The sequence below is a fragment of the Pithys albifrons genome, chromosome 3 (genome assembly GCF_047495875.1).
Source record: "Pithys albifrons albifrons isolate INPA30051 chromosome 3, PitAlb_v1, whole genome shotgun sequence".
Classification (NCBI taxonomy): domain Eukaryota; kingdom Metazoa; phylum Chordata; class Aves; order Passeriformes; family Thamnophilidae; genus Pithys; species Pithys albifrons.
Window position 1 is genome coordinate 48,190,156 of NC_092460.1, and position 237,921 is coordinate 48,428,076.

Genomic DNA, 237,921 nt, shown 5'->3' on the forward strand with positions numbered 1-237,921 from the left:
AATACCCTCAAAAGGGACTTGTGATATGTTCCAACAGCTGCATAGTGTATTCCAATAAGTTCATTGGGCGGCACAGCCCCAGATCATCCCAGAAATAAGTTTAGAGCCAGACAAAACTACTTTAACTTCAGAAATGAGAAGTCAAAAGAGAGCACTGTGGAAGCCTTGCAGTGCTATGCCAGGGCAGTTATGTAAGGCTTGCTGGACAAACAGTGCCACAATTAAACAGCCAGATTCTGGGGTGCTTGCAGAAAAGCACAGCTGAGCCCAGAGGTCAGGGTCAGTAGCCTCAGAGGGATCAGAGTATGTTGGCACCACACTAACAAGCTAGCAGGGTCAGTGTAGGGACACACCAGTCTTTGACTCCATGCCAGCAAGGCAGCAACCTCACAAAGGCATAACTGGTCTACCAGTTGTCTTCTGTGACAGGAAACGTCAGAGGCTCATGCCTTGACATGACACCAGCTGAATATGGGCATTTAGCCAGAAAGCGCTGTGGTGAGATGCCTGTTTGCAAGGAGGAGCAGAGAGGGAGCAGCTGAGTATATTGAAAAAGGTCAGGCCAAGAGTGACAAGAGTCAGTCTTCAGGTTACCCCAACACAGTTAAAGACAACTTACTTTCTGAAGCCTGGAAATTGCAGAGAGGAGAAAGTATAAAAAAGTGGTCAAGAACTGGGAAAAATTAAGCAGGCAGAGTTGTCATTGGGTGAAGTCTGTCCTGTGGACAGGAAATGTTTCTTAGGGATTCTTTAAAAGTTTTGTTTTCTGCCTCTGTTCCAGAGGACAGAGACAAGAGCCTGACTATTTTTATAGATAAGTTTGACGCATTATGAAGGACCTTGTGTGACATGATAGGATGCTGCAGTCAGGAAATGGACACCCTGACCCAGGAGAGGAATTCCAGCACTGCACTCCGAAGCTTGGGCTCTAGGCGTCTGCAGGCTTCACTCTCTTTCTCAAGAGGAGATAGGAAAAAAAAGGCAAAAAAAGGCCTTTAGTTTCATTCAAGCAGAAGTAAATCAGAGGGAAAGAGGAAACTTTGGGAAGCCAACTCAGATGAACAAAAAATGTCTAAGGAGATGTGTATGTCAGACAACTCCTTTAACCAAGTGAGTAGTAGTGCTATTCCTGGGTCTGGGGTTTGACATCAGCCAGCAGTAGTAGCTGGGTGCCAATGGTCTCTGACTTGCTGGGTTAACAGCAGAGCACCAGCCAGTGCAAGGTATTCACAAATGCCCATACCTCCAATTCAGCTGTGAGAACGTGTTGTCAGGGTGAATCCATACTAGCATGTAATCTGATGCAAACTCAAAAAGCTGGAGGTGTTGATCCTGAGTGTTAAAACAAACACACTGGAACCTAATACCCAAAGATTTGGTCTTTTATATCTCACCATAAAACTTGAGAAGCTGAACAGTTGTTAAAGTGACAACTTGTTTCTTGGAAATATAGATCTCATCCTTGGCCAGAAGCCTTGATGTCTTTCACCAGCCTGGGAACCACAGCTTCACAGCTCTTGCCTCCTCACAGAAACAGCAAATGCACACTCAGGCAAAAGGAGACTACAAAACAGAAGCCATCAATAAAGCTGGGATGGTTTCCTGTCTGAACAACTACAGTATCTGCTGTTCTGCTAGAAGGTGGAGCAACATGAGCCTCTGCCCTGCAGAGAGGATGATCCTGTATGGGACATTCCCACCTGGTGCTGTCTTTTGCTCCCCTCCAGTAGGACTTATAGTGCCTCCATCTTCCCTTCTTCTCTGGTCCACTGTCACCTCTCAACCTGATGCAAAAGAAAGGTCTTTAAGGTGGCAGTTGTGTTACAGTTTTAACAAAATTAAATGCACAAAGGCAAGAGATATCCTGGCCATGACTATATTAAAAAATTAAATTGTGCTAGGATATGTTCCCAGGCTCCAGAACTGAATGGCCCACTCTTAAATTATTTGCACATTTCCTGTCACATTTTTGACCTAGACCAAGAAGGGGTCCCACCACAATGCCTTTAAGTAGTCTGTGATTTAGCCCAAGACAGGAACAATTCTTCATAAGAAGTTTGCAGACAGCCACCCATTTCTGGAAGGTAATGAGGTTTAATGTATGTGAACGCAGACCTTACAATTCCAGTTAGTTTCAGTGCCAGAGAAAGGTCCTTTATTTACTTTTCTAGTACAACTGTGGCCTACGGTACCATTCAAGGAGCAGGGTAGAAAGGGCTACAGGGTTTGGAAACATCACTGATGTCACCTGCTCATAGTGTGAAACAACATCATCCTTCACATCTCTTTGATAAACAGAGCTCTGGCTGCTTCCTTCATCTCTATCTCTGTTTACAGAAGGGCCCATGGGAAAAATGGAAATAAATTAAAACAGGCATGGAATTCACCAGGTAAAGCAGAGAAACAGTAGTGTATTTCTACAGCTAGGTCTCTGGAGTAATAAAAAATATATGTGGTGGGGAAGAGGGAGGGAAAACTGCTCAAAAAGAATAGAAAATTAGGTGTGAGGGCAGGTCACAGAGGGCTAGGTTGCTGACTCTAACCATGAGCCAAGAATCTCATGCCAGTTTACATTGCCCTGCTGATGCTATTCAAAAAGCCTAAATGTACTTGCAAGTCAAGTTAGAAACCTTCAGCTCCATTCATTTTTTGCATCAGAAGTACTTGGAGCACAAGAGCAGTAAATTAGTGCCAGCTCTCCTGCTGAGATAATTCAGAGGATCTTTCCCTGCCCAGCAGGGTCTGATTTTTCATGTTGATTCCATATTGTGATTAACATGGAGGCATTTGCTCATTTAACAGGAGAACTTAAAAAAAAATAAACAACCAAACCAAAAATACCTTCACCAAATAGGGCTTTTGAGTGAAAAACTTGCTTTGTTTTTTCTTCTCCACTCAGTGAACTATTAATTTAAATGAAGAACTGTGCCAGCGATGGGCAACGACACAAAGAGATTGATTGATACACCCTATTTCACCCTCACATACCTATCCGGATACATGTACATCCTGAGTGAGGCTTGTCAATCACCTCAGTACTTGATATTGTCCCTACCTCCCACACCACTGATTAGTGTCACTCACCGAATGAGCAGAGAGGGCGCGGAGGCAGATTCTGCCAGCAGTAAGAATCTTGCTTCCAATCAAACCTGTGAAATACAGCCTAAGATTCATGCCATGTAGGTGGAGGAGAGAGGAGAGGAAAACAACTTTCCCTTGAAGGACTCATGGCTGCTTTTATTTCTTGTAAAAAAGAAGCAGTCTAGTTTATTAGAGGGGAAGAGGGGTAGACCAATTTTTAGGAGCACTGTGTGATGTCTTGGCAATGATATGGTTCAGGGTTAAGGGGTGAGGGAAATTATGCTATTTATGGAGGGTCCTTGTGAAGGCAGGTGATCAATATCCATCTGCCAGAGATAGTCAGATTTTCTTTAGGGGATTAGGTCCACATAGCAGGAGCCTAAGAGATTCTGCAATATGATAGAGAGGTAGGGAAGGAAAAAGGAGAGAAGTGGGAGGCAGGATTGCATGTCTGCATGTTGACAGCCAGCATCTTGAAAGCTCAATGCGCTAGTCTTTGCTAGAGGTTGGCCTAAGAAGAGGTGACATGCAGTACCTAGAAATGACGCTGAACTGCAAAGAACTGAACTGGAATCTCCCCAGAGCTTGAGCGTGCCTGGGAACTGAAGCTCTGGTCACCACCCTGTGAAGGTGGCCAAATTAGTTTGGATGTTACGGAGTTGGAAGTGTGGTTGGAAGGTCCCAAATTTTATCTGGTTGAATATGAAGAACAGCATTTATATCACAGACTGGGATGTGACAGAAATATCTGTGTTGCTTAGTGGTTATTCAGTGCATTTGGAGTCAAGACGTGATCTGAGCAGAGGAAAGGGATGGGGGGAGGTTTGCAATCAGGTTGGATTGGGCTTTTAATAGTCATATCATTAGGGTGTCATGTGCTTTGACATCTGCAGGATGAGGAGTCTGGACAGGTCAATTTTGCTGTGGGAAGGCAAAAGTTAAGGAGAGAGGGTGTAAAATGAGATTAAGGGCTGGGAGAGAGCTCTTAAGAGGTAGATGCTCCTACAGTCATTCAGAGGAAAGAAAGTACTGGAAGCAGTGGCTGCTCTTCCCAGCACTAGTCATGAGCGCCACCCCCCCATCCCCACCAAAGGCTGTCAGGAGCCCTAGTCAGCTACAGCAGCCCTGGTAGAGGCGAGGTCAGCTGTGGGAGCACAGTTGCTATGCGCCCGCCTGATTCTTTCAGGGGTTCTTTCTGCCTCGTTGGTGCTGTCTGTTGTAGGGATGCAATCTGCAACGGTATGAATGGATCTCCTGGTCCTGGAGTTTTAGTCTATAACCTAGGAGAAAATGTGCTCCCCGTTTTCCTTGACCATGCAGTCCTTGGAAGCCCCTTGAGAAGGACACACAGAGACCACCTGGAAAGGGAGAAGAACAAAGAGCAAGTTTATTCGTGGTCAGGGGTTTATATGGACTTTGGAAGTATTCAAACCTACCAATAAGAGACAAGAGGGGAGTTTGGCTCCAGGCCAATGGGAGTAAAGGTATTTACATTCAGTAGGAGAGGGGTTCATGTAACATGATGTCGCAACCTTCTCCAGAGCCCTGAGATAACAGGGTATTCTGGGAAGAAGAAGAAGTGACTTTGCAAAAAGACACTCTAACAGACGTTCTGTACATTCAAACAACATTAAAAACATCAGTTGTTAAAGCATTATCAGTGGCTTGTTGATTCACTTCACAAATCCATTTCTGGCAGGACTTCCTTCATGCTATATATTGTGAATCAATTCCGACACCTGCCCAGCAGAGCTGCTCCATGCCTGCCCTGCCTATACCCAGCTCCACCTCGACTGGCCTTTCCTGCAAAAGCAACAGAGCCTGGGCTATATTGGCCCTTTGCAGAACATGGCACAGGGGAATGATTCCACCTCCTCCTTGGGGCTCTAACTAGAACCCACAAAGCCATCAGTGCCATTAAAAGGCCATTATATGATGACATACAATTAGGGATTACAACACAGCTTGGTTTTGCACCCTCTGACACTGCCAACAAAGCCCTGCTAGGGCAGGGGTCCTGTTCAAGGCAGTGACAGGGCTCTCCACATGATGTTCACACTTTCAGGAACTGATCATTTCACTGTCAAACAAAAGCCATACAGCTGGATCCCATGCACAAATGACTCCATCTAGAAATAGATGTCCAATTAAGGGAAAATATGTTTCAAAAATCAATTTGTTTCATACAGTTTATAAGCTTTCCCCATTTTTTTGTTTTGTTTTTAACTGACTTTTCATTTTAATTTGGGGTTGGTTTATTTTTAACTGAGTTAGAATTCCTATACACTAAACCCCTCCACAGAAAGAACAGACTCTGCTATTTTTTTATTTTTTTTTAATCATAGAACATTTTCCACTCCATATTTTGCCCAAAAGCCTTTCATGCCATTGTAATTCAATGGACCTAAGAAATGCTTTTAAGGGAAGCTGCAGACACTCAGAAGACCCAAAACCAGGCCAGCTTTATGAGCTTTTAAGTGCTCTTAAGGACAATCATGAGAAGTGAAAAGTTTTAAGATGAGATTGGTGGATTGATCTAGTTTACACCCCTGAGAAAGTACATTCAACAGTCCTGGCATCAAATAAACAGCTTGCAGTAAGAAAAAAGAATGAGAGTTCACAAAATAGATCCTTCTTCCCAGCAGAGATCCCTGCACGCTCACACATAATCATTCCTTGGAGATGGTGAAGACAAAGGGACACAGGGATAAAGGAAGGGGAAGCTGCTCAGAGCAGGTGCATGTCAGGCAGGTCTGGTTGCTTGGGTTGTTTCAGTGCCACGTCGTTATTCTGGGCTTCTCCATGTTCAGTGGCTCAGGATAGATGGAGGGGAGGGTCCCCATCCTCCCCAGGCCTCCAGCGGGACTAGAAAAGCCTCCTGAAGGAACATGCTTTGCAGGAGTGCTGGGCTGGAGTTGTCCAGCTGGTTTGGCACCGAGTTCCGCCAGGATTTCAACCCTCTCGAGTTTCGTTTCCCTCATCCACAAACGCCCGAGCCCTTGGAAGAGGGTAATCACAGCGGCAGGAGAGGCCCGTGGTCCGTGTGGGGGTGCCAGTGGGGGCCAGAGGGTGGGCACAAGCAGAGGGGAGGTTGGATTCCCCGTCACTGCGCTTAGCCCGTGTTTGAGCCTCCCTGTGCCCACCGTGCTGATCTTCCTGCGGGGGTGTGCGGGCAGCGCGGGGGCTCTGCGGGGACCATCCCTCACACCGCCACGGGACCCACCACGGCCCTCCTTCCTCACCCAGTGCCCTCTGCACAGCTCCCCACGCTGTCTTGGGGAGAGGCTGGGGGGAAAGGCATAGCAGTGAGAGCAGGAGGGGCAGCGACCGCGGGCGGCCACGGGGCGGGAGCCGCGCTCTGCGGGGCGCCAGGCGCCATCTGGTGGCCGCGCCGCGTCCCCGGACCGAAGCGGCCCCGTCCTGCGCCTGCGGAGCCACCGACGGCAGTGGGCTGTTTGTGGGCGCAACCTAAACGCTGTGAAAGCGCTTTCCATCGTTTTAGCGGCAGTCTCGGCCCCAGAACTCCCTAGGGCAGCCCCCCGTGCCCTGAGGCGCCTCCCGCACCGCGGGCCGAGCTACCCTCGGGGCTGAGCGCGGTGCGAAGCTCCAGCTCTCCCTGCGGGCCGGGAGAGGAGGGATTTTCTGGCAAAACACGTTTCAGGTTAAATGTCAGCCTGTTAATGCTCACGCTTTGGCCGCTCTGAAGCCTGGCGGCGTGCTGGTAACTGAACGCCCGCGTAGCCACGCCTTGGCTGCGTATGCCAGGTGGGAAAATTCTCAGCTGGGAAACTGGATAGCGATAAGGTTTGTGGGCAGCTTGCTTTGGCAGTGTTAGAGGAAGGTTTCCATGACCAAGCATGGACATTCTGGTCAAAGGAAGAGAGAAGGCAAAATAAGAGTCCCTGCGGGCAGCTGTCAGCAGATTGTCCTCTGTGCTCACCTCAGTGCTCAGCCCACATTCACAGAAACAGTGAGGATCCCAAAGCCCAGGAAAAGAAGGTCGTGCAAATCAGTTCTCAAGCTTTTTTTCCAAGCATGGCTCTGACATGCAACAGCAGAACTGAAAGTAAGTTCTGGTGCCTTTGTTTCTGAATGAATTGTTCTTGACCTTGTTAGTCATTGGACTCAATCAATGAGTCAAGGCTGACAGAGTATAACCACCTGCATTTGAAAATTTCTCTTCCCAGAGAATGTTTTAACACTGTTTGGCAATCCAACCCTTTATATCTACCAGAAGGAGGGAAGTCTGTTGTGACAGTATCAACCACAACCTCATATATATATAATTTAGCACCCCTCAGATGACATTCGTGTTTGCCCCAGCATCTTTAGTGTACCTTACAAGTGCAGTTATCTTCTTTGGATCTTTTCTGGTTCTTTTCTTCAAAGACAACAATGTACTTAAGTCAGATTTGGCAAAGGAATTGCTTGGGTACTCTGACATAAACATGAGAGAGGTGAAGATGTACAGAAAATAAACTCTTGCATGCAGTTTCTTTCACCTGATGTCCTTAGAAGTTTGTTTCAGATTTTTAGGGAAGGCAAATTCCCTCCTGTAAGTTTTCCAGGTGGTGCTGCTGTTTCTGACAAAGAAAGGCTACTTCAGACCAGAGAGCAGCTTCCTATCAAGCTAGGATCATAATCTGGGTTTGAGTTCCTCCAAGAGGTTATAGTTCTCCTTGCCCAGTGTTGTAGTATGAGCTGCCATACAGTGTGGCATCAGGTTTGGTAGTCTCTAGAGAAAATATCTGTCCTTTTGTTGCCTTTCCTTCCCCATCTCAAATTCATGTAAAAACCTTTCTTAAAATCTGAAATGAAGGGAAATGCAACATTTACTCAATAATTCCCCATAGAAGAAGCCTTTGAACTTTCTATTTCTGTTCTTTATGACATCAGCAGAAATGTGTCCTGGACAAGTCCTGATAAGATCCTTAATAGGAACACTTTGTGCTTGGTGTGCTCCATAGTGGTCCACAGACATATACATTCTGCCAGAGCTAGATGTGAACCTTATGTCTTGGAATATCACATCTGTTTCTTTTTGGTACCTTGAAATTATGGCACCCATAGGCGTACAGTCACAGAATCATAGAATTTTTAAAGTTAGAAAAGACCTTTAAGATCATCAAGTCCTACCATAAACTTCAAGTTGAGCTCACAATTACACCCATGTAAAGTGTGTCGTATCTTTTTTTTTATCTGAAACTGAATTCAGTTTTGTTGCAGGGTTCATCTCCTTTCCCTAGCTGCTCTGTAGTCAAGTCAAGCTCTGTAAGCAAGTCAAGCTTCCTCTTATCGTGACACCTTCTACCTGCTTGGATCACTCTCTGAAACCCTTTGTGTTATGGTGCCTAATCCTACAGATATGGCACATTGTCTTTCACAACTACCCAAAGGAGTTGTGAGAAGAACAAGTAGATCCATTTAAGTATATTTTGTATCTGACTGGTGTTGCTTCTGAGCAGTAGCTGTGTTGAGTGTATGAGGTCATATAATGAAATAGTGTCACATTACTTTGTGCAGCAGGACATAGTGTTTGAAAGCAAATGAGCTAAAGTCTTTCTTTTCGGTTGAAGAGACTGGCCTTTTCTGGAACAGATTAAGCCTAGAAGAAAAACATTTCAGGCAGGTTTTTCTAGAGGAATATTAGATGTTGATCTACAAAACTGTATGTGCTCTTCTCTTACAGTTATGCCAATGCAAAGGAGATATCCAACAGAAAACAGCCAGCTAATTTAAGGAATGATAGTCATGCTCTTCTTATTTTTTCACATCCATTGGGAGGAAAACAGATTAATTTTACCTTATGGGATAATGATCGTGATGTGACCGTCACTGTCAAGAAAAGTCACCTCAGTCTATGGAGCAGAGACTATCTATCTTTGGTCTCTTGTGCTTTGTCCAAACACAGTCATCCCTCCACCAATCATAATAAAGGTAATCCTCAAACAGATCTAAAGCTTTTCTTTGAGAAAGAATGGGAGTTTTTTCAGATAAATGATGTCCTATGGAAGGCTGGGAAAGATGCTGTATAATGAAATTTTGAAGCCAGTCATCTGAATGTGGAACTACATAGCCCATCACTAAATCTGTGATAAAGAAGGGAGTAGAATTTGAAGATACAAATGTCCTTTTCCCACATTCCAGTTCTCATTTCAGTGTCTAATCAGTTCTCCAACATTTGCCTACATGCTGCTGTGTGAGCAGCTGTCTCACACCTGGGCCATTAGACAGTAACAGTTATCTGAGTGGGAGAGAGTGTGAACCAGGAATCACAGCTTAATAGGTGTCTTGGTTTGAAGAGAACTTTTGGAATTACCATACGGTTGAGAGCAAGAAGTCCCTTGTACTTGAGCCAAACAATATCCTCTCCAGTAATGCAGGTGACAACATGCCAAGGAAATAAAGACAAGAAAGAAGAACTAGAACTACTCACTGCTAGTTAAAATGTTTTTGGGTTTTTTTCTCTTTCCTGATTTTCCTTGCTCAGTTCCCCAGAGGACTGCTTCTTGAGGCAGCTCTGCTGTGGTACCAGGCACAACCTAAACTGCTTCTTGACTAATGTCATGATATACAGTCTTTCTCTGCAGCCTGGGTAGGCAAATATGCTTCCCATTCTCTGTTAGAGGCCAAATCCCAATTATTTTGGGAAAAAAACCAAACAAACAAGTGATGTCATGACAACTAGTTTAGGCTGTACTGGTGGTTTGCATTAAGTCCTCCATAAAAAGGAATTTTCTTAGAAGACAACAGTCTACAGCTCAAGAGTGGAGCAATACTTGGTATCATGTGATCTCAGTCCTTCCCCTTTGAGCCCAACAGGATGTTCACCTTTGTTTGTGAACTGCGTGGTCTCTTCTACCACCACCTACCTAAGCATGATACATACCAACAACGTGGCTGCAAGAGAAAAACTGTCCCTCTCTATGTGACTCTCATGTCTCCTAATCTGGCATCACAAAGCTTGGTAAAACACAGCAGAATCCCTTTTGGACTAGCAAAACTCAGATACAAAACCTATCTGAGAGAAGAAGTGGCTATTCTCTTCCCTGTGGCCCATACCTCTCCTAGACAAAATTACCCAGCTATTGGTGTGCATAAGCTAAGGGCTTAAAAACTTGATTCTCAGCCACACCTTTTTTCCTTCATGAGGTGGATGTGCCTTTCACTTACTCTCCTGAGCAAGCATAAATTGCATTTGTTCCTATAACTTCCATGTCAGTAAATGGCTTACAGGAACAAGGCTTCAGCCATGATGTACAGTACTTTATAGTACTGTATATGGCAGTTACATATTTTATTTTTTGTTTCCTGTTACAGAGTGACATAATTTCGTTCATCCAGGCACTGATAAGATGTCCAGAGTGGGAAACCAAAGGGACAAGCCAGGAGGGAAATAAGTCATAGAAACATAGAATGGTTGGGGTTGGAAGGGTCCTTTAAAGATCATCTAGTTTAACCCCCCTGCCACAGACAGAGACACTTTCCACTAGATCAGGTTATTCAAAGCCTCATTCAGCCTAGTCTTGAACATTTCTGATGCTGGAGCATCCCCAGCTTCTCTGGGAAATGTATTTCAGTGTCTCACTACCCTCATTGTAAAAAATGTCTTCCTTGTATCTAAATCTACTGAACTTCAGTTTAAAACTGCTTCTCCCTGTCACTACAATCCTGGCAAAAAGTCTTCCTCCATCTTTCATATCAGCCCACCCTCTATATACTGAAAGGTTGTGAATTGATCTCCCCAAAGCCTCCTCTTCTCCAGGCTGAGCAGCCCCAACTCTATCAGCCTGTTTTCAGAGAAGTGCTCCAGCCCTCTGATCATCCTCATGACCCTCTTCTGGACCCACTCCAACAGTCATGGGACATGCTCCCATGTCTTTCCTTGGCTGAGGACTCCAGAGGCGGGGACACAACTCCAGATGGGGTCTCATGAGAACAGAATAGAGGGAATTACTTCCCTCAGCCTGCTGGCCACACTTTGTTTGATGCAGCCCAGGATAGGATTGGATTTCTGGTCTGCAAGCTGACCTTGTTGGCTCATGACCAATTTTTCATCCATCAGTATCCCCATGTCCTTCTCCGCAGAGCAGTTCTCAATCAGTTCATCACTCAGTCTGTACCAACACTGGGGATTTCCCCATCTAAGGTACAGGGAGCCCCCTTGGTTTCCTGCAACACTTATCCACCCATACATATGCTTTAAAGTTCATATTCAAGGATCACTTGCTGAGATGAGGATGAGTTTGCTGCTGTTAACAGGGGACAAGGCTGGCAGTTATGTCACATGGATTTATCCATAACATCTTTGAGGATGTAGAGCAAGGCCACAAGAATGGCAGCATCTCCTCTTTGTATGCTCTCTAAGGGGGAGAAATGAAAGAGAGTGAATATGAAGCAGGGAATATAAATGGCAGCAAAACTTCCTAAGGAAACCTGGCCTCCCTCCAAGACCCAGACTACCAAAGAAGGAGCCAAAGCCCAGGTGGCCAGGAGTCGGGTAATTGTTGCTGATCAGGATGAAGCCAGCCTTTGAGCAGCAACACGAATTCATTTTGACTGACTTCCATGTTTATCTGCTTCTACCACATCTGCTGTGGGGAATTGCAGTTTGAAGGCTTAGCACTTTAAATAGATCACAGCTATTGCCACGAAAGGCATTAATAAAAGGAGCTCATACTTCAGCTGATGAATAGTTACAGAGCTGATTTCCAACTTCATACTGCATTATGAGCAGAAAAAAATCACTGGTCCCACGCCTGTGGCAAAAAATTTGCTGTATTAATCCAGGTCTTTGAAAGGTCTCTCACCCACTAAAATTAATGACTGTTGGGAGGCCTTGTACCTTTGTGGCTCCGGAACAAAACATTTAGTTCTGTGTACTAACTACAGGCTTTGTGCTGTACATACGTACACACCCACTCACATGCACCCTCATCACAGACTTAATTGTAGGTAAGCACTTCCAACAGGAGTGAAATTAAATGCCCAAAGAAAGGTTATTCTTTAAATTTATTTCTAAGATGCTATGCCCTCAAGATACAAGTGATGTGTGTTCAATCTCTCGTCTCTCAATAGACACTCTCTAGTATGTATTATCTCTTATCTCGCCAACACTAGTACTTGAAAGGATGATGTACTCTGTAGCACCCACTCTGTTTTGGTCTATTTCTAACATTGAGAGGTTCTAACACACTTTTCTTCACAGATATAATTAACCCCTTTACTGAGGTGGATACAGTATTGTCCATCTCCAACCTGACCATAGATGGAAAGAAAAAGCATGGCTTCCATTTTCATCTATTTTTTCCATACCGTATGTTGCCAGAAGGATTGGAACTGAAGACATCCCTGTTATGAGCCACTATGTGTATGAACATGGACATGATGAAGTTAGAAGAGGAAATGTTTCTTAACATCATACATGAAATCTGTAATTTCCTTCCAGTCAGGCACAGCTGCAAGCTATCCTTGATACAGAGGAATGAGGAAAGAAAACCCCCTTTCTCCCATCACACTCTCTCCTGTTGCAAGTAGATCCAGATGTTACCATCAATGAGGTGTGAGGGGATGTTGCAAGCATAGCTCCCAGGAAAAACAACTTCGAACTCTATGGACAACACATAGCAGGCTGTCACATAGCCTGTTGTTCCCAAGCAGATACTTCATGGTTTGCAGTATGTCATTTAATGCTTGATGTAGAAATACTTTCTCCCTCCTCTCTCCATTTTACTTTTCAAGGAGAGTCCCTTTGGGAAAGAGTGGTCCTCACTGAGACAGTAACAGTCTCAAAGGTGTATGAAGGCTTCTACACAACCCTGGTTGCTGGAGTAGAATATGAAGGCTGAGCCACTTGCCCAGGACTCCAGCACACCACTAGAGAGTTTGGTAGTTTAAAAGGATTCAACCAGCCACATGTTGAGGGAGTAGTGCTAGCTAAGTACAGCTAGTATGAAACCCAGTTCTGAGTTGTTTTTTTTTAAAGCCTACTCCTTTAGAGCCTAGGCACACAAGTCAGGCAAGGTTCCATCACCAAAATGCTGGTCTCCTTTCCAAAAGAGTGCAAGGCACAATTCATTTTTAAAAGACCAAAGTATTATAAGTTGACTGATCTGTGTGATGTGGCATACACCTTGTTCACTAACCATGCTACTGGATGGAAGTAGCTGGAATGGCATTGTTTTGGAGGCCAGATGTAGGCAAAATATGACTGGTTTCTGCCAGAGTAGGCAGAGGAAGGTCACATCCATGGATTATAAATTAAGTTAGACTGATGAACACTGGATGGCTTAGACCCACCCAAGCTGGTGGAAAATCAGGGTATAGCAGAGACAAAATATTAGAAATGGAGGAGGGTGTTACAGATGAAAATGTAAGCATGTAAAGAATTACACAGGAGGATTTGAGATTCATACACTTGCCAGTGGTGTGTTTTAGATGTTCATGTCCTTTATCATCTCAGTCTGTGAGTCTTTATCTTTGGAAGTGAGAAGAATAGCAATGTCCCAAGTGATAGCAAGAGAACATTAATCTCCAGAGAACTTCATTTCAAGTTCAGCCCAAAAGTCACTACACTGCTGTCTTTGTATGCAGCACCTGTAATCTATCTGGGTATTTACACCGCGCCACTGTTTCAACTGCACGTCTACATACAGGATGTCCTTTGACAACTGCTAAAATGCCACTACATCAAAGCGAGAACTGCTTATTGGAAGATGGCACAACTTCACATGTCTTCCTACACAGAAAGATCAGAAACATCCTCTGTCATGCAGTCAGCAGCCAGGCCTAGTGGACAGCTGAATGACGAAAGCGTGAAACAATGTACTAGTGCCTGGCTTTGCCTCAGTTTACTGTCTATAAAATGAGGCTAATTGCACAGTGCTGTGGAAGGAAAGCACAGATAGGCTTCTAACTAATATCTAGGCTAAAAACAATATAGCAAATAACTCAGGCATATTCTAGAAGGGTGCTGTTTCAGTATTTTATAGACTGAGAGTTTTAAACTGGATGAAACAGAGTTCCTAATTACCATTAGAAATTAGAACAGAACTTGTTCCAGATGATACTCACAGTCAACAAGTTTCTCATCTAAAACTGACAAGGAAGCTGCAGCACAGCTGAATTTGAAAATCCATAGTAGGAAATAAGTTAAGAATTATTTCCTCATTCTGGTTGTTACAAGCTAGCAATTTGTGACTGTTACAAAGAACTCCATTTCAGGACAGAGGATTTTGACTGGAAAGAAAACAGTTTATGAGTTTTTGCACTGAGAGATCATTTCAGCTGTAGAGGGAACATAGCAAAGACAGAGGGACTGCAGCTTAAGCGTGACATGCTAAAATTAGCCGGGGAATGAGTTGGGTTAGCAATATATGCTATTCTCAAAACAAAACCAAAATGTACAAAAAGTTTCTTTCTCGTAATTGATGGGCCAGCTTTGTGAAAGCATCACATCCATAGTGAATATATTCCATTTTTCTTCCCATACTAAAGAACACCAATTACCAGCTGGAGTTATGAAACTCCCTCCATCTTATTACAGCAGAGTGATTGTCAGAATGATGTTACTGCACTTCAGAAGGCACGAATAGCAGCAAATAGCCTTTGAGGGAAGGCAGTTGTGTCTCCATTTCCCACCGGTATTTCATTTTTCATTCTTCCTTACCGACCCCACAGATCCATCTGCCCCCCAAGGACGGTAGCTGCAAGTGTGGCACATGGCATGCCCTCCCTGCTTTTTCTGCACCTCTGAACAGCTTGTCTGAGCATGCCTGCTACCAACCCTTTGCTCAGTGAAGGCTCTCCCACAGACTCTGGCTGGTTTAGACAAAACTCTAGTATTTTTATTTCTTTCTCCCAAACCATCTCACAGTTAATCCATGACATCCCTCAAAGGGCACCAGACTATTCATCCAGCTGAGAAGTGAGTGAAAAAACACAGACTCGCTTTGACACTGTATCAGCTAACTCTGCAGATAACTCAAAAGCTTACCAAGAGGATAGGCCTGATATCATGCAAGCCCTGAGCAGAGCAATCTCAGATCCTGCTGAGGGTATCAACTCCAGGAATTTTCCACCCCTTTGGTGAGAGCTTGACACTGGAATTTAGCTTGCATAAGGAAACAGCTGGACATGTTAAGGGAGGACAGAAGATAGAAAAACTTAACAAAAGCACCATTAATTAAACACATTGGGAAGGAACAGGAGAGCCAAGCTAAGCATGGAGACAGAGAGAACTAAGTGCTAATAATCCAGAAGGTCTTCCACCCAAAGCTATTCTGTCACTTGAACATTTGAACCTGTTTTAAGGACAATCTAAAATAAGATCAGGCACCCAGCAGCTGCATTCATACTGAGCTTTCCTTGGAGAAGGGAAATGGGAAACAGGCATAATTTTCTTTAAGCTGTCCTCCAGATATAAGGCTGTGGCTAAGATAAGCACACCAGTATCAGCTAAAAGTAGCCTTCTTGGATATCAATAATAGCACAACTAAAGCCCCCTTCTCAGCTTTAGAACCTGGGGAAATTAAAAAATTCCTAGGCATGAATATCTGTTGTACTAATTTTTAATACCTGAGGTAGTTAATTAGAAAACTGGTTTGGGGTCATGTCTACTGCTGGATTCTGGAGTAGACATACCAGCAACAGCCTCCTCTCAGCAGCTCTGGGCAAAATCAGTAAACTAAACCCCCAGCCCCATGACATATACCCAGGCCAGTGCTTGAATGAAGTGAAATAGCCTCATATCCAGGCTGTCCTCACTTGCATTTACATGGGCATAACCCAAGCGATCATTTGACCAGCTCAGGGCCACTGAACTGCAATTTCTCTCAGTGTGAGATACTTTCTTGGGATATAGAGGGTGAAATGGAGACTGCAATACCCTCCTCATCCCAAATACACATTGCCTTGTCCACAAAAACTACCAGCTATGTGAGTATACCCCATGCAAGAGCTTGCCTTGCCTTGCCCAAGAGAGCCCCAGACCTGCCTGCCTGACATGGTTTAGCATGGGTGGTCACTACAGGGCTGGGAGAAAGGTGGGGGCAGCCTGTTCTGTTTATTTATTTACAGGAGATGAAAGCCAAACTGGGAAAGGACATTGGCACAGTGAAGTCAAGTGACTATTAAGTACTGCTTTAAAAAGCCACAAGGTCACCTTTACTGACATTTCGATAAGGATTTTATAGAAGTCACAGGACTGGGAGATGGGCTTGTTGTGCCTATGATCACAGGGGAGGGAGGGATTTATGTGCTGGTCAAGAATTCTGCATTGTTGTGACTCTTTCATATTCATAAATGCTCGTTTATTAGCCTGTTGAATAAAAGAGGCCAAGTGGACTTTCTTGTCTCACTTAATGTAGTTCCAGGTGGCTTCCTGGACTCTGTTGGCACACCTTCATGAAATTTAACAGCCCTCTACCTACCAGTATGCTCCAGGTGTCATGTCTTTGCATAGTCTATCTTCTCACTTGGTTAGACCTTCGCCATTTCAAGTCTGTGCTTTGTTCAAGCACAATGTGAGAACTCATATATATCTTCTCAAATGAAGAACTGGCACACAAGAACACTGGAATCTGAAGGATTTAAAGAGATGGGCTATGCTATGATGTGTGTTTTGAAGCTGGTTGTTGTGTATAGATGTGTATGTGTGTGTGTGCTGAGTTTGAGAAGCAGAACAGACTCTGGTTTTTAGCCCTGCACAGCCTGAAGGATGCAGCCTTGAGCAAACCTGAGAGGAACAAGCCCAGCAAGAAGGAGAACACGTTCCAATGCCATGCATCTTCTGGAAAAAATGTTATGGGCAAGTATGTTTACATCAAAGAAACACCTGACTCCACCATTTCTTTTCCTCAGTGACATAACATACAGAACAGGTTTTGGATAGGTGGTCGAAAACATAGGGATCATGGCAAAAATAATCTTCATCTGAAAGCATGTGGCATAGGTGAGCATTTGAATTTCCTTATTAAATTAATGTGATGTAGACATTACATCCTTAAGGCATTGTCTGGGCTTCAATTCCCAGAAACCAGACTTAATCTGATCAGTGACTATGATGTGGACTAGAAACTTCCCGCCCTTTCCTCACATTACCCCTGCAGGGAGTTGCAAACATGAAGAATGTCAGAAGCTTCATACTAATGTGCTAAATAGTTAACATTAGTCATTTGAGCTGTATCCCTTTCTCCCACTGAGGTGACCAAGAGACAGATCACAGGATTAATAATTTGGTCCCCAACACTTGTTCTGTGATGCTGCTTGATGTTGGTAGATGTATTAGAGTCAGGCAGGATCAGCAGGCAGAAGGAAAGGGGGACAGTCAGCAGAGCCTTCAGTATTGTTGCACCCTGGCTGGGGCTGACCTTGCTGAGACTTACTTGCATAGCATCTGCGAAGCAAGGGCTGTCTCCCCACCCCTGAGATCCTGATGAGTGGCTGGTGTCTGACTCCAAATCCCAAGAGAACGCAGACAGGGCACTGGCTCAGTGCCATGGTGAGCTCTGCCATGCAATGGAAACAGTGGCAGTGAGAGCAGCTTGACCTGGCTGCAGTCGGCATGTACGTGCTGGAGCAAGGAGGCTGAAAGACACACAATCCACACCTCATCGTGTCACCCAGAACGTGTATGTGACACCACGTTGTGCTAATGGGGAGGGGGACCAAGTACAAACAAGTCCCTGGGATCCATCCACCTTGTGTGAAGCTATTCCTGGAAAGGAGGCAGGAAAATGTCTGGTCTTACAGTGATATGATTTATCTCCACTGAAGGACTTTGTCCTATAAATGAATCAGACAAGCTCTACGTGCTAGCAGCCCAATGGAATGGGGGACTCCAACAAAGATTCTGAATCAATATAGCATGGAGCTAAAAAATCCTTTCCCTACCATCCCCTTTGCTCTAGCAAACTTCCCCTGTCCCTAAAACAGGGGCCATTGCAGGAGCTTTATAGGCTCACTGTGTGGGAATTACTGCCCTTTCACTTCAGTTATTTCAGGACTCAGCCAAGGGCATACTCAGTGGCCAGAGTAGCAAAAGTGCAGACATATGGATTTCACTACAAGCATCCCAACCACTGAGCCTGCTGGAGATAGCTCCAATGTTACTAGTATTTGAACTTGCTGATTCATCTCAGCTGGTACGTCTGCACTGAACCATAGACACAACCAGAAAGCCTACATCAGACCCTACATTTGACCAGCAGATTTAGGGATGGTCCCTAGTTAACTGACACAGTGGGGTAAGGCAGGCAGAGAGAAGGGTCAGCACTCCCAGTGGACTGACATTTAGTCCATGTACCTAATAACCTAGGCACAACATATGCAAACACTCCCTTCTCCACCACGCTGCTCTACATAAAAATATCTAAACAACTCTAGTCCCACTCAGACTGATGGAGGCAGCTGCTATAGCAGAGCTTTTATTCCTAAAGCAGGGTCTGTTGTCACTGGCAGGAAATCTTATTGTGTTGGACAGGCAATCCTAGAACTTAATTAAATACACTGCACTCCCACAGAACCAGACAGACTAGACTGGAGTCAGACGAAGCACATTGCTTTAGTCAGGGACCACCTGGCTGTAACTTCATCTAGGTGACAGCATATGCTTTTGTGACCCTCTCTGAAAGGCTGAAACCCCAAACAAGCTCCCAGAGGTAAAGTGAGGATGTGTAAACAGCAAGAAATCAGAGATGCACTGTTCAGGGAAGGAATTTATTATTCCTTCTCCTTTTACAGATTGAAATTTTGTGGCCTTTTCCCTGACCTAAGACACAGCAGTTCATGCTAGTTCAGGATTGATTGTTAAGGGAGCTGGTGGCTCCTCTGTCTCCACTGCACATAGTGTATCAGGGAGTACTTTGAACCAGGTTCTGCTAGGAGCCCTTGTTACTGAGCACCTCATTTTTCTCTTTTGTGCTTGCCCTCACACTTTGTCTCAGTGAGATAAAGCCCATTACAAAAGAGCAGCCATGTCACCTCCACACATATCCCCTAGCCACAACCCAGTAACATCAGGATGGGGAGAGAGCGACAGGCAGAGAGAGGCATCTTGCCATTCTGTCTGTCCCTTAAGGTCCCCCACAGGATGTAATGTACATCTGTAAAGCAGTGCAGCATGCACTGCAGGGCATATCAGCAAAAATTTAAAAGGCTACAAAGACCAGAGTTTGAGTCCTAAGAGCATGTGCTGCCATTGCAGCCTTCCTCCTGAACTATCAGCCATCCTTTCCAGTGTCTGGAGAGAGAAGTGCACTGGGCTGCTGCTGAGAGCTGAGGCTGCTAGCACATGCCACCTTCCCATAAATAAGCAAAGGACCTTCCCTCATCCTGTTCCCCCAGCACAGCAGTGGCCATGGCCTTCAGTCAGGGAGCACTTCTCAGCTCTGAGGCACTGAGCCTAAGCTGCTGATTTGCGCTGTGAGGTGCAGTAACCAGGTCAGGTCCCCATGGTGACACCTGAGTGTCGCAAGCCTCTGCCTGAAACAGATGTCAGGTGCCACTCAGGTCCTGGATTGACAATGTAGTATGCAGCACGGCCAGGTAAGTAGGTAAAACCCCTTTCTACTTTCTCCTGCTCCCCCACTTCTCACTGGAGTGTTCATAAAGCCAGGAGCAAACACACAACACTGGTGCAGGGATTTTTATTTTCTGAGAAACATATGCTTTACTTCCCAGCCCAACAGACCTTCAGATACATAGTGGCAGCTGCCAGAAACCTACAGATCACAGGGAGTACTGCTTCTTACAGTTTTGCTAATGCGAGTTTAACAACTAAACCCTCCAGAGCTGACAGGCCCTGAAGACTGACTGGCTGCATTCACCCCCACAAAGGAAAGTAATACTGTGCTGGAAGCTCTCCTTAGTAACCTCCTAACAGTCTCACATGTGGGAAGAATGGGACTCTATGTTCTTGCTTCCCATCCTCATACAACTTTCATTTGGGTCATCCCTTCACTCTCTCATTCACCACACTCAACACTTCCCTTGTTCCTCCACATCCCTTCAACTCTGGCTTGCCATTTGCCACTCAGATGAGACTGAGTTTCAGGGACGGCGAAAGAGAAAGGAGATAGGATAGGCAGAAACTTGTAGATAACCCCTAACATTAATTTTCCTAAGAAAGCAGATTATTTCTTTTGTATACATGAAGCCAGGAAATTACAGTTTATCATGGATATCACTGAATGTCTCTACGCTGCCTGGAGTCACTCTTGGCATCTCATCAAAGCTTTCCCAAACAACATAGATGGCCAATGTGAGATGTCCAAAACAGTGCTGGGGAAGATATTCTAAGATGCATGGCCAGGCCTCCATCATGGTGTTCCTTTGTGCATATGTGCTAACCCTGGAAACCGAACTCCTTGTACTTGGCTGCCATATCATTTCGGAACAGCTCCAGAGCTTTCTTCATTGCAGCCTGGGCATCAGCCCCAAAGTCTGCAGCGTGTTTTTCAGCAAGGACCTTGATAATGACTTCAGAAATGAACTGTGAGGAAGGAAAGAGAGAAAGAAAAACTGAAGAGACACTCAAGGTTTATTTTCAGAAAAGCCAGACTAAGAAATAGGTTGCAGAGCCTGGAAATATCTCTGAGCTAATTCAGTAGCCCTCCGTGCAGTCTCTGGAGAGACAGTGAGGTTTAGCATGCAAGGAGCCTGGGCTACGCAGAAGAACTGGGCTCCTCTCCTAGCTCTGATGCTGATCTGCTTCATGACCTTGAGAAGACCATGGCCCTGTCCACTTTTTGTCTTCCTCATCCATTAACACTGAAAATTCATGCCACATGTTTGTATAACACTTAGTTTTTTGGGTCTTGGTCTCCAATGGATCCTCCAGGGTTTACTCTAAAATTATATGTCCCATGTGTCCAGCCACTGACAGGTCTTATGTAATATAGTTTCCCAGGCATGCAGAGGCTGCATGGGTTGGTTTATTGTTGTCCAGGGTTAGTCAGACTGTGTGTGATGTTTGGAATGGGAAATCTAAACTTGGATATTCACATGCCATTCACATACTATGAGCCGTTTCTGTGCCTCCTGCTGCCTGTACACAGAGACCTTGGACTTGAGGGAGAACCCACAGAAGTCCAACTAGTCATCAATAAATTAAAGCAAAACTCTCACATAGCTGTCTTGCACACATTCACTACACACCAGACACGAATATTCCTTGTCCTTTTCCATACCTCCAGATATTTGACAGGGATTTTGTGCTTGGTTGCATGGGTCTGAGCCAGGGGCTTCAACTCCGACTCGTGATTACCCTTCTGTTTCAGGATTTTGCCCAGTTGGGTAAGAACAGTAGCTCCATGTTTCTTCAGATCTTCAGAGCCTTTCATCTGATCAGGAGTCTTAAGGCCTTTGAACTTTTCAAACTTTTCGATGGTCTCAGGGTGGTCCTGAAAGAGTCTGTGGAGAGAAGTAGAGGGACTTGTCTTTGGAGACCAGAATCTCCACCCTTTGAGTATTGAATCTACTTTAATCCCATCCACTTTAATCCCATATTCTTACACATATTCTAACATGATCCCCATTGTCTATTTCCATTCCCTCTGGTTGTGGCAGACTGCCCTAAACATGTCCAACTAGAGCAACAGAGTAAGCGTCCACAATTTTTTCATATAGTTCTGCTAACACTTTGGCACCAGTCCTGTGGGATGCATCAATTGTTGGAAGACAGAGACAAGAGCCAAGGCTGGCTGTGGTAACAAGAGGTGAGTTCTTGCATTTTTCTGAAGGAAAATGGAAACCAAACAAAACTACTCATCTTCATTGACTTACTGTTGCTGAGGACCCAACCTGTAGACCCCTGGCTGTTGCAAAGACTCTATTCCCAACCCATCATTCATTGATGAGGAAAGGAGAGTTCTAGAAGCTTCTCACAGATAACAAAATCTTCAGTGGGAATGTTCCCCAACCCCAGGTCCCTTATGTCTGGAGCTCAGGTGTTCTTGAACATCAGCTGGATGGGAGTGCTTACTCTGCCTCCCAAATCAGTGATTGCAGACACTGAGGAATTTGGTTCCTGATTTTTATTCCCACTCTCTTTCCCTTGCCTCTCTCCTCCCTCAGAAACTCCTTGGAGGAACAAGGAATAACCTGGGTTGGCTGGGGAGCACAAAGTCACAGGGGAAGGGGTGCCATCTATTTATTTAATGCCATGCTCTATCATGAGATTTTTGTAAGAATAAAAAATATCATTACCTTTCCATTTCAAACTGCTTTTACTGTCATATGGCAAACTCAGAGCCAAAGTAGCCACCTCACAGAGACTGATGGATGAGGAGGGCTCAGGTTCAAGCTATGCTTCCATTATGCTTGCTCTGGACTGCATGAGGGAAAAGCCATCACATGGCCACTCACTTCATTCCCACTTGGTTCCCTTCTCTTCAAATGGCAGCTGAGTTGGGCCATGATAAAGAAGGTAAATACCACTTTGGCTCATCTTTGAAAAAAGGTTTTCAAAGCTTTCCGGTGGATATGCCTGATGGTGTGGGCTCCTTCCCTTTGTCATGCTTATGTTAGAAAATCTCTCAAGCAGGTGCCATATTCCCAGCAGAAAAGGACAATGAGATCAGCATGGCAAAGGAAAGGCCTTTGGAGTGAGGGAGCCAATGGTACTGACTATCCTGGCCTTTTCTCTACCCTTCCACCACGTTGTACCATGCACAGTCTGAGGTACAGGAGGCAAGTCTCCATCCCTGCTGGTCTTTAAGGACAAGATAGGCTCCAACACCCACCTAATGTTTTTTCCCCCTCCGCAGTATCTGGACGTTCCTCCCTCAGGGTGTCAGGATCCCAAGGACAACATGGAGGTTGTGTCCTCTGAGATGAAGATCTCATGAGGACTCCCACTCTGACACCAGAATCATGGAGGAGGGAAGCAGAGGGAATGATGTGCTTTATTTCACACCCACACCTCAAATTCATCGTAACCCAGACCTCAAATTCATTGTAAGGTAATATACAGGTGTTACCACACAGATTTTTGCCCAGAAAACAGGACAGACAGGGCTCTGCTGGGTCATGCTAAGGTGCAGAAAGGTAAACACTCAGGTGCTTCACAGTTAATTTTATTGAAATAATACATCCCAAGAAAATTTTTACAGAGGTGATTTTCCTCTAATTTCCTTCCCTGCTTCCCCATATCCTTGCTGCAGAGCATCTGGGGACTCAAGACACACAATTCTCTCCATAATTTCTCACTAGAGTGCTTGGGAAATGGGGATCCAAAGCAGAGCTTAGCCACCAGAGGCAGAGGGACAAAGCAGCAGATCTTTTTAAAGCAGCATTGGCCTGCTCCTGCACCCACAGAGAGAGAGAGAAGCACAGCCACTTTACACACTGCATAACTTTTAACCCAGAAACCATAGCAATGGAAAACCCACCACCCTACATGAAAGAAAACAGTTTGTTGAAATAAACACCGACAAATATGCCTCTCATCAAATGGCCTCAGCTTTACTCTTAGAGCCAAAGCTTCTTGCCTACCTCATTAAAATTATATGCCCATGGCCGGCGAGGTCAGACTCTACCTTTCCCCAGACAGTCAGGACTTTCTCCCATTCCTGGTCACTGAGCCCCATGGTTCACTGAAGGTAGATCCTGAGTGCTCCCTGCAGTCGTTTGCCTTTCCCCAAAGGGTGGCCGGAGAGCTCACCCCTGGGATTTATAGCCCCTGCTCACAGACCTACACCTGTCAGTCATCAGCTGGACATCTTGGTCTCTTTCAGGCTTGTCTAACCTAATCAGCCTCCCTGTTTTTTCCTAGGAAGCTATTTTGGGTCAGGTACTATTGTGGGTGCCACTGATGGCATCATTTCTGCTTTTCGTATTGGACTGGCACATGTCCCACTCGAGACAGAAAGGGCACTGGTGAAACACAGTGCCAGGAGCCTGTCCCAGGTTCCCAAGGACCCAGAGACAGTGTCAAGCTGTATGCCAGGAGATTCCTGAAGAGCACTGTCATCTGCAAGGCCACTCTACCTCCCTCTTCCGTGATCTGCCAAGGGCAGGCAGAAGAAAAGGCCAGGACATCAGTAGCACTGACTCCATTGGCTCCATCACTTCAAAGGCCTTTCCTTTGCCATGCTGATCTCATTGTCCTTTTCTGCTGGGGTAACACATCGTTTGTTATTAGAGAAGAGCATGGTGTTAGAGGAGACGTCCTTAACCATATCCAAAGCAGCTCAGTCATTTCCCCAGCTGCTGCAGGACAAAGGAGGGGTATAGGAGCTGTGTGGGAGCCAGTTATGCCACACCTGCTTGCTGAGGTCCTACTGCCCGTCCTTCTGAGAAACACCTAGGATTAGCTGATGGCTGAGCCTGGATATTGAAGCCAACAGATGTACTGAGCCAGGAGGGTAATTTGCAACAGGCCAGAGACACAAGGACGCAGTAAGGCTTCACACAACACCCACTCCAGCCACAGTTCTGGTTTCTGGCTACCTCTGTCAAGCCAAACAAGTATCAATGTTGAAAGAAGAGCCACTGGTCTGAAAATACACCTGGATATGCTTTGGGACACTTCTCAGACTTTCTCCTCGCTTCCTTTCAGGACTGGTAACAGCCTGACACAGCAATGGGATGACTAGTTCTTTCCAGGGGCTGGATGCACTCATAGCACAGCCTGACAACAAAGACCAGCAAGCATTGCTGTCCGGAACCGTGTGGAACATGTGTCCCAAACCTATCTCTAGATGTTTCCAGGAGGCAAGTAGGCAAGAACTGACAATGAAGGGCTGAAGATACCTGCTTTGGAATTCAGGAGAAGGGCATACAACCTCATGGTCTCTACCACAGTGCTGCACAAACTGGGGTGCACTGCTGCCCCTTCACCCTTCGACTCTCTACAACACAGGAACAGGTTCACTGTTCCAACCTTGCAAGGGGAGAGAAGTGCCCACGTACCAGGGTAATCAGGCAGCAAGGATGATGGAGGCACAGAGCCTCACATCCCTATGAAACATAGAGGTTTAAAGAGAACAATTTGGTTCAGAAGGGTGGCAAAAGCCAAATGGAGGTGTCAGCTGGTATCCAAGTGTAGAGGTAAGGAAATTTTGGCTATTACATGTTGCAAGCTTCTGTCAGCCAAGTCAGCCTGTAACTTGAAATTCACCCCTTCCCTCTCCTCTATGCACCAGTTTGCTTCACAACCTAAACACCCCAATTCCGGGATTTCATCCTGATTTATCTGTGCAAACACCAGGTCACTACCAACTACCCAAACTAAACTAAGCTTCTGGATTAGCACCTAGGACTCCTCCAACTCATTCCTCATGCAGTTCTCCACAGCACAAGACTGAGACAGGAAACTTCACGCACCTGCAGCCTCACTGCCCAAGTACTCATAGCACTAAACAAGCATTTGTACCCTCCCAGGCTCGACCTTGGGTATGATCCTGAATACTGACCTTACTGGTTTACACGCCTTTCAAACACAGCACAAACGTGCTCCTGGTACACAAGAGGCTGCTGCTTATACACTGAGCTCTGTCATATTTCCCAAGCTGAAACTACTCCGTTTAGTGTAAAATAAAGCTGTAATAGCTTCATTTGAAATTGCTTGATTCTTCTCCCTCTGTAGCTTTCCCCAGGGCTGTGAAGCCAAAAGTCCTTGTATGGACATCAATGTTAAATGGTCAGAAGACTTAAAAGGAGCATGAGTTTCCATATTGCTCTTTTTGCAAGCGATGTAGTAATGAAATGAAATCATAAGCTCTTCTCCCTAGAGCTTAAATAAATAAGTAGCCTAGAAAAATACTAAAAGCTTTCTAGTGCACCAGACCACCCCTCAACCCTGCAGCCATGAAAAGGATATAACATTTTAGTATCTACAGGCCTCTTCTCTCTCCCATGGGGCCAAATCTATTCGCTTGAACAATCATCTGGATAAACACAAACCACCAGAGAGCCAACGTAATGGCTGCCTCCTTCAAAATGTGCCAGGTAAACGAAGAGCCTGTTTGAAGCAGCTCTGCCCACACCAGAGCCATGCCAGCACACATGGCTGTGCCTCTGCACACACACCCGAGGCACTCTCGCTAAACTGGCAGTAAATGGACCGCTGATGATTTGCGCCACTTGGGGGATTTTGGCCGCAATGTTTTGGGGTGGCCACTGTCGTCTCGTTGCAAAGCCCCCTGGGGGCACGTGCTCCAGCAGACCTTTTCTGAGCAGGGTGCGGAGGACGGGATGACCTGCGGTGGTCCCTGCCCAGCCCAGCCCACCCGGGGCTCCCCCGGCCCGGCCCGGGCAGGAGCCGCCGCAGCTCCAACCCCGTCGGTCAGGACTTGCTGCCACCTCGTGGCCATGGATGGCGGAGCCACGGGCACGGGAGGCCACGGCCAAGCCCCTGCCCGGGATCTGGGGGCGCGGGGAGGTGGCCAGCGGGTATCCCTCGCCCTTCCGAGGCAGGGGAGTGACCCCGAGGCAGGCAGGACCGCAGCGTCCCGGCTCAGGCAGTGCCACGGGGCTGCGGCTGCGCTCAGCTGCAGAACTCCTGTACGGGGCTCATTTTCTGTGTGGGATGTAGAGACGTTGGTATTCCTTTTCACTTGGGATGCTGTGCCTCCCTCCTTTTCCCCCCAACCCTGATATTGGAGCGGTCTAGAGTGGTGGGATTGGGGCAGAAGAAGATCCCATGGGGCAGCAGCAGAACCACATCTGAGACTCAGGGTACTGCTGAGGAGAAAGACTGTTCTAGAGACTTTGTGGGTCTTGTTTCTACGCAAAAATGTTGTCTAAAGGTGCTTAGGAAAGGTGCCCCCATGTAACGAGTGCAGCAGGTAGGGGAAAAGCCATCTCTGGCAAAACAGTGGATGCAATCCCACTTCTGCCTTGCTTCTCCCTCCATATATGGCCAACCTTTCTACAGGTATTAATGAATTCAGACCATGTCACAATCCTGTGGATGGAAAAATCACTTGTTCTCCCCAGTTTTGAGGGATCAAAGAAGTCCTGTGGCTTTCTTGGGCCCACAGACACTCCAGTGAAAGTCTGGCTCTTGGATATAGCTTTAGAAACACCAGCTGTTTGGTGTTATTACTGTGGGGCTCAGCCACCCAGAGGGATCTGGGAGGCACAAAGATTCGCACATCAGACACAAGGATGCACCAGATCCAAGTTTGTTTTGTCACATTGAATTTTGTTTTAGAGTAGCACTGTTGTGAAGAGATAAATCCTACCCCAGCCTATAAAGCCCAGCAGTCCCTCACATTGCCTTGGTGCTTAAGAGAACAAGTGACTAGGTCTGTTTCCTATGGAGCCAGACCCACTGCAAGTAGGAAAATGGGCACCCAAGAGAGCGTCACAGGCAGAAATCATAGATCTCTTTCTCATTTGAAGTAGGTTTGTGAAATAAACTCCCCAGCAAGGGAGAGAGATGCCCCAAAACCCAGTTCTTGCTCAAGAAGCAATCTAAACCATCTTGTGAGCTTACACAGCAAAACATCTCAGAAGGACAAACAGATATTTAGTTCTTTTCAGTGAGCTTTTCCCCCCACAATGCAATTTTTTTAAAGCTTTGAGAGCAGACAAGAGTTCCATGACTGGGAGCAGCAGTGACAGCAGTCCCAGCTCTGCTGTGATCCTGGGTTGTATAAAGCATGACGTGATGTAAGTAGTACACATTACTCTGGTCAGGGGGAGGCTGGCACTCCAAAAAAACCCAGGAATATTATATAACAACTTACATAATTACCTATTGCATAATGCCAGGGAAAAGGCCCTCCATAATGCAGCTGTGGTTTCTATGGCATTTTGCTGAAACATGTCTGCTTCTAAGTGATTCATTTGTACTTTGTTTCAGGAGCCTGCAGCTCAGTCCACACAGACAGACAGGTGAGATCCCCATGCTCACAGCAGCTTTAGCTGGAGAGGTAGGGGATATAGGAATGGGATCTTATAGCCATAGCAGTGCAAGACCATTGAGTTTTCTGCAGCTGTGCCATTCCCTTCGGCATTCAGAGGATCAGAAGACTGTCAGGTAAGAGCACCGTCTGAAACTATGTGCATTGCGTAGCCTCTACTGCTTGTAGGAAACGAGGTGGAGTCTAACTGATGGTGGCAGTGGCCAAATCAGGCTCATTTCTCTCTTCCCCTTGCTCTTAGACACTATTCTTAGCAGTGCCTCCAAGCAGGGCTCCCGCACACTGATGTATTTCAACAGCTGAGAGGTGACCCAACCTGCTTGCTTAAAAGGAAGGGGAAGGATTAGGAGGAGATTTCAGCATCAGGACAAGATTTGGGCTGAGTTTGCAGAGCTGTGCTAACCAGTATCTTGGCATGGATTCTTTCAGGGATCATGCTCTTTGCCATAAAGTCAGAGGTAGCTTTACCTTCACTTCAGTGCTCGCAGGATCCAGCCTTTGATGACTATCAGACATAATACAGGCATGATCCACAGCTCCTGTGCAATCATTGAGGCATCCCATGGTGTATATGACAATGCATAACACCTGGACAAAACATTTAGCTCAGCTAAGCAGGACACTTACTGCAGACCAGTGCTTGGATTCAGTGGGAAAACATGTGGAAAAGCAGAAGGGCAATCCAAGACAAGAATATTTAGGCTACAGTGTAGAAACTGAGGCTGCTTCTGAGGCTGCATGAGCTCTCTGGGGATGTAAACCTTCTCTGGAGGACTGGGAAAGCAGATCACAAAAGGACTGGGGATTTTGTGTGGGAAACTGAGTGCAGTTAGAGGGAGGAGGAGTATGATTAGATAACGGGCAGATTTTAAAGTCTCACCCACCCAGGAGAAAAAGGAGGAAATTACTGTTTAGAGGTAAGAACATGGATTATAGCAGTGAGACCCCAGATATCTTTAGGAGTCAGTGGGAAATGTGGCATGCAGCAGTCCCTTCAGGTGGATTAGAATTCATAACACCATAATGGCACTCAGTGACTTTTGTACTACTTATTGAGATACTAAAGCAAGAGAGGAATTCCTCCCTCATCCCTAATAAAATACTGTAACTAGAGTCTGCTGAAGGACAACTGAGAAAGGCAAGGGCCACAAAAACACTTACAGACAGAAAATGTCAAGCAGTGAGCCTGCACATCCAAAACATGCACTGCCTGCCACCCTGAGCTCTGCAGCTCAGAGCTACCCACAGGAAGCTGTAACAGACTCTTGCAGCATGGCTGAGGTTGGGATTTCATGAACAGGTTGACTGACATGCAGGCAAATGGAAGGGATGGCTGTTCCCACACCATGCCTTATGCCAGAGAGTGTCCTCATCCCCCTCTTCCCAGTGCCCTGGAGATGTGGGTGTTGCCTTGCAAGGTACCTTGCTATGTAAGAGGGTGGGGTGCACTTTGGACATGTCTGAGTGCTGCTGGAGGGGTGTTCACATGCCTGCAAAGGCAGCAGCAATTGCAGCATGGCCAAACCAGAGCAAAAGCAGCATCAGCAGTGACAGAGCTGCCTCCCACCCTTCCTTGGGACACACAAACACCCCAGAAAGGGCCATCCCCACCATGTGCCTGAAAGTATTGCCCAAATACTTCTTGAATTCTGTCAGGCTTGGTGCTGTGACCACTGCCCTGGGGAGCCTGTTCCAGTGCCCAACCACCCTCTGGGTGAAGAACCTTTTTCTGATATCCAACCTTAACCTCTCTTGACACAACTTCAGGCAATTCCCTTGAGTTCTGTCACGGGTGACCACAGAGCAGAGATCAGTGCCTGACCCTCCTCTTCCCTTCACAAGAAAGTTGTAGACTGCAATGAGGTACACTCAACTATCTGACCTGCTTCTCGAGGAAGAGGAGTTAACCAGGTCTCAAAGAGGTGCTCAGCTCAGTCTCCCAAAAGAGTGAGAGAGCCCATCACTGCATGGCAAAACTGGCCAATACAGCCACAAATTGCCTTCTCAACCCCAGTGGGCAGGCAATGGCCCCCAGGGTACCAGCAGTTAATATGAGGCTGTCTATGTTTTAAGTCAGACTTGGAGACAATGCCAGAAAAGCCTCCCCCACACCAGGATGCCTCTTGCAGCTCTTTATGAGGGCTTGAAATGAACTGCATCAAGAAATTTGTCTGAGTTTAAAGTAACTGTGTTTATCTTTTTGAGAGTTTATTTTAAAGCCAGATACATTCTACAATCTGGTTTGTCACACAGCTGGGCTGACACACGCTGGCAGGGGGAGTAGGAGGAGGCAGAGCCACTTATGCAGGCATTGCTTGTGAAAGGAACACCCATCGAGCCATCCTCCAGAACTCCAGGCAGCACTGTCTAACTAGTGGAACAACACATACAGATTAGGATTTCCCTTTGCCAGAGTTTCATGGGGTGAAAAGTGAGAAAACAGACACACTTTTTTATTCCCTCTGCCTGCAAAACAGCCTGTCATCCACAAAGCACGGAGCTTCTGCAAGATAAGAGCCTGTAGGGAAGCCAAGATCTACCCCTCATTTGTATTGATGTTTACACTTGCCTTTTAATGAGCTCCAGCAGGTTCTTGCTTCCAGCTGCAGTTGGCCCTTTTCAAAGTTCAAGGTCTCATTTTGCATTATCGTTCCAATGCCAAGTGCTCCCTTAGGGAGGAGAGGAACAACCAGGACTACTTCTCTTCTGAAAAGCAGCACCAGTTTAAGCAGCCCCTATTCCAGTAGTGCTTTCTGTGCTCCACTGGTCTTATGCAGAGCTCATGCAGGGAAACCGATCCCTCTGAAAAAAAAATACTTGGCAAAAAATCAGTGTTTTCTTCAAGCAGAAAGTGAGCACCCTAAACACAGTTTAGATGGTGCCTGTCTGCATGAGCAGAGCACTTACCACTGAATTTCGGGTGGGGTCTCTGTTCTACATCTCTTTTCTGCTATTTTCAGTGCTGTTCTTGCAATCAGATCTTTTGTGTTCTCCACATTAGGGTCCTGCTGGCAAGACAACAGCAGTAGTGGGGCTTGCTGCTGGCTGCAAGATACTGGTACAAAATAACCCAAGTACTGGAAGATTTCACCTCTGCTGAGACTCCTGGTCCTCTCAGCTCTTTGGGGTCTAGGGTTGCATTTACAGATGTCCCAGGCTGGTCACCTTTGGAAAGCTTGCCTGTAAACACCTTACATACACAGGATCCATGGACAGACAGAAACTCATCTAGCCTCTTCCTCCAACAACAATAGTGGCAGATGCCCAGGGAAAGTGTAGGAAGCAGGAACAGTTCTACTCCAGTGCAGCAACTTGAGGCTAAAGGACTTCCCAAGGTTACATTTGCATGCTTGTATTTAACAGCCGTAGGCAGAATTCTTAATGAGTTTGTAATTTTTTTTTAATCCTCTTACACTTGCTCCCCAAAATATATATATTTCAGACATGGCTGCATCCTTACTAGGTCAAACTGTTTAAAACAACCTGCTGACTTGGTGACTCTGCAACAGATTAGCCAATGCACAAAAATCTGATAATCACTTTCTAACCATTCACAGCTTTAAGGTGAGCTCTTTCAAAAACAAACAAACCAACCAGAAACCAACCAAACAAAAACACAAGTGCCAATAAAAATGAAGCTGTGTTACCCTCAGAGATCTCTGTACATGCAGGGCTCCCACCTTTGGTGCCTTTTTAATTGCAAGTTGCTCAAACACCATGGTTTTATTTCTTGATCTTCCTCCTCCTGCTATGTGGTCCAGTGCTGGTGGCTCAGCTGGTCGGATCCAGCTGGTCTGTGGCAGCGTCTGTCTGGAAATTGCTTATCTTAGCCTGCAGTCCTTTTATTTCCTTCCTCATCAGCTGCACCAGAGATTTTGCTCCACATGGGGACTCTTTGCTCTAAATGAATTCATGCTCTTTCTCCAGGTTTTGGTGACTTATTTTCTGACTTATCTATGAGTTTACAGCAAGGGCCAAATTACACAGGATTTATTATCCCCCTAAGCAAAAGGCCAGCATTTACTTGCTGCTCTTGCAGACCTGCAACTGATGAAGTTGAGAGAGGTACATCGGCCCCCACAGCAACACAGACCAACGCTCAGCTGTTTATTGGGGCAGAGAGCACCCAAATCATAAAAGAAAAACAGACAAGGACAGCAGTGGGACCACAGATTAAAAAGATGGGAGAAGAAAGGGGACTGCAGATAGACCAGACAAAGCAGGTAGACCATTCATGAGAAAAAAAAGTATGTTACAAACATTTCACCCACTGAGCATAACCTGGTCTAAGGGGAAGTCTTTGGGGTCAGGGTTCAGATGGAAATTCAGGTGGGAAGATGGGCAAGTTCTTATTTGTTTGGGTTATTAAATAAAATAAAGAGATCGAGTTGAGCAAAGTGAGAGAAGAACAAGAAAGTGAAGTCCTGGCCAGTCTGGCCTCTGAGGAGTGAGCAGGTTAAGTAATTTATTCAGTATCTGCTCCCTTTTCATGAGCTCTGCTTTTGGGTTTTTCACTTTACAGGCAGAGATGTGCCTGTCATCTGCTGAGCCCGATGCCAGGGCGCTCCAGTTGCCAGCTCTGCAGATCAGCCCATCCTCTTGGCCTAATTCACATGGATGTTTAATACATGAGTTATTACGAACCATCTCATTACGATGAAGCCATCAGAGGTTCGAGGCTGCTGGCAGCAGTGGCAGCTACCAGACTCTATACAAAACAGAGGGGAGTGCCCACAAGAGGGAGAATTGGTGCCAGTCTTGACAGTGATTTTGTGCAAACAGCACTTCCCTGCCTGGCAATTGAAGAGCCACTCCTCTTGCTTCACTTCTCCTAGAAGAAATGTTTCCCACTCCTGGAGATTCCCCTTTCCACACTATTTCCCCTCCTCATCTTTCTCCAGATGACTGGTATTTCATCTTCATTGCGTGGAGCAAGCCAAAAGGCCACACAGTACAGGCACTAGATATGATACCATTGAAAGGCACTGATGAAGATGGTTTCTCTTCTCTCACTGCTGCTCTGCTTCCCTTTCCTCCCACTCACATTATGCTGTGCTGAAAGGGCAACCCTGCACCAGCCTCACTACAGGCATCCCCTCCTCTTGCCCAGCTCATAACTCGGAGGTGGCACCCCACATGTGCTCATCTGAGGAGCCCTGTTATCCTCCATGGGCACACATGCAAAATACCATCCATTGCTGCTGGGCTCTGCTCAGCCTCAATAGACCAGGTTTAAAACAGACTCCGCTGGGGCATGGGATTTTCAATCCATTTTCCAAAAATAGTTGACAGCTACCAGCAACAAGAGTCTAGAAGTCTCTGAACTTCTGCAGAACAAAACTGACTGTGAGGAAGCACTGGAAGTTACCGGTTATGTGGAAATAGCGACTCTGCAGCCTCTATAGTTGGAGGTGCTCCTTGGTGCTGGTGCAGCATTAAGTACCACTGGCACTTTTCTTGATGGATCACCCCATCAGTTCCACAAACAGTATCTCTAAGTCACCAGGTCCAAAAACTTTCAACATATGTTTTGATGATTTTGGCTAGTGATTTAGCAGAAAATGTAACGAAGCTCATGGCATTCTTGGGGTAGTTTACTAACCTGAATACTTAGAGAAGCACCTTCAGAGGAGATCCATATGAACCACATGACCAGAATCTCCACAGAATCCCCAGGTGTGGCTGCCAGCATCTCGGCCACCCTCTGGCCACCTTTAACCTCCAACTGCCAGAACAAGCCTTGCCTGTGCCCAGCTGGTTACAGTGTGGTGGCAGCAGCAGTCACTGGTGTTTTTGCAAGAGTGTAGGAGAAAATCAGCTCTCCAGAGGAAGGGAACAAAGCAGGGAAGCTGCTGGTTTCCTCCAGTGAAAGGGATTTCCAGCCTGAGGAAAAAAACATGGACACTTCCTTTGAAGCACATTGTTCCTGCTGGTATTAACATGTCAGGCACTGCACACAAAACCAGCCTGGAAAACAGCATTGACATGAAAGCTTATGATCTCCTAAGCTTGATCAGTGGTCAAAGAGCTCACCTCCATAGCCCAGCTGGGGGCACTGGGCAAGGAGGGCAAGGAGAGGCCTACCATGCCCAAAGCAAGAAATTTATCAGCATGTGTGACCTGCCTTGCAGCACATCTACACTGCTGTGCAAGATGCTGCACACTGAGAAGAAGGAGAGACATGCAAAAAGAAAACACTGAGGGAGGAGAGGGGATGCCACCAAGATGATCAGAGGAATGGAGCACCTCTCCTATGAGGAAAGGCTGAGAAATGGGTTTGTTCAGCCTAGACAAGAGAAGGCTAAGGGGTTACCTAATTGCAGCCTTCAATACCTGAAGGGAGCCTACAAGAAAGATGGAGACGACTTTTTACAAGAGCCTGTAGTGACAGGACAAGGGGTAATAGGTTCAAACTGAAAGAGTAGGTTTAGACTGGATATTAGGAAAAAATTTGCCACTGTGAGGGTAGTGAGGCATTGGAACAGGTTGCCCAAAGGAGCTGTGGATGTGTCACACCTGGAAGTGTTCAAGGACAGGTTGGACGGGGTTTGAAGCAACCTGGTCTAGTGGGAGGTGTCCCTGACCATGGCAGGGGCATTGGAAATAGATGATCATTAAGGTCCCTTCCAACCCAAACCATTCCGTGATTCTGTGATTCTATGCTAGCTTTATTGTAAGACAAAAACTTAATCACTGTGTTCCAAATTATAACTGTAGGATTGGGATCATGAGCTCATGCACCCAATTAGCCTTTTAGAGCAGCTTATCACTGTCCAGCAGGTGCAGAAATGCACATTGTGAAGAGCCAGCCCCTAATCCCAGCTCCTGCAGTCAATCAGAGCATCTTGTTCAGCATTGTCTGCTTGGATAGGGTTACCTGAGCAGATACAGTAAGACAGGAGTGTAAGCAGAGGCTTAGCAAATATGACTGATTACTGCAGGCAGCATGTTTGTACTTGGCTTTGGGCAAGTTGACAGGAAATAACATAACCAAAAGGCATCAGAGGTGAGAAGGTGAACAAAGGAGACACACTTTGGCAGGGGTAAGGCAGTGAGGTTATTTACAAAACAGCCAGTGGATATATGTATTATTTATACTGGATAAGAAAACTAAAAGTAAAGTTACCTTATGTTGAGTGGGATCATTTCAGAGTACACAATTACTTTGTACAGATTTAGACAGACGTAGTTAAAAGTAAGGTTGTGCTTTGAGGCAGAGTTCCCCTGACACTGAATTCAGGTTTATGGGGAAGCTCTCACTTGTAGACACTCACAAAATCAAATCCCTAAACTTCAGACCATTTTCCTTAACAGCTTTGCCGTTGTGTCCTTTGAAGTTATATTTTAGGTTTAAATTTAAGTCTTTATCCTCCTTTCTTACCTTTAATTTCTTTCTAGTTTAAAATCCAGAGGCAACTTCCACCTGCAAAGCCAAGCACGCTGGTGCTCTGAGACGGGATCCCACACTCCCGCTGGACAGAGCAAGGAAGCCACCAGTTGTACAGCCTCAGGCAGCCAGGGGGCAGCTGTGCCGCTGGCCGGTGTCTTGCTCCCTGCCCTGATGCAAACACCTGAGGGTTGGGTTCAGAAGTGTATTACCGGTTGGAAGGAGACCTGCCTTGGGACTGGAGCTGGGAAATGAAATGTTTTTACCTGAAAGCAAAATCAGACTGTGTAGACCCCTGATGCAACACACTGCCAGGATATCAGGAAGCTTTTGGCTTGCCAGGAACCTAAAAGTATTTTCAGCCAGAAGGAGGTTGACATAAATATTTTCTTTCTTTCATGCCCTCTACGAACTTGCTGGTGAACCAGAAGCCATAGTTTTGGCCATCTTGGGAGTAAATTTACAACAGCAGCAAATGCTTTTCAAGTGCCTCAGTGAAGTATGAAACCTGCTCCTTCCTTTCTGTCTTTGGCCACCTGTACATGCATGAGCCCTCTGTCTCTGTGAGCGCATGACTTTTAGTTCTCTGGCAGCAGAAATACATTAAACCACATTTGCCCCAGTTCTCCATTATTTTTCACCCCTGCACAGCACATACAGGCTATGACATGGACCACAGTGCTGTGTCAGAGATGCCTCCAGCACTGCGTAACACACCAGCTGCATTGCACCCACACTGAGGAGACCCAGAGAACATCCTTGAGCAGGGCATCAGTGGCTTCAACAGGCCAGCTGGGGAAAACATTCAGGAGCCTGCTCAAGTGTGGAGAGGATGTGCTGAAGACTTATCCCTCATCTTCATGGACACAGCTGCAGTATCCCCAGCATGTCTTGGCACAGAAGCTAATAGAGCAGATCTTCACAGTGATGAAAGAGGACAAAAGAAACAGAGGGACATTTTGTGAAAACTAAACACCCACACCAACTTCGAGAAGTGTTTTGCTTTCCACCTGCATATTCCCATCCACTTAGGCAATCTAATAGCGACTTCTCTCATTCATTCTTCATTTTTTTTAAAAAAAAGGCATTTGAAAAAAACCACTCTAATTACAGAATAAATATTTTGCTTGAAATGAGCAGACAGATATTCAAAACCATTATCTGACATGACAGATGATCTGAAAGGAGCTGTGCTGTGGGCATTGCATGCCATTCAAACCCAATCTAAAACTACGTGGCATAGTAGCAAAAATAGACATGACCCTAAGCACAAACATTGTCACACAGGCAAATGTCTTCTGTAAAATGCCATCAGTGTTGCATGGCAGCTGAACCTGGTGGCAGTGGAACAGCATTGCCCACCTTTGTGGGTGTTGCTGTGGTAAACCCATGTGAACACCATTGCAGCAACCCAGGCACATTGTCATGGCAGGGTTTGTCCAGCTGCTCCAGTTTTGGGACCCCAACCTGGGTTCCAGCCTTTCCTGAAAACCTATGGGAAATTCCCTTCCTCTCATGCACATGACCTGACTTGCAACTCTTGGCATGCTGGGAGAGACCTAAATGACTCTTGCTACCTTTGCCACATCTAAATTATTTTATGGCATTCAGATGGGAGCCAGATAGGGTGGTAAAAATAACCTTTTCACCTTTAAATGCTGAGTAGCTCATGTCCAAGTGTTCTCATCCCAGAGATGCTGAGGAACAGAGGGACACAGGAACAGTTGCAACCCTTTAGCAGCTCCAGCTCCAAGCCCACACGGCATGCTTGGAGAAGGACCCATTCTGAAAGCTTTGGCTCAAACTCTGGTGCTCCTGAAGCAGCCCTGAGGTTGCAGAAGAAGTGGATGGAGATATGACTCCAACACTGGTGAGTGGGGTTGGGAAACAGGAGCTCTAGGGCCACAAAACACCCACACGGGGAAAAAAAACCAACTCTGAATGGCCAGAGCCTGTGCTGGGTCCCTGCAGGAGTGAAGGATATGATCAGATGTGCAGATGGCTCCATGTGGGGAATTGCAGCTACAGGCATGAGCTCGGGCAACCAGTTGGGAGGGATAAGATCTCACTACTCACATTCCACATGTAGGAAACCAGCAAGGCATTTATAGGGTTAGATACAAATAAAAAATCCTCGAGGAAGTAGCTCTGGGACAGGAAAACAGTAAGTGAACGAATCACACAATATCACTGAGTTGCTGTGCCCACATCCTGGGAAATACGTTAACTAAGCAAGGCAGTGTCTCCACGAGGTCATCCTGATTTCTAACGACCCACATGTTCTGGTACCAGGAATATGCAAAACTGCAGTGATGGCAGTGAAAACATGGACATCAGTGGTTCCTTGCAGAACTGCTCTCTAGAGTACAAATATTAATGAAGCCAACTTCAAGCATTAGGTAATAGTCCCCTTTTTCAGTTGGAAGGGCTGAGCAGGAGGCACCAAGTGGTCATGTGGGCAGGCAGAGGCAGAGGACACAGACTGTGCCTCATCAGTATTTCCACACAAGCCTCCAGCCTTCTGCCTTTGGCTGCCACTAAGGTAGACAGGACCACCTCTGCTATCCTGTGCCTGATGTCTGGGATGAAACTTGACAGAGCCCCTCCTTCCTGCTTCTTACCAGAGGCCCAGAGCCAGGATGTCTCCCCAAAGCTACCCTGCCACCCTTGCTAGGCTGTGTGGCCCCTTCATGATTTGGTCAAGTTTTTGACTAGATTTTTAGCATTAGGACCATGCTGACAATACTTTAGTCCTCCAGATATCCCACTCAGGATCTTGTTTTGTTTGCATGAAGCCACTGTAAAATCAGACCAGTGGGCCAGGTCTGAGACTGGGTCCTGGGTTTTCTGCTCTTCACTGGTCAGTAACACCTGCAAGGCCAAAGAGGGGAAGACAGTCCTGTTCCCAGTGTGACCATAGACTCTCAGAGATGGAGCACAACTCTGGCTCCAGAAACAGCCTTCCTGCACACAAAGAGCATGGGGATCCCTGGAATATAACACACCTGGGTGCCTTACCATGATTTTGGGAGGAACGAGTTGATAACTCCAAGATCTGTGACCTCTCCAGCCTGTTTGAAGAAACACTAGTGAAAGAAAAGTGGTGTTAAAAAATAAATTGTAAAATGAAGTGGAACAATAACTGTCCTGGGTAGTGGAAGCCCAGAAATGTCATTGCCTTGACTGCCCTGGTGGGCAAGACATAGCTCTGGGTGTTCACAGTGCTGCTGAGTCCTGCAGCCAATCCAGAGCAAACCTCACACAGAGCAAGAGGGGATGGTGTGTCCTGAGACGCAGGATAAACCCAGATTTATTGGTCCGGGTTCTCCTTTTAATTTTATCCACATGATCGGACCATTAAAATACCACTCAAAATCTGCCTTTCTACTTTTTCTGCCTTGAGTCATTCTGTCCGTTCAAGCCCTGTTGTTCCTGTGGGTCATTCCTTTGGGCACATTCATGGCACATGGTTTCTCTGACTTTGACGATGAGATGGCAGCTTTTAAAAGGATTCCTATTTTCCCCAATGGCTGGAGTGAAATTGAGGCCAGAAACATTTCTGGGCATTGTAGGATTTTGTCCCATGGGGATTGCCTGGCTGCCAGAGGGCAGAAGTAGAGGGCTTGGAAAAGTTAAGTCCTGCACTGCAGTACTCTCTGAGCAGCCACCTACCAGCAAGCCAAGCAGTCAGGGCAGCACAGCAGAGCTCAAAGCTTGGGACCTGATTGTTTGCAAGACAGAAAAAAAGGATTCACTCGTAGCCTCTTCTCTCCTCTTGGTAAGTTTCATTGCCTTTTGGGCACAGATCTGAGACTAGGTGCTAGTAACTAATCTAGAAACATGTGGCCCCAGGAGACCTACACAGCTGCAGTGGCAGGGAGGAAATGAGGTGGATGCATGTGATGAGTGAAATCTCCAGGGTTCACATCAGGAGTGTACTGTGCTGGGACCTGGGTGTTTTTCAGGACATGCTTTCTGCACACATCAGCTTGCTGAGATCTCACCTTTGGCAGTGTCCACAAGGATGCTCCTCTGTGCCTCCGGAGCCTCGCAGCTGTGACAGTCCCCAGGAAGGAGACATGAAGCCATACAAAGGCACAGGAGAATCAAGTATTTCATATTTTCCCATATGTGCCCATCTCCAAGGAGAGCCAGGCACTGCTGCCTCACAGGGATAAACTGGCTTCTGGCTCTGCACCATGGCTGCACACTACATGCCTCCAGTGTTGTCAGTCACTAGCAGGGAGAGGAATGCTCAGTCAAGGTGTTCAGGACCCCTTCATTTTTGTCAAGGTGTTTCATTTCCAGTGGAGAGCTTATGGAAAAGCAGCTGCCAGGGACTTGCTAACAGGATGAGGGCATGTCAAAGACAGGCAAGGCTCCAGAACACTTTTTTTCCTACAAGTGGATTTATTGCCCACTTGCTAGGGAAGGGGGTTGGTTGCCTTTTCCCAGTACAAGAAACTGAAGGAACCTTGCAATGTACCTCTTGCCATAGTGCAAACCCTCCAAATGCTTTTTGTCCTCCAAAATGAGAAATATTGAAATATACAGGCAAAGAAAAATTGCGAACAAAACTCCCTGCATGCTCAGCAGTGGCGTTTTACTGCCATTGAGGGGAAATCTCCCCACCTCTCTGCTGCAGTGCTGGGTCACACCTGGTCTGCAAATCACAGTGGATTTTCTGTAAGTGCTGGGATGTCCCACCTGAGACACCTCCCAGGAGGCTGGCATGGCTCTGAGCACCCTGGGCTGTTGCTGGAAGCCATTGGACAGTCACCACTCCCACAAGCCAAGCAGCTCTGTCCAGGCACAAATGTGTACAGCCTCTGCAGTGAAATTTGGCTTCAATCTCATTTTTTGTTTTGAGGGAATCATTCCTCAGCAAAATGCAACATGCTTTGAGCTTGAAGGCTCTGGGCTCAGTTGGAGGAAAACCAGGGCCTGGCATCCCGTCCCTGGGGTTATTTATGACCCTCCTTATGTACTACAGATGCCTTGCAGCCACGTCCTGCATGGTGCTCCTTAGGGGGGACAACAGAGCAAGCTCCCTTAGCTCTACAAATGGGGGTTTTGCCCAGATTTGGCATGAGGACACTGGCTGATGGGGAGGTGTTTCACCATCCCTCTCAGCTCATGGATAATGATGGGGACCAGTGACTTGCCGGTATTTGTACCTCTCAGCAGAAAGGCCCTAGTACTTGGTCATGCTGGTGTTGACAGGATCCAAATCCATATTGCAAGAAGTATTTGACATCACTAACAAGTCTGTGGGAATGGCATGTTTCACTCAACCCTGCAGTAACTTCAGGTATTTGCTCCTTTCAAGTCAATCCTCTTTAAGAGCCCAGGGCTGAAGAGATATTTTGTGTAGGTACTCAGTGGCCCAAAATGCCAAGACAGGTTCTGCTCGGCCTCCCCTCTAGAGCTAATGACACTCTCAGCCACAGCAGGACATGGATTTTAACCAGGGATGAGTTGGCTTTGCCACTTGCTGTCATCTCTGATGCTTCAAGGCTGTCTCACCCAAACTGACCCCGTGAAGTGTGTCAGACTTAGCTCTCTGGACCTCGGGCTGCACTGGCTCTCGGCTTGGTGCTGGTCACGCCACAGTGTTAGCAGGGAGCAAGGGTGGGTCACTTCTGCTCCTGCACCATGAACCTCATCCTGGTCTGCAGAGGAAAATTAGGAGTGTTATCCCTAGGTCAGAGCCCTGCAGCCATCTCAGCCCTCATCCCCTCAAGGCCACTGAGCAAGCGTAGCAGACACCAGCTTTTCCCCAACATTGCATTTTTCATTTCCTCCCCAAAGTTTTGATCAGCCCGCCACAACACAGGTGTGGAGCTTCCTACTAGCTGTGCAAAGCTTGGCATGGATGGCACTGATTCTCCCTCTTCCTTTCTCTCTCTCAAGCCTGGCAGCCGAGTGGGACAGAAGAGCTGGCAGCTCACCTGCATTCACACTGGGGTGAGCCGAAATTCCTCCCCAGCCCCTTGCACTCTGCACACAGGTGTCTGCAGCTGCCCTTTGCTGGGGGAGACCTGTCTCTCTCTGTGCTCAGTGAGAGTGCAGGAACAGCCAGAGGCGTCTCACCCATGTGAGCTGCACTCGACCAAGAGCAGGAGCTATTTCTGGAGAGCTGCTTCTTTCAGAGCAGAAGCATCAGAATTCAGGAGCACTGACCGAAAAAGAAAAGCCTTGGTGTTTCAGATGGAAAGTGAGGTTTCCCAGCCTCCTGCTGGGACAGACAGGCAACATCCTTGCAAAAATAAGGGAGGACTGCAGTGCTCTGTGGCAGGAGGGCTCCAGAGGAGCTCAAAGGCTACTTCAATAAGACCGTAAACACGCCAGATCTGCTGTTGTTGCAGAGCTCCATGAAATCGATGATGTCTGAGCAGAGTTCAGCTGGAGAGCGCTGGTGCTATAAAAAACAAAATGACTTTGGGCTTTGACGCTTCCTCCTGACACACAAAAAGGTGATTTGTGATTCAAAAGACAAGGAATTTATCATCAAAAGGAGCTGGGACAGAGCTCAGTGTTTACACATGGAAAAACAAGACAGGCACCAAGAGCAGATATATTTATACTCATCCATTAATAAAAGAAGTCAAGTCAACCATACCTTTGTGCTAAAGTTAGAGCACAACACTCTGCATGTCCTTAAAAAGACAAGAAAGTTTCCACAAACTGGGACAGCTGCTCCTGGTGCTGACTCTGTGCATCCCCTCCTCGGCATTCAATGGAGCTCTCAGTATTGGTGCACTCACTGCAGCAGGAAAAGGGCCAAATGCAGCAAGGCTTCTCCAAGTGGGAAGGCTGACTCTAAAGTCTGGTCATGAGCTGGTGGCCACTGCACTTTAGAAGCCAAAGAGTCCCTTCTCCACCTTCAAAGACCTGCAGCAGACAACTGCCTCTTCCGAGAAATAAAAATCGTCCAGTTTTGACTCCAGTACTCTCTTTGCTTCCCCGGTTGTAGAGCTTGCACAAGCCAGGAGCCTTCCCCTCTGCTGCAGGCAACATGGGGGAATGGTGGCCTTGGCACACTTGGGCTGGCTCTATGGGCTAAGACTTGGTTGGTAGGGCTACCTCCATCAACCAGTAAAGGGAAGAGAAGCAGCATCCAGGGGTGTGGGCTGCCACTGAAGGGTCTGTGTGAGCCCAACAGAGGGCATCCAGGACAGCAGACAGTTCATCTCCAATGAGGTAAGCAACAGGACTGAATGGTGCGAGTCACTGAAAACTCCTGCATTAGGATCTCACTCTAAGAAATGCTTTAGAAATCACTAATTGCAGCAAGTCCTTTCCCCACTGGTACAGCTGCAGCTGCCTGGCTTCACCTCTGGTGTGCTGGGGGAATGTTATACCAACTGGTAGAAAAGGCCTGGAAAAGTCAGACCTCTGTTCCTTGCAAGATTCTTCTAGAAAGCAATCAATTCCCCTTCTTCCTGACAAATAACAGATGAGCCCTCACAGTTGTTCTCCCTCTCTTCCCCCACCCAGTTGCAGGCCTTGAACCACACTAGAAGCTCTTCACTGAACTGCTCCCAGCTCCTCTGGAGCAGCAAGAGCCAGTGCTGAACGTGCTGTGCTAGAAATGACCATGCTTCAGGCAAACAGAGCAACCATAAAAAATACATCTTGTCTAAATCAAAGTTAAACCCATTGCAGTTTTTCTTCTTCACACTCTGGTGAAACAGCCCCAAGTGACAACCAACCCTGGCTGCACAGGGAAGGAAACAGGGCTGCAGGCACAGACCAGAGGCCATGGGCCACCTCGCACCTCCCAGGATGCGCTGAAGTTGTTGGCACTGCAGAATGCATTTTACCTCTGAGCTCGTGCTGAAGATGCTACAGTTACATGAACTTGACTGACTTCTGAGCAAGACATAGGGCTAGATGACCTTTACAGATCTCTTCCAACTGAAATTATTCTACAACTTCACAATTTTCTCTGTGAAGACAGAAAGAGGGCATGCAAATAACTCTCCCTTCCCACACCAGCTGCTAAGCTAAGCTCTTCTCTCAAAGGGTGCTCAGGCTGCCATCCTTGATCCAGTATAGTCAATAGAAGTCCAGCAGAAAAATCCTGACAAGAAGTCAGCTTTGCCACTGGTGCAGTGATCAGGGCTTCTTTCTGAGCTTTCGGATCAAAACTCTTGATGCAGCTTGTCAGTGCCAGACTAAGACGCAGCCTTAGCAGCCACACCAACCTCACCCTTGAGCTTTTCTGCAAATTCAGTTTGAATTCATAAATCATTTCAATGTGATCCAAATGTTTTCCAGTAAATGTTACCATTTATTGACTATACCCCACCCTGCAGCTGCCAAGCACAGCCATATGGCCCAGAAGTTCTCACTCAATAACTATGCTGGTGTGTGGGAAAATGCTGAAGTGAACCTCCGAGGAGACCAGCGCTGGCAAAGCACCCTGAACCTGACAAGCTGCATACATGAGAGACTTGTTGAAGTTTTAAAATTACGCCTTTTACTTAACCGGGTTTTTAGTTACAAAGTTTCTGTATCCCTTCTTCCTACATTGCATCACTCCCTCAACCCCTGTGTTGTATCCACCCGCCCCCTGTGACTCCTGGTGCTGGTCAAGCGCGGGCACTGTCAGCGCTGCGCCCGGTGTTGCCCGGGGGGTGCCACCCCCTCAGCCTCGCACTGCCAGAGTGGCGGCAGCATCCAGAACTTGCACGGAGCCGTCCCCGCACCTTCGGGATGAACCGGGGCAGCGCCCGTCGGTCCGGGCAGGGGCAGCTCCGTGCCGGAATGCCTCTGCCTCGTGGAGCCGGTGCTGCCCGGGGTGGCATCGCTGCGGCTGCTGCCCCTCTCCTAATCCTGCTGGCTACCACCCCCGACTGTCCCCAAACCATGGATTTCTATTGGGTGTTAGCCCCTCCGTTTTCCTATTCGCTAGCCGAGCACTTAAGCCACTTCCCCTTCTGGAGTTCTTACCCAACCCATCCCTTCTCCAGCACCTCTCCCCCCCCCCACCCCCCCGCCCCCCTCCCGAACTCATAAAAGCCTCGCGTGTTTCACAATAAACCGTTCTCACCTCTTGTCTCCTGGAGTGACCAGGTCTCTTTCTCAGCACTCTCTAGCTCTGGGGGACAGGCGGGATCCGTAACCCTGGAGGACCTTGGGCTGGCACCAAGCCCCCCGGCCCAGAACCCACGTAGAGGTTCTTACCAAACCCTCTTTCCCAGCTCCTCCCTGATGTGACAGTGGTACCCTCACTCTCTCAGTTGATGCCACCTGTACACACTGAAGTGAGCACCATGGCTTGTCATCAGCTGTGATTCATGTGATTTACCTATTATTTATTATAATTATTTACAGGTTAGAGAAAGGGAATGCATTAAATCAGCTGTGTTCACTCCCTCAACCAACTTGCTGTGCATTCAAAGAACTCTGCTTCATTTGATGATCTATTCTGATAAATCATATTGAGAAATGCAGAACATTACAACTTTTACTGACTTACTAGTATATTTCAGGATCAGCCATTTTACAGCTTTGCTGTGAAATTAAGGTAGGCTGGAAGACCTAGAGCTCCTTTGCTTTGCCACTGAAGCAGCTTTGCCTCTGCATTACCTTTCTCTCAGCACAGCAGAGCTTCCTTTCAAGACCCTTCCCAGTTCCACTGATGCAGAATCTTTTAACCAGCTCTTCTTCAACAATTATTCAGCCCTGATTTCCAGGCATCTAATTTTAGCAGTCACTGTTGAACATCCTCTTGAGTTATTGTTAGAATGAAATGAGGATCATCTGACAGGATATCTTTGGTAAATACTGGAAAGGAATGCTTAAGGAGCTTGCATGTCTTCCTGCATCATAATTGACAATGCTACCACCCGGGGATGCACCTTATCCCACTCGTTTTGTTCCACGTACCTTGCATTTCCAGAAGCAGCAAAATCCTGCACCAGCCTCAACTGTACTAGGCATATTTAGCTGTATCATTTTTCTCAGTTATTGTTTCCATAATTACTTCCAATTAGCCACAGGGATTTATTTGTTATTTTTAGGATAATTTCAGCTGAAGAGGCACCTGATTATATGGATCTATTCATGGCATCTTTCACTGGAGAATCTCTAAATACTTTGTAGAATATGAATGAAATTCTGCTTGTCTGCAGCAGTACTCCTTTTATAGGCAGGAAAACAGGAGCAGTGATCAAAAGCCATGTCCAAACTCCCAGAGGAAATTTACGCCGAACACAGAAACAGCAGCTTCCAGTTGTACATGTTAACTATGAAACCTGTGCTGACACAGATGGAGTGAGGTTGGCTACACAGGCTTTAAAGGAAATGCCGATACTGTAATTTGAAACAGTTGTCTCTCCTTCCACACTAACAGGTTCAAACACTGATTAGGCTTGAGGAGGAGAAATAAAAAGGCTCCTTATCAAATACCAAACAAATGGCACTTTTCTGGTAATAAGCAGCAATGGGAGAGAATGGCAGGGAAAAGTGTGGATTCTCAGAGACCTCAGTGTACAAACAGATGGGGCTGGGATTTTGCCAGAATGACTTGCCAAGGCTTTGCCCTTTATCACCGTTAAGAAGATCCAATCTCCCAGCTCATTCTTCACACCAGCTTCCCTTCTTTGTGTTTTACCTGTCAGGGAGATGCACCACCAGTAAAATTCATCCAGATGCACTGAAAAACAGACAACACACGGGAGCCAGCAGACTGGTGTTTCTCTCTTTTATTTAAAAACAGTGCTTCATTACCATTTGCAAAGGGTTAGGAAGGGTTCCCCCCCTTGCTTAGAGTTTATAAAAGCCAGCAACATGATCAATAATTTATACACATGGATAGTAATACAAAAAAAAAGGAATAAAAGCTAAAGATCTAACTACTCCAACCTTCACAATTCCAGCTACTTGATAATAATAGGAATAACCCAATGAATACTGTATGGTCTGAAAGCTACTATACAATATGATACTTAACGAGGGAGGGCGGGAAGTTAGAGGCTGTCACAAAGCCCTGGGATGCAGATACTGCTTCTCCAGAGTCAGCAGGGAAATGGGACCCTGGGCAAGCGGCTTGGGCGTCCTAGGAAATGATCCAGGGGAAGGGAACACATCCCGCCTGGGACGTGCCCTGTTCCCCGGTGGTACCTGGCAATGGGAGGTGCTGGGGAGACTGCAAGAAGGGGCAAGTCTGTCGCTGCCACTGGAGGTGCTGCGGCTTCTTGGCCTTGCACTGAAAATCTCCCAAGTCTCAAGTAGATCAGCCTGTGAGGTCAGTAAAATACTCCACCAGGTCCGCATCGCTCTACAGCCCTGGTTCGCATTTGCTATCAGCCCCAGATTTTAGCTCCAGCTATTTACAAGCAGGATTTATCATATATAAAAAAGAAAACAAAGCAAAACAGAAAAACCAACCAAACAAACAAAAAGCCCAAGGAAAAAAACCCAAACCAAATCATATCCCCTGGGGTAGAAGAGGATGATGTCATCACTTGATAATGCAGCCAAATTGAGCTGCCAAAACTACAACACGCGCACACACAAAATACTGTGAACATAAAAATTAGAAAAACATGACCAGAACTGAGACTACTAATGTGGGAGGCCTGATTTCTGTAATTTACTCCATGGGGAAGCAACAAGCCCCTCCACCAGCAGTGAAATGGGAATCTGGCAAGAGATTTCTTGACCCACTTCAGAATAACAACAACAAAAAAGAATAAAAAATTAAAAACATTCCTAAGAGTAACCAGCATTTTGCTGACTGCCAGTCAAACGAGTATCTGGGCGGACGGTTTTAGACACCAGCAATCTCCTGGTGAAATCAGTCAAGATTTTTGTCTGATGTGTTCTTGCTCTACCATGAGTTGAGAGGCAGTGTGGGAAGCTTGTCCCCTGCACAAGCCTGGACCAGCTGCAGCCCACTACCCAGAGAGGCAGCCGCTGGCAGCACTGGCAGCCTCTGGCAAGAAGTTGCCTTCCAGGGTCAGCAGTGGCAATGGAGGTGGGACTCAGACATCTCAAGACCCATTTAGGCTGCCATTGATACAGGCACTGCAGAGAGATGGGGGCTATCCTGACAACTCCTGGCTAGAGCAAAGCGTACCAGGGAAAAACCCCAGAGCCTACTTATAAAGGGCCCCATTTCACGCTCTTTTTGTCAGACTCCTGCTTGTGTTGTTGACTGGAGTTTTCATTGTAGAAGAGAAGTTCACTGGGGTTGCAGGGCAGAGAGGGCAGTCAGTAAGGTGGGGGTGGAGGGAACAGGTTTTTCAGACATTAACATCACCAAAAATAGTGTTTTATGCAACAAAGAATCAAGTCTCACTGGTGTATACTACAAAATGTTTGACATTATCTAAGAGCATGTCAAAAATAAAAACACAAAGAAGTTTACATTGGATGTTTATCTTGTTCACTAAGTTGGTTCCCCCCCCCTCCTATTTTAAAACAGTGCAAACAGGTAAAACACTTTAAAAATCACCCCTCTGCACCAAGGACAGCACACTCCCACCCTGCCAGGCTGGAGGGTCACAGGCAGCAGACCCTCTGTGGTGCAGCCCGTGTGTTTTCCCTTTGAAGCTAGACACAGCAAAAGCGCTCCCCAGAGCTGTTATTTGGGTTTCCCTTCATTAAATTCCTAAGTGCTCCCCAAACCTGTTCTCCACCTGTCTCCATCTCCATGGCTGGGATGGGAAGATACAGATAGAAATGGGTTAGGGGAAAACGTGGGTAGAACTAGGAGGCTCTGCTTTCTATTTCCCACTGTTGGAGCTCTGGGTGCTGGGATCAAAAGTCCAGCAGCCAGTGTCTCTTTTCAGGCAGGGAAATGGCTTCATTAACTGTTCTCCAACTAGCACTCGAGCCAGCTATTCAGAAAACCCTCCTCAGCTCTTGCCATGCACTTCACATTCACAGATGTCTCAAAACAGGTAAGAACAGGGGACGAACTTCACTTCAGGGACGGGGAAGCAAAGTCTAAAGTAGCGACACAACTGCTCCACTGTGACAGAGCCCTGCCCAAAACACAGGTCTCAAACTCAGGAGCTGGCACTCTTTCTTGCTGGGCAAGTCTGCTCCCTCTCAGGCACTGAAACAGCCAAGCCACAGCTACCTCTAAACATGGCTTTGTCAGTCTGAACTTATGACACAGGACACATGTAACTGCTTAACCTGGGAAAAGCTGGCTATAGCAGGCTCATACCGAGCTCCCCATTGTCTCCAGGTCCTGTCATGGCTTTTCTTAGAAAAGCTAACTCACCTACAACAGAGCAGCCTCCAAAACATGGGGACAGGGGCAACAGTTTGCTAATGTGCTAGGCACCAATACAACTTATTCCCAGTATAGAATATGCTATACCAGTAGAAGCCCTCTTTGTACCAGCACAACTGTACCCACGAGGAAATACAGACCAGCACATAAATAAATCAACCCTTGAAACCAAAATTTTATCAGTATATCATCACGTGCTGGCCAGACCTATTGCAAGACAGTACAAACAGCTACACTTAAAGAAACATTTTTTTTATTCTGCATCAAGAGGAATCCCAGATGCCACTAGACTAGAATGTGACAAACAGCAAGCTATTTGCCAGGCTGCCTGTGCAGTTTCCCTCAGAAAGCCAAACCCTGCTTTGCAAGGGACCCATGACTGCAGACCCATCACAGAGACAAGCACTAGCTGCCATCATTCAAATAAGCCAGGGCCCAGTTTAATTCATTAAATGTAATTCATTTTGCATAGGGAGATATAGGCTTTGTCCTCACTTCTTCAGAAGATGGATATAGCCACAGCTTGGCTACTCTGAAAGCATTTCTAGCCAGCACAGCAGAGCGAAACCAGAGCTGTTGTTCCCCAACAGGGAAGAAAGGCTGAAGAGCTCTCCTGTCATGGCACAATACTCACTCATGAAACCCTGCTGCAAAATTCCAGCTGGCATGCAAGTTTTTGGGAGGTCTGGTGCTCTGGACACCTGGAACCAGCAGGCTGCCTCTGGCCCCCAGCCATGTAAGTGCCCCAATGTCAGGAGTTCACTGCTGAGAGCAGGAAGCCAGGCTATCAGCAAGCTCCCTCAGCAGGGATTTTGCAGCATTAACTACAGTCATGGAGACACTGGCTGGTTATGCACCAGAGGAGCCTGGCTGGGAGTGACCAGAGAGGACCAGGCTCAGATACAGGAGGAATCAGGCTGGATGTTCTTAGAGCAGGTATTACTCAGAGATCAAGGGGCCACAGCCCCACAAAGGTTGGATGCTTCTGCACTAAACCCCTCACATTCCTAATATACTCAGGCGTGCTGAAGCTGCCATGCATAGACTCTGCTCAAAGGCAGAAAGGGGGCTGGCCTCCCTACTCCCAGAGAGGCCAAGTGGCAGGTGGGGATTGCAGGCGGCACTGCCAGGGCAGGGGAGGGCACTTGGGGAGGGAGAACCCAGCTTTTCAGGAGTCGCAGTCAGAACCAGCTGAACTGAATGCAGAAGAGGGGCAAGAGGGGGGGAGCAGCTGCCCCAGTGGGGCTCTGCAAGCTGCACTTCTCTGCTCACAGCCTGCAGACCTGCTGCCTGAGGAAATGCCTGTGGGCAAGGGAAGGGGCGGCCTCACTCAGGCCCTCCATCCACAGCGAGTAGAACAAGTCCAGTAGAGGCTTTTGCTGCATCCCAGCTCCACAAGTCCCCTGGCTGCCCTGCTGTGGAAATGGCTCCACTGGAATACGAGTATTTGTACCACAAATCCTCCCTCTTCTACCCCAACTCAGGCAGTAAAAGCCCCCAAAAACCCCACATCCCCCTCATTTCCTAGATTTTGTGAAAGCCCCAAGACCCTGTTCCCCCCTCCCCATTTTCAAGCTAAAATATTTATATACAAACAACAAAAAAATTGTCATAACAGCAACAAACCAAACTTTGGCTTGGGGGAAAAAAAGTAAAAAACAACAATAAAACCAGGAAAAAAAGGTGGCCAACAGGCTGGCAGTTTGGTGTCCTCTTTACTTAGCTATTCCTCCACAGAATCAATAGCTTCAGGGTCTCTAGCCTAACAAATGGCTTGTCCATTATTCCCATTAGAGGTGCCTCCATTCTGCTGCACATAGAGGCTCCATGTATCACTGGGGAAGAGCAAAACACATGTGTGGTTGTGTGTGTGGCTGGGCTAGGACACCTCCCCAGGAGTGGGACCTCTGCTTGTTGATGTTGCTTAGTGTTACATGCAGAAGTTTCCTATTCAGTATCAGTGGATGAAGAAGCAGGTGTACAACAGGGGTTGGAGAGGTTTCATCAACAAATCCAAACTTCAAGCTGCCCTTCTAGCGGCAGTGGCTCACCCCAGCACCAACTGATGGAGCCGTGGCAGCCTAATAAAATTGCGCTCCTGCATCTCTCTATGTGGTGGGATCCATGCCTCTGACCACTGGGGTTACTGGGAGCACTCTAGGAGCCAGCAGCTGAGCAGGGAGGTCTGGAGAGCAGTAACTCCCCATCACAGCACAGCTCACACTGTCATCTAAATGTGTTGTCTTTGAAACACAGCGAATTTGCTGTACATGAGAGCAAAAGGGAGATGTCTTGGGAATCCTGGAGCCTTCTATTAAATAGTCTCTATGCTTCTTCTAATATGTAGTGTCTATATGGACTCAGCAGATCAGGAGCACAGCTTTCTACAAGAGGCTGGGCAAAACAAACCCAGATGCTCCAATGCAGCTATGTAAGGGCCTGAAATAGCTTGTGGTAGGAAGTTCCTATGAATTCAGCTTGCACAAACTGCTTCTGGCAGAAAAAAACTACTTCAGGATCACATTTAGATATAAAAGATCCTCTTCCCCCACACAAACCCATATGCTTGTCCCTCGCCTCAAGTAGCTTATACATGACTGTTTTTTCCACACTCATGTTATTTGAAACAGATTACTTCCAAAAGCACCTAAGCAGCTCAGGATGAACAGGAGCAGAGACCTTGCATGCTGGGCCTCAGAGTGTCTGCCATGTTTGAATCTTCTGCTAGCTTTCTTCCTCTGAAAAGCTGCACACGCCTCACCTCTGCAAGTTTAACCACTTGCTGTTCGCAACAGGGGTACACTCTGCCTGATCCTGCACTGCACCTGCCACTCCTTGAGGAACGAAGGGGAGGAAAGGGACAGCAAGAGAGAACAATCTTGAAAAGAAGGAATGAAAACTAAGATAATTATAGCCATCAGCAGTGGACAACGATCAGCTAGTAAAATTTCTGTGTGTGGGGGAAAGGTCATCATCAAAAACTTCTTCCCAAGTCTTGTCCTCTATACAGCAGATAACAGCAGAATTCTTAAGAGCAGGTTGAGAGACTCTTCTCTTGTGAAGTCTAAAATTCTGACACTGCTGAAACTGTCCCAAACCTGTGCGCATCAGATGGTGATAGAAACGAGGAAAGTCTCTGCATTTCCCACATTTCCAAATGTTAATGACTATTTCCCACCAGCATTTAGGTCCCAGCCACAGCCAAAGAGAGCTTCCTTCTGCAGACCAGAAACACAGCAGGTGGAGATGTCTCCCTCATGTCCTTCTGTCTCACAGGCACCAAGCACCAGACCCAGGGAAGTAACTCTGTCTGCATGTTCCTGAATAATTGCATGATATCAGTTTCTAACAGCTTTCCTTATCACTAATCGCCATTTCCGTGATTGGTAGGACAAGCTATGCACCAACATACAGACATGGAAATGCATCATTTTTACCACAGTTAAAAAAAAACCAACCAAAAATGAAAACAACGACAAAAAAAGTCAAAACAAAAAAAAAAGCACAATCTTTGGAACAAAAGAATTAAAGGCAGAAATTTAAAGGAAAAAAATACATATTCAAAGAACATAGTGAGGTATAAAAAAGTATTTTCTCTTTTGTTTTTTTGTTTTTCCTCCTCAATTTGCTATAGAGTTCCTCTACTAGTAAATATTGCAATAGCCAGGCCTCATGAACTGGGGGGGCTGTCCCACTTGCAGGGGGCTCACGTCACTTCAGTAGGGGGCAAATCGGCTGTAGCCACCTCGGTATAAACTCGCCTGTAGAAATGAAATGTGAGAAGAAAAAGTTGTTAGGAGGCAAGCTGTGAAGAGACACACAGCACATCACCCAAATGCTTTTGGAAGGACCAATAGACCTGTCCTGGCACTGACCCACCACCGTGAGCACCTCTAAGAAGCAAGAGAGAATTCTGCCTGCGAAACCAAAGACATGGCTCAGGAGAACATGCTTGTGGCCAGCCAGCTGGAGGTGTAGTTTGGCAAGGCTTGTTGGAAGGGAATTCAGTACCAGAGAGGGGACTCGCAAGTCTTAATCTCAAGCCACTTTTCTAGGCTGCTGTTACAGATAAATAGCAGAGACCAGGACTTCCAGGAAGCTCTTCACTTCATTGTGAGGTAAAAGACTAAAATAGATATGATGACCAGGTACCCTACAATTACCTGCTTTTCCCTTATTGACCCTAAAGAGAATCCACATGATGAGATGAGACTGAAACAGAGGTGCTACACTGCAGATATCTATTTTTAGGTGTCTTTTTCTCTGAACGCATTTGTATTCCAGCCTTTGCAACAACTTAGACACTGTGCTGGCTAGCAGATGGGCAAGCATGTGTTTCCAGCAAGCTGCTCCACTCCCCTCCAATGCCAACATAACTCATTCCTGCCCTTGCATAACTACTGCTGGCAGGCAGGACACTGCATCCTTCCACTAGTGGAAGAGGGAACCAAGTGAAGCAGCTTTGCTGCGAGATGTCACAAGAACAATTTATTCCCTTACCTCCTACAACTGAAAATGGTAAGAAAGGGTGTCTTGAATCTTTAACTATTGCTGAATTTTGCTCTATGTATCACCCTGGTACAGCTCCCCTGAATCACCAATAGTGTTCTGGCTCCTGTCATTTCTGGTCATTTTTAATTTTCATTGTACTAGCTGATGTGCAAGACCAAGTAATAAATGTCTCCTACAACCTGGTTCCTTTCTTAGGAGCACACATACATACAAATGCACAACAACTTGGAAGCCAGCACTGCAGCTAAGGACTTCCTCCATCAACAAAAAGTTTTGCTGGGTGAAGTTTCATTGCCTTGTACCCAGTGAACAGCTTTCCCATGCTGAAAATGATAAACAGCACAAGAAAGAAAATCCCACTTACCACAGCGCCAACTCCGTAGCTAGCGGCAGGGGCAAGGGCATGGTAAGGATCTGCTGTGTACACCCTGCCATAACTGAAGAGAGGGAGAAAAGATACAAAAAGAAAAAAAAAGAAGTCACTTGGGAGGGGCAGAGACATAGCTGTCTGACCACAGGTAATGGAAGAAGCAGCATGCCCTTCCACAAACATGTATGCATACATGCACACACAGGCACGCAGGCAGCCTCTCCGTGAAGAGATCCTATGGGCATGCTGCCATGCATTGTATGAGATGGGCAAGAGAACAGCCTGCAAGGAGGAATGTAGTAGAAGCCATGAGCTTGACCTGTAGGAAAGAGGTCAACACCTTTGAAATGACAGCTGGTGTATCCCTTACCTCACGTGATGCAATTTGGGAGGAGAGTGACTGCTGGAGCTACCGCTAGTGGCACGGTAACAGCTGCTACGTTGAAAGTAGTGAGGGATTCTCCATAATGAAGAGTATAAACTTCAGTTGTCTCCCATGTGCTAGGACTAAAACACGGCCTCACTGCACAGGGGATGAAAAATCTTAAGGCAAGCACTCTGATGATGACAATCCTTTGTATCTATTCAGAGTTGTACATTACAGCATCCTAGAGTAGTGCATGAGCTGAGTAATTTTTACTTTATGGACGGGGAGAGAAATGCACCCAGTGATTAAGAAACCTGCCCAGAGTCACAGAGCAAGGAAAGCCAGATCTCTGACTCCGAGGCTGTAACCACACTGCCTCCTTTGTGCAGAGAATCACAAGGATAGGGAAGAGGCTAGGATTTGTGCCAGCTCACATACACTGGACGGCAATACTCTCCAGAAGCAGAGACAAACCGTGCATTCAAGTCTTTCGTGTTGGGTTGTCCATGCATGTGTGCGCATGCGAGTGCAAGAAAGACCAAAAAATGGGGGAAAGAAGTAGAAGTTCCATAATGGATTGATGCTCCTTGAATCCCTGAGCACAGCAAGCTAGCCCCCATGGACACCTGTCCCTTACATACCCATCGCTGTAAGCTGCTGCAGCGGCTGCAGCGGCCGTGGCTGCTGTTGCAGTAGCAGGCTGTGCATATCTGTAGGCTGCGTATCCACCCTGCAGGAGAGAAGAGAACTGACTTTACAGATACCTGTCCACCCATGCAGGGTATAAAAAATAAAGATTAAATAAAAGTCACACACATCACAAGGAAAAGAAGTGTTTCAAACTGCATCAGCTCCCATGTTTTGTCTATCACAAGCATCACCCATTAACTCATGTATATTCCTTTCCTTAGCAGGACCAGGGAGGCTCTTCCACTACCTTGTTTAGCAGAAAGAACACACCAAAGAAGACTGAGCATGGTTATAACCCTGCAGAAAATGCAGTTTGGCAGGGAGGAACTGAAAACCAGAAGAGACCTGAATTCTTGCATGCAATGTAATTTTTATGGCCCCTTCCTCTTAAGCTGGGGAAATTAGAGGTGGACAGTTTCTGTGAAGTGTGTATTTTAGAAAGAGGACCATTCAGAAAAAATTCTCGCTCTTTGTTTTTTACCCTCTATCTCTTTTTTCAAGCCTGGAAAACCCAAAAGGCTAGATTTAATTTGCTCCACATGTGCAAAAGTATCAACAGCCAGAGAAGCCAAAAAGCAATCAGGAAAAGATGGTCAGAGAAGACAGTCCCTGATGGGTTCAGGGCTGTCAACAAACAAACTGACATGAAGGCCAATTAGACTATTCTCCTCTCCATGGAAAAAGGAAACAGGCCAAGAGAAATTATGCCAGAGCAGGCTGTACTGCTGCTGCATTTCTGCCCATGCTACACACCTGTAGCAAAGGGGCTTACACCAAGCAGGGGTAGTTACTACAAATGCACTTAGAGCTGTGTTGACAAAACATGAATCCTAACTCAGAGAAAGACCTGTGAGTCTCCTCCTGAAACTCCCACAAGGAGGTCTTGGGGCACAGCAAGGCCTGGCTCAGACTCTGCACACCCTGCAGTACTGAAGGGCCAAGGCCAGCCACCTTTCAGACCGGGGCAAAGGTGGCACAGCAGGAAGCAAAGGGGGCTCTGAAGCCCTGGTTAAGTCTTTCTTTATTTCTGTTAACTTGGGAGGTGGAGCATCATAAATGAACCATGACTTTGTCATGCTAGAAACACAGTGAGCCATTAAAAAAATCAGAAAATTCCAGATTGCTTCTGGCTTTTTTTTCCACTTTTTTCTTCCAATTGACATTTCAGAGTTTGAAAGAGAGAAGGCAGAGTTATGCTCTTCACCTCCAGAATCAGCTCAATATACCACTTTTTCCCTACAAATCTTTTGCGTACCCGTAATCCAGAGTACAAGATCAGCTCTACCACAGAACTGTGTTTGCTCAGCAGTGCTCAGTTTGGGGCTAGGTAGCTTTTAGATTAGAAGTAATGATTTTAAACTAATTTTGGTTGCTTTTGTGGGACCTGTGTCAGCGCCATGAAGGCTAACACGCTATCCAAAACATGTTTGCAGACCCTTTCCTATGCCAGAGGAGAGGGACTTGCAGCCTCCTCAATCTTCTAATCTTCTAATTAACAGAAAAAAAAGCAACACAGATCTAACACCTGTGAAAACACCACCACATTGCGTGAAAGAGATATCATGTTACAGGTTTGCCCTTTTACTCTCATCTAGCTGTTCCAAACCCTGCATTTACGATTGATGGTTTGGGGATGTTTAGCCTGCTTTTGCTATGGTATCATTGCACCATTATTCCTACCTCCAAAACATGACAGAGGCAACAGGAATGAGGTGCAGCCTTAATCCAAATCAAACTTTCATCAACCTCACCAAATTAAGACAAAACTTTGTATCACTGTCATTGTGGTAATCCCTTACCAGCTTCCGGAACACTTGGTCTATCACTTGGGCACCAATCTTCGTTCCCGAAGCCTAGCCACACAAGGAGGCATTTTCTCCTGGCACTACCCTCTGCAGGGCAGCTGGCTTCAGCATGCACCCTGATTCCCACACTGCCCCACACTTGCCAGGCACATTTCAGATCAGAAGCCATTTCAAATGTGCCTGGTATATACTCTGAACATGACAGCAAGATGCAGTTTGAAACCAAAAGGCTTATAATGTAATTATCTTTTAACTCATATCTCTCATAAAGGAAAACAAAACAAAATCAAACCAAACCAAAACAAAAAAAAAAAAAAAGAAGAAAAGAAGGGTTGGAATCAGGTGTGGGAGGGGGAATGGCGTAACATTTATTAATCAAAATTAAAAACTAAGCATGCTGACATCTGGAGCTAGAACAACCAGCAAAGTCACCACGTTCAGACTCATATTGGCTAGTTCTATCCATCCCAGCATTCTCTTGGGACAGCAGTTCGCCCTAGGCTCTACCACAAGCTCAGTGAAGTACACAGCCTCAAGTACTAGAGCGTGCAGCCACAACAACCTGCTATTACGGAAACAGTCAGTCACCACTGGAGTTAACATTCCAACCTTAACAACTCCCGCAGCCTCCCGCCCTCGCCCCCCAAAATGGCTCCCACCCTAGCCCTATCCCACACCACAATGTTAATAATTATAACAAGCAATAACCCATCTGTTATATCAGAGAAGGGAACAGAGACTCCACTGAGAGATTTAGAGCGGGATGTTAACATTTCTTCAGTCAACTGCACAACAACAACAAAAAAAAACCCAAAACAAAACAAAAAAAGGAGAAATAATTCATTGGAGAAATGAAGTTAAGAAATAGCTGACGTGTACTGCTTTTTAACCATGCACTGATGCAAAATTGAGGCTACTGGTTATTTTAAAAAGGAAAAAACAAAAAAATCTCAGGATAGAGGTACACACGTACAGGCAGACCTGCTCAGTTCAAAGCGATCTGCGAAGTCTCCTTATGTGTACTTCAAATAAAACCAAAAATGGGGATTATAATGGCCATGGTGCATTCCTGTCATAGGAGCAATGAGTGTGGACAGCTGGGAGATTTCTGACACGGGGATGTATTTAGTATGACCACCAGGTCAAAATATACCAAAACAGCGTGAAGGAAAGAAGAGAAACTATATAAACAATTATTTGTTATTTCATAAATCCTTTTACCAAGCTCTGGGACCATTACAGAGCAAAGCAGACACTGTACAGGTTGCCTTACCCAGCTGATGCTCCTGTTCTCCATAACCCAGGGCCACCTATATAATTCCACAAATGCATCTAAATCCCTGCTGAGTTTGTCCAATGCACCAGATATTTTCTCCTGCTATTTCTGTTCATACAGAATTTTTAACTGATATGCAGAGCTCATCTGTAACCTCAGCTACATAGTCCTACCACCATAGTGATTTCTGGTGCCACTCATTTCAGGTACTCCGGTAAATATAAACTATAATAGAGTAGAGCATCTACAACAAAGAGGAACAATCATGTCTCTCAATGACATAAATAATTATTATTGAAAAAAAAAGGGGCCCTTGCTAGCTTCAGTGCCACAGCCAAACTGCAACAAAAGACACCACTGAGTAACATAGTGCCTGAAACCCAGGACAGCCATGTAAACTCCCACTCCACCTATTTGATTTCACAGGGACAGGTTACCATCTAGGTTCATTTTTTTAAAAATCTTTAGCTGCATCTCAAGAGAGATGAGTCTGAGCATCCTGCAAAGATGTTAAGTCAGAGGCATTTCTACCATTGGGACAGTTTAATCACTGCCTCAACAAGGAAATGGGAACTAATGAGAAGGTTTATGAATTTTTACTGGGCAGTAAGTAACAACCAAAAGGACTGTGTAAATCAAGATTAGCCCTTTCTGGTAGAGGCTTTTGGATTGTCTGGGAAGCATGTGAGAGAGGTGAACAAAAGCCTAAATGTTGCATATCTTAATTCAAGTTCTCTTTCTCTGGCTATCTGGCCAGCGTTGTTGGGGCTGTGCTGAACTGCTTTCCCCAAGTAGCACTTGAGTCCACAGACCTCAATTGCCTGTATTTGCCAGGTATTTGCAAAAGTCCAAATTTAAAATTACTCTTCTGTGATGTTACTTGTCCTTGGCTCATCAACAAAGCAATATTTTTTTTAAATTCCCTCTTTAGATGACAGCTTTTTCAGTATTGTGTTATAGTCTCTGAAATAAGACAAACATAGAAAACCAACATCAACAGGAAGCTGCAATCCCAACTAAAACAGCATTCCAATTACTGAGCATGTTAATGTAAATAAATGAGCGCTATGCAGTTCAGCTCAAAATAAATCCATCTTCTCTTCCACTCTTCAGGTCCATATTAGGTGATCAATCCAAAGAGAGCGTGAGGAAATCCAACACTACAGCTTACTATGCCAGTGTATCCTATGGTATAATCCTCCCTTTTCTTCTTCCCTTTCTGCCATAGACAAGCACACAAAGCATGTTGTGGCCCTCTTTACTTCAGAGCCTTAATACCACTAAGGCAACAAGCAGATCCATAATCCTGGAGAAATGTGTAACTCATAGTACCAGTCAGATACGTTTGACCACTTGCCAGGTTTAGGCAGTGAGCCCAATTTTAAGATCTTTTATTTGTCATCTCTCAAATGTGTCTTCTCCACCCCCAAACTGCCATATAACAGAAGTTAAGAAGCAGAAAGGGCTAGAACCCCTTCTGGGATTTCTGTATTAGAAGGGTGGCATATGTGCACCAGGAATGAGCATGAATGAATTAAAAGAGGTGACAGGACAACGGTGTCCATTGCAGCAGGTGCTTCTACATGGTAATGGGACAAGCATGACCTTGTTAACCCTTCCTTTGAATTTATGTTTTGTTGTTTTTTAGTTTTTCTTGGTTCAGTTTTTAGTTTTATTTTGAATGAAATGCCACTCAGTATGAAATCTGGACACATGCCGCCCTGCTACAGAGGGGGCTTGGATCACACGTGAGTCTGCACTGCCCTAAAAAAGCCTCTGTTCCCATCTCTAATGTGGTGCTGGAATGGTTAGTATAATTCAGTTTTTTCCACTGCAATCCACAATCTGATTGGTTGGCAGGTCACACTGGCACTCCTACCTGAGGTATTTTAGCGCTAATGATTGGTTCCTGTAAGACTATTCTATAACAGAACACAGGAAGAGCAGTTCAAAAAAACACAGCTGTGGAAAGAAACAATCATACAAACAGCCCGCAGTGGGGCTCACCAGCCTTTTCTTTCCAGTGGATGCAAGCACGCTTTTCACAGGCAGGAGCGGTCTCCGCATGGGTGGGTTTGTTTGGGTTTCCCCCCCGCCACCCAGATTGACCCCATTGTAGAAGAAAGATAACCTTTCTTATGATCCGAAATGAAGCCCTCTGCATCCTGGGGCAGGTTGTTTTATCATTTCAGGTGTCTTGCCAGAGTGGGACGCATCCAACAACAGATGGAATGCCTTCTTCACAGAAGAAATGGCTAGCAGGATGGTTGCCCCAGGAAAGAAAAAAGGAGTGAGGAAAAGGAGGAGGAGGAAAATGAGAAATCTGTGCATAGCATATATGCAGAAAAAGCAGCCCCAACTTGGGACACTTCCCTTTCATCTTGCCTATGACTAACCGCTCCCTGCCAACTCAGCTCATTTTTCCACCCTTCCTTCACACATCCCTACAGACTCAGAAGTCCTAAGAGAACCTCAATTTAACTTGCCCCCAATCCTTACTGAAGCATTCTCTGCCATTCCTTCCAGAATCTGGACAAGCTTATCAGAGCAACTAGAGAAATGGAAGCACTGCAGTGAAGAGCATGATAAATCAGTGGGGCACAGGGACACTGCACTCATTCTACACCTGTGACAAACAAATTGTTTGGAAGGGCAACTTCAAGTTTGCATTATGGTAACTTTTTCCTGACCTCCACTGGAGGGCTTTGAGCAGCAATAACATAGGAAAAAGCACCACCCCATCTACCCTGATGGAGTCTCCTGCTTTCTGACAGCGAGACCACAGTCACCAACAGCAGAGTCATCAGAAGTCCACCTAATGGTTCTAACCTGACCTGGGGGCCTGGTTATGTGTTACCTGATGGCACTGCACTGCAGTACCAAGTGGTTACAGGTATTCTTCATTACTGAAGTCTCTGTCCTTAAAACATCTTAAATAAGTCTCTCCTTCCCATCTGCAATGGAAGCTCTGAAGCAGATCTCTCAAAAGAAGCAGGGAGCAACCCTGGCCAGTCTTCCCCTTCAGCATAGCAGCTTCTTATATGCCACACTGAGGAAAGAGGCACTAAGCATCACTCATTTTTGTGGTTACTTGCTGCAGCAAAGTCAGTGGTCTGTAAAGCTAGCACTTCAGGTGTAAAGCAGGAAAACCCAGAATCTTCTGTAGTCCTTGACACAGTTTTATAAAGAAATACCTGACTAGGCAGATCAATTTTTAAAGGACTGCACATATGGTAGCGTATCTAAGAATGAAGAAATGCATCCCAGTCAGTGTCTTTATGCTCAGAGAGCACGTCTTCCAACTGCTGTACGTGGGCTGGGAAAAGCACCTTTACAAGACTTGATCCTCCACATACACCAACAAAATCCAAAAGCTGGTTCCATCAGTTATCCTGAGTCTAACCCCAGGGTCCTCTTTATAAATGTCACTCTTCAAAGGAGTGGGAATGAGAAATTTGTGCTGACAACTGTGCCATTACTCAATACAAAACCTCCCCAACTCCAAAGAACCATGACCTACAATACCACAAATGGGAACTCCACCAGAGGAAGGCAGGCCACGAGTTGCGATGGCAGTAAACCTGAACATTTTTGCTTTGAAAGGCATATTCCTGACATATTTCTGCTCTGCAACAGCTCCCTCTCTCCCACTTTTCTCACTGACCAGTTTGAATACCTCCATCCACAACCCACCTAAGTACACACAGATGCCCTGGAGATTTGGAATACAGACTGACTCGGTAGGACAAAGACAATGACAGGACAAAGTCTCCCGTGGTATCACAGCTAATTCCCAGACAGGGAGAGGCTGCTGACTCTTGTAACTGAACATCTCCACATATTTGTACTTTACAATTCCCCAGAGAGGTGAGAGAATCTAGCCTATTTAGGTCCCATTTCTACTAGCAAAATGAGATGTCAGTTTTCACTCTAGCATCTCAGTCTCAATTTTTAATCAGTCCCAGTATCTTCCCCAAAGGGATAATCTCCACATCCCCATGGCACATGAACATTTTTAAACATAGTTTGTTCAGTTCAGTGTGGGCTGCACAAATCAAACCTGAAAGGGCCCCAAGAGGGAAGAGAAATGGGAGGGTGGAGGGGTAGAAGGAAAGGGAAGGTCTGAGGCTAAACCAGTCCTGTTATTTTTATATCCAAATCACGTAAATGAGAGAAGTGTTGAGAGAAATTTTAATTTGCTAGTCATCTCTCAGGTTGATTAGTACCAGTGTGCGTCTGAGGGACAGGACACCCAGTGAACTGATCCTGGCAATGATCAGGAAACCCAAAGGCTTAGGTCTTGCACCCAGGGGCAAGCGCAGTGACAGAGAAGCATGCTTGCATTCCTAAATATATAAATATATATATCCACAAGGAAGAAGAAAATTAAAGTAAATTATATTTAAAAAACCAAACCAAACCAACCAAACAAACCAAAAGAAAAAGAAAACAAAACAAAAAAGGCTGGCTTGTCAGGGGTTGGGGACGAGAAGGCTCCAGTGTGTGTACTTACATAGAGGTCAGCACCGTAAAATCCGTCCTGGTAAACCACACTGCAGAAAATCCACACAAAAACAAAAAAACAAAAAAACAAAAAACAAAAGAACAGAAAACACATTCCGGTTATTGAGGACGGCAGCATGCACATGCGTTTTACACAGGCAGGTGATGTATGAATCCACAACCTGGGCTTTTGGCAGGAGCAAATCAGCAAGAGAATGTGTGTGCGCACGCACGCTAGACGGCTCCAAGTCATCTTCCATGGCATGCAAAGGGGGAAGGGGCGGGCAGAGGGGGAGACAGTATGCGAAGGAGAGAGGGAGGGGAACCACCATCTTGTACAATAAATATAGACTCAAAAAGATCTGATGTCCTGAAGAAGAGAAACAAGGGTTTAGAAACCTCCGCTCTTGGTTATTCTCCTGGAATGATTTTAGTTACCCCCTAAACACATGGAAACATTGGCTTCATGAAGTGGGCTTGTGAAATTGAGGAGCCTCTCAGGAAACATCCCACAGGGGCTGGAATCACCTGTGTCAGGAAGTGTGGTTCAGAGACTTGTGCCTGATTATGTATTTCAGGCTTCACAGGGCTGCTTGACTTTGTTTCTGACATCCATACATCACCTGCTTTTACCCTGCACATTAGACATGCGATAAGATTCGGCTGATCACACAAGCATGCAAAGTATTATTATTCAGCATCTTAAAGAACCGATGCAACACCTCAGGAAAACAAGTCAATCAATTCTGATCAAAGTAAACACAGAGAAATGTAATTGAAAAGAAAAAACCAAAAATACCCACAATGCATTGCTTTCACAAGCAGAGATAATGAGCTAAAAAGGTTAGGTGACTGCTCCAAGGTCCAAGAATTGAAAGGTGCAGTGGGAGTCCCTGGTAGTAACGGCCTATTCCACAGCAGAGAGGAGCAACTGGAGGGGTTTCCATGGAATGGTGCTTTTTCCGCTTTAAGCCATAGTTTTCTTTCTCTCAGAACTTCAAGCAGGAAAACTGTTAAACAGAGCCTGGGGATCTCAAAGAGCTGCTCTTACCAGAGCATTTTCTAGCATAAGACTACACAGCTCACTCTGGGGATGGGGGTTGGGGAAAAATGAGGAAGGAAGAGAGGGGATGCCCCCCACCCATTTGAGTTCAGTGCGTGCTTCACATACTGAGGAATTTCCTCCTGCTTTTTCCTCTGAATAGCTCTGCACAAACTTGCTCAAGGCTTTAAAAAGCATTAGCCTCACCATCTCTGATGTTCATGGATCTGATGTGCATGACTTACCCATAGCATTAAGGAAAAAGAAGGTATGGAACACTAGCTATTCTTTTGACTATCATTTTTTACTCATTAGATGAAATGTGAAATGCTGCCAAGAGCCTGCCACCCTCAGACACCCACCTATTGTAAGGCACACACACACAAAAAAAGCTCAGCAGATCTTGCCAAAATTCTGCATGCTATTACTAAAAAAATAAAATTAAAAAAATCTTGCCATGTTAGCTACTGCTTGAATAATTTAGTCTTGCTGTCTTCCCCAGGAAAAGTACACTCCATTCCCAATGGACAAAGTTACTGTAGTCTCCAAGAGCGCTGGGAGCAGGTATGAAGATAGAGACCCTTGTTAGAGGAAGAGGGGAGCCACTTCAGCAGGGAGAAGCAGGCCATAAGATCATGTTTGTTGAAGCTAAATTTTTACAACCACATAACAAAGAATTTGGCTCCTGGGGCAGTGACTTACATTGATGGGTTCTCTATCTAGGACCAGGAGTGTTTTAGCAGTGATACTCCACCTGCTCCTGCAGGAAAGGCAAACGCATGACAGAGGAAGTGACTTGGTTTAAGAACAGGTTAGCAGTTTTAACAGTTATTCCAAACACAATCAGTTGGATGAATATAAGCATTACCACATTGGATCAGGCCACTATTTCTGTCAGCCCTCCAGAGAAAACTGCAAGGAACACTAATAACAGGTACGAGTAGGACTTTCCTGGATCCAAACAACCAAGCACATGTGCATCCTCCATCTCTCTTTTAGTTATATGCTAGAATATCTGTATATGTGATTCTTAATGCTAGCAAAATCTGACAGAATTCCATCATTTGAGAATCACAAAGGCCATCTGGTAATGTGGACTGACCAGATGCATAAAGCAATCCAGTAGCCCATCAAATCTCAGTGCCATCTGCAAAAAACCCACTAACTGAGCTAAAATACATCCACAGGAAAAAGAAATATGCTGGTTTTGTAAAGCCAGCATATCATTTAGGTGTACCAACAGCTGACTGTGTTGTAAAAGGAACCAAAAAACTCCAAACCCCCAAAGCTCCCTGCTGCCCTGTACCTAGTCTTTTACCTACTGTGGAATCCTCTATTTATTTACACTTTTAGATTAAATTATTTTTTACTATGTCAAGTCCACTCACCACACAGGTACTTAATCACCACAAACAAGTCAATGACTAACCTATATTTTGAGAAATAAAATTTATCAAGCTTATTTAGCTTTGAGAGTTTTACCAGTAGGCAAGTGTCAATTCTTACAGCTTTTGGTCTGAAGTGTAAGTTGTCAGCATTCTCATTTAAAAAGTATGGTTGCTACAAATCAGAGCAATATTACAGTACAGTGTTTACTCATGCTATATATCAGAGTAGTCCTTATTTCTACAGTGTGGCATCTTAGTTATAAAATGAAGGTTGCATTTGTGTTCAGGGTCAGGCTCAAGTGACTATCTAACACCCTCTCCAACAGTCTGAGCAATTGCTTTACGAGGTATGAATACCCTTCCCTCGATAAACATCCATGGCCATACAGAAGTACAGACATTCCACATGCACATTAATAAATCTTAGTTTGACTTTTTGAAATAAATCCTAAACTATTAAGAACTATGATTTCTTGCACCTTCCTCTGGTCTAGCACTTGCCACTGTCAAAACTTACTCTAACCTGAATGGTCTGATCCAGTATGGCAATACCAACAAGCTTTTATTAACCTACATTCTGTATTTTCTTAATTCTGCTAAACTCGCAAATTTAGTGATATCATTAAGTTTTGTAACTTAAATACCACGGAGGTTTGTGAAAACTAATTCCTTCTATGAGTTAACCTGCAGCTTGCTTAACAGTCTTCTTCCACATTACTCACTATGTCTTGGTCACTCGTGTTGCTGACTCATCTTATAGTGTCATCTTTACACTGGCCCAGAAGAAAGTAACTGATGAAGGGCAAGGTGTCAGGAACGTGTTCCTGCCCCTGAGCCTATGGAGGCCAACAGTGCCCACACGGAGCAGTGGCTGTCCTCCAGGTTACTGCAACATGGAATTGAATAACACATTTTGCATTATTCCACTAGGAATCAAATTTGCTCTACAGAGTATCTTGTAGAGACTCAGACTATGATGACAAAATACACCACCAGTAGTTAATTACACCCCAGTGCTCGGACTTGGGACAGTGCTGGGCCATCTGTGAACCAGCCTTGCCTTACTGCTGCCCTGTAAATGTTTATTAGATTGTGTCCATGAAGACGTGGAATCAGTCAGTAGGGTCAGAAAAACCTGATGTAATGTAAGTAAACACAAACATGAGACAGTATTTGGAAGGGCTAGTCACAAATGGAGATAAACCCTTCACAGGGACTCAGGCTGAATTTATAACAAAGACAAGCCCTCCCAGTGCCCCACTCGTGACAGCCTCTTGCTAGGAATGCTCTAGCCATTACTCCCAGGGATGAAGAGCACATTTCCCCCTCCCTGGTGAAAATATTTCGTATCTGCTAAACAGCAGCACTTAACTCAGCTTTGCTTCTCCGTTCAGCTGTGGAGCACTTCCTAATAAAACTGGACTGGGTCATTTTTAGAGCACCAGACAAGTTGCAGGTCAGAGGCTATGGTTAGAGGATATAGAATGTGAACTAGGAGTTGCAGGAAAAAGAGGTGGATCTGAAAACCCAGATGAAACACTGTTCAGAAGACCCACATTCAGACAAGAGGCTTCATTTAAAGTCTTCTGGTGAATTAAATACAAAATTGCCAGATCTGCCAGAGAGCAAAGCTAGACAGATACATGACCACTGCAGCTTGCTTCCTCAAGCTCCACTTTAAATATCAGACTAGACTCTAAACAGAAAGGGTCATAGTAGCTCTCACCACTTAATCTGCTAAAGAAGGTACTGTAAATTTATCCAGCTTATATCAGGCCAACTCCCTGTACTGATGTGTGTGTATTCTCCCTTCCTTTTTTAATAAAAGATTTATCATTTATTTTCTTCCCTTTTGGGCCTAGTCTAAAGGGAAAAAAGGGTCCATCCACTTCTCTGTCTTGGAGGATTCATTTCTACTCCCCTTCTTTCTGAGAACATTGCCTGGAAAATATGGCAAGTAAAACTCCAGAGACAATATGAATAAAACATTCTCAAAACCAGAAACAAAAACAAAAAAGACAGTTTGGAAGGGATGTGCTGATTTGTCTGTCATTCCATCACACTTAAATCAACAAAAACCCCAAACAAAACTCACATACAGACCTAGTTCCCCTACTTTTAAACAGAGGAATCCTCTTTTGTAACAGCATGTATTCCACTGCATTACTAGTGAGAAGTCTGAGGGCAAAGAATGCTAAGGCCATGCATTCACTGTTGCTTCATTGCACTTTTGTTCTCCCTACATCCCAAACACTCCCAGTTTTAAATTAATGGACTTGATTAATCTTTGTTTTAAACCTTTTTAAACCGTCTCCAACAAAGAAAGCAAATCCATTGTGGGTAACTGGCTCTTCTGTGTCCTACTGCCAGATGGTGAGACATGAAGGTAATGGGTAATATTACTCATTCCTGGATATGAAAACATAAATGAAGTGCAAAGAGCAGAACCTTTTCAGGAATTTTAGATCTTCTCTCTTTGTGTCCTTCTCAGCAGCACTATAACATATTGGGTCAATGGATGACAAATACCAAACTGACAAATTGAGAAATTATGAGAAGGAATCCATCAGCGATTTCGGCTGTTGCAACTACTGAAAACTGTTTCAATCAAAAACTTAACATGGAAAAATTTAGATTTGTCCCCACTGGATGCCGTCATGTGTGGAATACTCTGGCACTAGCAATATCTTGACTCTCACCATCCAGACAATTTTAGGGTTTTTTTTTTTGTTAACTGATTAGCTATTTGACATAGTTGTACAGAGCACTCTGCTCTTGTGACCAGTGCTTACCCTGGGTAGGCAGGGATGGCTGTGGGAGGTACCGCCCGGACTGCCCCATACACTGTCCTTCCTCGGCCCCTCAGATGGGCGCCCCGAAATGCGGCTGCTGTGGTGGCTGCAGTTGGATAGGGAAAGCCTGGAACTGCAAAGACAGACAAAGCGAAAGGTGAAAAGGATCTGAGCTCTTTCCCAGAGAATAACGACCTACTTCAAACAAAGTGACACAATAGCTCCATAGCGGTGGGACATTTTGCATCAGTCCTGCAGAGGGACATGCTTATAAACCCAGCAAGCATCCCATACAGACTTCTTTCTACACCATGGCTCTTGGGGGTAGAAGGGTTGCAGAGAGGTTTGGCATGCAAGAGGTTAATGTTTTGGCATGCCTTACCCATCCCAAACAGGGTTCAAATCCCCCCCACCTTCTGACACCACCATGCAGTCTGGTTAGGGTCTGAGAAGCACGGGGAGTTACTATCAATACAGCACGCGGTTCTTCCAAAACTGCTGAGGCTCTTTAAAGTAATTTGTCAAGAGGCCCTTAAAGTCAACCAACTTACATCAGTCTCTTCCCTCCTTTCCCCTCCCACTCTTTGCCACCCAATCCTCTGTATGTTCATTTTAAAGCCTGAAAGACAAGATAGCCCATATAACAGCAGCAGAAATTTCCCATAAAGTGCCAGTTTACTGAGAGCCCACCTTTATTTAACAAGCGTGACCAGTAACTGGCACCACATATAGTGATGCCTGTATTATTATGCTCTAAACTGGAGTAAACTGGCTCGTGATGAAATGATGTAAAACCTCAGAGGCATCTGCAAACACCTAATAAACAGATACCAAGAGGGAACGAGTCCCAGGGCACAAACCAAACCCAACCCAACGTGCGCCCAGGTACATGCCACTAGGGGCCCTGCAGACTCGCGGTTTAGCAGCTTGTATAATATGTACTTTAGGAATTTGTCTGCTTGGTTTCTTTGATTTCAAAAGCGGGGCAGGGGGCAAGGGAATGGCTTAATGCTCACACACACCCTCCCCTTGTTCTGTAGCCTCCTCATTGTTCAGAAACACCCATTCAGCAGTACAGCAACACACTGCAGATGAACAAGTTACAGCATCTGCACAGAATACTTTGGCTCAAGGTAAACTTATTCCCAGCAAGACCCATCCTTTAAAGTATATATTATACAGACTGAAGAGAAGAAGGGTTAACAGGTCATCCTTAACTCAAGCACAGTAAGAATATAGGGGCCAAAGGGGGCTACTTACTGATTAAAGGAATGTAAGTGTTAATACCCCCCCTTCCTGACAGGGGCACTGCGGCGTCATTGCCCAGCGAGACATCTGCTTGAAAGCTGGACGCTAATTTAATTTTAAAAAGAATAAAAAACAAAAACAAAAACAAAACAAAACTGTAAAAATGTTATAAAGAAACAGCAGATTGAGAACATAAACAAACACCACTGCAGTTAAATGGCAGAAGTGGAAGTGTCTACTTAAGCTCTACCTGCATATAACTCAGGGCCGTACACCGCTCCAACCACAGGACTCAACTTCCAACCTGAAACAACAAAGACTGCAGTGAATGCCAAAATCTACACCAAGAGAAGGAACGGGCAGCATGGGAAGGGGGAATGGTCTCTTGCATGCGCCTCAGCTTCACATGCACAGCTCTTTCCAATTTCTGCTTCGCCTCAATCCCCCTTGGTGTAGATGGAGGCCAACTGCCTTTTTCTAATGTCAAGTTCTAGGTACAGGTCGCTGTACTGGAGGGAGCAGCAAAACATCAGCTGATCCACAGCAAGGCAGAGGCATTGCTGAGGGAATGCCAACTACCTTATATGCATATTCACCATGAGCACCATGCGACCTGGCATTCCCTACGTGAGCCTTGCTGCCAACTCCTCCCTGCTTTCACCAGGAACACTGCAGATCCAAGACCTGTCTAAACCCACTGGCCTAGACTGTCATCTCAGGCAAGTTAATTTATAGCCTTGAATTCCCAAAAAATCCTTCTGTCTTGTTTGCTAGAGAACTGCTAAAAAGTAACAGTGTCTGAATTTCCTCATCAACAGCATCATACAGCTACGGTTCATAACGCCAATCCATTCTATTCCTCTCACATTCTCTCTTCTCTGTTATCTTAGTATTTCCTGTCTCCTTTGTGTTGCTTTGCAGGTGAAAGCCTTCACAGAGAATTGATTTTAATATAATCTGGATAATTGGCAAGAACTGCAAATCATCAACATAAAACCTACAAGAGGAGAGAGCCTAAAGAAGCATGAGTATGAGGAGGAACATATTTCCACTTAGATCTAGAAACCCATCTGACCTTTTCCCCCCCTCCATCTCTCTAGTGGGAGAGAGAAGGAGTGTAAGAGTAACAACATAACCTGGGCTAGCTTCCACAAAGCATTCCCTTCAGGAAAGATCTCAGCTATTCAGCATTTTTATTTAAATAAATCCATATCCTTCCTCTGTCGTGGAGCCCTGGTGCACTTACTGAACTTTAACAGCTCTAATCACTCTAGAAATACTATGAACAACTTTGTGAACTGCAGCCCATCAACACCACCCCTTCATCTGCTGGCAGAGTATGGAGAGGTGCAATACAAGCTCCCTCCACAAGAACAGGCATGCTTCTACTGCGCTGCCCACCTCGATGGCAAAATACTCCAGTGGTGGCAGCAAGAGGACTAGAATCAACTCTCAAATTTAGTCAGTATGCCCCAAGCCTGGCCTAATACTAAATACCTTTGCATGGCTTAAACTGCTGGCTGCAAAAGCAAAATATTCTTGCCTGTTACCAGTCTCACAAGTTAGCAAAGTTTTGTTATCAAATGGTCATATTCATGACATTTTATGCCCTTGTTTTCAGGACAGTATAACATGGCTGCATTGCCTTTTGCTACAAAATCACCTGATTCCTTTCTGGTACTGAGACTATGACAGGAAGCTGAACACGAGCCAGTGTGACCAGGTGGCCAAGAAGGCCAGTGGCATCCTGGCCTGTATCAGGAACAGTGTGGCCAACAGGTCCAGTGCAGTGGTACTTCCCCCTATACTCAGCACTTGTGAGGCCACACCTCAAGTGCTGTGCCCAGTTCTGAGCCCTTCAGTTCAGGAAGGATGTCAAGGTGCTGGAGCAGGCCCAGAGAAGAGCAACAAAGCTGGTGAAGGGACTTGAACACAAACCTTGTGAGGAGCGGCTGAGGGAACTGGGGTTGTTCAGTCTGGAAAAGAGGAGGCTCAGGGGAGACCTCATCACTCTCTACAACTACCTGAAAGGATGTTGTAGCCAGGTGGGGCTTGTCTCTTCTTCCAGGCAACTATCAGTAAGACAAGGGGGGAAGGCCTTAAGCTCTGCCAGGGGAGGTTTAGGTTGGACGTTGGGAGGAAATTCCTTACAGAGAGGGTGATCAGGCATTGGAATGGGCTGCCCAAGGAGGTAGTGGATTCTCCACCCCTGGAGGTTTTTAAGACAAGATTGGATGTGGCAATCTTACTTAGTGCCATGGTCTAGTAACCACAGTGGTAATGGATCAAGGGTTGGACTTCATGATCTCAGAGGACTTTTCCAACACAGCTGATTCTGTGTTTCTATGATCCCAGCCCATTTGCTTGGCCCTGTTTCCCCAATTCTGCACCCAAAATAAGATTTATTTGCCAGGAGCTGCTCAACAAGTCAGCTGTAGAGCCACATATAACATTTTTATTTTCTGACTTAGGAATCTTACATTGTGATCAAAATAGATTCTCACACTAGCAGCTACCTGTATGCAGTTTCTTGCCTTGTTAAAGCTGTTTGGGAATATTTTCAGCCCCAAAAGGACTTTTCTGACTGTTTCAGGACAAAGACTACAATTCAAAATACTTATCAAAGCAGCATTCAGTTCTGCTGGGAGAATGACTTTTTATGCTATATATGCCTATGCAATAAAATTACTGCACAGAGAACCACCAAGATATTCCGATGAAACACAGTTCTTCATTAGCCAAACAACTTGGCTAACTTCTCTATTTAGGTTCACTGGAAAATTATTGAACACAGGCACAATCTGTAACAAAAAATGAGCAAACAAGCAGCACAAAGCCTGGTTGCTTGGGGACAGCTGTATTTTTACAGATAGAACCTAACCTGAGATATAGGTAATGATGCATCTTAAGTTATGGTTCTGCATTCATATTTAGGTACCTACATGATGGCAATGAGACACAGGAGTACTGCATCTCCCACTGTACAGCGTCAGCCTGAAGTAGTAGGGCAGACAACTCATCGCTCCTTGGCATCTTTAGTCAGCTTGGCCACATTGGGCATGTCCCTACTTCTCTCTGTTCCCACTTCTCCATCTTGAAAATTGTATTCTGCCCCAAACACTTTAGGGTCATACTGAAGACTAATGGTATAGAGTTTGTGGGGGTTTGTTGGTTTCTTTTGGTCCTGAGGAAATGTCATGACTTATCCCTTTTGTCTTTCTTCAAATGTTTCAGCTCATCATTAGTATGAACAGTCCCTCTTACCGTTTGCGTAGGGTGTGACCATCTTCTTATTGGTCATCACTCGTGCAGTGGCATTGTTAACCTAAAAGTAAGAAAGGGGAGGGGGAGGAGAGGGAAGGAAGCACAGGACATTAGGGAAAATGGTGAAAAACTCAGATGCCACACACACACACATTATACTTCTCTGAGCAAAAAAATTAAACAACTAGTTTTACATTAATGCAATCTTTAAATTACTTTTAATGGTTGCCATTTAGTTATTAAAGTTACAGCTAAATATGGCATTTAAAAATTATGCATTAAACAAAAGGCCAACGAGAGTAAAGTGCAGATTCTCCAACGCCATGCCATCCCTTAGTGAGGGATTATTTACAGCTCAGTAATCAAAAGGGCAAAACTCCAGATGTTTTATCCAGGTTCTGTTCGAGAGGCTGCAATAATTTCTGCAGCCCTGGCCAGGGAAACTGAACCAGGTGATGCACAAACTGACTTCTCAGGCTCACTGCTGGAATTGGGGCCCAGCAGGTCACTGGCAGGAACACTTTTGGATAGAAAAAAGTAGCCTGGAGTCCATCAGATCTGAACTCCTAAGGCTTGAGGAAATCTCTGGAACACCATCAACTGTTTAGACAGTCTATGTTCACTGATTTCCTCCACCTAATTTTAAAATATTTTTACAGATTAATTTTTCCTTGTCACAAATCTCATGGAGCAAAAAGAAGAAATACACAGCAGCAGATCTGGGTCCTTTTTTTCTTTTATTGTGCCCTCCACCCTCTTTGCAGAGCTCTGCATAGTTCCAAGCAGTTTGATTGCTCAAGCCAGTGGGGTGTTACCACAGAGATGGTGCTGACAAAAAAGAGATGGACTAGTTTGGAAGCCAAGTTACTGCAGCCCCATGTCAGACAGCCTCAAAGTTCTTGCAAGGAGGGTGAAGTCTTTATGTATCATCAGTAACTTATCAATACCCATGCCAAATGGGAATCCAGGCCAGTGTGAAGAAGAAAAAAAGTGGATACAAAAATAAAAGCTGCCTCAGGTCCTTGAGATGTATGGATGGTGAGCATACACAGGGTGGGGAGTTCAGACCTACATTTTACTCTTGTTTCAGCCCCAAAACAATAGAAACATTACACATTTAAAAAGAAAGAATGGGAAACAACAATGATGAGACTGAGAGCATGCAGTTAAACACACACAGATAAAAAAAAAGAAAGGAAAAGAAACCACCACAATTGATTCAGAGGGTGGGGAAGGGAGGAGTGAGGGGATAGGGTCTCACAGACAATCATTTAGATGGAGCGAGTGCCTGAAATCAGCTGCTACAGCAAAGTGCAACACAAGCACTTAAAGGAAAAATTGCCAGAACCAATCAGAAACCACCAGTCAGCAAAGAGACCAACAGCTGCATTTAACTTAGTAAAGAAATAAACTGGGGAGGGGTGAGAAAGAAAAAGAGAGAAAACAAACGGTAACAGCTACAAACAGGTCTCAGATAGAAAAAGCAGCAGAAAGAAGGGGCAGAAGAGAGAGGAAAGGAAATGGGTGCATTAATAAAAACCAGCCAAACTGGAGTTCAGTAACTCTGAGTAAGATGTGCAAGGGGAAATCACCATGAAGTCAGTAATCAAACAGCTCAGACTGCTACAAAACAATATGTACATCCAAAGTCCAGGCGGCATTACTCAACAGCATTGAAAATAAAAGGGGGAGAAGGGGGAAGGAGGTGGGTGGGGACAACAAGTCAAATCACATTTCGTAGTGTTAATGTGAGATGGCAGATGGATTTTTCTTTCTTAATTTTTTTTGTAATTTTAAGAAAAATTTAAAAAAAAAAAGAAAAAGAAAAAAGCTTCTTCTCTAGCGCTTTTGTTTCACTTACCGCCAACTCGTACCATCGCCAGCATTGTGTATAGTTACCATGGAAAGAGTGAGTCAAGTGAAGGGCCCTAAACGCTAAACCATCAGAAAGGGAAATAAAAAAACAAAACAAAAAAAAAGCAAAATATGCAGACATCTTACTCAAAAACGGCGGCTTTTTTTGTTTCAATATTTGTACTTTTTGGTTTGTGGTTTTTTTATTGTTTTTTTTTTAATTTTTTTTTTTTAAAGAAAGAGGGAGAGAGGGATGATGCCAGTTAGCCTTCAACACAGTGGAACACCAAACTGGTCAACACCAGGCATGCCCAACATAAGGCCATGTTGGCCAGCCAACATTAACCCTTCCCTCCCCTGTGGCGAGAGCTAGAAACTTTAATCAGCTTTCACCAAACCTTCTTTTGATCATGGCCAGGTCAAGAAACCAGCGGTGTTTACAGCACAGCCCACTCAGGGCTTCTGCACCCATGTCTCCCCACCCCTTCCCACCACAGGCATCATCTCACACTTGCATGGAGGAGAACTGGCCTCAGAGGAAAGAGAGGATACTGGCTGGCCCCCTGCTTTCTTTTTTGGACACAGAGTTAAAAGTTGGACAGTACTCTTTCAGTTAGTTTTATTCAGGCCTGGTAACAGGAAATCGGAGCCTCGCAAACTGAAGCAAAGGAAAAATCAAGACAGCAGAAGGGCAAAAATTTGGAGTGGGTAGGAATAAAACTTAATAAAATAAGAAAGAAAAGAAAAAATACCCAAAACAACAATAAAAATACTCCGTAAAGGGTGTAAACTTCTGTACATTTCAGTGCAGGGAGGTGAAGGACACAGACACAAACACACACGCACACACAAGACTGGGATCCAAATGTGAAATAAGTGAGGCAAGACACAAAAAGAAATCAAAAGAATAAATATAAAGAAGAAATTGAATTACTGAAGACATGCACCTCGATTTTACGGCCCTCTACCACGGTGCCGTGTAATTTCTCCCTGGCCCTGTCTGCATCAGCACTATTCTCGAAAGTTACGAACCCGAATCCCTGCATGCAGCGGGAGAAGGGGGGAAAACATGCACATCGTTATATATTGAAATACTGATCTCTAGGTATATAGAGAAAAAATATCACAGTATGAAATCAACATCAGCACAACTCAGCAATAACCTCCTAGAGTCACATTGTTGGTTCATGCATGTTCCATAAATGAAAGAAATTAAATTCGGTAAAAAAAGAACCATAATCATAAGAATAATAAGAGTAATTAAAAAAAAAAAAGAAAACATAAAAGCAATTGAGGCCAGACCAAAAAAGAAGTACAAAGTTACTCGAGACAATTTTTCATTTTGTTTTGTTTTTTGTTTGTTTGTTTCAATACACTAAACCCTGCTCCAACATCAGCAAGCTGGTCAAGCCCAAGTAGAGCTTCTCTCCCCTCTGCTAATGCACACGCTTTGCTGGACCCCCACCCACCCCAGACACACTACAGGACATCAACACTGCACAGCGCTTTGTTCTCTTCAGAAACTGCTACAAGAGCAAGAAGCAATCTGAGTTCATGCCTGGCACCAAGAAGTCTGTGAAGATTTGGGCAAATCAAACACTGAACTTTGCTCTTCCCACCTGTAAAATGGAGACAATAATCATTACCTACCTTAGAACACTGTTGAGAGGAAGGGCTCTTTCTAAAGCATCCCTTGTAAGCTCTTCAGGGCACAGCTCATGTCTACTCTTAAGCCTGTAACTTCCCTAATGACACAACGGACCCTGAAAGTGTGCAGGGCTTCTAGGTGGTGCCATCAAATAAACATTACTTAATGAGAAGGTTTAGAATGTCACATACTGTAGTGTCAAAATTTTCCTATCTCTGAGTACTGTGTTGGACTTAACTGTAAATCTAAACACCTAAATACTGATATGTTGGTCAAGGTAGGTTCCGTCTGACGCTGCTGATCCACTGCTACCTGCCTCCCCACCAGTACCCATCTTACTTGGCTTTGTTCTGAGCTGGCAACCTCTGTGCTGTGGATAGCAACACATTTCTGCCTGGTTAGACCAGGAAACTTCAGAAAAATGGATATGTCCTGTTTGGTACAACTATAAAGGCTCAAGGACTGCCAAAATGTTGCTTTAGGTCTACTGCATCTATGAAGACACACATGACACGCCTGTCCTGCATGCTCATGCTGCTGCCAACTCATGCAGTCGCATAGCAGGGCAGGGTAAGAGGCCATGCCTCCTTCCACAGAGATAAGTGCACTGACATTAAAAGGGCGCCAACATGACTAAGTAAATTAGGATTTTAACTAGTAACAAAAGGCATCTTACTACAGGCAACTGTGATGAGATACTCTTCATGTCATTACAGAGAGAAGACACACACAAAAAATGTTGCTGCATTCTGCTTTTAGGGGTGTTTTAAGAACAGCAGTAATTGGCTCCTGTGGCTTGGTATAAAGCAAATCCTAGTTTAATGTACTGGTTTAATCTCTGCTGGCTTTGATATCCTCAGGAGCAGAACGGCAAAGCTTACATTTGATGCAATGGAAACTCCCAACATTAACTGAAGAGTGAGGTGATGAGAGGGATCTACAGCTATGCCTGGCAGGGAATGGCATGTGAGCCATCTGGCCTCCTCCATGCCCCTTGGGGTCCATATGTATGGACTGGACTCCCCAAAAACCAGACAGTAGCTTGGTTTCTAAGCATTGTTAGCAATGAAACAAGCAAGCCATTATTCCTCTAGTGCTTTTTAAAGACCTTTACAATACTAATCTTAAATGGCCCAAGCCTCTTGGCAAGCTGGCTTTTATAATCCACAGCTAGGTTTCCAACACAAAACTGTTATATATGTGTAAAATGCAGGGTTGTGAGGTTTTGCTTTTTTGTTTGTTTGGAATTTTTTGTTTGGGTTTTTTTTGGTTGTTTGGTTTTTTTGTTTGGCGCTTTTTTTTAACTTTTTTTTGTTAAACTCCCCTCAGCCCTTGAACAACAGTAATAAAAGAACTTAGCGAAGTACTGCAATGTTGAGATCAACAACAGTGCTCCTTTGGTCTCCAACCTAATAATCTACAGCTTCAGATAATTTCATTTCTCCAGCTATAAATAAAGAGCTATATAAGTAACAGACTGATGTCTTTTTCAGAACAGCATAGTAGTTTTCTGTTTAAATGAATTAAAATCAGAGCTACAAGACACAGGGGCTAATAAAACAGCTCAACTGTGTATAACTCTGAAATATGTCACAGAGAACCAAAGGAGGTGTGGGGGGTATAATAGCAAAGCTGATTATAAAGGAATAGGGTATTGTGCCTGTTTCAAAGAACCCCTACAGTGAAAGTCAAGCCTAAGAAATGGAGCAACACCTTTCCCTCTGGTTCTGTATAATAGGGAAAAAGCATCTTCTAAAGGCTGGGGGAGGGGAGTGGTAAGGACTGCAACATGAATCTCTATTTCCTTTTCTCTTTTCACATTAAAATTTCTGTTTGTTCTAGACAATCCTGTGGAGACCGAATGAAATTTATGTCTTCAGTGATGATGTGAACTGAAAGCTGAAGTGCAGATGGAAGGTAATTTTTTACACATTAATCTGTGCAGGCTAGAACCAAGCTAAGACTATTTTAATTCACATCTGCTTGCAATTAGTGAAGTCTGTATGGGATTTTAAAAAACTGCATTATCATTAATTATCTTTAAACTGAGTAGGAATTTTCAGTATTTTTATTAAGTTAACTCAAGGTAACATACAATCCACATGCAGACTATAGGAATATAATTAACAATGTGAATTAAACCACAATTAATCTGATTCAGAATAACATAACTAATTGACCATATTATATTGACAGATCATTCCTTAGCCTGTGCAACTCTCTTTGTTGAGAATCATTTAATGCCAATGTTGAATTAATGCTTTACATAGTTGACAATAGCAGCTTCAGTATTTGTGCCCTTTTGGTTTGTCATATTAATGCATCTCTTAGACATTCAAATTTTCATCAGCAAAACCCGGTGAGCCACGCTTGACATTTTTGTTACTTCAAAGTTAAAAAACTATCAATTACATATATATATATATACACACACACATATTTTTGATGTGGGAGAGAAAAAAGCATGTACATATATGTTTTATTCCTTCTCACAGATGACCTGTAAAGAATAGGGATTAATTTGTAACTAAATACATATACAACAAACAATTCTCAGTTTTCCTCCTCAAGGTTGCCTTGACCTTGAAAAAAAAAGAAATAAGGAAAAAAAGGATGGCAGGTATCCAATATTTACTAGCTTAGCTTTATAGCAAGTACTGTGTTGCTCCACAACAGTAGGTAGGGAGCCAGAAGAAGGGAAGATCCTAGATAAAAAAAACCTTAGAGTTTCTAAAATTTAGATTATATAAGTAGCTTGGGTTTAAAAATGCTGTTATGATAACAAGGCTGAAATTTTCAACAACAACTTCCCACCAGCAACTGCCAAGAACATTTCCCATGCAGCAAATAAGTACAACCCAGCAAATACTAAACTCCAACAACATTTTTAGGACTACTGAGTAATTTGCAGTACCAGACTAACCCCTTTTTACCCAAAGGTTTATTGAAAGGGCCTGAAGAGACCGAGTAACTGCCACCCTTTTAGTCTGGCCTCAGACTCTGCAATAAATAACAAGCAACATGATGAGCAGTGGAAAAAAAAATAAATGTATATATAGTATTTGAACGTTTCCATCTCTGAAGAATGAGAAAGAAAATTTACCATGTAACCGTAAAGGGAGAAATCAAAAGCAGACGGTTCTCCTGGGTGTGGCCAGAACACAGAAATTAAACAAAAACAACAACAAAAATAAAATAAAGGAAAATAAAAAAAATAAAACCAAAGAAAACTAAACAGAGCCCCTTGAAATCCATGCACTGTTAACCCTTTGTCATGGAGTTTAGACCAGTCACCTCAGCAGCAGCATCTTTGCCTTGTACCACTGGAGCACGCAGCCAGCAACCAGCCTTGCTGTTATCTGCTGCTGTGCTTGGTTTTAACCAAGTTTTTGCTTTGTTTTTTCCTTATTTCCATAATAAACAAACTTTTAGAAGTCTGAAAAAAATAGCCAAAGAGGCAGCAGTGTAGGCTACCTGTTTGGAAGACATTTGAAAAGACTAGGAGGGTTTCAGCTGTAATCCACCTGAGATGAGCAGGACTGAATGCACCGACAGCAACACAGCCCAAAATCCAGGAAACATGTTACTGAAGTCACACATGCAAACACACCCTTCAAATTGGTGAGAGAATTGATGTAAACCAAACTGCCACCATTTCAGCAGCCCTTCCAGCTCCTCCCTGCCCTGTGCTGCCCCTTGAGTGCATTAAAGCACATACATGTAAAGCCCCCATCCGTGCACCTGTGCGGTCTGGTGAGTAAGATGCAGGAATTAATATGACTAAAAGAAAGGCAAATGTATCTTCAAAAAAAAACCTGCAGGGCTATTTTTAAGCTCTATCATTTTCACAGTCTGGCTCGTGTTGCTCCACTGCCGATCTCGGCTGTGGAACGGAGTTGGGGGCAGAGACCAGCAGTGAGCAGCAGGAGCCTGGCCAGCACTGCTGTGCAGGGAGAGCCTAGAGCTTCAGAGCAGCCACAGCCAGCTCAGGGCAGGGGCTTCATGGCCCACGTCATCCCAAGTTCTGTGCTGCTTCTCCTCCCTTCAATCCATCATGGATCTCTCTGTGTGGTCTCTGAGCTCAACAGACTAAACTGGCTGAAGACAACCTTATTTCTCAATCTCTCTCTCTCTCTCTGCTGCATCAGTATTTTGCTAACTTAGCACCCTGGATTCAGTTCCCCACACAAGTGAAACAAGCACTACCGGGAAGGTGCTCTCACAGAAGCAGTAAATTAGTTTATACTATTAAAACATCTTCAGCCTGAAATTCAAGTTTAAACAGACGAGTTCAGTGTATGGACTAATTTAACTCATTAGTTTAGTATTGAAGACTTCAAGGCATAAAACTACTTCAGTGAAGCAGGATAAAGGAACACCCATTGTGTCTCCCTCATGCCACTGGCATTCTACAGGGATTTGGTGTCCCGAGAAAGTAGTTTAGTAGTACTTGATTTGTACTTAATTTGTTTTTAAGCCTCTTTGTGTTAATAACACAATCTGTATTTCTGGCTCAACTGATGAAATCTGAACAAAAAACATAAAAGTAGAATTAAAATGCAAACGAGACCTCTAATTCATTTTATATAAGGGGCTTTCCACTGAGGGGAAACTAGGCCCAGAAGAGGAGTGGCTCAACTCAAAGCATGTAATCCATTTAAAGATAAATAAATGCACATGCAAACACAGAGTCTTCTTTAAGGCTTCATTATCAAAACCTGTATTCATATTCTTTTCTTAACCTACAGTTAACTGCAAACATAAAAAACCACACAGCTTCCTGCACGAGTTTCTTGCTAGCACAGGTTTACTTGCATAAATCCAAACACCAACAGATGCAATTTCTTTACGAAAACAAGATCTAACCTACTATACAACTAATTTTTTAATTAAATATGAAGCACTTCTAGTCACTTCGGTTCTATACAAGAACTTGGAGATCTGAATCTCCCAAGTGGAAAGCAGTGAGGGACATAAACTTACAGTATCCTGAAACCATGAGCTCATCTGCACTAACATGAACTCTTACAATTTAAAAAGCTACAAAAAAGAAAAGCTCCCTATTCAGCCAAGATTTTGCTGCGTGCTTACGCACTCTTGGTCTCTGAATGTCATTGAGGGCACATCTTGGAATGCCACACGGTACACAGCTGATGAGCCAAGAACTTGGATTCCCTTCCCCTACAGCTTTATGAATGCCACAGAGTACTCATTACACAAGCAGACTGCATTAATTCTGCAAATATGTCCACTTGTTCAGTTCAGCACAACAGTCACAAAATATGCATCTAGAGAATGCATCTCCACTAACAAAAGGAGCAGGAATCCTCTCGACTTCCTCTGGAGGTGTTTTATTCACAGTTCAGTGAACTGCATGGCAAACTGCAACCATGGGCAGAATGCTATTTAAAGGCACTTATAATAGTCAGAACTAGAAATGTAATGGTAAACAGGATAAATGAAACAAACAGCAAGTTTCCTGGAAGCAAGCAAAAAAACCCAAACAGATCAAGGGAAAACTGATGTCATTCTATTAAACAAGAATAAACCAAAATGAAATTCAAGGGATGATTAACAATTGTATCTTCTCTCTTATACACAGCAAAGCAGTGTAAGTGTGAAGTCTACCAGGGCCCATATAATCCTACTGAACCGACTGAATCTAGGAAGGAACTGAGTTACAAAACAAGAATTCACATTGCTTTGAAAGAACAATGAGCAAAACTAATTAATAAGTGCCTCCTACTCTGCTGTGATATAGAAAGTCAACCAATAACAATTCTGAAAGAATCTGAGGTGCGAGGTGGCTGAGCTGGACACATGCTGCTCTCTCTTTGGTCACCAAAGTTCCTAAGTACACAGAGATCCTGAAGATGCAGTCAGTTTGATACAGTTCCCCCAGTCGAAGAAAACTGCCTGCTCATCTCAGGTGGATTCAAAAGGAACACACTTCCTCCAGTCCCTCCTCTACTGACCAGCACTGGAGTAATCCCAGCAGAGTTCTCCTGCCACACCTCAGCAGGGACAAAGTGCTGCTCAACCCCATTGTACTCTGGGTGGGGGCAAACCCAGGGCAGTTTGGGATTCACCATTGTACCTTTTAAATATTTACAAAACATATACACAAAACTCTATAGCCCTTAGGAACCCAGGGAAGGGAAGGGAGCATTGAGAACACAGCACAAGGCAGGCAGCAGGAGCATCTGCTTTCGGATTCCCAAGAGAGAGGAGGAGAAGAAGAGAGAGAGGTTTCATATCATTAGATTAGAATGGAAACCACAGGGCAGGAAAATGCATTCAGATTTTGTTTTTCCTAAGGTGGAGCAAGAACCCAAGAGTGAGTGAGTGGCTTCCAGAAAGATCCATTTCCTTTGCTTCACCATCAGATCACCAAACTGTTGTTTTTCCATTATTACGTGAACACCAGGTGCTTCGTGCAGCTACACCCCACTCAAACACTGGGGCCTCCCATTTTCATGCTAAGCAGGAAGAATCTCACATTCCTTTTAAAACATAAATTATTTTGGATAGAGAAGGATGCAGAGATACCATGAAATAACTCTTTGGCTGTTTTCCCATTCTGTTCAGATTCTGCCCCATCCCTCAATACAGGCTACCAGTTTTGTAACTGCTTTTTGTTGTAAGATGACAAAAAAGCAGTAGAAAACTGCATGGTCAAGGACTGGAAGAACATCTCTGCTTTTTTTTTTCTTTTTTCAAATATTTATGAAGGGCTCAGGATAAAATTTTTCAAGGAACTCTTCAGTAGTAATTTTTGTTTTAACTGAAAACCAGAAGCCTTGGGCTTTAGCAACTGCACAAGAAGGTACTTTTCATATTAATAAATGAAGTCTTCACAGAAAAGTCTTCAATGCCAATGTTGCCTAGAAGAGAAAGGGCAGCTGTGGGCGTTTAATACACAGGGCTGTAACGAGGGGAGGGAGAGAGTGAAGTTCATGTGTGGAGAGAAAAACACTGCTCTGGAAGGCACAGGCAGTGGGGTATGAAGGATAGAGCTCACCACTTTGCCAGATCAGTTACTTGAGTTCTTTCCTTCACAATAACATCCAAACAAGCAGGGATTTGAGACAGGCCAGAGGCTATTCCCAAAACCAAACAAAATTGACTAAAATCAAGAGTAATTCACAGATAACTCTGGCCTTTAAAAATACCAAAAGAACAGCAGAGAGCAGAATAAATATTTACAAACTCAGCACAGCTGATTGTTTTAGTAAGGCATATAGATTTTTATCCATGCATGGAAGTAAAACTTTCTAACTAATCATACAGACATTTGCTTGTTCAGACTGTCTTGCTAAAAATCAAAACAAAAGAAAACCATGGTATTAAGCACAAAGGATGGGGAAAGGGCTAATGCTCATTTCTTTTGTACACAAATCATTGGCTTTCTGGTTTCCAGCTAATACAGAAACTGAAGAATTTCGGAATGCATCTTGGGCAACATGAGTGGAAATTTGCAGAGGGCTCTGAATATGAACATACCCCAGAATACATGTTGAAGCAAAGAGGCCACCATGAAGACTGTGAACCTCAAATCCAAGCAAAAGGCATAGACTGTAAACTGAAACTGCTTAGCTGAATTGCAACTTCAAAATCTCTTGTGTGCATGCACACATGTGCACACACGTGTGTGTGGGGAGGAGGGAAATTTTGTTTTAATTGAAAATGGGAATCTTAGCATTGATTAAGTCAAGCAGAGTATAGACATGCACTGTGCAAGCTTCCCCCATAGAGCTTTGGCAATGCACCTCGCTCCTGACCTGCAAAACTCCCTGCTATTCCAGTGCTGAACCTCCTGGGCAGAGAGAGAATCACATCAATTTGTCATTGTGGTGATACTGGTTACGTGATGAGAACCAATTGCCAATTAGGACAGAGATCACTGAATATCTCTGCAGCTGACCTGAGCAACATTTGAAATCTCATCTCCAGAGAAATAAATTACCATTAAACCTCAACAAAACTTCCCTCTTAAAATATCTATAAGATGAAAATAGGTGTGTCAAGTGCAAATTCTGTGGGGGAGGTCCACAAGGGGCAGGGCAAGTGGAATGAGAATGCTTATATTAAGCATCAAATATCTCAGACATGAAAGGTCAGTATCTCAGAAGCACCAAGTAAGTCTGCAAAACAGAGTAAATAAAATCCTTTCATATATGAGATGTGACAGTTTTTCTACAGAAGAATTATAAGACAATGAAATGGGGGGCAAGGGTGAGGTAGCCTTTTTTCTTACAGTCTCCATCACAAAAGCTGCTTCAGCTTATTCTGCTTTCCCCACAGGGCAGTCATTGCTAGTGCAATGGGAACAGCTTGGTATGAAGGCTCAATTGAATGACTCCCTGTTTGTTCAAAAGGCTGGGGAACCTGATCCCACGTTACAGACAGGAGTGTCTAGGAGCATTTGTACATGCTGCCCAGAACTGACCATGCTCAGAGTCTCAAGTCAGAGGGACAGGAGACAGACCCCAAAATAGCTTTTCCCTTCCCCCATCACACTAATTCCTGCTGATCTCTACAGAATATATTCTCTAGGCAATGAACTGCCTTTTACTCTGCAATCAAAACAAGAGAAGCGGGTACAGAAACAGGACTTACCTTCGAGCCACGCTCATTAAAGATTATCTCTACATCAAGAATTTTGCCGAATTGCTGTAGAGAGACAAGGGGAGAAAAAAATTATTTTTGACAATCCATTTTTTTCTACCTTTGTGGAGCTGGCTTACCACAAGAAGGGAGTTAAGAGTATTTTCATTTCTAGAATACAGGCAAAGTAATAAAATCCCAGTGATGTCATCCAGTTCTCTTGGGTTAAGACACACAGATCCTCTTTGGTCACAAGCCTCAGGTTTTCTCTCAAAAGTCTAAAGGAAGAAAAATAATCTCCAGGAGAGTTTTGGGGATTTGAGGCATCCTTTTAACCTAAACAATTCTTTCTTCCCTCATTCTACTATTTCATCTAAGACATGGTTATATGATTTCATCTCAGACATCTAACAACACTTCTCCCCCTGTAATTCAGCACTTCAGCTTCCTCCTGAAGTGACTACTATGAAGAGAAACCTAACAGTGATTTTTCTCTGGAAGGCATAGAAACATAACATGGCAACCTCGAAGATTCCAAACTCTCAATCTCCACTCCTCCCCTTTATTTTCCAAAACTCCAAGCCTTCAAAAGAATGGATGCCAGTTCAGAAACCACAAAAACTGCAAACTCCCAACGGTTTGTTTTTCAGAAAAAGATAATTCAACTTCAACCTGTGACATACAGTAGGCTGTTGATGACATATTCAAGTTTATCACATGTGATAGAATTCTGACCTCTGACTCAGCCTGGAGACCCCAAGGAGAGCTCTAGACTGTATCAATGTGTTCCAAAGACCTCCCTACTTAGCACAGAACACAAAATGGAAAACATGAGTTACCGGGTAGAAAGGAAATTTACCACCTCTGTGGAACCATGTATAGATTACATCTTTCACCTTGCTTGGAACATATTAAAATATTTCTATCAAAGTGGCCAGACTCAAACCACTAACCTAGAGGTAAAAGCATCACCACTTCTACAGAGGCCCACAGTGCTCTGTCCTCCAGAAGTGTCAAGTATTTCCAACCTGGAGGTCTGCTCTCTAGAAAGACAGGACTAGATGCCATTTCCAGGAGCCATGTATATGGAGCAGTCTTCATTCTAGAGAGACATAGTGTGCTCAAAGACTACATCTGAGCGTTTTCCCCACCCCATTATTTGGGAAAGCTTCCAACAACATGGTTTTGATCTCACTACTTGCAAAATATTTAAGTTTCATAGTAAATGAAGGGTCAGAAAGAAAATAAAGGATGGTTTCACAGTTAAAAAAGATGAGGAACACAGCCTCGAGACACTGGGATGCTCTCCCTTTTTGCCTGTTGCTTTGAATATAATATTTGCTTTTTTTTTTTTTAATTACCATTTGCAATCCGAGTCAAATGGGTATAACACTCATTTTGTGGATGTCCTGCTTGAAAGGCTTGTGGCCAGATTTCAAAGCATGGAACACTTAGAACAGCAAGTCAGTCATGATGGTTGAGGAAAAGCTCTGAATATGTAAAGCAATAAAAAGCTACGAAGTTCCTTCAACACGTATTCCACAACTGTTTGCAAGCAAACACTTCCAAAAATTTTAGCTATAGTTTCTGTCTGCTTCCATTCTCCATTCTTATAAACGAGATCTTGGTTCACAGATGTTGGTTTTACTGTTCTATTGTTTAAGGACAATACTTGATCTTCTATTCATCCCAAGAACAATTGAATTCACAATCGCCCATGTTACACAAAGTTTGAATAATGCTAATGTAAACATGCATCTTCCTTAAAACCTCAGCATCTCAATAGCTTAGGCTTGATGCTGGATCTTCTTGTGACTGTGGCTGTGCCAATCACAGCTAGAAAATACACTTTCTATTTCTATCCCACACTTGGTGTGGGCTTGTCAATAAAGGAGATTAACCGCTGATTGCTTTTTATTGTCTTTGTTGCATATGGCTTGGGCACTGCCATGAAAGAAATCAGTCATGATTGCTTCTTGGTAGCCTATTCCAGCATCCTTACATGACATAGGCTGAACCAACCTAACAGCTCGCGGCTGCAGAAGGGCTGTCCCTGCTCCCCTGTCTGGTCTTACCAGCCTCCTACAGCTGGCCTCAGTTTTCATTCTCACCTGTGGGTAAACTGGTACAGCTCAATGATCCTGTGAAAACCCAACAAAATGACTATATAAAAAGATTTTGACAATTGACTCATCTGAAGTGGTTTAAAGGGTCAGGTGAGCATTAGGGCTCTAAGAAGCAAACGGCAGCAGAAAGCAGCCCACTCTGCCTGAGAGCAGGATCTGTCCCCTGCCAGATCAGCTCACCTGCCTAGCCTTGCCACACACACACTGAAACAGTCAGCCTCTCAATAAATGGAAGTGCCAAAATTATTTTCACAATCTTTAAAGCCATCAAAAAAATCACCATTTTCTGCCTCACTACAATCACCCTGAAAGAGAACAAACTGTGCAGCTTCTGGTGCACAATTATGCCATGCCATCTTCCCTTTCTGCACACCCAGCTGGGCCTGGATCCTCCGGTAGTACTGCCAGTGCCGCCTGCCAGCCCGGCTCAGCTGAGCTCCACGCGCAGGGTTTCCACACCAACACGAAATCCTGTCCTGTCCTGTGTGCTTAACTTCTCACGGCTGACAAAACGCTGGCAGTAACACTGAATGCAAATGGTCTGACCCAGATCTATGAGAGGTGGCACAGTCGCCTACTTGCCTAGCAGATGATGGAGGCACATAATTTCCTGCATGACCGAATTAAGATCACTAAATCCTGTGGCTGCAGCGAGCACAGGCTTGACATCTACTGCAATGAGCTACATCCACCATTGCAAACTGCCCCAATCTCTTTTCTGCTTAGGAGCTGTGGGTGTTTGAAGAGGCAAGAGGGAAGGATCTCTTTGAGAGAGAAGAGCAGACACAACAGGGGCTAACTGCAGAACTGAGGTTTGCTGGGGAGGGGCTTCCTGCTCCATGAAATTCCCTGGAAGAAAGCAGCATGACAGTAAGGCAGGAGGATGTGCCCTGGGCTCTTCAAGGCTCTGCTACAGCCGTTGCCACAGCTGCTCTGACAGCTCCTGACACCACACCTCTTGTCCTCACTGCTGCAACAGCTACAGCATATCCAGCACTGGAAGCACTTTGTTTTGGTAGCATGCCAAAATTTTTCTGAAGAATGGAACTAGGGAAAAAAAAGAAATAGTTCATTTTAACAGTTTATATCTCCTTCAAAGTTGAATCTAATTTAGCGGAAAATAAAAAGGCACTTTGTTCTCCAACGGTGTTTCGCCTACCTAATGTCAACAGTCTACTGCAAACAATGGAAGTTTTAAGAGCTCCTTAGTGAAAGGTCACAATTTTTGTATGGAAAATGCTAGGCTGTCTAAATACAAGGGTCAACACCAAGTGCCCTCCATGATAATTTTTTTAAATCATGTATACAGGCATGTTTGTATTTTCCAACAGACAGAGGGTCTGGCCAAATAAAACAAGTTCCATGCTTAAGTCATCCATGAGGACTAACACTCCAATCTCTAACCCTGCAGACATGAATCACTGTGTTCACAGACTTCATTGGCTCATTCAGTGATTACCAAGAACTACTACTTAGCACACCACACAGCCTCTGGAGAAGGCATTGCAGGACCACCTATCTCAAATGCTCCCCACCATGAGTTACAAAGCTTGCTGTGTGACTGAGAAGGCAGCATTCCCCACCATGTATCAAGTCCTGCAAGAAGCCACCTCCATGAACTGCTCATGCATATGACACATGATGAAAAGACACACACGCGCACGCGTGTGCGCACACACACACACACACACACACGCAGTTATGCCACAGCATAGGAGCTGTAGCATCTTGCTTTATTGTAGTGGTCCCTTCCCTGGAATGACCTTGACAAGCTCTTAGTTATTTTTCTGTAAAGCAGGTGAATGAGAATCAGCTTCCCTACAACAATAGCAGGGAGTGTTGGAAGTACCAGTTTTTAAGAGGCATAAAGATAGACACGAGTTATGACCAGAATGTGTTTTCTTATTTGAGCATCTACCTTACCACAGATGCAAGGGCATTGTGCAAGGAAAGGTGTATTCATGCTGTGTGTTTCTTTCCACCCAGATGACATGAAGCCAACAGATTTTTCCAGCTGAGGCCATAGTTACATTAAATATAATAAATTTGAGAGATCTGGCACCAGACACCTTTTGCCTTCCAAGGCACTGACAGCGTGGCAGGGCCCCTTCTGTATGCTCTGTTCCAGCTGGCCCTGCCTCCTCTCCCTGTCTAGAGCTTTCAAAATCAGCTCCAAATGTGCTAGACAAATAACTTAATCCTATAGATAAAAACAACGGGGAGTACAAGGCAAATTCTCTGGAAATCATGGAACAACAAAAGGTAATGCAGGATACTATGTGACAACCTTGCATCCCTACAAGAGAACTCTGTATGCCCAAGCAGCTTCGCTAGCCTTACAAAATTCATGTAGAGTCCAGCTATTTAAACCTTTAAAGTGTTACACAGTCCATTCTTAAAGATGGCCAAAATTCAAAACAGCCAGGAAACCAACCTCCTGTGCAGGAAACCATTTAGGTCCTCAGGCTTTAAGTACATGAGTAAGAATATTTCATAAGCAGAATAGGTCTGTGCTGTGGAGTGTCCTTTCCCTAGCTCCCAGTTCCATGGGATTTATTTTCAACTGAGCACAGCTGGCTCCATCATAGCCTGTATTAGTCAGTGCTCAGTTATGGCAGCATGGGGTCCACCAGAGCTACGCTCTTATCAGTACACAAACTTCCTCACACAAAGCTGAGTCATATCTCTTCAAACAGTGGGGCCAACCCTGTTCAGACAAGCTACACCAGTATGTTTTGCTGACAGGAAGATGGAAGCATTGAACATTTATAGACCAAAGCATTACCACAGTTTACCAACTGAACAGATAATAAGCAATCACCAAGCAGCCCTTATTAGGGTTGACCTTTTGCCCAGGAAAACACACATTTTCTAGGAAACCAGACTTTAACAGGAAGCCACACAAAGAGCAGAGATTTCTAACAGGATTTACAGACCACAGATACCCCACAGGAAAAGAAAAGTGATGAGGAACACAGTTTCTCAGTCATTTCTTATGCTCTAACTCACAAATAAAAGATTTTCACATGAAACAGTGAGATGGGAATGAACAATACTGGTGGGTACCATCCAGAGACCTTAACATCAGTCCAGCTTCCAGGTTTATGCTTCAAACTCTTTGTTCCTCCCTGCTGCCATTCCCCAGAGGTGTGCCTGCAATATAACCTGGTACTACTGTCACAGCAAAGGTACTCGGACTCATGGCCACAAAAGCAGCATACATTTAAAAATCAGCTTGAGAGGACTCAGTATGTAGACTGAATCCCTATGAAACTGGGTTAATAAAGATAACACCATGTAATTTTACCCAGATCTTCTACGCAATTAAATCCAGCTACAGCACAGCACTGTTTACTAAATGACATTCAGCCCAGTCTCGCTGCAGACTGTCCTAGGAACTCACATGAAAACCTAAATCTTGGACAAATCTATGATCCAGTCATTGCTGCCTTCCACCAGAGGGTCAGGACAGAAGGCTCTGTAGCAGAGAGCTTTTGCAGAGCAAGACTGACACTACAAGAGCTACTGGCAGCTGCAGTGACAAGCACCCCTGCACAGGAGTGCTGTGCTCCCCGTCGTGGCTGTGCAGCCAAAGCACTGAGTTCAAGAAACACTGAGTACATAAGTCCTTTGTGAAAGGTGGTATCAGAAAACATACAAGTGAAACACGTCAGTATAATCAGCAGTGCTTGTTAGAACGCTAACCAACATCAGAAGGAACAAAGTCCTGCCCCGTGACAGGGCTGAAGCTCACTCTCATCACAGAAAGAGCTTGGAAACAAATCACACAGGGCACTGTCAGAATATTCATTCTCCAGTACTGCCATATCAAACTTGTTACATGCAATTGGTGGCCAGTAATACTAGGAGATCTAGATTTTAGGAAAATCTAAAATACATCTTGATATCCAGAAGACAGGGTTTCTTCCTTCAGATGTCCAGTCTAATTCAACCCACTCTGAAAGTAGAGTTCCTTTCAGCAACTTTCCTACTGCTGTATTTCAGCCTCAGTGCCTGTAGTATTATTTACCTATATACCTTAACACCTAATGAGTAGTTTTCTATCATTACCAATACTTGTGTATCATGAATTACTTGCAAATTTAAATTTATTTCCTGGTAAACACTGATTTAAAATTCTACCAAATTCTTGGTGACAAAGAGCTGTAGTCTAACTTGTTATTGCTTTAGCCTCAAACGATATAGGCTTATGGAGGTGTTTTGCACTCTTGACACCAGAATGAACTTGGATGAGAAATTATATCCACTGAGTTATTTTAGGAAGTGCAAAGTGACAAAATGTTTCCTCAGAGGCCAAGATCCGAGGGCTACAAGAGCTTCCAAAAATATCCGACTTGCAGAGCTGCATTACTCGGGTCATACAAAGCAGTGGTCTACCACAAACTTTCATCATAAAGAGCCTCACAGCAGAGATATGAATTATGCCTAGAGAAGGAAAATAATAAGACTACCTGCACTCACATCCAAAGTAAAAAAAAAACCAAACAAAAAGTAGCTACCATTCTGTCACCTGTGATAAATTATGTTATTAATAACTTCATTAATTGAAAGTTATTAAATGTACAGAATAGTCACCTTTACAGAAAAAATCTATGGGTTATTACTGCTGTAGCTGGTAATGCACAAAATCCCTTTATCAACGGGGCTGATTACGCTCCCCACTAGAAACAACTTAAGTCTACTAGTAGCAGTCATGGAGTGAGCATGTTTTAAAAAAAGCGTCTCCATCTGAAACTAACGCCTGAGAAAATTCACACCTTGTATGATGGCTAAGCCACCTTCATCTGCAAGCATCATCAACATAGTCCTTTTTTTTAATCTTACTGTGGTGAAATGCTCTTTGCTTAAGTGTACATTCTGAAAAACATCAATTCTGACTCCTCACACTGTTGGTCTCAAAACAGATAAGAAAGATTTAGTGCACAGACACCTGTATAAATGACAAAACAATCCACTTTGCTTGTTTCTGTGGAGGAAATTCAAGATTCGTCTTGAGAACAGAAGCATCCTTATCTTGCAGGCTGTCCAACCTGGTCTCCATCTTCACCAAAACACTCCCAAGTCCATCTGACTCTCAAGTCCAGAAATGACCAGACTACCTCAGCCAATTTTATTATACTGGGAGAAGAACTGCTTCTTGAAGCATGAGAGGGAAGGGCTGAAGCTGTCAGCCATAACGTGCAAGCATAGACACTACCACAGCACAAAGCTGAAAGGACTAGAAATATATTGAGGGAAACACGAGCTTTTCTTCTGCGTACACAGTCCAGAAAGGGAGGGGACAGCCGACCAGCAGTTAAGGAGACTACTACCATCATGTCAGAGTCTTTGCGCACACTAGCCAAAGAATGTCCCTCAGAAAATGGACATTAAGATTTTAAAAAGAGTAGCTAATTTGTTTTTAAGACTGCTAGCAAGTCTTCTTCTTTCTGGTAAGTTGTTTCATTGTTTAACTTATCCTAAATGATTATGAACTTTTCTCTTACTTCAAGGGTAATTGTGTTAAATCTCAGCTTCCAAGTGGAAAATCTTATTATGACCATAAACAAGATCTAAAACTGTTAGTAGGTATCATCCATACATAAGCACCCATATAGAACAGATGTGTCATCTCCCAACCTCTCTTTTTTATAAATAATCTAACACCTTACACAGTTAAAAAATCACTCATCTTTCAAACCCTAGGTTATTTTTTTTTGGTCTTAAACTGATCTCAGAACTGAGTAAAATCATATAGCCACAAGTCTTTTCAACTTTGAACATAGGCAAGATCACATCCATCCTTCAACCTTTGCCTTATTAAAGCAACTATCCTCAACCATCACTAGTACTCTTCCAAATCCGTATTTTCCAAAGAAAGCTTTCCAAAGCTTTCCATCCTATGAGCACAGACCATTTCCCACATAGTCAGTGCTCTGCACTGAGCTGCATCAAACACGTTTTTGTCGCATATATCATCAGTTAACCAGGCACTAACAGTAATCTTATCTTTCTCTTTCCTCCCCCTCAAGTATTTTAACTGCAAACCTTACTGGCAAGGCTTTAATAGTACTGTCTCCATGGCTTGATACAGATACTGAACAGAACAGAGACAGAAACAGATCTCCAGGGAAACTGACACTACTCTTAATCACAGATGTCTCCCCAATAACTACTACTTTTTTATTATCCATCATTAAAGAGGTTTTTAATCCCTTTTATGTGTGTTGTGCCTGAGATAAGTACGATTTTTCTTAAAAACTGGTCAATTGGACAAATTCAATTGGTTTGAGCAGTGCTTAATTACATCGGTATTGCCTTGCACACTCTTGTCAAAATACACAAAACTGCAATACACATCTTTGCAGACAAATACTAAGTCATGCTGAATAGATACTAACACATTTCTTCAGATTTTAATGGGTTTTTTTAAAAACTTTCCAAAACTATTTTTATCTCGGATCAACATATGAATAGATAGTTCATAGCTCTTTGGGTCATCCCTTTCAGACTTTTTCAACAGTAAGTCCTGGTGGGCACTCTTCTAGACTTCTGAAACTCCCCATAACTTACAAGAGTTGGCTAAAAATTAGCATTAATGAATAACTGAGCTCCTTGCTTTGGCTATTATCTTTGGATGTACTTTATCTGGTCTACTGTTTTGTTAAATATTGGTGAGTGCTGTTTCATCCTCCTTTGGTACAAATTACATAGTCAACCAGGCAAGGTACAAATACCCTGACTGTGGAATCATGCCTTTTTGGCCATCAGTATGATGCTGCTGAATACTTTACAGCTTCCATTAACACTTTTCTTTTAAAGAAATCTTCCTGGACAGTTATGCTGCCAATTGTGTAAACTCCAAGAAACAGACTCTTCTGAAGCTCCTTATATTACTGCCTGATGCCATATTCTGTTTGCACAAAGCAAATACAGACAAATAACAATCACTGGTACCTAGGCAACAGTGGGATTTCAGGTCAGCTATTAACTCTTCTTTATCTGCTAGAACAAGGTCAACAATTGATTTATTCCACAGTGGGTGCAGAATTGTGTGCATTTAAAAAATGACCTATTCCTTCTAGAGGCTTTCTGGAAGTCTTTTTATTGGCCTCATGAAATGTCAAGCAAATATTACCTGTTTTTAAGTAGGCTATTTTATTTGCCTTCCTGTAAGATGCATATACATAAGGAAGTGTTTGTTCTTTTCCTGAGGATATCTAGAAACACACAATAGCTGAGAAATGGTTGGAATCCAAGTAATTGGAATTTGTTAAGAAACTCTTATGTTTGTCCCTCTCACAAATGGTGCAAGTTTAGAGAGTGTTATGTAAAATCCATTTAATCACACATGGAACAACATGTCTGAAGTCGCCCTCTACTCAAATCTGGGCAAAAGCATTAGATAGTTTCTGTGCCCCAGGACTGGGCTGACCTCCCGCATGCTGTTCCATTCTTGAGGGGACTTCTTTACTCCCTCCCTACCATCACATTTATTTCTTCCTCCACAGCTTTACTGTCTACCCAACTCTTCTCTTTGTACAGTAGCTTGGGAAAATCACTCCAGGCGAGGATTTTAAGTCTCTCAGATAGGACAGTGAAGAGATGTGACCTGACACACAGAAGGGAGAGGGAGAAGATGGGGGTTTACAGGCCAGTCATAGCTCTCAAGACTCACACAACCATGAGTCCCCTTTGGGAGAAAGGGTAGGTTTCAGTGAGTCACCCAAAGGAGAGCATCCTGATCCTGAAAAAGAAATAGGAGCAAGCAGGATTCAGAGAGAAATGCTCTCCTGCTCGAGGCTATGAGCATGCAAAGAGAAGCAGCACTGAAAGAAAAAGGAAGATGTGCAAGAATCACTGATTATTTCCTTGGCAAAGTAGCAAAGTTCTCTATTACAGAAAAATGGCACATGGGAAGTTTTTGTGCCCCAGAAGATGAATGCTCTTTTGGTAGGCACAGCTCTCACCAACCAAAGGGTCAGGTAAACTACCAAAAAGGTTTTAAAAGAAATATACCATTAACCCAAGTTAAAATCACATCACTGTGCTGGAACTTGAGATGATGTTTAGAGAAAAAAATAAACACGCAACAAGTAACTTGAGGAACACCAGAATGCCAGTTCGCGTGGCATTATTTTCCCATCCCTTCCATGAACAACAGGGACACCATATGGGCCCAAAAAATGGGCAGGAAATCTTACGGCAGCTATTTAGGCTGCATTTTCTATAAGTCACTTCTTAGGACAGTAGCTCATTTAAACTGTCTGGGTCTCCCAATCTGTAAAGCAGAGGCAAAAATTGCCAGGACTTGGATGTCCTTATCATTTCCATCTCATCCATGCCTCCCATACCAGAAGCACATGGAGGAAGAGCATCAAGGTGAATGAGTGTGAAAAGGGCTAGTTGTCAAGCCAAGCACCAGTCCCAAGAGAAGGGACAGCAACGTGAAACAATTTATGTATGCGATGCAGCTCCCAGGAGAGGGGAGCAGCAGTAACAGGACATGATAAATACAGATTGCAGCAGGTGGTACAAGAACTGGCTGTGATTTCAGCAACCATTTATCCAAACAGAATGAATCTGCCTACCACACAGCCCTGCAACAGCAAAAAGCAAGCTAAAAACTCACAAAAGCAGAGCAGGCAACTGAGAAGATTCATCAATCACTGATTGCCAGGAGATGGGTTTCATTATGAAAACATTCCAGCAGATGTCAAAAGTATGACAACCGAAGGTATAAACGACACGGAAGCAAACGCAATTCTCTTGCAACAGAATCCCAGGTTCAAAATTTCGGCTGGGAATTAACTCCAGAGGTTGTTTAGTGCAACCCCTGCTCACAGCAGGTCTAACGACACCTGGCTGGCCAGGCTGTGTCCACTCAAGACACGTATCTCCAAGGATGCAGCTTCCACAACATCCCTGGGAAACACGTTCCACTACTTAAGCACCCTCACAGTAGAAACAATTTTCCTGATATCCAACTGATATATCAAAGGCAGAGAGGCCCTGCAGAAAGGCCTAGACAAATTACAGGGCTGGACAATCACAAACTGTACAAAGTTTAAGACAAGTGTCGGATTCTGCACTTGGGATGGGGCAACCCTGGATGTACAGACAGACTGGGGAATGAGATACTGGAAAGCAGCACCATGGAAAGGGACCTGGGGGTCCTGGTCAGTGCCAAGTTGAATTTGAGTCAGCAGTGCCCTGGCAGCCAGGAGGCATAGCTTTTTCCTGGGAGGCATCAGGCAAAGCATTGCCAACCAGTTGAGGGAGGGGATTGTCCCTCTCTGCTGTGCACTGGGATGGCCTCACCTTGAATATTGTGTGCCATTTTGGGCGCCACAATATAAAGAATATATAAAGCTATTAGGGAGCATCCAAAGGAGGGCAACAAAGATGGTGAGGAGCCTAGAGAGGAAGCTGCATGAAAAGTGGCAGAGGTCACTTGGTTTGTTTGGTCTGGAGGAAACGGAGGAGAGATCTCATTGCAATCTACAGCTTCCTCATGAGGGGAAGCAGAAGGGTTGGCACAAATCTTTTCTCTCTGGTGACCAGTGACAGGACCTGAGGGAACCGTATGATGTGTCAGGGGAGGTTTAGGTTAGATACCAGGAAAAAAGTTCTTCACCTAGAAGGTGGCTGGAGAATGGAACAGGCTTCCCAGGAGAGCAGTCAAAGCACCAAGTCTGACAGAGTTCAATAAGCATTTGGACAATACTCTCAGGCACATGGTGGGATCTCAGCGGGTCCCTTCCAGCTCAGGATATTCTATGATTCTACTTCCTATGTTCCAACTGGTGATTGCTGTCTCTCGTCTCATAACACACAATCAAAAATAACCTGGATACATCTTTTCTGTATCATCTGATCAGGGAGTTGCAGACAACCAAAATAGCTTCCCTCTGCCCTTTTATTCTTAGAGCTGCATAGGCTCAGGCCTCAGACTCTGCTCACGTGCCATGCTCTGCAAGCCCCCTGACCATCTCAGTGATGCCCACTAGGTTTGTTCCAGTATTTCATTTAGATGTGCACTTCTTGCACTGGAGAGCCCCCACTGGACACGGTATTCCAGATGCAGTCCAACATCTGCTGAAGACACAGAAAGGATCCCATTCCCTGGACCTACTGGCTACTCACTAACATGGCCCAGGGTGCGATCTCTGCCCCTTTGCAGTGAGAGGACTCTGCTGCTCATGTTCAAGTGGGTCTCCATCAGGACCCCACATCTTTTACTGCAGGGCATCTCCCTAGACAACCAGCCCGTACTGCTGCAAGGGTTATTTCCTCCCAGATGGAAGGCCTGAAATTCATTTTTGCTGAGTAGCTTAAGATATTTCTCAGCCCATTTCTCCAGCTTGGCCAGGTCCTGCAGAATAGCAGCCTTGCCTTCCTGCATTTTGGTCATTCCTATCCATTTGGCCTCATCCACAAAATAGCTTTTTATGGATGCAAAAAGTTTCAAGAACAAGAAGCAAAGACCTCTCACAATATATAGCAACTGGAGCTCTTGTTAAGACTATCAGTGAAATTTTTAACATTTCTGTATGTTTGGTCACTTTGTAGTGCCCAAGCTTTGAAAAAATAAGCCTAATTCTTCTCTCATTTATAGCAGTCTAAGCCTGATGCCCATGAATTTGACATATTTACAATACTGCAACACTACACTGCATGTGAGAACATACGTGCATGTACACACACTGCTATAGTTTCCAAAATCTTTCATAGAATTTTTTTTTGTCCCTTACCAACACAGGGGCTTGGGAGCTGGAAACCAGAATATGATGGCTTGCTGAAGCCCAGTCCCCCACTACCTGCTCTCAGAGCCAGCTGTCTAAAGCCTAAACGAAGGGACGGCTGATAGCTTTGCATTCCAATGTGATGGCTGGGGACAAGACTGGGGAAGGTGGGGGGAGAGATAAGTTTCCTGGTGCTTGCCACACTTTCCTCCTCCATCTGCTTGGGTGCCAGCCGCTGCTTACTGGGTGGAAGCACTGGGAGGGGAGTTCCTGGCTCGCCCCCGACTCCATGTGCCCTGTGCCTTTCTTCTGAAAGAACAGTCTCCACTGCCTGGATTCACACAGGCTCAGCGAGGGGCCGGCACCATTTGCAGAGCTGTCGCTAACCCCTCCCAATGCATTCAGACAAAGGACAGTGAGAGGGTTCCTACACTGCCTCCAGAAAGGTTTCAGCCTGTCTCTGGGGCCGCCATTCCCACATGAGTTTCGGAGCCAGCATCTCTCCCTGCCCCCTGTCTTTGCCTCGCCAGAGCCCATGAGATGTCGCGGCTGCTGCCTCCGGAGGCACAGTATCACCTCCTGCTGTCTGTGAATGTAACTGCACTGAAGGGGCAGAGAGAGAACTTTACTTGTCTGAAAGTTTTGTTACAGTGTTGCTGTTTGTTCTGTTCTGGGTTTTTTGGTTATACATATATATACTTGTATACATTTTCTGATTTAAGTCTGTTAATTTCAAAGGCTGTGGTGATTTGGGGAGAGAGGCCCCCTTCCTAGTCCTCATTTTCCTTGGCAGGTATCTTGGTTTCTTTTAAACTGAGACACACACCCATAGAGATGTCTCAGGAGATACAACAAGAAGAATACTGTAGAATCTGGAGGAGCAGCTGGTTATGCAGTGAGGACCAAGGTACACACTCAAAGCCTAAGGTGACTAGAGGAACTTTAGCCTAGGTCTTTCCTGACTGTTAACCAGAAATATCTTTTTAAGACTGTAGAACACATATCATCACCCAAGGACCATATTGTAATTATATCAACAAGTCAACTACTCCTGATGATGATGATATATAGATAACTTCACCTGAAGGTTAGATCATGAAGCATCTAGAACATTTATCTCTGTATTCACATGGAAAGAGTCACCACCTATACTTAAGTAAACAAACTCTTCCTCAAAGATCTTATAAATTGAGAAGAATGAATAAGCATACAAGGGCTAGGGATCACAAACTATTCGGTCAGAAGAAACAGAACGTATATCATACACGATGTAAAATACCATCTGACTTGCACTAGCTTTTCCACATGCAATTGCCACTTGGCAAATTCCTTGAAGCAATTTTTCATCACAAAAATGGATCACAAGGAAAGATATAAATATTTCATCAAGTTTCTATGCAACTGTAAAACAGTACTTTGTAAGGGATATATTAAATCAATGTTTAATCCAAGTCTTTACTCAGAAAGAAAGTGAAGTTTCATGTTGTTTTGGTTTGGGGTTTTTTTCCCAAACCAATTGTTAGATTGCACTGAAAATTGTTGCCCAGAGAGCAGCTGTGGGTTGCCCCATTCCTGGAGGTGTTTGAGGCCAGGCTGGACGGAGCTCTGAGCAACCTGGTCTAGTGAAAGGTGTCCCTGCTTATAAGCAGAAGTATTGCAACTAGGCAATTTTTAGGGTCCCTTCCAGTCCAAACCATTCTATGATTCTATTAGCAACTTGATAGGAAGAACACTGTTAAAGTTCACATGTGTATTTTACCAGCTGAGTTAAATGCTACCAATTGTCCTAGTTCTGCAAATATTTTACAGTATGCTGACTAAACTGAGGGGGAAGGGCTTTTCATTCACATGAGTACAACAGTACCAGGTGTCCCACCTGTGGGGAAGGAGAATCTGCCATTCCTTAGAAGGCACTGATAACTTACCCCAAACATCTGCCGGAGGTCAGGATCTCGAAAACGGAAGGGAATGTTAGACACATGAAGTCGTTTTGGAGTGGATTTGCTCTCAGTATTCTCACTGCTCTGTGTCTGTGATTGCTGTCCATCTGTCTGTGCCCCTCCTTCTGTCTGCTGAAATCAAAAAGACAAAAGTATGTGCATGAGTATAAACCACACAAATTCCTTTCACATGCCGTGTCTACCTCTTCTTAAATTCTTAGGACTACACTTGTAATTGCATTATCTAGCACCTGACAATTATTTTGATAAAGCCAGCAGCGCTTAACAATTGATCCTTTGTTCTTCTCCTCCCTTTCCATGAATAAACAGTAATGAGATCTCAGTCTCCCTCCCCTCATATCACCTATCAGCTTAGTAGATTTGTCTTTGGTTTTCTTAAATTGCTTCTCTCTTTTAGTCTGTTCTTCCTCACTTCAGCTGCCACCATATGAAAGCTCTAATGAAGAGGCGGATCTTCCATATCCTGGAGCTGGGAGGGAGTGCCATCACTCTAATCTCATGTGGCAGGATGTTCATACAATCATCAAAATCCCACAGCTAAAGTGGCAGCTCTTCACCAGGCCAATACCAGAAGTGCATCCCCAGGCAAAACGGCATCTGCTCTGTCAAGCTCCCTTCAGAGAAACATTACCCCAAAAGGAGATCTATAATTAAATGGTAAAATCCATACATGAACAGATTACGGATGTCTTTGATTAACTTTTCTTGTACCATAAAGTTAGCCCAGGAAGAGGAAACAGTCACATCAATGCAAGATTTATAAAAATTTCAAGTGCTACTCTCTGCTACCAATTCCACAGCTAAGAAAGGGAATTTGTTCCACCATTCTCAAGCACTGACTGGCATTGCAAAGCAAGGTCAAGAGGTATGTCAGGAGTTCTTGTTCACAGAAAATGTACAGCACACAGGCAGAGGAATAAGGGAGACCTGTGTGCCAGGGGAGAGACCTAATGCCCCTACAGGGATCACTGGCAGAAGAAAAGAAAGGAAGAGAACCTCAGCTGCTTGTGTGGGCTTAGACTACAAAGTGGTAAAATTTGAGCACAGCACTAAATATAAAGGCAAGACCCCTTTGGAAAATGGCTTGATGAGAAAATGGCATTTTTCACACTTCAGTCACAAAAACTACCTCAAAACCACAGCTACAGAACAAAGAAGTCTACAATTTGGTCGGTTTTATTGTTCTGTCCCTTTCCAAGCACATGCACTGACAGGCCAAGGTATTCAAAGAGCACTCACCCACTCACTCATCTCCTGCTGTTTGCCTCAGTCTTTTAGGAGTCATGCTTTGACTACCTGTGTGATGCACTTTTAACTGTCATTTCAAGTCTTTAGATGCCAACCTGACTTCTTCCTTAACCCATCAAGTAAAAAAGTTCTACAAGAAGGCAAGGACTGTGCAATTGCTAGAGTCAGTCTTTTTAAAGCACTCTCAAGAACACACACAGGCCTTAAAGATGCAAGAATAGGGATGGGGGTCTTGCTGTTTTGGGCCCTTTTTTTCCCCTGTTTTAAGCATGTAACTTGTGTACCAAAGACGAATGAAACCCGAGGGGAGTTGCCCACGATGACTCCCTAACCACTGACTGGACTTGTTAGGCTGCTCTGCATAATACAGAACACCTCATGAACATCTAGAACCATCTCTCCATTGATACACTAAACCAGCAACATCAACAGAGTGTTTCCTGCCCAGAAATATCACTTACAGACATGACCATGAACTTGCATATTGGTTATAAACCAAGTATATATAAAGATAAGAGCAAGCAAACAGTAAAGCACTGAGGTCTTGTCAAGCTGAGCAAAGCAATAGCAGCTTTCCACTTCATTTCAAGAAGGCTGTGCAGCAGCACAAAACATTTTTGATCTGGTTAATACAAATGAAGCTGTGATAGAAGAATGAAGATACTGCCCTGGCAAGTATCTCTACTTACCATAGCTGCACAAATCTCAGGGGAAGCCTGGCAAAATGAAGAATTTTTATTTGGCTAAGACTCATCCATCTCCCAAACATCCCGTTTTCAAAAACAACATCAGAAACTTCCATTTGGTCTTATTCAAAAGCTGCTCCCACCCATTATTTCCCCTCTTCTCCTGCACTCACCCCATGACAAAAAGGTTCTCCAAACACACAGAGTGCACCCTGGGGGAAGAATCAATGCAGCTGGCTTGCGATCAACTCAGACCATGCCATTTAGTGGGGGTTCTTTTATGACTCCATCAGAGTGCTCTGCTCCTCAGGGCAAATCTGTCCAAGAAGGACAAAACACAGGAGTAGCCTATCTATCACCACTGTATACAACACCTGCAAGTGAGTGCTTCAAAGTAACTCCTAAGCATCACTTAACACTCCTGCTAAAAGGGATACTTAAAATCCACTTGGAGCCCTCCTCGTGCAATTTGCCAAATCCTGTGTTTTCTGTGGCTTTTCGTGGATGTGGCAAGAGAGCAAATACCCATGCACAAGGTGCATTTACTGCTATGTGAATGAGGAAATGCATAGATCCTTAAAGAGTGATGACAGAAATGTTTTAGTCTTTAAATTCAAATATGGGTTGCACAGGACTGGATCTGCTGTTTCCACAGAGGAGGAAGTTGGAATGTTGTTTGCACTCATCTTCTATCCATTTGTTCCTAGACAGAGGGCAGAACTCCTTTCTTACCAAGGGTGCAATGTATCATGTACAGTGGCCCATTCAAAACCACTCACAGCTGGTCCTGCATATGGCAGTGTCATTTTGCAGCACATGAGATGTGTACGGTAAGACAAATGCTTCAAAGAGGAGAAACAATAGAAGGAGCAGATCTTGGTCCACTCTTACCTTTTTAACTACACTGAGAGTCCCCAAATGTTTTTCAGGCTTTCACATAACCTGATTTTTCAGTAGTAGTTTAACATTAAATACCTTCTCTCTCTGGATGCTGTAGCTCCCTTGCCTCTATTGTCCATGGCCCTAATGTAAGATTTGAACTGTCCACCACTGTAACATTAGCTCAATACATCTGTCCAGTGCCACACATTCAGCTTCAACATAAATTAAAGAAATAGTCTCCTCAAATCTTTCTTTTCTTCCTTTTATAGGTATTCCTTGGCCTAATTCATTAGAAAGGAGATCAAACAAAAGGCCTGGAGCCTGTTCTCAGGCAGCACATAACAGACACTGGCAACAGTGCTACCCTGAACAAGCCACAGACAAAAGCATTTCACCAAGTGCCCAGTCCCCACCTTGACTCCTTCCCCACACTGAGTTTAGTCTCCTTCTGGTCTCATGACATGTCACAGCGAAGAAATGGACCTCTCCCTTTGCTAAGGACAGCAATTCAGCTCAGAGGGAAGCTAACAGACGTTCAGTGCCTGTCAGGCAACACAGAGACATGCTGCGGCACAGATCTCGCATTTAGGAACGGCATTGCATTCACTGTACCTCCTCAGCATAGTCTGTGTAACATATACTGATGCAGGTGATAATGTCATTCATGCCTGCACATGCAAGCTTTGAGCTCTGCTCAAGGTTACTGAGAAACACATCAGAGCTCAGGACATTTGTGGCACGTGCTTTGCTTTTAACTACTTACTGCCTGTGCCCCCATGTCACCTCCTCCCTTACAATCACCAGCAGTAAGGAAAACCTAAGCAAGAGGAGGCATCTGCAAAGAGAAGCATGGATGTATCCATGTGCACATGCCCACATAAAAGGGGAGGTTTGGGGGCAGCTCTACACCATCTTCCACCTCTCAAATGGACAGTCCTAATGGAGGTGGTGAACAATCAGATGTTGGGGATTTCTCCTCAGCAGCAGGGAGGCAGGGCCTTCAGCACCACCTGAGTTCTGAGATCCCCATCTGCATGGCTAGACAGAAGGCTACGTCCTCAGCAAGCCAGACAAGCACCAGTGACAGACCAGCACAGAGATTAATACCCAGCACATTCTGTTTACATCTCTTACTTGCTTCCAGAACTGGAACTGCTTCTGGTCCAAGTTACAGACAAGCATAAAGCAACCCCCTGCTCTCTCCCTCAAGAAGCAGGCAGTTCAGAATGTGGTGAATCATAATGAGGAGGTTAAGAGCCACAAATCACTGCAAAGAAAATATTTACAAAATACAAACCGTAACTAATAACTATATTTAAAAGGGAATTTGGATAGCTTAAAACCTAGGAGACAGACTGTGCTCACTCCACTCCTCCTAGACCACTCCAGAATTCAAGAAAAGCCAAAACCAAACACCCAACCTTGTTTGGATCAAGAGCTTGAAGAACTGGGGAGAAAAGGCGTGAAAGTTACAGTGGCAGAAGGCAACCTTCCCACCGCAAAGCAGAGTGCAGATACCGTGGAAACATCTCTGCAACTTCTAGTGAAGAACCTATGTCAAACCAACAAGTCACCCACCAATGAACAGATAGCCAGTGAGCAGGTTTGGTGGAAAAATGAGTGAAGAATTAGACCCTAGACACAAAAACCCTCTCCTGCCTCATCACACTCTACCAAAGTAGGACTGAGATCCCACACATCCAAGAGCAAAAGCCATGGGAATTTCTGCTCCTTAAACAACACTAGTTTAGCAGAAGACCACAGGGCTAATCATCATCTGTCACCAGCAGTGAATATAATTTTACAATTATATCCGTGTGCTTGATTCTTCAGAGATGCCAGCAATGTTATATTAAAAAAAAAATGTTTGGGCTACTTACAGGCACAATTAAGTATTACCCAAAGTACTCTGTATGCCAAAAAACAATAAAAATGCTAAGGGCATACCAAGTAACTTTTGCATGGCTTTTTACTGTTTTCAGTATAGTCAGACAAATTCAGGGCATATTTTTTCTGATTGTTAGTTACCTCTTTTCAGACACACTGAAGCTTAAGTCATTTGGTTCACTTTCCTCATTAAAGACATACCTCAACACAAACCTAACATAGGAAAGCACATAGGAAGCTTTGCTACCTATCCTGCACGACATCTCTGATTTGTCAGATAACATTTTCAATCTAAAGATGGCTCTTTCTAATGGAATTCTTTAGTACTTTGGTCTTTTGGTTCCCTTCAACCCCACCTTTCAAAGAAGTAGTGAAACAGAGCCCTCTGAAATGCCTGCTCTGCTGGTCACAGTCAAACCCTTTGTAAGGAGCTCCAGCCCATTCCTCACAAAACTGGGATGCTCTGACATGGTGAAAGAGACAGCAAGATTTCCCAAGTTAGTGGGCATCCCCCGTTGGTCCACTCCATTGACAGTTTCAGAAGAACAATCACACAGTAACAGACTTTGGATCCATCAAGACAATTATGTTCTTTCTACCAGGAGTAAAATCTGTGGAAGAATGTAAGAACAGGGCAAATGTTCAGTGATATTTCTCCAGGAAACTAAGCCAGTGGATGTCACAACTTACAAAGCATCTTGTGGACAAGAGTTGCAATACCAAGTTCTTCATTATACGGAAAAAAACAAGGAGTAAAACCTGCATTTTTTTCTTTTTTATACATGGCACCCAATTATTTCCTGTGTGCATCCAAGTAAGTAAAAATGGGAAGGTTCCCTATTTTAGCTCCCTTACCATCCAATATTCTATGTGCTTGTCATATGCCTTCATTCCTGTCAGCTCTTTTTGTAAGTGAAGATTTCATTTCTTTTCATAAAGAACCTGCTACATCATCACTATTATCCTTCCCTGTACTACTGCTAGATCTGCTATAACCTGTCAGATACACAGAAGTACCACAACTGTATACTCTAACATTATGATATTTGCTGATTTATTTCTCATTTCTCATTTTTAAATCTGCCTCATTAGATACAAGTCTGCAAGTGCTGACAATAACCTGCCCCATACTCAAAATAATAAAATAATCTGCCTCATATTCAAAGGAAACCCCTGATGTTAAATGTCAGGGTTTGCAACCTCAAGACAGCAATTTCTAAGCTGAGGTGGCCAAACAATCAGCACCTTACTACTTATTTGAAGTTGGTTCTTCCTCATGTCTACCTGCTCAGCAGTACTAGAAAATAACTGAGGATATTCATTAAATATATTCTTCACCTGAAATACCTCACATGAGCAATCACTTTAATTACTAAAGGGATGAAAAGTAATTACAGAGGAAAATTCTGCAATCTCAGTCTAGGCAAGAAATACCCAAGAGAAAGTCATCATTATAACATCATCCATGTGTTGCAGAAGTCAGTTGAGGAATCCTTGGTACTGTTGGCTCCTCTTTCAAAAGCTTCTCCCAGGCACTCAGCAATAGGACAAGGGGGCATGGGCTCAAGCTCTGCCAGGGGAAATTTAAGTTGGATATCAGAAAAAAATTCTTTCCAGAGAGAGTAATCAGGCATTGGAATGGGCTGCCCAGAGAGGTGGTGGATTCACCATCCCTGGAGGTTTTTAAACTGAGACTGGACATGGCACTGAGTGCCATGATCTAGTAAATGGACTGGAGTTGGACCAAGGGTTGGACTTGATGAACTCGGAGGTCTGTTCCAACCCAATCGATTCTATGATTCTATGTACAGGGCACAGACAGATGACCAAGCACCTTCTCTGTCTTGCTTTTGAACATGACATATATGGGTCCCCCACTACAGATGTGTCTCCTCTGCGAAACTGGAAAGTCAATATCGCTTTATGGTATAGCAGAGGAGTTAAGTATGTTTCAGTACAACAGCACATCAAGAAGCCAAGACACTACGCTCTGTAATTAAATAATGCTTTATATTGGTTCATGACAACGTAACACTAAGGTGACAGCACCTGCCATTTACATGCAAAGTAATTTACATAAACTTATTCCTCTACTTCTATACCTCCAGCTGCATTCCACAATTTATACAGACATACAAATTCTTCCCTCTGACATTAACAAGAGAAACAACTTGAATAATCAGCTCACAGTATTAAGTGCATTGCATTTACTATCAAGCAAGCATTTTTAGTTCAGCAGATGATTAATCTTCCCTCTGCGGGTAGAGGACCAGGAGATGCAGAGAGCTGACAACTGCTCTCGGCTTCTGGCCATGCTCTCCATACACTCACCTTGCAACAACAGCATTTGCTGGATCCCTCTAAGAGCTGCTATAATTCATTAACCCAGCAAAAGAATTGGACAGCTTTCTGCCAGGTCAGTGAATTAGAGTGGCTCACGGAAGGAATGCCAGAGCCAGTAAACAGGAGTGGGAGTTTGTGCTTAGAGCCAGCTATCTCCTTTCTGACAGCAGAGAATCTTTTAGATCAGCTCAGCTGCCAGAGGTACTGCAGCCTAATTAGCATCTCCCTTTGCAGCAAACTGCTGGGTGTCTCCATTAGGGATAAGTGCACTAAAGTAAACCAAGAAGGGAGCAGGGGGAAGAAACCAGGCGACTCAGCACCATAAGAAGTGAAATGCAAAGCATCAACTGTTTAAGAGGCTGCAACAGGCAGACCAAGTAGGCCAAATATGGTCTGGTACCTCAGCCTATTTTTAATCCCGTTCTTTCAGTTGTGCTTTGGGACAGTATCACGAGAAAGGACAGATTTTTGGAGATGAAGACTGAGACACCTGCATTCCAGGCAAGAAACTAAGACCCACAGATAAGGCTTGGTCCTAAAATAAAAGAAAGATTCCAAAATATTAAACTGTTTGTATTACGCTACTTATCGTGTCAATTTCTTTTCCATGCTCCTGTTCTGAGAGCTTTAAATGCTTTCCACTACAGATGGCCAGAACCAAGCTCATCCTTAGCTGGTGACACCAACCAGTCATTCCCCTTTGCTCAGGGCTTTTAGACTGCATAGGAAGGAATGGACTTTGACTCCTAAAGTGTACTTTACAGAAGTTCACTACTGATCTTTGATCTCAGGCTTCCAAAACACAGCCTATTAACTCAGATACCACTGTTAATCTCAAATCATTCAATCTGACTTGCCCACAATAACCTGCCAAGTTTCTATGAAAAGGTGCTCCCACCCCGTGTGTTAGGGACCCTGTTACACACCCCTTCATTTTGCTGTGTACTGTCTTACCAGGGAGACTAAACTCCCCTTTCCATGAGGGACCTTTAAGCCATCCAATATTCTCTGTTACTTTGGAAATTATCCAAAAGACTATCAGCCTGAAAATCAGGAAGGCCCTGCCATCTGAGCACACCTTTTGCTGCCTCAGTCTGTCCCGCCAACTGGACCAAGCATAGGCCCTGTTCTTAAAAGCAAGCAGAGAACTTATCTATCAGGCCAAAGGAATTTCTGAATCATCCCATGGGAGCACAGGCTTCAAGACGGCAGCTAAAAAACCCACCAGCTGTTTGGTCTGGGGTATCAACTTTACTCATACGACAGCAGCTGTGCTTGTCAGTCACAAGAATGGGAGGGAAGGCTCATACCTCACCCATGATGACTTTTCACTCTATTAAAGTTAGCACTGTTGCTTGAGCAGGAGAAGAAAATGGTAAAAGGAAAAGATGCCTTAAAGCATAGCAGTCTAGTCCACATGGACTGAACACGCATGTCCAACAAGCAATTACCAGTGCATGTGATGGACAAGGTGCTTGACATTACCTGTAGATTTTTAAGGTGAATAACCAAGCTGTTCTGCTGTACTTTAATAGCAGGCTTTAGCCTGAGTAAGTACTGAGCCTTCTTCCATCCCCTACAACCTTATGATCCTACATCATTAATCAGCGCACTGAGAAGGAGAAAAGTTACAAGAAATTACATCCCAAGGCAGTCCACAGAATAAAAATAACTTCATATAGAAGGAGCCCTTGACAAAAAGACAAAGCGACTTGGAAGATCTGGGATGCAGTGGATGTGAAAGTCTGGCATGGGAAAGGCCCTTGGTTGAGGCACCCTCCCCCCCCCCCCCCGGATTTCTTCATGTGCCACCATCTGGGATCCTTTGGATTTGATCAGTCCCAGCCACAGCAGCCACAGGAATGCCCTTGTCTGTGCCCTCACCCTTTCCTGACCAGCTGCGGCCCGCGAGGCTGACTCTGCATGCTCAGCTCACACATTTTTAACCACATCAAGTGGTCACACCAGACGTGCCCACCTGTTTACAACAGATCAGTACAAGTGTTGTGTGTTATTCAGCCTGTTTCTTGGATAAACCCCTGCCCATCAGGCTCCCTCTGCAGACTCCTGGCAACATCACTGCCTCTCAGCAATGCTCCCTCCCGCACAGATGGGCTCCCAGTCCCTCCTCGTAGGCTAGCCACACGCTGTGGGCTCCTTGGAGCCGGCATAAGTTGATAAAACACAGAGCTCAGCCCTGCAGAGCCACAGAGATGGCTCCTAATATGGAAGAGGAGCAGGAAGGCTGGCAAGAGCTTACATTCAAGGTCAAAGGTCGCATCATTTCCATTAAAAAGAAATGCTCTTAAGCTCTGGACAAGGATGGGAACAGCAAAAACACATGGGGAAAGCCACTGCCCTGTTCTACTTCATGTTTCCAGCTTCCCCATCCAACTGGCAGCACACGAGATAGTTGTTTGCTGGAGATGGGCAGCCCAAATCTTACAGGTAGGAAAAACACTGGACAATCTGGTACTGAAATGATGACTTGTATTTCTGCACACTGCACCAGCTCTAAGTTTTATTTCCTACCTGATCTTTTCCCATCTACATTTCTGTTTGCCGAGTAAGGCACCCAAAGTTCCTTTTACACACTATCAATGTGCCTTACAGGGTTTGTACTCTTTGTCTTCTTCAAGATGCTGAAGTTAAGGCATTCCCAGAATGAAATCAAAGATATCTTCACAAAGTCATGACCAATGGCGCCAACCCACTGCAGTGGAACAGAGGCACATGCCGGGAACCGGGCACACTCGAGCTGGCACTATCAGTTCTTCCAACTGTTGGCAATGAATTCATTCAGTACTTACCAGGGAAAAAAATAATCTCTACAAGCCAAACACCAACTACAAGTAAAACTGAAAGCATTAACAGATTAAATCCGCCCCTGAGCACCAAAGGCTCTCACCATAAGGCTCTTTATTAGGAAGTTAAGTCTTAACAAGTGGCTTAAGGGGTGGATAAAGCTTTTCCTGGGATAATCTGCCAGCATGTTGCCCAGTGCCAGTTCCAGGACATGGAAAGAAGAAAGCAAAAATTTAGAAGATGCTGAAAATCTTGGTTTGGCGTATGGATGACCAGCAGCTGAGAGCTCCTCTCCTATCTTCGCCCCCTGAAGCTCCCTGCCATCTTCAGAAAGTCAAAGAAAGGTAATTTTTTACTCTGGCAGTTTCCTAAAAACAAAATCACATTGGGATTACATCTAAAATGCACGTGCTCACCCTAATTCTTTGTAGTCAACCTTCCAGAATTTGCCTCCATCATGTTTATTTGAACCATTTGCCAATTAACACAAAGTAATTAACACTTTTGTAAAAGACTGTCTTTGGACAATGCCACCATGGTAAAAACACCATGATTTCAAGCACTATTTTCTTTTTTTACTTTGCCGACACCAGCTCAAAAGGGGTAAGATGGAAGCCTAGTAACAGAAGGTCAGAAGCCACATTTTGTTTATAATTTTCTCCTTTTCAAGTCTACTGCTAATTATCTGCATACTTAAGAACAGCAATCCAATCAACAGGGTTTTTCCCAACGCACTGCTCTGCTGTCCTGGCTCTGCACCCTCTGCACTTACTGCAAGAGATCCGTTCTGTGTGCTGGCCGTGTTCGTGCTCTGCTCTCCGTGCGGCTGCGTGCTCCCGTAGAGCGTCAGATTGTGCTCGCTGGTCTGGCCTGCATAGTCCTGAGTATGCGGCACCCCGTACTCTGTGGGAATCCCATTCTGTGGGGGTGGCGGAAATGGTATAGTGGTGAATGGCTGCACCATTGCATCAGGAGTTGCTGCTGGCTCCTGGTTACCCTTGAGAAAGGAAAAAGGAGAAAACAGCTTTATACTACAGAAGATGCATCAAAACATCAGCCTGAGAAACAACACACATCTGTTCGTGTGAATATCCCACCCCCTGCCACAATAATATAGTACAATCTTCTTTTATCTTTTCTGTCAAAAAGAGCACACCTTGCTCCTCTGAGCCATGACACTGTTTTCTTAATCTTTTCAGAGCAACTTTCTTGCTACTGGCTGGTACACGGAGAAAAATTATGAGATTTGCAAATTGCTGTGATCTCACACAAAGCTTTACACACATTATTTTGGAAGGGGGAGGAGGCACTGACACATTGGAAGAGAGAAGGAAACACAGAGAGAAGAACAGACTTCTTGAATATCCCTAAAAGTACAGTAAACGAGCCCATCTCTTCCAGCTGAGAGTCACTGCTCTGCTCACAAGCATCATATGGTTCAGAGCACAACTCCTTGTTACATTACAGTAATAATAACAAGTTTATCTTTTAAACCCATCTGTGCAGAAGCCCCCTTCTTTGCTCTGGCAGCACCAAGTACAGAGCACAGGTATCAGTTTCTGGAATATCCCACTTGCTGCTTGCTGGCCATGCAGAAGACATCAAAGAGCTGTAGGGAACTGAGCTGAAATCGCAAGCCTGGAGCACATTCACTCTTTCCTAGTCCTGAGCATCCCTACCATCACACAAGACATTAATCCCCCACTCCTCCCTCAGCTTGGGGTATCCCACAGAGACCTCTATGCTAGGATAGTGAACTTTTTAGAAGCTTTTAGCACTTAAATGTTGCTGACATCAACAAGATGACTCAGAAACAGAGAACTGACCATGCAAAAGATATTCCCAAAAGACAGTAAGAAATGTTACACCGCCATGTCAAAAAACCACAAGAAGCAAACAAAGAAGCATGCAACCCTGCAGCCTCTGCAGGGATCTCACCAAGGGGGAAGCAGGGAGCTGTATTCAGCCACCCGGGGTGAAGGAGAAAAGCCTTGACATTGAAGCCCAACCCTGGGAAGCCCAGGCTGCTGCACCGCTCCTACTGCTTCACTGCCGCAGCAGACAAAAAATCCACAGAAAAGATTTATGATAGGAGGGCTGTTTGATTTATGTGCATGTCAACAGACTAATCCTGATTTTAAATTTTGGCTGCTGTTCCAGCCTTGGGTCCTCCCCCACAAAGCCTGGAGGTGCTCGAGCCTATTCTGACACCAGCATGCTTAAATCAATGGAGTAAAAGTGAAACAGACCTTATCCCGTGGGTAAGAAAGGCAGAGTGGGAATTACCAAGCAGCCTTTCAGGAGAGAGCATGCAGGACCTGACGGACCTCCAGTGAAGCTGGACAAACCTTTCAGTTTCTTTATCAGCCTACCTGCAGCTTTCCCTTCCGGCCGAAGGAAACAATGATAAATGCAGCACACCTCCAGCCAGCACCGGGTCATTCAGACGCTGGCTGAATCCCAAATTTGCTCTGACATTAGTCTATCTGGTCTGCCTCCCCTGGGGGCCACGTGGCCGCGCACTCCCACAGCTGAGGAGGAGAGGGAAGGGCATTCAATACCACTTAGCGGAGCCGAGCTGCAGCCTTGGCCTGCACCGTTTCATTAACTCAAGCCCAGCCACTGCACAGCCTTGCTGCCTGCAGAAACACGAAACTCCGCAGCCTTATCCGAGAGAGAAGAATTCAGGCAAGCATGCCAGCCACGGCCAGCACTCAGCTCCTTGCACACACTCCCCCGAGCAGTTGCAGCCCTGCGTCGCGTGCTCACAGGTCTGCAGAGGCTTTTTCACACACCAAGCACATTTTCCAAAAGCAGGACAGGATTTTTTTATCCCCCACCAAAACGAGGGCAGCTCTACCAGCACTCCACTTCTGCTCATTCCTTTGCCATTCTCAGCTTCAAAGCTGGGCAGTTCTGACTCTACCTAAAGCCACCACCAAGATCCACATAGCGAGTTCTAAAAAAGGAGGCAGGCGAGGTGAAACGAAGGCTATCCCACTGCAAACCAGGTATCAGCACCCCTGTGGCTCACCTGCTCAGACTGTTCATCCCCTGACACGACAGCTCGACTCTGTCCACATACTGTCTCCTTTCCAAACTCTTCTGCTTACAGTATTTCATTGTATTTGTCTGTGTGCTTCAATAGCACCCACACTGTCTCTCCCTTTCTTACATTCAAAATAGGACTACAAAGGAAACAGATTTTTTTTTTAATTAAAAAATTGGTAGGGTAACGCCAGGAAAGATGCAGGAGCAGAAATTATTTCCAATTTTTTCAAAACAAGCCAGATTTCCAAGCCAGTAGCATCCCAGATTGCAGGAAGAAAATGCTAATTAGCCCTAAACAAAACCTATCCTGCCGTCCTCTCTATGGTGCAGGGCTGCTCCCCAAAGGACACAGTCCAGCATTTGTTTAATCTCGCTCTTAGACGACTTAAAATGCGACCACATGAACCTTATATAACTTTATTTTCAATGTTTTTACCCCTCAGTTAATACTGTTCCTTCCAGTTTAAAGGCATTTCAATCTTTTAAATATTTTCTCCCCCTTCTTCAATTACCTACAAATGTTTGAAGGATGAAAAATGCTTATTCTCTCTTCTGTTCCTTGTGGCATTTTGATAATATGTATTTATTTTGAGTTTTATCACACCTCTCAAGTCAAAACATCCTGGTAACTTTATTTATTACTTCATTCTGACCTTCCTAAGGTTTTCAAAGAAAGGATTTTTGGTGCAGAATGAAATGTTTTTAATACCACTGTCACTCCTTCTCCCCCTTCAAATCACATTAACATGCAAAAATCCTATCTTTTATTACAAATGTATCCTTCATTTAATATGTCAGGTTATCTGGAGATTTATCACCATTATGTTTGTCCAGGTTTCATCATCTCATGGATTATCTGTATCTCAAATTATTTTTCTCTTTATATGATTATGGACATATTTCCCATCTGATTTTTTTTTGTAATTTTAATTTCCTTTGGTGCTTCAGAATTACTTTTTTCTCTGTTTCCACTAGTTTCTGCAGGAAAGGACTCCTGATGAGATCTCTGCAGGTTGCACAGCATACTGATATCCTCCAAACCCAGAGGAGATTCTGCCTCTTCTGTTACTCTGCCAAATTTCAACATTTGCACACTTCACATTTTCCAGAACTAACACAGGACACAGAAAAAAAATCCCATTAATCTTCAAACATAGAATCTGAACTCTTCTAACCCACCATGGAAAATCCTGCAATCAGAAGTGCTGCTTCTCACACTTCTCAGGAGATACAAAGAGCACAAAGAAACCCCCAGTTTTCCGTGTGAAGGTACATACTTAGGGGAGAGACTCAACAGAAGGTATTTTGTCTATCCAATCTTGACAACATATCTCACTGCACTGCCAATCCTGCCTGTTTTAGCTCATGAAAATCACTGAAACATTTACTTAAATGCAACAAGAAACCCAGATAGGTATGTCCAAGAGCAGTTACCATCCCCTAACACACACAAGGATGCCATCACAGGACTAGGAAAACCTGCCTGCAGTTCCCCACAAAAACTAGCGTCCTATTAAACCTCTGTGATGGCATGAAATAAATCTTATCCAATGTTCAGAAGCAGACACTTCTCTCGGCCTCAATGCATCAGCTCAGCAGTCTTCAGGAGGGGCGTGTGACAGACAGTTGGTAGCAGGAATAATTTTGGCAGTTCCAGATTCCCTCCATGACCTTGTGCTGCCATGCATCAACCATGAGAGCTGCCATCCCATGCTCAGTCTGGGAAAGGCTGTTCAGGGCAAGTGGAACTCAGTATAATTAACACATACTCCTTAAAAAAGGGAAAACATTCAGAAGGGTACAGGGTAATTTGTAGTTCAAAAAAAGAAGCACTAATTCCTGTGTTTGCTATTCATTCTGTTGCTCTGCTCCCACAGAAATCATTCGTCCACATCAGGTAGGAATTCAAAGCAAAATGTTGGCACCTTGTTCATCAGCACCCAAGCCCTCAGGGCACAAGAAGGATACCGATATCCATCTGGGCTCCCCTTTCAGGCCTCTTCTCAGCCCTACAAAGGTCCAGTCAGGTCATTGCAGGTGACAACTTTCTTCCATAAGTCAGGGGTTTGCCTACACTGCTCATTAGAAACCCATCCCACATTTTGCTTAAAAAACAAATGAGCTAAAGCAGTGAAAAATCCCTAATGGGGACACATTTCTTAAGCGTTTATGCAGCTTTAACTTAATTAATGAACTTTGTAGCTCCAAGCTATGCAGACGAACGGTAAGTAAATGCACGTAGTGGTACCTTGTGGAGGGGTGGGAAATGGAGATGATGTCTCAACAAGGAGAATGTGGTTCAGCAAATGCAACACAGGATGAATTCTTTCAGCAGACAGCAGGTGGTGATCCAAGATCACGGCACTGGAGCACCAGGAGCAAACGCTAGAAATGCACACAAAGGCCTCCTACGTCCATAAAACTGTCAAAGATCAGTCTGTTTTGTGAAGGAGTGGTTTTGTTTTGCTCATTAAAGAAATGAATGTAATTATAGGAATATGAAAGGAGCCTTATAGCAATGCAGCTCCTGATTTCTTCTGTATTGATGCACCATAAAGTGCATAGGTAGTTAAGCATAACCAACCAAATAAAAATTATAATCCTGGTAAAGCTAAACTGGTACAATTTCTGAATAGACATGGCAAAATGGCATGAGGTAACGGGTCTCTGCTATCCATAACTAGACTGTGGGTCATAAGCATCACAACAAGGTGCAGAGAAATGGCACAGCATACAAACATCAAATAATCTCTTAAAAATACCTTTGAACTCTGCCAACCCTCAAATCACTGGTACAGATGGGAGCATAAGCCTGTTAGTAGAATGGGGTTTCTAATAGGTGTATCTTCACTGAACTAATTTTTATGAAACCTTGAAGCAACCGACTTGCAGCTAACAGAGGCAATTAACCTGTTTGTGAAGACCAGAGTGTTCCAGGCTACACTGTTTGCTCTCTGCACTAACCTAATCCCTTCCGTAAACAGCAAAAATGTTTGTAGCTGGGATCTGAAGAGCCTGGCACGACTGTTCAACCTGGAGCTGCTGCCCACCCTCAGCTCTCTGCATCAAAGGGATCCTTGTAAGTGAGGGGGATGTGGGGACCACACAGTCCTTCCTACGACCCAGGTCGCAGCCTCCTGCCAGGGATGCAAACAACACACACAGCTCCAGCACAAGAAGCAAAGCACTGCTCCTCAGCTGTACACAGGCAAGAGAGAAAGGGCTTACCATACAAGGCTCCTGCCTAGGAGCAAGAGAAATAATAAAAATAATAATAAGAGGCTAGAGTTTCCTCCCTCTCCCCTTCTCACAGATGAACGAAAAGACTTATCTAGCACCGTTCCCTTCCCAAACCCCTTCCAACAGTTTCCCTTCCCACTTCTCAGCTGCCAGTTCAGAGGGGGTCTGGCTGAAGCTGCCACCTTCCCACCTCGGGCTAAGCACTCCTGCCCTCTCTCCCTGCCAGCCTGCCCACCGCTGAGCCCTTCCAGCACATATCCCAATTAAAAAAAAAATTACTCACTTTCTATTGTCAGGTTAGTTTTGTTCCCAGTTAAGAGTGCTGAAACGGCTTGGCAAGGAGCTGGAGGAGAACAAGAGCCAGAAAGGACAGGGGGTGGAGAAGATGGGGAGGGAAGGGCCATGGGCACCAGCTCTTGGATGAGCTCAGGCTGCCAGGGAGCCGCAGTCTCCAGCAGACATTAACCCTCTCCCCAGGCAATCCCACAATTTGCCCGCTGATAACAAATGTATCAGCAAGCAATTTCTTCACAAATGGGCATGGATACAAAGCAGTGCTAATGACACTGCCCACACCCACCCGGACCTAGAGCATTATCCCTTCCAGAAAAACACAGGCTGGGGAAGTCACTACACCAAAGAGAAACCCCACCCAACGCTGGTAGCTCTCACAGAAGGTGGAACCTAAGCCTTAATTCTTAAAACTCTGCTTTTGCTCTTTAGTCATGGGGATACTCAAACATAAGACAAAGTGAAGTACAGGATGATAAAGTGACAGCTTTCCAACACACCAGACACCCCAAAAGAGCGGCATGGCCATGCAGGCAACCAAAATCATCATACAACTCTCCAAAAATTAAGCAGTAACACTTTGTCTATCACAGTCATTTCATTACAGATTAGCCTCTGAATGGGAAGAGTGGTTAAAATGCCTACAGAAAGGGAATCTGGAGGCGGAAAGGAAATAAGGGCATACAAAGGATATAACCATCTCATTCTTCATCTTTGCACAAACCTGTTCCTGGATTCAGAGGGGTACGTGACCCTAACCTGACACCCACAGTACACACTACAAAGGCATTTCTGTAACTCCAGAGAGCAAGGCTGGCATGCCTGTGTGTCTGGTGACCCAGACTGATAAAATCAACACTCTTTTCTTGGTGTGGGTTGATCATATAAGGGACCTAAAAGAGGAACAGGGTGGTAAGAGGTTTTGTATTTCATTTGCACATCTGGAGCTTGATCTTTGTTTGATCTACAACACATTAGGGTAACAGAACAGGATGCTGGATTTTGACTCTACTACCATGGGCACAACAGCAATTCCTCCTGAATCCTCCCAAAAGCACAGGTCTATCTATAGGTAGTTCTGCAAATATCTGCTGAAGTTTTACACTAGTTTTGCTAAAACAGCAGAAAGTTCATACGTATTTCATATGTTTTTTTCTTTTCTTTTTTTTCAATTTCAATAGGATGTAAACATTTTAGAAAATGCTTTTTGCACTGAGTTAAGTTAAGCCTCAATAAGCTAATCTTGCACCAGAGGGAAAAAAACAAAGAAGAAAAAGATGCCTGTACTCCAGCTTGCACCTAGCTAACCATTTAAAGGCATGTTTCCTTCAATTTCCTGGTGCAAGCTTGCACTAAATTATCTAATCTTGCCCTTCCTTCTCCTAGATGTGTAAAGCAAAGGAAGAACAAGTTATCTTCCAATACACACTATCACTCCATTGCACCAAAAACTGTTCTGTAAAATAAAGCAGCTGGCCTTTTTTCTTTTTCCTAATGCATTTAAGAACGTTATAGAAAAGAACTTCAAGTCTCCCTTTGTAGGAAAGGATAAAAGAAAATTATAGTCTTATCTTACTCTTATACACAGGAAGCACTCACTCATCCCCATGCTACCACCATTTCCACTAATGGCCAACTTCTACTCTATCCCTACACAGGCTCTCAGTGCTCAATGCATACACACTTGTAAGAAGCCCTTGGGCAAGCTGCAAAGAGGCTTCCTGTTGGATATAGCCAAAGCTTTAGAGTTACACAACATTAATAAAGCCTGGGGCCACATCTACTTACCAGCCTAAAACATACCTTTCAGATTTTTAAAAGCACTGACATCTGCTCCTGAAATCTACATTATTCCCCACTCAAAAAAAAAATAGTTAAATGTTACTGGCACAAAGACATCCCAACAAATGCTTTCAATCAATTCACGCTCTCGGGGGCTGATTAGAGAAAATTGTTTCAAGAGATGACATCGGGGTCTCAACATCTGTTTCCATTCCATATTAGGAATGAAACTACCTTCCAGAATTATTGGGGAGAAGGGGGTAGGAGTGTGAAACAAAGGAAGAAGTCACCACAATGGGTATATCTTCAGAACAGAGCCAGCAAGTAGAAGAAAAGCTAAGGTTCTATTTTTTGTTCCAGATTGATCCTTCAACACCTATTCTTGCTGTGTTCTCTCCACCCAAGCAATATTCCAAGTGACTGTTTTCCACTTCACATTCACATTGAACATTCTTGAGGGGAAAAAGATTTCCATAAGACAACTAGCTTTCAACAAATCACCATGAAAATAAAGTCCTAAAATACTACACATCCAGTCCTACATTAATCCAGCGGGCACCCAGAGTGGCAGAAGCACATCCCACACAGCAAAGATTACTCTACTGTCAGGAAAAGACGCTTAAGTTTCTTCTTTCAGACCAGAATTCAAATGAGTCACAGCTAAGAAACAGTGTGTTGCAGATGTGTCACGTATGTTTAATCCAAACTAACTGTGATTAGCTGTTCAGCAGATTAGCAAACCAATCACACTCTCAGCTGCCTGATTGCAGATCCTCTCTCAGGGAAGCAGAGGCCAGTGGTGGGGCAGGAATGTGGTAACTACTCTTTCAGGAGTGGTCCATAGTAGCACCAGGGTATCTGGGCACTCATGTATGTGACACGTTGGATGGCACAGAGGACCTTCCTGTGCTGGTTTTCGGTCTAACACTTGACAACTGACCAGTGGTTCCTGGTGCTGCTAAAAAAAGAAGGGCTACAGGATATGGAAATGTAACAGGGAAGAAAATCCCACCTGGTCCCACAGTATCTCTTGACCAGGCTGTCAGGGTATTGTCACAGCTACTGTCACCTCAGCTAATCCTGTAGTCAGATTGTTCACTTTGCACAGCTTTGTTTCAGGGAAGACGGTAACTCTACACATGACATATTTAAAAAAAAGTATCTGCTTCTCCAACCCCAAACAGGTCACTGGAGCTGGACAGATAAGCAATTTTTCATCCCATGTCTCCACTCTGCAAACGGATTCTCATCCTGTATCTGCAAGTACATCACCAAACCTCAGTGAGCGTGGAGAGTTATTCCTGCAACCTCAAGAATTCAAACGGCTTTCCTGAATGTTTAAATCCTCATGAAGCTCATTCAGTCCCCCTTAGAAAGATTTGTATCTACTTTAGTCACAAGAATTTCTCAAAGCCCTTGCTCTGCAACACAGCTATCTGTAATAGACTCTTCCAGATCTCTCTCTATATCCAGTGCTCTTCTAGGAAGGATTTTGAAGATCACTTTTGGTATCAGGCTTTCCTGTCCCACTCTCCCCTGCTGTGCAGGCTGTGAGCTGAAGGCAGTACTGAGCTGTGCAGAGGTGCTGCTTTGAGCTGGTTTGGCTCCTGGAGGAAAGACAAACCTTAAAGCCCTGTCTGGCAGCTTCACTTACATAGGTCCCTTCAATTCCCCAGATTTCAGCAGCCAGCAGGAAAGTCCTCTCATCTGCCTGCACTAACTCCAGTATCACACAGGAAAAAAGCAGTCCTGCCTTTGCTGCCAGCGCAGGAGGAGGAGGAAGGGAGAAAGTGCTGGGAAGGGGAGAACACATCTGGAATCAATTGGAGAGAGCTGAATGCCTTGGAAAGAACTGCAGAGCTGGCAGAAACCATAGCGAGGAGCTGCATGTTCGGACGTGACTATGAAGCAAAGGTGGGGGACGAGACGTATTCAGCATACTTAAACACAAAACCAGAGCTCCTCTTGGGGCTTTTGGGTTTTATTAATGCAAGCAGCTAAACGTTTCAGTCCTGTCATATTTTCACTGCCCCTGGCCTATCATGGGTAAGGTCAGAATTCAGTACAGAAGACAGGAGATGAGGCAAGCGGGACCCATCTGTGACTCGAATAGAAGGACTCAGGCACGCCACAGCAATATTATATCAAGCTGCTCTGAGGGTGCAGGGCAGAGGAAGTCTGGGACTGACTTGGCACATGTTTGAGAACAGAAATTTGATGGTTTGAAAATGCAGATTTCTTCCCACACTTACTTTCCATTTCAGTAATGGATTCTCCTATCTCCTGCTACTCATTTGTTCCAAGAGTAGTTTTCCATTTTCAAGGAAGCCTACACTGTGTGTCCTGGAAAGCAGAGGTTCTGGAAAGGAGCAGAGAGTCACAGGAAACAACTCACCAGTGCAGCAGCCTGGTACGAAGAGTGACTACAGCTGTTCAGCTATATTACCAACAAGTAGGATGTGTGAAGCGCTGCTGCCTTGGTACGTGGCCTGGGCCAGGTGAAAAGTAAAACACATGCTTCCATATATGAATTTTAAAAACAGAATTAAAAAATTCAAAAGGGAACACAAAAGAGCAACAGAAATGACCACAAGATTGGAAAAAGCCACATGGTTGTACACTGAAAAACCTGAAAAGCCCAATTTATTTTGCTTACAATTAAAAAATATATTAAGTGGCAACTGATTATTTTGTGAAAACATATTAATTGTGAGGGGGGAAAACAACCACAAGCATATAATCTTTAATAACAAAAGGTATCAAGAAAACCTATAGCAAAAGCTGAGCCTGATAAATTCAGCTCTGGTAAAAGACACCACTTCATTTTGTTTGCTGATTTCTAAATGACAGTCATTAGGTCAGCTGCTGAGAAGGGCTCAGTCCTTTCCATCTCTTTGCGCCTTTGTGATGAAAACATTATGTCACTCAAAACAGAGGTACCTCAGTGAGACATAATGACCTACAACACACCTACGGCCAGAAGAGATGATCTAAACCCAGATTATACGACAATATTCTGGAAAGCTAACAAGAGCTGGTGGAAGTCAATGCACATAAATTAAAGATGATTAAACTAAGCAGTATAAACATTTATAAGCAAAATGACTTCACCTTATGGAGAGGAACAAGCTATTGAAAAGCCTAAGTGCAGTTTTGTGTACCACCTAATATGATAAACTACCAACTGGCCTCAGAATCAGCGGCTCTGCTTTCCTCTCCGGCTGCTGTGAGATCTTGTCATGCCACGGCCATTGCCAGAAAATTAATCCAAACAATAGTCATCTGTTTGGTCATAAACTGAACTGTCTCGCTTTATATCTGCTTAAGCACGATGCCCAAAGCAGTGAGGAGGCTGAACATATGGCCAGGGCAGAGAGACGAAGGTGACTATTCTTCTCACAGCGGCCCACAGTTACGCTACATTAAGCGCAACTTGAAAATGCACCTGAAAGCCACTTCATAGGAGAACAAGAGGCTACCTAGACATTTAGCATATGTTACTGCCACTACCTGCTTCACTTAGACTTAACTTCTAGAGCAGCCTCATGTAAGCCAGCATAAAGCTGGTTTGTATACAGTGAATTTGTCAAGCATCTCAGGAAAGATTTCCCCATTGTTATAAAAGCCTTTTAAAGCCTCTTTCCCCCAGGCCTTCCAGCTAATGTATGTTTACCAAATTCCTGCCTTAACCACAAACCCCTATAGACTTCTCCCCTAAACAGGCCACCTGCACAGCTCAGAGGTAAAGCTCGAGATCAGAGGCACATTTGACCACCTTTCAGGTGTCGTCTCCTGGGCTGGGTGTGATTAATGCAGCTCCTGCAGCCCCCATGCTCAACAGCAGCTTTGGAAGAAGGCCAGTCTCTCTTGCCACCACCACATCAATGCCTTGGTCACACAAAGCATGTGTGGCTTTAACAGCAGTGATATACCAAACAGTCACATTAAACTATTGTGTGTTACTGGCAGTCCCATTTTTAAACTGCTCTATTTTACCGAAGCTAAATTGATAAAACTTAAATGCTAAATTGATATAAGGGCATCCCATTCTAGTAGTGCTCAGCATCCACAGCTCCCTTCATTATATTCCTGTGAAATTCACTCCCCCATAATTCTCAGGAGATCTCCACCTTTCGCAGCCAAGTGTGTTAAAGGTCCTTTTATCCCCCCCCTCCTCACACACCTACAGAAAGACAACAGCACAGGCTACAGAAAACTTATACCCTTTCAGCCAGTCAGTTTGCCTTTCTGTACCTCCCCTTTCACGCACACAGTGTCAGGCTAAACAAAGCCGTTCACTCTAGGATGCAGGCCTGGAAAAAAAGCATTAGCATCTGGCAACCAAGAGCAGCACATGAGCCTGAGAGCAAATACAAGTCTCTGGCATGAAGAGGAAACACCAAAATGCACGCCTGACTGCTCCTGTCAATCTTGTAGTGGGGGAATGCCCGATTATTTTTTTAAACATATTTTTATCATATTACTGAAAGGAAATGCCAGGGACTGCTGTGGCCCCTGTCCCTTGAGGCTCCACTGCGGCCATCAGGCTGCACTGCCGTTGCAAGGATGAATATTTAAACAGGGCAATAAATATTTCAGAGCACATTCATCCCAACGAGAAGTCTACTAGCATAGAGAGCAGAGACAACCACGCAGGGCCAGGGCCGCTCCCTGTTCTGCCCCTCCAGTTCCCACACCGCCTGCCCTCCCTTGGCCTTACTTCCCTCCAGCCCTCACCAGGCACCTGAGAGCCTCAAATATTCATGAGCACAGCTCCGGTTACTTTCCAAACAAGTAGAAACACCCGTGAAAAAGTAAAGTGCTCTGCTTTCCAGAGGGGTGCAGAACACAACTAGCACATGCTTTCTTTCTCCGCTTTTGGGTGCTCCTACTCAAGAAGAAAATAATTTCCTTGAAGACCCCACAGGGTCTTAAATCTTTTAATACTGTACTTCAAAAATGCAAAAAACTAAGACCAACAAACCCAAAAGCTCAACAACACCTGGTCAAGCAAAAATGCGTGACAATCTGCCTCTTCCCCCCACAACTCCCTCCCTTAATTTCAGTCACGCATTTACTCAGGCATTTCTCCATTGCGAGCAGCTCCGCTGGCCTCTCAGTGGGATGCTAACAGATGTACACAACTTGGCCAACACTGGCACCAACAAAATTGGCTCAAAAATAGGTTTAGGATGTAACAGAAAATGCATTCATTTACTCAACCATGCATTTACTCAACTATCACCTGCATGTCCCTTCATGTACTGGGGGCTATTTCAACTGTCATAGTGATAAAAACTTGGAGTTTTAACTAGGACCTTTGCTACACTCTCACTTCTAAGTTTTCATTGTTTAAAGACAATTTCACAGGGTAACTACTGTGCAGAAAATCAAAATCACATAGAGAGACACTTAGTCAGCATCAGATCTATAGGGCCATGAAACCTTTGGCCAGACGCAAAAATGATCTTTCACAATGACTTCCACTGCATATCTCACTAGACTCAAAAGATCAAAGATATTTGCTGGTTACACAATATATGGAGAAGGCTTCAGAAAATGAGTACGCCTACTGTGAGTGAAAGAAAGACAAAAAGATACCTTCACAAACAGCAGCCAGCAAACAAAGGGTTATCCTAAATGACAGGCAAAAACTAGTCTGCCCTGGCTAACTGAGCCATACCACGGCATCTCCTTTCCAGGTAAAGGCTGCAATGAATAGTACATAGAAGGAGAGAAATCTCTGCCTTTCCTGATACCCATGGACCATCTTTTAAAAGATGACAGTAACTAAACCACAATCTCAATGCATCACATGCTGTCCAAGAGGCCTCTCGGACTGCGCAAGAAGATACTCCTCATACCTGGATCTTGGCCCAGCTTTAAGTACAAGCTGGGCACCAAATGGCTCAGCCCTGTCATGGTATAGGCACAGCAGGGAGCGTGCAAGGCTATGCGACAACTCGGCAAGGTCTCCAGATGCACAGCCTTGGATTAAACTGCTGAATTCCCCTGCAGTCTTATTTCAGCTGCCTTTAGACCTTTGAAGGAGAACAGCCGGTTCTTTGCTATGCACAGAAAGGGCCCTGCAGTACATCAAGAGTGAGCTTCCTATGGCAATCCAGAGCTCCTGCTATCTCATCCCTGGTCCTCATAGTCAAGGGAAGAGACCAAGGCAGCACTCAAGTGCTGCACAGCTGCTTGGGATAGCAGTTTCTTATTAATGAAATTCTCTCATCGTCCTGCTCTGTGGCACGAAATGGTTCCAAACTGAAGTACTGAACTGTCAAGTAACAAAATCTCTTTCCATGTCAGGAAGAGCAGCTGCCTACTGAATAGGTGGATTAATCACCTGCCACTACCCTCTATCGCTTCTGCTCCTGAAAGAGCAGCAGCATCCCTTCCTCCTTCAAGACTGGTCACCAGCCATGCCACCAGAAAGATGCTGTTTATATTAAAAGTACAAAATAGCAGTCATAGCCGTGTAACTCAAAGAGTGACAACAATCCTGTTGTTTTGCTAACAGTGAGTCCTGGGATTTTACATCTCTGCTGCTAACCACCCCCCCCCTCCCCCCCCCGTCCTTCATATATCACTGATAGTAAAGGATCCAGACACAAGTCATATCAACTTGACCCAAAAAGCACCTTGTACTTTCCTATGTTATTAACACACCTCATACACAGATAAAGGAAAACATCTTGGAAGACGAGCGTTACCTCACCAAGTAATTTAGAGCAGGAGGCACCATTTTACAGCAGACATCAAAATAATGAGTGCTCCTCTGCTGACTGTGCAGCTCCATGTCATTCCCATGATGGGCTGCATATCCAGCAGCACGCTAATGTGGAAAAATCCAGTATCTAATCCCAGGCAAGAATAAAAAAAAACATGTTTGATACCATACAAAAAGTGTTAGGAAGGAAAACACTTAAATCTGTGGTTCCTGAGGACCTCTCATGACTCAGAAAACAAATGCAAACAGATGTAAAAGTTAATTTGGATCATATCAGCTTCACTGGCATGCAAAGGGCAGAGCAGGTACCCTGGGGAGAGGGAGGGAACGATTTGCCATAGATCAGGTTACTATCACTGACAGCTGACCTAAAACACCACAAAATTTTGGCAGACTCTGCCAGATTTTCTAATTTTCAAAGGTGCAACTGCCTCCTTTAAAAGATGTGATGTGTGAAACGCATAACACTAACTGAGGTCAGGGATGAAGGAGATCCTGCAGCAGAAGTATCTAAGTGGTCCAGATGATAATCCTTGCTGCTTTAGAAGAGCCCAATTAACTGAAAAAAGAAGAAAGCAGAAGTGAATTGTTCCTTTGAAGATGTAAAATTTTTGATCGAAAGCAATGAGGACAAAAGGAACTGAAATAATTTCTCCGCAGTCTGAAGCTACTGCAAGGAACAGACAGACGGACAGTTGCTCTGTCCTACAAACATGTTCCTTCAAAACAGATGTCTGCCTGCAACCCAACACACACAGCCTGTGAAGCCAGAGACCCAGATTGCTGGGTAGGCTCCATGGAATAATCCCCCAGATGGGCCAGCACAGACCACGGACATACTTCATCACTGTCAAACCTGAGAAACGTCCTTCAGCATGAGCCCTCGACACTTGGTTTTAACTTTATCTTGTTTGACGGGTTCTGAACAGCACATCATCACACACCAAGCATTGTTTCTGTCCTATTATACTTTTAGAAAGAGTTAATGTTCAAAAGTGGACAACAACAGCATGGGTAGTAGTTCACATCAGCCAACATATTTATTGTCAGCTTTGCTTTGTTAGGCCTTCAAAATGCACTAGATGATTCACAGGAAGACTGATATATCTGAAAAACTTTCTTTCAATTGCTTTTTTAGCTTCCCCTTGCATGACTAGGACATAAACCCTTCCAGAATCCCAGTGTTTGGCACAACAGGATAGAAGGACCACCTGCAATTTAGAGCCATGTTTGATCTTAGAATCATAGAATCGATTGGGTTGGAAAAGACCTCCGAGATCATCAAGTCCAACCCTTGGTCCAGCTCCAGTCCCTTTACCAGATCATGGCACTCAGTGCCACGTCCAATCTCAGTTTAAAAATCTCCAGGAATGGTGAATCCACCACCTCTCTGGGCAGCCCATTCCAATGCCTGAGCACTCTCTCTGGAAAGAATTTTTTTCAGATCTCCAACTTACATTTCCCCTGGCAGAGCTTGAGCCCGTGCCCCCTTGTCCTATTCTTGAGTGTCTGGAAGAAGAGACCAACCCCCACCTGGCCAGAACTTCCCTTCAGGGAGTTCCAGACAGTGCTGAGGTCACCTCTGAGCCTCCTCTTCTCCAGGCTAAACAACCCCAGCTCCCTCAGCCTCTTCCCACAGGGCTTGTGCTCCAGTCCCTTCTCCAGCCTTGTTGCTCTTCTCTGGACCCGCTCCAGCATCTCAATATCCTTTCTGAACTGAGGGGCCCAGAACTGAACACAACACTCAAGGTGTGGCCTCACCAAGGCAGAGTACAGGGGAAGGATCACTTCCCTGGTGCTGCTGGCCACGCTATTTTTGATACAGGCCAGAATCCCACTGGCCTTCTTGGCCACCTGGGCACACTGTTGGCTCATTTTGAGCTTCCTGTCAATTAGTACCCCCAGGTCCCTTTCTACCTGGCTGCTCTCCAGCCATTCTGTCCCCAGCCTGTAGCGCTGCATGGGGTTGTTGTGGCCAAAGTGCAGGACCCGGCACTTGGCCTTGTTGAACCTCATCCCATTGGAATCAGCCTATCTCTCAAGTCTACCCAGATCCCTCTGCAGAGCCCTCCTGCCTTCCAGCAGGCTGACACTCCCTCCCAACCTGGTGTCATCAGCAAATTTGCTGATGATGGACTCAATCCCCTCATCTAAATCATCAATAAAGATGTTAAACAGGACTGGACCCAACACTGACCCCTGGGGAACACCACTAGTGACCGGCTGCCAGCTGGATGTAGCTCCATTCACCAGCATCTTAGATGATCACAGAGGAAACAGTTTGAGCAACAGCCTCTAGTTTTGAGCTGTGCTTCAGCTGCGTACTACCAACACTACACCTAATCAAGAGTCTCATCTCCATGCACTTAAGTAAGAGCAGGACTAACACAGCTGACCTCACACAGGGGCACAGGAGCAGCTCACGCAGGCACCGTAATCCCCAGGAGAAATTTGGGACATACAGCTGAGGGCAATTCTGGAACCACTTCACAGCTGGATTGTTGAAGATGTCCCTGCTCATTGCAGAGGGGCTGGACTAGATAACCTTAAAAGGTCCCTTCCAACCCAAACCATTCTATGATTCTACAATTTTATACTGGCTACAGGAAGACTTCTGCTAGGATTGCCTGAGCAGTAGAGCCAGAAGGCTCATCACAACTCTGCATTTAAATTGTGTCAATCAAATATGGTTCCTTCCTGCCACCAGACTCTTTTCTCTTAGATGTAGGCCAGAGAGTGTCTCAGAATAATATAGTATAGTGACACACAGAGCCTCACAGCTAACCTAGAGGCCTAGTACACTTTTGAAAGCCACTACAGCCCTCCACAAACTCCCTAAAGAATTAAATTTATCTTCCTTTATGCTCCTCCAAAACATTAAGAAATTCCTATTACTCAGCTCTAGCTATTCTTCTCTGTGTTACAAATAACATAGCTAATAGTTTCCTACCCACCCATTAAAAAAAAAAAAAAGCCACTGGCTTTCTAAATACTTCTGCTTTAAACAGAGGTCTGGCTGGGAGGTGCATTCTTGGCCACGTGGCTGAGCTGCCAAGCAGGACCCCAGCCACCCAAAGGCAGGGAGGCTTGGAGCTGGCAGGCAGGAGGCAGGGAGGGCATGGATGTGAACAAAGATGCTCAGCTCTGCAGCTTCCAGTGCAGCTTTCTTCTTCTGTGCCACACTTGCACTAACTCCTGCAGCTCACTGTCAAAACCAATTAAGAGTGCTCCTAACAAAACCCCAAAAAAAGTCCTGAGAAATCTGAGCTGAAAGGGACAGTGAAGCCATTGCCTTTCTCACCTCCACAGAACAGGGCTCATTACAGGACCCTCATTTTGTCCAGGGCCGAAGTCACCACTGGGCTGCTCAAAGCTGCAGTTTCAGACTTGATGGAAAATACAGCTCAGGGATCTTTAATCTGATTAAGCTCAATTTGGATTCATCTCACTGAATAAGACAAAGTATTCAGAAGCCGTGTATTTTTACGAAGCATTGAGATCTCTGCAGTATTTTTCCCACCACTCTGAAGTCCATGTTACCAGATAAATTCATTCTCACACCCTTCGCAGCATTTTGATCAAAAGAAGCTTTGAAGACCTAGAGTCTCATAAAAATTCTCTTAGGATGAAGGTTTGCAACTGGCTTTGGATGACCTAAATTCTTTCTGCTACCAAGAGGGTCAGTTCCTCCTTGGCTACACCTCTTCATCGGTCACAATCTGTCACCCATGTCCCTGTGAAGGACACACGGAGCAAGAACTGTCCCAAATTCTCACCACAGCCTTCAGTCACCACCTTCTTTATTCCTGTATCTCACCCCACCATACTCTTTGCCACAGATTGGCTCCATCACACAGTCTAAACATGACTCCCAAAAAGCATTAACACCTCCACAGCCAAACTTAGATAAGAGGGACTACTAGAACTACTTTTCCTCCCCTTCCCACTGCTTTGAAACAGAAGCGAGCTTCATCCTGGAACAGGGTGGAGACAGACCAAACAATGGTTTTGCAAAGCAAATGTAACAACATTAAACAGCATCACACACACAAAGAAAAGCAAGGGGGAAAGTTAAAGGCAAACTAGGCTGCATTAAATATTTGATCACTAAGCAAAGCTAACATACCCAAATACCTTATAGTCCAACCATTCACTAATTTTGCCAAATTACCACACTCTTCCTCCTCTGCCTCCTGATTCAAGGTGGAAGGATCCTTTGCAAGTTAAGATAGATGTAAAACTCTGCCTGTTGAAACCCTGAAATCCTTTCCCTTGCTACCCTATTTACCTCAATATTTTAAAAAGCAAGAAGGGACACATGCTGGAAAACAAAAACTTTCCGTACTCCTGCCCCCAAATATTCCTGAGTATTTTGCGTAATTGTTCAGTTTTGATAACCTCCTTTCATATGCTGCAATAGCCAAAATGAAAAAAGCTACAAAGAACAACAAATCAAATTAAGGGTTTCACTCTACATGGAGGGTACACAGGACAAAGGAGGACTAGTGCTATCCAAGAAATCCAAACTCCTCTCCAAGGCATTTTTGAATCAGTCTTCTTCAGTAATTTAAAGCAAATTTTGCTATTAGGACTGGAGGGAGAGTATAGGCTTCAGATAAGGAGCTTCAGTGAAACCCAATAGGTGAATGATGGTCTATGTACTGCATAGGTCAAACTCTGATTATCTAAATCTTGGCTAATCAAAAGCAATTATCTGAAAGTCAAATATGCCCTCCAAGCCAGATAACTCAGCAAGACCAGGACTTATATAAAGCACACAGAAATCCTAAACTCCACAGGACCACATCTGCAGACACTATGAATTTTAAGCAGGATAACTGGGAGGACAGTTCAGAGGGTTTTAACCATGCTCGAGACTTCCAGCCTGAGGGCAGACTTCAGAAGCTAGAAAGATTACCCTTGCAATTACTTGGACATTTTTGGTGCCTCCATGCACCCTCAGATTACAGGCTACTTGGAGTGCAATTCCAGTTACCTATTTAGAGACTACTCAGGGTAAAAGTCTCCATTATAGGCAGGGCTCATAGAGCCAGCCTGGCTGATATTGTAGGATCCCGTTTTCCTTTGTTTATAATTCTGAGAAACCACTCAAACTGAATTTTTTTTTCATGCTATCTGTAATTGATTTCAGGGTTGGCAATTTTTTGTGTTACTTCAGCCACAGCAATCCAACATGAGAAAGAAGTATATGAGGATCTCGTATTTAACAGAAAAAATTGCACTTCAGGAATCTGTATTTAGTAACCATACTAAAAAGCCGCCAAAATCTGACCAACATTATAACAAAACTATGGAAAACCACAGTGACTGTCTTATATTTTATCAATTAAATCTGCTAGTAAAGCTATACACAATGGTCCAAAAAGGCTAAAAAAGGAAAGAAATAATATGCAGAACCTGCCAAAAAGGAAAGAACTGATCCATTCTTTATCATGGAAAGAACAAACGGTGGCAAAAAGCTTTAGGTTAAATACTAGGAAAGACTTAGCAATGCTCAGAAAGGCTGGGAGTGGCAGGTTAAAGGCAGGTTACTTGCCATAAGGAATGGTTTAGCTATTGTTTATTCCTACAGGAAACGGAGATGCTCTTCAGGGTGGCTGGCAGGGCTGCTTACACATCCCATTTTCTGTGATTTCATGCTCTTATTTGGGGCTTGTCCACATCTTCACAGGGGATATTGGCCATGTCAGATCTAGGTCTGGAGATCAGTGACAGCAGGGAGATGACCCATCTGCTGTACTTTGCACCATCTCCTTCGTAGGGATGATGTGCCATCAAGTAGCAGTTACCCTCCTCAAATCCAAAAAACCCAAGATACAGATTTGTAAGTACAGCAGGAGGAAAGTAAATTGAGACAAGAAGCCTGGGCGCTAACAGGACAGACAGTGACAGGGAGAAAAGGGATAGAACAGACAAGTCTGACTGCAAGAGGAGAAGAGAAGGCAAACTAAATGAAGAATGCAAGGAGTGGGTGGAGAATTAAAAAAACCTATGACAAGGAGACCATAGCAAGGACAGGGAGGAGGAGGAAGAGAAGCAGAGAAAGAATAAGCAGGTTTAAAAATCAGCTGAGAAGGAACTGAAGTGATCAAGGTAAAACCTGCCAAAACAGGACGGCATGTAACTGGAGAGGAATGAAGACAAGAGAGAGCATGGGCACAGATTCGTATGGGACAAGCTAGTGACCAGGGATCACAAGGAGAGAGTGAGAGGAAGAAGACATATCCATCAATCAATGATGGACAGCAGAGGTGAGACAGGGGTGGAAGAGAAGGGAAATGTGCATACCAGTGTACAGCCAAAAAGACTAAACCAGAGCCTAATATTGTGAAAAGCCACCATTCCTCTGTCAACAGATACACAAAATCAACTGGTAAACACTGATCAAGCTGGCCTTCACAGAAAACTAATTATACGTTCAGTAAAAGTGGCAGAACTCTATGGGATGCATTTAGGATGGCCAGCTCTGCCACTGAGGTCATCATGGTGCCACATATACTGAAGCTGATGGGAACAGGTAGAGGGTTGTCTGATTTTTCTTTTCTTCCTTGTGGAAAAAATAGCATAAAATCACGTTATTAAAGAGCATCATAAATAGACACAGAAATAAAGAGAACAAATGAAGGTTTCCTTCCCAACTTAAAATATGGAAATGCCATGGAATTGAAGCACCTGCCCATCACCATCTTGATCGCTTTCAACTCAGTTTGAGAATAATGGACAATTTTGTGAAGTAAAAAAATCAGGTATTGAACAAATTACACTGTTGAACAGGCACAGCATTTGCCCTATTTACTTTTTAACAGGCAAAACACACTCTATTTTTTCCAAAAGCTTTCAGTTGAGTATTAATTGTTCCAGCTCCTGTGAACGCCACAGAAACAGCCTATACATCTTCTTCCATCACTGGTCATAGCACAACCTCCAGAAGCCCAGCAAAACACGATCCTGCACAGCACAGCCTCATAAACAACTCTACAGGAGCACACCAAAATACTATTGGTAGGAAAGTTAACATTCCTTTACTCTAATTCCAGGGCATATTTCAAATAGGAAGAATACTGACTACATCCTTTTAAATAGTATTTGAGAGCAGACTCAGGCAAATTAACTATCTCATCCCTGATACGTAGACCTCCGAGGGATGCCTGTTAGTGAATTCTGTGACTCTGCAGCTGGAAGGTAAGTAGGTTATGGAATTCATTACAAAGCAGCAGCCAACTGCACACACCATTTGCTTAAAGTGGGCCTAAAACAGGAACATCAAGCATTTTACCTGAAGTGGTTAATAAGACCAAAGTCCATGTCTGAAAAACATCACACACACACACACACACACTGCAGACCCCTTTTGCTTGCACTGGTGTTAAGAATTTTATAGAAGGCTGGTCAATACTAATTAAGGGCAATGGAGCCATCATGAATTAATAACCTGCAGGGAAAAACTTTGCCGGTTTTAAGGGCCTCCCTCCTTCTCAACCTTGAACTTTCTGTAATTTTTGGTAGTTCACTATAGCCTTTTCACTGATCCAGATACTTCATAAATTAATAGTTCTTAAAATACAATTAAACAGTATGTTAAAACTCCACAGCCTTAGCAACCAAATATCACACAGTACATACTGTGGCAAACTTTGGCATCCTCATTTCCCAGTTCCTGAGCACGGCTACCTAGTCACCTGCACACCAAATGCATTAGGGAACAGCGAGGTTATTTCTAAGACAGGGACTCAAGGAAATGGCAGTGCTGTATCAAGTTCCCTTTCACATCTCCATCCTGCCTAGGCAATGCTGAATACAGCTTCTGCCATCCCAAGACAGTTCTGCAAGAGCCTGCAGCAGTTTGCTTCTACTCCAATGCATGTGAAAGTGCTCAGCTCAGGTGGTAAAGAGAAAAATACTTTAAAAAACACTCACTGGGTTCTGACAGCCCCACAGATTTGTAAGTCCTTAAGGGTAAGCCCTTCTCAACCAGCAGTTAGATCTGTGAGCATCACAACAGTTACAGACACAGCCCATAGCCCCAAATCAAGTATCCATGTCCTAAAATCTGGGAAAGTGAGATGCAGATTAATCTTTGCATTCTCCGGGGAGATTCTCCTGGAAAAGTAACTGACCAGGATTCCTCTCACACAAACCTCTGATGCTGACATGGTGTCTGCAGCACTCAAAAGAAGTCCTATGGCAAACATCAAAAGGGAAGCAAAAACCAGGGGATAGGTATAGGCAGCGAGTCAGATACCACACAAACAAGTACTGCTTTTCAAACAGCAAAGAAAGGGGAAGGCCACAAGTCCATGGACAGAGAAGAGAGCAAACCCCCTCAGACAGCTCATGCACGTTTGCAAAAGTAACACCAAAGCAAGAAGCAAACAGCAAGGGCAACTGCTCCAAAAGGAAAGGGAGACAGAATACTCAAACCAGGGGAAAGGGACAGGGCAATAGTGGTAGCTCCTGAGAGAAGTCAGAAAGGAGAAAAGGGGGCCTTCCACCACACATAGATAAAGCTTTTCTTTTTTAATTCTTTCTTTTAGGGGAGCATGGGAACCCTGCAGCATTCAGCTTGCCTGGAGGGGAACAGAACCTAAAGCAGACATAAGGGGACAGGAGCGGAGAGGCTGTTCTGGGACTCAGTCTCCCCTCCAGACAGTTCAAACAAAGGAGGATGGTCTCCTACAATGGGATGCATTGTACATTTTTAGCTAGCAACAAGGTGGCTGTCGTGACAGGGTTCCCCATCTCCTGTCTTCCCCCTCCAAATTTACACCCACTGTATGATCCCAACATGGAGCACAGACAAAGATCTGTTTCATCACACCACTACTGTAACGGGAGGTAGAAAAAGATAGGGAAACGGAATGAGGCAGAGGAACGAAAAGGAGACAGAGGCCTTTAATGAGTCAGCTGCTGCTCTGATTTAAGCATCTCCATTTAAGGAGCACTGCAATTGTGGGGGTTTTAATTAAAAAAAAATCACTGACTGAGTGAGCAACTTTTGGCTGCATAAGGTTGTCTTGTCTCACAGCTACACACGGGATCTGGGAGGGAAAGGGTTATGGAAGGGGGAAGGGAAAGGGAAGAAAACCTCTGGAAAAAATGAGGCTGCTTGCTGGTTCATTTTAACAAGGACATAAATTAGTCTCTAAGCCACAAACGCCATCACCTCCCTGAGCCCTGGGCAGAGTGTAGCAAGTCAAACACGTGCCAAGATAAACGGTGCTGGCTGGAGCCTCCAAGGGGTGCTAGGGGGGAACCAGAAGGGGCATGCTGGCAGGCAGGGCAGCAAAGATGCTTCAAATGGTGCCACAAAATGGAGACTGGTGATCCTACAGCTGCACAAAAGCAGACCTTCAGATGTTCCTGCCTACATGCACATCAGAAACTGGGAACTCAGAGAAAGAGGGAAAACGGGGTGCTGCAGTTGGAAAATAGGACTTCTCCCTAGTCTGGCTTTAATTACCACAAGCAACCCTTCCTCCTCTTCCTATCTTGGAAGAAGGCCTGCCAGCAGGCAGCAGCCCAGGTGAAAGGTTCCACTGCCGAGAGCAGGGAGGGGAGCAGACAATGGCGCAGGGTGGGGGGGATTCATTACAAAGGCAGTCATACACACACACACACACACACACTCCCCGGCTGCCAGGGCTGCCACATGGGCTGGCGCCCGAGACTCCTTAAGGAGGCAGCAGCTTCCTCCCCACTCTCCGAGATGCTCGACACCTTCCCCCTCTCCCAGCCCTGATGGGAAACAGATTCGGAGGAAAACGCCAGCAAGGCACTGGGCTGTCCAAGAAAGGGAGGGCTTTGTGCTCTATGCAAGCCAGTAACCTCACTATGCACCACAGAGAGAAAAAGCCTTTTAGCATATAATTCCCATCCACAGAAGGCTCTCTCTTTTATCTGCAATTAGCACATAATGTACTGGGCCCCGTTTAACACTCATTTAGGATTAAGGGGGATAAGGCTAGGGTACTTTCTGTTAATGAATCTGAGCTCTTGCTCTCATTAGCAATTTTGGTTTCTTCTCTTTCAAGCATGTTTCTACCTTCCAGCATCTCTCCTTCTTTCCATCACTGTTTCTAGTCTTTCCACTCCACAGACCCATGTTTACTTTGTTCTACCAGCTTCTCATGCCCATACGGAAGCTGATCTCACAGATGTCCAAGGAAGATAGATGAGCTTGCTCCCTAAAACACAACAGAACTCAGACCAGGCAGGCAATGTTCACTAGAGACCAAACCAAACAGGGCAAGAGACTGTCTTCATTCCGTGGCAATTACCAGCTTAACATACTAACAGTATTTATTTTTCATAAATGAGACAGAGCCTCAAGGAAATAAGTTCACAGGTTGTAATTAATGCCACTCCACTGTTTCAAACAACACCGCAGAATGAGAATAATGTGGCTGGGGATACTACCTAGGATGTGTCACACTCCTTCAGACCCACATTTGGCCAAACCTGCAGTGTACTGCTAAGGGCCAGCCTAGCAAGTCAAATGTTCCCCTTGAGAGAAGGCAGCACTGTGCTATCGCTGAACTCACCTGTGCTGTCTTCCTCCACTCTGCATACCAGGGTTATCCATTGTTCATCTGGATCGCTGACACACACTTCAAGCTCTTCTTCCCTACTGTTTGTTTTATTTTTAATAGGAATCTTCTTCAGCATCAACATGTAAATAGACAGCACAAATCCTGAAAACCTATACTAAATAGTACCTACTCTGAAGACAGTCATAATTCAAGGTCAAACAATACTAATAGTGCACAGTCTTGATACCTCCATCCCCAGGTCAGTAAATGAGCAATTTCCATACAAGACAGATCTCCTAGAAGTCTATTACAATATCCTAAACCTTTAAATGAGTTTTATACCCTTCTCTGCTTCAACCAGCGCTCCAGCAGAATCCCATCCTTCCCAGCTCCACATGTCTCCAAGCCAACAAGCTTGTGCTTCAGGGTCCTTGGTCCTAGGCACACACAAACTACACACACTTGCACATGGGTGACCCAGGCACCTTCCTGCACGAACAGACACTAAGCTCTCTGCCTGACAGCTGTGACTGAGAGTACATTGCAATACAAGGCTGTGCAGAATGATTCTCCAGAATGTGGACAAATCAATCTGCAGCTTAGGGGTACACACCTGCATCTAACCAGGCACCCTCTGAACACACAGCAATACACAAATGGACCCTGACTGCAGAGACAGCTTTTCAGCATCATTCGCTGAACTAAATATAGGTACAGAAAGCCTCAGGAGATTTCTGCAGAGCTCTTCTGTCTCAAAACAGAAAGCCTTGGTCCAGATAAAAAAGAATCTGTAATGGAAGGGACTAAAAGCAGAAGAAGAAGGTGGTGCTTCGGAGCCTAGGAAGATACCTCCAGAGTGGACAGAGACCTATTTTTCAGCATCTATCAATCAGTGCAAATTGAGAGAGGGAAAGGGTCAAAGCAGGTGTCACTTCTTGCAGCAGATTCATTCTGAGTTTAGGCACCAACAAAAGTGCTGCCCCTTGCAGTGGGACACGAAGGATCTCAGTAACAGCTAATGAAGGGGGATTCAACCAGGGCTAAGGAAAGCCAGGGCAGCATGCATCTAGTCTAAAGACCTGCAAAGCTCCAACAAAAAACAGCACTTGTGAAACCCAGATCTGAAGAAAAGTTCCTTCGGAGAGTCCTTTCCTCCACCCCCTTTGGGAATATCCCCCAAAGGTTTCCAGCTCTGCAAGGCACTGCGGGGGCATTATATAATGCCTAACTCCAAAGGACTCCAGCCCCACGATGCCGCTCTCCTACTCCTCCCTTTGCCCGCTCCCTCCGGTGGCGATTTGCAGATGCCATGCCAAAAAAAAAAAAGAAAAAAAAAGAAACAGAAAATCCAAAAGCATACAGCAGCCTTAAAAGGCGAGCCCTGTCCGACGAAATCCCCTTTGCGAGGCGGTGGATGCGCGATGGCCCTGGCAGCTGGGCGCGCTCCCCAGGAAACGTCAGTCGCTTTCCCCGGGAAGACACGGGCAGTCCCACGCCTACAGGTACCTACAAGGTCTTCCCGGCTCCCGCGGTGAGCGGCAGCCGGATGGAGAATCGGCTGGGAAGACGCTTAGCTTCGGGATCGGCCGCTTCAAGGCGGGTTTAGCCTAACTCGGAGCAGGGGCACTCGTGCCCCTCACGCACCGCTTCTCTCTAGAGGGCACTGCGAGATTGCTCCGGCCAGGAGGACCGCAGGAACCCCTTCCCTAAAGCGCCCATCCCGGGTGCCGGCGCGGGGGGGCTGCTTCTCGCACCGCTCCGCTCCGCACCGCGCCCCGCTGCCCGCCCAGACAAAGCCGGGCTGGCAGCCGCCGGGAGCCAGGCCCGCCGCCAGCCTTACCTGAGTTACCATTTTCTTTTTCTCCATAAACCAAAATGGGGGAGCCCGGCCGCAGGGGGAGGGAAGGAGGGAGGAGGAAAAAAAAAAGAAAAAAGAAAATAAAAATAAAATTAAAAAGCGGCAGCCCCGTGAAGGCGGGCGGCGGGTGCCTGCGCTGCGCTGCCTCGCCGGTGCGGTGCCCCCCGAGCCCTTTTTCCTCTCTTTCTTCTCCCGTGTTCCTCCCCTTCTTCCCCCTCCCTCCCTCCCCCCCCGGCTCAGCCAGATGGCTGCGGGAAGCACCGCCCCGAATGCCGAAGGTAATTAATGCGAGCCGGGACCGCCCCCGCCGCGCCCCGCCCCGCCCCGCCCGGCTCGGCTCGGCTCGGCTCGGCTCGGCACGGCACGGCACGGCACGGCACGGCTCGGCCAACCCCCGCCCGCGGCAGCGCCCGCAGCCCCAGCCGGGCGCTCCCTCGCCGGTCCGCCGGGCCCCCCCACGGCTGCCCGGGCACCGAGGGGCTCCGCGGAGGCGCAAACGCGAGCTGGAAACAAAAGCGAAGGTGGCCCCGCGCAGCGCGGGTCCTGCCCGGCAGGACTGCACGGCCTGCCCGCGCTACGCCGCACCTACCATTCCTAGCGCCCAGGCCTCCACACCTGGACCTCACCAGCCGGGAAGGAGCATGTCCCGCCTGGGGAATGCTGGGGAGATAGCTGTCAGTTTTGCACAGCTCTCCCTCCTGCCACAAACGGGAGAACGCGTGGGTTACACAGTGTTGGATGAACCGGAAGCAATATCCCTGCCAGGATCTGCATTTCTATCACCATAAAAACTGGAGACCGCTGGACTCTTTCCCAGCTTGCTTTTTGCACTCCCATTTATCTTCAGCAAGCATCTGGCCCTGAACACCTGAGCACGCCACGGTTGGCAGCATCTGTTCTCCCAGCGACCCCGTAAAAAAGAGCGATACACTGCTACCCCATTTGCCAGATGGGATCTGAGATGCTCTGATTGATTTTTCCCAACATTGCACCCATGGAAACCCACAGACAGAGCCGAGTGCAGGTCTGCCAATCCCGTGGTTAGACAAGAAGACTGTACTGATGCTCCAGTGCTCATGTCACAGAGATAAAACCAGCTCAGGCAAGTTGTCCCTCTGATGTGTCTCTTCTTGACACCTGGTACTCCAGAGACTCCCCAGGCTTCAGCAGCAGAAAAACTAAATTACGGCACAGTAACACCTTGCATCCCCATGTGTTCTTCTTTGCATAAACAGGCGTAGTTATAATTTTCACACACACACATCCAAATAAAAAAAAAAGGCTAGTGGTTTTGTTTCGTGGGCTTCTGCTACGGTCCTAATCTCCAGGCAGCCCGTGTTGACCCACAAGGCTTTTCATTCACTGTGAACTGACCTCTGGTTCCCTCCTTCCTCCTTCCCTTCCCCTTTCCTCATTGAGCAAGACACAAGCACGAGTGTGTCACAGCTCAGTCCCCTTCTCCACCACGAAAAGCAGGAGATTAAGAAACCAGAAGCCCTTACATGCCACCAGTGCATGGAGGCAGAGAGCCATGGGCCAGCTGCCCAAAACAACCAAAGATTGGTGTGGGTTCCTCTGGTAAGGAGCCAGCCCCCACGGCTGCAGCCTGCAGGCCTCTGAGTCAGGGTTCACATTTTTTCTAGGTTATCATCTCTGGTAACTTGTATCTTACTACACTACATGTTTACATACAATGTTGCAAAAAATTGGATTTGTTTTTTTCCTCCCCTATTACAAACCTGAGATTCTGGAGCACAGTTCTAGGTCAAGTGTAAATTTGATTTCAAAGCAGCAAAAAAACAGCGACCTCCTTAAACCTTCAACACAACAAAGCACCAAGTTTCAACACTGTGCATCCCCTTCATTAGACATCTGCAAATCACTCAGGATAATCTCTTTATTCTCTCCACTTAAGTGATTTAACTGTTGCATTAACTCAGTTTCTGCTGTGCCATGAGGTAGCAACTTCTTGTCCCAGACAGACCTTCAGGACAGAGGAACATGGTACCATCACTCCACCACTGTTAACTGGATAGCATAATTTCTATTCCATTTTGGTCTTCACCTGAGGAACCTCTAGAAATACTTGCCATCAAAAAGAGTCTTCTAAGGAAAAAGAGGTGCCCAGCCACGCACTGAACCCTCCCTTTGCACTGCCTCCCACAACCCAGTTGGTACAACGGCTTTGCTCATGTGTCAGCAGAGTGGGAATTCCCTTCAGTGTGACCTACTGCTGGTCTCCCTCTTTCATCTCCATTGTAGGCCAAACAGCATCTCCTCCCCCATGTTTGGAATATATCCACCTTTCCTCCTGTTGAGCAAAGGAAAAGACCCAATTTCCAGTGGATGTGCTCAGCCAACAAGAAACACAAATCTGCAGGAGCTCCAATTGCTGCAAAACCAACTGAATGAACATCTGACAGAGAGTTTCAAAAGCTTCAAAAATACCATGCAAAACATGACCAGACTTGGCAACACTTGAGATCTTTGTTGTCATGGATTCTACTGGAACCCATGGAGCAACACCTGATAAGGAACGAAGCTGACAATATGGACTGGTGAATCTGTGCAACTGACCCTTCCTCAGTGATGGCTCAGGTGCTGTCTCATAGCCATGCAGAGTGAGTTTGGTGGGCCTTCACTTAGCTTGTCCTACATGTGAATCATGAAAACACTCCTGAATTTACCATCACCATTTGCCACCCTCTGCTGAGCAAAACCAAAGACCCACAGTGGAGCTGCAGCTGCTGAAACGAACCAAGAAGCATGAGTAGAGCTGAAGGCTGGGAGCCTGAAGAACACACAGCTCAGAGCCAGGAGACCAACCCTTCCTACCTACTGCATTTCTTCAAAAAGCAATATATTCAGAACAGCTCTAGATGCCAATACTTACGAGTTCTCATGATTCTTTGTGCATTACAGGCACATAAGTGTTAAAACTTCATTACTGTGCTGTACAAGTATCATTCTGAAATAACTGTGGGCACATTTAACTAGTCTGCCTCTGCAGTGCCAGGGCACAGCTGATCACCCTCATCATGCCAGGCAAAGCTCATTGCGCCTACCTGAGCGCTTTGTGACACTTCTATATTCTCTTCTGTGTTCCAATGGATGTATGATAGATTTTGGTTAGCTCCTATCATTCAAATCCTAATGGAAAAGCAACTGGAGAAGGATGTTTATGCAGCAGGAAACAGGACAAGGCCACTGAAATCACACTGGTGAGAGCACAGATGAAGAACTAACCTCTAATTTGACAAAGTGGTCTACATATACACTCTTAAATGCTTGCATTAGTTTAACATCCATAGGACTCATAGAAGAGAGAAGAGGAGGCCACGAATACTCTGCTTTTAACAAGTTTCAGAGTTTGTTTTTTCCTTTTTTTTCTTTTTTTTTTTAACTATGCTTATAATTCTTTGCTGCTAGTGTGGAAAGGAAGCACAGCCTTCGATTTTTACATCCCATTACCTGCATTTCTGTGCTGGCTCAAGTTTACATTGAGCAAACCTGCCAGCTGGACCAAGGCCAGAGGGAAGAAAAAGAGTTTCAAGTGCAGAGAACCAATTTATCAGGAACAAATCTTAACAACCAAAAGACACACTTCTGCGGGTGGATTCTATTCATGTGCGTAATAAAACCCCCCGATACAAGGTAACCTAACAAAATACTCTTTAGTGGCTATCTGATGTATCTCAGGGTAGATAATCTTCAACTGCTAGTCTACCTTTCACATTTTCTGGATAAACTTGGTGACTGTGAGGACAAGGAATGCTGACACTGAATAGCCAAGGCCTGCCTAGAGAACATCATCTTTCACTTGGCTCCAAAACTATTTGAGCCTGACCCATGGCCTCTGGCTTCTCCAAGAGACTCCACACACTGGGCCAAGCAAGTATCACGTGTGCTCCAAATATAGCCCCCTACCCCAGCAGAGGTTGCAATACAGGCTTCACCCAGACCCGAGCGCTGCTCTCAAACCCACCCTACACATCCTCTCTGGACCTCCAAAAGCAAAAGAGTGACAAACAAGATTTTGTTGGAGGTTTTGGTGGTGGTCTCAGAGGAGGAAGGAGGAGAAAAGTGAGAAGCTGCTCTGGGTGGCTCACCACCCCTGTGGGACAGGCTGCAGTCACACGTACAGGTCACACAGTAAAGGTATGCAACAACACACTAGTTTGCAGAGCACAACAGCTGTCAGCACAACCCCCCTATAAACAAACAAAAAAAACCCAAAAGAAATACAAAAAAATACAAACTAAAATACACAAATCTCAAACACCACAGATCTTGGAGTTAAAGTATCGCACAGTACCACTTGCATACAGAAGTTTTAAAGCCCTCCACAGAGTCTCTGGGCTGCTGAGGCCTGGGACACCCCAAGCCAACAAGCCCAGCTTGGAAGCAGTGTCTTTGTATAAAACGAGCATATAAGCTCCAGTTTTGTCCAAAGAACATACAGGGCCAACACCAAAACTTTTTAAAGTTGCCACTGTCCTTTCGCTTACCTGGACGACTGGGTATTGATAATCCATACAATACACACCATACATAGCCAAAGATCCTCCAGCTAAAGGCCAAATGGACAGAGGACTGGAAGCTCCAAATTTGAGTCTCCGTCTTTCAGCCTTGTGGGAAGGACTCTGGCAGCCCTGCGCAGTGTTTGGCTCAGGCCTCTGGGGCCACTCAGGTCGACACTGGCTCAGCTGAAAATAAAAAGAAGCTGCCTGGCTCGGCACAGCTCGGCCCCTCTCTTCTGGGATCCAGCGAGGCAGTGCTCAACCATAGGCGGTAGAGGCTCCTAAAATTAGAAATCCCCTACTGCAAACAGCCCTGCAAGCCTCAACTGAGGAGTGTCCTGCAATTCCCGGGCAGCAAACCGAGCAACTGCCAAGAAGAGGGGGGACACAGGATCTTCGCAGCCACTGCTGCCAGGACTGGGAGGAAGCAAACAGCATTTAGGATCTGAAAGGAGCATATGTTCTGGGCTCTAGGTGCGTCAGAGGGAACACTCCCAATCCAGGACAGGGAAAAACATATGGGACTGTTCCTCCCCCACCCCCATACCCTTCTTGCTGTTCTCGGCAGGGACAGGTGCTGGGATTAGCATAGCAAAACCCTTTGGTGTCAGGGAGGGAGGGAGAGGGGAGAAGCCACACTGATATCTCAAACTGAAGGGATCTCTTTCACATGGGAGTATGTGTCCGTATCGTTTAACGCTTCTCCCTCCCTCCCCACTTGAGGCAAGCAGGGACAGCTGCCAGAACCGAGTCTGATGGAGGGAGCTGGGCCCTGGAATGGCCCCCACCACCCCAGCCCTGAGCCAACAGATTGCCCCCATCAGCTGTTCCAGTCAAACTGGGGGCAGCAGGGCGGGGGATTAACTCTGCCATGGGGGATGGTGAGCAATGAGAAGGGGGCAAGGCTGGGCTGGACCAGTTGTTGTGCCTTTTTTAGGAAGCCCGTCCTCCTCACTCCCAGGAATCTGCTCGCTGACCGACAGGGACAGATGGGAGCTGCCTGGCCAGCAGGCTCACCCCACCAGCCCTGCATGCCACTGTCACCAGACACCCAAGAGCCCGCTGCTGGTCCTTAAAAGACACACCATGACCAGGGGGTGCCAAGGGGGCCTGACCTTCAATAGCAAATTGCACGAGGCTGCATCCATCACTATGCAGACCCAGTGTATGCTGGCCCAAACCTGGGGTCCCAAAGAGTTAATGGCCCAAAGCCACAAAACATTCCCACCATTCTCCAAACAGACAGACAGACAGAAGGGATAAAACCCCTGCCCTCCAAGGTTTTCAAACCACCCCCCATCCGAGGTTTCAAAAGTAGGCATGTTACAGGGATCAAACCCAGGAAGGGCTAGCCAAACTTCCCACACACACATCCCATTTTAAATTCATAAAGACAGGTGATTTTTTGCATTTCTCATCTTTAACTTTTTTGTAGTGCTGCTATGCACCACTAAACAGCTACCTCAGCCTAGCTCTGGGGCAGCTGCCTTTCCATCATTACTGATAATTTCCTCCCCCTCAGAAAGCATTCAACTTAAGATTTATTTTTCTTCAAGAGGTTAAATGTGTGGATCATTATCTAGCACAGTTGGCATGTGCAGACCTTTGTAATAGAGGTAAGGGATGTCTAATCCGCAGCTCTCTGACCCACTCAGCCCAGCAGGACAACTCTTGGCTTGTCCTCTGCTCCCATGTCCTTTCTTTCTGAGACACCTCAGAAAAGGACAGCTATGAGCTGGGTGAGTGGTTACAGCAGCTGTCGCCCACTCTCATCATCTTTCCTAGGGCAATAGGGCCACTTCTCCCTTACAAAAGGAGCATGACCAATTTGGGGAGTACAAAGCATGACATTTTCTGCATCTAAAAAAAAGTTTCTATAGCCATTGTTTCTGTGTGAAGATTTGCACAGAGAAATAAATTAATTGCCCATAAATGGGAAAGCAGCTATGCTCCTAGATCTCTTCATGGGGAATAAAGGATGAGGCTCCCACAATGAACTTCCATCTCACTCTGCCTTTGGACAATTTATCTCACTCCCAGACACAAACCAGCTTTCTGGAGCTCACATTAAGCCCCTTGCTCCTCACCTTCAGAGGGCTGTTTGGCTACTTCTCAGCACTCCCCCTGCATGCCCCACTTGGGGCCACAGATAGAATCTGGTTTCCTCTGAACAATCAATAACTTTTTTATTACCCTCTTTCTGTAGCTACATGCTCAAAAGGTGCCTGCCCTTCATTCTTTCGCATAGTTTATTACTATGCACTCCAGCAATTTAGTATCCCCAATAAAATCTTTTTATGAAAAGGCATTAATTTATGCAAACCCAAAGCCTTTTCCTGAGCCTGTTTTTGCTAGTTCATATTACTGCCTCAGGTTTTAAAACCAAATCCCTAACTAAGTTAAAAACCTTACATTTATTTCACAATCCAATTCCTGTCATTTCCAACCAGGCCTCAGGGGAATAAAATGTTTCCAAATCCTAGTGCAGATATCTTCCTATCTATAAATAACCATCAAACAGACAAAACAAAACAGGAGGGAGAGCATCACCTAACCTGCTCTGCTGTTTTAATCACAGATCCAGACAGAACTGCCATGCTTTAAAGTTTTTGATACACACTTAAATACTCTGCCTAGCCAGCATTTAGATACTTGGGCGACATTTTGGTAACAAAGCATCACACCTCCTGTGTCCCACAGACAATTAAATGACAAAAACTAGTTTAAACTTGTATATGCCAAGATGGATACAGCAGGACGTTACTGACCAGTAATAAACCACTGAATTTTCTGCAAGGTTGGTCACAAGGACTAGTTTACTACTGCACACTGCCTTGCAACAAATATTAGTTAAATATAAGATGGCGCTGCACTCCATAATTTTATTTTGAGATAATGGTCCAACTCCATTACCACACAACCTGCTATGCCCACGCATTTCCAGCAACACAAGTCAGGTAACTATTATAAAATCACAGCCTTGTTCCTGCAGATGCTTACAAATATGAGTACTTTTAAAATTACAGAGATAGATATGAAGACTGGAAAAGATCTGACACACAGAATCAGATCAATTGCTACTACACAACATCTTAACTTTTCATAAAATGTATCACACTTTATCTTAGGACTGCATTTTACAGCTACACTACCCTGGCAAAAAGGCTGATCTAGGACATCTGGGATCACCTGTTCTTATCCAGCTTAAAATGCTATTTCTGAGCAATTTCTGTTTATTCTTTGTTTTTGTGACAGTACTCTGGCTTAGCCTTATCTTGTCCTTTCCTTACAATTACTGTTCCTCATGTATTCCCCCCTCCTCTACTCACCCAAACAAGCAACTGTTCCAGTCTCTGTCACAGGACAGGCTTGCTATTCACCAATCTCTAAAAGCACTTTCTTGCACCCGATCTAGCCTGCACTCATTCTTTTTTTTTTTTTTTTAAGACATCACCCAGATCAACTTTATCTCTGTTTCACAATTTGATCACTAAGCTGCATGTTCTCTAGTCTCATTAGTACTTTCCTCTGTAACACCACATCAGAAGCTGTGGAACCTGTCTACAGTAAGAGATGTCATCCCATTAGGAAAAATGCATATTACCACATTAGGAAAATTGGTTATCTTAAAAACAGATAGTCTGGTAATGCACAACCTCATTTTAATGGATTTGTGTTGCCTTTTACCATATTTTTCATTTGTGTCCAAGCCTTTAACTAATATTTCTGTGTCATCATGCAGCTGAGGTTGGGCCAACAGGTCTGTATTTACTCAGGTCATCCCCCATCAGCAACTTACATACTGCAGCACTCCAGTTTGATAGATTAAAACTTGAATCAGATCTGCCACTGCATGAACCAGTTCTTTCACTTTTGAGAAGAGACATCCCCCTTCCCTGGGCAACCCTGCTCCCCAGCCCAGCCTACACACACTAACTGGGGTCTTTGAAATGTCCAGCATGGCTGCTTCTGCAGCAGGTTCACACCCATTCCCCATCCTCCCCTTGCTCCCAAAATCAGCTCTACCTACAACAACAAAGATTTGTTTATGTGACCACAAGAGCACTCTCATTAACTACCCTATCCTTAACACTAAGTGGCCCTGCATCTTCCCTTGTCTCTAATTGTATTTTGAGAAACTGTCACCCATTTCCTTAGCAACATTTACAAGGTTTCATTCAGCCTGATTTTTGGCAGCTCTCACTTCATTCCTACTGACTTTAAAGGCACAGCAATCTCTGCTGATAAATTCTCTTTTGTAAATGGTTTTTTTTTATCCACCTAACAGCATTTATAAGGTTAGGCTGACGTTTCTCCTAAGAAGATTTTTCCCCTTTCCATGTAGCATCAATAATTTTCATTCAGAGTGCCTCTAAAAACAAACAACAAACTAAAAAAATAAATTAAAACAACAAAAAACCACCAACCAAACCACCAAAAAACCCCCACCAAGATCAAACCACACAATTCTACATTCAAGGCTGTTTTCAATCCATTTCACTGACTTCATTAAATATATTGCTTCACGTATGAAAGCTTGTATCACGATCACCCCATCCCAAGGTGGAGAGATGGAGGCTTCTAAACAGCTTGTTTTCCTGTAATAGTCATAGCACCAATAATTCACTCACCGTGTCAACAAAAGGTGATGATGTTACAGTGACAAAATCTTTTGACCTGGTGATTATTAGCGGCATTTATTCTCCAAACTGTATCTGACAAAATAAAATTTCTCATACTAATATTTATCTCTCTAAGGGTACTGGGAATAATAAAATTTCCAAGCCTGAATCCAATCCTATGAGGGATTACAGCAGACTCACAGTATTCCCCCTGCAACCTTTTACCATTCTCCCCCACAGTAATTTGACCAGAAACAGATCCTGCATTATCACCATTACTCTGCTTTCTTCTTTTCAGTCTACTGCGTACAGTACCGCCTATTACCTTTTACATCTACCCTATCTGAACCACACATAATCTTGAATGCATGTTAAAGCCACGATTACTATTCTTGCAGATTGATATTATCCCTACAATATCCAGTTTCATGTTCTGCACCAGTAGCTCTGGTTCCTCTATTTGTTATTTCCAATGCCAGGAGCCTGAAAAACCCTCAGCCCTGATATGTTTGTGCACTTATCAATCCCACAGCTCCCAGCTACCTCAGCTAAGAGTACTGCCCATCTAGTTACTGTTGAATTCTATTACTCTTTTTCTAACACTGAATTTTATTTTTTCTGTCTCCTACCTACCCATCACTTTTCCTAGATATACTGTTTTACATGATACTGTAGCAGCATTTACCTAATTTTCCTTTTTCTGTGTACTAAGGAAGGCATGGAGATTACACAAGTTCTTCCCAATGTTCTCAAAACCCAGTATTTTGCTTCACATGCACTGCTCCCTTTGATGTCTGCAGACTGAGGAACATTTCTGGAAAAGGCAAGACCACAGCCCCGGGCTTTGCTTTGCCTGCTTTGTTCTGACAGTTTATAGCAAGCATGCTAAGTCACGATTACAAGTATAGCTACAAGAGCACAATACAGCCATAGCCTCCTCATGCTTGAAGTGCAGCCATGGTAGTTCCAGACATTTGCCATATACATTTTTTTAAGAATTGCTAAAAACTGATACTGTGGGGACAGAGCAATACAGAATGGACTCTGAGATATTTTCATGCTACATAGTCATTGCACCACATTGATCTTTACTAAGGAACTACACCAACAGTTTCATTTTACAAAATAAATTTATAAATCTTTCGTATAATTCTCTGTTCTCCAGACAAATTAATCCAAGCCTTATCTAGTTACTTCCACTAAAGAGCTCTTACCTCTGCTGATTCTAACTCTTCATTGCTACAAGCCTGGCTGATGCTCTTCCTCTCACCTACCAAAAATGGCATCTTTAACAATTAGCCAATCACTACATCTGCTAAACTGGGTCATCAGGGATCTGATGAGCAGCTTACAATATGTCTCTGCTTTTTAAAGACTGATGTAAATGTAGGAAACATGCCAGCAAGCAAGGATACATTTTCTGGCTGGGTATGTACTGATTTCCATAGCAGCTAAATAGATCAAGCAGCTCAGCCAGTTCATACCAGTGTTAGACAAACAGCACTCCAAGATTACATCTACAGAGCTGCAAGAGATTCTCATTCTACACCAAGGCAAGTCCCATGTCCTGAGGACAAAGGTGGCTTTCGCTCACTCCAGGTGAGAATTTATACTGGAAAGTCATCATTCCTCTTTAGGGCTACATTTTCTGGGCTTTATTGTTTGCTTGGTTTAATAGGTATAATGTGTTTCAAAAAGTTTCATGATTTTTTTTTCTTCACCAATGACAAGAAAAATTACTTATGGTCTAGTTGTTATTTTGACCCTGGAATCATTAGATATTCAAGTGGGGAGGCTATAAATGTAGGCAGAGCACACACAGGAAAGCTCAATATTCCGAAATGGCAAGTAGAGGTAATGATGACAACACACAGGTGACCGCAGACACTGTTTTCTTCTCACGTTGCAGAAACCTGTCGGTTTTACATAGGTGTCCTGATCTCAAGAGCAAGAAGATCTGGTGGTGGATCAGCTATGCAGGTGAATGAGTAACTCAGCACCCAGCCAGTGCATTCTCTGCAAGTGAAACATGTTAAGCAGGCAAATGCTGCAGATCAGGAATGAGATGCATTAAGTAGAAATGAAACCAGCAGTTCTGGGGGATGCGGAGTAGCAGCAAACCAGAGTGTGTTGGTTTACCATAATGAGGACATCACAGGAAAGAATTTAAATGCATTGGTAAAGCCATAGGAGCCACTACTTGCCTGAACCCTGTCTGATTAGTTACTGCTACTGATGCCTCATGTTCATTAGGATTAATAGTTCTAAAACACATTAGCACACATGAAATTACCAAAAATATACTTTGAAGCCAAGGAAACTAAAAGCCCCCTGGCAAAAGGCCCAAGAAGCCCAAAGCTAGAGAAGGCAGCAAATAGCAGGTTACATGTAGCAGAGAAGATAGCCCCATTATACTCGCTGCTTCTGCCAAGGAAATACCACGGCAGACAATGGAACTTCAGTCATTACACATCCAGCTTGCATGGATAAAATTCATGATTTCAAAAAAAACTGAGAGAGAAAAATACCACAGACCATACTTAACAAAATCGAAGCTCTGAAATAGCTCCTTGTCATGTCTTTTCCCCTCAAAGTGCTGGAGATCTTGCCTTTCAATCTTTTTCTGCAACACATTTCCCTCTTGCAAGGCAATTTACCTATGAGTGATGGAGTTTGTTTGCATCTGCCTCTACCACTCCACACACTCTCCAACCACACTCTGTAGTCCTGAAACTGATCTAAAGTGGCTTAACAGCCAGGCAGGATGCCTGCTCTAAACCATGGACATAAGATACCTGCATCCTGTTACCACCCTTAGCTCTTCACTGCATCATCTACTCACAGCTGTTAAATATTAATGGTTGTCTAGACTGGAAAACTAGCACAGTTTTAAAAAACAATTACAAATACACAGAAAAAGAGAACAGGTCAGAATTAAAAATAATTACTTCTTTACTACTCCTTTTTCAAAGCCTAAGCAAGTTCAGCTTTAGAGAAGGATGTGGAAAAAGGAGGCAGAACAAGAATAAGATGTCAGTCTGCTAAAGCAACATATTGCAAGGCCTTTGTTTGCTGGATAACTGGTTTTGTTCTGTTGAGCTTTCTTACAGCCATCCAGTAGAATGGTAACATTAGCAAACTCCAGAAACCTCTACACCAAACAGGACTCATGCAGTTACAAGCCTGGATCTTCCTCAACCAGAAACCTACGCAGTTCATGGCTGTCAAGAGAGACAGACAAAGACTCTTGGTCCTGAAGTTACGTTTTTGCAGGCAGAGTCTTTCTTAAGCTGGAAGATCCTGCCCACACAATTTCAGCTGCTGGACAAGGACCCAGAGTCAATTCAGGCAAAACTCGGATTGCCTAAAGTCTATCTCTGAAATTATTACAAAGGAAAAATGTTAGGCAGTGATGAACACTCATCCGAAGTTTGAAAAATCCCCTGTCAAAAGACTGCACACCCAGAACTGGGGTTTTATGCATGACACTAACGAGCTGGCTCCCAGCAAGGAAGCTTTAACAGAACACTAACTCACAAGAATGTATTTGTGATTAAGTTGCAAAATAAACCTGCCAGCAGTCTGGTATACCAACAGCATATAGGAGACACAACTTCAGCTTTGCTTTCTACCCCAACCCATTGCTTTACATGCATTATAAAATAGGTTTTAATTACAATCTCTTGAAACAGCTCCAGAACATCAGAGTATAACAAGCAACGAGTCCAAAAGAAGCTTCTAAAACCAGCCAGGCTCCATCGCCTTAGTTATCACCAGAGGCACAATACAAAAGGTGGAAAAGAAAGAATACACAGCTTTTCCAGGAAAAAATTACCTGTGTGTTGGGCCTGGGCCTCCTTTCGAGGAGAACTCTAAATGTGTGGCACTGCTTCAGGAAGCAAACCAGTATACTTCTGGGCTAAGCCATTTGGCAATGAAGGTCATCATATCACAGCTTTCTTTAGGGATCACTTGCATATGCACTGATCTTGGTAATGCTACATGTCCACCAAAATGCTTTTTGTCTGAGAAACAAAAAGGTGTCCAGATAGAGAATTTCAACATCAAAGAAGAGGAGGAGTTCAGTCTTGGTAGTTCAGACATCACATGAGAGCCACACTGCCTTTCTATATTCCTTTCAGGACAGTGGACAAAGAGGAAACAAAAGAATGAAGGCAGTTTTCCTTCACTTCAGAGGCTGCTCCAGAACCTCAGTCAGAGAAAAGCTTTGCCCATTCTGTCTCTCATAGTCCCACTTGGTTTTTCACTTAACAAGCAGCAGCAGTTCAATTAGCTGATCCTTAAGGGGACAATGGAGAGATCCGAAAGATTTGACTCTTCTAGAAATAGAGCAGCTTAAGCCTGAGCATTTCTTCAGATCTACGCTAATCCTGCAAAAATTAAGGTTAATTCCTTAATTAAAGGAACACCTTCCTAAGAATAAATATTATTAAAAGTCACCAGATGGTAGAATCAGAGATACTCTTCACCAAGTATTTTTAATTGAATGAGTCACAAACTAGGGCTGTCCGCACTGGTGAATTCCTACGTAGTGTATGAAAAGTTCTGCCATTACCTCAGTCCCAGCACTGAGTGGCCGCACAGGGCCATTGGTAACATTCCCAGTCCATCCCAGCAAACGCTCCTGGGATAAACCACTTTCAGCAAGGATTTGAGCTAACATGTTTTACCCCACCCTTGCCCGGGGTGAAGGGAGCACATGATCAGCTATCACAGAGCGTTTCAGTGTGGCCGTGTCTTACTCATCCAGCTGAGAACTTGCTTCCTAATGGAGACGGTTTTGGTATGGATTTTCCTCCCCACCTCACCTCCCAGCTTATCAAATTGCTTCCACATGACAGACTAAAATAGAATAAGGTACTTGTTCCAAGTTAAAGGGTGTCCACAACATAATTTATGCTAGTATCAGCTTAAACTTATCCCCACCATAGAGTAGTATGGCTTTCCAGCTACACAAACAAAAGCAGAATTTGGGGAAAAGGTTTTCTCAGACAGCATTCTGACACAGGAGCAAAAGCATTCCCTGCTCAACTTGGTTCAACCAGAATAGCAGAGCAGCTGCCCACACACTGTAACTGTGCAAGCAAGAGGCAAAAACATGTCAAAAATATTAAACCAAACTCTTAATGGAATGAAAGTAAGAGAGAAATAAACAAGCAGCACAGTCTACATGTGATAGCTGCATCTGAGACTGCATTACTGGCAGGAACTGAGGAATTGAAGAACATTATGCAGGCAGGACCTTCAGCTGCCACAACAGCAGGTCACCAAATGAATCTCAGGAAGTCATTTGGAAACAGTTCCAGCACAGCAATATACAGAATATGACACTTTCAGCATAAATCTGCAATGACAATTTCATGATAGAAGAATTACATCTGTCCATTAATTTCTGTAGGCCTCAGCTCAAACTCTTGCTTGCCTACTAAGTTTCAGATGATGAATTCTGCTTTTTCCCCATTCCCATTTTAGAAAATCTAAAAAATCCCAAACTCAGGCATCCCTAAAGACATTCAAGAGCAAAATACCAGAAGTGCTGCAGTTAAGAGTTTGGTGCATTTGCTGAATTCACAGAAAGGATCCAGAAATAGCACACAAAACCGAGGTTTGGCAAAAATGATGTAGCTTACACTGAAAGAGGAAAGTCAAGACACTAAATGAATGGTGACAGCAGCAAGTCATGCTTTAATGCAGAGAGTGACCCCAGGGACTGCTCTTCTTGGGGCTGAGGTGCTACTTATCACAGTGTTCCTTCTCCACTGGTTTTAGTGGAGAAGTATAATGCTGTGGTGGAGAAAAGAAGAGGCATATTGAGGCCATGCCAGCTCAGAGCTAAGAGCAGTCTTCACAGAACTTTCTGCCTGAGATTAAGACAAAAGTAGACAAAGGCAGCAAACACCTAGATTTTTAAAATTTTTTTGAAACCTATTTCTGAGAAAGCAGGAGAAATCAAAATTCTGGAAATTCTCACAGAGTCCCAAGACATGGACACAGAGGTCTGCTATAGGCATATAAGCTGACTCCTACCCACACTTCTCCCCACGAGCCAAAAGAACAGAATAAAGGCTGACACAGCTCGGTCCAAAGTGCTTTCCTGCAGGCTAGTTTCAACTCCCAGCAAGTTCTAAAACAAGCCACAGCAGTTGAAATCCCTGGACAACAACCACCGAGGGCTTTCTCTCGTTGCACCATCTGCAAGATCAAGATACCTGCTCTTCTCAGCAGCTTTCTGTGACCTTTAAAAAAAAAACATCATTCATGCTCATTCGCCCCAATTTGCCACATCACCTGCATTTATTCTCTGCTCCAAAACCAGGATGCCGTAAAGATGGTTTCCTGGCTCCCATGAAAAGCCTTATCTCTGCTGTCACTATCAAGAAATCTCCACCAAAGACTTGGCTCATGTTCTCTACACATCTCTCCCATTACTCTGCAGTGGAGCTACTCTCACTTCATGATAATAGGCCTACGAAGGCAAAAATTCACTGCAACCCTTCTGAATTATCAGCTTGGATATCAGCAGCACTCAAACTTCAGCCTCTATGGCTTTATGAGTCTCTTAGCATGAATTTAAAACAACCACTTATCTCAGGCTGGAGATTGGTGTGTAGGCCAGAGTTAAAATAGGGCAATACTTAAGCTGCATCTCAAGCTCACATTGTAATGAAGCAAAAGCTGCAACTTCAAGCTCTGAAGGGGCACAGCAGGCACACCTCCTGCAACTGCTCTGAATTAGATAGCTTCTGAGAAACTTGTGTGAATCTTGAAAACCTAATACAGCTCGACAGTCTGCGACCTGCTTCAGCAGGCAGATCGAGCTGCAGCATCCTCCTTCACATACATTACTGGGTCCTCGGCACAGCACTGGGAATGAGAGTATTCCACAGCAGAGGAATGTGGTAGATCTGCAAACGCTGCAGGAAGCAAACTTCAGAATGGCAGATTGCCAAAGGCACCTCTGGGCAAGATGAAGAAAAACCGACGCTGCCATCCAACTGCCCCAGATTGTCTGCAATAGAACAGGAAAATACGTATGCCATCAGGATGAAAACAAAGAAAATGACAATCACTTTAAAAAAGAAAAAAAAACCCTAACATGGCTTCTGCACATTCTCTTCCTGACTTCCCTTTTTACAATTGCAGAACAAAACTAATAACAGCCCCTAAGAATCCAGCTGTCACATTTTGATAATTCAGTGATTGCCCACGTAGATCTAATAACCTCAGCTAAGACTACATGCCTAAAACCTCAAGTGGGCATGGCTACTCCTTAGCCTTGCCCTGACAGGGTCTGGAGAGTGGAAGTAAGTGCAACACTAGGATGATCAGATGTTTTTTGGAGTCACTGAGGTCAAAGTACAGAGACAAGAAAAAAGGAAACAGCTGCTCTAGAGCTAGAGACAACAGAATGCTTAAAAACCTAGAAAAAATAATTAAATGAACTAATGAGCCATAGATGGCAAAGGAATCACAGGTCAAAGAAGATACAACTCCTCAGTGGAGGGAGAGGTGAAGAAGGGAGAAGCTCTCCCATCCTGGGACAGAGAGGAACCAAGTTAGCAGCGTCATAGCAGAGCTGTGGCAATGAGGGTAGAGAAAAAAGGACATATCAAAACAAGAGGTGATTTGTTCTTAAGTTTCAGGGTTGAAATAAGCAGAAGAAGGTGAACAAATGGGAAAGTCTGTGGTGGATCTGAACGGGAGACAGGGGTGGGATCTCAGTGCCAGAGGGTTTGTTTTGTGACTGGGTTTGTTTGTTTTAAAAGGAAACTAACAGAAAAACACCAGCAGCTTAAAATGCTCCAAGCATACAGCCTGCCACTCCTCCAAGGTTATGACAAGTATTCCCACCCCTTAATGAGAAGGGTTTCTCGGGCCCAGCAGCCCCGTCCCCGGCTGGGGGGCAGAGGGGGTTCCCGTATCAGCGGCTCGGCAGCACGGAGCTCCCCGCGCTGGCACCGGCCGCCTGCCCAATTCAGACCTGTAATCTCCCTCGACTTTGATTTAATGCAGCAATTACTGGTAATGTGGTTTGAAGGAGATAAATGCCCAGTACAGGGCTGGCTGGCACTGACGCTCATTTTGCTCATGATGCGAGAACAGTTTTAATTAAAATCCCCTTTATGATAAAGGAGCTGCTTGACTGGATGTTTCTGTGCAGCCCTGATACGGAGCCTCCTCCAAAGCGGATTAGAAATCAAAGTTTCCCCCTTCTTGCTACTGGCAACACACAAAAATAGGCAACAGTCACCATGTCACCCCTCTACAATTTCCTTAACCCTAGAACTGCTGGGAAAATGTCCACGTTTCCTTAAAAGCAATTCCTACTTCTTCTCATGGTTTTAAGTGTTTTTCAAAAACTAAGCGCGAGGGTTGCTTTAATGGGAATAAATGTATCTGTGGAGCACCTGTGGAGATCCTCTGTGATCTAAACTCAGTTTCTCCTCTGTTTGGTTTAAAAGGGAATCAGCTTGGTTACTTCTATGGCAGACCCACATCTACAGCTTGCATTCTGGCAGAGAGAAATCAGACCCATGGTGCCCTGGCAAGGTGGTAGAAAGTCAGGACCTGCCTGAAAAGCTGGAAAAGCAGAAGCCTCTGTGGACTCAGGCAGAGCAGCACGGACAGCGGAGAGGGAAGGAGCTGCGCTGCAAGATAAAGGCATGAAATTTGGTAGAGCGGTCAGGATCCCAGCACAGGCATGTTCCAGAAATGGTCTGTCAGCTCTTGATCAAGTTACAGCAAATGTAGGTGCAATTTTGGGTCGGTTTTCTTCTTTACAGTATAGGAAATACTGAAGATGAATACATTAAGCACTGCTAGTTTCTATTATTGCAAGTGCCAGGAGCAGATTGTCACAGTGAGAAATTGGCCTTGTGCATTACACAGAAAAGGCAGTGCTGGGTTTGAAGGCCTGCAGACAGTGCAATGTGAAGATAAAGAGCCTCAAGTCTGAATGCACATTACTCCTCTCCTCAAGCCACTGAACACACGTAAACATAAAAAGGCTGATTTAAGCAGCTGAAAATCTCTATGACCTTCAGAATATATCTGTGGGCCATGGGACTACCTAAACCTTGACCCAGGTTCAAGCCTTTTCAGGGTGTTTGCCTCATCATCCAAGCAGTGCTCCATGTTCCTTGACATTGTCTTCTCCTCCAAAGCCCTCAACGTCAGAGTCATCAGGATTTTGTTCCAAAAACCCTTTTTCTTTAAAATAAGAAAGCAATTTCAAAGTGGCTCTCATGTTCTGTGATTCCCCACCCCCTTCAGACAGCACAATATCAAACAAGGATGAAAAAAAAGAAAAATCTTGACAGAGGCAGGAGGGATTCAGCACAACAGCATAACTAGCTGACTCCTCAGGAGTCTGAAACAGCAGACAACTGGATCACCAAAGGCACTGATATGAATGGTGAAACCAGCCTTCAGGAGCATCTTGCTCCTCAACAAGATGAACAAAGGGTAAAAACACCAGGTCAGAGAAAGAAATATGATTTAATACAGTTTTGCTGGTCCACAAGGGGAAAAAATTGAAACTAAAAAAGGCCTGGTATAATTAACAAGATTAAAGGGGGATTTAGGATCAGGACAGAAAGCAACGGGCCAGATTGATCCTTACAGGATTAAAGCTTGAATCCTACTAAAAGTCCAGTGGTTGAGAGATCAACGCAATGTAATGGGATTAAATCAACATCAGCTTTTGTTTTTACACAACTGAACCTCTAGTGCCTGTGCTTTTACCCCTTCAGACAAGCAGCAGAAAACTTGAGAAGTACCCACAGACAATCAGTGCACAGGCCAGCCAAGCACTTCTCCTTTAGCCCTCGGAAGCAGAAGAGCAACAGGTAATGCCACTTTCAGAAACAAAGGACAAAAAACCAATTGTAGTATATTAAAAATTGTCCAAACAGACAAAAAAACCCTACGATTTACCAAAATCTGTGTTCTGGCCAGCTCTAAAATTAATTGTTTTCAAGTGTGATGGGATCACCTCAGGACTGATGGATGGGACAGCCAGGAGGACAGTCCCAGCTGCAATCAGACATGCTGCCAACAGGCAATTGGATTTTGTTATTGTCTCTTGCTGGCAAGGAACAAGGGATGCAGTATACTCGGCAGAACATATCAGTAAATACATTTGAGACAAATTGTTGCATGTCCCTGTTGCACAACAATATCCAAGAATTAAAAAAGTGAGAAAAGCCTCTTTCAGCATGTATCATTTGCATTACAGCTGGTGCAACACATGCAGGCCAGCTGCACCTCTGCTCCCCTGCCCCCAAATTTCCAAAGCTTGTCAGTAATTTGAGTTGGTAGCAAGGGGGAGGGAAAGAGGGAAACAGGGCAAGGCTAGATATTGTTTCTAGATACATAAGCTATTTTTAAAGTTTTTAATTCTTGTAGGAGAGAAGATCATGCATGTTCAAATGAGAGGGTATCCATCACCACCCCACTCCCGCTGAGGAGGGAAGGGGTGTTTATTGCACACCTGTTCGCAACAGCTAAACAGCTGCAACAGAGAGCAACATTCCTCATGGAAGGAAAAAGCATTAAACATCTCATATTTCTACAGCACTTCTCAGTCCAGAGGGTGTTTAAAATCAGCAGTTCCATGTACACTATATACACTCCAGCAAAGTTTTTCTGTAGAAGAATAATTTCCCCAACACTAACATTTTTAAATGCCAATACCACCCCTTTCTCAAAAGATGTTGGATGTGTGCTGAATGGGCTTCTCCTTTTCAGATAGCTGGACCAAAAAAATTAATTGCCATTCACTGCTTCTCCTCACTCAAGCAGCAGCCAAAACCACAATGTAATAAATTGGGGAGGGGATGTGGGGGCTTAGAAATAGCTGCAGCTACTTCTGGATCCAACAGGGCTCTGAGCAAAGCTGCTCTTCAGTGCTCCTGAGATGGTCCTCATGGGGCTACACACCCCACTTACCCTGCAACAAACGGGCTTTGCCACCTTTCTGAGGGATGCTTTGTCTTTACTCACAAGGTTCTTCATCCAAAAGGTACATCATGTATGAAGGCAGAAATCACCATCGTGATCAAGAGTGGGATGAAAAAGGAGGCCATTACAACAGAAATGATGAGTGGAAAAACAGCAACAGGCACTTCACATTGCACATTTTATATCTCCTAGCCACGTACACATATTTAAATTTCATCATTTTTCTGCATTTAAACTTTGTTTCAACAGTAGATGATTTATAAATTACACAAAAAGAGTGTTCTTGTATCATCCTATGGCAGCTCTTAAAACACAATGAATAATAATCCCTAAGAATATCTTTAAAAATTGTCATCTGGTCCAAATATTTTCACTTCATCATTGTCTTATGTCCAAGATTCAATTAGAGCATTGTGTGGGGGACAGCATCTTTCACTTAAGGTAGGAGAAAAACTAAATGCCTTTGCCCTGGATTCAGCTACAGACCCAAGAACCATCTGGTAAAAAATCAGCCAGCGCATTGTGCAGGCAGTATATTAGTCATGAGACATAGGACTCTGAGAACAATAAAACCTAAATTTAAGGGACAGATGAAGGAAAATTACTTGTTTAAGCTTCTTCACAGATTTGAGGAATCTTTAACACTTTCAGCAAAAGAATTTAGCACTGGAGGGCACAGAGCACATCCTCAATTGATTTCTTAATTTTCTGCAAGCCTGTTTTCACTTCCAGCATGAACTATCTGCACTGGTCCACCAGCACAGCTTGTCTCTACGGTGCATCGTATTGCCCTCAGTACAGGGTACCATCCAGACTGCAGATCCCCTTCAAACTGACAACTCCATAAAGAAAACATTTTGTCTGACCCCACAACCTGACTCATGCTCCTGTTGTAGTCAGTAGCCCTCACTGAAGGCTGAAGGAATCTTTTCCAGCTAATGACACAAGCCAAAGCACCCTTTTGGTTAAGCAGGCACACGTATACAGTTGCTACCCTAGTGACTGCTTAGAGCTGTGGCAAAAAAGCCACTCCAATTCAAATCCACTCAAAGACTTGTCCTAAACCGTCACCATAAACCTTGGGGATTAGGACACCCTTGACAGGTGGAAAAGTTGGGTGGAAAAGTATCTAATGAGGTTCAACAAGGGCAAGTGCAGGGTACTGCACGTGGGGAGGAATAATCTCAAGTACCAGTATAGGTTGGGGCCTGATTTACTAGAGAGCAGTTCTGCAGAGAAGGACCTGGTGGGTGAGCAGTGACTATGAGCCAGCAGTGTGCCCTTGCAGCCAGGAGGGCCAATGGTATCCTGAGGTGCATTGGAAAAAGTGTGGCCAGCAGGCCAAGGCAAGTGATGCTCCCCCTCCACTGGGCCCTAGTGAGGCCATATCAGGAGTGTTGTGTCCAGTTCTGGGCTCCTCAGCACAAGAAAGACAAGGAGCTACTGGAGAGGGTTCAGCAGAGGGTCACAAAGATGATGAGGAGCCTGGAGGAGAGACTCCTTTTGAGGAGAGACTGCAGGAGCTGGGCATGTTTAGCCTAGAGAAGACTGAGAGGGGATCTCAATACATATAAATATCTCAAAGGCAGGTGCTGAGAGGATGGTGTCAGACTTTTTGGCTGTGCCCAGCAACAGGACGAGGGGCAGCAGCTGTAAACTAAAACACAGGAAGTTCCACCACAATATGAAGAAGAAGTTCTTTACATTGAGTGTCACAGAACACCAGAACAGGTTGCCCAGGGCGGTTATGGAATATCCCTGCCTGGAGACATAAAAAAATCATCTGGATGTGTTCCTACGCAACCTGCCTTGGCAGGAAGTTGGAGTAGATGATCTCCAGAGGTCCCTCCCAACCCTAACAATTCTGTGAAAACAGTAAAGTTCTGGCGCTAATGGAATTAAGATTAGCAAATAAGCACCATGGGAAGTTCAGGAAACACAGATGTTCAGTCTCAAATCACTATTATCTGTGCTCTTCCTCAAGCTTTCAGCTGGAAATCAGGAAGGCTGAGGTTTATTCTCTCCTTATTCTCTTACAGTTTATTCTTTTCCTTCCAAGATAAACACACTGTTTTGTGAAAAACTAACTTAAACATGACCCAGTCCCTGTCAGTCTCCCAGGACTTGGACAGGCTTACAGCAAACAGAGTCCCCTGTGCTCATCACTGTTTGGACAGGTGGGAATACAGCAGTCAGGCAGAAGAGCTGCTGGAGAAATTCACACAAACTCAGGCGGCCTATATCCCCCTAATTCTCTTGTTTAGACTCCTCAGGGAAGGAAATTCCTGAATATGATGGCACTTGATTTATATAAAACCAGATTAAATCAAAGTAGCCTACAGAAGAGATCATCCTGATTCTGAATCTCCCTTTTCTGAAGCCAGTACCTTAATTTGAAATGCATCCTCTTTTTGAACTGCACTGGATTTCCTTCTCTCGGTAGTGACCTTGGCATCTTCCACAATTACAGGCTTGCAGGAACATCGAATTGGAAAAGATCACTTGGATTATCAACTCTAGTCCTCTAACAACACAGGCAGTCACATTATATAATCTCTTTCACAAACTCTTCTTTCTCTGTTTCCCAAATCTCCAAAGCCTGTATAAAACCCTAGATGCAAACAGATGCAAGTTGCTTTGTCACACTAACCCCCAGAGCATCCCCAATCCAGCTGTGCACAGAGCAGCTCGAGTGTGGAATCAGAATAATCATGTTCACAAGGTGCTGCACCAAAGCTAATAAACCTTATCAAGCAGCAGAACTCATTATCTCAGCTGCAGTGCTGGACAAACATAACTATATTACTTCTGGATTCAAGCTGCTCCGTATGCATGCCACAGTATGGCACCGCAGGGACTTGCAGGCTGGGGAATCAGCTCACAGGCTGCTCGCTCGAGGATTTTTGCATGAGCTCCATTTTATGATTTTCCAGAGCTTTCCTGCTCTGGAGCAAGAATCCAAAAATTGGTGTTTACAGCAACACAAAATGTCTTTCAACATACTGACAGAAATTCATCCAGACCTGACCTCTAATATGCATTCAGGAAAACCTTTCTGCACCCTCACAGTCTCACAGAGGGCAACTCCATCTTAACCTCTCAGCACTGACTATGCCACACACGCACCTTTCCCAAGAGCAATTCTCCCTCCTGTCAGAGCTTCCGCTGATGGCTGACATGTTCATTTGCCATGCCTACCAAACAGGTCCCAGCCAAAGACCTAGAGGCACAGCCAGACTTCCCCAGCAAGAGCTGCCCCAGGCTTGGCAGCAGAACAAAGCAGGGAGGCAGTTTTCCCTGGACAGCCCCTTGCTTTGCTGCTATCAAATGCACGCTTTGAAAACCATGCCGAAATGGCCATACTTTTCACTGGCAGTAGCTATCTCTCATGACCAAACAAATAATAGAAAGACATGGCGTGAGGAAGAGCATGTTGCTAAGACCCAAGTTTGGCAGCAGAGTTGGGTTTCCAATCCCTTGGTGGTAAAGCTGATGAGCTCACAGCCTAGAGGGAAAATTATTCAAGTGAATGCAAGGAGAGACTTTTAAGTGACAAAAAGGCAAGTAAAAGACAGGTCAAGAAGGAAACAAACAAACAAAAATTTCAAAATTAGCTTGGCAAGCTTAGTAGCATTATTCTTGCTGTATAGTAATTAGTGGATCTATGTAAGATCTTCTTTTTCACAGGGCTCTAGAGAAAGAATCATTTCTAGTTGCAACAAGCAGCCAGCCCTCTCACAAACACTCAGCATGTACTCTGTACAGGGCTGTGAGAAACGAGGAAATTATCCATCCCACTATAAACTGAGATCAGTGATGAATCCAGTGCTTTCCTACCAGAAGCCTAGCAACAGCATGGACCTCCTATACCTTGGTCCCTCCTGCCTTTGATAGTTTCAGCTGTCTTTGAGAACAGGAGAAGAATGATTGATAAATTGCTTCATAGGGCTGCTGCCCCTTCCTTTCAACCTTTCTTGTAAAAACAGACCTCCAACAAGGCAACATTCATACATGCAACTCTCAGAACACATCATGCTCTTTAGAAAATACTTGGAATGAAACAACTCTAGATTATATCTTATGACTCACAGTACACAAAGATTCATCTGCTCATAAATGGGAAAAAAAATCAGGCTTTCTTATCCAGTAAAGGGCTGAACACTTTTCCCACATTCAAACCACTCTGCTCCTGGCTGTCACCAGCAGAACACCTGTCCTCATATTGTCAGTACTGACCTCCCTCAGAGCAAAGACCCTCTTGCCTTCATAGCCCAAATTATCCCATGTGCCATTGAGAGAACCAGTGACTAGGAGCCCTCTCAAGCAGTGCAGGAGCACAGACAGCTGCATACAAATGGGCATGAGTGAGAAAAAAGTAGAATTAGATTGTCCCCCACAAAAAACCCATAGTCTTGTCTGCAAAACAAAACTCCTCTATGCACCTACAAACATAAGGCAAAGTACCCACCTTAAGTTTCAACACTGCTGATGCACTCAAATGGTTTGCAACATCAGAGACGCTATCATACCATCTCTGCCTCAGAAAGACTTTATACAACTGCATCCTACACAATAAAAAGTGTTAAGATAAATAGTCTCTCTTGATATTTAATGGCACAGATAGTCTGTCGTCTTCACTTCCCTCACAACGCCAAGCATTAGGTCATCACAACAGATATTTTAAATTTCCCACTCTTCAGCTCTCCACAGCCCAGAATCTCCTGCAATCTGCAAGGCTCTCAAATATTTAAGAGTATCCTGCAACAAGTTTCACCTGAAGGAATACAGTTCAACAAGCAAGAATGCCAGTCTGGACCAAGGCTACATCACCATTTGGTTCCAGTGACAGCATTATAATCAGGGACTCTGATATTGCAGGTAGCCTGTATGTCTGGGTTCAGCAACCACACAATACAACAGTTGCAGAGAAAGGAGCATTCTCTTTTTTACTTTACTATTTGTCAAACCTGACAGCACTCAATATTGCACAATCTCTTTAAAGAAGATAATTCTGTAATGTGCACCCCTTGGGGGGTGGGGGGGAGAAACATCATGGTTGCTGTGGGAACCTTAATTCTGGATTTCAGGACTTGCATATTTAAAACCTCAAATTTAACATTGAATTAATGTAGCTTCATGCACTGAATTAAGGAATGACTCAGTACAAATCTCCATGCATCTACTGAAGTCCTGACATTCCAAGGACAAGAGGCGCAGAACAGAAAAAAAGACAGCATACGAACAAGGAGACAATGGGAGGTGGAGGTGGGGAACCTGTGAGCAGGGAAGCAAGAAACTGACACGGCAGAGGCACAGCAAGCCCCACACCAAACCAGATCTGTCACTTGAAGCTCCTTGTTCTCACTGCTAAAGGTTATGCAGCCTGTCAGATAAAAAGAGCTTAAAGCAGAAGCACAAATAGGCATGGAGGAAAAGGTTCCTGAAAGGACCGAGGAGCAGAAGATTCCCAGAAAGTAAGAGGGTTACCTGTACTGAGAAAGTAAAGATCATATCCAGATAGCAAAAATTCACTAATTCTTTTAATTATCGTGGCACAGTGCCCAGATGATGCCTTTAAAACCCCTTCAGCTATTCAAGTATTTAACATTTATTTTCCCCACTTCTCTGAAGTTTAACTGCAATGCAAACACAGCAGCAGTGTTGCCCAAATCTTAGGATGTAGGCACAAGCAACAACCCACAGAGGGTTACTGGTTTTCATCTGCCAGCAAACATCCCAAAACTCTACTTTAAGAATCCAGGACAGTGCTTCACTTTTTGGGCCAAGGCTGGTCTTTAGGCAGGCTAACACCTCTGCTTTATACGAGAGTGCTCACACACCCCTCAGCAGCAGGAGGTGAGACAGCAGGGCAGCTCTACTCGGCTCCCACACTCATCCTCCCTGTTTTAGCAGAGTAAGGAACATCTCCATTGTTTACTCCTTATCTAAAATCAGCAGCAGCATGGCTGAATTTCTTCTCCTCTTACCCCACCCACCAAACCAAGCACAAATCTTCACTGAGCCACAAGGCCTGCCCATTCTGTCTCACTAACACAGCACCCCACCTGGGGTCCCGCATGCCAGGCTGCAGCAGGGGAAGAGCAGAGCAGGTGGACGTGCCGCCAGCAGGGCCTGCTGGACGAAACCAGGCAAGTGTGCATACCCCTGAGCAGAGTCAAGTTACCCTGCAACAAAGATAGTGTGTGTATGTGCAAAGGAGGGAAGTCAAATCCTTCTGCCTGGGTTCCAAGGCTTGCTTTGTTGCTAAAATAAACTAGTGTTTGTTCCTGGGAGTGATGGGGAGATGGACTCTAAAAGCAGCCAGCAACAACGAGAGTCCCCACATTCAGTGCTAGGAACAAGAGTTTGGGGTTTTTAGTTTGTTTGTTTGTTAAAAAAGAAAAAACAAAAACTGGGGACCCGATTATTCCTCACCTCACATATCTAGGTAAGGAAACCCAAGGGCAAACTGCTGATCTCAAGGGTGATCAGGAGCAGACAAAAGTACACATAGATGACTGAGCAGTCTATGAAAACTGGCTGCTCCAGAGGAAATTCCAGTCCTTGCTCAAAGGCTGAAAATATATATACCTTTATATAAGTTTTTTTACTTTGCTGGCTGGATCTATGTCACATTTTACACATGTTTTCCCGACATTATTTTCCATACTCCACCAGAAACTTGAGTAACTGTGCCACTTCTGGAAAAACAACCTTGCATCCAACTTTTGTAGAAACAGCTTCTCTCTCCCAAACTGGAAAATTATCTATTCCCTTCCTGCTCCTCTCCTAACCTTCAGTGACTACAGATCCCTTTCAGCAGCACTCCTCCACTGCCTGGGATGTCTCTCAGCAACATCAAAATCCCATAAAGCAGAGGCACATGGGAACAGTGTTATGCAACAAAAAAAAATAATTATATATATATATATTTACACATACAGACGTCTCTCAGATGGCAGACAGTGATGAGCATTATACCAAAAATCTTGTCTCCGAGGCACCTGCCCAAAACTTTTCTCTCCAGAGGAACTTATGACCACAGGAAAAACCTGCTCGATACCCAGTTAATAGTACTTGCTCAAAATATTTTTTTTACAAGGGAAAACTAGCCCACTGTGTGTAGAGGCTGCAGAGAGCTAAGCCCAACAGTGAAGGCCACTCACGTTAGTGCAGAGTCCTTCAGCTTTCCATTCCTTATATGTGCAAAGTGTGCAAGCCCTCACACACGCTTCCTACTCACCCAGAGGTACATCATGTTAGCCTGGGTCCTTCAAACCCAGCAGTGAGATGATCCGGCAACACAAGAGGCACTTCAGTAAGATTGTCGAGACCGAGGTTGGTTGAGGGTGGTTTTTGTTTTTTTTTTTTCTTAAAGGAAAAAAAATCCGAACGGCTGTTTGAGGCTTAGAAAGCGTCTCGCCTCCTCCACCCCCCTCCTCCAGCTCTGGCTGCTCTGCGCTCTTCTCTCGCACTTAATCTCTCTCTGGGAGTTCCCAGCCCCGTGTGTCTGTACTGGCGTGCACAGCACACACTCTGCATTCGCCTCCAGGGAATTTCTCTCTGTCATTCTGCTTCTAAAAACACAATCTCGGCCTCGCAAGATTCTTGCAAGAGGCAGGGATGGGTGGGGTTAGTAATAAATGCAGCCCGGCTCCCAGTGTCGGAGCGCTTACTTTAGAAAAGGGATCTGTAGCCGTGAATGAGGCAGAGCAGAACGCTGTCCCTCGAGGTCACTGGGGGTGAGGACCCCTTCGCCCCCACCCACAAATTGCTTCTCCAGGAATCATGTCTAGATGCAGGAGCTGCACAAGGTGCGCAGGTTCTGCACGTCTTCATCTACCCTATTAGTCAACACCCCAAATTCGGTCACAATTCAGTAGCTGTATTTAATCATTAACCACTGACAGGCATCAAGGAGCACCACTACGGGGATCCTGAAGCTAACCAGAAAATCCGTGTGTGCCAGCCACCCTGGAGCTCCCTCAGGAAAAACAACCACTGTCGGCGTGAGCTGAGAAAAGAAGCGACACAGATAAAGGGGTTAATCTGCTTTCGCAGGTGGCTCCACATGAGTATTTTACAGACTTGCATATTGCTAAAGGGAAAGCAGCAGCTGGCTCCGGTTCCTCAGAGTGTATCGAGTTCCCACTTGCCTGGAGGCAGCTTTCCCCCAAGTCTGACTGGGGCAAGTGCCCTCGCACCCTTGCAGTCCCAGCCCGCTTCAATTTCAGGATTGCAAAGCTCTGCCGGTGGGGCGGCAGCCCCGGGAACAGTGCACTGAGTAAAAGACACTCGCCCCAGCCACCTCGACAAGCACCAGCAAGCCCTTCCCTGTAGGAGCAAATCTTCGTCCCATCCCCCATGCCCAGTGCCACAGGATGAGTGTCACCTCACATCTCATTAATCAGTTAAACTGCTTTTCCAAACTAGGAAAACGGGTTTCTCACCCCCTTCCCTTCCCACCTCAAAATGAAGAATTGACTTCCCTTGCTGGGCTCCAAATGCTAAGTTAAATAAGGCCTTAACTCAAATGGGGAAAAAAAAAGAAATTTTAAAAAATGTTTTTATTGAGGCACCGGTCGGTCTCCTTGGAAATGAATTTCGAAGAATTATTTTTATCTCAGCTAAAGATATGGAAATGGTGCTATTCCATGTATCACCTCTGCTCCCTTTACTTAGAGATTACTTAAATGCAACCCAGTGGGCTTCAAGCAAAGCAAGCAGCATGTGGCCTGCCGGGCTCCACATACAAGTGAAACTCTAGCTACATGGGGTGACCAAATGGATGGACTTTCCATCACACCAGAGCAAACATCCCAGAAGTGCTGTGCACTCCCCAGGCTCCCCTTGCCTTCAGCAAGCCACAGACACACTCCAGGGCAGGCTGGTCCCAAGAACAGGGGAGAACACTTGGGAGGGTAATGGGCTCTAAGAAAATACACATGACAGTCACTACAGTCCCACATAAAATTCTGGAGAAAAGGTTTATTGTCACAACCAGGATATAGCAGTCATAGGAATGTGCTAGCTAGACACAGGCAAGATGACACTCCATTTTCCAGCCAGGAAAATCCAGGCCCTGCTGCTCAAGGGAAGGAGCAGAAGCTCCTCCAGAAAGCTGGGATGTCACAGTGCTGTTCCACTTTGGCATTGCTCAGGTCACCCATCTGTTCTCACCTTTTTGCATAAGGGGTCAGGTTGAGAGGGTGAAAAGCAATGTTCCTAAAAATCACTTATTTCACCAAAGCCTATGCACCACAGGCTTCAAAGAGTGGAGCATGTGATCCACAAACCTGTTCTCAAAGGCTTTGAGAGGAGCAAAACAGCAGCGATGCCGTCACTTGCATCATGATTAGACACTTCTGTTAACATCCCTGCACCAGGGTCACACCAGCAGCAGTGACTAGTTCAGCCAGCCTGCAGACTCAAGCAGACACTTCTGCACCAGAAAACCTTGATAGCATTTTCAAGGTTTTCTTCTGATCCAGAGTCATAACCCCAAAATTACCTTAACTATCATTTTAATGCAAGTGGAAATTCCTTGTGCACAGAGGAGAAAGTGAGAAGACATATGGACCAGGTGAGCAAAATAAATAATACCTCATAGGTATTAAAAGACTTGCAAATGATGAGTACTTAAAATTAAGCTGAAGAGTTACTATCAAGTTCCCTAATTAAAAAAATAAGGGGAAAAAGGAAAAAAAAATTCTCCCCCTTCTTCCTCAAGCTTTCTCATGCTTTAGACCACTCTTCCTTCCAAGAGAAAAAAAATAAAACTTTCAGAACAAGCCTGTTCCTTAATTTCAACAACTGAGACTTGTCACAAATCATCCCAGTCAACAACTGAGACTAGTTACAAGCATCATCCCAGCAACTCCACAGCTGTGCAGGTCACATCCAACCTCCAGATCAAAACAAGACCCATGAACCTTTCCTGAATCATCCAAATACAGCCTCGAAATTTATTTGCTACTGTTGCTAAAAGGCCACCACCTCTCCATGGAAGATTCCTGAGAGCAGCAGACTCCTGGTGATGTAATGCCCTTGTCCTGGAGCAGGAGCCCTGTTTGATGAACAGCAGGAGCAGGTTTCTCAACACTCAGTATTCTCAAGCAGAGAGGGGAGTACCCAGCAGGTCAGAAAGTGAGGCTGTGGGATGACTCAAGAGGCACCACCACTCTCTTTTAAAAGAGCTGCCGCTGCCCAGAGGTTCAAACCAACACTAAGAACATGAAGTGTACACCCAAGACTATCCACAGTCGCAGGCAAGACAGGTGGCAGTGGAGTAACCATGTCAGCCTGAAAGCAAGAAAAATATTTACTTGATCAAATACAATTACAGTGTGTGAGGGGAACAACTAGATGAGTTATTAGGCCTTCTTTAAGCTTTTGTTCAGATTTTTCAACTACATTAGCCAATATGTTAAAAGTACTACCAACACAGGACACTTTTTTTCTGTAAAATTTATCCTAAAAACCCACAAAATATTCTCGAAGGAGCAAGAGGACAATAGTATGTCAGTGCATCTTATTCCAGAAACACAAAGACAGGCATAATTAAGACAGGCTTCTGAAACAGGTAGCTAGGATCCTCTGCAAATGCTTTGTCTTAATCCTAACAATGGTGCTTTACAGGATGTGTCAGGGAACTTGGAAAGGCTGCTGTGTGCGGAAATGCACATGATCTCTTAGGGATCTTTCATGTCTCAAAAAGGATTAAAAGCAGAAATAAGAAGATTTTAAAATTAATACATACCAAGATACGAGAAAAATGTTCAGAGAGCTGCAGCCTAGTGAAACATTGGTCCCTCTTTTCTGATGGGAAGCTGTTGTGCAAATCAAAGTTAAAGGGAAAGAAAGCAGTCTGCAAAGCCTTTAATGCTTGTTAGAAAGGTAAGGAAGGTCTTAGCAAGTAACAAAAGGGGAAAGAGAAAAAAGGGATCAAGTAACCACCTATTTAATATTATATAAATGTATTTTGCAAAATAAGAGGCGCTGGTAAAAAGGAAAAAAAATTCTACCTGCTTCTGAACCAGTATCAAAAGCCTTAATGACAGACATATAATTGTGGCCACTCAATTATGTACATAGATTGAACCCAAAACTACTGCTGGTATATAAGTTTCAAATAAGCTAAACGTTTAAAAAATAATCTGCAAAAAGTTCTAGCCTATTTAGGAAAGATCCAAGTGGGCAAACAGGGAATGGGTACAGCACAGTTTCAAACTGACAGTATCTCTTTCTGGCTGATGGTGTCTCAGAGGCATATGGTTTCAAATGCTCATGGATTAACATTCTAGCAGATAAAGCTCAAGACAGGGTACAAACTGGTGTGCCTGCTACACACTACTTAAAGCACATTAGATAGCACACAGGATGAGTGGCTAGCTGAGCACCTCTTCACAACAGAGGGAAAAACCCATTCGATCAGGAATTTCTAAAGCAACGACACTCACGGGAGGCATCGGGGCTAATGCCAAAGAACACCCTCCAAATTTCTAAATCACAGAAAACAATTTCTTAGTTCAAGAAGTGTTACATTGAAAATGAGTAAGTCCATATTAGACTCCATCTTGACAGAAAAGAGCAATCAATTGTAAAAATAGAAATTAGTGGGAGCTTAGTTAAAATGATTGTGACAATTGCATCTGGATATATTTAAGGAGAATAGAGACCAAACCAGCGTATCTACGTACATATTCAGCACTTGAGTGGGACCAGAGGTATAGTGGTATATTTTTCCTAGACAGATTGCCTGTTGGGCTTCCCTGTCACTTCCCCGCACTTGAACACTTGTATTTATTCCAGCAAGTGGGAAAAAAAAAAAAAAAAAGGAAAAGTTGAGAGAAGAAAATAGAAAGGAAATTAGAAAGGGAAAAAATAAAAATTACAAGGGAATCCTAACGACAGGAGGCAAAATCCATAGTCAGAGCTGGAAGACGATAATGAGTTTTTCAAAGCTTCTCAAGAATAGAAACCCCAGCGTTGATTTGCTACTATGGGAAAAGGTAGACACATTCCCAATACTGAAGAAAGAGCCAAAGGATTCAATACGTATTTCTGTTCTATATTTGGAGAAGCGTCAGCTGTTGCAGTCTGTGATAACAAAATGCTTTCCATTCCAGCAGTAACTAAGGAAGATGTTTCAACAGCTACCCAACAAACAGCTCTGTGGTTCTCTTACCTAGCTCAAGCTTGCAAACAAAAGAGATGTAACCAGATAACAAGTGGGTTTTAACCAAACTACAGCTGTGAACATATTTAGATGTGGACACTTGGGAAGCCATGTAGTCTGATTTGAACAGCATCACCTGCACTTGCAGCTCTAATAAGCCCTAACTACAGTTCTAACATTGAACCTGCTGTAAGGCCAAAGGTACCACTGTGGTGCAATGGCAACCCCAAATGCAGGTGTCTCTTGAAGGCCATTATTATTAAAGCCCTGCTGCTGCTAGCTGAGCCTGGCCAGCTTCTGTCATACTGGAAGATTGCATCAGGAAAGCAGCACTGCTGGGGAAGGCACCAATACCAATTTTCGCAGCATCTGAACTTTCCTAGAGGCATCCATATTGGAACTCTTCCACTAATGAGAGCTAAAATAACAGCTCAGTGCTGAGCAGAGTGAAAAATGAAATGAGGTCTGATAATAGGATGTTTGCAGAACAAAGATGCCAGTGGAAGGCTATTGGTAGGGAAGCTCAAATTAACCTGTGCACCTGAACACATCTGGGAGAGCACTCGGACATGTGAATAAGTGATCATAAAAATACCTGCTCCTGATGTTTAATAAGGCTTCCTGGAACCTCACCTGTAAAACAAAACTGTAAAATATTTTAAAATAGGCTGAACTCTAAAATAAGATTATATTCTTTTATGGTTAATAAGTGCTATTGAATGAAGCTATATGTTCATCTTCACCATGCAGTTTTCCATGGCTGAAGAGTGGAGGGGAAGGTACTCTGAGGTTGGGGCAGGTTACAGAGGAAAATTTAATTTCAAACAAAAGGAAAGCAGTGACTCTCACAACTAACAGTCAGATCGAGCTTTCACATTTTATGCGGAAACTGGATTTAGACTGAGGATGAAGACTTGGATCATTGTTCTACCACGACAAACATTTCAAGAACCATCTACAAAAGGTCTGACTGAAGATGGGAACTGCAACATGTTCTGCAGCACCCAGAGGGAAGTTTCTCCAACTCAGCAGCTGCTTTCCATGGCTTATCTGACTCCAGCAGAAGGTCCTGGTAGGAGAACAAGGGAATTGGACTCCTGCTGGCTGTGGGTTTGGGCACGCCTCGTGTCTTGTGGATTTTTATTTGGCTTGATTGGTTCATTTTTGTTTGGGTTTTGGTTTGGGTTTTTTTAAAGAAGATTAGAGATGGGGCTGGAAGCTATCTGGGGAGAAGCAAAGAAGGCAGCCCTGGGCACACATGCAGCTCCTATGGAGATAAGAGGATCTTCTTTGAGGTTGGTTTGCTCCTTTGGGTGCCGCTGGAGACTACCCTGGCGGCAGAGTACTGCTCATTTGTGAAGACTCCCTCTGCTCAGGATCCTGGCATTATCTCTGATTATCAGAATTTCTGAGCCACAAGGTAGATTTCCCCTTAACATCCAAAAGGACTCCAGGAAGCCTCTTTCTGCATTATCCTGTTTATGAAAGGAAGCAAGAATACAAAGTGCATACAATAAATCACCTAGAAAAAATACCACAATCTCTTTCAGATGTTTTGCCAAGAAAATAAGCCAAACATTGGCATATTACAAGAAAATAAAGGGGCCATTTTGTTATAAAGCAACCCATTTCATTACTGGAAAACTGGATTCCGTGTTCTCTCTCCTGCAGGTATGGTTCAGCTACACAGCAAGAGGCTTCTGAAAAGAGACTACTTGTTTAAAGGCAAACTATCAAGGGCTAGTATATCTTCCATGAAAGCAGAAAGCCGGAAACAATATAGCACCTTGACATGCAAACAAACCCAACAATTTCCAAGGACTGTCTGACTACTGATATCACATAGTAATTAAACTTAAGTCCTTAAATAAACTTCAGGAGATCTCAATTCACAGGTTTATCATTCAAGTACATGGAGGGGGGGAAGGAAATGGATCCCAAGAAAAGCTTTTTCAAATTTGTTCGGTATTTTCCTCCCCTCACAACTATGCTCAAGAGCATTATTCTGGAAGGCACTGTCAATTCTTCAAGAGAAAAATCTCAGTAATGCACTTTTAAACTAAAACCAAGAACACCCCCATCAACAAAACTAAAAAGTGAACCCAGGGAATTCAAACTTAAATGTTTAAGAGCATGCGAGAATTTAGATGTAAGGAATTCTTACTGTTCCAGTATCCTGATTTGGGCATTCATCTGCAGAAATGGAATGATGATGCAGCCACTCCCAGGATACCACAAATATGAGTTTGGATAACCAAGTGAGAATTTCCATGAATTACACCTGTCAGTCTTTCTGTGATGGACCAGGAGTGAAGTCTGCAACCAATACCTTCTGAGGAGAATCTGCAACCTGCTCTGTTGCCACCCCAGGCTTGATTTGCACAAGATGTATCTTCTGCATTCTGTCACACCTGGATCTAGTCTGAAGTCCATACTGAACTGGCAGATAGCAAATTAGGTACTCGTAAGAGGGATAAGAATAAGCTCTAATCCTTGTATTTAAATATATATTTTTTTAAAGTTTAGTTAACTAATAACTGCCTTAATATCTTCACTAGTAATGTCCACAGAACAAAGTTTGATCTCCCTTCAATTTTTCACTGAAGTAGCAGAAAGTTATTAAACAGCATCAAACTCCAACATAAGTCTATTTTTAGTGTCAAGTCAGGAGAAAAATATCCAGTTGAACTGATAAAGGGCAGAAAGATTCTCCATGCTCTACACTTATTTTTCAGTGCTAAATAGATTATTTCTTTGGTTGTGGATTCTGAAGAGGAAGTCATAAATTACAAAAAAAAAAAAAAAAAGAAATTCAGCTCCTACATCAACAACTCATCTTTTTATAGTCCATAAGGGAAGCTATACCAAAGGATGAACTGGTGGCATCCAATTCAAGGTGTGAGATTCCAGGTGGCAAGAGAGAAACTGTTTTCAAAAACCTCATCAATGGAGCTACAGCACCATCACATCACTTTTTTTGTCTCCGTCCTTACCATGTCAAGTGGCTGCGCTGCATCAGTGATTGATCAGCACAGCAACAACCCCACAAATTAAGGAAGGATATGAATATAAGAGTATTGTAACAGTAGGGAAAGAGAAAGAACAGGACATAGCTTTCTTCTCTGGACCACACAGGGGTTTATGCATATGGTGAAACTTTGGCTTACACCAGCTCATGATAAAGGGGAATACAGACGGAGAGTAATACCATTCTGCAGAAAGAGACTCCTCCTGGCTTGTTTGTGCAAAGGAAGCTTAACAACGTTAGCGAGTTATTCAGGAATAATGGATACCCTCTTGCCCTGAGCAAATTCCTTTTCAATAACAGTAGTAATTTCCTAGGCAATACAACTGTATCAAGGTATAATGGCTACTATATTTATCTACAGAGGCCCTGTACTGCTGGGATCTAATTTACTATGGCATAGAAAGCAGTTTACAAATCCTGGGATAGTAGAGTTGCTGAAGACAAGAATAAAATTCTATCCTGTATCATTTGGTTTGAAGACTGGGTTTTAACATCCCTCTTTAAGAGCATAAAATGCACTTTCTCTAACTTAGAAAGACTCAAAGACTAATAAGCCCCAGAAGTAAACTGCAAATACACCTATGAGAGGGAAGAAATCAGCTTAAAAATACTACATTCTGCCCATATTTTTTACCCTTATTGTCACAGCTGTTTTATTTCTTCTTTTATTCAAACAACATTCTTTCATTTGACCCTCTGAGAAGAAAAATAATCCATGACATTACCTAACAGCCTTACATGCCTAATGAAGACAAAACAGCTGAATACCTGAAGTACAGCTTCAGTATGGGGCACAGCACAAGTACATAATCAGCAAGGAAGAAAGCAATGACTGCAGCTAATGAAGAGGTAACACCAATAAACACTGAATGACATCTCCTGAGAAACAACAAAACTAAATTGCTAGAAGACTTTGGTGGGAAACAGCATCAACCTGTGAGTGGGTGGAAAGAGACCAAACACACATGTCAGGGACTGCAGACACTTCCATTATGTAACAGTAGTAAGAAAACTCAGGCAAAATCACCATTAACAGAACTAAAAGCAAAATATTTCAACAGGGTATCGGCAGTTGTCAAACCACATAAAGGAAAGGCAGACTGTTCAAATGTAAAAGGCATTAATAAAGCAGAAGAGAAAAGGTATGAATAGATATAACACCGAGAAAGATCTCGAGATGACAGAAATGCTACTGGAAAATTTTAGTTATAGAATACAATATCCCCAACTTCAACTCTCAAAGATCAGGAAAGGTCAGTCATCAGAAAAGCAATTCTGCTTGTGATCTCATTTAGAGCAAAGCAGTCCTTAACCATACCTGCTCCACCACCATCCAGATGGATTACTCTCATGGCTGCAAGCAAACAGCTCACTCCATCTGACTGGTCCCTCGGGGAATTATGAGCATAAGACAATTTAGAAAAGTGTGTGTATGTAAAGCCTAACTGCACTACTGGTCTCCTGCTTTATAAGCAAAATAGAATCCATTCTTCAAAGTCTTTTTAGTGTATATATTTAATATGGGACTTCCAAGAAGGCATAAGCATAGATTCCTACCTGTACCTTTTAACAGGGCACTTTACCATTCTGCAGATCTCACACGCAGCAAGTACTGGAAACACCTGGAGTCTGCACATGAGATGTTCCAATAAACTGGCACTCGTGTCAACTGATGTACTTAATTTAGGAGGATTTTGGCTCTCACAGAAGCAGAGGAGCTACAGATCTGGTCTTTAACGTCGGTGCAGTATGCAGGGTCACATACTGTGACCTTCAAATACCTTCAGCTGAACTCACATTAAGGCTGTTCCTCCCCTTCTTTCCCCAACACCTAATCATGACAACCAAAAAAACAAGGGGGCAAAACAAACAACACCTCCCCTCCCCCCCCAAAAAGCCTAAAACACCAACAAACCCCCCCCCAAATAGTAGTGTAAGTTCCATTCCATTGCATTTTCTGATCAAATTTTGGCAAAATTAGACTCTTCCATTAGAGATTGAGTGCAACTTTTTTACTCTTCCGATCCCTTTCTAAGGCAGACAAGCTGAATGAGTAGCAAGTCACTCACACTCTGCTTAGATGAAATGGTTTGAAATAACTATGGCCAGTAAACACATGCATTTATTGTATCCAAGGTCCTGTGCTATGAATTCTCATCTTATCTTAATCCAAATTTAAGCTCTACAGTGTCGCCATACCATCTGACAGCTATTGTAACTGCTAGAGATGCAACTCACTTGGGTAACAATGCAACAATAATATATTAAATTCCTCTCTGTTCCCAAATTTCCAGAAAGCAAGTGATCAGAACAATCTTTTTTCATCCTTGTGTGACCTGAAGAATGCACATTTCCTTTCAGATAAAGGCCTTGCTATGGTTATCTAATGCTAATGTCACTACAAACTGGATTAGAGATGCCCAGAAACCTCGAAATATGTACACAGATAGTCAGCTGGATCCAAATTCTAAGTCTGAAGGAAAATCAAATGCTCCAAATTGTGCCTAATGTAGTTACATTTGCCCTTTAGGTAGCATAGACCAGTAAGAACATATTACACAGTAATTAGATTAATTCTTGAGTGAAATTCAGATGGCTGGCTCTATCTGTCTATTGTGTCAGTATATTTTAAATTATTTCAGAGACGATCACTTTTCCTACACTCTGCTCCACAGAAAACAGCAGTTCCCTGTCTGGGGCAAAGTTGGCAGCAACTGGGGACAATGCTGCTGTCACAGTTCAGCTCCCAGTTCTGAAATGCCACTCTATTGGAAATACCAAAGAGCCTAAATCTAGCTACATATACCACAGGATGTAAAATATCTCTATCTCAGCTTTCAACAGAAAGATCCGGAGTCTCATGACATTTACTCCTTTGGCCCCTGTCAGTCTTTCTCCAGACCTTGAAAAGGATTGGAGCTAGCTACCATAAATGGCTGGAAAACAAGATGTTCCCCAAGCACTTGGAAATGAGCAGCACTGTTTTAGCTTAGGGAGACCATGGCAAGGAGCCAGGGTGACAGGTGCCCCAGAAACGGAGATGATGATCAAGCTGTTGCCAGTGTTAGCCACTGCTGTCCTCCTGACCTGTAAGAAAGGATAGCCCGTGCTCTCCAGGTGTAGCAGGAACAATGGACTAGGAAAGGCAAAGATGTGTTTGCTGGCAATACCTGAAGTCTCTCCTCAGCAAAATACAGCTGCAAAGGAATTTTAATGGGTCTCATTAGATACAATCCTGCTGCTAAACCTTTATTAGGCCTGGCAGCAAGGCAACTTGGTGCTGCTGTGACATCAGAGTACAGCTCATCGAAATCCACACGCACCAAAAGAGTTAAAAAACACAGACTGCTGCTGAAACTGCTACAGCTACAAACCTGCTACACACCTTCTCCTTTGTGGGTGGCAGCAGCAACTAAATCCACTCCCCAACAATTGGTTGGCCTTCAGAAACAGAGGCGGGAGGAGAGAAGTCACTGGGGACTGACCCCCCCCCCCCAAGTAAATAGCAGCACAGCATCTGCTCAGGTTTTCAGTTAAAATCAGCAAGACAGTGCTCATCATTTTAGCAGTAGCCTCTGGAGACAGCAGCCTCTGACCTTTATCAGGAAGAGCACCCTTGTCCTCTAATCACAGACTTCCTGGAAAAAGCAATCGAGCTGGCAATTAATACAGAATGGAGGAGGGGAGAAAAAGCCTCATAACATCAAATTACCACTGCAGAATTTTTTGATACATCCCCCATCAAAAGGCAGAAGAATTCAAGCATGTTCTCACAACCCATCTTGTTTCCATAAGCATTATTTAACAGTACTTACTAAAAAAATTTTCTCACCTCTCCCTCCACCAAAAAATTCTACCCCTCCCAAGTCTTATTTTGCAGATGTTGCCTGCAGCAGCACAGCATCTTACTGTGAAAGATTCAACACAGGTGTACAGAGTGTGACCTGGGCAGAATTACATGTGCCATTTCCACTGGGAAATCTAAGAGACTTATTAAGCCAGGACAGTGCCGATTAATCTACTAATGGAATGAATCAAAAGTGTGTTCCTGGCCCTTTCCCTTTCACATCCCGAAGCCTCAGGGGAACTGAAACCATCTGGCAAATGCCTGCTCCGAGCAACATTATGCTACTCCTGGAAATACCTCTCCCTTAATACCAAGACGAATGAAGCCATGTTGCATCCACCAGCTATTCTCGGGAGCATCTGCGCGGCTCCCCGAGGTTACTCTGCTTGCAGAGTGCAGCGTCCTTCCCCAGCCAGTGCAGAGCTGCTCACTCACCATGCAGGAGAAGGCAGCGGAACAGAAAGCGATCCCATTCATTTACTGGAGTTCTGCTGGAGCAGCCGCACGAGCAGGGTGGTGCAGCAGTTGCTGCACTCGGGATAAGGCACACGGGCTGCCCTCCCACAGCAGAGCCCAGCAGCAGGCAGGCAAAGCACGCTCCCTGACCAGACTGAGGAAATACTCCTCCTGGATCCTCCCAGTCCTTTCTTCACGCAAGGGGAGTTGCAGGTAGGGTAGCAAGGAGGGGGTTATGTTAATTTAAAACGAATAATAATACTAATCTCTCCTCTAAACACATTCATAATGGAGATCTGGCTAAAGAACTTAGAGGGAAGTGAAGACATCAAACTGCTCCAAGGTTCATACATGCTACATGTTATTACTGTGAGACAGAGGGAAGGACTGACTCAGAGATGCTGAATAACCCGCACCCTTTGAGTAATAGGCAAGCTCAGGAAGAAACAGAGCCGAGGCAGCTGTCACAAAGAAAGGAACTCTGGCACGTTTAGGAGCAGTGGAGCCTCCTGTCTCACAATTTAGATGCACAAAAAAAAAAAAAGCAAGAAAGGCCCAAGACAACAGCAGTTACATGGCGGGGGAACAATGTAGATGATAGCAACTGGCTTTTGACTGTCACGAAATAAAACAAACACAGGGCAGGGGAGACAAGGTTCTCCATGCACAGAAGCAGCACAGAGCATGTTTGGATGAACATCCATCAGGAAGTACCTAACTTTTTATTACAGACTCCTAGAAACTGGAACTCTGGTCCCCTAAATTACTGTTCCACTACTTCATTATATTGAATCAAAAAATGTTGGTTTACCCCATAATAACCAATTTAAGCCTTCCTTCATGCAAACTAAGCTGTCTTCAATGGACACAAAAATAATCAACCCCCATACTCCATACTTTCTTTTTTAAAAGAAGATACAACCTTGGTATTTTTCTCCTATGTTAGGTTCTCTCAGCCTCCTTTTCCTCTTCTTCCCTGGACTATTTTCAGATTTTGCGTATGTATTTCCTGTAGTGCCTAAAAGTAGATACAGTGCTCCACTTGCTGTACTAAGCTGTAAACAATAACTACCTTCTGCAGTTACTTGACATACCTGGAAATGCATTCACTGTTTTCAAGATCACAAAAAAACAGCACCACATATTCAGTCTGTTATTTCCTATTAATCCAGATCTTTCCTTGGATATTACTTCTTAGCCAGTTAAGTCTCCATTTTATATTGCATATACAGTTCCTTTTGTTAATACAGCTTGGTTTTCTTTAATTTCATATTGTTGGATTTCAGGCCATTTCTGCAATTTACTGTGATCCTTCTGACATCTAATCCTACCTTCCAAAGGCTACCAGCCCCTGCACATACATATATTCAGTTACTGTTTTATTACCCTCATGTTTGAGCAGTACAGAACAGCAGAGCAGCCAGGCCAGACTGTGGTAAGACTCCAGATCACACACACAGAGAAAAGCCTGATATAATTGCTCCACATACAGTTTTCCAAAGAGGCACTCAGCCCCTTCTTAATTTTACCTTTCATTTGCCTAGTTTATGTAAAGGTCATGTGGGACTAGATCCAAAGCCAGTAGCTTTCTCCATCTGCCAGGCCTGCTGCCATGTCAAAGGAAAAAACTAAACTGATCTGACATGATTGGCCCTTACAAATTAGCAATGTATGTCTGTTGTTGCCTTAATTTCCTTTAGCAAAGGATCTGACCACAGGCATCTATCTGATCTTTCTCAGCATCTTTTCAGGTTCTGTATCTACACTGACCAATTGAACTTCTTGGCATCTTTAGCCTCCTCTAAAAGAAATTAGGATGGGAGAATCATATTTATTTACAGACACATGTGCACAAACACACATACACACACCCTCCCCTCATTCACTTGAAAGCTGTGAGATTTCATGATGTGCACAATACACACTGGAGAAAAGCCACCACTCCAGCACAGCCACTGTGGGCCCAAGGGAGGAGACCATCTTGCCATGCCCTCAGAGCAGCAGCAGTGCTGAGCAGCACACATGCCTCTGGATCAAACAAGCTCAGGACAGGAGCCTGGCTCAAGCCAGGAAAGCCTAGAGATTCCTTGCTCAGGTTCCCTTCTAAAAGCAACTCTATCACGAGCACTCCCCCTCAAACATCCCTCCTTTGTGTCCCGCTCTGCTCACTTCGAGACATTTTGGAACGGATGGAAGACTTGCATAATGGAAACCTTTTCCACAGTGACTCTTGAAAGAACAACATGTCAACACAGGTCCCATGGAGGGGCTGTGTCTGCCCATGCTGGATGCTGCTCGTGCTGGGTTCGGCAGTGACCCATCATCTCCCCATCCCTCCAAACAAAACTTCCCTTGTCCAGAACAGAACACGTGAGGAGTCAGCCCCATATGCCTGCGGGGGTCGTAGGAGGCCGAACCCCCTTTCCCTTCCCTTCCCTTCCCACTACTGTAGCCCTCCCTGCCGTGCAGCGGGGAGGGCGGGGGCAGCCCGGGAGGGGCGGCGGGGCTGGGAGCGCTCCGGGCAGCCCGGGCGGGGAGGCGGGGGCAGCGCGGGAGGCGGCGGCACCGGAGCCGGGATCGCTCCGGGCAGCGCTGCCCGAGCGCCGCCTGCCCCCTCCCGGCAGCGCCGCGCCAGCGCCGCCCCTGCGGGGCTGTCCCGTGACCCGCACTCACCCCGCGGCTCTCCCGCTCCCACAACATGGCAGGGCACCGAGGCCACAGACGAGGTTCCAAGGGCCCGGGCCGTCCATCAGCAACGCGCTGGGGCGCTTACGGGTACCTATAAATAACTGCTGCATTTATTAGTTTACTATTCAGAGGGGAAAAAATACAAAATTCACACAAGCTACTTAAATTTTCTTCTGTGGTTTTGTTTACTTTGGGTTTGTGGGTTTTTCTTCCAGTTAAGATGAAAACCCTCACCCATGGAGTGACAGCTGTGCAAACTGGGGATCCCAAGCCCCCCTCACCTAGAACTTTAAAATCAACTCCGTTTCAAGAGCTGCATAGAACTTTTTCCCCGTAAGACACCTAAAGCAGGGACTTGTTGCTACAGGATGCTGTGGATGCCAAAGATCTAGACAGGCTCAGAAACCATTTAGACAAATTCAATAAAGACAAAAAAATCTATCACAAGTGACTTTAAAAAAAAAAAAGAATAAAAATCTACAGCCAGGAAATCCCAAAGCCACAGGATTGCTTGAAGAGCACAGAGGAGGGGAAGTATGACCGAATCTTGGCGCTGCTCCCTCTGCTTTAAGTACTTGCTATTAGACACTGTCAAAGCAAGAACACTGAAAGGCAGAGACCTTCTGTCTGACCCAGAATAGCTGCTTTCATACCCTCGATAGGATATAATAACCATCAACAGGCTGCTTTCTCTGCACCATTTGGGTTTGGTTCTCCAACTGATCCTTTTTCAGTCTACTTCTTCCACGTGCCACACTCTAGTATAATCATTCAGCAGGGAAAATCTAAACAAGATGATGCCCCTCTTGACAAAGGAACTGTCTTGGGAGTCTCCAAGACTCCTGCAGACATCAGGTAACACTCCAGTGGTCAAAAAGTACATCACAGGAGAAAACTCTGGTCATCTCAAAACCCCAAGCAGAGATGAGAAATTGCTTGAATCAGAGGACTTAAACATGAAAGGAATTTGTATTACATCATCCAGCCCATTTCCTGCCAACGCCTTGCAACCCCAGAGCTTTGGCTGGACTATTCATCAGCAAGGTATTTGTTACTTCCCTTGAGAAGCTGTTTATAGGACTTAAGGAGCTTACTGTCAGGAAGTCTTCCCATGTATCTGAATTAGATGCACTCCTAAACTACTACTTCTCATACAACTTTTCTACACGTGGTTACATGTTTTCTCTTGTTATTGATTAAGAGGAAGACATGCATGGAACTCGCTGGATTGTTCATGGAAGGTAATAAGGGTTCTGTAAGGAAAGGATTCCCTGCCTTGTATTCAGAGAGGCTAGAAAGGCAGCAGACACGAGGGAAAAGGGGAATAAAGAGATATCATGTTTCCTGTACTAGTTAAGAGTTTTGATGCTAGGAAATCAGCTAAACAAAGGAAAGAGATTTGGAGGAATGTGGCCAATATAATCATAGACTTGGTTCAGAGTGAAATTTCAGAAAGTAGAGTTATAATGAATTAAGTTATTTAGTGGTGTATATTTTACAATTTTTTCTAATCCCACTTCTTGTGTCTTTCCTGCAGCTTCTTTGGGATATATTCTGGGCTTCAGAAAAAAAAGAACCACTGCTTCATGCTTGAAGTGATCAACCAAGTGTCTAACCAAGGCAGTTCTGGATTTAGGGGAGACTTATCACTAGATTAGTCTCAGTGGATCTTACCTGTCCTCTTCCAACTTATCCTTAATTGTTTCAACTTCAATCTGTAACTAACTCCTCCTTTAGTTTTTAGCTAAACATTCCATTCTCTATTTTCGTTCTCAGATATCACAATTTGCATAACTTTAACTTAACTCTCTCCATTCTGTCAGCATTTCCTTATCTTTGAATGTGCTGAGTTTTTAGTAGTGTGAGATTCAAACCAGTAAAGGATTTCTCAAGCTCCTCCCCTCCTGCAGCGTTAAATGGCCTTCCATAAGCACACCTGAACTGTCCGACACTGTTCACAGCTTAGTGAAGCTGTAACCCCACAGTGGTTATCCCTCTACACACCCTTGAACCCCTCTGCATGCAGCTGCCTCACAGATGCTTCCCATCTCCTGAATATGTTGGAAATTTTTGCCTAGACCACATTCCCTGAAATGAAGGTCATTATTTTCTATGGCACACTGCAGTTAGGTCAGTAGTAGAATATCCCTTCAGTCCCGTCTAGCACAGAGTGGAAACATTACACTGCTTACCTAAAGAGGAGCTGTAGGAACCAGGACACAACAGATTGGCAACCTTACTCTAATTCACCTCATTTAAAATATAAGGAAGATGTTTAGAGCAGTTTCTCCTCATTGGGATGGTTCCATCACAATTTTTTGATGGCTTTCAAGCAGAGAGGCACTCCTCAAAACCACCAGGAACACCAAAGCCTGGTCTTCTCCATTTTATATGGAGGACCTCAGATGCTTCCTGATCTTTGTTCTGGCTATTTACTTGAGGAGTAAGTGGTTAAAATTTTATTTAAGGCTTTCTAGAACCTCTCTCTGTCCCTCAGTTTAAGAATTTGCATTAAATAGGCACTTCAAAACAAGAGTAAAGTAATAAACAAACAAAAAACCCACAAACTACCCTCCTTTGTAGGTACTGAATAACTTAACACTTTCACTGCCACCATCTCATGGGCTAACAAGCCAGTTAACATACACACTAGAGGGTTTATTTTCATGGTCAGTTAGACGCCAAAACACTTTTCAGGAACACTACTTAAAGTCTTGAGACAAGGAGTCTTTGTTCCACAACAGACAAATTAGGGTACTCGAGAGACCATGGCTGGTGCTATCATGGTACAAGTAAAAGCAAACAAGTGACCAAACCCAGAGGGATCATGTCTTGCTTCATAATAAGAGCATTTCAGTCTGTTGATGCCAAACCCAAGAGATTTTTTTGTGGGTATCCTAATCCATGCTGAACCACTTCACCGCTAATCAAGTTGAGGCAATGTCCCAATTCACACTTCATCCACAGGATGGAGAAGAGGAAGATAGGTGATGGTGTCTCAGACCACACAGATGAGCAAGGAAAGAGGTTTCCCTCCCTGAACTCTGTGCTGAGATCCCTGCTGCTGGCTGCAGAGAGACCACCAATGGGAGCAGCAGCACCTCTGTGCGTCCAGCTCCAACAGGAAGCCCAGTGACCCGCTGTCCTGCCTCCCTGTGGGAGCTCACACACACCCTTCACATCTTAGGATGAAGGGCTTCCTTGCCGAACTCTCCACATCAGGAGGGACTGGGCAAAGAAAACAAATAGGGGAAAAAAGCAACAGGGGAGCCTTCCTGTTCTCACAGACTGCCACCACTGCTGCTCAGTTCCCCCAGACCAGCTTGCAGCCCCAGGGAAGGGAGCAAAGGCAGCCTACAATGCCCAAACAGATATTCCAAAGCAGCAGGTGAGTAAAGACCCAGGGGAACAGCCTGACAATTGGAGAGGATTTAACAGCATTTCACCTTAAGCTTGAACTCAAACCGAGGGGATACTGATAAAGCTGTTCCTGGCAGTTGCCATGGGCACCTGCACTACCTTGGGCTGCAGTCTCATCTACATACATGCGAACAACAGGTCAGACTTAGTGAGTGCTCAGATGGAAAACCAGCCACTGAAACTAAGCTGTTGAAGGAAGTGTCACTTGTGATAGGTAACAATGTTTCCACCACATTAGCACCAAGCCAATGGCCCAGTTTGATTTAAGAATTGTACTCAGAAGTACAAGCTTTTAAAAGAGGCTTCAAACCAATATCCTAACCGGTTGTGATAGCTGAGGATCACTTTCCATAACAGAAGAGGTATAATAGCTCTAACATCCTGACCCAGTTCTGATGCGTGCAATTACCTCCTGCTTCCATAAACTCTCTCTCCTCCTCTCTTCCCTTCAGTGGCAGCTAAACAAGGTGTTCTTGCTCATTTTGCTTCCTGTTGGGAAACAAAATTATTCTGTGCAGCTGCCAAATTCTGCCACATAAGTCCCAGTATTCATCACTCTAACAAATCTCAGATATCATGTCTAATACATTTGGACATGAAAAGCACTAGAGCGATACGACATAGGCCTTGGCTACATACAAAATGAGCTGGCACAGTCAGCATGGAATAGCTTTCTGGAAGCAGAATATTTGTGCTTGATGACTTTGTCTGTATGTAAAAGTTATACCAGTATAGCTGTACCAGTCATTTTCCATGTTGAGACCAACTCACAGAACCTCAGAGCTGTTTGTCACAGCTTGGGAAATGAAGCAGGAAGTCTTGGTTCACTGCATTTTAGGCAGGTGCTCACATTACAAAAAAAGAAATACCACTTTCTTGGCAGACCCAACAGAGAGATGAAGATCTGAACAGTCCCCAGAAAATAAGCTCTCCTGACCGAAAGACCTGGTTCTCATCTCAGTTAGCAATGTTACACTAGCACTTCCCTTATTTTCCCTTTCCAGAGGGCTTTGTCCCTACCATGAGCCCAGCTCTGGGGAAAAGAAGGGCATCCTACCATTCATGAAATTGCATTAGACATCAACAGAGCAAACCCTGAATCCTTGAGAAGAGACCCAGAAAGCTCTCCAGATCCTTACATGGCTGCAACGTAGACCCAGTAGTGCAACTTCAGCAACAGAAAGCCTCTTTTCAGGCAAGCTTACACAATAATGATTTAGCACTCATGCTCCCTAGGCCCTATCACCACAAAAAGTCCAGTAAATCAGCACTTTGGCAGGGCAGGTGAGGAATGAGGGAGCTGTACAACAACCCAGAGCTTTGGGTTTATCATAAAGCAATCACACAACACCAGAATTACGAGAGAAACAGCCTCAATATGGATCCCATCTCATTTGCTTCAATGCTGCTGCCCATCCATGATGACGACAGAATGCTTAAATACTTAGGAAAAGATACAAAATAAACTCCATACTGGAGACCTAAGCATTCCCACACAACCAGTGAGGACTCAAACTAATCACACATTTCCAGTGGCAGGGAGATCTTCAATAACCTGGAACATCTGGGTATGATTTAACCACTAGAGGGTGTAAAAACAGCATAGTGAAAGGTTTGCAGAGAGCAATTAACGGCATTCAGAGCCTGAAGGAACGAAAAGGACACTCAAACAAGTGAAGAAGTAGGATGCTATATAAAGTGAAAGAAAGAGCAAGTTACATCCACAGAATTTCTGGCACGACTACTGTGGTCACAGCACGAAAAGCCCTAAAAACAAGCTCTGCTTTGCTACTTCTTTTTAAGAAAACATTGTGGAGAAAAGCACAGTACAAGTATTTACAATGAAGAACTGCATTGGCAAAGAGCAAGATACACTGACTTACATTCACCAGCTCAAATCGAGCTCCTAATTTGAGGAAATCCAACACCGTTGTTGCTCCTGCATCTCGTAATGACTTTGTACAGGGTCAGGATCCCTACATGTATTCCCACACCACTTTCTCCTTTTTCAGTGCAAAAAGGCAGGTGACGGATCAGCCACTGCTGACTCTCCTACACGAGCCCCAGCCCGTGGCAACAGACGACTTCTTTTTCTGCTGCTATCAAGTTAGAGGCTCCCAATCAGATTAGCTAAAAGCCTTGAAACCTCATTAGTGAAAACCAGATCTGAATTTAAGCTGCTTCAGGGACATAAGCAAGACAGAAGGACAAACACTTAGCACAGATCAAAATGTTGTCTAGAGTAGGAAGAAAAAACCAAAACAAATCAAAACAAACAAAAACCACAAAAAATTTTTACAAGCATTTGCTAAATGAAAACACACAAATTAAACTGAAACTGTTTGTCTTCCCAGAAAATTTCATAAAGCTACATGCCATCTGAAAGACACAGACATACTTCCTAACATTCATTACTCCCCGTGCCCTCCAGGGCTGCCCAGGCTGTAATTCTCATGTCACACCCTGGCTTTATACAGCTTCCCATGTCCATCTCTGCTGACCTGGTGACCTGCCAGCAACAGCAGATCTGGACTTTCAAATCAAAGTTCTTATGGGATGACAAAGAAGAAACCTGTGAAGTAGGACACAGTGGTAGGTACCAAAATAAAACAACCCTAAACGGGTAAACAAAATGAAGCACAAAATAGGGTGCAGAGGGTACCACCAGAATGGGAAAGCCAAAAGCAGATACAAACCACTTTAAGGATCTGAGACTGGCTCTACCTCTCAATCTAGTTTACCTTACTTAGCCTGGATAGAGTAGGAACACAACTCTCCCGGCATCCCAGTGCATAGTATTTATTCGTGCTATTTAGCAGTTTAATATAACCCATCAGATATTCTGAACAATTTCCTCCTATATGGGAACTCATACACACGTACCAGGCACCAAAGATTGGAGCCCTTCAGTTGCTGAGGCTGCACTATGTTGCACTTCCTTCATAAAAACCTCTCCCATTAAGCTGTTGTTATATATACCCAGACCTCATCAAGAGATGATGAAAATCACTTTCTTTATATAGCAGTACCTGAGAGTATTAAAGAATTTGATTTGGTTTTGTTATTTGCTCATTACTGATATGTGCTGCATTATTGATTTTCCGTGCATATTAATTTCCTGCTACACTGGTTTGTATTCTGCTTTGCAGTAGCACTGCAGAACACTGAAAAAAACTTCATTCTAAGAAGGGAGATTTAATGTGTGACAGTTGTATCTCACAACCATTAAATTTCATTTGTTCCAAAGCATCTCCTCCTTCCGTCGCGCAAATTCATCAAGTGGAATTTCTCTGTCTTGTGTCAGGAGCCCAGAGAATGCTTACGGATTCAGTGCACTGAACAGTGTCATTTTTACTGCTGTAGACAGAGAACATCCTGAGTAAGAGCAAGGGGCAGGGGCCCTGTAGGACTTGAAAGGAAGGCAAGACGAGTTTACAGATACTAGAAACACCCAAAGGGACATGTCATTCCCTACTCCACCAGCAAAGCAGACTCTTACAAAAACTCAGTGTTGTTTTGCTTCCCAGATGCCAGAATTACAGAAATAAGTATAAAACAGGGCCAAGCATGCACTGGCACTGAACATCTACATTCATTAACACTGAGGAGATATAGTGGGAGGTTAGGACAGGGATTCTAAGTTACTACGTTTTAAAGGATAAAGAATTTCCTGAACTCTTGGTAATGTGGATGGTATTTAACCCCACATCAGGCACCTTGTCACATACTGCTGGAGGCCATAAAACCCCATTCAATTTATCACATATGTCTCCACAAACATTCCACAATAGAACAAACTATTTTCACTCCATAACATGACAGCCAGGAAGCTGTTGGACAAAACATCCGTAAGTGCACAGAGACATAAGCACATGCACGTTCACTTCAATCAGACACTTACTTGATTGTCTCTTGCTGGATATCCATGATAACCTGAAGTCAGAGGCTCGTTCTGCAAGACAAGAAAACAAAGAGTGAATGTAGGGGTTACAAGGAACAGAAAGAAAGAAAATATATATTTGTCTTAACTCAGCCAAAGACAAGAACCTGCATGAAATGGGGGAAGAATGAGCTAAAGTACTCTGCCAACTTCTTTTTTCCATGTAAGTCAATTTATTTTCAATTTATTTTCACCTGCATATGCCAAATTGTGCAGAAGAAAAAAAATCAAAGCTATAAAATAAGTGTAAAAATCCTACCTTACCATCTGTAATATCAGCTGTGTATAATTTTTGTCATTTTCCAAAAATTTTTAGATGCAAATGCACTTACCCTCATGAAAACTGAACAAAATTGAACATAAAATTACAGAAACTATTGCCCACTTCACCCAGTCTGGAAGAAATGTTTCCCTAAACATTAGCCATAAAAGTGTCACTTTTTTCCTTTTCAAAACTGTACTCACAGTTTAAAATTAACTCAAAAAGCAGTTGGTGTAATTTCAAACACTCTAGTAAGCCTGTGCAACACCTCAACACTCCCAACAGAAAATCAATCCTCTAAGCTTTATTTCTTCAGCCCAGAAGGGACTCAGCCTTCATATTTTGTGATATTGGCAGCTCCATCACCCTGCTCTGCGAGAAATATATGAACCTCCAACACTTCTGGAATTTCTCCATGAAATTCCCAGACTAGTTGCTATTTTAGCAGGGCACAGAGGATTAAGACAACATACTTCAGGATACTTCCTAAATGTTTATTTCTGTTTCTTAATTTATTTTCAGTTACTCTCCCTCCAGCACATCCTATTTGAAATGGGGAAAGGGCACTCCCACATGCCCCAGGCATGCATCTTTCCCTCTGGGTGGAGGATAAACTAAACTAAACAAAGCTCATATAAACTCCCCTGGTGCCCCTGTGCATTCACAAGCAACTCCCGGCAGAATGCTAGCAGGAGGAGGAAAGGAAACAGACACCTCCACAATCAGTTTTTAAGTCTGTTCCTATCTCCTATTGGGACTTGTGAGGAAAAACTCCTAAGTCAGCCCTGCACTTTCTCCAGCAGCTCTTGGGGAAGGGAAGAAGGGGGAGAGAGAGGCCCAAGAGGAAGACCCTGACAAAACACAGCAAAACAATCTCAAGTTGTCAAAAACAAATACATTCTGGACATGAAGCTGACTAAGATACACAACCGCTGTCAGAAAGATGGTTTTTGAGAAGTTTTGGGTTTTGTGTTGGGACATTTGAGTGAAGCAGGCCAGCCCCTTCCAGAGAGAGCTCTGCTGCCCTACATGGGCCATGTGGCCGCTGCCACAATCTCATAGTTCACACAAAACACTTTAACAAGCTTCTGCTGAAGAGCAAGGTGCTAATATTTCAATGCAGGAACTAGCAATGCTATTTTAAGTTTGTATCCGTCCTCCCTCTCTTCCTCTTTACCTCAAGCCTGCCCAGGGGATTCTCCATGGAAACTTGCCAGGAAACATCCAGCTTCTCCTCATGCTCTCCTGCTAAAGCTACAGTAGCATGCACAGTATGACAGCTTCAAGGACAACAAAACTGCTGGCAGCCACATTTGGGGAATTAACAGTAATTTTTAGGCTGACCACCCTGCAAGTATGTTCCTCTCAAATACCAATAGCCAGCAAGCAGGTTAAGCACAAAACTGTACAAATAATTCAGAAACAGAAGGAAAGACACAGAAGCTGGAAAAAGCAAGTGGTGACTGTCAACTATAGCACCACTCAAAGCCTTTGGGTTTCAGCTGTGAACTTAATTAAAGAACAAGCAACACCATGAGGAAAACACAGTCCTTTTCTCCCTCAATTTAAGTACACCTTGGAAGCACTGTGATTGTTTCTCCCACAAAACACAACTTACCAACTTCTGTCTAAGTGCCATAAGCATCCTGTAACAAAAAAAAAGTATCAGGAGAGATGGTCCTCTCCTGAAAGACTACTCCAGGTGAGCTTTTAACAGTCCTTGTATACACACCTGCAGGGTCATCACCTCAGACATGCTTATGTGCCAGTCACTCAACATCTCGGAAATCAGAAAGATTTCCACATAGAGAATGATGAATTAACGGACAAGTTGCCCTTACGGATACTAAAGACAATGAATAAAGGCAATGAATGCAAGTTGAAAGTTATAATGAAAAAAGGGAAAAAGAGAATTGTTTTGAGGATTATGTTCTTCACACTGAGAGCTAATAAAAGGGACTGTCACCACAAGGTTGTGGCAGAAAAGAGGTACTGAACTTCATGAGATTTCCTGAAGTCAAAGAATCTGGGTGCAAAGTAACCACATCTATAAACAGAAGAGTTTCATAAGCAGAAGCAAATCACAAGAGTGTGAAAAGGAGAAGAAAGATGATTAAAGAGATCTGAGGGCACTCCACTATACACGAGAGGACAGAAAGAAACGAGAAAAATTTAATGGAGGGGAAAAAAACCCACATCCGCAGTCTCCACTTTGCATTTTTGAAAACAAACCCCACAAATTGCAGACTAAAAATGTCTGAGGGACACGGTTGCATCAGAAGGTAAAAGAAGAGGTGAAAGAGGGTTATGTTAGGAAAGTGAGAGTTTGGAGATAGCAGAGGTTAGAAAGAGGGCAGCAGCTGGAGCATTAAGGTCACAAAAAGGCCAAAGATATCTCTTTGCCTTTCATACAGCAATGCTACCACCAAGTACTGGACTCTTTGCAAAATCCCTGCTGTGCGTATCATTGCTCTAATTGAACTTAACTCTCCAAGAGAAGGCAGGAAGCGCCTAGGGAAACCGTCTCCTGCCAATAATCTCCAGTGCTGCCAATTTTACAGGTCACTAATGGTGAATCTGGGGCCTGCTGCATGATTATTCCATACGGAGTTTGCTTTTGTTGAAAATTAAACAGAGCAAGAAGTGAAAGCGTTAAACTCCTGCAACTGGAACAGCACAATCCAGCAACATCCAGACAGAAAACCCCTGCTAGTAGACGACCTAAGGCAACAGAGGTTGGGGATACAGCTCAATCTCCTCCTCTGACTGCACAAGCACAAAACTGATCTCAGAAAATGGAAGCAAAAAAGAAAGAGGAAAGGTTTGACACAGCTAAACACTTTGCCCACAAACAGGGAGGGATCCTGCCTTCTGGCAGCAGCCTGATGCGAGAGGGAATCCCCAGATAACTCCATCTCTCTTGTGCAGCTCCCTCCTGCCAATTACATTCTCTTTTGATGCCAACATGCAACCAGACATTCATAAAGAAATTGAGTTAGGCAGCACTAGCCTGCAAAATCAAATCAAACTGACACTGGATGTTTCATTACTTTGTTTACCACTGAAAGGCATTTCTCAGGTACTTGAGATTTTCTTTAGAGTGGGGAGAATAAACACGAAGCTGATAACATAAGTCAGCTTTCTTCAACACACACTGGGATTTTACTCAAACTGTACCAGTGATGCCACACATGGGCTTCCACATTCCACAGCACTTCCACTTTTCCATTGGCACTTGCAGTTTGTGTCAGACCTTACTATTGCAAGTCATAGGTACTTGTGGCCTCAGGCCACAAGGTAAACACACCATCTGCAGATGACTGAAGTGCAAAGGAGACACTCCTGCACTACCAGAACAGCCAGGCATTGGGGTTGTGGGTTTTTTTGACACCTCTCAACTTGATAAATTTTAAAAGTTGCTGAATTAGACATACCTTGAAAACCTAAAGAATGGTCAATAAACCAGAATGCCAGGAAGAAGTGATCAGGTCTGCAGGTGGTATTAACTTACGAAAGGCCACAAAAGTCTGGAGTAGAGTCATTCCTCTAGAGAAAAATGTCACAGCTCTAACACATGATGGAAGGTCTTACAGTCCTCTAGCCCTTTTCTCAGAATTAAAACTAACTTGTAACTTAAAGAGGCAATAATGCTCTTTGACTAACCTGACTCCAGAACAAAATAATTTTACATCACAACTTGCCATTTTGCCAAATGCAACAATCATTGAGACCTGATTTGTTTCTTGACAGCTGAACTAAACCTAAAGCCTCCAGATTAAAACTCTGCTGGTAGGAACTGTTAGCTTAGTGAGTTCATCCACATTTCCCGAGCTGGACAATCAGTTTCTGCTGAGTCCAAGCTCTGACTTGAAGTGTTGAGTCTTTCAGTTGCAAAGATAACCTCAGAAACATGCCCAAGAAATCTGTTTGCTGGATCTGCAGCATTCCTGCTTTCCTGACAATGCCAGGAAAAGTGAAGTGAATGTAATTCTTTCAAGTTTCACAACCACATGCCAGGTTCTGAACAGCAGCGGCAAAACTCATGAGAGCAGCTCATGTGTCTCTGCTCTGGCTACCCCCAAGAGTTACGGGTGGTGCAGCAGCCTGGTGGCTTGGACAGAAGTGACAAGGGAGAGTCCCTGCAACAAAAAGCCACGAACCCCTTGGACGACACAGAGCAATGAAATAAAGGCAACAAGAAATTACTTGTTCCTCCCAAAAGCAAAATGGGATTTTGATGTGATGAGATAGCACAAGCTACACATTTATCAGAGACTTGTACGAGACAAACAGAAGCAACTTTTCTAGAACACAGTGAATAAGATGTTCACAGAAAGAAAAAAAAAAGACTGGAAACGCTGGCAACAAAGCTATTAATCTGAAAGTGACAGTTGTGAAAAAGTACAGCTCACGAGCCAGACAGATATCCCAGCGCTGTTCATCACAACCCAGTGGTTTCACCATCTTTTTTGTTTTACTTATTGCATACCAGGAAAGACAGACACCCTTGCTGAGGGAAGGCAGCACTGGGGGAGGGGGACTGTCTTGAAAAAGGCTCTTTAACTGTGGCAGAGGACTAGTAAAACTGTAAATGCCTTGATCTTATTATCAGTCACCAACAAAATGAGCAATTCTTCATCAGACCCTTACTTGCACAAACTATTGCATATAAACAAAAAGGAAATAACCATTTCTTTGTCCAAGTGTATCTGATGCGTTCAGTCTGCCTTCTCAATTTTGTGTGCTGTCTCCTACCCCAAACTGTATTTGGATAAAATTAATGGGGGAAAGCAGCATCTAAGGGTGAATTACCAATTACTAATGGAAAATTGAACTAAGTAGTTTTTAAATGGATCTTAATGTCACCCTTTTCCCTCGATACTTATCCTAATTTGATATACGGCTCTTGCTAATCACTCTGCAGTCCCAATAACTGTGTCTATAGTGTGGGATGCTTCTCTTCAGCTGTCTTCACTTTCAATTAAACTTGTTTCACAGCTTTGGCCAGTTTCCAGACATGCAGACGTCATCTAGCAAAGGTCTTCCATTTATTTGCTTCCTTGTTAGTGCCCTGACATCAACAGCCTGAATAATTTTCTGGATGCAAGTAACAGCACTTACATTTTACTCTTTATAATTTTCTCCTTTGTTGGGGTATTTTGAGTGTATTTGGGGACTAAAAGCTTGAGATTTTGACACAAGGCACCACACCAAGTACACTGTGCATGGCTGCCCTTGATGGTTGGGGAGACTCATGCTGGCTAGCACAGCACTGGCTTCTGACACCTGCCTGAGCAACTGAGGCCACTTCTTGGGGGACAGGAATCGCAGGGAGCAGCTGCCATCACAGGCCTCTGGCTGTGGGGCGTCTGATGCTGGTGGCAGTGCCCACGAGAGCAGAGAAGTGCCCACAGGCTCTCCGCTCTGGAGCCTGGAGGAAGCCAGGATGGAGGCTCATCCGGCTCCTCTTCCTTCCTGAAATTTTGTCCCTGTTGCTGCAGTGACGGTAGCCTCCGGCCTGGCCCTCCCTACCCCACTCCAGGCTTCCCCGTATCCTAAAAATATGTGTTTTCAGCAGAAGCCAGGAGGATGTTGGATGCATGGGGCAGGAGAGCTCTGGTGCTGCCAAGTCCCCGGTGCCTCACAGGGCTCCAGGGAATGGAGCTCCCACCTCTGGCCTCTCATCCACTCCAGCCCCCAGCACAACAGGATCCCTGTCCTGGGTGCCCTCACCAGGCTCACAGCTCTGCAAAGCTGGACACTCAACTCTGAAGCAGAGACATGGAACCCACAGCCCCAGGCAGCCCAAAACCCACCATGACACCACAGGTCTTCCGCTTGGCCTCTGTTACAGGGCAGGACCCCAGCAGAGCCCCTGGAGGGAGGCCAGGCCTGCCAGAGGCTCCCCGGGCAGGATGCCCAGTGACACAGTAAAGACAAGAAAAGAAGGTGATGTCATATTAATCAAAATAGCCTCCTGCCCCAACCAGAGTTTGAACAGTCTGGAGCAGTCAGCTAGGGAAGCCCACGAGGTACCCAGACAGAACAAGGCAACCTTGGGATGGCTGCATCCCTGAACAGAGCCCCAGGGATACCACCCAAATGTGTCAGTGCAACTTTCTGTATTTTGAAATATGTACTTTCTTAATTCCAACCTCCTGGCACTTCTTTTCCATGAAACACTGTGTATACAAAAGAAACAGTAACTGACTGGTATAGCAGAGGCTGCAGAATGTGATACAAATACACACCTGACCAAAACACACAGAAAGGTGGTATTTAAACTTTCAGGTCTGTTTAAAAATTCACGATGCAACAAGTTTACAAATGCATACTCAGGCTTTAAGCTGATGGTGTCCCTATGAAGTTACAGAGCAGATGTTTAATGCTGCAGAGAGAAGGAGGACTTCTATACAAAGAAAGCACTTACACTGCTAAAAATTTATTAAAATGCTGATTCTTTCCTGACTGGGTTTTTTTCCCCCTAAATAATGGAAGTTTCTCTCTGGAGGTCAGAAGCAGCTTTTCCCCAATTAGGTTTTTCATTTTCCACAGCAGCCAAGGGGTGTTTTCAGCTTCTCAAAGAGATGAAATTTCATTTATTTATCGTAATTCCAATATGCAAAACCTACTTCTTTTTTTTTAACTACATATGGCAGCATCCTCATACTGCTCCAGGCATAAGGGAAATACAGCCTGACTCTGCGGGTCCATGACCTGCATTGGCAACAATAGATCCAGTGCAAGTTAAAGCCCCTGGGAATACTGAGCACAGTGTGACGTCTGTGATCCAGCAAATACAAGGACACACTGCATGCACATAAGTCAATAGCACAGAATATTGATTTCCCTCCTCTTTTACTAAGCAGAAGCATTTTAAAATGGCAGTTCATCTTCATTTATACCCTTACTCAACAGGAACAGGACAGGGCTCATCACAAGGCTTTAAAGTCCAGCACAAAGGGCACCATTGGATGCCGTAATTGTTACACAGGCTGAGGAAGCATTTCATACGTAATTCACACTAAGCTAACTCATTACAGTGCAACATGCTCACGGCATGAAAATCTGGCTTGCTCAAACACAACAGCTACAAGTTTTCACATGGCGAAGAGCGCTACAGAGTTTTGCCTTAGTAGATGGCTTCGTTGCATCTGTTTCCTTAAAAAAAACCAGCGTGGAGAATTCAGGAGAGAACAGGACAAGGGAAGTGACAGACTATGGATCCAGAAGGGAAGTCAGTCAATCACAAGCTTCTTGGCTGATATTACAGATATTCACAGGCAGTTACTCAAAGGCTAAAAGGAAAGAAGAGTACCCCTCCTTTCCAGAATGAAATTATTGTTACCATATTTCCTTCACAAGAAAAGACTGAAGCTAATTTGTTGGTTGGGTGCGAAGAGGCTGTGGTATAAAATTAAACCTGCTTTGCACTTAGGGAAAGTGGCACGTAAAAGAGAGAGAGGCACAAAATCATGCTGTATACCAAGTGCTGCAGGCAAGTAAGTGAGAGAGAAATTTTCTGTGCCCTGGACACACTGGTCTGATTGCATAAGCTGCCCTACATAGTTACAGAAATTATTTTCCACGTTCACTTTACAAACTAGCTTCCCTTTGCCCAAAGATACAGCTTCTTGGAGCAGTCTAGCCAAATGCAGATTCATCTCCGGAACACTGCAAGCACCCACAACGAGCTGGAGAAAGGAAAGGAGTGAGGTGGGCAGGCAAACAGGCTGGAGCTGTGATGGCAAGGGGTTAAAAAGCCTGGAGGAGGGAGAGAGAGCAGGGCTTGGGGCACAGGGTGAAGCAAAGGCAGGCTTCAGGAGTGCCTCAGCAGCCAGGACTGTTTCTGATTAAGCCTGCAGGATTGTGGAACTGCACAGGAAGCGCTGGGGAGGGGGAGGGGTTGGGGGTCTCGGAGCTGCCATCCCAAACACACTAGAAATCTTTGTGTTCCAGCAGCACCATCTGGAAACAGTTAGAGAGAAACAACTCCCAGGCCTTCCTTCGCAAAACAGAAAAAAAAAATCCACTCTTAAGACCATTAAGTCTGGCCTCTTCATCCCCCTCCTGGAAAGCTCCTCTCCCTGCAATAGCAGGGAACAAAAGGGCATCTATAGAAGGGAATCAACCCCCCTCAAATTCTGCTGCAAGGGCAACTTGCACAGTGTAGCAGCTCCCTCTGCTTTTGAAAGGCATCACAAAGTGGCATCCCAAGGGATTAGAAAGACCAAACACTCTGTCTCCTGGGCACCACACTGCTTCAGAAGTAGCCCTGAATATTCATTGCACTAATTGCACCTAATACGATCAACGTGGGGAAAACATGGACCCCCAAACGGGAGCTGTGCACATCGAGGGCTCGCCCTGAATTGTGGCCCTTTGGAACCTCCCATTTCTCTGCCACAAATCAGCACATGAATGTGAGAGAACCCACTGCACCAGAGACAAACATTCCAGACACATGTAAAAGACTTAATTCTGTTCTTAAGAGGACAGAAAGACTGTGTTGCAAAGCGCATCATTATGATGATGCTCCCCTACTGCCTCAGAGGTCCAAAGGATCAGAAGGATGACAGAGACTGATCCAGCCATTTCCTACCCCTGACAAGATCCTTCCGATAAGGAGTGGGACAGCGTGTTAGTGCCTCAGCACATGTTCTGAAGACAAAGAGGGTGTCTGTCTCCAAAGCGCCATTCACCAGTATTTTAAAAGGGAAAAGCAGAGGTCATGACTGTTGAATTTTACCAGAATAAATCCCCATGTAACAGTTTATTAGAGAGGTATTCCCCTTGGAAGGGTTGCTGTCTCCACAAGGAAGTAAAGACTGCAAAGCTTTTACCCTTCTCTCCTTGCCTTTACCTTTATTCATCTCTCCCACACACATCAGTATTTCTCAGGGTTTTTCTTCTAATTAGACACCAAAGTGCTAAACACTTGCCTACAAAAATGTAGAAACATATCAAAACAAAATCAAAGCTAACCTTTCAACATCCCAATTAAGCAATATCATATGAAATGTAATGTGAGTAAGTGATTCCTGCTATAATACAATGCCATTCCACTACAAAACAACACACCTTTGCTTTTCTTTTTATATCCTCCCTGTAGCTGACTGCCACCTTCTTATGGGCAAACAGTATGGATTGGATGTGGCCACATGCCAAAGCTCTCTATAACCAGAAAGCAATTCATAAAAATAAAAAAAAATTAAAAAGTCTTAAAATAACAGGTTTTCTAAGCCATTAACCAAGGACTCCTTGGAATCCACTTCTGGTACATAAACCTCCTCACTGCTCCTGTGAAGGTAACTATTGCTAAACATGATTGCCCTGAGATGCCTGCATGGTAGCTGTAGTAGTCACACTTCTACTGTAGGGCACATGAAAAGAGAGAAATCCTGCCAAATCCTGCCTAAGCTACCAAAAATACTTAGCCTAGACAAAATACACAGGCTGCAGCTGATGCCACAACCTAGCCAAGTAACTCATGCTGGAGGGATGAAGCATCCCCGTGCAGGCAATGGTCACAACTTAAACAGGGTTAAAATAAGGAGAAAGGGAACACTAATCAAAGGATCTTCGTCCCTCACAGAGGAAGAACACCTCACCTGCGGAATAGTTTTGAGGAGTTTAAGTGCATGCTTTGTTTCAAAATTTTAAGAAAAAGGAAGAAAGGACTGTCCTTCACTTGAAAGGTTGCATTCAAAATCTTGGGAGAGTGTTCAACAAAGAAAGGAAGACTCAAAACAAAACACCGCCCAATCCAGCTATGGGGACAAAACCAGGCATTTACAGTAAGTTACTGTTTCCATTTGATTGCACACAGAAGCAAGGAAAGCCTCTCTGAAGGTGTTTCTAAGAAAGATCGTGTTACTGTGGAGAGCAAAATTAACCAGAGAGGTATCTGCAAGTGGTCTAATTCTTCAGTTTGGTCGAGACAGGATTGCCAGCCCAGCTTATAAGGGAATAGCTGCTGCGGCTTGAATTCTACCCAGAGGGACAAAAAACATGTATTCATGGTAAACCTCAGTCTCAGGCATTGGATATTCTTATACATCCTATATTTAAATACAGCCATCAACAACAAAGATGAGATTGCAATTAAACAGCATGAGCTCATAGGAAGAAATCAGACCTATGAAAGGTCAAGACAGGTGCCAGAGGTCTTTGCAGTGACTGCAGCATTAAAGTACCAGGCTGCTGCACCCCAGGTACGTGGGGGACTGCAAGATCTGGGTCTGTCAAACAGGCAGGAGGCAGACACTTCTTCCCTGCGGCATCCTGCATGCCTGCAATGTATTTCTCTCCTTTTACCAGCTTTAGGTTTAGTTAAAGCCCAGGAAGTCCTCAGAAGCAGCATACAAACTCCTTACAGAGCAGCAGTTCCACCCTATTGTCTTCATGGATAGTCTAAAGCCACTGGAAAAAGACCCACGCCCCACTAGAGGAGGTCTCAAAATCCCTGGATTGCACATTCCTGCCAGCACCACATAAAAGCATCAAAGCCCCCTCCTTTCCCTGCCTGTAAGACAATGTAATAAACAAGGCAGTGGAACTGACGGAAACTAGTTCCTCGCAGATTTGTACCCCCTGCCTGCCCCTGCGGCTGCTTCCCATTCCAGCCTTCCGCAGTTACAACCACAGCCCCCCTCAGCCACGTCCTCTGCCACTGTCCCTCCGGGCAAAAGGGAGCAAACACCGTGGGGTGGCCAGACAGATCGTCCAGCTGCTCCATATGGAGCGCACAATGCACAACTCCTGACTGCCTTGCCTTTTGTGGGGCACTTGTCTGCATCTCTCCCATCCATCACCACTTTCTCACAAAGCTTCTAGGAAGGCGATAGCAACACAACTCCTCAACTTTTAAATGTGACTGAAATTACTGCTTGGTTTGTAAATGTGCATGTGTGGGCAGGGATTGTCACAGCACATTCACCTAAAGCTTGTTTCCTTCACAATTTAGTCTAAAAACCTCTTCTGTGTGCAATCCCTGGAGACTTCTTCGCATTAAGAAGTAACATTTCCCTCCCTGAGACTACAGATGAAACACAGAACAGAAGACACTATGCTCCTGAAATTATAGCATCCTGTATCTTCCTATGCGGCACATTCAGATGAAGGAAAGCAAAAAGGGAGCCACTCTCCCACTGAGCACACAAACATCTTAAATTAGGTACAGAGAAATTGGCAGTGTAGCAAACTCCTGAGCTGGAGCAGACTGAAGGCACTGTGGCAAACAGCAGACAACAGAGCCAGTCAAAGCTTAAAACCACGCCAAAGCACCACTTGCCTTTTTTGTTTTATTTCTCAAGGTTCCTTTGTAAACATAGCCAACATTCTTAGTCAAAGCTCTAGACATTTGCAGCCCTACAAATTCAGTTCTACTTGCTCCTTCCTTCTGCACATTTGGTAACTGCTTAGCCCAAGTTTAAAGGGATTAAAACTTAACTCCCTTGAGCTACACAGTGATACAAACCTTCTAAGAGCATGGGTTTTACAGCCAAACTAAGCCAACCTCAAAAACCACTGTACCAACAAAGGGAATCACTCTTTTTTTTTTCTCCTCCTGTTCCTAAGTGTGCATCCCTACCTCACCTCTTGCATGCACAGTAGGGATCACATAAGAACATGGCAAGTCAGATCAGCTTGCTGATCCTCCTGGAAACTAATCCCTCAAAAAGGAGAAGGATTAGCTTCATGAACAAAGGTGGTCACTACAGTACACGTAATCCCTAACACCTGTACATGGGAGGGTGGTATGACTACAAAGTTGGAGTCAGGGAGAAGACAGGGCTCCTCTTTCAATGAAAGCAGAGTTTTTCATCAGCTTAAACCAACTGGAGCAATGAGAGCTTTGCTGACAAGACTCCTCTTTAGAAACTACCAATCCTTCACCTCCATGCGTTTCAGAGCCTTTTACACAGGCATCTTAAATGCTGCTTTAAGATTCAGAGTTTTCACTCCCTTGAAGAACTGGTCGTAAGAAACATCAAGCAGTTATCTGAGGCAGCAGAGGAAAGTCATGCTTCTCATCACATTTCATGGCTTCCCTTCTTCATGCTGGAACATCTCCAATACTGTATGGCCTAACCAGATACCCATGATGTTTGTTCATAGTTTGCTCCTTTCTCGATTCCTCAGAAGCAGCTCAAGTCTGCTGCTGCTCTACCAAAGACTGGAGCTGCTTAAGTGAATTTTCATGAGCAAAGTGATGCTCTAAAGATAGTAGACATGAGTACGCAAAGCGAAGCTGTCATGGTTGGTCCATTAATTACGTACAGAGCTGTGAGAATCCAGGAGGGAAAAGGCATTTTTATCAATCAAATCTACTTACACTTGGTATGGTACCTATTTTTCAGATCAGTAATTGGAGAGGACCTACGAAAACAGATGCTAGTATTTTTCTCTCCAATGAATTTGCAGAAGTCCACACAGATCCCTTCTGTTTTCAGTGCTTCGGATTTGTGACCTCCATGACTTTCAGACAGAAAGCACTGCTCTTTGCTACAGGCCCATCTAGCACTGTCACAGAGAGATGCCAAGGATTTGACAAGAACAACTGCAGAACAATGACTCTGAAGAGACTGTTGAGGGTTGGATGAGGCACATAAAAGTCTTCACTATTAAACATGCAAAAAGTACATATATCCTCTTTCATCAGAGCTATCCATATTGTAGAAGAGTTCCTGCTTCTCAGTTTGATGTTACAGCCTTCAATAACGAGATTTACACACATCCAAGAGCTGAGAGACTATCTCAGCTCAGAATATGACCTGGCTTCAATGATTAATGCTTCCATTACCCCTAAAGCTGGACTACAGCTGGTGACAGCACAAAACTTCAGCAGTAGTAAATTGTAAATCACACAGAAACACACAGAGGTGACAATTTCATGCCTTGAACCACTGCAGTTCTTCATACAAATGGCTAAGCATGTCTTAGGGTGAACATTTACACAGATGATACTACAAAACATGCTGTTCTTGAAATCAAGGAGGACCACAGATGTCACCACTTCCCAAGAGTGGCATGCACAGAAAGGTGAACAAAAATCTTCAAATACTAATCCTGAAGGAGCATATATTGCTTTCCCTAAATAAGATAGGAAAGAACAAATATAATCTCGTTCTATTAGTTGCATTGCTTAATGCATTACAAGAAAGCACCCAAATGATGACCACAAAAGATAATATGTTTATATAAAACATACATTTTTGCACATATATTACACATATTTATATATGAATCTGACCAAAACTGAAGCCTAACAGACTCCTACACTTTCTAGGCAACTACCAACAGTAATGGGAATTTGCAGCACTAAAACTGTCACAGAAAGGAAGAAAGGCCTAGGGAAGTTGCTGAACTCATAATGCATCTTCCTAATGCCAAAAACCAAGTCCTGAGGCACCAACACTACCACCTGTAGTGTATAAATGTCTGTGTCAAAATGAAGCTTGTAATCCACCCGGGTGAAAAACCACACCTCCCAAATCCCATCCCATATGAAGACAGCATTGCATCAGTCAGAGTCTATTGAAAGATAGCACTGGTGCCTGGAGGATTACTTGGAGCTTTACAGCAACAGCAGAAAAAAAATTAAAGGATGCTGGAATTTTACACAGATGTGACTGCTACATGGAAAGGCTGTTATCAGCTGCACAGAAAGGCACTGTACAGATTTGGGACAGAAGGGTTGAACACATGCAAATCACAGATTGAATGAGATTGTTTTTGTCCCCTACTGCTGTTCAATCAGACCAGAACGATGAGAGAAAGAGATGGAAATCTGCTCCCTTCTGAAAACAGCCAAAAATCTCCTGCAGGAATTAAACAGAGGGAAGGAAGAAAAAGTTTTGTACTTCTCCTGCCATTACTATGGGTACCCATGGGTATGAACAAGAAACTCAAAAACTTAAAATCTCTACTACCCAAAGAGAATATAAAAGCACACAACTCCACACTCCGGCAATGGCAACTGTAGCTCTCCTGTATCCTCAAAGCCACATATTACAAGCAGATTTAGCTTCTCAACTGACTACATATAGGCCACCTCTGCCAGGTTTTGTATTTACTTCTGGAGGGCCTGAATGGTTTCGCCCACAGCAAAAACACATTTGCAAGCCCTGTGTGCTAATCAGGAAACACAGTCCCGGACTTTCTCCCAGTTGCTGCATGAAGCCTTCACACCTTTGCAACTTATGTCTCCCACTCATATAACTTCAAAAGCAATAGCTTCAAAAGCTTATTTCAGCCAATTCCCTCTCCTCTACAGACAGGGAACAGTATTACATTCCTCTCCATTCCTGTCAGCACAAAGGTTAGAAAAGATGACTCTACCCTCTGTTTCCTTCCTTCTAACCTTTTTGATTAAACAGCTGACGGATGCTCATGGACACATGCAATGATTTAGGCTTTCCTCGGGCTTGACTTGCTCCTCTCTCTCCACTGCATCACTGCTATTTGCTGCAGAGAAGCTACAGCAAGCAATACGGGAGCCATCACTGCACAGGTAACAGCCCACTCCATTGCTCCAGGTGTAAGAGCCAAAGTGGGGAAAAAAGGCACAGCACATCTTTCCCCCTCATTACCCATCACAACCACACACTGCAAACTGCAGCCAGCAACTCTGAAAGACTTTGCCTTTGGCTGAGGGGGCAACAGCCAGCAGGAAAAGCTTTGCATTTGCACTGGCATGAATGGACTGGGCTTCTCTCTGGGAGGGAGCTCTGTTTTCTCCAGCATCTGTCAGACCCTGGGGACCCCTCAGCACTTTATCAAACACTAAAATCCAAGAGGGCTGTAACTGTAACAAAAAAAAAAGACAGCCCTTGCCACTGTGTACTCCATCATTCACACGTCACCTCTACTACAGAAATTGCTTTTTGAGGGAAATTATTGGTCACAATTCTGATTCTTACACTTATTTTGCTCATTGTATATACTAGTTTTCAAATATCAACATAACTACTAAAGAAAAATTCATTCCAATGTCAAGGCTGATTTATTCATCAAAACCCAGAAGGAGATTCTGGACAAAGAGGCTGAGACAAAGAACAAGCCGATTTACATGATCCAATTAGAAGTGAAAAAACACTCCTCTGTGCAGCCAGGAGGAGGACCTGAAACTCCATCCGACTCTGTCAAGCGGGACCAGAGAGCACTCTGGTCAAAGGAAGCTTCCCCAGGGACCAGCCACCTGCTGTAACTGCTTAAAAAAGAAAATACAGAGGAACAAAGTAGAGGATCAAGACAATGAAGATGGTACCAAACATACATCCAGAAGTTCTTGTACAGAGAGGTGATAATCTGCTTCCAAAAGCATAAAATATGTCTTCAATAGCTTTTCTGAGTTGTTATAATGTGAATAGTAGAGATATTTAAACGTTTAACAAAAAAATTATTCAGATTACTAACAGTAACATCATAGCCAAAGGAAAATGGTTTCCACTAGAACAATAAAAGAAACATTTCCTCTCAGAAATGGTGAAATGTGATCTTTCTTTTTGGGTTTTTTTTAGCACAACCACCCCTGAAAACTCAAGATACAGAAGAAAGAAGTGCCCCAAATGGTGTGTGAATAAAAAAGACATGGTTTGCAGAGAAATCCATGCCACCAAGACAAAATACCGATAGGACACAATACCAGATACCACATATAAAGAGACGGTAGAAAAAGATTAGGATCTGGTAGCCCAGGCAGACTTCAGCACGGCTGCAAGGCAGAGACAGATATAAACACAAGCAAACCTTACAACAACCCTTTGAGCAGCAAAAGGGCTGGCGCCCACCTACGCTGCAGATGGAAAGACCTCAGGGCTCCCCAGTCTCACCAACTTGCAGCTACAAAACTCCAGGGCGAGCCTAGCACAGGCAGCCACCCCAGTGCCCCCCAGTCCTGCCCTGCCTCGAACACACAGGGCGCAGGATGCCCCTGGGCAGGCGCAGCAGCGAATTCTCCAGCGGCTGCTGGCAGGGTGCCTCGACACCGCCAATTCAATAGCAGCAGCCGGGCAAGGAGGAGTGAATAATTCAGGCACTCCACTCGCTTACACCATGTCGAGAAAAGGCGAAGCCTCCTGCTCATGCTGCCTCCAGTCACCCTGCGCAGCCACGTCTGGGCTCAGGCGGAGAGGCCAGTGTGGAAGCAGCACACGGGTGGGCAATGCCCGCGGTGCCGGGGAGAGCCGCCGGCTTGGGAAACTGTGCCACGCTGGCAGGAGCCAGCGAGCCCGGCCTGCCCTCGCCACCAGCAGGAGCGGAGTGCCGACGCGCTACACAGCACAGCTTGTTCCCCTCACACACACAGCTCCCTGTGTCCCGCCGGGAAGGAAAAGCCACCGGGAGTGTCATGTGCTCCATCAGCCGGGCTCCCATAGCTTAAAGCAGAAGAGGATGGAGGCTATTCTCTCACAGCCACTGCTTTGTCCCTGGAAATGCAAGCATTAGATTAATCTATCAAAAATAGGAAAAGCTGGGGGGAGGGAAAAGAGGATAAAGCAAGACAATATGCAAGTGTTGTGGATATGAAAAATGTTAACCTTCAAACCAACAGGGTTACTGACTCAACACTGCATCATGCAGGAGAGGAACAGCTTTTGGAAAAAAATCCTCTGTGCTGGTCAGTAATGTCTAATGATGATCAAGAGCACATAGAAACACTGGGGAGCGTCTCTGTCTCCTCTATGCAGACTGAGAACAGACAATCATTACAACTCAACACACTCCGGAAACAGAATTTCTTCTTGCCACCACTAGGAACAGGAAAAAATCTCAAGAAGGGTGAAAAGTATCTCTGCATTTCTCTCCTCCCACTTCCAGAGAGACATCTAATGCTGAAATTGTTCTGCCAGACCTTGAGTCTTGAGGCCAGAAGAGACCTGGCATATGAGCAAAAAGTTATGGGTACTCTCATTTTTAGAGCATGCCTCTCCCAGGACACGCTGCAACATGGCAAAAATGCCTCCAGCCCATAATAAGCGTGCTCCCTCCTCCTCTGCTGGCCCAGCAGCCAGCTTTGCCCTGAGACAAGGTAGCCAATGTTATTCCACTGGCCAGAACATATGCATTCCGAACCAGGCAGGGCATGAACAAACAGCAGTTACAGCAGCCGACGGCAAGACACGGAGCCTCACCATGTACCAGGCTGCTGATACCAGCAGTAAATCAGCCTTCACCATGAGGAGTTCCTCCCAGCATTTCTGCTCTCAAGAACTTCACAACCACCTGATTCGGGATCGAACACTTCACACAGGGGCTGGCAGTGCCAGTTGTACTTCCCAGGCATTGCACTACAACTCATGGACACGCTCAAGCAAACAGCGTGTGCAGTGGCACTCTACAAGGCTAAGCAGATGGAGGCAGATTGGGTCCACTGTGTGCAACAGAAGCCTCGAGGGGGAAAAAATCTCATTTGATACCTATTCCTTTTCCTGCACAGCAGACGGACAGGGCAAGGCACTTTAAGCACAGATGTCTGTCCCATTACAGATCTCTCTGAGGCCTGCCAGCAAACAAAGAATCCCAAGCCGAACATGAAGCCCACCCCCTGTAAATCCTCACAAGCCTGGGCTCCAGAAGCAGCTTCTTTATCTTCGCTGCAGTTTTTTGTATCTCTTTAAATTTTTTGGCTCTATGCTGACTGTCACAAAGGTAATGTTTGCAATGTACAAATCTATGCCAAAAACTGCAGAGAGAAAACCCTAACAACTGTATTTTAACTGAACACAAACTTAGTTCACAGTGTATTTAGATCAAGCCTTTTGACCTTCAGATCTTACTGTACAAACACCTGCAAACCAGTAGCTCTTTCTTTGTAAAACAGAGGTGAGATGAGACAAGAGTATGAAGTCCCCTTCAGTCTAAATCCCTCATTCCTTTTTACAAACAGAAATTACTGCATCATTAGATTTAGTGGCAGCACTTAAAACCAAATCAGATTTGGCAAGAGGAAAACAAAGCTATCAACTCCTGACATTTGCAACTTCAAGTATATTAGACCAGCTCCTCCATTTATATTTAGTACACCAGTGAAGAAAGCAGCAGTCTTTAATTAAACAGACACAGCATAATCTTCACTGAGGGAATCAAACACACCAGAAGCCTTCCCCTTCCTGGTACCATGGCTCCCTGGGAAGCCAGGCTCCCACACGCTGCGGAAACCATCCCAGGGAGTGAGTCAGCGCAGCTATCCCAAAGGGGCACGATCCAGAGGGCCGCTGGAAACAGCTGCTGGGAGATGAACGGAAAGAGAGAAATAAATTCAGACAAGGTTCCAGTTTTGCCTGCTCCAAGAGGATTGTTTTACTCTTCTCACTTTGTCTGGACCACAAGCCTCCCCATGCCTCCAGGGACTTGTCTCCCTACTGAAGGGACCTTCAGCTTCACTGACACCAACATGGACTAGAAGCCAGAGGAAACCTACGTGATGTGCCTCTTGCTGTACAAAGAGAACCTCCTGAAAGAGCTCCTATGCAGCAAGGTCTCAGGCCATTTCCTAGCACAAGGGAAAGGGAAAGCAGCACAAATTGGAGGGGAGAGAAGGTTGTAATCTGGGAGTGCAGGGCTCTGTCAAACACTGCCCAAACCGTTTTTGATACACCTAAGATTTACAGAAGTTGCAGACTTACACCTCTCACCTACTTTCCCAACTCAATTTTTTCAAGAATCTTACTGATTTCCTACAAGTTCCTCACTACAGAATAGTCCCTGTTTTACTCATGTTGGCACTGGACACAAACAGTGCTGGCACTGCTTGGGCACATGCTGCCCAAATTAAGAGAATAAAGATTAAGGATGCAATTTCCCTTTAGTTTGAAATTTATTAGGAGAAGCAGTTTTCTTAACTCATCCTCCTCACTCCAAGAAAATTGGAGTCGTTTCATGACATGACCTTTGACCTACAAGAAACAGCAAAGTAAGAGCCTAAAAGGAATATTTACAAGAGCAGGAAAGGGAACAAATGAGTATCTTCAACATATATAAAGTTTTCCAGATCTCTGTTTCAGTTCCTAGGCCAGCTGAGAGTCACTGAGCAGCAATGTGCAGCACTCAGCTGCAAACATGAATCTCAATCCCAAGATTCCCCTTCACAATCAAAGGAAGGGTGGGAATCTCTCAGTGAGACTGCCCGGGAGGTGGAAATATGGCATATTTGGCCAAACCTCATTACAGGGCATCTCCAGTCCTTCTCTCCTCTGCTGCTTGCACACTGTGACAGCAACCTATCTGTCACACAACTCATCAGCATGAAGTCGCCTGTCTGCCCCCTGCCCACACCCTGCCCGTACACTCCCCAGCATGCAGCAGTAATTGCCTTTCCTATTAGCCCACAGCGACAACAGCTGCCATGGCAACCAGCAATGATTTTAATAAGTTGGGTCTGTTTTCAAGGGCAGCACACGCGTGCCGGCACATGAGCATGCTGCGGACACGCGCCAAGGGAAAGGAGGACCTGACATCAAATACAAAGGCAGAGTTGGAAACACAGTTGGATCAGAGAAACCATGGACAAGCAAATGCTTATCCCTTTCCTCTGTGGGAGGAGTGGACAACCACTCGCTCCTAAAGCAGTATGGATGCAAGAGATGTTGACTGTGGCATAGCAATATTAATCACGCCAAGGGCTCTCCTTGCAGGAGCTACAGATGCTACCCAGGTGCAGAAAGGACACACAGCTGCACTGTGGATACATCGTGCCACATCACCATCCACACTGCTACTGTCGGCACTGCTGACATGGGCACTGCCAGCACTGGACAGCACCTTTGCTCTCAAAAGGACAGCAGAGGCAACACACCCACCATAGTGGAGTCGACTGGATTTAGCAATGAGTTCTTCTCTTTAGCATTACTCATTTTCTATGAGATCACAAAACAGAAACTCTGAGCCAAATGGTGAGCAGAGGGAATGGATCACTTGTTTCAGATCCTACTGACCCCCAAACCATCTCAGGTAAGGTTTCACACCATGCACTCCAACACAGCAAACACTACACAGAGGCTGTGCCTCCTGTACATACCCCACGGACACAAGCATTTGGTGGCCCAGAGTAAAGGAGTGTTATCAATCAGAGCAACCTACACCAGGTGGTATAATGCTGTTTAACCCAGAAGTACTGATACAACATTTGCAAATCATAAATTTAATACCACTGGGTTTTTTTCAAAAGCCTTTTGAAGGTTTAGCTTAATCACCTGACCATCATCCACTCAGCAGCTGCTACAAAGGGACACTTTCTGCAACGCAAACTGCACCAGTATCTGTAAACACTTGGAGCTGTAAAAACTTGGATCAGACAAGGAAAGCAAGCATAGCATGGTGAAGCCTAGAATTCCAAAGTGGCTGCAAGGTTAAGGACACAGCACCATCCCAGTATCACAAGCTGTGCAAACTCATGGGGGCGGGCATTAAAAAAAATAAATCTGTACAAACATCCCATGTGTTTTGCACAAGCCTAAAGAAAATACTAAACATGTAACAACAGGATGCAGATCCATATATGTAATTAATTTTAACTGAATTTTGGTGCTCAGGAAAGATATTGTAAAATGCTGCAAACTCCCTTCTGATAACACAGCAAACCGATGCAGCGCAAGACAGGAGCAATGTACAGCTCCCCATTCCCAACAGCCTCCAAGGACCCACCCTTAGATGGAGGTGGCAGCATTAAAGCAACGAGACTACCTAGTTCAAACTAGAGGAAAAAAGATTGCCCATTGAACCCAGTGCTCTGAGCCTCCTGCCCCTTCACAGGTGACCCGGTGGAGCTCTTTCCTTCCTCAGTGCATTACCTCACATCACTCTTCTTCCTAACATGAATACTGTGCAATTAGGATTTAAGAAGGGCTCAAATCCAGGATAACGAAGGCTAGGCTAAAAAATACAGGGATATTTAACCGCTAAAAACAAAGGATTAAATCAGTGAACAGGAACCAAGAGATCTGTTTTGATTCCTGTAATGCTATCTGCCTTGAACAAACTCTCTGGATACATTAGTTTCTGACTAGTCCACACATGACAAAAAACCCTAACCCTACCTAGTGACCGAGCCATGTTGGAAGCCGTGGAGAAAAAAAGACTACTGGGAACTTATACTGTTCCCTTTGTCTGACACCTGAGCTGGGACTTTGAACCCCTCCCCCAAGGAGTAACATAACTGCATTTTGCTGTACATCCTCCCTTTCCAAGCAGCACATGAAAATGATGCTCCATCCTTGCCAGAGTCATTGCTGCCCAGGGGGTTAAATACAGCAACAATGAATTGACTGGTCTTGTTAATTTAATTCAGCTACATGGGATATCTGTAAACAGAAGCAGAAGCCATGACAATACTATCAGATGGCTCTGAACACAGCATAGAATAATTTGGTTTCGGTTATCACTGCTAACTGTGCAAGGAAGAAATTTTCCTACTGGACATTTTACATTTTCATACTGTTAAAGCTCTTCCAGGTAAGAAGTAAGTTTCCTGCAGGCAACATTGCTTTTTCTGCCCTGTCAATTAGCTTCACACATAACATGCTGAATTAGCATTTGACCAGACATGCTTCCACCAACTCCAGCCCAGGGCTAATTTAACAGAGGTGAACGCCCCCCTTGAGTCACCAGGGAAGGCAGGACCACCTGCCCTGGCCCTGCTGGGATGGAGCAGCCTTTGGGAAACAAGTGACACCACTTCCCATCCGCCCTTCTCACTGCAATCTTACTTCCACAGTGCTCCCATTCAACAACAGCCCATACAAAATTAATGGTAATTTTTTTCTAGCAATGTCACAAAGGTAGTTGCCTCCACGAGGAGCACTCAGCAATAGGCATCTGTAAATAAGCAGGTCATTCAGAGGGTGAAGTTAATCACCCAACAGTCTCCACACCCCAGGAAAATCCATACAAGATAGAAAATATTTACGTAGGAAGTAAAGTTGGGAAGTGACCCATTAAGAAGTTCTCCACTACTTAATAAGACTGTATTCACCGTCAAAAATCCTGCCCAGGAAGTGAGAGGCAAAGAAAGCCTTACAATGGTAGGAATTTAACCATGGAAAAGGAACAATGTCACATGTTTATTCCTGTCCAAAGGGCCCAGAAATTTCAGGATTGACTTTAAAATCCTATTCTTAAAACAAAAGTAAAAATTCCTAATCACAGAACCAACCAGATAGATCTACACACCTCAGAATTTTAATTGCAAACTTCCAACAATTCAGGCACCAAATACTGGTGACTCAGTATAAGAAACTGCTCAGGAGAAAGGCCAAAAAATTTGTATTTCAGGCTAACCCTGAGGATCAGGTAAACTACACAAGGCAAACAGAGCACTTGATACTACTGTGCCAGCAGGGCTGGTCAGTTTGTCCACTGTACTGCACCTTTTCCAGAATATATGCATCATCTCCTTATCAAGCACCAAATCCAGGAGAAGGTACCTCACAGAATATCTTACAACAGATATCTGAGCCCAAGCATAGATATTTTATACTTATTTAACAAAAGAGCTTCCTAACACTTTGGCAGCAACAGTAATTAGCTGAGACCAGGTACCTTGACAAACTTCAGTGCACACCAGAGTCAGACACACCCACCTCCTGCTACACCTCCCAAGGATGGTGACAGGCACTACTTCAGGCAGACTGTCACCATATTCATGTTGCAGCCAGAGTTCCTCATTCTAAGGCAACAGGACCGTTCTCCCCAGTTTGCCTGCCAATTCCACACTAATGTCTACTAAAACCCAACAGAAACAAGAACATCACCGCCTCAGGATGAACCAGACCTAGAGAATCACTACCCATTTCCTATCTACATGTTAAAACATGTGGACTGGCTAGTCTTTTCCCTGTACATAGAGATGCCCCAGAGGTTTTGATGTCAGCATAAGAAGGAAGGAGAACTAGATCACCAAACATGAAAAATAGCGGCTGGTCCAGAAAGGATATAACAAATGCTGTATCAAATGCTACACTGCAGAGCAAGCCAATATACCACCAAAACGCCAACAGAGCTGTCAAACCCTGCCCCATGAAACTACCAAGCCTGTGAGCTACTTCTATGGTAAACATCTGCAGTAATCATGAGTTCCAAAAATGAAACAAACGCCATGCTCAAAAAAAAACCCAATGCAAAAACTATTTTCCTGTTTTCACTAGAAAGGTCATGCCTATTTAAGGAAACCTTCCCAAGCAACATGGACATGCTCCATCTACATCCAGAGTTAAGTGTAAAACCTCAACAAAAAATTCCTAATCCTTAAAGGAGTTGTGGTTGAAGCTGCAAATCCAACCCAGGCTCCTCCTGGTACGCTGAGCAGTTACAAATACCCAACCACTCAAGATGAAAAGATCAACCCACAGCAGAGGAGGAATTCTTACTCAATTCTTTAAGCAATCAATAATAGGAGGAAAACAAAAACACACAAAGTCTCATTGCACTTCCATCTATCCTAGTCAACACGTTCCCCATGGGAGACACTCATCCCTTGGAGAACACTCAGTTCTCAGCTCCACAGACAAGGAGGTTTCATGAAGCATCAAGAATTCTTAATGATGATAATTTGTGATTTATCAACAGTGAAAAGTTATTTTTCTTAATGGGCAGTATTTGGCACTGACCACAGGATGTTCATGTTAAAAGCCAAAGAGATTGGGGAAGATGATGAAATGCAGCAAGTCTTTTCTGGGAGGATGTAATCAGTGGACAGAGGCACACACAAAACCCAGACTTAATTACAAGCCTAATTTCAATTTCCTGGCCAAGTCACACAGAGACATATATATAGATATAGACATGTTTATCAGATGGTCAGACAATATATACTCAAATACCAGTCTCAGCCTCATTCACCACATCCAAGTTCATCACAACAGTCCTAACAAATCAGAAGTGGGCACTGAAAGAAAAGAGGGACAGATGCTGGTTTTGGCTGGGATACAGTTAATTTTCTTCACAGTAGCTGGTATGGGGCTTTGTTTTGGATTTGTGGTGGAGACAGCATAGAAAATCTGGGGCTGTTTCAGTTACTGCTGAGCAGTGCTTACACAGAGTCAGGGCCTTTTCTGCTTCACCCCAACCCACCAGCAAGGAGGCTGAGGGTGCACAGGAAGTTGTGAGCGGATAGAGCAGGGACAGCTGACCCCAAATGACCCAAGGGATAGTCCATACCACATGGTGTCATGGTCAGCATAAAAAGCTGGTGGAAGAAAGGGGGACATTTGGAGTGATAAGTTTGCCTTCCCAATTCACTATTACACATAACGAAGCTCTGCTGTCCTGGGGATGGCAAAACACCTTCCCACCCACAGGACGTGATGAATTCATTGCTTGTTTTGCTTTCCTTGCATGTTTGGATTTTGTGTTTAGCTCAACACGTAAGTTTTTTCACTTTTAGTCTTCTGATTCTCTCATGCATCCCAGCAAGGAGGAGTGAATGAGTGGGTGTGTGAGGCTTAGCTGTGGGTTGGGACAGATGGAAACACTACAAAGAGTTCCACGGTAACCCTCTTTATTTGACAATGAAAATCCACAGGTGGTCTGTTTCTTCTTTACATTTCCCTTCTCTGATGCATTCTCTGGTCCATGGTTGATATCTAACCATCACACAGGCAGCACTGTTCACAAATGCCCCTATCACCTCCTGCTGAATCCATTCCACCACGGCATGGCAGAGGATGGCATTGCCTCCTCTGTCCGTGACTGTGACCTCTCAGCCCAGCACTCACAACATAAGGCACTTGGCATGCAGACCACCACTCTTAGGGAAATCTAACTAGCCTAGGAAGTGAGAATTTTCCAAGAACTGCTTAGGGATAATGGTCATATAAAGAAAAAGCTGTTAGATCCAGCTGGCAACGTTAGCAAATGCCAGGTCTCCACTGGATTCATGTGAGCATTGAAGAGGTCTCCAGGCTCATCTCCTCCTCTAACTTCAAGGCAACAAGAATTCCCAGAACACATGCAGAGGCACAGAGAAGGTATTGCCAAATTGGTCTTTGTTTTCTTTTTTCAAAAAGCAGTGGGATTGATTAGCAGCCCTAATGTGTCACAAAGTCTCCCCAGCACAACATGCCTCTCTCTCCTCCTTGCTAGCCCAAGTGAACACACTGAGACCTGGGTCACCAAAACAGCCAAGAGTTGCAGATCCCACAGGGCAGCCAGAACAGGGAGCAGGTCAGGAGCTGGTTCCTGCCTTTCCTGTCCACACAGCAGCTCCCTGCTTCCTAACAGATCAAAACATGCTTTAACTCAAAAGGCAAAGTACCTACACTCTCTCCTAGAATACCAACTGCAAAAGTCAAGGGCTGCGGATTAAAAAACAGCAGCTACAGCTACCCATGCAACTTCCACTGTTTCCTCATGTTAGAACAAACACGGATTATATGCTATTTTTCCTAATTCCTGCTGCATTGTGTTCTGAGCAGGAGAAACAGCTGCAGAAAGCGAAAGCTATGTGGGTTTGTAGTTTAAGACAAGCAATATCCATTCTACTTAGGAAGTTAGATTTCAATTTCATTTTCCAAGTGAAGTTTAACTGTGATGATGACAAAGTTACTTAATTCAAGCATTTCCACTGCTTTTTAAGATGAAGACAACATCACTTTACATTTTCCCAACATAACACTCTTAAGGATCAGTCTGTGGAAGTGGTAGGCATTCACATATACAGTGGAAGTTGCAGAGAGCTGTAGATCAAGAATGTAAACATCCCCAAAACTCCACCAGCTACAATACAAAATACAAACAAAAAATAAATCAGATTATAAGTGTCAACCAGATTTTTGCAAAACTGATCTTAATACCAGTTCTTATTACCAATTCTTCATTTCTACAATAAGACATAATAAACCTATTCTACATCTCAGGAAAACTAAAAACTACGTTCATTAGCATCTCTGAAGCACAGCGGTGAATACCACAGAAGAGACCATTAAAAATTAATAATTTTGGGTTTAGTGCCAAGTTTACATTATCTGCAGTAAATTCAGTTTGGGGTAATATATGAGATGAAAAAGAAGAAATGACATATTATATAGTTCTCAGTCCAAAACTTGACCTCACACCCATTTTAACTGGTTACAAAAATCCCATTAGACTTAGTAGCGCTCAGTGAGCATCATCCATTTGCTACACTTGAGGAGATGAAGTCGTCTCCAAAAACATAAAAGGTATGACCACATAATTATGACCTCACATGATGACATCTTGCCACATTTTACTGCTGGGCACTTGCTGGGTAGGAGCTCCAGGCCCTACCATGCAGATGCGCCAGATATGAAGCCTCTTTGGTCACAGCCTGATCACAGCCTACTACAAACATAGGTTCTCATTCTGCCACATTCTCTGTCTCCTCAACCCTTTGCATTGAGGAGACAGCACCCAGGTCAGACACCAACTCCCACAGCACTGCCCTAGTGTAACACACGTCTTCCAAAAACTGGAGCATTGAGAGCATTCTGCATTTTCACATGCTTCAACTTCTGCTCCTAGACAGAACAAATAGCAGGATGGGCAGGTGCTGCAGAAGTCAACTGGATTCTTCTGCAGGATGCCTAAGAGACATTCAGATCTGCGACTACAAAATAGCAGCAGTGTTGCATACACTTGACTGCCTCAGTTGCCTCCATGATCCAACTCATTCCTGAGGCCTACATAACACAAGCTCCTGCTTCCCACTCTCTTACATGCCACCAGCCCCAGGGTACTTGCCCATTATCACACTGCCAGCTCCCACTTCCTTCAGTATATCCCCATGGTTCCATCTGCAGCAGCAACAGCACAGCCTGGGTGTTCCTTCCCTGCATGAACCTTTTGGATCTCCCCAGGCTGTGTGGCTCATCCCACTAATGGAAGCAGAAGCATCATCACTCAGAGAGAGCAGTTTTTAATCCCAGGAATCACCCCAGGTCACTCCAAAGCTGAGCTTCAAGAACAGGCAAGGCAAAGTACCTACAAAATATACTCCATCCTGGTCCAGCTTTGCTTCAAAGCTACACAAGGCTTTTAACATCAAACAAGGATAGGAAAGAGGCCTCTGATGGACCTGCTTTCCAGGAAAGGAGCATACAAAAGGCAATGGAGAAGCCATTGCTTGTACTTCCCCTCACTTCTTCCCACAAAAAGGAAACATAACCACGAAAAAAAGAAAACCAAAAAGGCAGAGATGGCTCAGAAGCACTGACAAGAACTGCTTGGAAAGTCATGCCTGGCTTCTCTGCCTGCAGATCCAGCAACCCAGAGAAGGCATCCAGCCCTGCAGCAGGGCAGAGCCCTGGCCTTCCCCCTACCTCGCTGCCTGAGGTCAGTGACCAGGCTGGAAGAAAGGCGACCTTCCCACTCCAATCCAGCTAAGGGAAGGACAACTGCAAGCAGCAAGTTATAGCACTAGGATCCCAGCTACAGCCTCCCCTCAGCCCACACAGCACTAAATCAAGGCTTTTTAGTGATGCCTTGGTGGAATTTTCATCCCAGGCATCACCCTCAATGGTGACAACCACACCAAGTGTCTGCAAGAATCTCCTACAGAAACAGCAGCAGGAGAGCTGCACAAAAAGCCTCAGTTAAAAGAGCACAATGCTCCTGTCCCTTGAAGAAACCTGAGCCAGATACAGATCCCAAGGCCTCAAAGGTCTCTTGGGAGCATATTTTGATATTTGCAACACACAGAAATGCCATAATAAGGTTGCTTCTTTAGCCTCTCTTAAAGGAAATTTAGCTATGTACAGCCAGAGCGTAAAAAGTGCTGACATGTCGAGGGGTTTCCTTCTCCCCTTAAATAGTGCAGCTTCTTCCCCATCTCTATACTAATACTTGCATTATTGCTGAGGCAATTATGAGCAGAAAAACCAAGAAAGTCATACAAAAAAAAGCAACAATTGCTTCTAGCTCATGCTCTTTGAAGCAAGTATCCAATTTTTCTGCACAACAAACTCTCCTAGACAAAGGCAAACACAAGCAACAGCCCTCTGAATGCACAGCCACTTCCAAAACATCCCGGAGTGAATCCCACTGTCCTATCCAACTGAAAGATCTCATTACCTCTTTTCTAATAAGTATGAATTACAAGTACACTCTGCCCACACTCCAAAGGTTAGGGGGTGCAATGGTATAGCTGATTGAACACCAATGTTGCACCAAGTGAGCTGACAGAAACTGCCAAAGTTTCCTGCTCTGCCCAAGCAGATGCTGGATCCAGCTCAAGTTCAGCTGATGCCCCTCATTAAACAATGGAGCTTTTGTACACAACCTTTCCTTCTTTGTGGCCACTTAAATACATCATATCACTGCTTAGGGAATTAGAGACCCATTTCCTTTGGACCAGCAAGAGAGCCAACAGGGGTGGTTTCGATAGATGCCGTATGCACGTGTGACAAGCCAAACAAGAGAGAGATGGAACAGTTCACAAACACCCTGGACATCTTCCAGAAATGAGACTGCAGGTTAGAAACCTAGAAAACTATGTCGGTGCTTTCTCAGCAAAGCTTTCCTGCAGGAGAGATGCTCTGGCACAGCTCAGTGGGACAGTTTGGCAGAGCCCTGACAGGGAATGCTGTGGGATCAGAATAGTGGCATGGTCCAGGACTGGTGAGGACTGTTTCATACAGCCCCTGTTCTTTGTAGGCTTGGCTGCTACAAACATCTCTAATTCAGCCCGGAAAAAAGGAGATGCACTTAGGAAGGTGAAGCAGAGGAGAGGGGAAGCACGTTGGGGAAAATACACACACATCTTTCAAACTGAATTTACAAAAGATTGCTGGCAAAATTAAATTTACTGGAGAGCAAAGGGCGTTAAGGCCCAAAATGCAGCCAAGCAGCTCTAATCCCTAAACACTGGGATTATCTCATGACAGCTACACTCGGGCGTCCACTCAATACCACTGTAAAATGTAGATCAACAGAATGCTTCAATGAACTGGAACTCGTTACCTCTAATTGCTTCTCTCACTTCTCTTCTAGATATTCCTCTGATCCCTCAGCCACCACATTTCAACAGCAAACACACACACACAGAAGTTCAAGTAATACCAGAGATGGGCAAATTAAAACAGGTTTTTCCAGACATCCAAAACATCTGCCCTTCTCTTTCACTTCATACAAAAACCAAGGTTTGCTGCACACCAGGAGACAACTCAGCAGTGTAGAGTGGCAGGTTTTAAAACACCTTCAACTAATATGATCCTTAAGATTTTCCAAAGGAGCAGAGGTTCCTGTGCAGCCAACCAAGTGCTGCTAATGACAGGCTTTATTTTTCCAAGCTAACAGGGGTACGTCCTTCAGCAGCAATTTCCAGGGGGCCACAGACCACACACAGAATCCACTCCAGATCTGTCTTGATTTCAATTTGGCTTCCCTACCACTGGTGCAAATGAAGCAGTTAATTTTTTTTTTAATTTTATTTTACTGGTGCCTCCTTTGGACCTCTGTGCCTCTTTGCATCAGTGTGTTCTGGTACTCCTGCTGCCACCAGTCTCATGCAGCAGAGCCACTCAAAGCTCTCAGCACAGTCAGAAAGCTCTCAGCACAGTCACAATAAAGCACAAAGCCAGCACAGCAACACAGCTGCTAAACCTTCAGTGACCAGCACATTTTTGAGACAATCTTGGAAACAGAGGTGCAAATCCCCGATGCAAAAGGAGCCCTGCTTGGTAAATCACCAGGAGGAAAAGCCAACAGAGGGTATTTCAGCCTGGGAGCTGCTCCAAGCTCAGCTAGGTGGGCAACCTTTCCAACATGCAAAGGAGAGGCCAGGCTTCCTGCAAAGTACCAGAGCACTCATGTTTCTAAATGGAAATTCTGAAAAGGAAAAATAAAAAGCATATGTCTACAGCTGGTACACATATGCAGAAGGAAACCGTCTCCAGTAGAGCCAGACGTCTGTTCAGCTTCCAACCTCACAACTGTGACCATCACCTTTAAACACAAACCTCTGGAATCTATAGAGGAATACTGAGAGAGCCTGGAGGGGTACTAAAGCATCCAGAATACTTCGCTTGGGCTTTCCATGTTCCCGAGTATGACAAGAAAACAGCCAACATTAAAGCACTCTCAACAACTCTAAAATCCCAACTTTTCGTCTGTTTGCCAAAGGTTTTCTTTGAACTGGAGATTTTCTAAGTGTTCCCAGACTGTGTAGGTCTAACTCATAACACTCATATACTAAAAAAAAAAAAAAAAAAGAAAAATAAAAAGGACAAAAGCAAACAGAGAAACACCAAACTTAGAGGTGACTCATTATAGTCATATAGCATCCCAGGAAACCTCATTCTGGATTCAAGTCAGAGGTCAGCTTCTAAAGGTTGGAACTTCCTTTCTTTTCTACAGTATCTTGTATCCCCTGCATTGCTCTGCATCTCTTTACAAAGACAGCCATGCCATGAATAATAACAGGGAGGAAAAAGCTAACCTGATTACACAGCTTTTCCACAATTTACTGGAACTAGATGTTCTCTTCTGCAAGATTTAAAAAATACAGACTTCCATAGGATCCCCCCACAGCAGAAAAGCTGCTATTCACTGGCCCCTTCTTGACTACATTCCCAGTGAGCCCTCTTAATTGTAAACCCACACCTGTCCTAGGAAATTATCAGCAGATTGATTTCTTGCCATCCTCCAGAGCACCACAAACAGGCCACAATTTGAATGAGGACACTGGTTATGAAGCACCAGCCATGTCCCTGCTCCCTGCTTTCCATGGCATCCTTCAGTTCAAGGTTTCCAGCCTTCGTGCTGGAAGGAGTCAGGCTGGTAGAGGGTGTTACAGACCATCTTCTGGATCATGGCAGGATGAGAAACCGCAGACTTTCCTGCGGAGGAAAGACTTATCATCTATTACATCATCATTTAGTCACAGAGGGACTGATCTCAACACCACTAGTCATCTCTAGGAACCCTATGCAGGCATGGCTGAATGTCAACACAAAGTCACCACTCATCGCTGCCACTAAAGGTTTACACGGCCTGGGTGACGCCCAGACCACACTGCACTGACTGTGCCCTCAACAGTCAGCCATGCTCACAAGAGTACCGTTCCCAAATATCCAGGGATACTGAGCACACAAGGCATTCATGGAAGAGGAACAAGGACCAGCTCTGTTCACACCTTCCATGTAACTTCACCCATATATTACCACCAGGTATATAATTTTAATTCACTAACCAGCCTAGACCTCATAAAAAATTAAATCAAAGTTCAGCTTACGGATTAAATGAGGAGCAGATTAACTCATTCAATCCCTTGCAAAGCAAGGGGAAGATACTTTAGTAACTTTCTTCAACAGTGTATGATGTTTGGTATACCTCTATCACCTGGAAGGGGAATACAGAAACTGCACCCTGGAATTATACCCTTGACTGTAGCTCTAAAGAGAAAGGGACACTTTCTAGCTTGCCACAACATTTCTCATGTTTCACCATGCAACGAACAGAGGGGGACAGAGATTGTTGTGAGGATACTTTCTCTTCCATCTGTGCAGCAGTCAGTCTCTTCTGACAAGCAGCAAATACAGCTGCATCAACAATAGCATTTTGGTGCAGTTTCACCAGTGATTTAGGCCAATATAATTTTTTCCTCTCCCCTCTGTTACACATTATTTTTACCCAAATCAGCAAGCTGATCCAAGTGATTCAACCATCCAAGCCAGCAGAGCACAAGCTAGTTACTGGTTAGTATTTATACAGTTAAAAAGCAGCAGTACCTTTGGGGCCCTTCACTTCCAAAACTTACAAACCTACCCAAATACTTCCAGGAGACATTCCTGGCTGGTGACCTTTCATTTTTGCCACTTATGAAACAGATGGAGGTAAAGACCGGCAGTTTCTGACGGACCTTTTCCTCCCACGCCATGATTAACTGAACTATGTCCCAGAAGCAGATAGCAGCCATGATCCGATTTGTCCCAATCCCAACCCAAGCAGCTTTACACCACCCTCCTAACAAGATCAGCACTGGCCAAACACCATTTATCCGGCCTGATCAGAGATGGATTAGACAATGAAACCCTAACTGCATAAGCTGTCTGAGCATGCTGGCCTGAGACAGCAGAAAACAAGAAGTCCAGGAAATTTAAGGACTGCTTTAAGCTTTTAGGCACCCTTTGCCCCAAGGTCTTCATAACTAGTTACTATCTTATCTTCCTATACGCTAGTTTTGATATTTCACATTAACAGGCTGCCCACAAAAGCTGTTAGTTTTACAGCTGCTTTAGTAATTTCTAAATAAATTATTTATTTCTGCATTACAAGTTGTGTTCATATCCTGAGCCACTGGTAGGTACAGGTTATGCAAAGAAGAAATGGTGGTGGGCATGGCACTCAGTGATTTCCTCGCTATCAGCCCAGAGACACGAGGTCACAAGTTTACACAGCAACAGCCTGTGGCCCTGGAACAGGAAGTAGAAAATTGACAGGATCTCCAGGAAAAACAAGGTAGGACAGTTGCTGGTGTTATTTCCAGCTTTGAGAAAGCCTCTAGTACATATGGGGGGGGGGGAGAACCCCAAAGAATTGGCTCTTTATTCCTCCTGCAAGCATTACGTACAGTTAGAGTATTTACTAAAAAGAACCCGTTATCCTAAAATAAGATACTTCAAAAGAAGACACTAACTGAACAGAAATCCTCATGAAAGACAATCTTGTGTTTTGACTTCTGGGTTAAAAGATACTGAATTTCTCAAACATTAAAGAACATGTTTTTCCTACCTCTGACATTATTTTTAAGTCTGGCTTCGAATTTGTTTTTTTTTTCACTTACAAACATGAAAAGATTCTCTAAATATATAAACCACCTCTTTAATAGTTACTTTTGGACAGAGAATCATAGAATGGTTTGGGTTGAAAAGGACCTTAGAGAACATCGAGTTACAAATAATGATATGTACTTGGGCTTACACACACACACACACATATATATATATGTTCATTGTCATATCTTGTATTGAAAAGATTGAAAAATCTTTTCCATATATACATATGGAAAGATTAAAATTATGCTATAAATGCCAAATAAGTACAATATGGGTGTCCTGATCTGAAGAACAGCCTTACTGACTACAGACATCCTTAAAAATCAGACCCTGCTAGTTGCACATCACCTAATTTCTCCACCGTTTGCCACCATTAGATAAAGACATAAACCCCAACTTTCCACTAATTAATTCCATAATGAATGCCTAGTATCATTAACACCAGCATTACAAACTGCTGTGCCCATGCACTGCCACAGCCTCGTGGCTGAATGCTGCAATCTTACTAACTTGCACTGTTCATTGAACAGACAACAAAACACTTTTCCGCGTAAATATAGAGGGAAGTCTTTTATTTGTACAGAAATTGTACTCATTTGCAATTGAAAAAAATAAACTTCTGCTAAACCAGTCCAAGACCCTTCCTAAGCAGTTTTCAATTGATTTACCACTAGTTTACATCAATACCAACCAGTTTAGGTAAACTAGTGCATCTCCTGTAGTTACATGGGACCTCTGCCTCAGTTCAACTCTGAAGAGCTGGAAGAATTTCATGTCACCGTGTTCGCACACTCATTCATAACTCCCAGCTAGACATCACATACAAGCACTCCTTCAGTGCTGAGCATCTTCGTCCTTGCAACATTGTCTGAGTCATACTTGACACCTATGTGTGGGAGAACACACTACTTCATGGGATAAAAAGTGCAGCACGATTTTTGCCAGCCCTTGGGGAGCACAAGCAGCAGCACTCGGGTGCAAAGCTCCAGCACACATTCAGGCCACACCACCACACAAGGAAAAACACAATGTAGTGGGGTGGAGAGACCACCGTGAAAGGCTGAGCAGCAGACAGAACCACAAACAAAACCCTCCTGCTGCAAGTTGTTTAAAAAATAAATAAATCTTCAGCATGAAAACTGAGGACAGCCTGGAAAGCAAAAAGGGAAGAGTATTGGTCAGCATTTGGCATCTTGATGAGAAGCACAGTGGAGAACAGGATGCTCCTCTTGGAAACTACCAGCGCTTAACAGCCCAAGAAAAGGTGAGAGAGGAGAAACAAGTTCAGATGAATAAATCACTCCACTTCCAAAGAGTTCCGACATACTTGTCACGAGAGACAGATGCCGAAAAGGCCACTGCAACTGCCATAACAAAACAACCCTCCACGACACCCAAACAAAGGGAGGCAGCAATACCTTGCCAGCATCATCCCACAAACACAAAAGCCAATGCACCTGGATTGAGCGATGCTTTGGAGACGACAGGTACGTGAGATCCTGAACCCGGCTGGAAGACACCCCACTACTCCTCTTCTCCCCCCTTGCCCGGCAGCACCTGGGATTTTTCGCGGTACTGTAGGAGCCCCCGGGGGGGCGGTGCGGGTGAGCCCCGCGGTCCCGGCACGCTCCCCGTGCCCCGCACCGCGGGCTGCGTTGCCGTGCCCGGAGCGCCGTACCCTGCCCGGGGCTCCCCGCGCCGCCCCCCACGTGCCGCGCTGCGCCCGCGGAGCCGCCTGGCCCGGCCCGGCCCGGGGAGCGCGGGGGGAGCCCGGGGCAGACCCGCACGCCCGAGCGCGGCACACCGAACCCCGCGACCCGCAATGAAACGCGGCCCGGCCCGGGCAAGCCCCCGGGGAGGGAGAGCCAGGGCGGCCCGGCCCTGCCCGCTACCTGCATGCCGCCGCTGTCGGCCTCCGCCTCCGTCCGCAGCCGCTTGCTGTGGCCGCCCTCGGCGCCGTCCCCACCGGGCATGGGCTGCTCCAGCTCCGGCTCCCGCTTCACGCCGCGGGCGGACCCCGCGCCGCCGCCGGCCAGGAGCTGCGGCTGTGGCTGCTGCTGCTGCTGCGGGGGCTGGCCGCCCTCCGCCATCCGCGCCGCCGGAGCCCCGGCCGCCCCCGCCGCGATCGCCCCGCTCTGTCACCGCGGCGCCCGGCGCGGCCGGGAAAGCAGGAGCAGCACAACGGGGAGGAGGAGGAAGGCGGCGAGCCCCGCGCCGCGACCGGAGTAGCAGCGGGCGCGCCGGGTTCCGACCCACCGGAGCGCCTCGGTCACGGGCTTGGCGGCGGCTGGGGAGGGGCCGGAGCCCCTCGGCAATCTCCGGAAAGGCCGGAGGAGCAGCGCGACCCCCGCTCGGAAACCTTCGGCGGCGGGCGGGGCGCGGGCAGTGCGGGCGCGGGCGGGGCGGAGCGGAGCGGCGGGCGGGGCGCGGGGGGAGGAGGGGCCGCCGCGCGGCTCGGTCCGCCCGAACCCGCACCCGCCGCCGCCGCCGCCGCCGCCGCCGCGGAGCCGCACGGGGCGGCGGGAAATGGCCGCCCGGGCTCGGCCCGTGCGGCCCCGCTCTTCGCGCCGCGGGTTGGACCGGGGCCGCCCGGGAAGGGGCCGCGGTGGGTGCGGGACCCCGGCGGCACTGGGGCGGCCGCGGTGCCCGCAGAGTCCGGAGAACCCGCCCCGCGGGCACAGCCGGGCCCCCCGCGGGCACAGCCGGGCACCCCCGGGCTCCTTGGCGCTGGTCCCACTGGCACAGCGCTGCCCTTTGGGGTGAGGTTTCCGCAGCCCTCCCAGTAAGGGCCGGTGCCGAACTGAGGCACATCTGGGATGAGGAGTCCTGGCCTGACCCCCAGGTTCGGGAGCATGCAGCGTCCAGGGATGTGCTGCACAGCTCCGCGCAGCTCAGCCTCGCATCCATCACTGTGTGTGTTCTTCACGGCCTTTTCCAGGCCTCCTCCCTGCTGTTCTGGTCACCTCACCCGAGGCCTCATCCACAGCCCCAGACCACACCCAGTTCCTTGAGAAAGGGACTGCTCTGCTTTCCTGTTCCTGAGAGCCTCTGTGGGTTTCTCCTGTATTTATACACATATATATAGTCATTTACTCTGCTTCAGATGGGTTCCAACCAGATGGAGACACCAGTCCTTAAAAACCCCGTTCATGACCCCTTTTGTATGTTACATTTTTGGCCTTGAGAAACGAGTTTGAGATGCTCAACAGAAACATAAAGTTGATGTTATTACACAGCTTGTAGCACCAAAGACAATGTCTGCTGTAGGGTGAGAATGCACAGGCAGGCTGTACTGTCCTGAAAGTAGTCTGGAAGCCACGGCAAACTGATGGAAAACTAACCTGCAGATCATTATACAAGTCTGCAGTTGGCTCTGTGACACCATGGGAATGTCACTCTTCCTCTGCCTGCCACTGATTTGGAGAAAAAGGGGGAAACTAAAAGTGGAAGTCATCATTGTAAGTCATTATATACAGAAGGAAGCCTTTCCTGAGTTCTTAGAATCCCACCATGTGTAACAAAGCCTGGGGACCAATTAGATTATCATGGTGTCCCGTATCCCCTGTGCGTGCTACATCTGCTGATCTTCATGAAGTGCTAGTCTTGGGCTTTGAGTGGCAGTTACAATACATGACTCCAGTCTTCCCTTACACCACATTTTTCATCATCCAAAAATAGTTTTCAAGGCCACGTTAAAAGCTATTTTAAGTGGTATGTTTTGTGGTGAGGTGCCAGCTTGTCTCCTTCAGTGACAGGGAAAATCTCTTTTTTCAAAATGATTACAAATCCCCACAGAGTGGCAGGCACCCAGAGGACAATTACATGCAGCTTTTGTCTGCTTACCCAAGGGTAAACACATGTCTCATTCATCTTGACTGGGTTTGATAAAAGGAGCCAGACTGTCAAAAAACATTGAAGGAACGTATTCAGTCCACTCTTGGTTTGAGGAGATGCTGAGATTCTCATGACTGGGATGCTGCTCACACAGAGAAAAGCGGCATTTCTGTATTTGTCTTCCCTTCTAATTTTGATGAGGGGTTCTAGATACTGACTCTGAGGAGCTGCAGAAGGCTTCAACCTTCAGACAAGCTTGGAGTAAACAGTCTAAGACAAATCTGTGTGTGCACTTGGGAGCACTCCTCTCCCCGTGTTTTAGGCATGTCTGACACTCCCCTTGAGAGATACCAAAGGACAGCGTTGCTCTGCAGTACCCAGCCTCCATTTTTCCCTTCACCTTCCCCTAACCCCATTTCCACCACCTCCTGCCATGCAGGTGCCAAAGCTAGTGCCAGTTCTCCCTCACATCCTGCATGCACATGGTCCATGCTGCAGAGCAGCACCTGGCAGAGCTGGCAGTGCCGTAGGCATGTCCCTTGGCAAGGCACTTTCAGCTGGCTGTGGTCTGCAGTCTGCCAGGGAAGCAGCCAGGACCACAGCAGAGCACAGAGCGCTCTCAGATGTGCAGGTGAAAAGAGCTGAGGTACTGCTCCCTCCCTACCAAAGTGACCTGCAGCTGCTGTCACCACGGTCTGTGGCACTGTGTGCTTGCTGATGTTACTGCTGTGTTACTATGTATTATATTTCTCTAGCTCTTTCCATTTCCTCTTAAAAAATGATTAATTAATTAATCTTCATGGTATGCTTGTGGGATAGGTATTATCTCAATTTAACAGATGAGATATGAGGCATTCCTGAAGTCACGAAAAAGCTTTTGATCTGGGACCACAATCCTAATCCGTTGATTTCCTTTCACACAACCCAGCTGCCTCTTAGGTATTTGTATGTGACATCTGAGACATACTAAACAGACAGCTGATTCCTCTGTTAACTCTTCCACTGCTGCACAGCACTCTTGCCAGAGGCTCCTGCATGCTGTGATTTTATATCTGTGTGCAGAGTGCTCACCAATGCTTTGTCTTTGACAGACCAGTGAGAGGCAGCTCCAAGAAATATTATCCATCCAGAGAGCTCCCAGAAGCTGGCATGAAAAAGATATCTGTCCTGAACAGATTCATAGAATTTTAGAGTAAAGGACACCCTCTGAAGGGATTCCTTGAAGAAACTGTGTGCTGGTGCTCCCACTGGACTGGAGATCAGGTGGCATGAGGATGCTTGGTATGAAACATCTATGGAAGTACAAAGGGCTGGGTCCCAGAACGTGCCTGGGTTGAGCAGAGGCAATGACTCATGCAGGTTCTAAGGCACAAGCATGAAGGGAGGCACAAGCTGGGCTATTAGTCTTTGGCCTGAAGGCATAGAAATCATCAGGAGACAGTTCAAAGCAAATCTCTCTTCTGCACCACCACAACTGAGAACTGTGTCTTGCTGCTTCCATTATCTACACACAACATCTCATCCTGCTGACCACCTCCCTCTTGCCCTCGCAGTCTCCTGCAGCTTTGTCCCTCTACTTCACAGTGTATTTAGTCTCTCTGCTAAGCAGATCAGGGGAGGTTTAGTGGCTTGCCCGATCCTGCTAATTCCTGCTGTTTCTATCCTGCGAGACAAACCCCTGGAGCCAAATGCTCTTCCTCTTCACCACAGTGCTCCCCCAGGTAATGAAGCGCCACCGAGGTAAAGTTTCAGCCTGGACTTTGGTCCTGGTTTCGCAGGAAGCAGCAATGAGCTTTCAGTAGCAACCACTGTGGGTAAATGTTTCTTCTTTCTTATCTCAGGCCAGCTCTTTGCTACAAAATGATGCCTTTTCTTGTCGCCAATTAGCACACAGCCAAAAATACATACCCTAAGTCAACAAAATCCAAAGGCCTTGTACCTGACTCAAACTATCTACCAGAAGCATGGCACTCCCCAAGCAGAGGCAGGAGGCCAATATCGATATGTCACTCTGACGCAAGGGTGCTGGCAGCTGTCAGTCACTGAGTCAACACCCACAATGCACCCAGTCCTTTCCCAATGCCACCCCTTGCAATGAGGACACCTGGCCTCCGCAAATGCCACCAAGCACCTCAGAGCTTTGGCAAGACAGCAGCATCAGCAGCTGGGAATCAACCAAAGAGTTCAGAGCAAAACTTTCTTGTCTTGTTTTCCAACTTCCTTCAGACATTGCTGCAGCACATTTAGCATTGCTGTTTGATTTGTCTGTGGTTCTGTGGGGTATCAGTGCGTACAGCAGTTGTGACGTTTCAGGTGTACCAGCGCTGCTAAAGCAGGATGGCACGTGCAGTGCAGATGCTGTTACTTGCATGTGTGCAATTAGCATAAAAATGCCATCTGCCTGCAGTGCTTATGCCTGGGAAAATGGGAAATAAAGTAGGTCTTTCAGCACTTCTAATATGAAAGGACATCCCACTATATCCCCAAAATGTATACTAACAGAAAACTGTGCGAGGGACGTATCTGGGAGATGAAAGGTCTGTTTTCCTGTTGAGACAGCAAGGCTGATCGGCTCAAGGTGGACAGTGTGATCCATGGGGGTACCACAGGGACTTTTGGTACCTCCCTGCATGGGGACATGGACCAGAACAAAAAAAAAAAAAACGTTGGCTCTCCACTACCTTCTGGGTGCCAGAGATCAAGAAGTGGGGAAATACCTGGCATTTATTCCACTCATCTGCCTGTCACAAGTGAACCAGAGGTTGTTGAAGGCTAGAGTTCACATCAAAGGGCCTGCTGTTGATGCAGTCCTCCGGTAGCCTGGCTACACATCCCTGGCTGTGTCTCTGAAGTACCCCATGGCTGTACCACCCTCTCCTCTCTCAGAGACAAGTCTGTAGCAGCCATGTGGGCGTGACATTATTATTCAGCTTACACAGGCACACGGACAAACAGACAGTACAAATCATTATTTGCAACTGCTCATTTCCAAATAGGCTGGAGGCCACGCAGCTCGGGAAGGGTAAATGCCCCGCCAGAGGCAACATTTATTCCTGGTGTAATAGGCAGATGGAGCAAAGGACAAAGCAAAACACCCACTGTGGTGGCTGGGCACGTCACACAAACAGAACGGGTGTTATCACTTAAGTCCTGTTCATTTTCAGTGAAGCATCTTGTTTATTAGGGCCCTTTAGCTACAACTCAATTTACTACATGGCTGATCTCTGGAGCTGAGGCTGATTTTTCCTCCCTAATCGGTTTATTGAAAAGCATCTGAAAGTGCATTCTTATACACAAAATGCCGAACTAGGCTGGTGCTTGACAGAACTCAATGAACAAGAGGAGCCTTCACCCAGGGCAGAGAATAGCTTGCAGATATTTTCTGCAGCAATCTTGGTATCACCTTTCACTTCTGTGACTGATTCAGGGATAAAGAAAGGGTGTGCAGTTGAAGCTGGCCCACACCCTGATGTTTCCCAGCTGTTCAAGCCTTCCCTTGAGACATCCGCCATCTGTGCAAATTACAACAGCATGAATTATGCCTCGGGATCCAAGCCACAGAAGTGTTTCCAGGATTGCTCCAGCTTTTTGCTATTCCAAACATTTTGCAGGTCCCTCCTCTTCTGCTGCTGAAGTTTTAGCTCTTTGTGTACTCCACACCCGTGGAGTTTTCCAGTTCCATTCCTTGTATTTTCCTTGGTCTCAACTTCCAACTGAAATTTCCACGTGTCCAGTCGTACTTATTCAACTTTTCAGATCACAGCACAGCCATTATGAATGACTCCACCTGCTGGCTATCCAGCAGTCTGGCATTCACATCACAGGGACTGTGAGATACAGTAATACTTGCTCATATAAACATGACCACGGAATCGTGCCCTTAGATTGTATGTGTGCTTCGAAAGACAATCAGTTTTCCTTTGTGCAGAAAAGTGCTCTCTGAACCAATAAGCACTTGCAATCTGATGTTACCCTTTCACAATGCTATTTGTTGCTGATACAGCACAGATTTCAAAAAAGATTTGAAGACATACCTTCTTTTTTTTTTTTAACTGTGATTTCTCCACTTTAAAAATAGTTACCACCTCTTTGGCTTCAGATCCAAATTAGAAAATGACAATAAAGAAACAATAAATATTCTACATATGTGCCATGAGGGTATTTTCAAAGTGAGTCAACTCCCTGTTTGTAAAGGAATCCCCCATACATGCTACATCTGCATAAATACTAGGAGTTCAGATAAAATCCTGATGCATGTGCGAACACAGAGCCAGCTAGGTCAAGAGAACTGACTCTGTGAGAGCACGAAGAAATCCTTTGCTTGTGTTTCCCCGTGACATTTAAGCACTTGCTTAACTTTAACCATGAAAAATATCATTACAATCAATGAGGTTATTGATGTGCTTCTGGGCTGGGCAAGTTCTCTGGTGCTTGTGCCTCGAGCAGCTCTGCAAGTGGCAGGCAGAGAAGCTGCTTATGTCTGTCTCAGAACTTGTCCATCTGCCATGCCAATTGCCAGTGCTCTCTTATCTCCAAGAAGATGAAATTATTTCAAATGCAATTAGTCACCCCTCCCGAAAAAAGAAGGCTAACCCTCTCCTTCGCAATCATCTAAAGCCCAGACAACACATGATCCACTACAGGAAATATAAACACCTAATGCAATTTTATAGGCAGCTGGGGGGTGCCAAGTTTGCTAGCCCACACAATAGGTTGCATATTTCTCTGTGGAAAACAAGAAAATAAGAAAAAAAAACAAGCGGGGGCAGGGATGGGCTATAGCTCTCCTCACTGTTCCTCAAACCTTGGGAACTTCAGCTGTGGCTGCTGGCAAGAAGGGGCCGCTAATCCCGCAGTCTGTAGCAATCAGAAACACAGCCATATTTAGTAATGTTTTCCAGCCTCTTCTCCTATTCCTGCCTGCTTAACAGCCGTTTGGAAGGTGATCAGGGCTAGAGATTCAAACCAAAATGAAACATTACCAGCTCATGCAAAATTCAGAAGGGGATATCCACAGCCCTGCCAAGCTGATGTTAAAACTGTAGCGGAAATCCCTCCCTGAGTGACACTGGAGCTGGCTGGGGATAACAGCCCTGTGCTGTAGGGTCTGGCTGATACAGAAATTGGCTGTATGGCTCAGGATTGCCATCCTTGTGCTGGCCCCACTCCCTTCAGAGACTTGCCTCTGACTTTATTAATATCACTTTTCTTCATACAACTTGCACTCAGATAGAGTTTAGGTGGTTTGGGTAACATGGGTTAAACACAGAAAGAGGAAATCACTGTAGTCTCTCAAGTAAGTGCTATAAATTCCAGCAATTTAGAATGGAAGGGAAAAGTGGAAACAGTCTGAGTGCATTCTTCAACAGTGAGAATGCCTAGGTAGGGCATCCAAATAAATGTAGTTGCAGTACCCGGTTATAACCATGTCATTTTGGAGGAGTCACTTCAGTTTTATCTCCTGAAACCTGCTTATACTGATTTTTAAAGTCACAGTATGCCTTTTTCTTCCCTCAATATCCATTCTCCAGCCATCAGCCTGTTTGGGCGCCTCAGCTGTACAGCTCTTGCCTCATACACTTACCAAATACACTTTGTATTCGACCTCAACACTGAGTTTCCTCAGTTTGCAGTACGTATTTAGAGGTTAATTACAAAAACTCATGTGACAGACTTTGCTGGATAACATCCATGTTCTACTTACTGCAGACCCACATACATATGTCAGTTTATGCCCATACATAAGCTCATATGTACACATATGATCACACATGAACACCCACTTGCACACACATGCATGTAAGGGTTTAAGAAAACCTTGACACTGCTCTTTCCTGTGCCTTCAGGGGCTGCTTCACATGCACAGGCTGCTCATCCCTCACCGGTGCCTCTCCCAGGGCCTCTATCTCCTCCAGCTGCTTGTCCCGCTCAGAAGGGATGCTCTGGCCGCCCACTGCCAGACACACTGCCAGACACTGGGTCCCAAGGGATCCCCTGGATTCCTGGGGTTAAAAGACTGCTGGGGATTTGGGGGAACTTGCACCCTCCTGTGCAGCTCCCTGCTGGCCCAGGGCCGATGGGAACCCAAGCCTGGGTGGATGGGGGAGGGAAGGGGATGTCTGTCCCCACTGCCACTCCCTCTCTAGCATCCTTCCATCTGCTCCAGCAGGCCCTGACCCCTCGGCATTGCTTCCCTCCCTGCATCCCTCAGTGCTCTGCTTTTGTGGTTTGTCTTTTCATCCCCTTTACTGCAGCAGGAACTTTCCCTTGGGAGACATTAGTAGGGGAGGGAAGACGAAGGGAAATGAGAGCCAGAGGTTCAGATTGTGAGCAGGAATGAATTCGCCCCCCACTCCCAAAACCTCATTGAAGGCTCCAGTTACTGGGAGCATGAGCCTACAAGGGCTCACTGCCTGCCTCTTCTTCCCCAGAACCCACTGAGGTCTCTGCGGGGTGCCCAAAATCCCTGCCCAGGCTGCCTGTGGCCATCCTGGGTCACTAAGCACAGAGCTCTACCAGCACAGACATCACACCAGGAAACCCCTTCCATAAAGTTCTTGAGCTCTAACTAAAGCCACTGTTAAAGTAGTTTCCAGCTTCTCCACATTTGAGGGACAGCCTCTTTAGAATTAATTTACAACAAATCTTCACATTTAATATAAAGCTATTACCAAGCTGTTGCTTTGTTTTAAAGACTATCACCTCATGCTATCAGCTCTGTGCCATGACAAAGTGCCAGCTTAGGTGTCATGCACCAAACTGGTCAGAAACAGGCCAAAAAAACTACCAGCTGAAATAAACTTCCCCCAGGTGCTTTACCACTCCTGAGCTACCTGTGAGGCATGGGATCCCTGACCCTCAGAAACGAGCCCCTGCTGCAGAGTGCAGCCAATAATCACATTTCATCCTGGCACAGACAAATTCCTTTTGCACTTCCTCCCTGCCGCCGAGCGCAGCACGCTCGCCCCGGAGAGCGGATTACAATCAAGCTCAGCAGGGCTCATAATCAACACAGGTAAGTACACATCACATCTCGCTGTGCTTCGGAAATAAATAAGGCAGCCCCTTTCACCTGCTCTATCATTGGTAATTCATCTCCTTCCTCCAGTTTTCGATTCACGAGAAATTTCTTCAGCTGAAACCATTTTTCATTAGTTTTCAGAGATACTTAATTTTTAAATGCAACCCACTCCATTAGTCACAGCTGGTATTCTCCATCCACAATTTCCACATCATCCTCTAAGGCTGTAATTTAGCAGTAGGACCCTAACAGATCCTTATGTCCCCAAATGTTACCCAACGGCTTCTGCATAAGCCAACACCCAGCTGCGACAAGGGTGGGAGTATTTGCTCAAGGCAGATTTAAATTTTCACCACTGGTTTTTCTCCCATCAATGTTTATCTCTTTTTTTAATTATTTTTAAAAAGAGAACAGAAGTTTAAATTGCAGAACAGTATTTTCCACAAGCATTTCTTATTTTTTGGGAAATGCGCTGTGACTGATTGTTGCATCAAAGGATTTGCTGGGTAGCTGAGAAAAGAGAGAAGAGTCTCGAGAAAAAAGAAAAAGAGAAAAGAGGGTAAATATTTTATCCATTCACTGCTCAACAGAACCAGAAAGCAGTAGCATCAAAACCACATGAGAGCTGTCACTATCCTGGTTAAGTAACTGCCCAGGTTAGCAAAAAAGGCTGTGCTGGTTTTATCCAGGGAGAAGAACAGGGAGCATCTAAAAGCTAAGGTAACAAATTATGTCAGAGCAAAATCTTCCTGTCTGTGCAACCCATTTCTGCTGCTTGGCTCTCTTGGTGACTCGAGCACGACAGGCTAGCTCTGCACCATTCCAGGCGGGTCCTCAATTTCAGCAGCGTGAGGAGGACACAGGGCTGGTACACCTGGGAATGGGTGGCTATGAATGTCCCTGGCAAAGGTACTTAGATGGTGGCAATCAAGCCTTTACTCTCAGCCTAAACAAGAACCTACGTGCCTCATTTTTAGTGACAGTAGTGGGGTTACCTGCCCATATAGAAGCAGGGTCCCTATTGGGCAGGGCAGGAGGGTTGCTGGGACCAGTTGCAGCGTTCTTAGGGAGTCTGTGACCTATGCTGGAGGAAACTGAGTGCGAAAGGGAGCTGTGGGCTCTTCCAACTGGCCCCGGGGTAGATGAAAGTCCTATCACCCCTCTACAATTCACAGGAAGCGCTCTCTGCCTTGGTGGGATGGGGCTGTTCAAAGCTCGACTGGCGACCAGAGAAGTACGTGAGCAGGACGCAGGCACAGCCCTTGGGGCTGTTGGTGCTGGGAAGGAGCCAGCCGTGCTTTGCCTGGGGCAGGGAATACCGGGAAGTGCGGCTGAAGTTCTGTCACACCCTTTGCAGCAGACATACCTGACACTGCGAGAGCCAGGCAGGAATTTCCTGCCCCTGAAATACACCTGCCCCAGGGACACCAGCACAGCGCTCAACCCTGTGCCCCACCGAGCTGGACTGTGGCCAAGAGCTGCACCAGGGGCTCCCACTCAGGCACCTCTCACCCTCCTGTAGCACAGTCATGGCTCTGCCGTGGCTAGGAGGAGAGCGCTGGCACTTCCAGTCCCAGCTCTTCCTGCCACAGTGCCTGCTGCGAGGTGTTTCCTTCCTCCACCCCAGTGGTCAGGAAAAGGCTTTGTTTGAGGGGGATAATGGAACCAGCTGCCCGCAGCGGTGCTGCTGCCCACACACCGCTTGCCCATGGAGAAGTGGGTCTGGGGAGCCTCCTGCCAGCATCGCCTGAGCGCCTCCCAGCTTCAGGATGTGCCACTTGCCTGCAAACACAGATTAACTTTCCTGGGAAACGAAGGAATCCAGCTCGTGCTTTTTGTTTGGAATGAACATCCCGTGACAGTTTATTTTAATCATCTTGTTGCTTTTAATAGTTTGTGGCAGTGCTGTGAGGCAGCCTCTCCTGCTGGACAAACCGTAGCTTGCAGAAGTGCCAGGGGAATGCAGAAGGAAGAGTCTGGGGAACTGATCTGTCAGATCCTGGACAGCAGAGCAGGGAACAACTGCTCTGTCCATCCAGGGGACAAAGACCAGGCTTGGCTCATCCTCAGTGTCCCCCTAAAGCTGTGCCCTATGAGAGAGTCCTGCAGGTCACACTGCATGTGGTGCCAGCACTCTCAGCCAGTGGAGCACCTGCGCTGATCCCATCCGTGTCCTGACCCCCATCGGTGGCAGTGGGGATGTGTGCCCTGCACCAGCTGGCCCCACAAATTCAGATGTTGGGCCCCAGCCACTCCACTGGCTTTTCCACTCACACAGCTCAGGTTCTCTCACCTTCTGCCTGGGGAAGCAGCACAGGCAAATGACCTCTGAGGTAGGTGAGGATTAACACTTGGTGGAGATTTCTTCCTGTGCTGTAGAGACACTGTACATGGCGCTCCAGTGGAACCTGCCTGCTGGCTGTGCTGGCTGTCTCTCCTCTGAATCAAACTCCTTGGCTGCAGCAGAGAGGGGAGCACTTCCCTTAGTCAAGGAGAGGGGTTGGGGTGCAGATAAACCTCCTCCAGCCTCACAACAAGAGCCCAAGTAAACACAGACAGCATAAACCCAGCACCCTTCCTTGTGTGGGGTCCCACTGCAGTTAAACTGCGGATCTGTGTTGGAGCATAAGCCACGTCCTTGAATTTGCCTCCCAGAAACTTTCCAGGTGAGAGTGAAATGGTGAGCTGAGTTTCAAGCAAAAGCTGATCAAGAGCTTTATCTGTTCCTTGCCCACAAGAACACATCAGGGCAAGACAGCTGGGTGCCTAGTGCTTCTGAAAACGATGAGCTGGTGAGCTGCATGCCACGCAATTACATCGACAGCAGAAAGGATCAAAAGCCTGCACAGCAAATTGGACTGTGTGTTACCTCATTAAAACCTGTTTTGGCTGTGCCGATACCTCAGCTTCAAAGCCTGCTGCAGTTCTGAATGACAACATTAACACCCGGGCAAGCACAGAACCTCGTCTGAGGCTGGAGCAGTCTCTGCTCCAGAGATGAGCTCCTTGCACTTGCACTGGCCACAGGGGGAAGCTCTGGGAGGCAGAAACATGGTCTGATAGAGCCACTTCCAACACAGGATGGACTTTGCAGCACAGACACAGTGCACACAGCCCCCATATGTCCCTCTCAGCCTCCAGTGGGAAGTGCTGAGAAGGAAACGAAACAAGTTTTCAACACATGTCCACTGGCTATGGGGGAGCCTGGGGAGACTGCATCCATCCAGCAACTTGCAGGTCCTGGATGTTTTGCTAGAGCCCTCTGGGGAGAAACCCAGGGAAAGCCAAGGATTGATTAAAGCATTCTGGGAGGGAAAAGCCTGGTCTAGGAGGAAGAATGCTTCCCATGCTGCTACACTAGGAGACTCAGGGCCAAGAGTTTGGGGGAGGAAAAGTAAAAGGTGGGCTCAGCTCTGGCATGATGCTATTTCTTTATAAGGCAACACAGGGAGATGTTTCCCTGGATACAGTGGAAAGAAGAGCAGGAAATAAGTTTCTTTGATCACAGCTCCGACAGTTTGCTGCTTTTCTTTTTTCTTTTTTTTTCCTTTTCTTTTCTCCATCAAGTCGTCACTTCACCCACAAGGCTGGTGTGGGCTGTCCTGCAGGGCTGGCTGCTCAGCACATCTCCTGGCTGGGCGGTTCAGCACCTCCCCGCTCCCGGGCAAATCTCGTGACTGTCATCACCACTTTCTGCCACTAGTACTGCGTGTCCAGGGAGGATTTTTCTGTCCACAGAGCCCTGCTTCAGCCTCAGTCTTACATGAGGTCAGGGATTTGAGCAGTGGCTCCTCTCCTAAAAAGGAGCCTAAGGAAGCGATCCATTTATCCCGAGTGATACACTCTGTCACAACACCCACTTCCATGAGATTTTGCACAATTTCCATCAGAAGTTAATTAGGGGTGTAGTGAATTAAGCCACCCACAGTATAATTCCAGCTTAATTAGCAGCAAGCAACCATATTATGAGTAACACGGCACTGAGAGGCCAACCACTCTATCATCATCACTTCTCCACTTTCTCCCTCGTTCTTCCTTAGGGCTGGAGAACTGAGCAATAGCGAAACCTCCAAGGCAGACCTCTCCCTCAGGGCACGTGTACGCCAGGCAGCACTGAGTCCCACGGATCTCTGCTGCCTGCACGTGTCCTCAGCCGCTGCAGGCGAGTGGAAAAGGCAGCCTGCCTTAAATGCTCCTCATGCACAACCATCACCTAGTCCAGTGACTGTACTTTTATCTAATCCACGTCTCAGCATCCTTCTCTGTGTGTTTTGCCACACTGAAAGTCTCTGTGAGGGAGGCTGCCCCAGTGCAAGGAGCCAGCTCGAGCAGAGACTCCAGTACGTCTCCTCTCATGTGCTAGACAAGCATTGCTCAAGACATTTCACATTTTTCTTTTCTTCTTGCTGCATGGCTGCTCAGCTGTTTGTTTTGTTCAGCCGCTCTGGCTTGAAACGGCAGCAAGGATGGGAGATTCACAAATTTAGGACAGAAGAGGTTTTTGTTTGTGGGTTTTGGTTTTTTTTTTGTTCTATCCCTTTCCTTCTGCCTTTGTTCCCACTGCTAGAGCATCAGGGAAAGCCAAAATTATGTTCAAACAGACAGCAAGCATTATCTACTGGTATTAGCTATCTGTCCTGAAACTGGGAATACTGTCTCCAGCCATGCTTGGAGACAAAGTTCAAAAAAACGTGCCCCCAGCAAAGTTCAGATCTAGGCTTTTCAGGGAAAGCAACACCGCTAGGATCTTGCCAGCAGGACAAAGCATCTCCAGAACAGGCTGAGCTGCCTGATTTCTGGTTGGGTTGCAGCAGCCTGCATTTTATTTTCAGATCACTCAAGCCACTGTCCTGAGACCTCCCTCACCACCCAGGCAGGGCAGGCTGCAGATTTCCACCACATCTCCCTCCTACTCCACTGCCTGCCACTGACAAGTTCCACTCCACAGCCCTTGAATCTGCACCCTCATTCTCATTTACATTAAGTGGTACTTGACTCAATTTGTGGCAGGAATGGAAGAGGGCTAAATCCGAAACCTGGCAGGTCAGTGCTGCTGTGCACAGGAACCCAGAAGGAACTGGCTCTAATGGCCACTGTCCTTGCTCTGCCCTGGGGGAAGCTGTAGCAGGAACAAACTCAGCTGCTCTCCACAGCAAGGCTCTTTGCAGCAGGATGATGCTGCAGGTTTAGTGATTTACTTCCATTTTCCAGAGGCTGTGATTGGGCTGATGGACCTGCCCCTCAGCTCTGCTCTTGCAATAGCCTGTGAGGGTCATGCTGTAACCTGCATAGAGATTTTTGGGGTTGTTGGTTGTTTGTTTTGGTTTTTTTTTTTAAACCAGGTCTATTAAAATAATGATCTGGTTTGCACATGCTTTGTGCCAGAACTGCCTGGTGGAGGATCAGGGGCTCATTTGAAATCAACTTTATCATCCCTTGCATTTTCTCAAACTATCTCTATGCCCTCCCTCTCATTCAGACCCTTCCAACACTGGCTGGGATAAGACCTGAGGCTGGAGGGTGCAGACAACAGAGCTCCAGCGTCAACTTCCAGGAACTATTTTCTTGTAGGATCCACAGATCAAGTCGCCATTCAATCTCTTTTGCACTATTACAGCCTTTGTAACTGCTGACCTACTCAAACCAGTCTTAAAATTCCAGGAAAACCTCTATGTGGAATTTAGCAACTCTGGAAGTCCACAGAAGAACAACTAACCTGGAGCAATGAGAAATTCCTAGCTCAAGGCTGCACTCTTGGAAAACGTAGAGACTACTTTTGTCCCTTCCATGACGATGCACAAACGTGGGAAGTTGAAGGAAAATTCTGTGCAGTGTTAAAGACAATTCTCTTTCATCTCACATAGGACACAGCAGACAAGCGCCGGCTCACACACCACAGTGCAAAGGACATGCAAAGCAGCCTGAGCTTAAAAGGACTGGCACCCTGTCAGCACACAGGTTCTGCCTTGTATCAGAGCAGTGCCTGGCCAGCAGTGTCATTTCAAGTTGATCCTACGATAGGAAAGCAATTTTAATGCAATTTAAAGGACACACTGGTCACAGAGATACCCTGGCAAGTTTCTGGTAAACAGTTTGGAAGAAGATTGAAGTAGCTGAACCAGTAATCTCCCAGATGACACTAAGTCCAGTCCCATTTTTAACAGTGTAAATGCAGGACATTGGTCCAACAGTCCCTGCATTCCACACAGCATGAACCCATCTCCAGCCCTCCATACCTTCATCCCTACCCAGACTTTCAAAAGCTGCAGCCCGCATAACACAGCTTCAAATGTAGCTCATGCTCACACTGACCTCTTAATAGGACTGCACCCACTCTCTCAGCATCATGTGGTGAATCTTCATGCCTCCTCCTGGCTGCAATCCAACGTGGTTTTTTAACTTCTATTTACACTTAAATTTCTTAATGACAAGAATTTTTCCCTTCCCAGCATTTGCTTAGACAGAAATCCCACCATCTGGGAGCAGCAGACACACATGCTCCCCTGGGAAGGAGTTTACTGTAAGCTGCACCCTCCCTGCTTCTTGTTTGCCAGCACTGGCCTTGGCAGCAGCACTTTCTGGCTGCACCAAACCCTTCCCTGTTGCTGCCACCCAGGGCCTGACCCAGCCCTGACCACAGCTTCTAACTCAGACTTTCTCATCAAGGTTTAAATCTCTGCCAGCACAGGATGGGAGGAATAAGTGTCACGTGAAAGGGAGAGGGATAGAAATGCAAAGATTTCTAGTCCCACCTGTATTAATATAAAGCTATTGGCTATAAGCGCCCTCCTTGGAACAAACAAAACTTTATGAACCCAGCAGTACCTGTCAACCCATGGACAGAACACAGGCTGGAAAGGTTTTTGACCTTCCTATGAGGACCACACTTTAGCCAGGGAAAACTTATTAACTATAAGCATCCCAGAACATCAAAGCTTTATATAACCCAGATCAGCCTGTCTGCGTCTCACCTGAAGAGACAACACAGGACAGCAACTGCCTGGAAAGGTCTTTGATACTCTGTTTATGGACCACACTTAATAGCAAGAACAGCTCCTGACACAACTTTTATTAATACAAGTATGTGACACTGACTGTAGGGGTTGCTTAGTTGGTGATAACATTTAGTTGCAGGATTGTATTGAAATGATGACAAAAAACCCCAAAAGAAACTGGCACAAACCACATTCTATAGGCAACTCCATCAGTATACCCCTCCCACGACAAACTTAACTTTCAGAGGATTGCTAACCAGAAATATAAGAGCTCAACATCACATTTGAACACACTCAGTAACCCACAGCAAAAGCAATAGGAAGAACACAGTCACTTCCCACTAACACGCATACACTGGGTGAGTTATAGCAAATTATAATTAGTAAGGCACAGGAAAACAGAGTAAGAATTGCTTGCTCAACCCTGCAATGTCCGATGGGGTAGCAGAAGACAGGATAGCTCATTGGTTACCCTCCCAGAGGTGGTGGAAGTTTTGTCCCCAGTTTTTGCTCATGCCCAATCTCTTTTTATACCTTTTTTCTTTCCCTTTAGGTAGGTTGAGCGATTATAGTCAATATTTTTGGGGTGATAAACAGATGCCTGAGGGGTGGCTCCTTGGGTCTCTGCAGGGTGCCACAGGGTGCACAAAGAAAGGCCATGTCATTCCCGTAACACTCTATTCCTTGGTAACCCCATCAATAAGCACTTTCAGGGAGACACTGGAGTCTCTTTGTCCTGCCAGCGTCCCTCCAGGGGGTTGAGGCGTTTCCCTCAACTCATATCAGGGCTATCCCCCTACAGACAAGGTTAGAGTTAAGAGGTGCTGGTGTTGCACTCCAGCTTTCCATGCTATGGCTGTAGGACCAGAATGCATCAGTGGCACATCAAAGGAGTGAGAAAGACCAGAATACTGGCACAAATTTCTTATTCAACTTCTAGCAAAAATACAGCAAAAAGTAGATTTTTTGAGGACAAGCTGGAAGATGAGTGAAAGGCAGTTTTGCCAGTCTGTTCATTAAGACAGACTTCGAGACCTATCTACTGCCTTCTCCTCCATGCTTACCTTCCAACGACTCCAGAGATTGGAATCAGGAGCAAAGCAGAGTGTTTGTTTGCACGTTGTTAGTTCCAGACTCAGAAATACCATCTCCAGGCCAAGAACAGAGCTAGATGGGTTCAAATTCGCAGCTTCGTGTTTTGAATCGGTATCTCTTGGAAAGTGCATGAACCAAGTGCGTT

At 44.9% G+C, this 237,921-nt stretch overlaps 2 protein-coding genes and 1 pseudogene across 13 annotated transcripts; 1 reads left to right on the plus strand and 2 right to left on the minus strand.

The window, feature by feature from the left end:
* Positions 1 to 19,711: 19,711 nt before the first annotated feature.
* Positions 19,712 to 23,717, minus strand: MB (myoglobin). Its single transcript, XM_071549841.1, has 3 exons — positions 23,575 to 23,717; positions 21,270 to 21,492; positions 19,712 to 20,572 (listed from the first exon to the last, which is right to left on the minus strand). The coding sequence occupies exons 1-3, from the start codon at positions 23,667 to 23,669 to the stop codon at positions 20,426 to 20,428; spliced, it is 465 nt and encodes a 154-aa protein (XP_071405942.1). The 5' UTR covers positions 23,670 to 23,717; the 3' UTR covers positions 19,712 to 20,425.
* Positions 23,718 to 46,040: 22,323 nt separating this feature from the next.
* Positions 46,041 to 221,194, minus strand: RBFOX2 (RNA binding fox-1 homolog 2). Of its 12 annotated transcripts, none has more exons than XM_071551675.1 (14): positions 220,724 to 221,194; positions 185,799 to 185,849; positions 109,420 to 109,644; positions 98,761 to 98,904; positions 83,977 to 84,030; positions 74,657 to 74,749; positions 71,856 to 71,916; positions 68,842 to 68,895; positions 68,604 to 68,696; positions 67,344 to 67,476; positions 59,498 to 59,540; positions 54,489 to 54,577; positions 53,475 to 53,547; positions 46,041 to 52,359 (listed from the first exon to the last, which is right to left on the minus strand). In XM_071551675.1, exons 1-14 carry the CDS (start codon positions 220,919 to 220,921, stop codon positions 52,315 to 52,317), a joined length of 1,356 nt encoding a protein of 451 aa, XP_071407776.1. In that variant the 5' UTR covers positions 220,922 to 221,194; the 3' UTR covers positions 46,041 to 52,314. The 12 variants fall into 12 exon arrangements, with proteins under 12 accessions (XP_071407776.1, XP_071407777.1, XP_071407774.1 ...); XM_071551676.1 differs by lacking the exon at positions 59,498 to 59,540 and adding an exon at positions 62,132 to 62,171; XM_071551673.1 differs by having other exon boundaries at positions 98,761 to 98,907.
* Positions 69,198 to 70,857, plus strand: LOC139669188 (uncharacterized; annotated as a pseudogene).
* Positions 221,195 to 237,921: the final 16,727 nt, after the last annotated feature.

Excerpts from the sequence above, each read along its gene's own strand:
- MB (XM_071549841.1), bottom strand. The coding sequence starts at position 23,669 with ATGGGGCTCAGTGACCAGGAATGGGAGAAAGTCCTGACTGTCTGGGGA. Across the intron at positions 21,493-23,574 it reads GGGCATATAATTTTAATGAG|ACTCTTTCAGGACCACCCTG; the intron begins GTAGGCAAGAAG and ends TTCTCTCCACAG. Across the intron at positions 20,573-21,269 it reads TCCCTGTCAAATATCTGGAG|TTCATTTCTGAAGTCATTAT; the intron begins GTATGGAAAAGG and ends CCTTCCTCACAG.
- RBFOX2 (XM_071551673.1), bottom strand. The coding sequence starts at position 220,921 with ATGGCGGAGGGCGGCCAGCCCCCGCAGCAGCAGCAGCAGCCACAGCCG. Across the intron at positions 84,031-98,760 it reads ACCTCCGGCAGATGTTTGGG|CAATTCGGCAAAATTCTTGA; the intron begins GTAAGTTATCAG and ends GTCTCTCTACAG. Across the intron at positions 74,750-83,976 it reads TTAATGAGCGTGGCTCGAAG|GGATTCGGGTTCGTAACTTT; the intron begins GTAAGTCCTGTT and ends CGCTGCATGCAG.